The 264,725-nt window shown below is 38.5% G+C and overlaps 2 protein-coding genes and 2 long non-coding RNA genes across 12 annotated transcripts; 3 read left to right on the top strand and 1 right to left on the bottom strand.

The window, feature by feature from the left end:
- Positions 1–31,766: 31,766 nt before the first annotated feature.
- On the top strand, positions 31,767–34,524 carry LOC139039198 (uncharacterized). Its single transcript, XR_011492488.1, has 2 exons — positions 31,767–34,098; positions 34,175–34,524. It is a non-coding gene; the product is annotated as an uncharacterized lncRNA (long non-coding RNA).
- Positions 34,525–35,349: 825 nt separating this feature from the next.
- On the bottom strand, positions 35,350–225,636 carry COMMD1 (copper metabolism domain containing 1). Of its 9 annotated transcripts, XM_070479991.1 has the most exons (7): positions 225,408–225,636; positions 205,825–205,900; positions 204,273–204,340; positions 138,805–139,086; positions 105,812–105,907; positions 36,067–36,148; positions 35,495–35,573 (listed from the first exon to the last, which is right to left on the bottom strand). In XM_070479991.1, the coding sequence occupies exons 1-6, from the start codon at positions 225,582–225,584 to the stop codon at positions 36,074–36,076; spliced, it is 774 nt and encodes a 257-aa protein (XP_070336092.1). In that variant the 5' UTR covers positions 225,585–225,636; the 3' UTR covers positions 35,495–35,573; positions 36,067–36,073. The 9 variants fall into 9 exon arrangements, with proteins under 9 accessions (XP_070336081.1, XP_070336088.1, XP_070336124.1 ...); XM_070479980.1 differs by lacking the exon at positions 36,067–36,148 and having other exon boundaries at positions 35,350–35,573; positions 225,408–225,635; XM_070479987.1 differs by lacking the exon at positions 36,067–36,148 and having other exon boundaries at positions 35,350–35,573; positions 105,812–105,889; positions 225,408–225,635.
- Positions 57,706–61,972, top strand: LOC139039197 (uncharacterized). The gene is made up of 2 exons (XR_011492484.1): positions 57,706–58,147; positions 59,981–61,972. It is a non-coding gene; the product is annotated as an uncharacterized lncRNA (long non-coding RNA).
- A 20,395-nt stretch (positions 225,637–246,031) lies between the features above and the next one.
- CCT4 (chaperonin containing TCP1 subunit 4) lies at positions 246,032–258,739 on the top strand. The gene is made up of 14 exons (XM_020891630.2): positions 246,032–246,314; positions 248,966–249,018; positions 249,484–249,573; positions 250,503–250,611; positions 251,207–251,349; positions 252,448–252,569; positions 252,914–253,046; positions 254,004–254,143; positions 255,141–255,237; positions 255,320–255,430; positions 255,524–255,654; positions 255,823–256,057; positions 257,669–257,782; positions 258,008–258,739. Exons 1-14 carry the CDS (start codon positions 246,170–246,172, stop codon positions 258,020–258,022), a joined length of 1,638 nt encoding a protein of 545 aa, XP_020747289.2. The 5' UTR covers positions 246,032–246,169; the 3' UTR covers positions 258,023–258,739.
- The last annotated feature ends 5,986 nt before the right edge of the window (positions 258,740–264,725 follow it).

Raw genomic sequence — 264,725 nt, 5'->3', positions numbered from 1 at the left:
TAGTGAAGGAAGGGAGAAAAAAAGATTAGAAAGGCAATAAACGAAACAGACTAAAAAAACAATAGAGAAAATCAACAAAACCAAAAGTTGGTTCATTGTCAAGATCAATAAAATTGACAAACATTTAGCTAGACTGAAAAAGATAAAAGAAGACTCAAAATGACTAAAATCAGCAATGAAAGAGTAAACATTATTATTAACCTTGCAAAAATTAAAAGGACTATAAGGGGAAATTATGAATAATTGTATGCCAACAAATTAGATAATGTAGATGAAATAGACAAATTCCTAGGAAGACAAAGACTACTGAAACTGAGTCAATAAGAATTAGAAAATCAAAACCACAATAATATATCAGTTTACACCCACTTGAATGGTTATCATCGAAGAGACAGACTATAACATGTGTCAGTGAGGATATGGAAAAATTGAAACTTTCATACATTGATGGTGGGAAAGTAAAATGGCACAGCATCTTGGAGACTGTTTCAATCCTTCAAAAAGTTAAACAGAGTTACCACATGATCCCAAAATTCCACTTGTAGGTATGTCTTCAAGAAAATGAAAAATGTATGTTTTTAAAAAAAGATTAGAAATATTCATAGCAGCATTATTCATAATAGTCAAAAGTAGAAACAACCTGTATGTTTATCAATGAATGAATGAATAAACAAAATGTGGCATGTCTATATAATGGAATATTATTCAACCACAGAAAGGAATAAAGTACTGATACATGCTCCAAGATGGATAATTCCATAAAACATGCTGGACAAAAGGAGATAGACACAAAAGAACACATATTGTATGATTCTACATATATGAAATATCAAGAATAAGCAAATCTACAGATGCAGAATGTAGATTAATAGTTTCTAGAGGATGGGAGTGGAGAATGGGGAGCAACTACTAATGGATATGGGGTTTCTTTTGGAGAAATGAAAGTGTTCTGGAATTAATGGTGATAGTTACATATACTAAGAACCATTGAAATATAAGCTTTAAATGGTGAGTTTTCTGGTATAAAAATTATATGTCATTTTTTTTTAAAGGATGAGTAAAAACAATAGTTATTGCCTTTTTAAAATGTAATGAGAGGAACTTCCCTGGTAGTCAAATGGTTGAGAATCCGCCTTCCAATGCAGGGAATGCAGGTTTGATCTCTGGTCTGGGAATAAGATCCCACATGCTGCAGAGCAACTAAGCCCGCACACTGCAAACTACAGAATCCATGTGCTCCGGAGCCCATGCTCTGCAACCAAGAGCCCGCATGCTGCAACTAAGACTGGATGCACCCGAAAATTCGCAAATAAAAATAAATATAGTTTTGAAAATGTAATGAGAGATTCTATTTACCCTTTACTCATTTACTCTTGACCCATTTACCCTAGTGGTAACATCTTGCATGACTTTAGTACTCTGTCACAACCAGGAAGATGACTTTAGAACAATCCACAAAGCTTATTCCAATTTCATTAGGTTAACATGCACTTGTGCATATGTGGGTGCACACACATGGGTGTATTATTAACTCTATGCAATTTTATCATATGTATGTTCATGTAACTACTATCACAGTCAAGATACATAATTGTTTCATCATCACAAGGACCGTTCCAGCTCCCTGTTTGCACTCATGCTCTTCCTCTCTGCATCTCTAGAACCCCTAGCAAACATCAATTTATGCTTCATCTCTATAATTTTGTTAGTAAAAATTTTAGTATAAATTGCTATATGTCATATAAAATAATACATAAATGTAATATTTTGAGTTTGACTTTTTCCACTCAACATAATTTGAGATCCAACCAAGTTGCTGGGTATATCAATAGTTCATTCCTTTTATCTTTAATTTTATTTATTTATGTTCAAAATAACTAATATTTAAGAACATTTACAATATTGATAGAACTTAATGTAAGAGAAGTTCAACTCACTTTTTTTACATATCAATACTGGGTATTAATAGGAGACAGAGTGAAAATAATTGTGGTCAAAATGACTATCTCAAAAACATAAATGCCTCGTGTTAGTATGCCTACATATAACTAAGTTTGGAGTATAAGGCTTTTGGCTGCAAGAAAGAATACGTCTTTTAGATATCCCAAGAGAGATATCCCAAGACGGATATCTCTTAATACTGGGATGACTTCTCTTGATAATTGTTCTGCTGTGATTTTTTAGCATGTGAAAGTGAAAGTGAAGTTTCTCAGTCATGTCCAACTTTTTGCGACCCCATGGACTGTAGCCTACCAGGCTCCTCAGTCCATGGAATTTTCCAGGCAAGAGTACTGGAGTGGGTTGCCATATCCTTCTCTGGGGATCTTCCCGACCCAGGGATTGAACCCGGGTCTCCCGCATTGCAGGCAGACGCTTTACCGTCTGAGCCACCAGGGAATAGTTATCTGTAACTGTATGAGCTCCAGATAAGAGTACATAGCTGGTTACTGTAGCTACTTACTATAGAAATAGGAAGTGGACAGATAATGTAACCGTCCAATGTTTTTGAGGCCAAAAGCTTAAGCCTGAGGAGTTTAGCCAAGATTCAGAAATAAAAGCCCACAGGAGATACGAGTGTGAAGCCAAATTGGGAACTTAAGAATAAAGCCATAAATTGCTTTCTCTGGCAGCGATGATGGTGAATTTTCCACCATTTTCCCAGTGGCTTTAGGCAGTCTCATAACTGAATCCTCTGCCCAAGCACCACAGAGGGAAAGGGGGAAAGAGAAAAAACTGAAGCAGAGACCAAGAGGTGATGGTGCACCCAGCCTGGGCACAGGTGCACTGGGACCCTCTCCAGGGTGGCACAAGAACCACACCAGTTCCTGTTATTTCAAAATAAGTTTTTATTTTTATTTATTTATTTATTATTATTATTTTAGTTTTTATTTTTAGAACAGTTTTAAATGTACAGAATTATTATGAAAATAGTACAGAGAGTACTCATATACTCCACATCCTATTTCCCCTATTATTAGCATTTCACAATTAAGGGCCAATCTTGATACTTTCTTATTAATTAAAGCTCATACTTGGGATTTCCTCATTTTTCCCCTAATGTCCCTTTTGTGTATCAAGATCCCATCTGGGATACCCTGTGGCTCAGAAGGTAAAAGAATCTGCCTGCAATGCAGGAGACCCAGATTCTATTCCTGGGTCAGGTAGATCCCCTGCAGAAGGCAATGGAATGGCACCCTACTCCAGTATTCTTGCCTGGAGGATTCCATGGACAGAGGAGCCTGGAGGGTTACAGTCCATGGGGGTGCAGAGTTGGACACAACTAAGTGGCTAACACTTTCAATCTATATTCACAGCATATCTCCTTAGACTCCTCTGGGCTGTGAGTGCTTCTTGGACTTTTCTTTTTTTGCTGTTGTTATCGTTCTTGTTTTCTGATGATCCGTAAGAGTTTTAAGGGGTCCTGGTCTAATATTTTGCAGAATATCTGTTAGTTGTGGTTTGCCCCATGTTTCCCTTACAGTGAGGCTGGTATAATGTGTTCTGGGGAGGAAGACCACAGTGGTAAAGTGCTGCCCTCATCACATCTAGAATGGACTGGAAAATACTAACAATATGAGTTATCACTGCTGATGTTACCTTTGCTCACCTGGTTGAGACAGTGTTCATCAGGTTTTTCTTCTACAAAGCTAGGGGCTTCCCTAGTGGCTTAGATGGTAAAGAATCCGTCAGCAATTCAGGAGACCTGGGTTCAATCCCTGGGTTGGGAAGATCCCCTGGGGAAGGAAATGTCAATACACTCCGGTATTCTTGCCTGGAGAATGCCATGGACAGAGGAGCCTGGGGGGTTACAGTCCATGGGGTCACAGAGTCGGACATGAATAACACTTTCACTCGCTACTGTAAAGCTACTCTTTTTTTCTTTATTTCCATGCTATACTCTTTGAAAGAAAGTCACCACGTACAAACCATATTTAAGGAGTGGAAAATTATGTTCCATCCTCTTAAGGGCAGAAAACCTAGATCAGTTATTTGCATGGGAAATATATCTAGTCTCCCCAGTTTATTTATTTATTCCATCATTTATTGATACCAGATGGAATCATGAATATTTATTTTATGCTATGGCTATAATATAATACTGCAATATTTTATTAATTTTGTTGCTCAAATTGTTCCAGCTTTGGCCATTAAGAGCTCTATTCCATTGGCTCCGATATTCCTTTGACATATGACCATCACTGTGGGGTTTTTTGATTTTTATTTTTGTGAGAGTGATGGATGTTCATATGCAAAAAAATTAACCTAGACACAGACCTTACACATTATATAAAAAGTAACTCAAAATGGACCATAGACCTAAATGTAAAATGCAAAACTATAAAACTGCTTGAAGAAAAAATAGGAGAAAATCTGCATGACCTTGGGTCTGATAATGAATTTTTCAATATAAAATCAATAGCATGATGCAGGAGAGAAACATTAACAAGTTTGATCTTACTAAAATTAAATTTCTTTTTAAAAGATATCATTATGGAAAGTAATTAGCCTCAAACTAATAAAAATAAATGAAAAAAAATAGAAGACATCATTAAAATATGGAAAGACAAGTCAAAGACTTGGAGAAAACATTTGCAGAACACACATCTGACACAGTACTTGTGTATAATATACAAAGTCTCTGAACTCAACATTAAGATAATAAACTACCCAGTTAAAAAAGTGCACAAAAGATCTGAACACATACTTCACCAAGGAAGATCTGCAAATGGTTATTAAGCACATGAAAAGATGCACTGTGTCATTTGTCATTAGGGAACTGCAAATTACAACAATGTGATACCACTACATACCGATGAGAATGACAGAAAAAACCGAAAAACAAAAAAACAACTCTAAATACCAGCTGCTGGGGAGGACAAGGGTGCTCTTTATTATTCTGAGGAAGTTTCCCTCTATTCCCAGTTTGCTGAGTTTTGCTTTGTTTTCTTTTTTTTTTTTTTAATGTGAATGGCTGCTGAAATGTTATTAAGTGTGGATTCACATGCAGTTGTAAGAAAGAATATAGAGAGATCTATATACTGTTCACCCAATTTCCCTGAATGCTGCTGCTTGCTCAGTTGTGTCTGACTCTCTGCAACCCCATGGACTGTAGCCCTCCTGTCTCCTCCGTCCATGGAATTTTCCAGTCAAGAAATACTGGAGTGGGTTGCCATTTCCTACTCCAGGAGATCTTCCCAACCCAGGGATCAAACCCATGTCTTTTGCATCTCTGGCACTGGCGGATGGATTCTTTACCACTGGGCCACCTGGGAAGCCTGCCCTCCCAATGCCCCCTTATGGTAACAGTTCTCAAAACATTAAAACAGGGCTTCCCTGGTGGCTCAGGGGTAAAGAATTTGCCCACCAATGCAGGAGACTCGAGTTCGATCCCTGACTCAGGAAGATCCCACATGCCGCGGAGCAACTCAGCCTGCTGGCCACAACTACTGAGCCCATATGCCGCAACTACTGAAGCTCGGTGCCCTTGAGCCTGTGCTCCACAACAAAAGAAGCTGCTGAAACAAGAAGCCTGCGCAATGCAATGAAGAGTATCCCTGGCTCACTGCAACTAGAGAAAAGCCTGCACAGCAACAAAGACCCGGCATAGCCGAAAATAAATAAGTAAAAAACAAACAAACCAACCACTAATATAACTAGAATACTGGCATTACTATAATCCACCTATTCTGTTTATATTTTGGTTTAACTTGTACTCATGTACGTGTTTACACAATTTAATCACGATTAGGTTTGTATATCCACTATCCCAATCAAAATACAGAACAATTACATAACCACGGGATCTCTCTAGTTGCCTTTCATAACTGCATCCATCATCCTGCTCCTTCTCCTTTCAATCCTAATCCCAGACAACCACTACTCTGTTCTCCATTTCTAAAAATTTTTTTATGAATGTTCTATAAATGGAATCATATGATGTGTCTTTTTGAATAGGCTTTTAAAAAATATCAATAGCTCATTCCTTTTAACTGCTGTATAGTATCCGATGGTATAGAGGTACCAAAGTTTGGGGAATTTCCTGGTGGTCCAGTGGTTAGGACTCTGGCAGGGCACACAGGTTCAATCCTGGGCAGAGGAACTAAGATGCCACATGCCACACAGCATGGCCAATAAATAAGTAAATAAATAGAAGTACCAAAGTTTAACCATTCACCTACTGTTGAAGAACATCTTGGTTATTTCTGCTTTTTGGCTATTATGAATAAAACTGCTATCAACATTCATGAATAGGTTTCTGTGTCAGCATAGGATTTTATTACTCTACGATAAATATCCAAGGAATGAAACTGCTGGGTCATTTGGTAAGTGTGTGTTAGGTTTGTAAGAAACTGTCAAACTGTTTTCCAGAGTGGCTGTACCATTTTACATTCTTATCAGCAATGTATGAGTGATCCAGTTCTTCTTCATCCTTGCTAGCACTTGGTTTGTTTCTAATTTTGCTTTAGCCATCCTAACAGATGTGTACATACTCTCTCTACAAAAGCTTATAAACACCTTAAAACAATTGAGCCGATACTGACTAGTTATGTCTATATGCCTGGCTCCAAGTTAGGCTGAGTGTGGACGAGACTCAGCTCCTACAAATGAGGAACTGTGGAAGCAAGATGAGGAAGTCAGTTCCTCCAAAGTCAATCCTATGAACCACCAGTAATAGGCTCACCAGTAATTATGTGTGAACACAGAAACCCATGTCAGGGAAATCCCTATTTTGTGCTCAGAGGGGAAAAAAACTCCACAACTCTGTGGAAGGGTTAGAGGAAGTCACTGGATCCAGCAGAGGCTCAAAGTTGGCTGCTTGAAACTCCGGGTGAAAGAAATGGCATTTATACTCTGGATCTCCAAAAAGGGCTTCAGATTCTGCCTGTGCTTTGCAAAGAAACAGGACAAAGTTAACAAAAATTCCCACCTGATTTTCAACCTGAGAGAGCACCTTATCCTCTTCTAGTAGATTCTGTTAAGGAAGATTCCTGGATTATCATCCCAATTCAAGTCTCTCATTTTCCTCAACTTCTGTCCATTGCATGCGGGTTGGGAACATGGATAAATTACACAGTAACATAGTTACTGTTACAGTTACTGGATCTCAGTTATCTAAGGAGTAGAGGGCCTTGATGTACCAAAAATGTTTGGTTTTAAAAACTTTTTAAACAAAGGTCAGTTTTGTCTGGACTGACATAGAACACTGTGCTCAGGACCTCATGGAGGCATAATGCTATCAGGGGACTTTCTGTCCTTGCTGGCATACCTATCTCCACCCTGCCCTTCCTGACTTTCATCCCAGGGGACATCTATTGTCCACACTTTGTTCTGATTTTTCAAAAAAGTATTTATTTATACCCCACCCTATGCGAGTAGGCTTTGAAGAAATTTTGAATTTAAAATATTTAATGTAAAACAGAATAACAAAAAGGAAACAGAACTAAAATTAGTTAAAAGGAAAAACTGATGTGGCCAAATTAGTATTTATCATCCACAACGACTATATCTTGCTTTAAAGAATGCTTTTAGCGTCTAAGACCCAAATGAAATAACATTCTTTTAGAAAACCATCATTCAGCTTTTCCCATTTGTCTTCAAAAGTTTTAGGTTCACTTTATTCACCCATATTTTCCATTTCACTATTTTGCTCTTCAATGACTGAGCTTTTGGTGGCTTATCCACTTAAATAAATACTTTAAGAAGGATTTTCTCTATAGCCTTTGACTCCAGCTGATGGTTAGTGACCCTTCTATTAATAGAAAACTGAACAGACAGCCCAGCCCCTCTGTTGCTCTCATTGACTAGTATTATTCAACTTGAAAACTTTCTGATGATAACAAGCAAAGATGTGATAAAGCCAATTTCTCAACAGAGAAAAATCAGCTGTTGAATAAACATGATTGTTAATATATGATGTCTGAGATTAGAGGTCTAGTCTTTCTTGTCCACTAGTGTGCCTCATGCAGTGCCTGAGACAGTCAAGTTCAATATTTACTGAAAACTGTTGCGTGCCCTCTCAGAGCAGGAGACAGTTTTCAGACATCCTGGGAAAATACAGAGATAAAGGATTCAGGGGTTCATGACCAGCACCCTCCCATGTACCCACCCTAGGCCCATCATGGTATATAGAAAGTGAAGAAGAACTAAAGAGCCTCTTGATGAAAGTGAAAGAGGAGAGTGAAAAAGTTGGCTTAAAGCTCAACATTCAGAAAACTAAGATTATGGCATACGGTCCCATCACTTCATGGCAAATAGATGGGGAAACAGTGGAAACAGTGGCTGACTTTATCTTTTGGGGCTCCAAAATCACTGCAGATGGTGATTGCAGCCATGAAATTAAAAGACAGTTACTCCTTGAGAGGAAAGTTATGACCAACCTAGACAGCATATTAAAAAGCAGAGACATTACATTGCCAACAAAGGTCTGTCTAGTCAAGGCTATGGTTTTTTGAGTAGTCATGTATGGATGTGAGAGTTGGACTATAAAGAAAGTTGAGCACCGAAGAACTGATGCTTTTGAGTTGTGGTGTTGGAGAAGACTCTTGAGAATCTCTTGGACTGCAAGGAGATCCAACCAGTCCATCCTAAGAGAAATCTGTCCTGAGTGTTCTTTGGAAAGACTGATGTTGAAGCTGAAACTCCAATACTTAGGCCACCTGATGTGAAGAGCTGACTCATTTGAAAAGACCTTGATGCTGGGAAGGATTGAGGGCAGGAGGAGAAGGGGACGACAGAGGATGAGATGGTTGGATGGCATCACCGACAGAATGGACATGAGTTTGGGTAGACTCCGGGAGTTGGTGATGGACAGGGAGGCCTGGCGTGCTGCAATTCATGGGGTCTCAAAGAGTCAGAGAGCGACTGAACTGAAATGAAACATACATATATATGTACATATGTGTGTATATATATATGTAATGGTGGATGAAAGCTTCAACTTCCTGTGCAAAGGCCTTTCAGAGGACCCAAGATTCCCTTTGTAGTTCTCATCTTTTCTAGAGACCATGGAAACCCTGCACAGGTCCACTGAAAAGTTAGATGCCTAGATATCCTAGCATGCAGTCACCCTGACAACCCCAACCCCTTGGAATGGCCACAGTGACAGCATTTCATGAGGGAACCAAAGTAGCAAGAAGTCATGTATGAAATGACCTCTTGGATCCTTTAAGCTGTATGGCTGTGGTTTATCCCAGTGCTATGATAAGACAGCCTCGAACTGGGACCAGACTTCCCAGTCCACTGGCTTTACTATCCCCTGGGCCTTGTTAATGCTGCCACTTGACTTCCCAGTTACTGCCCTAACGTCTTTTCCAAATTCTTAAGTGCCTATTAGTTTACACTGTTGCTCAGATACTGCAGCATTTTCTGTCGGGCCCCTGCCCTCATAGGGAAAAGGCAAATGTTTAGGGTAAGGGAACCAATTGGAAGACCAACTAATAAATCATATACACACTCCACACTCCAAAGCTCTTGTTGTTCTGTAGTCACTCAGTCGTATCTGACTCTTCGAGACCCCGTGGCCTGTAGCCCACCAGGTTCCTCTGTCCATGGGACTTCCCAAGCACTAATACTAGAGTGGCTTGTCATTTCTTTCTCTCGGGGATCTTACTGATCCAGGGATTGAACCCATGTCTCCCACATTGCCAGTGGATTCTTTACCACTGAGGCACTATGGAAGCCTGAAAGCTCTGAGAATAAAATCCCCACTCTGTTTAACAAGGCCATAATATTTCTTTTTTTTTTTTTTTGATAAACAGACTGAGTACAACTGGTTTCTCAGTCTTGGCACTACTAGTGTTTTGGTTCAGATAAGTTTGGTTGGGAGGGCCGCCCTGTGCTGTGGGATGTTTCCCAGCCTCCCCGGCCGCTGTTCATGAATGCCAGTAGCAGCTGCCTCCAAGACGTCTCCAAATAGTGTCGGATGGCGCGACTGCAAACCACTGGAATAGAGTAAGCAACACAATCTGAGACCCAGGCCTACAAAAAAAACCTACACCAGCCCAAAGCCAAGGGAATTTGACCTTAAAAATAGGCAAAATGTCAGTGGTGGGTGAATCTTGCAACTTTTTGTGACTTAAGAAAATTTTCCGAATAAAAGGTATATAAAAGAGTATGAAAGAGATAGCTTGAATTCAAGCTTTTTTCTTTTTTAGCTTTATTGATATATATTCACATACCATACTATTTGCCTTTTTATAGGGTAAAAGTCAATGTTTAGTAAGTTTACAGGTTTGAGCAAACATCACCACAATCTAATTTTAGACATTTTCATTCTCCTCCAAAGAAATACTATACTCATTAGCAGTCACCCAGGTTGCCCCCAGGCAACCACAAGTCTACTTTAACTCTATAGATTTACCTATTCTGGACATTTGATATAATATAATTGTAAATGTAACATGTGGTCTTTTGCAATTGACTTCTTTGACTTAAAATGTTTTCAAGGATCATCCATCTTGTAGCATGTATCAGTAATTCCTTTTTATCATTGAAAAACAGTTTTTGGTAAATGTATATTTTCATTTCTCTTGGATGTTTACTTAAGATTAGAATTGTTTGGTCAATGGTAACTCTATGTTTATGATTTTGAAGAACTGTTTTCAAAATTGACTGCACCATTTTACATTCCACTAGCCTGGTTGGGCTGCTGTCTATGGGGTCGCACAGAGTCGGACACGACTGAAGCGACTTTGCAGCATCAGCAGCAATGTATAAGGTTTTAATTTCTCTGCGTCCACTTCAACAATTGTTATTGTCTTGCTTTTAGTTTTAACTATACTATTTTACTGATTTGATTTGCTATTTACTGTTTTGATTTGCATTTCTCTAATGTTGAACATCTTTTCATGTATTTATTAGCCATCTGTACATCTCCTTTTGACAAATGTCTATGTCTATTCAAATCCTTTCCATTTTTTTAAATTAAGCTTTTTATTTTGATGTATTTGCAGATTTATATATACCTGTAAGAAATAATATAGAGATAAAAAAATTCTTTACAATTTTTCCCATGTAACATCTTGTGAAACTACAGTACGATATCACAATCAGGATACTGGCACTGATACAGTCAAGATACAGAACATTTCTATCATCACTAAGATCTCTTATGTTATATATATTTTATTCTTTTTTGGTTACACCCCATGGCATGTGGGATCTTAGCTGCCCAACTAGGGATTGAACCTGTACCCCTTGCAGTGCAAATCTGGTGTTTTAACCACTGGATCGCCGGGGAAGTCCCTGTGTTATCCTTTTATAGCCATACACAGCTCCCTCCTGCCCCAACTCCTCCTTATCCCTGGCAACTATGACCTCTTCCTCATTTCTATAATTTTTCCATTTAGAAAATGTTATGTAAATAGGTAATATGGTATATAACCTTTTGGGATTTTTTTTTTCCACTCAGCATAATTCTCTAGAGATTCATCCAGGTTATTTCATGATTAATAGTTTCTTCTTATGGCTGAGGAGTATTCCATTTTATGGATGTATCAGTTTGTTTAACCATTCACCTGTTGAAGGATGTTTGGGTTGTTTCCAATTTTGAACTATTATAAATAAAGCTGCTATAAACATATGTGTACAGGTTTTGGTTTGAACATATGTCTTCATTTCTCTGGGATAAATGCCCAGGATTGCAATTGCTGGGTTGTATGGTAGTTGTATATTTAGGTTTTTAAGAAACTGCCAAACTGATTTCCAGAGTGGCTATACCATTTGACATTCCTCCTGGCAATGTATGAGTGACCCAGTTTCTTTTTTTTTTTTCCCCCATTTATTTTTATTAGTTGGAGGCTAATTACTTCACAACATTGCAGTGGCTTTTGCCATACATTGACATGAATCAGCCATGGAGTTACATGTATTCCCCATCCCGATCCCCCCTCCTACCTCCCTCTCCACCCGATTCCTCTGGGTCTTCCCAGTGCACCAGGCCCGAGCACTTGTCTCATGCATCCCACCTGGGCTGGTGATCTGTTTCACTATAGATAATATTCATGTTGTTCTCTTGAAACATCCCACCCTCGCCTTCTCCCACAGAGTCCAAAAGTCTGTTCTGTACATCTGTGTCTCTTTTTCTGTTTTGCATATAGGATTATCATTACCATCTTTCTAAATTCCATATATATGTGTTAGTATGCTGTAATGTTCTTTATCTTTCTGGCTTTCTTCACTCTGTATAATGGGCTCCAGTTTCATCCATCTCATTAGAACTGATTCAAATGAATTCTTTTTAATGGCTGAGTAATATTCCATGTAGTGACCCAGTTTCTATGAGTGAAGACTGGGTCGGGGAAGGGAGACCTGGTCCACTCTGCTGTGCTTGCCTGCTATAGAGATTTTGCAATAACGGGTATGAAAAGGGAGAGTTTAACCCCAGGGGAGCCTGTCCCTCCTGGGGGTAAACTGTAATCCCAGACTGGGAGATTCTGGGCAGGAGCCCACATCTTCTTGGCTGTGGTTGCACGGAGCATAATGCGTGGGGTGAAGAGCAGGGGGCAGGGGTAAGGGGTCTTGTCCCTGTCTCAGATGCCATGCTGTTTGTTTAGTTCCTGAGTCCTGATTAACTCTGTTGCGACCCCTTGGACTGTAGCCTGCCAGCCTCCTCTGTCCATAGGATTATCCTGAAAAGAATACTGGAGCCGGCTGCCATTTCCTTGCCCTGAGGATCTTCCCAACCCAGGGGTTGAACCCCTGTCTCCTGCACTGGCAGGGTGATTCTTACCACTGAGCCACCAGGGAAGGCCCTCAAATGCCCTAGCCCCTCCCTGTTCTTACTGAAGTTAGTAGATTATCTTGAAAGAATGTTTCCTCATTTGCGGTATGCTCTTAGGACAGTTCTCAGAGACTAATATTTCACCAAATTATTGTTTGTCAGAGAGGTCTTCTGAGCTCCTTACTCTGCCATTCTGGAAGTCCCCACCCCTCTAGCTTGTTTCTTGATATGTCTAAGAATCTGATAGGGGAAAAAACCCCATCCTGCCCCCAAATTCTACATTCCCAAAACAGTGGATCATCCCCAATCCTTCCCTGGCTGATGAGACTGAAAGTGCTGTCACCTCCCTGCAACCTCAGATACCTATGAGGCTGGCTGTGATGCACTGCAGGGAGAACAGGGCTGGCCTGCCTTGACAAGGAAAACACAGCTTTCTTTTTTCCCTGAAGGACACGGGGTGTGTCTCCATACATTACATTAGTGTAATGTAAATGGATTCATGCTGGACTACTGAAGCTAGTGTACAAATTTTACACCAAAATGCTGCCAGTTTCAGAAATGTGATGTCTTGATGCACTCAGCTGTGTTTTTTAAGCTGATCACCAATAGAGGAATCAGCAGATCAGCCCAAAGAAGGAAGGCAGGGACAAGCTCTTATTTTTTCAATGGATAATATAGTAACATGGTTCATAGAATGGTATATTGTGGGAAACCTTCCTGCCACTGCTGTCTCTCTGCCACCCAGTTCTTTTATCCCAACAGGCCATCCATGAGATTAGTTTCTTATATATCTTTCCAGGAATACTCTATAAAACCTACTTAAACAAACATTCTATTTTTCTCAGAAGACCTGGGTTTGAATCCAGTTTTGCCCCTCTCATAACATCCGCTATGTAACCATGGATATGTGACTTGACTTTTTGAGCCTCAGATTCCTCACCTGAAACTGGGAGTAGGTACTATTACTCACAAGGTTACTCACAAGGTTAAGATGAGCATTAATTAAGACTGTATTCAATGCTTTCTAAATAGAAAAGTACTATACCAACATCAGTGGTTGTTTTAATGGGAGCAGCAGCCAAGTACTAACAGTGTGACAGAAGTTGGCTATACTCAGCAGGTGCTCTGGGATCAGCAGCTGGTGATACTGGGGAAGCACCTGAGGCTGATTAAGGGAGAGAGAACATGGGCCACAAGGACCCCTGTGGAACACCAATATGGCCAAATTAGGCATGAAATAGAGTCTGACCGGTTTGCAAAGTCTGAATTTTGGGAAGTCAGTGACACACAAAACCCACTCTATTACCCATGTACTGAAGGCAGTCAGCGGGGTTCAAAGTTAGCTTTGGCTCTGATAGAGGCACCTTCTCCTGGAAAGAAGCCTACTTTTGGACGAGTGACAATGCTGGGTTTAATACAAAACAGACTTGGACAGATTAGAGTATTCCAAAGACCACTGATAAGGACTTGTTCCAAAGACCATCCAGAATATAATTTATGACAAGGCTGATAACTCAGGACATATGACACAGGCTCAGGCCAGGAATCAGAAAATTAGGACCCCATTTGAATTAAGCTTCCATGTGTTTGCAACTTGTTCCTTTTTGGCAGAATGAGTGTAACAGCAGAGAAAACAAGATAAATCAGAGGGTCATCACAAAGAGCCCAAAAAACATCTTAGGTCTTCCTCTCTCTGCATTACCACCTTGGAAACGATCTACAGGGAGTCTAACCGAGGTTCTTATTGTCCCTTCAAACCAGCTTCAAAAGATCATACAGGTGGTGGAATGAGGGAGACACCACTGGTACCTGAATAGGATGCGATGGACAAAACCCTGCCCAGGAGAGATGAGACAGGTGTGTACAGCAGGAAGACAGCTGGTAGAAGGTAGAGAAGAAGCCAGTTCACTGACTGGAATTCCTTTTGTTCATCTTCTGGCTTTGGAGAACTTCTAAAGGCAACAAGATGACCAGTTTCCTACCATGCTGAGGACTCTCTCTCAGGCCACAGACTATGTAGCTTCAGCAAGCCTCTCACCAGGCCTGGCAATGGCCTAAGATTCGTCAATGACTGAGGGAGCACAAGTCAGGCTCCAGAGATCTGAACTATCTCTCTGCAGTCTCAGGGGCTTTCCTGGTGCCTCAGTTGTAAAGAATCCTCCTACAAGATGCAGGAGACATGGGTTCGATCCCTGGGTAGGGAAGATCCCCTGGAGGAGGGCATGGCAGTCCACTCCAGTATTCTTGCCTGGAAGATCCCATGGACAGAGGAGCCTGGAGGGCCACAGTCCATAGGTTCGCAAAGAGTTGGACACAACAGAAATAACTTAGCACACACTCACAGGTGTTCATTTCACAGCCAAAATCAACTCCAGTTCCTGAGACTGAGGAGTCTGGGTCATTACCACTCCAGTCTCAGGGGAACTTCTAAGAATAGGTTCAAAACTCTCCATCATGAATGCTGAAATGTTCCAAAATCATATTTTTCTCTCTGTCTCTCCCTCCTACTCTCTCTTATTCTCTTGAGATTGATTAAACAAGGAACTGAGGAAGAAAGAGTAGGGTTGAAAGGGACTGAATCTGTGGAAGACTAAAGGGTGCAAAAAAGGCAGATTGGAGAGGTTTTTTTTAAAAAAGGACTTTATCTTGTATTGCTTGCCTCTTAATAACTGCTTCTTTTTAAAAAATAGCTGTCTCTGCCTTCTTTTTTCCCCCAACTTTTTATTGTGAAAGTTTCATTTCTTCCCTTATAGCTCAGTTGGTAAAGAATCTGCCTGCAATGCAGGAGACCCCGGTTTGATTCTTGGGTTGGGAAGATCCACTTGAAAAGGGATAGGCTACCTACTCCACTATTTTGGGGCTTCCCTTGTGGCTCAGATGGTAAAGAATCTGCCTGCAATGTGGAAGACCTGGGTTTGATCCCTGGGTTGGGAAGATCCAGGAGATGGATGTCCTGGGTTGGAAAAGGGAAAGGCTACCCACTCCAGTATTCTGGACTGGAGAATTCCATGGACTATACAGTCCATGGGGTGGCAAAGAGTCAGACATGACTGAGCGAGCTTCACTCACTTTTTTCATTTCTTCAGCAGACAACCCCTCAAAAAAGAAAATCTTCAAACTCACAGAAAAACTGAAAAACATGTACAATGATGTCAAAAGAGCAACCCATAAAAATAAAATGGACTTTATGAAAATTAAAAGTTTCTGCTCTTGAAGGACACTATTAAGAAAAAGACAAGATAAGCCACAGATTAGGAGAAAGTATTTTAAAAACACTATCTAATAAAGGACTTGTATATAGAATATAGAGAGATTCACACAACAAATAACCTAATAAAAATAGGCAAAATATTTGAACAGATATTTTACCAAACAAGGGACACAAATGGCAGAGAAGCATGTGAAAAGATGCTTAATATTGTAAGTCATTGTTGTTGTTGTTGTTATTTAGTCACTAAGTCATGTCCAACTCTTTGCAACCCCATGAACTGTAGTCCGCCATGTTCCTCTGTCCATGGGATTTCCCAGGCAAGAATACTGGAGTGGATTGCTATTTCCTTCTCCAGGGGATCTTCTTGACCCAGGGATCAAACCCATGTCTCCTGCTTGGCAGGTGGATTCTTTACTACTGAGCCACCTGGGAAGCCCTCATAAGTCATTAGGGAATGAACACTGAAACCAAAATGAAATACCACTAAATATGCATTGAAATGGCTGAAATCAGAAAAACTTACAATGTCAAGTGTTGATGAAAATGTAGAAGGACTATACTGTTGATGGGAATGGAAAATATTACCACCACTTTGGAAAAGTCTAGAAGTTTCTCATAGAGATAATCATCCCATTTCTTGATAAGTTAAAATTTCTGTTCACACAAAAATCTATATGCAAATGCCTACAGTAGCAGTATTTATTAATAATTATAGTGCTACATTTAATACTGTGGTCATAATTAGAGTGTTATATAAGTATAAATTATATTTATAGTGTTTATTCATAATTGCCTAACACTGTAAACAATCCAAATGTCCTTCAGCTGATAAATGGACAGACAAAATGTGGTATACTCTTTTTTCACTCAGATTGTTTCTTTTCTGATATTGAGTTGTATGAGCTGTTTATATATGTTGGATATTAACCCCATCAGTCATATCACTTGGCTATATCAAATATATCCTCCTATTCAAAATGTTTTTTGTCTTGTCAATGGTTTGCTTTTCTGTGCAAAAGCTTTTAAGTTTAATTAGGTTCCATTTATTTTTTTTTTTTATTTCCTTTGCCCTGGGAGACAGATCTAAAATAATATTGCTATGATTTATGTCAAAGAATATTCTGCCTGTGCTCTCTTCTAGGAGTTTTATGGCATCAGGTCTTACATTTAGGCCTTTAATCCATTTGAATTTATTTTTGCATATGGTGAGGAAATGGTTTAATATCATTCTTTTACATGTAGCTGTCCAATTTTCCTAGCACCACTTTTTGAAGAGATTGTCCTTTTTTCCATTTTATATTCTCGCCTCCTTTGTCGTAGATTACTTGGCCACAGGTACACAAGTTTATTTCTGGACTCTCTATTCTGTTGATCAAAGTGTCTGTTTGGGAGCTAGTATCATGCTGCTTTTATTACTGCAGCTTTGTAATATAGTCTAAAGTCAAGGAGCATGATATCGCTACTTGGTTCTTTTTTCTCAAGTTTGCTTGGCAATTTGGGGTCTTTTATGGTTTCACATAAATTTTAAGATTACTTCTAGTTCTGTGAAAAATTTCATGGTATTTTGATAGGAATTGCACTAAATCTGCATATTATTTTGGGTAGTATAGATGTTTTAACAATATTCATTCTTCCGGACTTCCCTTTTGGTACAGTGGATAAGAATCCACCTGCTGATGCAGGGGACAGGGGTTTGATCCCTGGTCCAGGAAGATTCCATATGCCACAGAGCAACCAAGCTGGTGTGCCACAACTACTTAGCCCATGCTCTAGAGCCCATGAGCCATAACTACTGTTGGTGAGGATGTAGAGAAAGGGAAACCCTTGTACAATTTTGGTGGCATTAAATTGGTGCAGTCACTGTGGTAAACTATGAATTTTCCTCAAAAAAGCTACGTTAATTCAGAAAGATACATGCACCCCATGTTCACAGCAGCATTATTGACAGTAGCCAAGATATAGAAGCAGCCCAAATGTCTATCAGCAGATGAATGGACAATTATAAATATATAATGGACTATTAGAGCCATAAAAAACAATGAAACTCTGCCATTTGCAACAACATAACGGACCTAGGGAGTATTATGTTTAGTGAAATAAGTCAAAGGACAACAAATACTATATGTTATCATTTATATGTGGAATCTAAAAATACAACAAATGAATGTATATGCAAAACAGAACAAATGCACAGATATAGAAAACTAACTAGGATTACCAGTGGGGAAAGAGAAGGGGGGAAGGGCAAGAGAAGAGTAGGAGATTAAGAGATATAAAATACTATGTATAAAATAGATAAGGAACAAGAAAATATAGCAATTTTTGTATAATAACTTTAAATGGTGTATACTCAATAAAAATACTGAATCACTATGCTGTAATACCTGAAACTAATATAATATTGTAAATCAACTGTACTTCAATAAAAACAAGCATGATACATCCATACAATGGGATATTACACACTGATAACTCCGGAAAGATGTGAAAACATAGATGAATCTCGAAAGCATCATGCTAAGTCTCATAGATTCAATGGTATCTCCCCTCCAAAAAATATGAAATCCTAAACCCCAACATCACAAAATGTGACCTTACTTAGAAATAGGGTCATTGCAGATATAATTAGCTAAGATGAGGTCATGCATTTGAATAGGGTGAGCCCTTACTTCAATATCACTGGTAACTAACGCAATGACAGGCACACACAGGGAGAACACCACGCAATGTCGAGGCAGAGATTGCAGTTACGCCGCTGAGAGATACAGAACACCAAGGATTGCTGGTGGCACCAAAAACTAAGAAAAAGCCATGAACAGATTCTCCTCAAGGGCCATTCAGAGAGCATGAGCCTCCTGACAAATTGATTTTGGACTTCTAGCATCCAGAACTGAGACAATAAATTTTTGTTGTTTTAAACCACTTGGCTTATGGTACTTTGTTAGAGCAGCCCTAGAAAACTAGTATACTAAGTTTAAAAAGCCAGACTTAAAATGCATTTATATCACATTCTGGAAAAGACAAAATTATAGGATTGGAGAACAGATCAGTGTTGCCAAAGGTTGGGGGTACAGGATGAGGGAATGACTACAAAGAGGCAAGGAGAGCTTTGAAAGCAATAGATATATTCTAGATATTGACCATGATGGTAGTTACACTATTGCATGTGTTTGTCAAAATAATAAAACTTTACACTATGTAAATTTTAAATTTTTGAATTTTACTCTATGTAAATTACATCTATGTAAATTAAACCTGACTCCCTCAATCCAAAAACCATAAACAAATGAAAAAACCTTCTACAGTAATCCTCTGTATACTTTTCACCCAAATTCAATTCAATGATTGTTAATATTTGCCCATATTTGCTTAATCTATACATGTATTTTATTGTTGTTGAATCATCTACGTTGTAGACATCATGACACTCCACCCTAAATATTTTATCATACATCTTCTAAGAATAAGGACATTTTTGTGTACCAGATATATATGAAACATAACAATTTCAAAGTATCATCTAATATAGAGTCCATATTTCAACTTCTCAAGTTGTAGTTAAGATGTCTTTTGTAATTGCCTTTTTACAACCAGGAGCCCAACCGAGGTTCACATAATGCATTTGGATATTATGCCTGTTTATTCTTTTAATTTAGAATAATCTTCCCACTTTTTCTTGTCACAATCTTTGTGTAGACCAGTTGTCTTGCAGAATGTTTTAAAATTTCTGGATTTGCTTGATTGCTTCCTTGCAATCAATATTGTTGTTGTCAAATATTCTTCTATCTCTTTATTTCTTGTAAAATAGAAGTTAGGTCTAAAGGCTTGATTAGGTTCAGGTTTAATTTTTGATAAGAATAGTTAACCAGACTTCCTTGGTGGTACAGTGAATAAGAATCTACCTGCAAATGCAGGGCACGTGGGTTCCATCCCTGGTCCAGGAAGACCCCACATGCTGCAGAGCAACTAAGCCCACGAGCTGCAACTACTGAGCCTGAGTGCTGCAATTACTAAAGTCAGCGTGCCCTAAAGCCCATGCTCTGCAACGAGAAGCCACTGCAATGAGAAGGCTGATCACAAGGAAGAGTAGCCCCGACTTGCCCCAACTAGAGAAAGCCCACCTGCAGCAATGAAGACAGTGCAGCCAAAAATAAATTTTTTAAAAAAGATGATAGTTTCCTATCTTGTTTGCCTCCATGCAGACCTATTTTTCTGCCTTTCTCTCCCATATCATAAAGGGCTTGTATGCCCTTGGTCTGTGAAGGCCATAAATATCAATAAGACAATTTGTCCTAAGGGGGATGAATGAATGAAACAGCATCCTTTATCAGCCAGTAAATACTTAGTAACTGCTACAGGGAGCCAGGTACCATGCTAGGTGCTGGGGACACAGTAGTAAGCTATATGCAAACATGGTCCTGCTTCTAAGGAGTTTGTAGTCTAATAAGTGAGACAGAAATTCATGAAAATAAAAAAATGACTAGTGAGAAAATGCCATGAAAGAAAAAACACAGGAAATTATAGCTCTCTATAATGGGGAAATCTTCCATAGCAGGTATACCATTTGATTTGAGGACTGAAGGATGGGCAGGTATCAAGGAGGTGAAAGTCAAGTGGGGACTGGGGAAGACAGGGTAGTGGGAGGTGGGCTATAAGAAGTTCATTGACTGGTAGGGCATCTAGGTACACTCTCACAGGCAATTACAATCCTCTTCAGTGAAGCTATGAAAGGGGTCCATGCAACAGACTTGGAGGGTCGGAGGCAGCATCCCTAAGAAAGCTTAGGGTGACAAGCCAGTGGAGATAAACAGAAGAAAGATGGGGAAACAAACAGCTAACTAGTTAGTTGTTAGAATGAAATCTCTGTAGGAATTTAGGTTCAAAAGAATATTAGTATTCTAGACAAAATTTTAATCTGAGCTAGTGAAGATTCTAGACTTAATTTCTGGTTTATAAGAAGTAGATTTTAAATCACAGAGGGACTTCTTAAAAATTAATTTTACCTTTTACAATTTATTATTTCTTTTACTTTTTGTTTTTAATTTTTTTAGCCATGTGGAATGTGGCTTGTGGAATCTTAGTTTCCAGACCAGGGAACTAACCTTATGTCCCCTGCAGTGGAAGCTCGGAGTCTTAGCCACTGGGCAGCCAGGGAAGTCCCAATCACAGAGGACTTTTAAATCACATTGCCTTAAATTAAAACACCCTAACCAGCAAAGTTCAGAATTAGAGTCAGACTAAACCAGTGATCTTGTACTGTCAAACAAAACAACTGTGGAATCCTGGAAGAAAAGATGGCCTGGTAAAGCCTTTTACTCCATTTTGCTTTCTTGAATAGTCAGGTTAGGCAGGGGCTCAAACTCCTTTTCCCCTAGAATAAATAGCCCTGATATTATTGCTTCTAATATTAATTCTGATAATTTTTAAAAATTATGTTTTCCCTAAGCCACACAACTAACAAGCAGCAGAGTCAGAATTCAATCCAAAGTTTCTGGCTCTAAAGTACCTGTATTTAACCATCATACAACAGTGCCCCCAGTAATAAAGGTATTGATACCTGCCAAGGTGAAGGTGAGAGAAAGGCGCTTTCTGTAATACTGGAAAGAAGGAACAGATACTCTTTTAGCACAATAAGGACACAGCAGAAACACCAGCAGGTAAATTGGCCCAGTATGAATGGCCTGGTTATTTTTAGATGCTTGAACAGGAGGCCAGACCACAGTGGCCAGAAATTTCCATCCCCCACTCTCCTTCAGGAACAGAAAATGACTGTGCTTTTAAGAAATAAAAAGCAGTTGGGATCTTTGGAGGAAGAAATAGAGAAAAGGACTATGGGGAAGGGGAATATGAGACGAGATAGGAAGAAGAGGTTGGGGCCACCATGTACTCCATATCAGTTAGAATATGATTCATGATCCTGAATAAAAAGTTTCACTCACCACACTCCACAATTGTGTGTGTTCTTCAGCAGCCAACTGGAAGATAAGTTTTGTTTGGAATTGTTCCATGATGGGATCCCATTAACTTCTGTTAATGTCAGGCACAGTGCCAGGTGCTTCAGATACATTCATTACCTCTTATCATCTCAATGACCTACCAGAAGGGGCTCACTGACGTTTAGTTAGTCGTATAAGATCACAAAGCTGCCAAACCAGAGAACTTTTGAAATTTCCAAGCTATCATAGTCTGATAATTTTGTAGAATACATAATTTTGTAAAACACAAAATGAAATGTTAAAGATATATACAATACAGGCATACCTTGTTTTATTGCACTTCACAGATACTATAAATTTTCATAAATTGAAGGTTTATGGAAATCCTGTGCTGTCAGACAGTGGTCAGCTTTTATTTTATTGGTAAAGTATTTTTAAATTAAGGTATATATTTTTTTTAGACATAATGCTATTGCACACTTAGACCATAGTTTGGTGTAAACATAATCCTTGTATGCACTGGGAAAAAAAGCAATTTGTGCGATTCACTTTATTGTGGTATTTGCTTTATTGTGGTATTGGATTGAGCAAAAAGTTCATTCAAGTTTTTCTGTAACATTGCTCAGAAAACCCAAACGAACTTTTTGGTCAACCCATATTTGCTTTATTGTGGTGGTCTGGAACCAAACTAGCAATATCTCCCAGGTATGCCTGTATAAGCTCAACTTTCTTATCACATTCAACAGACACTGCTGTAAATGTTCCTAACACTTTTTCTGAATGTCTGTACCAATCTTGTCACAGAATGTCACTAGTAGGGATTAATTTCCAAAAATACAAACAGGTCACATAGTGCAACATCAAAACAAACAGACAAACAACCCAATCAAAAAAATGGGTTCCATTCAGTTCAGTTCAGTTGCTCAGTTGTGTCCAACTCTTTGAGACCCCATGGACTGCAGCACACCAGGTTTTCCTGTCCATCACCAATGGGTAGAAATCTAAATGCAAATCAAAACTATAATGAGGGGCCTCCCTGGTGGCTCCGTGGTAAAGATTCTGCTGGCCAATGCAGGAGACATGGGTTCGATCCCTGATCTGGGAAGAGTCCACATGTCTCAGAGCATTAAGCTCATGTGCCACAACTGTTGAGCCTGTGCTCCAGAGGCTGGGAGGTGCGACTACTGAAGCCCACATGCCCTAGAGCCTGTGCTCCACAACAAGAAAAGTCACTGCAGTGAGAAGCCTATGCACTTCAACAAAGAGTAGCCCCTGCTCGCCACTAGAGAAAAGCCCTCACAGCATAAAGACCCATCACAGCCAAAAAAAAAAAAAAAGCAAGTGCGTAAAGCAAAAGAGCCAGCATTTGGGGGGGGGACTACAAAGAGGTATCACATCACTCTGATCAGAATGGCCATCATCAAAGAGTCTACAATAACAACTGCTGGAGAGGATGTGGAGAAAAGGGAACCCTCCTGTACTGTTGGTGGGAATGAAAATTGGTACAGTCATTATGGAGGTTCCTTCACAAACTAAAAACTAAAAATAGAACTACCATATGATCTAACAATCCCATATATTCAGAGAAAACTATAATTCAAAAAGATACTTGAATTAGATATTAATGATATCTAATTAATATCAAAAAGATATTAATGTGCACAGCAGCAATATTTACAATAGCTGAGACATGGAGGCCATTAAATGTCTACTGACGGATGAATGGATAAAGATGTGGTGTATATATATATGTACATATACATACACACACACAATGGAATATTACTCAGCCACTAAAAATAATGCCATTTGCAGCAACATGGATGGAACCAGAGATTATCATACTAAGTAAGCCAGACAAAGAAAGACAAATATCATATAATATCACCTATATTTGGAATCTGGAAAAAAAAATACAAATGAATTCATTTACAGAACAGAAATAGACTCACAGACATAGAAAACAAACTTATGGTTACCAAAGGAGAAGGGGGTGTAGATAAATTAGGAAGATGGAATTAACATATACACACCACTATATACAAGACAGATAACAAGGACCTACTGTATAGCACAGGGAACTATACTCAATATTTTGTAATAACCTATAAGGGAAAAGAATCTGAAAATTTATATATATATATATGACATATACATACATACCTACATATATATGGGCTTCATCCCCTGTGGCTCAGATGGTAAAGAATCTGCCTGTAGTGTGGGAGACCCAGGTTCGATCCCTGGGTCAGGAAGATCCCCTGGAAAAGGGAATGGCAACCCACTCCAGTATTCTTGCCTGGAGAATTCCATGGACAGAGAAGCCTGGTGGGCTACAGTCCATGGGATCACAAAGAGTTGGACATGACTGAGCAACTGTCACTTCACATATATATATATATACACACACACACACACACACACACACACACACAAAATATTGAGTATAGTTCCCTGTGCTGTACAGTAGGTCCTTGTTAACTATCTATTTCAGGTGGCTTACTGGTAAAGAATCCACCTGAAATGCAGGAGATAAGAGTTTGATCCCTGAGTTGGGAAGATCCCCTGGAGGAGGAAATGGCAAGCCATGCCAGCATTCTTGCCTGGGAAATCCCATGGACGGAGTAGCCTAGTGGGCTACAGTCCATAGGGTTGCCAATAGTCAGACAGGACTGAACACACCGTTGAGGGAAAATGCAATTTGCAGGATAATACACACAGTGTGAATGTACTTGTGTTATAGGAATACATAAAACAATACTGTAAATAAGGGCATATATGAAGATAGGTAAAAATCATTAAAAAAAAAAAAATGGAATGAGATACACTCAAAGTGACCACAGAGGTTATTGCTGGGAAAGACGAGGAGAAACCAGGATGGATGGCATTGGTCATAGGAAACTTAATTGTAAGGTTTAAGTGCTTCTCAAGGACAATGTGTCCACGTATTATTTGTGTAAAGTTAAAATCAAACCAAAAGAGCTCCTTGAAGACAGAAATGTCCATAGACTTTCAACCAGTGGCCAAGGTCCGTGTTCTGAGCTCCTGGAATGGGAAATTCCCTCTTACTCTTGAATACAATCAATCTCTCTTCCAGTGGCCTGGGCCTCTTGGGCACCTACACTTCTCCCACAGGGCACTCTGGAACTTTGTGGGATATCAGGCCTGATTAAGATTCTTAACAGACCCTGAAAAAAAGTCTCCTCCCTTCTTTGCATTTATAATTAAAAATAAAAAACCTATGAAAGCAAAGAAATCCTACAAAGACTTGATTTTTCCTATGACTATGGTGGTAGTTTTGATAGTAGGAAAAAACTAAATCTCTCAAAAAACTGACCTAGCTGGAAACATATGCACTTAATTCTGACTGAGGGATTTGTTGTTCAGTCTGTCATGCCTGACTCTTTGTGACCCCATGGATTGCAGTGTGCCAGACTCCCTTGTCCTTCACTATCTCCAGAAGTTTGCTCAAAATCATGTCCATTGACTTGGTGACACTATATGAACATCTCATCCTCTGTCTCCCCTTCTCCTCCTGCCCTTAATTTCCTAGCATCAGGGTCTTTTCCAATGAACTGGCTCTTCACATCAGTTGGCCAAAACACTGGAGCTTCAGCTTCAGCATCAGTCCTCCCAATGAACATTCGGGGTTGATTTCCCTTAGGATTGACTGATTTGATCCTGCAGTTCAAGGGACTCTCAAGACTCTTCTCGAGCACTACAATTCGAAAGCATCAATTCTTTGGCACCCAGCCTTCTTTACGGTTCAACTCTCACATCTGTTCGTGACTACTAGAAAAACCACAGCTTTGACCATATGGACATTTGTCAGCAAAGTGATGTCTCTACTTTTTAATATGCTGTCTAGATTTGTCATAGTTTTCCTTCCAAGGAACAAGTGTCTTTGAATTTTTTTGGCTAGAGTCACTATCCAGAAAGATTTTGAAGCCCAAGAAAATAAAATCTGCCACTACTTCCACTTTTTCCCCTTCTGCTTGTCATAGTGATGGGACTGGATGCCATGATCTTAGTTTTTTTTTTACTGTGGCATTTCAAGCCAGCCTTTTCACTCTTCTCTTTTACCCTCATCAAGAGGCTCTTTAGTTCCTCTTCTCTTTTTGCTACTAGAGTGGCATTATTTGCATATCTGAGGTTGCTGATATTTCTCCCAGCAATCTTGATTCCAGCTTGTGATTCATCCAGCCCAGCATTTCGCATGATGTACTCTGCATATAAGTTTAGTAAGCAGGGTGACAATACACAACCTTGTCATACTCCTTTTTCAATTTTGAACCAGTCTGTTGTTCCATGTCAGGTTCTAACTGTTGCTTCTTGATCTGGATACAGGTTTCTCAGGAGACAGGTTAAGTAGGTCTGGTATTCCTATCTCTTTAAGAATTTTCCAGTTTGCTGTGATCCACACAGTCAAAGGCTTTAGCATAGTCAATGAAGCAGATATTCTTCTGGAATTTTCTTGCTTCTCTATGATCCAACTAATGTTGGCAATTTGAACTCTGGTTCCTCTGCCTTTTCTAAACCTAGTTTGTATATCTTGAAGTTCTTGGTTCATGTACTTCAAAGACTAGTTTGAACGATTTTCAGCATAACCTTGCTAGCATGTGAAATGAGTGCAATTATGGTAGTTTGAACATTCTTTGGCATTGCCCTTCTTTGGGATTGGAATAAAATAAGAGTGAGAAATGGAATAAGTCTCCAGCAATCTTCAGTCTTTCTCTAGGATAAGGATAAAATAACAGAATAGAAGAAAAGGATGAGACTTTAATCCCTCCTCATACCAGATACTTAACAAACCACAGCTAGTTCAGTTCAGTTTAGTCGCTCAGTGGTGTCCGACTCTTTGCGACCCCATGAACCACAGCACGCCAGGCTTCCCTGTCCATCACCAACTCCCGTAGTCTACCCAAACTCATGTCCATTGAGTCAGTAATGCCATCCTACCATCTCATCCTGTCATCCCCTTCTCCCCCTGCCCTCAATCTTTCCCAGCATCAGGGTCTTTTCAAATGAGTCAGCTCTTCACATCAGGTGGCCAAAGTGCTGGAGTTTCAGCTTTAGCATCAGTCCTTCCAAGGAACACCCAGGACTGATCTCCTTTAGGATGGACTGGTTGGATCTCCTTGCAGTCCAAGGGACTCTCAAGAGTCTTCTCCAACACCACAACTCAAAAGCATCCATTTCTCAGTGCTCAGCTTTCTTTACAGTCCAACTCTCACATCCATACATGACCACTGGAAAAACCATAGCCTTGACCAGACGGACCTTTGTTGACAAAGTAATATCTCTGCTTTTTAACATGCTGTCTAGGTTGGTCATAACTTTCCTTTCAAGGAGTAAGCGTCTTTTAATTTCATGGCTGCAATCACCATCTGCAGTGATTTTGGAGCCCCCCAAAATAAAGTCAGCCACTGTTTCTATTGTTTCCCCATCTATTTGCCATGAAGTGATGGGACCAGATGCCATGATCTTAAATTTTCTGAATGTTGAGCTTTAAGCCAACTTTTTCACTCTCCTCTTTCATCAAGAGGCTGTTTAGTTCTTCTTCACTTTCTGCCATAAGGGTGGTGTCATCTGCATATCTGAGGTTATTGTTATTTCTCCCGGCAATCTTGATTCCAGTTTGTGCTTCCTCCATCCAACCTTTTCTCATGATGTATCTGCATATAAGTTAAATAAGTAGGGTGACAATATACTGACAATATACAGCCTTGACGAACTCCTTTTGCTATTTGGAACCAGTCTGTTGTTCCATGTCCAGTTCTAACTGTTGCTTCCTGACCTGCATACACGTTTCTCAAGAGGCAGGTCAGGTGGTCTGGTATTCCCATCTCTTTCAGAATTTTCCAGTTTATTGTGATCCACAAAGTCAAAGGCTTTGGCATAGTCAATAAAGCAGAAATAGATATTTTCTAGAATTCTCTTGCTTTTTCGATGATCCAGTGGATGTTGGCAATTTGATCTCTGGTTCCTCTGCCTTTTCTAAAACCAGCTTGGACATCTGGAAGTTCACAGTTAAGTGGTTTGTTAATTGGCTAAGCTTCCAGGTGCAAAACTAGGTGCGGTGCTCCGCCGACAAAGAATGGCCCAGCTGTTATGCAGCAACCACTGCTCCCCGGGGGGCTCACGCAGGGCAACAGGGAACCAGCTGGGTCTTGGCCCTCCAGCAGTGATTCCCGGGCTTCTTGCCCATTGGAGCTGCAAGTTGATTCTCCCAGGGTCAGGTCCCCAGTGAGGTTTCTCCAGCTCTTCAGGGAACTTCAGAATCAAACTCCCTTAGCTTTTTGCTCAATTGCTCCCTGTATGTACAGCGAGAGGAACTGTTTGTTAAACCTTTGCCTTACCTTTCCCCATTTATTAAAATTACATACATAAGCACAAATGAAGAGAAGGGTCAGCTTTCCCCACCTGTCTCAGCAAGGGAACTGGGTGGGTCTGATAACTTGCCCACTGGATACTCCTCAGCTTGAATTATCTGGTTAGTTATTATTTCCTTATTTACTATTTATTTTACTTACTTCCTGATTGGAGGGGAGCTTTTTCTCTAAATTCCCTATGGACCATATTAGAAGTGGTGGTACACTATCTAGCAAAGGGTTACATCTACAGCTTGATGGATTACACAATAAGTAACTTACAAAGTGATTTGCTTTCTTCCATCTCAGAGAGGATCTGGGTAAAGGTACCTCCTTGATCTGAGGTCCAAAGCCAGGTGGACCTTCACTGCCCAGAGGATCTAGCACCTCATCTCTAGCCCCCACCTGGGCTATTCACTCCAGGTTAGGCTGGGGCTCCAGGGAGGGGTGAATGTTACCTATCGTATCCACCTTCCTGGGTGCCACTCTTTGGCTGATGTTGGTTGATAGCAAATACAAACCCTCTGGGCAAAGTACAGTTTTGCAGAGTAACAACCTTTACACCCTTTAAGTCACCACAATTTAACGCTGCTTTGAGGGAAAGAGCAGGTAGATTTTTTTTTTTTTTAAAGAACACTCATTCCTTTCTGCAAACTGCTTGAGGAACATGAATATGAATCTCATGGACAAACAAGACAAAGCTTCTTTTTTATGTTTTCCTCGCTTTCCCTTACCTTTCCAGAATCTAGGCCCTGGGGATTCTCTTCAGGAGGCAGGTAAATGACCCTTGAGAGAACATCAGACCTCACCTTCCTTCCCAGTCGAGCCAGAATGGGCACATAGTTCAGCTGCAGAAACTGCTTGTGGCCTCATCTCCTCAGGGAGGGAGGGAGCCTTGGGGTTTGTTAGGTTGCGCAGTCCCACGTCTGTTGGCAGTCACAGGTTCTCTGACTCCAGCTATGTTTAGCTTTGTTTGTCTTCCATGGGAACACAACTGATTGAGTCTCCCTTTTCTCAGCTCTTCATTTGCAACAACTCATCACCTAGATCCTGAGTCCCAGATGTACAGCCAGATATGATTCAGATTTGTAAACATCCACATCAAGAGGAAAGGCAGGACCCTTCCATGAAGAGAAGTGACTCTATCCATTCCTGGACTCGTGTTCCCTTTACACCTCCAGATCCAAAGACATACCTCTTTAATCTTCACAATTTCACCTGATTTTAAAAAGCTTTGGCTTAAAACCTTTCCTGCCGACTCCAGCCCCCTCCGACCTTTCTCTTTGCTGAAACTTTCATAGCAATTATGTTAGCACCGTTCAATTTAGCACTTAATTGGCTACTGACCTGAACTGCTTGTAAACTGCTTCATGGTTACTGGTTTTCAGCTTCCTGAGGAGTTTCTAACAGTGGTAATAATGATAATAATAATAGCAGCAACAAACATGTGTGCCAACTCTATGCAGGTATTATTTCAGGTGTTTTCTACATACTGTGCTCAGTCACGTCACACTCTGTGACCCTACAGACTGCAGCTTTCAGGCTCCTCTGCCCATGGAGTTTTCCAGGCAAGGATACTCGAGTGGGGCGCCATTTCTTACCCTTGGGTATCTTCCCGACCCAGGGGTTGAAACTGCATCTCTTCAGTCTCCTGCATTAGCAGGTGGATTCTTTACCCCTAGTACCACCTGGGAAGCCTTTCCTACCTACTAACTCATTTTATTCTCCCAATATGCCAAATGAGATAGGTATTATTGTATTATTATTCCATTTTTACAAATGAAGAAACTGAAACACAGAGATGGTAAATAAGTTGCCCTAGCTTGCACAACTTGTAAATAAAAGAGCCAGGATTTGACCCAGGTCAAAGAGCCCTTGGGTCTCTAAAAGACAGTTTTTAGATTATCTCCTAAGTTCTATTTATCCAATAGTATCTTAACCCTGTGAATGTGATTTATCATCCATTTTATATATATATATAAATAGTTCTCCCTATTTTCAGATGAGAAAACTAAACTTGCCTGAGGTCACAGTCAGGCCTGTGTTGAGCTGTGATTCAAACCTAGATCTCTCTAATACTTTGTTTTCCCCTACTACATGGAAGCCATGGATTTGATTAATACTCAGCTCAGTCATCATACCTCTGATGCTCCTTCATCTCATGCACAATTGTGGAGAATTTTGCAGGCAGGGGAGGGGGAAGGATACAAAGATGATGAGATAAGGTCCCTCCCTTAAGGAGTTCACAGCCTCTGGGGTGGAGGTAGGGGAGATCCAGGTGCAGACAAGGAGGTGTACTAAAATGCCACAGGTGCTGTGACTGCAGGTGTGAGAGTTCCACAGGCACCAAGTGATACGGGTGGAATATTGAGGGGTCCCTGGCTATCGCACAGGTGAGTGAACTCAGACTTGTTATATAGTTTTTTTATTTTGATTGAAAGTTTTGTGATGACAAAAGATTTTGTGATAAACTCTGTTGACCAGAAAATTCAACTAAGGGTACCCTGAGCATACTGATTCATTAGGCTTCTGCTATAAATAATAATCCTTCCCAAATCCACTATAACTTGTTGCTGTTCCCTTGGTTGTCCCTGGCTCCACAAGCCTCAGGGAGTTGGTAGAGGAGCCTCTTCCCTAGTGACTCAGACAGTAAAGAATCTGCTCGCAAGGCAAGAGAGCCAGGTTCAATCCCTGAGTCAGGAAGGTCTCCTGGAGAAGAGAATGGCAACCCACTCAAGTATTCTTGCCTGGAGAATTCCATGGACAGAGGTGCCTGGCAGGCTACAGTCCACGGGGTCGCAGAGTTGAACACTGAGTGACTTTCATTTATTCAAGAGGTGGCAGCAGATTGCCTTCTGGGAATTCATAAAACTGAGACTGAAAGAAAAATTCAGTGAACATATGTATGGCTTTTTTCTGGGAGAGAGAAACCATAGCTCTCATTGTTCTTTAAGACACCATGTGTTATCCAAAAGTTAAGAACCTATAAAATGCATCTAAAATGATGCTTTGAAGGAATCTGAACATATAACTATACCAACATATATAAAGAGACAGTATATGTGTGTATGTATGTTTATATCCCTTACCCCAACAGGCATAGAAAGTGTCTGGAAGGCAATACACATTCTAGACTGTTAACAGTAACTACTTCAGAGGAGAGTTTTTTTTTTAAGCAAAAGACAAGGAAGATTGAATTTTGGTTCTATATAATTCTATGCTGATTTAAAAATTAAATAATCTTTAATAATTTTTACAGAGCATGAGCTACTTTTTTTTGCAGTATAATAGGAGCATAAGGATTTTACCTATTTTCATTATTCAGCCTAAATACCTTTTAAACTAGTAGTTTAATCTCTTATTCCACTTGTACAATTAAATCTGCATTTTCTCCTTTTCCATTTCTCCCCTGCCTGCATACTGTAAATCAACAGAACTTGAAACACTAACACCAGCAGGAAACAGAAAACTAGCCAAGAGTAGGTAAGAGAGAAAAGGTCTACTTACAGTCCTTGGTGAGTAAAACATATAAATACTCATATTTTACTATCTTCTCCTGTATAATTTAGCATTTTATTCTGATAATATATGTACTAAATTTGTAAGTTATTACACCATCTGTCTGACAGGAAGCAGGCTGAGGCAGTTTCTTTCGCAACAAAGGCTAGTGAGTGCAGTGTGCAGTTGTGATGTGGTGAGAGATGATTATAGCTATCCCAGATAAGGCAGAACTGACTGCACTTATATATAAATTGCTATTTCTCAAATTTTGAGATAAAAAGCTGCACACTTTGCATCTAGTTTTCCCTTCTGCTAGCTAAATCACCATCTAAGATACTTGAAAACCTTGACTGGGAAGTTGGACAGTTAAGAATTATGCAGTGGCAACTGTCCCACCAACGCCTATCTTTTATAGCATCTTGTTCTTACAGGAAAATATCCAACCATCTCTGAGCTGACTCTAGAAGCCTTCCTTCTTTACAAGGTCCCTTCACTGGTTTAGATATTTATTGTGTATTTCAGAAAACAATATTTTCTAACATCTATTTAATGTTTATTTTCCTTTAATAGCTATTATATTCTGTTTTCCAAATTTTCACTCAGGTCTAAGAAAAGGATTTCAAGAACTACTAGCTTGACACAATGTCAGCTACTTAAGATTTCATATCCTTAGTGTCATCCTTTGCTTTTCACCAGCTGCTTGCATTTGGGAAAGACTAAATTAAACTAGGGGCTTCCCTGATAGCTCAGTTGGTAAAGAATCCACCTGCAATGCAGGAGACCCTGGTTTGATTCCTGGGTCAGGACGATCTGCTGGAGAAGGGATAGGCTACCCACTCCAGTATTTGTGGGCTTCCCTTGTGGCTCAGCTGGTAAAGAATCTGCTAAACTAAACTTTAAAATGCTGTAATTTATTATGAATCATCATTAGAATAACACTGGGGGAAGACAGTTTCTAGAAAGGAAAGAGGAGGCTATGATGGTTGAATTTAAGCCTCCAACGATGAAGCCAATAGCAACCAGAGCTTCCAAGATAAGGCAGTCCTGAGAACAAAGCCAAAGCCTTTGCTCCTTACCAACAAGAAACTACTGAAGTCTGAAGCTTCTTTTGAGTGCAATGTTTGGCCTTTCTGTACTGTTTCTAAACAGACTCAAGTTACAGTGCCTATGATTTACAAATGGACAATTTCTGCAAGGCCCATCTCAGGCTGAGGGTTGTTTTTATTTTGCCCCACACTTCCTGAACTCTAAGGAGGTTTTAACCTAGGATTAAAGAAGTAGGCAACCTAGCGGGATCTGCTAGGACCTGACAGCTTTCTCCTTCTCTGGTCCTTTCTCCATGCTAGCACTATCCCCAGGAAGATGTCCTAGTATAAGAAAGTTCCCTTTACAAAAATTTACAAAGATAGGTCAGTACCAGAAAACACAGAAGTTTCTCTGGTGGCTCAGATGGTAAAGAATCTGCCTGCAACGCAGGAGACCTGGGTTTGATCCCTGGGTTGGGAAGATCCCCTGGAGAAAGAAATGGCAAACCACTCCAGTATTCTTGCCTGGAAAATCTCCATGACAGAGGAGCCTGGTGGGCTACAATCCATGGTGTTACAGAGTCGGACACAACTGAGTGACTTTCACTCACTCACCCACCAGAAAACACAAAATCCAGATAATATCCAATAGGCAAGAAAGGAAATGATTAAGTCTCATATATTCTTAGAGGTAATACAAACTGATTTTAACCTGATATTAACTGAAAAGGAATTTGTAATGTTTAGCAAAATCTTAAAAATTGCACATGGTACATAAATCATACCTCAGTGAAAACAAAAAAACAAAACCTGGAAAACAACCTATGTGCCCCACTTCCAGGAATTTATTCAGGGAAAAATCAACTCTCTTACTAGTCCCAGCCTTCTTTTCGTTATCTCTATTTATTAGGTTGACGGATCATTTAACTCTTCTTACTGTGTACTATATTTTCACAACACTATAATAAACATACACACCTTTGGCAATCAGAAAGTAAAATATCAGCAGTAAACATAAAACACACATAAACACACCCTGTCTAAAACCACTTGCACTCAAAAGTGTTTAGTGTTAAATGTGGGGCCCACCTTCAGCAACCAGTTTCTTTTATTATTATTCTGAGAAATTCAGTATACATTAACAGTTTTTCCAAAGACTTAGGGTTTGGTGATATAATGAACAAGCCTATGTCCACTTCTGTGGCTATTACTTTCACAGGATGACCTAAATAGAGCCTCAAACCACGACAATGATGTCCTCTCCCTGCGGACCCATGGACTGTTCCTTCAGGCTTCCACAGACTTATTGGAAATGTGATCCAAGACTAACATGGTAGGTACAGTTCTCCCTTCCAGTGATATCTGGAATTCCATTATCTGATGAGATATTCTTTTCCTTCATTTTACAGCAGGAGACATTATCTAAATTCTTCTGGATCAAAAGACAGTAGCCCTGAGAACAGAAAGCAAGTTTTAATAGCTCTTTCACCAAACCACACGGCTTTTCTGATTCTGTTTACCATACTGTTTGAAGATGTTTTCTGAAGGGTCCACAGAGGGTACATTCAAAACCTTCTGGTCATTGTTTGCTAACTGCTGGGACGGTCTTTATCAGCAAAGAAACCAAATTTTCTGCCTGGGTTTTGGAAAAGCTCTTAAAATGTCTTTAAATTGATTTAGGAGAAAATGCTTAACAGAAGAAGTATTATTACTTCCCTGGAATAAATTCATTATAACTGACATATGTTGTAGCCACAGACCAAGAGTACTACATTTTGGGGACACATTACATCCCAAAGACAACTGAAGTTTCTGAATGCTATCATCAGATGATAAAAGCTGTTCAACAAGGACCACAGCCTCAATGTTCTGGTTAACAATTTATCCTCTTAGAATGTTCTGGGTGTTTGGTATAACTTCTCTACCAGGACCTAGTTTTCTCAAAGAAATTTTCTTCATGAGGTTTTATGTGATGACTCAACATTTTTAAGGTAAAAGACCTCCCATCACTTCAGTAGACATTTTCCCTTCCCACAATCCTGACTGGAGCTAAGTGAAGGGAGTCCCTGAATGATAAGGCAATTTAGTTCTAGGTTCCAGAAAAGTCCAAGTTTCCCAGTAGCTCAGATCAAACAAGACCCCCGCCTCTGCCCACCCTCAGATTTAGGGAGAACTAATACAAATGCCTGAATCAGTTCCAGAAGCATCTCATGTCTTACTAAGGTCAGTAAACCTCTTCTAGGGAAGGCAGTTTCCTTCAGGCCTCAGTTCAGGCCACATTTGGTCAGCCTGTATTTGCATGAGTAAAATGTTTTCTCCCTTTTTAAAAATTCGTACATGATTGATTATGTATAAATTCCTATAATCCTACCCAGGAATAACCCACCATAGCAAAGGTTTCTAAAGTTGATCCCACCCCAGTCTGAGGGGGGATTCAAGTCTCTGAGGACAGGGTCCCTTGAGGCCTTTTTAAAAATGCTCTTATGAGTGGCTCTGTGTGCTGCAGGATAAGGACTTCTGCAGTAGACCAACTGTAAGAGTAACTGAAAGGGAGACAGAGAAATCACAGCAAGCAGAGGCGGGCAAGATTTCAACTTGAGGATTTAATACTACTGGGGGAATAAGGTTGTTCTTTTTTAAAAAAAGCAGGCCTCTGGGGAGGGATCATGAACACCTCTGCTTCAACAACTCCATCTTCAGCTAGGCTGGTTGCATCAGTGTGCTGATACTTTCTTCTACCTCTGAGAGCTTCTTCAGGACTTGATTGACCTTGAGCTCATCAAATTCCAAACACAGAAATTCAGATTCCTGGAAAACATAAAAGGATATTTTAGACAAGATCCCCAAAACTATCCAAAGCTCTGGATCTGATATGACCTATCTCCAAAGGCTAGGCCCTCTACCCAGCAAGCCTGACTTAGGCCTCAAAACCTAAATGATATTTTATCCACAAAATCCCCTAAATGAAACTACCTCTATGAGATATTTCATAAATGCTAAAGAGAGATACAAAATAATTTTTAAAGTAAGTACTTAAGTATTGGGTTTCCCTGGTGGCTCAGTGGTAAAGAACCAGCTTGTCAATGCAGGATATGTGGGTTCAATCCGTGGGTTGGGAAGATCCCCTAGAGTAGGAAATGGCAACCCACTCCATTTTTGCCTGGGAAATTCGATGGACAGAGGAGCCTGGTGGGCTACAGTCCATGGGGTTGCAGAGTTGAACATGACTGAGCAACCAAACAACTTAAATATTGCTGTGTTATAGATGAAGACTCTGGGACACAGGGAGGTAAACATGTACCACAAAATCAGAAAAAGGCAGAGTCAGATTGTGAACTCCCTGTTCTGGCTGACTCCAAAGTCCATGCAGTCTCCATAGCACCCTGTAATAAAAACAATGGAAAGAGGATTTGGCTTGACTCTCTGTTTGCCTGGACATTGCGCACTTAGATTTAGTAGTTATAATAGAAATTATGACAAGCTGTGAATAAGTTCCTTGGGAAACATCAACCAGATAACTGAAAGATAACCAGATCTTGAAAACAGCCTTAAACATTTCTGAGGCCTTTCCACTTGCTGCAAGCCAATTCTCCCAAGATTCCCTCAGACACATTCCTTTTAATCACTGTTAGGATCAATCTACGCGAAGTTAGGTAGATATTAAAGAAAAGTCTGGTGACACTTTGAAGTGTGGTGACAGAAGTTTCATGTACACTGGACAAATTCTAGGTCCACTTTGACTTCAGAGACAAGGGGAAAGTATGATTCTGACTGACCATATTCAAGGTTCTCAAGAATAGGAACCATATAATTTTACAGCAGTATGAATTTTTAGAGACCATATAAACCAGCTACCTTGTTTTTTAGGTAAAGAATTGAGGCCTCAGGCATGTTAAATGACATGACTATTATCCTTCTGTTTGTTGATTGCATAGCCACCGGGTCAATGTTCTTTTCTTTATATTTTCCTTTCTCAATAAATGGCATTTCCCAACCCTGTCCAAAGTGGCAGGGATCTTTCCCTTCAAAGAGAGGGATTCACTCTGTCATCAGCTAGAAGAACCCTCAGGATTTGATTTTGTAAAGTGCCTTTGCTGTTGGTGAGCAGCTGTGCTATGTCCATATTGATGGCACTGAATATCCCCCAGGAGAAACAAGTACAGAGGGAAAGAAGGATGAGAGTTTTTCAAAGGGAGGAAAGGCAGCTTTCCTTAGCTACAAGGGACTTTTCCTCAAACATGTATTTAAATAGGAAAGGGGTATAGTCTCATTATGTGAGCTTAGAAACTGCCAGGTTTTCATTTAGTTGAATTTAAAGAACAAGAAAGATGCTCCCTCTGTTTGAGCTACAGGCAGGGTTATCTCCTTTTAGAAATAAAAGCAGATGTATGACAAATTAGGTACTTCACTTGGCTAAATTAAGGACAGGTCTCAGATTTGAAAGCCTCTTATTCTTCATTGTGTTATGAGAACTTTATTGTTTTTGTTCAGTCACCAAGTCATGTCAGACTCTTTGTAACCCCACAGACTGCAGCATGCCAGGCTCCTCTGTCCTCCACTGTCTCCCAGAGTTTGCTCAAACTCATGTCCATTGAGTCAGTGATGCCATCCAACCATCTCATTCTTTGCCACGCCCTTCTCTTCCTGTCTTCAATCTTTCCTAGTATCAGGGGCTTTTCCAATGAGTTGCTCTACGCATCAGGTAGCCAAAGTATTAGAGCTTCAGCTACACAATCAGTCCTTCCAATGGATGTTCAGGTTGATTTCCTTTAGGATTGACTGGTTTGATCTTGTTACTGACCAAAGGACTCTCAAGAGTCTTCTCCAAAACCACAATTCTAAAGCATCAATTTTGGGGTGCTCAGTCTTCTTTATGGTTCAACTCTCATATCTGAGCATTACTAATGGTTATAGCTTTGACTATACAGACTTTTGTCAGCAAAGTGATATCTCTGCTTTTTAATATGCCATCTAGGTTTTGTCATAGCTTTCCTTCTAAGAAGCAAGTGTCTTTTAATTTCATGGCCATAGTCACCGTCCACAGTGATTTTAGAGCCCAAGAAAATAAAACCTGTCACTGTTTCCACTTTTTCCCCTTCTGCTTGCCATGAAGTGATGGGACCAGATGCTTAGTTTTTTGAATGTTGAGTTTCAAGCCAGCCTTTTCACTTTCCTCTTTCACTCTCATCAAGAGGCTCTTTAGTTCCTCTTCACTTTCTGCCATTTGAGGGGTATCATCTTCATATCTGAGGTTGTTGATATTTCTCCCAGCAATCTTGATTTCAGCTTGTCATTCATCCAGTCCAGCATTTCCCATGATGTATCCTGCATAGAAGTTAAGTAAGCAGGGTGACAACATACAGCCTTGACGTACTCCTGTCCCAATTTTGAACCAGTCCATTGTCCATGTCAGATCTTTAGCCTGACTTTAAAACATTTAAAAATATTTTGTCTTTGAAACAATGGTCTAGGAACTAATAATTACCAGAGCCCAACATACACATTTAGGAACTGGCAGAAGAGATGATGTAACCCAGAAGAGATGATGTAACCCATGTTTCACCTCAGTGAGATAAAGCCTGCTACAATAATAAATCACCTGATTTTCCACTTATATGGGAGGGGTTTATCAAGGACAATGTTCCTAGAGACAGGAAAACCTGAACAAAGTTTAATAAATAGCCAGGATGTTTTCTGACTAAAGATCATTTATTTGTTGTAATTTTCAGTATTCAAATGATCTTTGATTGGACTTCTAAGTATTCATGAAGTTTAGTTCACTTTTAAGGGAAATCAAATACCAGAGAGAAGACGCAGGCTAACCAGAGTCCAAAGTTAAACAAATATTTCCCATGCACCCTCAAACTTCACCTCTCTCCCCTGGAAACAATGCAGACTAACAGTCTTAAAAAGACACCTATAATCATACATGACTCTTGAAGAAACAGTTTACTTGAAACTGCATTAACAAGGCCTAACTTCGTCTAGTTATGCTACCAAAATATTTTATCAGGAAATCAGGAGCCTTTCAACTGGGACTTATCAAATGGAGCTTCGTCCAAATTTTGCATTTGGCTGGGGTGCCTTGCAGAAAACACATCTAAAGCACTTGAAAAATATCTTTAGAAATGCAGGTGATGCTTTTCACCAGATGCAGGAAGTAAAAGAGCAATTGGAAACAGTTGATTTTTTCCTCAAAGTCATCCATCTTGATCTGGGCCTAACTAGTCATAATAATGAAAGATGATAAGACTAAATTTCTGTATTTAAGTATCTGAATCAAATGGAGAACCTGCTTCTTAGTAGAGTGTAGATACATCATCAGATAGAGTTAGAAAATGGTTCAGTTCAGTTCAGTCACTCAGTTGTGTCCGACTCTTTGCGACCCCATGGACCGCAGCATGCCAGGCTTCCCTGTCCATCACCAACTCCCAGAGTTTATTCAAACTCATGCCCATTGAGTCAGTGATGCCACCCAACCATCTCATCCTCTGTCGTCCCCTTCTCCTCCCGCCTTCCATCTTTCCCATCATCAGGGTATTTTCCAATGAGTCAGTTCTTTGCAATAGGTGGCCAAAGTATTGGAGTTTCAGCTTCAGCATCCGTCCTTCCAATGAATATTCAGGACTGATTTCTAGGATTGGCTGATTTGATCTCCTTGCAGTTCAAGGGTTAATGGTTAGCAGGTGTATAAGCAGGTGCATCATTAAGAATATGTACTCTGATCACGAGTACAGCAATGTATTAAACACAGGGGTTCTATTCCAAATTAGAAAAGAAAGCAAAGGTAACCTATTCAAATATTCTTTCCAAGTACAAAAGCTAAAAAAGTCATAAAATCCTAACAAGAGATCCTTGAGGGGCTACTCTCTCCAAACTAACAACAACAACCAAAAAAACCAAGCTAGCTTTTAATGACATCTAGAAAAGGACATCTTACATGTTCCTAAGAAACTCCTTTCCCAGATAACTATTCTTTTTTCAGGGAACTCTTATGTGTCAAGCCTCAATCTTTACTGTTTTAGCTTAAACTCATTTCCCAGCAAGATCAGAGAATATAACTGATTATTTGTTTATATAATAATTAAAGGCTGTAATTAAGCAAGTGGTTTCTCCATCTACATACTAAATAACCTTTTTGTTTGTACTATCATTTAAAAGACCTTTTTATCTAGGTCCAGCAGCATACCCTGACGAATTCTTTGGCAAAACAATACTATAATGACAAAAAGTGACTTATTTAAAACCTGTGTGCTCATTCACTTCAGTCATGTCTGACTCCTTGCGACCCTAAGGACTGTAGCCCACTAGGCTCCTCTGTCCATGGGATTATCCAGGCAAGAATACTGGATTGGGCTGCCATGCCCTATTAAAAATCTAAGTGGAACCATTTAGAATAAGTTCAACATAAGACAAAATAGAAAGCTTATAGCCTATATCTTCTATATTATTTCCTGTGCAAAGTTTCCACAAAGATCTATCCCAATTTATTGGTCATATTTAACATTATAATACAACTTTGGCAAATTCTAACGTGTTCCAAATTTGGACAATGGAGGATGAAACTGGGAAAGGGTGCCTTAAGATCCTGCTGCTGCTGCTAAGTCGCTTCAGTCGTGTCCGACTCTGTGCGACCCCATAGATGGCAGCCCACCAGGCTCCGCCGTCCCTGGGATTCTCCAGGCAAGAACACTGGAGTGGGTTGCCATTGCCTTCTCCCTAAGATCCCGCTAACCAATACTAATTCAGAAGGCCACATTTGGTGACCAGTTTTCATAAAGCTATTCCCCAGTTTTTCCTTTGGCTGCATTTACTGACACAGAGACTTGTAGCTGAGCACAAAGTTTTTAGCCACGAAGCCTATCCCTCTGTTTAGGTTGTCCTTTCCTAAACTGAAATTAATCCTTTGAGCTGCAGCTCTGCCACTCTGAGTCTTCTGGAAAGAGAGAGAACATTTGGCAAAGGTCAAAATTTGCAATGGCGTCTTGAAGAGGAATTAGATAATAAATAAAATAGCCAGGGCTTTGAATACTGCCCACCAGAGAAGCTTAAAACAGCTTCATAGGTAAATCTGTGTTCACCACTCATTCCCATACTTTCTGTGGCTTTCTCAGAATTATACCAATATTGCTCCCAACTCCTTCAGGAGACCTGGAAATAGCTTCTTTGTAGCAAAGAATCCTCCAAGTTACTTCATAAGGAACCACTTATCCAAAATTAAATTTTATAGCTCTCTGAAAACTGTGCTGATTATTCTCCACTTGTCCTTTTGATGTAGGAGATAGATGGGCTCCAGGTTAGACATTTAAAACTGGCCTCCTGTTTATATTTCACTGGACACAAAGAAGTGGGCTTCTGGCTGGATACTTAACAACTGTTACCATTTCTTGAGACAAGAAATAGGTGGGCTCCAGTTAAGTAAGTCATTTACTATCAGCCTCCTGTTTGCTTTCCAAAATGTAAATAGCCAGGGTTTGTTTCTTGTAAACATCTTAATAAGATCATAGTCATGGCAAGGACAAAGAGGGGCAAATCCCTGTTTGAGTAAAGGATTAAGGGATCTCTACTTCCCCCTCTTTTGGGACAAGGGAGACACTACACATCAACAGAAAGGCTCCTTGTGAGTCAAAAGTAAAGAGATAAAGCCAGGCCATACATAATTGGTCTTGCTTCTTGACTATGCCAAAGCCTTTGACGGTGTGGATCACAATAAACTGTGGAAAATTCTGAAAGAGATGGGAATATCAGACCACCTGACCTGCCTCTTGAGAAACCTGTATGCAGGTCAGGAAGCAACACTTAGAACTGGACATGGAACAACAGACTGGTTCCAAATAGGTAAAGGGGTACATCAAGGCTGTATATTGTCACCCTGCTTATTTAACTTATATGCAGAGTACATCATGAGAAACGCTGGGCTGGAAGAAGCACAAGCTGGAATCAAGACTGCCGGGAGAAATATCAATAACTTCAGATATGCAGACAATACCACCCTTATGGCAGAAAGTGAAGATGAACTAAAGAGCCTCTTGATGAAAGTGAAAGGAGAGTGAAAAAGTTGGCCTAAAGCTTAACATTCAGAAAACTAAGATCATGGCTTCTGGTTCCATCACTTCATGGCAAATAGATGGGGAAACAGTGGAAACAGTGGCTGACTTTATTTTGGGGGGCTCCAAAATCACTGCAGATGGTGACTGCAGCCATGAAATTAAAAGATGCTTACTCCTTGGAAGGAAAGTTATGACCAACCTAGGTAGCATATTAAAAAACAGAGACATTACTTTACCAACAAAGGTCCATCTGGTCAAGACTATGGTTTTTCCAGTGGTCATGTATGGATGTGAGAGTTGGACTATAAAGAAAGCTGAGCACCGAAAAATCGATGCTTTTGAACTATGGTGTTGGAGAAGACTCTTGAGAGTCCCTGGGACTGCAAGGAGATCCAACCAGTCCATTCTAAAGGAGATCAGTCCTGGGTGTTCATTGGAAGGACTGATGCTGAAGCTGAAACACCAGTACTTTGGCCACCTCATGCAAAGAGTTGACTCACTGGAAAAGACCCTGATGCTGGAGGGATTGGGGGCAGGAGGAGAAGGGGATGACAGAGGGTGAGATGGTTGGATGGCATCATCGACTCGATGGATATGGGTTTGAGTAGACTCCAGGAGTTGGTGATGGACAGGGAGGCCTGGCGTGCTGCGATTCATGGGGTTGCAAAGAGTTGGACACGACTGAGCGAATGAACTGAACTGAACTCCCAGAAGCCTTCACTTTGAGATCCATCTTGGCTGAGGGGTGCATGCACAACCCAGGGAAGGATCCCAGGGTAGGTCAGGTATGGAAAAAGAAACCAGATAATTGGCCCGAAGGAAGACAAAGAACGGAAGAACTGACCTACATAAGTAGCTTAATCGCCTCTTTACTGAGCTCCTCCTCACTAAGGGGAACACCCATACCCTTCCTCTCTGGGTGTGCATCTATCTCTGCCTTGTTTCTGTCTTAACTAAAAAAAACTATTTCTCTATATGCTCTCCCACTAATGCTGTGTCTCTAATAATCAACATTGTACCTGCATTTACAGTTTCTGCTTCCATGATAAATGCATTCTTCACTGGGGGCAAAGATCCAGGGGAAAATAACTTCTAGCCTCTAGCCCTTGCTGGTCTGGTGGCTAGGATTCCTGGTTCTCATCTAGGCTATCCAGGTTCAATTCCTGTGCAGGGAATTAAGATCTTCTGTCACTCCACGGCTCACTACTGCCTCGCCGAGATCACTTTCATACCACTCCCCACCTTTCTCTGCCTTGTTCCAAGTTCTCTAAGACTGTGTCACTCTCCTGTTCTCTGGTTTACAGTTGGGTTTTGACAAGAGAAGAGAGAGGTCAGGATATTTATTCCCCTACTCCCAACTCCTTCTCCTCTGCTATTTCCAGTATTTTCTACGTGTGGGTATCATTTCTTTATCTCCCACTTTACTTTCTGGCCTTAATCACTACTTCAGTATAGACATTAAGATGATTTTCTTCAGACTGTGAAAGTACATAACCACCAAATACAAACTCCAAAGACGAGCAGGGCAAGAATTTTTATCCTGCCTAAGTTGGTAGAAAGGCTGCCCTCTAAGTGCTAAATGACAGTACGAACCAGCATCAGTATTTAATTTTTTTCTATTATAATTTGATATTAAATTTTATATAATAGCACTTTGATATTAAAAAAGAAGAAAAACAACAACAGTAGTAACAACTGTACACGGTAACATTTCATTAAGAATCTGCATCAAAGGTCTTGATACCAGACTAATGCCATCATCTTTACAACCTGTCATTATACCCTAAATCTAAAGCAATGGATAACTTAGGCAGTAGCTTAAAACAATACTTTTCAAAAGAACACTTGTGATTTATAATGTTTTTGAATCTTTCAACACAGATTTTTAGCAATACATCTTATTAATATAACCAATGGTCCTTACTCAGGCCATTTTTAATCCTGAAGAAATCCCCATTTCAAATATAATAGCTGACAAGTCCTACATTTACTGTGTAAAAGGCATGCTTTAGCAATTTTCTCAAAAGGGAAAAACATTATGCTATAAATCACAAAGCAAATTATTCTACTGAAGATCAGAAGACTAAAATCAGACTCTTTTGGAAGTTAAGACTGAAACTTAATGACAGAGCAACTAAATTAAAATGATTTACCCTAAAACTCAATAGATGTCCCCATGTGCTAAGATCAAATATGGGACTAAGATACAGTAGTTTCAGAACCAGAGCAGCTCCTACAGGAAGTATTTACCTATGCTCCCTCAGTCTCCCAGAAGAGGAGAGAGTATTCTCGGTGTAGTATAAAAGCATTAACCATGACTGGCTAACAGTTACTGAGTTTTCTGATGATATTATTCAGGCATTTCAAAGGATTTCTGTGAGGATGACTTGACAACAAGAGTTTAAAGTGCTTAAAAATTAAAAAGTCAGCACTCACAAATTCTTATTACATTAAAAGATAAATTTTATGAGAAAACATGAATTTTTAATCAGTTAACTAGAAACTCAAGAGAGAAAAGAGACATCAGGTATCCAGGGAGTTTCAGATCTACAACCGATGTAAGCTACTGCTAAACAAATCTAAGGCACCTAATTTCAGCTTTTCAAATGGTGCACACGGGTTTTACATAAAGTGGCACAATTTTTAAATAAAATAACATCAGATCTTCATTATTCAGAAACTGATTATCTGGGTCTCTGCTGCTTGACTTCCTCCTCCTTTTGGGGGCCATCTTATAAGTATTTCTACAAAATGGGAAAAGGAAGTGAAACTTAGATTGGTTAATATGACCAAATCATAGCAGCTCTGCAGAAGGTTTTTTAGAAATGGATATTAGAGCTATTAGAAGGAACTCTGTGACTTAACATAACTACTTTGGAAAATTATAAGGTTGTAATTTAAGCCAGAAAGATCTTCTTATCACAAATATTTCCCTTCTTTTAGTAACCAGGACTACTGTTCTCAGCTTAATGTCTTTAAAACAGAAAGACTTCCAGGAGAGGTAATAAAAAAAAGTCACTTACACCTTTCTATCACTTAAATTGGGAGATTTATTTTCCTCCAGGAAGAATGAACCCAAGCAGCCTGCCTTAAAATACATGGTACCTACCATTAAGAGGAACTGTGGAAAGTGGGACAAACAGGTAGGGCACGAAACATAAAAGTAGGAAAATACCAGAAGCAAATCCTTCTCCTTATCACATAACCCATATCAGATGCACAGATCCACAGATGAAGGATCTTAAGCTAGTCTTACCCTAGATACATGCTCTCCATGCCTTTCTAATCATCTGATCACCAGGAAAACAGTGAATTTTTATAGGAGGCATTAGAAAGATAATCACAATGAAAACCAAAGGCTGAATTTACACACACACACACACACACACACACACACACACACACACACACACGTGGGATGCTTTCATTTTCATCTGCAAGCTCAGGGCCTGTGACCCAAAAAGGCAATGAGATTCCAAGAACACTGTCCACTTAAAGCTGTTTGAATTTCTTAAGAGAGAAAGTAGGAGTATACCAAGAATAAGACCCTAAAATTCTTTTGGTTGTAGATTTCTTAGCTGGAAAAAAATCTAGAGTTATGACCTAGAAGAAAACTGGACTGTCCTGCCAATGTGTGGTCAAATGGAGCATGTATTTTGGCCCAAGCAATCTGACTTGTTTCTGAAAGGGAGAAAATAGTTTTGACCTTACAAGAATGAGAGGTTCTTTCATTGGCCAAATTCTGTACTGCTAAACCAAGACTATCATTATTCATCTTCCCCCAAGATTTCTGAGCAATTTGACACTTATCTGCTCACCATCAGTGTATGTGCTTGTGCTCAGTCACGTCCAACTCCTTTATGACTCTATGGACTACAGCCTGCCAGGCTCCTCTGTCCATGGGGTTTTTCCAGGCTAGAATACTAGAGTGGGTTTCCATTTCCTCCTCCAAGGGATCTTCCCGATCCAGGGATCAAACCTGCATCTCCTGCACTGGCAGGCGGATTCTTCACTGAGCCATCTTGGGAAGCCTCCATCAGTGTACAGTGAAAGGTAAAGGTACATCAATCTTCATTTTACCACTAAAAACAAAAGAAATCCAAAAACTCGCCTCACTTACATGAAGCCTGAAATTCCCAGCTCTTTGATTCAACCCACTGCCCACTGACACCTACATTTGACCCTCAATTTGGACTCTTTCAAACCTGATTAGTGTACATTTACAGATTAGACTGGGAACTAATTAGACAGACCCAATTTTGTACTGATCTACATAAATACTAAACAACACTTAGTATTTTAGAAACACCCAACGAAAGAAAATCAATTTGCTATATGACTCAGGGAACTCAAAAGAGGGCTCTGTGATAACCAGAGGGGTGGGGTGGGTGGGGGGCGGGAGCGAGATGCCAGAGCAAGGGGGCATGTGGACACCTACGGCTGGCTCAAGCTGATGTACGACAGAAATAAAACGAAGGCTATAAACCAGTCATAAACGAATATTAAAAATCAATGGAACCAAGTTATATACATAATAAAAGCTCAATACAATGAGATTATTGGCTGATTTCTACAAAGCACTGTGCTCTACTTCATTTTATAACTTCATTTTCAGCAGGATTTAATACTTAGCTGTTAAGTATGTTTGAAATACTGTGGCTGAAATATATTTTGAAATACTGTGGCTGAAATATATTTGGGTAAAAAACTATTATTAGGTGCTCTTGTTTGATCTTCAGGAAATAATAGAGTTTTGGCTAACTAGAACTAGTTCTCATGTGACAATGGACAAAGGACCAGAGGATCAACTATGAAACAGCTGAAAAGGCAAATCACACTGAGGGAAGGAGAAATTTCACTTAAATCTTAGAGAACCCAAATGACAAAACTCTTCAGCACATGAGAAACAGAGTGTTATTAATTTTACTTTGAAGTTCAAATTCGGGCCTCTCATCATTCCTGATGAGTTTCCAGAGCAAACTCATTTGCAAACAACTTTGACAAACAAACTAAAATATATTTACATGAAAGGAATAGAGAAGATTTAAAAAAACACCTCATCAAGAATAGTTTTTTTAGGCGATACCATTAATTAGGCAGGAACAAAGTATGTAATGGTGCTTTCTTTCTAAGGGGCTCTTGATAACTCAGAGATTATGATGGGAGAAACACCTTAATACAGCCAATAGAAAGACAAGAGTGAAGCAATGAATGACAAACTCCTTGGCAGGAGGAAGACAACTAGAGGATGTCCAATTAGAGCCCAGTTCCATTGCTCTGCCAACAGCACCACCTATCTATTCCCAGCTTCCTCAAAGTGGTTTCTTCTAAGTCATTCATGACAGCATGATTAAGCAGAAATAGGCATAGTTAGAAAGCAGCATTTCCCTTCCATTTAGAGGAAGCAAGTAAAGCTAGGCAAGGAGGGCAAAGGATGAAATGATGAAGAATAAAGGGACTTTTGAATTCAGAAAACACTGATTTGGGGAGAAAGAGTTTGGGATGCGTTTTTTTTTTTTTCCTCTGGCAAGGCTGTGGAGAGTGGGGACTAATTTTGTTGGGCTTCTAACCAATTCCAAATACAGTAACATTCTGAGGCACTGTAGGCTGGAACTGTCATTCCAACATTTGAATTTGTGGGGGACACAATTCATTTCATAATAATCCTCAATGCTTGGAGTGTACTGTGTTATCAGGCATCACCTAAGTGTTTGCGGTTATGATGATGATGATAAGCTCATACAAGTCTAGGCTTGCTATTCATACTTTACAGAAAAGAATTTCTAATAGTCCAGAAACAAGAAAGACACACGCACACACACAAAAGCTATCTTCTGACTGCTCAGGTCTGCCAGCCCAGTGTGGCGGAAGCCATCTCTGGCCTCATCCTTACTGAACTTGATTTTGAAATGTTATTTAATCAATAAGGGCTGCCAGGATGAGGGTTGGAAAATGGCACCAAAGAAATCTTTCCTAATCCTCACTCCCAGCCCCTATTTAGTACTTTGCTGCCATTCTGTGTTCCAAAGTCCAGCCCTAAAGACTGATTTGGAATCTGACACAACATTCCGTCAGAGAATATAAGGATGAGGGAAGAAGACAGGCCTTGCAGTCACTGAACGAAGTTAGTCACTAGCCTCTCTAGCTCAAAGAGTTTACTGTGAACTTCTGGAGCTAGCAGAAAGACAGGACATTGCATCTTTATTGTCGAGGTTGAATCCTGGCATCACTTAGGTTGCTGGGGCCTTTGTCCATACGTAATAGTCACCCCTCCCATCACCATGGTGTTTACAGCTTAGAAAGCCATTTCCCACACACGACCTACCTCATCTGACCCTTAGAAATGCCCTGTTACTAGGAAGAAGCCAAGCCAGAGGAAAGGTACTTCGAACTAGAAGGGACAGACATTGTCCATCTAATCCCAAATCAGATCTTTTCAGCTATTTTTGGAAGAAGATTTCATCAGAGAATGCAATGGATTTTATGAGTTTTGATATACTTCTGATCCAATTTATTGAGGAAAAGAAAGTAAGGCCTCATTTACTTATTACTGCCCACAGTTTTAGAAACCAGGATTATAAATTCAGTCCTTTGCGAAAGGACAGGCAGTAAGATCCTAACTGGTGAAGAAAAAGAATTTCTTTCTTTGTCACCACTCATTCAGCACGTTTTGGAAGTAGTGGAAGGAATAGAAAACCTTGAGGGGGGTTCAAGGATCAACTCTGAACCTTGGGGGAAAATGAAATGCCTAAAGAAATGAAATGCCTCAATTAAAAAGAAGTCAGCCTGGAAGGCAGAAGTAAAAGAGATTGTGGGAAAAGTATGACAAATCTGAAGACATAAGCAAATGCAAGAAATGTCATTAGAAATGACACTGATGATAATATTAATAGCAGTGATAACTAACAATAGCTAATATTTGTCGAAGACATGCAAAATGCCAGGTATGACACTAAGTGCTTTACATGTATTATTTCACATTGGTGAGAATTTTACCCCATTTTACAGATAAGAAAAGATGAACAACTTGTTTAAGACCACCCAGGTAATAAGTGGTAGAACCAGTTTTTAAAAAACCCAAGTCTGGCTTCAGAGTCTAAGCACTTAACCATTTCACGATCCTGACTCACATTCATATATAATAATATAAAAACTAAATACCCACATGTGAAAGTTAGTCTATGACTAACTTTAACAAAGATTCAAAAGAAAGCTGACTGCTGACAGTATGATAACCCAAGGTTAATATGCAGAGATGCATTAAAGAGACTAAGTTCTTATTCTGGGGTAAGATGGCCTTTTATTCCCTCTCTCTTTCTGTATGTGTGTGGCTGTGAGAGGAAGCAGAGAGGATTTAGTTATATATATAGCTACTTGTCCCCATCACCAGGTGTTGGAGGCAACATTTATTTTTGCTGTTCTACTGACGGATGTATGGAGCTCCCTGAGACTCCTCCTAGATCAATCAATCAGTTGAACCAAAATACTTGCTTAAATCTGGGGTTCTTTCCATCTACAATTAGAAGGAATTCCCAATTCTGCCTTGTTATCTAGCCCACAAATACCAAATCATTCATCTTGAAAAAAATCACATCAGCATTTATAGGCACTTTTAGAATACACAAAGATAAATATCATTTTGCAATACATAAAAATATCAAATCATTATGTTGTACATCTGAAACTGATATAGTGTTACATGGCAGTTATAATCTCATTTTTTTTTTAAAGGATAGAGAGTGAAGAAGTATTGGAAAAAAAGAAAGATGTGTTAAATCATGAATTTAAACCTTTAACATCCTTAGTATTTTGTTGTTGTTCAGTTGCTAAGTTGTATCTGACTCTTTGCAACTCCCTGAACTGCCGCACGGCAGGCTTCCCCTGTCTTTTACTATTTCTCAGAGTTTGCTTAAACTCATGTCTGTTGAGTCAGTGATGTGTCATCACTGTCTCATCCTCTGCCACCCTCTTCTCCTCCTCCCCCTCAATCTTTCTTAGCGTCAGGGTCCCCTTCAGTGAGTCGACCCTTGGGAGTCCCTTGGACAGTAAGGAGATCAAACCAATCAATCCTAAAGTAAATCAACTCTGAATATTCATTGGAAGGACTGATGCTAAAGCTGAAGCTCTAATACTTTGAAAGTGAAAGTTGCTCAGTCATGTCTGACTCTTTGCAACCCCATGGACTATACAGTCCATGGAATTCTCCAGACCAGAATACCGGAGTGGGGAGCCTTTCCCTTCTCCAGGGGATCTTCCCAACCCAGGAATCAAACCAGGGTCTCCTGCAATGTAGGTGGATTCTTTACCAACTGAGGTCTCAGGGAAGCCCTCATACTTTGGCCACCTTCATAGCTGTCTCACATCTATTCTCTGGCCAAGGCAAGGGTAAACAGGACTGGGTAGAGTGAAGAAAAGTAGTACCCTTGATAATGCCCAAAATAGCATAATTCACTCATACATAATCAAGGTTTGACTGACAACCACCTAAAACAGAGACAGTATATGTTTCATATATACTGTTAAAAAAGAAAATTAACAAACAGTAGTAAAAGCAATTTTTATTCTACTCTGTAGTTTATTTCGTTAAAAAGAACATATTTACCACTCTGTCCAAGATTATGTCAGTAAGTCAGAAATATGAACTATCTAAGAGGGGTCAAAGAAATGAGACAAAAATATTAGTGCAAACAACTATTTTGAAGAAAAGAGAGATGTCCCCAAAGGAGGTATAAGAAAAACATCTTGACAGTATGACTTATGTTTCCTCTTTGAAATAACAGTCTATGTTTATCTCCTCAACTTGCTTTGGCAAGTTCTTTGCCAATGGAGGAAGCATGAATAGAATATGGTCCTCATCTCCTGGCCTAAGTTCTGTTTTGCAGGTTTCTAAAGAATTTTAGCCACATTTATAGAACATAAGGCATTTAAAATTTTTCATTACATAACTTCAAGTATATTAAAAACATGATAAAAATATGACTCTCCTACATTTTTTCCCCAGATTTACCATTTATTGAATTATTTACACTTTGCCACATTTGCTTTGTCATTCTCTCTCACAAACCACTTGAGAATAAGTAGGGGATGGTCGGGTCTTTTATCCCTAAAATTTTTAGTATATATTTCCTAAAGACAAGACATTTTCATATATAGTCTGATATATATATATATTATATAATACTGATAAACACTATCTAACCCATTCTGTATTCAAATTTTATCAAATACCTCATAATGTCCTCTTTGAAGTTTTTTTTTTTTCACTATTCCCGAATCAAACCCACAGTCACCCATTGATTGCATTTAGATGTCATGCATTTTTAGTCTCCTTTGACCTAGAACAGTTTTTCAGTCAACCCTTCCTGTGTTTCTTGATCTCAATATTTTTGAAGGATATAAGCTAGTTATTTCATAGAATGTCAATTTGGGTTTGTCCGATTTCCTCATCTTTCTTCATGATGAGATTCTGTGTATGTGCAAATACCTATCTATTTCCTAGTTACCTTCAGTGATTAGTGAACGTGGGTTCTGAAGTTAGAGAAACCTAAATTCAAACCTAAATTAAAACTTCACTACTTTCTAGCTGTGTGGCTGGCTAAGTTTTAAATTCCTCAACTGTAAAATGATGATTGTTAACAGATTTAATGGACCGGGTTGCTGTGAAGGTTGAATGAGATAACACATCCAAGGCAAAGTAACAGTCTGGAGTGGGGTAAACTGAATCTTACACTTCTGATTTTAGCACAGTATCTCATACCCCAGGGACATTAAAATAATATTGGTTGATTAAGCAGCATCTCTATCAACTCAGATTTACCATTACCAGGTTACCATTACCATCACCATCACCATGTTACCATTACCAGGTTACAGTTGCCAAAAATGGGAACTTGTTTAGGGGACTGCTAGTGAATACCATGGGAGAAGGCAATGGCAACTCACTCTAGTACTCTTGCCTGGAAAATCCCATGGATGGAGGAGCCTGGTAGGCTGCAATCCATTGGGTCGCGAAGAGTCGGACATGACTGAGCGACTTCACTTTCACTTTTCACTTTCATGCATTGGAGAAGGAAATGGCAACCCACTCCAGTGTTCTTGCCTGGAGAGTCCCAGGGACGGCAGAGCCTGGTGGGCTGCTGTCTGTGGGGTCTCACAGAGTCGGACACGACTGAAGTGACTTAGCAGCAGCAGCAGCAGTGAATACCGTGACTAAAAGCAGTGTTAGGAGCTCAGGTGCAAGTCTATCCTTTCCTGTCAATTCTAAGAAAAAATAGAATACCCAAATCAAGCAATTTTCTTACAGTCAAATTGAGAGATAATTTTAATACTCAACAATAACACTGAAAATCAGGAAGTCCACAGTTACGATGTCATTCTTATTCATTTCCATAATTCCCTTGCCCAGAGCAAGATAGTAAGGGAGCTTGAGTACAGAGTATTTCCAATCTATTGGTTCAGCATGATGATCTCATCCTCCCCACGTTCTCTTAGAAAACAAAAAAATTATTCTATTTATGTTAAATCACTCCTCTATGTCAGAGATTAAAACCAAACCAAACAAACAAACAAAAAGGAGTATAGTAGCTGAACCAATTCTTCAAAGTATTGAAGATACAGATATACAAATCCACTTTTGAGATTTGGAATCGAATTTAAGTGTTATTTTTCTAGGTTACTATCTCAAATATATCACCATTTTTATGTTTTTCCCTCAATTAGAACTTCAGATGCAAGTTAAATGATCCCTAGGGGAAAAAATAAAATGAAGCAAACAAGAAAATTCCTGTGTCCTACATTTCAAACTGTGAGAAGGGGCCTCCAGCAAAGCAAAAGGAAAATAATGGTCTCATCACCATGCTAAAATGAAGGTTTACATCTGTAGTCTGAAACGACAAGAGAAAATTTTTATGTGAAGCCTTTATCTTCATCAGTGAAGAGTAAAAATACTATAGTATGAACACAGAACTTCCAATAATTCTGTCATTTATTGGACAGAGACCTTAAGTCTGAGTCTGCCTTCAAGAAATACTCAGATTAAAATGAACTGTTTTAGAAATGGGAATTCTCAACTGGAGGTTAAGTCTAAATGTAAGACAATGATGATGCTATATACCCTGAAGGTCACTATTAACCTCTGTTCTTTAGGACATAATGGCTCATAATTGGACATTTCCAGAAAGTAATAAACACTTTTGTAAACATCTTTAGGGAGAAAAGCACTTCTCAGCCACTCCGCTGCATCACCCATTAAGATCCTACTCAGTATTATGTTTAAAAGTTCAGTATATTTAAGACATTTTGAAGGTTAGGGTCAGAAAGGAGTATGTAAATACGTGTAAACTCTACCATTTCATACTCTGCTTCCATCTCCCCCTATAGGAAGATCAAGAAATGAGACCTCTCCATCATTACACATGAAACCCAAAGCAATATTATGAAGGGAAAAAAAATCACTGGTTTGAGAGTTAGACAATTTGCATTTAGACATGGCTCCACTATTAACAGCTGGGTGACCCTGGGACAAGCTCAGGATTCCAAATCTAGAAAATGGAAAAATAATAGCTATCTTATATGACTCTTATAAAGACTAAATTAGATAGCACATATGCAAGCACCCAACACCGTCTTGAGTGAAACAGGCCCTCAGTAAATGTTAGACTCGGACTTCACTGGTGGTTCAGCAGTTAAGAACCTGCCTGCCAGTTCAGGGATACGGATTTCATCCAAGAGGATTCCACATGTCAAGGGGCAACCGAGTCCATGTGCCTCAACTACTGAAGACTGTGCGCCTGGAGCTCTTGCTTTGCAATCAGAGAAGCCATCACAATGAAAAGCCTGAGCACGCCATCTAGAGAGTAGCCCCTGCTTGCTGCAACTAGAGAAAAGCCTGCACACAGCAACAAAGACCCAGAGAAGCCAAAAATAAATTTAAATAAATTAAAATTTTATTTATTTATTTATTTTCTAATAGCATAGAAATTTTACTTTTTTTCAGACACATACAGGTGAGTTAATAATATGAAAATGTTTTGACAGATTAAAAACCGTAAACAAAAAATGTTAGTGTTTCTTTCTATTGTGTTACACACCTCCTGTCCTCTGACACTTTTCAAAGGAGTTTTGCTGAACACTTTAGCTACAGCCCTGTTTTCTTCAGAACAGACACTTCGCTCTCAATAGTGACAGTCATGTGAAAGACTCCTAGGACCTAACACTGTCCTGGAGAAACAAAAAAGTTCTCACAGTGGGAAACAGCACCAACAGCTTCAGGCTATGACAAGCCCCAAACAGTAAATCAACTTCTGCATGTTTTTACAGTGTTGTTTAACATCCTGAAAGCCTTGTGCTCTTTCAACAGTTTTTTCTCCCTGCAAGGATCAGGCACATGATTTGCCCTCTTTTGCCTTCTTAATAGAGGTCTTTATTCAACATGACCACCCAATGGATTCAAATATTAGGAATTAGCAAAAGCCAAGCTCAACCATGAAGAAACTGGCAAAGCCTCAGGACTAAACAGTAAGCCCTTCTTAACTTCTCAGAATCTCAACTTTTATGCTTTCTGTTTTTGGAAATAGCAGACTTGCTGATGCACTGGCTCAAACATGTCTGTGTATTTCCCTCGCCTGCATTATCACAAAACTCTTACCATGTAGGAAACTTCCTGCTAAAGTTCAGAATCTTAAACTCTGCTTGTAATCCAATAAAGCAACACTTCCCAGCCTCTCCCGCTTCATGGCAATAGACAGACCTTAACACAGGACACTTCTGAACTAAATGGACTTGAAAGTATTGATGGCCCCAAAGGGCCAAATACAAGCAGCACTGAGAATAAAGGTATACAAATATAAACCTATTTGCCATTTGACTCTTTCCCTGGAGTAGGAAATGGCAAACTACTCCAGTATTCTTGCCTGGCAAATTCCATGGACAGAGGAGCCTGGTGGGCTGCAGTCCAGGGGGTTACCAAGAGTCAGACATGACTGAGCAACTAAGCGTGCACGTGCACGCACGCACGCACATGCACACACACACACACACACACACACACACACACACACTTTTATCACAGAAAATTCTTTAACTCCAAGCTACTCTAGGTCAATGTCCACTCTCCTTCATAAGGCTGACCACCCATGTCAGACCTAAATGATAAAGTCAATGTCAGAAAAACCACCAACATTTGAAGCGGGGCAGCAGGTTCTCAATATAAGGATCATAAAACACTAAGTAAATGAATCAGACATCAGATACATATTAACTGTCTCATATCTGCTAGGTATAGTTCTAAACAGAGAAGTCAATAGTAAGCAAGATGGAGCCTCTGCCCTTGAAGAGCTAACATTCTAATGGGAAAAAAGGCAATAAATTGAAACAATTTAAAAGGCAATTTCACCAGATCATGTAGGTCAATATTTTTGATGTACAATAGACATGTAGATCAAGATTTCTGACATTCAGAATTCCCTGGAGGTCCAGTGGTTAGGACTCCATACTTTCATTTCAGAGGGTCCCAGTTCAATCCCGGGTTGGGGAATTAAGATCCCCCAAGCTGTGCAGTGTAGGGGGAAAAAAAAGACTCTTGAAGTTCTGAGAAAACTGCTGGCCACTTTCCAGGTGGTTTACTCAAGAAAGAAAGACTGAACAAATTATAAGATGCTGATGCTGTACTGTACTGTGCTCAGTCGTGTCTGGCTCTTTGTGACCCCCTGGACTGTAGCTTGCCAGGCTCCTCTGTACATGGAATTTTCCAGGCAAGAATAATGAAATGGGTTGCCATTTCCTTCTCCAGGGATATTCCTGACCCAGAGATCAAACCGGCGTCTCTTGCGCCTCCTGTATCAGCAGGCAGATTCTTTACCACTGTGCCACCTGGGAAGCCCATTAGACACTGACCCAGTTCTAAAATGCAATTCTCACATTATTGTCTCCTTGCTATGGACTTGACATCATTGCCCTTGTCCTTTGGTAGCACATACAAAAGCAGGATGAGATCATTCATAGGAAGATAATGAAGGCCCAGGCAATATAAAGTTACAGAGAACAAGACCAGAAATCTCAAGATCAAGGATCTAGTCCCAATTCTATCACTTAACATTCATGTGAACTTAGGTAATTCACTCAAACCTCCAGAGTTTGACATTCTTCATTTATTGTATCCCACTGTGTAGGGTTTTCAGGAAATTTAAATGCGGGCTCATTTGAAAAGACCCTGATGCTGGGAAAGATTGAGGGCAGGAGGAGAAAGGGACAATAGAGGATGAGATGGTTGAATGGCATCACCGACTCGATGGACATGGGTCTGGGTGGACTCCAGGAGTTGGTGATGGACAGGGAGGCCTGGTATGCTGCGGTTCATGGGGTCGCAAAGAGTTGGACACAACTGAGTGACTGAACTGAACTGAATATGATAAAAGGACTTATTTAAAACATCGGACAAATATCAATTATTATTGTGTAATCAAAATGTTTACAGGAAGGCAGATGAGAAAAGGAACAGTAACTATATTTAAGACCAAATGAATCTCTACTCCTGTATATTAGCTGTTCTGAAATCTTTGCTTCCACTGTTGTCCCAAAGGGCTAACCTTTTGGAAGAAATAGATCCTAAAAAGCAATGTCAAGTCTCAAGACAGCCTTCTTAGTGATTATTCCTTACTCTAAGCTAAGATCAGAGCATTACTTTCTGAAGTGTATTTCATTTCTTGGTAATTTACCCCATGATTAAATATCCTTACTTTATGAGTTATTTTCACTAATTATTATCAATTAGGAGGTAAGAAATAAATATGAAGTCACCTCTCTTAGCTGTTAAGACAAAGACTATCAAAGACCTTAATAATCTCTCTTTTCTTCTTAGAAGACTATACTTGGGTATCTCCATAATCATTATCTTAAATTCAATTGCATGTGGGGCAGAGGGCCAAGAAAAGAGCCAAAGGAGCCCAGGGCAATATGGGGAGAGAATGAGGAGTGGTAGGATCAAAGTGGTAAATACAAGCATCATTTAAAAGGAAAATAATTTCTCAGCTTTAACCTATTATTTGTGGAAAAGTGGGCCCACTGTTGACCAATCTTTGTTATTTCAAAAAATTGAAGAAATTATTTTTATGTGATGCTCCTGAGATTTTTACTTGCAAACTGCTCAGTCACCTGGGGTGACTATAAATTCATAGTGTATATGCCTTCTGCCAGTAAAAAGATGAATCATTTATTTTAAAAAAATTTATTGATGCTGATATATAATTTACATTATTTTGATTTGAGGAAGTAAATATTAAGCTGGGTCTTGCCAGTTAGACATAGGAGAGAGGACATTTCAAGCTAGGCAAACATTATATGCAGAAACACTGAGGGAGAAATATGCCTGGCATGTTGTGGGGAGGAAAGAGAATGGACAGACTTGCTCAGCTAAAAAAGAGAATTCCTTTACAGAACGAACAAGATGCAGATGGGAGGAGACTGTGAAAATCTTGAATTCTAGAGTAAAAAGTTAAGATTTTAATAGATAACCTTTAAAAGATAAAGCCCATGACAAGGAGGGGAAATCACTGCACTTTGTATCTTGCTAAGAGTTACATGTTTCTATTCTTACTAACTTTTACAAAATAGAGGATAAGGCTGAATTTTGACCCATACAACTTGGAAGTCCTGAAAAATTCCCAAATGAATGCCAGTTTAACCAACCACACTATAAATCAATTCTGTTGGCACTGAATTGTTGGTCAAAGCTTTCAAAGCAAAAACTAAATGATCTCTGAAGGGTTATTTCTTTCTGATCAATAAAAACATTTAGAATTTAAAACGGAAAGTAAGGGTTACGGGACAGTTTGGCAACATTGTCAGGTTAATGATCAGACAAAGCTCTCATTAAACTTGCCTGTCATCTGGCAAGAAGCTGGACAGGGAAGCCTGGACTCACAGTTTCCCACCAGGAGCTCTAGACCCGGAACGCACCACTATTCATTTACATTCAACATGCAGAGAGACGTCTCTGGCAGCTCATGTTTCAGCCTCAGACCCATTTCTCTTCTCTTCTGCAACAAATAATTATAGGGTTCCTAGTCCAACTGATATTCTCAGTAAAGTTCCTGGAGACAATTGGCCAAAAGAATAGAACTATGGACTTTTACCATGATCTGCTGTAGTGTGTATATTTGCTTTCTTTATATGACTTTATGTGACTGAGGATGAGATGGTTGGATGGCATCACCGACTCAATGGACATGAGTTTGAGCAAGCTCCAGGAGACAGTGAAAGACAGGGAAGCCTGGCATGCTGCAGTCCATGGGGTGGCAAAGAGTCAGACATGACTGAGTGACTGAACAATACAACGTGAGTACTTCCTGAAACTAGAAAACAGACTATGTTTGGTTTGTTTACAGTTGTATCTCGAGCACCTAGAACTGTGCCTGGCACATAGCAGGCACTTACTTCTAAACTATGAAGAGCAGCTGGTGAAAAGAACAGAGGAATGGAACAAATAAGGGTAAATTTTGAGTTCTATCAGCCTGTATTAATGTCCTACAAAAATTTCATAGAAATGAATACAGGTGGAACACACGCTTTAAAATTTTAAATGTTTAGAATAGTTTACTGTGGACAAAAGAAGAATCCATTTCTAGCTATTAGGCTGGTTCCACAACATCTTGTGGAAAAACAAAGAAACATGTCCAAAGATAGCAATTTTTTTTTAACACCTGTGAAACAAACAAAATTATTCTTTCTAGTCATTTTTTTAGGAGCAGTAGGAAGATGAATCAATTTGTGATATTGATCTGCTCAACAAATTACAGCATTTCAGTTAAAGTTGAAAGCTAAGACTACTACATGAAAAGTTATTAAAGTGTGACTGTGTTCTATGTACAGTCTCTACTGACAGCAAGCTCATGATGCATGAAAGTGATGTATCTACACAATGAACTACAATTCAAAATAAAATTTCAAGGACATAATAGAAAAAGGTTTAGCCCAGGTATTACAAATGTATTGGGCTGGCCAAAAAGTTCTTCTGTGTTTCCCATAACATCTTACAGAAAAATCCAAAAGAAACTTTTGGCCAATTCAATATATACAGGAGGGATATTACATCTGACTGAAAGAATTAAGGAGATTCATGAAGGAAGTGACTTGTGTATTTAGATTTCTATAGGAAGAAACAGTTATATTTTGAAGTAGTGTCTGTGCGTGTATGCATGCAAGCTCAGTCACTTCAGTTGTGTCTGACTCTGGGAGACACCATGGACTGTAGCGCACCAGGCTCCTCTGTCCATGGGATTCTTCAGGCAACAATACTAGAGTGGGTGGCCATGCCCTCCTTCAGGGGATCTTCCTGACCCAGGGATCAAACCCGCGTCTCCTGGGTCTCCTACACTGTAGGTGAATTCTTTACCACTGAGACACTGGGTAAGCCCATTTTAAAGAAAAGGGAACAGCAAAAGTACAAAACTAGTGGGGAGTTTTTGAATAAAGTTTTAAAGTCTAGTCTGACGGAAGAAGAGTCAGGATGGAATCAGCCATGAGATTTCATAGTAAGGCATATGGACTTAATGTCTAACTCCATCAGGAATGAAAGCCATTCAAGAGAAGTTAAATGGTCAAGTGTATATTTTAGGAAGCAGTGTGAAAGACTAAGAGACGAAAGAGATTAGAGATGAGTAAAAAGCCTGAGCTAAGGCAATGCCCATGGGACTAAATGGATAGGTGGGTACCCAAAAAACTGTAGACATAAAGGACGAGGTAACCAAATGGATTGGAGGCAAGGGAGAGAAAAGAAATGACAATCACTAATATTTCCAGTGTTATCTGTGTGATGGTGATGCCATTAGTTGAGACGGGAAATTAGAAATATGTTTAAAGTAAGAATAACACACATTCATGTGTAGAAATTTCTCTATTCAAAAGTTAATAATAGTAATAATCCACACCCCAAATGGATTTTAGATACTATATACACTATACAGTCTGGAGAACATTTAAGAACAAAATGTTACACTGAGGACATTTAAGTGATAAATATGAAATCACAGTATGTCCACTGTTCTTTGTAATGTCTTAAATGTTTTTGATAAGAGGGACCATCTTTAACTACTTATTAAGCACCCAACAAGAATACTTAAGCTGAGTATGAAATGCACTAACCAGAAGAGACTAAAATTTTCATTTCAGGTTTTTATCTTTTGACTAGAAAAATTTCAAACTAAATTACAATAAGGACAGAAATGGTATGGACCTAACAGAAGCAGAAGATATTAAGAAGAGGCAGCAAGAATACACAGAAGAACTGTACAAAAAAGATCTTCACGACCCAGATAATCACGATGGTGTGATCACTCACACTCCCCTAGAGCCAGACATCCTAGAATGTGAAGTCAAGTGGGCCTTAGGAAGCATGACTACGAAGAAAGCTAGTGGAGGTGATGGAATTGCAGTTGACCTATTTCAAATCCTAAAAGATGATGCTGTGAAAGTGCTGTACTCAATATGTTGGCAAATTTGGAAAACTAAGCAGTGGCCACAGGACTGGAAAAGATCAATTTTCATTCCAATCCCAAAGAAAGGCAATACCAAATAATGTTTAAACTACTACACAACTGAACTCATCTCATACGCTAGCAAAGTAATTCTCAAAATTCTCCAAGCCAGGCTTCAGCAATACGTGAACCAAGAATTTCCAGATGCTCAAGCTGGTTTTTGAAAAGGCAGAGGAACCAGAGATCAAATTGTCAACATCCACTGGATCATCAAAAAAGCAAGAGAGTTCCAGAAAAACATCTATTTCTGCTTTACTGACTATGCCAAAGCCTTTGACTATGTGGATCACAATAAACTGTGGAAAATTCTGAAAGAGATGGGCATACCAGACCACCTGACCTGCCTCTTGAGAAACCTGTATGCAGGTCAGGAAGCAACACTTAGAACTGGACATGGAACAACAGACTGCTTCCAAACAGGAAAAGGAGTACATCAAGGCTGTATATTGTCACCCTGCTTATTTAACTTATATGCAGAATATATCATGAGAAACGCTGGGCTGGAAGAAGCACAAGCTGGAATCAAGACTGCTGGGAGAAATATCAATAACCTCAGATATGCAGATGACACCATCCTTACGGCAGAAAGTGAAGATGAACTAAAGAGCCTCTTGATGAAAGTGAAAGAGGAGAGTGAAAAAGTTGGTTTAAAGCTCAATATTCAGAAAACTAAGATCATGGCATCTGGTCCCATCACTTCATGGCAAATAGATGGGGAAACAGTGGAAACAGTGGCTGACTTTATTTTGGGGGGCTCCAAAATCACTGCAATTCATGGTGATTGCAGCCATGAAATTAAAAGACGTTTACTCCTTGGAAGGAAAGTTATGACCAACCTAGATAGCATATTAAAAAGCAGAGACATTACTTTGCCAACAAAGGTCTGTCTAGTCAAGGCTATGGTTTTTCCAGTGGTCATGTATGGATGTGAGAGTTGGACTGTGAAGAAAGCTGAGCACCGAAAAATTGATGCTTTTGAACTGTGGTGTTGGAGAAGACTCTTGAGAGTCCTTTGGACTGCAAGGAGCTCCAACCAGTCCATTCTAAAGGAGATCAGTCCTGGGTGTTCATTGGGAGGACTGATGTTGAAACTGAAACTCCAATACTTTGGCCTCCTGATGTGAAGAGCTGACTCATTTGAAAAGATCCTGATGCTGGGAAACATTGAGGGCAGGAGGAGAGGGGACAACAGAGGATGAGATGGTTGGATGGCATCATCAACTCAATAGACATGGGTTTGGGTAGACTCTGGGAGTTGGTGATGGACAGGGAGGCCTGGCGTGCTGTAGTTCATGGGGTCACAATGAGTCAGACACGACTGAGCAACTAAACTGGAATTGGAACATTATAATAATCTTTATAGTTCTGAAAAGAACAATTGTGGGCTTGGAGTGCTCTCGAAAGATTAAAAAACAGATTTTAAAATTCATCTGGGGCTGGTGCACTGGGATGACCCAGAGGGATGGGACGGGGAGAGAGGTGGGAGGGGGTTCAGGATGGGGAACACATATAAGTCCATGGCTGATTCATGTCAATGTATGGCAAAAACCACTACAATATTGTAAAGTAATTAGCCTCCAACTAATAAAAATAAATGAAAAAAATAAATAAATAAAATTCATCCCTACTTTTGCCTTTAGCTCCACGTGGAACAGCTCTCTAACCTTTTAAGGACCATACACTATCAATACATCTGTAAGTCAGGGTAATGGTATTTGCTGCCTACTTCAGAGAACATTCCAGAATTATGAGATAATGTTCCCATAGCTCTCTGAACTGCTGAGATCAAAGGCCTTCATTATCAAAGATCAGTGGGGTTATTCTGGTATCATTTTTCCTACCTCAAGTTTACCTAAAGTTTATGCTTATTTAGGAGAGAAGAGATACTCAATTAAATTTCAAAAGTCGGAATTTCAGTAGCCAATCTAACTGAATACTTTGAGTGCAATGTGTCCACTAATACATGATCAACAGATAGGAATGGCTTCATGAAAACTAAGAACTTCTTTGTCTCCAGTACCTAGAACTATTCTGTCACTCCTTCCTTTCTGGCCATACTTTCTCAAGATGCTAGATCTTTCCACAACACTCTATACCCTAAAAAGCTTCTCTCCTTCCTCTCTCTGCAAAATTTGTTTAAAAACTCACTTAGGAACTTGACAAAAATGTCTAATCTAAATCTAATCAAATCTTGAGATTTTTAATTTTCATTTTTTAGGAAATGGGCTTCCCTGGTGGCTCAGATGGTAAAGCGTCTGCCTGCAATGCGGGAGACCCAGGTTCGATTCCCTGGTCGGGAAGATCCCCTGGAGAAGGAAATGGCAACCCACTCCTGTACTCTTGCCTGGAAAATTCCATGGACTGAGGAGCCTGGTAGGCTACAGTCCACGGTGTCACAAAGAGTCGGATATGACTGAGCAACTTCACCTTCACTTTTCACTTTACAGGAAACAGAGGAGTAGTGACAAAGGCTATACAACATTCAAAACTGGGAGAAAAAAGTCTTTGTTCTATTCTTCAGCAAAACAGAGAAATAAAGAAATTCAGAATCACAAATCATACATACAAACAACAGACTTTTCAAATTTGGTCATTTTGTAGGCAGAGGATACCTATATCCAATTCTTAACCTTCTACTCAGTGATAAGTTGTATTAAATAAATGGATACAAGGTTAATTTTGAGGTCTAGTGATAAGTGTCTGTAATACACAATAGATTTAAAATTCCTGTAACACAAAGAACTTCTTAGTTGATAAATCATATGCCATCCAATTAAAAAAAAATAGGCGTAGGATGTATAGAAGCACAAATACATAGAGATTCCAGACATCTCTATGACATATGACATATGACAACAGACTCAACCTTGCTAGTGGTCATGGAAATAAAGAATAAAGCAACAATGGGATATCACTTTTTTAAAATCCAGGATAAGAAAAATTAAATAATGATAACATTCAAGGATGGTAAAAATGAAGGCAAAAAAGAAATATTACGTGTTGCTACAGAACTGTGAATTATTATAACCTTTAAAAAAGTGACCTAGCAATAACTATTAAATGTTAAGGTACAACATGCCTCTTGTAACACACCTCTTGTAACAAACACTCTACTTTTAGCATTCTCTTACAGAAACAAAAGCACCAGTATGTAAGGACATATAAGCATACGTCAGGATATTGTTCTGCTAGATAGTATGTAGTGACAGAAACAGCAATTAAAAACAACAAAGTGGAAATATCTTGAATATCACTAATATTTGACTATACTGTGGAGTAAGTACTATGCTTATTTTTTAATAGTAAGCTATTAAAAAAAAAGAGTGATTTGGGACTTCCCTGGTGGCCCAGTGGTTAAGAAGCTGCACTTCCACTGCAGGAGGCATGGGTTCAATCTCTGGTCTCTGGTAGGGGAACTAAAGATTCTGCACACCACATGGCAGCAGACAAAAAAAAAAAAAAGAGAGAGAGAAGAGTGATTTATGATTGTATCTATTAACCTTGAAAATTGTCCATGATCTATTTAGCAATAAAGCAAGTTAGCAGAATAATTTGTATCATACAATATAATGCAATTTTGGTAAAAACATCCAGCTATTCCTCAAAACCTTGTAAGTATGATTATATTTAACAAGGAAGACAAAGTGAAAGAATACTACTATTGGCAGAATTGAGGGATATGTAAAGTTTTACATATTTCTGTCTTTTTTATAAATTTTTTGAATTTTTTGGTAATTTTTGAAATGGTGCTTGATAAATAAAATTTACTGGAGAAGGAAGCTCTTTATTCCATTTAGTGACTGTTCAAAGAGAGGTAAGGGTCTTCCCCAGGAGTCCAATGGCTAAGACTAACTCTCCAACTGCAGGGGGCCCAGGTTTAATGCCTGGTCAGAGAACTAGACCCCATATGCTACAACTAAAGATTCTGCATGCTGCAATGAAGATGGAAGACCTGGCACAGTCAAACAAACAAATAAAACAGAGTTGGGACTATAAAGCAATCCTCTGCTGGATGTCAACAGCATACAACCTCCACTAATACTGCTCTCAAATCTGTATTTGCAACTTTTCCATGACCACAACCCAGTTTCATTTTGTTCAACTACAAAATGGGAGTTACAATGCTCACCTGACCTGACTATAACCAGAATGAACTGAGATGGCATAAACAGAGGGCTGTGGACTTTTTTCCCTTTTAAACTCAAGAGATTCCTTAAAGATCAAGTTGCTCACTGTATGCCAATAAAATGGGCAACCTGGAAGAAATGAACAAATTCTTAGAAAGGTACAGTCTCCCAGGACTGAACCAGGAAGAAACAGACAATGTGAACAAACCAATCATCAGCACTAAAATTGAAACTGTGATTTAAAAGCTGCCAACAAACTAAAGTCCAGGACTTGATATCTTCACACGTGAATTCTATCAAATATTTAGAGAACAGTTAACACCTGTCCTTCTGAAACTTCCAAAAAATTGCAGAGGAAGGAAAACTTCCAAACCCATTCTATGAGGCCACCATCACCTGAATACCAAAACCAGACAAAGATACCACAAAAAAAGAAACTTACAGGCCAATATCACTGATGAACACAGATGTAAAAATCCTCAACAAAATACTACCAATCCAGTATATTAAACAATCATACACCATAATCAGGTGGGATTCATCGCAGGGATGCAAGGATTTTTCAATATCCACAAATCAATCAATGTAATACATCATATCAACAAATTGAAGAATAAAAACCATATGATCATCTCAATAGATGCAGAAAAAGCTTTTGACAAAATACAGTGCAGCTCAGTTCAGTCACTCAGCCGTGTCTGACTCTTTGCAACCCCATGGACTGCAGCATGCCAGGCCTCCCTGTCCATCACCAACTCCCAGAGTCTACCCAAGCCCACGTCTGTTGAGTCGGTGATGCCATCCAACCATCTCATCCTGTTGTCCCCTTCTCCTCCTGCCCTCAATCTTTCCCTGCATCAGGGTCTTTTCAAACGAGTCAGCTCTTCGCATCAGGTGGTCAAAGTATTGGAGTTTCAGCTTCAACATCAGTCCTTCCAGTGAACACCCAGGACTGATCTCCTTTACGATGGACTGGTTGGATCTCCTTGCAGTCCAAGGGACTCTCAAGAGTCTTCTCCAACACCATAGTTCAAAAGCATCAATTCTTTTTTTTTTTTAATTTATTTTTATTAGTTGGAGGCTAATTACTTTACAATATTTTAGTGGTTTTTGCCATACATTGACATGAATCAGCCATGGATTTACATGTGTTCCCCATCCTGATCCCCCCTCACACCTTCCTCCCCATCCCATCCCTCTGGGTCTTCCCAGTGCACCAGCCCTGAGCACTTGTCTCATGCATCCAACCTAGGCTGGCGATCTAAAAGTATCAATTCTTTGGCGCTCAGCTTTCTTTATAGTCCAACTCTCACATACACATTTATGATAAAAATGCTCCAGATAGTGGGTATAGAAGGAACATACCTCAACATAATAAAGGCCATATATGACCAATCTAGAGCTAGCATCATACTCAATGGTGAAAAGATGAAAGCATTTACTCTAAAATCAGGAACAAGACAAGGATATCCACTCTGACCACTTTTATTCAACATAGTTTTGGGAGTTCTAGCTACAGCAATTAGAGAAGAAAAAGAAGTAAAGGGAATCCAAATTGGAAAACAAGTTAAACTGTCACTGTTTGCAGATGACATGATACTCTACATAAAAGATTCTAAAGATGCTACCAGAAAACTACTAGAACTCATTTGGTAAAGTTGCAGGTTACAAAATTAATACTCAGAAACCTGTTGCACTTCTATATACCAACAACAAAAGATCAGAAAGAGAAATTCAGGAAACAGTTCCATTTACCATCACAAACAAACAAACAAAAAAACCTAGGAATAAATCTACCTAAGGAGATGAAAGACCTGTACTCTGCAAACTGTAAGCAACTGATGAAAGAAATCAAAGAAGACACAAACAGATAAAAAGATATACCATGTTTGTGGATTGGAAGAATCAATACTGTCAAAATGACTATACTACACAATGCAATCTACAGATTCAGTGTAATCCCTAGCAAATTACCAACGTCATTTTTCACAGAACTAGCACCAAAAAATCTTAAAATTTGTATGGATACATCAAAGACCCCCAAATAGCCAAAGCAATCCTGAGAAAGAAAAATGGAGCTGGAAGAATCAGTTTCCCTGACTTCAGACTATACTACAAAGCTGCAGTCATCAAAACAGCATGGTACTGGCACAAAAATAGAAATACAGATCAATGGAACAGTATAGAAAACCCAAAAACAGACTCATGCACTCACAGTCAATTAATCTATGAAAAAGGAGGCAAGATTATACAATGTTGGAAAGACCATCTCTTCAACAAATGGTGCTGGGAAAACTGGATAGCTACCTATAAGAAAAAAATGAACTCAGATCATTCTTTAATACCATACACAAAAACAAAGCTCAAAATGGATGAAAGACCTAAAGGTGAATCCCTAGAGGAAAACATAGGCAGGGCACTCTCTAGCATAAATTATAGTAATATTTTTTCAATCTGCCTCCCAGGATGATGGAAATAAAAACAAAAATAAACAAATGGGACCTACTTAAGCTCAAAAGCTTTTTCACAGCAAAGGAAAACAATAAACAATATGAAAAGACAACACACAGACTGGGAGAAAATATTTGCAAATGATGTGACTGACAAGGGATTAGTCTCCAAAATTTACAAACAGCTCATGATGCTTAACAGCATCAAACAAACAACCCAATCAACAAATAGGCAGAAGACCTAAATAGATATTTCTCCAAAGAAGACACACAGATGGCCAAAAGGCACATGAAAAGATGTTCAACATCACTGATTATTAGAGAACTGCAAATCAAAACTATAATGAGATATCACCTCACACCAGCCAGAATAGCTATCATCAAAATATCCACTAATGATAAATGCTTGAGAGGATGTGGAGAGAAGGGAACCCTTCTACACTGTTGGGGAGGGAATGTAAATTGGCATAGCTACTATGAAGAAGACCTCTTCCTTAAAAAACTAAAAATAGAGCTACCATATGACCCTGAAATCCACTCTAGGGCATATATCCAGAGAAAAACATGATCCAAAGGATATATGCACCCCAGGGTTCATTGCAGCACTGTTTACAATAGCCAAGATATGGAAGAAACCTGAATGTCTACTGACAGAGGAATGGATAAAGAAGATGTGTTATATACACTCAGTGAAATATTACCCAGCCATTAAAAAGAATGAAATAATGCCATCTGCAGCAACATGGGTGGTCCTAGAGATTGTTATACTGAGTGAAATAAGTCAGACAGAGAAGGTATCCCTTAAATGTGGAATCCCTTAAATGATAGCCCTTAAATGCAGAATCAAAAAAGAAATGATACAAATGAACTTACAAAACAGAAAGACTCACAGACTTAGAAAATGAATTTACGATTGTCAGGGGGAAGGGCCACTTAGGGAGTTTGGGATGGACATGTACACACTGCTATATTCAAAATGGATAACCAACAGGGACCTACTGTATAGCATATAGAACCTCTGCTCAATGTTATGTGCCTGCCTGGATAGCAGAGTATGGGATGGACACATGTATACTCATGGCTGAGTCCCTTCACTGTTCACCTGAAGCTATCACAACATCGCTAGCTGGCTATACTCTGATAAAAAATACAGTGTTTTGTTTTGCTTTTTTTTTAATCAAGTTGCTCAATGGAAGTAGGAGGATGAGGGAGGTAAGGGTTGCAATCAACTGCAGAGATTCCTAAACTGCAGCCAAATATTGCTATGTAGGAACATAGGCCAATGATACATATATTTTAAAACTTTAAGACAAGTTTGAAAGTTCACATTAATGTGAATTCTCCACTTTAAAAAAAATTGGTATGTAATTTAAAAACACTTTTTCAAAGGGTGCACCAATATAACACCTGGTAAAACCTGTGTGTTCATGCTTGGTCACTTCAGTCGTCCCTGATTCTTTGCAACCCTATGGACTGTAGCCCTCCAGACTCCTCTGTGCTTGGGAATTCTCCAGGCAAGAATACAGGAATGGGCTGCCATGCCCTCCTCCAGGGGATCTTTCCAACCCAGGGATTGAACTCCTGTTTCTTATGTCTCCTGCATTGGCAGGTGAGTTCTTTAACACTAGCACCAACTGGGAAGCCCCTGCTAAAACCTATGTCACCAATTTGCAGTCTCTGCCTTAATGGCTCAGAGGGAAGGGAGAAGCTGCAAATAGAGTTCCCTTGCTAGAAGCTTCAAAGACTTGGTGACAGGGGAAGGTAATGGCTTTGGTTTCAACAGTTGATTCCTAGTATTTCCTGCACTGAGAAAATGATAAGACACAAAATAGAGACGATAAATTGATACTACTATTGAAAGACAATACCAGAAATAGAGGGCAAAGGCCCTGAATACCCTTTAACTCTCTGGATCCAGAGTAATGTACAATGCAGATATGACTGGTCTTTTTGCCTGGTTCCTGGGAGAGAACAACAAAACCCCTGGCATGTCCCCCGTGATAGGAATGTCTTTATTCACGGTGGGCTCTGATAGTTTACACCGTAGAGGTGATTCACTGTAGGCCTTTGATAGCTTATGCTAAAAAGGTGACTCAGAATGGGGTCAAACCAAGCAGGAAAGACCAACCATGTGACCAGAGGGTTGACTTTGAGCCACTTAATATCAGCCCAACTCCCATGAGGGCAAGAGGGCTGGAGACTGAGTTAATTATGTGGCCAATGGTACAATCAGTCAATGGTTTGGAAATGTGACCCCCAACAAAAACTCTGGACATAGAAGCTCAGTTGAGATTCCTGGTTGATGAACATATCAGTGTGCTAGGAGGGAGATGAATTCAGATGCCAAGGGGAGAGGGCATGAAAGTTCTGTGTTTGGGTGTACCACAATGTTCATCGCAGCACTGTTTATAATAGCCAGGACATGAAAGCAACCTAGATGCCCATCAGCAGACTAATGGATAAGGAAGCTATGGTAAATATACACTATGGAATATTACTCAGCCATTAAAAAGAATTCATTTGAATCAGTTCTAATGAGATGGATGAAACTGGAGCCCATTATACAGAGTGAAGTAAGCCAGAAAGATAAAGACCAATACAGTATACTAACACATATATATGGAATTTAAAAAGATGGTAACCATAACCCTATATGCAAAACAGAAAAAGAGACACAGATGTACAGAACAGACTTTTGGATTCTGTGGGAGAAGGCGAGGGTGGGATGTTCTGAGAGAATAGCATTGAAACAAGTATACTTTCAAGGGTGAAACAGATCTCCAGTCCAGGTTGGATGCATGAGACAAATGCTCAGGGCTGGTGCACTGGGAAGACCCAGAGGGATGGTATGGAGAGGGAGGCGGGAGGGGAGATCAGGATGGGGAACACATGTAAATCCATGGCTGACTCATGTCAATGTATGGCAAAAACCACTACAATACTGTAAAGTAATTAGCCTCCAACTGATAAAAGTAAATGGGAAAAAAAAAGAAAGTTCTGTGTTTGGAAGCCTCTTAGACTTTACCCTGTGTGTCTCATTTGACCGCTCCTGACTTGTATCCTTCATAATTAAACTGAAATCATAAGTATAGTGCTTTCCTGAGTTCTGTGAGTTGTTCTAGCTAATTATCAAATCTGAGGGGGGCTGTTGTGAACCTCCTATATTTGTATCCAATTGGTCAGAAGTGTGGCTGTTCTGAGACCCCAAACTTACAACCAGAGTCAGAAGTGAGGGCAGTCTGTTGGAGGACCATGTCTTTAACTGGGAGATTTGCACTAATTTTAGACGATAATCAAATCCCTTATGACTATACAGTGGAAGTGAGAAATAGATTTAAGGGTCTAGATCTGATGGACAGAGTGCCTGACAAACTATGGACAGAGGTTCATGACATTGTACAGGAGACAGGGAGCAAGACCATCCCCAAGAAAAAGAAATGCAAAAAAGAAAAATGGCTGTCTGAGGAGGGCTTACAAATAGTTGTGAAAAGAAGAGAAGGGAAAAGCAAAGGAGAAAAGGAAAGATATATGCATTTGAATGCAGAGTTCCAAAGAATAGCAAGGAGAGAAAAGAAAGCCTTCCTCAGTGATCAGTGCAAAGAAATACAGGAAGATGATAGAATGGGAAAGCCTAGAGATCTCTTCAAGAAAATTAAAGATACCAAGGGAAAATTTCATGCAAAGATGGGCTCAATAAAGGACAGAAATGGTATGGACTTAACAGAAGCAAAAGATATTAAGAAGAGGTGGCAAGAATACATAGAACTGTACAAAAAAGATCTTCACGACCCAGACAATCACGATGGTGTGATCACTCACCTAGAGCCAGACATCCTGGAATGTGAAGTCAAGTGGGCCTTAGGAAGCATCACTACGAACAAAGCTAGTGGAGGTGATGGAATTCCAGTTGAGCTCTTTCAAATCCTGAAAGACGATGCTGTGAAAGTGCTGCACTCAATATGTCAGCAAATTTGGAAAACTCAGCAGTGGCCACAGGACTGAAACAGGTCAGTTTTCATTCCAATCCCTAAGAAAGGCAATCCCAAAGAATGCTCAAACTACCGCACAATTGTACTCATCTCACACAGTAGTAAAGTAATGCTCAAAATTCTCCAAGCCAGGCTTCAGCAATATGTGAACCAAGAACTTCCAGATGTTCAAGCTGGTTTTAGAAAAGGCAGAGGAACCAGAGATCAAATTGCCAACATCCGATGGATCATAGAAAAAGCAAGAGAGTTCCAGAAAAACATCTATTTCTGCTTTATTGACTACGCCAAAGCCTTCGACTGTGTGGATCACAATAAACTGGGGAAAATTCTGAAGGAAACGGGAATACCAGACCACCTGACCTGCCTCTTGAGAAACCTGTATGCAGGTCAGGAAGCAACACTTAGAACTGGACATGGAAGAACAGACTGGTTCCAAAGAGGAAAAGGAGTACATCAAGGCTGTATATTGTCACCCTGCTTATTTAACTTATATGCAGAGTACATCATGAGAAATGCTGGGGTGGAAGAAGCACAAGCTGGAATCAAGACTGCTGGGAGAAATATCAATAACCTCAGATATGCAGATGACACCACCCTTATGGCAGAAAGGGAAGATGAACTAAAAAGCCTCTTGATGAAAGTGAAAGAGGAGAGTGAAAAAGTTGGCTTAAAGCTTAACATTCAGAAAATTTAAGATCATGGCATCTGGTCCCATCACCTCATGGGAAATAGATAGTGAGACAGTGGAAACAGTGGCTGACTTTATTTTTTGGGGCTCCAAAATCACTGCAGATGGTGATTGCAGCCATGAAATTAAAAGATGCTTACTCCTTGGAAGGAAAGTTATGACCAACCTAGACAGCATATTAAAAAGCAGAGACCTTACTTTGCCAACAAAGGCCCGTCTGGTCAAGGCTACGGTTTTACCAGTGGTCATGTATGAGAGTTGGACTGTGAAGAAAGCTGAGCACTGAGAAATGGATGCTTTTGAGTTGTGGTATTCGAGAAGACTCTTGAGAGTCCTTTGGACTGCAAGGAGATCCAACCAGTCCATCCTAAAGGAGATCAGTCCTGGGTGTTCATTGGAAGGACTGATGTGGAAGCTGAAACTCCAATACTTGGGCCACCTCATGCGAAGAGTTGCTTCTTTGGAAAAGACCCTGATGCTGGGAAAGATTGAGGGCAGGAGGAGAAGGAGATGATAGAGGATGAGATGGCTGGATGGCATCGCCGACTCGATGGGCATGAGTTTGAGTAAACTCCAGGAGTTGGTGATGGACAGGGAGGCCTGGCATGCTGCGATTCATGGGGTTGCAAAGAGTTGGACACGACTGAGCAACTGAACTGAACTGAACTAAACTAGATGGTTAACATCAGAATTGAACACTGCAGTATTACAAGAGCATGTACTTTAATTGTAAGATTAAACACAATTAACACATTTTGATAGATCTAAATTGTTGGTGCCAGAGAGAATTGTAATCAGGAGCCTAAACTCAATTATAGCCTATACTCAAGAGCTTGTATTTCAGCCACAAGTAATAATGTTAGCAAAGCAAGTACCAAACGTTACACTAAGAAGACAAAGTCAAATAGAAAATTATCCCTTTCTTAAAACAAAATAGAAAACTAATATTTCTTCCCCCTTGAAAACATCTCACAAGTCTGCCAGAAAGAAATACAATCAGTGAGAATTTGTCTTTCAGGCCTCAGCAATACATATTATTATTTATTTTCATTTAACTTAAATCTTTGCCCTCACCACTACTCCTACCAGCCCCCTTCCCCTTCATAGGTAAGTTTCCCACTTGAGTTGCTACTTCTAACAAAGACTACCTGAGCTCTAATTATTTTTCTCAAATAAACATCTTGGCCTTAACAAATGAAGGCTGATGTTCTATCATAGATCATTTACTATCAGGTTATTAAATTATTTTAGCCTTGCTGGAAACCTTCCAGTTTCCCATATCTGCCTCTGTTATTGTTCTACAGAGTCCAAAAACACATAGAGTTAATATCATGCTAGTACCAGAAAAAGTAAAAATAAAACCATAATATAAAATATCTGTCCTATGTTATGGAAAGTCATTTTTTCCCTAAATAACAACTAATACAGCTCTAGACAAAAACTATTTAACAAAGTAGGACTGACTGATTTTGACAAAGGTCTTCAGTATCTTTTCAAAGTTAATTAAATTTTATTTCTTAATGATTTAGTCATGTAGTCAAGAATTTATACAACATATACGTAGGGCTGTAAGAATAATAAAAACAGATGATGTTCAATGAAACACCTGAAGAATTAACACAATGCCAATATTTTTGAAGCCACTGTATACCCCCTCTTCCCAACTGCATTCTCTAGTAGTCCTGTTGGAGGTAACCACTATACTTGCATTAAATTCTGGGAGTCACTTTTAATTCCAAATGTTCCTTTGCTCTTATTTCTTAAAAAGACCATCCTTTTTCCATTAAATCACATTTGCATTTTTGCTGAAATCAACTGACCATGTATATGGTACTCTATAGCTGGACTCTCTATTCTATGACCAGGAACAAATGACTTGGATGTCTATTTACAGTATGACCAGTGTGCTTCTTCAATAACTGGGATTTGAGATAGCAGTCAGCATCCTATAAGTAGAATGTGGGACTAAGAATCAGTAGAAATTAATTCTAATACAAGTCCTATCATCAATGAAGACTCCATGTGCCCAGAGGATAACACCTACCACATGGGATTGTTGACAGTCAAGAGAGAAAACATATGGAAAAATGCCTTGACTGGGCCACACAATTAAAATATTTTCTCTCATTTTTCATTTAGGAGTCTAATTTTAAGTACTCATGAAATTCCATTCTTTTCTCCACATTTGAAACGAACCTAGGACTTTAGCAGTAACAAACAGCCTATCAAAACGGTATACACTTAGTTCTGATTTGCATCCCTGATCAGTCATTCCAGGAGTGAAGCAGTTGTAGTCAAAATTTCTCCTCATTGTCCCCTCATTGTAAATGAGAATTTAGGCATTTTCATACACATATTTCTGCCCTCCTTCAAACTACAGTATAAGTACTAAAATGCTAAACAAAGATCTAACAAAGAGCACAACAGTTAAGAAAAAAGAGAGGGTGGGGTGGGGAGTTTTTTTCTACTTGTAATTTTCAGGAAACAATTATGAGATTAGAAATGCTAATTCAAGAATCCAGCTGTCCTCCCTCCAACTTTATCTTAAAAAAAAAAAAAAAGGGAATAAAAGCCTTAGTAAATTCAAATTAAATCTGAATGTCAGTTTCACTGCCTATAACCAGCAAAAATGAGTGGGAAATATCACTGTTAATTCTGCTGCACTTCTACTAGAGCGATAATTGGGAGACTCGACTACCACACAAAGACCCAAACACCACTGGGTCGGTCATATACTCCCTCCCCGGTGACCAGCCACTTCTCATTCTTATTTCTCTTATTTTCTTTCACAGATTTTCTAACTCTAATTAAATAATCAAATTGCATGACAGAATTTAAATCATCACAAAGAATTTTCCAGTTAAATAGTCTCTCCTCTTCTGAATTATAAAGAAACATCCAGGTTAATTTTTCCCTTGAGCTACAGTCTATCACAAGTTTTACTCAGAAGACTTTTATTAAACATTAGTTTAACAATTATAATAAACAGGTCCCCAATACCTGAAAAATATTATTTGAAATAAAAATAACTGTTAAATCCCAGGCTCCCCTTAAAGTAAATGCATATAAAATGTCACTACTGTAAACTTCTGGGTCATGGTAACCTGAAGTTACATAATTAGCTTTGATTCATATACTAAATTTTTTTAAAATTTTTATATACACTTAAAGGTTACTTTCCATTTACAGTTATTACAAAATGTTGGCTGTATTCCTTGTGTTGTACACAAATCCTTAATACTATCTTACACTCAGTAGTTTGTGCGTCCCATTCCTTCACCTCTATGTTGTCCCTTCCTACCGTCTCCCTACTGGTAATCACCAGTTTATTCTCTATACCTGTGAGTCTGCTTCTTTTTTGTTATATTCACTAGTCTGTTGTATTGTTTAGATTCCATATATAAGAGATATATAGTATGTCTTTCTCTGACTTATTTCTCTTAGCATAATGCCCTCCAAGTCCATCCGTGTTACAGCAAATGGCAAACTTTTATTTTATGACTGAGTAGTCTTCTGTTGTATATATATAAACCACATCTTCTTTATCCATTCATCTACTGATGGATACCCAGATTGTTTCCATAGCTTCAGTGTTATAAATAATGCTGCTTTGAACATTGGGGTACATGTTTCTTGTTAAAAATTTTTTTCCATTTTATTTTTAATTTTTTTAATTAATTGACATTATAGTTGCTTTTCAGTGTTGTGTTAGTTTCTGCTGTATAGGAAAGTGAATCAGTTATATATACATTTCACTCTTTTTTATATTCCCTTCCCATCTAGGTCACCACAGAGCACTGAGGAGAGTTCCCTGTGCTATACTGCAGGTTCTCATTAGTTATCGATTCTACATATAGTAGTGTGTCTATGTAACATCCTAATCTCCCAATTCACCCCACCCTCCCTTTCACCCTCTTGATAACGATAAGCTTGTTTTTTCTCATCTGTGACTCTATTTCTCCTCTGCAAATAATTTCATCTGTACCATTTTTCTAGATCAAATATTAATATTTTAAAAGGAAGAGAAAAACTTAATTCATGTGTTTTGTTTTATATCGGTTCATCCACATAATATTATGCTTTAAAAGAACATACTAAAAGGTCACCATTAAGCAACAATTTTCCACAGGTCTCTCACATTTCTGGATATTTTGTGAGCTGAAGCACTGACTGTATTTGTTCCAGACTATCTTTTCAGCAATTAAGAATTCGCCTTCCAAATTCCTGGTCCAAGTGAACTAAGATCCCACATGCTATGGGGCAAATAAACCTGCAGCTAGAACTACTGAGTCCACATGCTACAACTAGAGAGCCTGAGTGTCACAACTACAAAGCCCACAAGCTCTGGAGCCTATGCACCACAACTAGAGAGAAGACGTCATGCCAAAATCAAAGACTGCACATGCCACAACTAAGACCCAAAGCAGTCAAAATAAATAAATAAATATTTTTAAAAATTGTTAGTACAAGCAGCTATGGAAGAATAAAGTCACCCTCTGGAGTAGAGGGTAGGTGTGTTTATTGTCCACTATGAAAATGTCTCCTCCTGGGTAGGGTTCACCTGACCGACTTTGTATCACTCTGGTAAATAGAGCAAATAGAGTGATATAAAGTGGGCAAATAGTAAAATGCTGGTACTCCGGCTGCCACTATTTCTACTACTGCCACCACCACCAGGACTAATGAAGGCCTTTGTCTTTGACCCATGAATCTGCCAGCATTCATAAAACTGTGGCAGATTAATTTGTTAGCTTGTGCTGCTAGTAAGTAGGGTAAAATTTCACATTCTTCACAGTTCTTGAGAGACAAGAACCATAGCAATTCATCTTTATTCTTTAGTCAGCACAACACTGAGTCAATGGAGACACACTGTTTAGAGTTCACTAACTCTAAAACAACCCAATGTTGTTATCAGAGCAACCAATTTATTCAGATATGTATATACTTCTGCTCCAAAATGGTCTTCAGTGGCCTTCCAACTCAGTATTACGGGCCTATCAGGGCTCTTCAGCAGGGACAATCCCACTTTCATTATTTTATTACAAATAGAAAATATTCAAGATTTAAATGCCTCATTCCTGGCTTTCCTTTACCCTTTTGAAGGAAAAAAAATTGTAATGCTAGATGCAATGAATGTTAGTATTTGAAACAATCTTTTCATTCCAAAGGATTTGAGTTCTAAGAATAGGAAAAAAATACCACAATGAAAAGCAAAGTGTAAATAATCAAATATATGTGAAAACGGACAAGTTCTAAAATATTTTAGTAGCTAGAGACTTTCCCTCATAAACACATGCCACCAGATACAAGAGAATGTACAGCAAATTTATACAAGTGTGTGCTTGCTATTGGAATGACAACTCAAACATGGATCTCAATTAGACTAGTTTATTGTCCAGGGATGGTCCAGGTGTGATGTGTTTAATAGTTTCATCTTTACTCAATAAAAGCTGGTTAAACAGGTGTGCCTTTGTTACTAGTTGTGTTGTCTTGTAAACTGAGTACAGCTGGTAGGCAATGTACTCTTTAACTACTAGGGGATGATGATACAATAGTACAGGTAGCAGATGTGTTCTTAGCAGCACCCCACAAGGATAACATCTGAAGACCTTAACAAGTCTCATAAATTGGTGGGCTAACAGGGCCAGAAAAATCTAAACATAGACTGCAATATTTTTTTCTGCTGACTTCTGATGAGCCTCAAGTAATTTAAGTCTAAGGTAGTAACACAGAGATGAATTTTACTGATATTAATAGTGTCCAAATTTGGAAAGGTGAGACTGTAAGCAACTAGCATGCTATTCTAATTTTCTTCTTGGTCAAGTAGTCTCTATTTTCCATTAAGTACTACTTTTTATTTTTCATTAAGCTATGTTACTTTTCTATTCTTACAACTCAAATTTTATGGACTCAAAAAGATGCTCCAAATATTAACATTAGTTACATAAAACATTTAAAAAACACATTTCATAACACTAGAAGATGCAGGCAAAGCCAAATTAGGATACAGATAAAACTTAAAGTATTGTATAAATAGAGACATGTGTTTCTCAGTTTTTTGAAGTAAATAAAAAATTAAGTTTGGAATAACAGAAAACCACCTGGTCTATGAAGGAGCTGGACTATGTTTAGGTCTCCTGACACCCCACTCACTCTCAGGTTTCCCCCCCTATATCATGTTGCTTTCTTATTTCAAATTTTTAATAACGGATATAAAATATTAATAAGACTATGTCCCTGATGTCTAGAATGACCAAGGAGAAGAACCTTAAGACACTGCTTGAAGGCCTCTTTCCCCATGCTCTTTTCTAAAAACAACTTAAGGCAACCCTTTTTCCTCTTCTTGAAACCAAAGAAAAATGTTCTACTTCCACTAGTGGTGGAGTACCTTTTATTTAACCTACCATCTCTCAAGTAAGAATCACAAAAACTGGACAAAACAAAACAAAAACAAAATCTAAAGGCAAAGAAAAAACAATAGCAGACAGAAATTGCTGGGGAGTCAACATCTAGGAATAGTACCAGCTGAGAGAGTTTGTTGCCCCATGCCCTCTTTTAAATTTAAACAGCTTGTTGCTGAGGACACGCCCCACTGAGTGCTGGGTCGAAAATACCAAAATCTGCAGTCTTTCTGGCTTGAGGAACCAAGAAAACAGAGTTTGAGGCTATCACAACATCCAGAAATTAAGGAAAAATTCTTGAGCTAGAGTATGCCACAGAAAAGGAACTCCACATTCTTCATATGACTTTACTGAAATGTCTGGCTGATAAGTAAACTCTGCACACAAGGGACAGATTCTACACAGCCCAATAAAGCTAAAAGATGTGAACAAAAGTTTCAGCTGCTACCCACTGCAGTTAAGTGTTGGATTCAGTCAAGCTAACTGCCTGAAAACCAACCAACCAAACAAAAAATCAACATTCCTCAGAGAATCAAAATAGAACCAACAGTATCTACAATGCACTACTGTATTATGGGTGGCGCAGTGGTAAGGAATCCGCCTGCCAATGCAGGAGACACAAGTGATGCAAGTGTAATCCCTGGGTCAGAAAGATTCCCTGGAGTTGGAAATGGTAACCTGCACCAGTATTCTTGCCTGAAAAATTCCATGGACACAGAGGAACCTGGCAGGTAACAGTCCAAAGGGTCACAAAGAGTCAGATACAACTGAGCAACTGAGCGCACACACACACACATTGCACAAGAAATTATTACACATATGAAGAAACAGGAAAATGTGACACATAATCAAATGGATAGAGACTAAATTTGAAATGACCCAATTGTAGGAATTAGCAGATATAGCTATAATTGTTGCTGCTCAGTTTTTAAGTCATGTCTGACTCTTTCTGACCCCGTGGACTGTAGTCCACCAGGTTCCTCTGTCCTTGGGATTTCCCAGGCAAGAATACTAGAGTGGGATGCCATTTCCTTTTCCAATAGCTATGAAACCTATATTAAAAGATGTTTGAAATAAATGCACAGATAGGAAATCTCAGCAAAGAAATAGAAACTATAAAATAACCAAATGAAAACTCTAACACTAAAAAATATAATACCTGAAGTAAAAAATTTGATAAATAGGAAAAACAACATTAGATTGCTTCTGAGTCACTCCAAAAGCAAGACTGGAGATGACAGAAGAGTCACTGAACTTGAAGATATAGAAATTATGCAGTCTGAAGAACAAAGGGGGAAAAAAAAAGACCGAAGGGGATGGTGGGAACAGAGACTGAGGAACAGGTGGGACAATATTAAAGACTCAAGACATGTGTAGTTGGATTTCCATAAGAAAAAGTGGGGTATGAAAGGGAGGAAGGCAATAAAAGAGGACTTATGACAACCAAAAGATTCCCAAATTTGACAGAAGACATAAATGTACAAATTTGAGAATAATAATAAATACCAAGGAGAATACTTAGAAAGAAATTCATACCTACACATGGCATATTCAACTACTGAAAGGCAAACTTCAGTAAACAGAAAATTTTGAAAGCAGCCAATTAAAAATGGCATATTACATACAAAATAACATATATGACTAGACTGGAAGATCAAGCCAGTCAATTTTAAAGGAAATCAGTGCTGAATATTCATTGGAAGGACTGATGCTAAAGTTGAAGCTCCAATACTTTGGCCACCTGATGTGAAGAGCTGACTCATTGGAAAAGATTCTGATGCTGGGAAAGATTGCAGGAGGAGAACAGGATGACAGAGGATGACATGATTGAATGGCATCACCGACTTGATGGACATGAGTTTGAGCAAACTCCAGGAGTTGGTGATGGACAGGGAAGCCTGGCGTGCTACAGTCCATGGGGTTGCAAAGAGTCAGATACGACTGAGTGCCTGAATTGAACTAAACTGAACTGAATGTTAGATTGGAAACAATGGAAACAGTGTAATAATATATGTAAAGTCCTGAAAGAAAATCACAGAATTCCAAATTCAGCAAAAATATCCATCAAAAGATGAAATAAAGGTATTTTCAGATAAATGAAAAAAAAGCAAACTCACTGCCAACATACCTGTACAATAAGAAATGCTACAGAAGATTCTTTAATGAAAAAACCAGATGGAGAAACAGACCTTCAAAAAGAAATGAACAGTTCAGTTAAATAAATAAACATAATAAGAAACTATACATTGTATTATTGGTACAGATAAAAGAAAATAAAATCAATGGAACTTAAAAATGATAAAAATAACTTTAAAAAGAACCAAAAAGCACTGGAAGTGCTACAAATATGACTAGGTATATAATGCCACGTTTTATTCTCTCTTAATTCCTTTCTTTTAAAAATATTTATTCATTTGGCTTTGCTGGGTCTTAGCTGTGGTACTTGGGATCTTCGTTCTTCATTGTGGTATGCAGGATCTTTAGCTCTCAATCATTACCAGCATCAGGGTCTTTGCCAATGTGCAGTCGACTCTTGGCATCACGTGGCCAGCATATTAGAGCTTCAGCTTCAACATCAGTCCTTCCAATGAATAATCAGGGTTGATTTCCTCTAGGATTGACTGGTTTGATCTTCTTGCTGTCCAGGGAACAAGTGTCTTCTCCAGCACCACAGTTCGAAAGCATCAATTCTTTGGCTCTCAGCCTTCTTTATGGTCCAACTCTCACATTCATACATGACTACTGGAAAAACCATAGCTTTGACTACATGAAATTCTGTCGGCAATGTGATATCTCTGCTTTTCAATATGCTATCTAGGTTTGTCATAGTTTTTTTCCAAGGAGGGAGCGTCTTTTAATTTCATGGCTGCCTTCACCCTCCACAGTGATTTTGGAGCCCAAGAAAATAAAGTCTGTTACTGTTTCCACTTTTTCCCATTTTACTGCCATGAAGTGGTTATTTGTATCACATATATTTGTATATTATATTATAGTTGTTGGCTATTATGTATCTCTTAGCCCAAAACTGCAAATAGTCTAGGTGGTCACCAACAGAAGAATGAATGAATAAGGTATAGTATATTCATACAATGGAATCAGTTCAGTCGCTCAGTCGTGTCCGACTCTTTGCAACCCCATGAACTGCAGCACGCCAGGCCTCCCTGTCCATCACCAACTCCCAGAGTCCACCCAAACCCATGTCCATTGTGTCAGTGATACCATCCAACCATCTCATCCTCTGTTGTGCCCTTCTCCTCCTGCCCTCAATCTTTCCCAGCATCAGGGTCTTTTCAAATGAGTCAGCTCTTCACATCAGTTGGCCAAAGTATTGGAGCTTCAGCTTCAACATCAGTCCCTCCAATGAACACCCAGGACTGATCTCCTTTAGGAGGGACTGGCTGGATCTCCTTGCAGTCCAAGGGACTCTCAAGAGTCTTCTCCAACACAGTTCAAAATCATCAATTCCTCAGCGCTCAGCTTTCTTTACAGTTCAACTCTCACATCCATACATGACTACTGGAAAAACCATAGCCTTGACTAGGTGGACCTTTGTTGACAAAGTAATGTCTCTGCACTAACCAGCAATAAAAAGGAATGAAATACTGATTAACGCAATAATATGGATAAATCTCAAAAACATGCTGAGTGAAAGAAGCCTTTCACAAAGGAATATATACTGTGCTTCCATTTAAATGAAGTTTTATAGCAGGCAAATTAAGCCATGATTTTAAAAAATATCAGAAGAGTGATTGCTTCTAGGGCCTTGGACTGATTCAGAAGAAGCAAAAGGGAAATTCTGGGCATAACAGAAATGTTTTGTATCTTGATGGGGATTTGGTTATACAAGTGTAGGCATTTTTCAAAACTCATGAAATGATACAGTTAACATTTGAGCACTTCAGTAGATACAAATTTTACCTTAAAAATCATAAATAAATCTAGTTAAAGAAATGCATGCTGAAAAATGTAAGGGAGGATTGTGATGCTTACAACTTACTTTTGAAGTACATTTTAAAAAATAGGTGAAGTGATAGATGGTAAGATAGTGATAAAGCAGAAATAACAAAATGTTAACAACTGTAGAAAATGCATAGAGTTGTACAAGTATTGCCAGTATAATTATTTCAACTTTTGGTATGCTTTAAATTTTTTGTAATAAAATGTCATGAAGAAATTACTTTAAGAAAAACAAAGTAGATGGGCAGCCAAGAGCAGATACTTCAAAACTCTGTGATATGTAGATCATCATGGGTTTGCATTCTTCTACCCAATTCAAGATATTAATACACAGAATTACATTTCATTGAATTTGGTTAACATGTACACTAGTTCCACACATCTAATTTAAATTTATAATGTGTTTTTTCATTTTTTTCTTAAGTATAGTAATGCTATATTGTCTTGGGAAAGTTACTTAAATTCTTTTAAACTTCTGCATAAAAAATGATTTTTAAAGTACTTTGAAATATCTAAAAAGTGCTCCATGAGTAGAGAATGTACCTTTTGGCTTGTGTTAGGATTATTTCTTGAACATTTGCAATTTAATAAAGGACACGAAAATTCTAAATGGACAAATATAACAAAAAATACAACTCTAATACCTCATTCACAAAAAGCTCTTTTCTATGAGGTAAAGGTGTGACATCATTGTGATGGACATGCTCACTGTTCCTCAGAATCTGGTCAAATGTGTTTCCAGATGTCCTGCTGGACTGCATTATGACCAAGCTAACCATTTCAGTCATCCCTGAAACCTAATTGCTGAGGTCAGTCAAACCCAAAGGAATTCACTGGGCTCATTCAGACAACTGAAAAGAAAGAATGGGACCTGTTTACCTTTTTTCTTAGAGACCCAATATTAGACTCTGTTCATTAGTCTCAAAAATGAATTTGAATCTTTGAAAGTTGAGAATACTAATTCTTTCATTCACTGGAAAAGCAAGGTGGAAGTATCTCCCATTTCCTTCCACTATACAAAACCCTATTAATAAAATTTAACATTAAAAAGGAAACCAAGTACCTCCCCAAATATAAAGATAAATTATTTCCCATTAGCTGATTTTGGTCCTGATTTCTTTTCCAGAGATCCCAACTTCTCATGGTTCCATGTTCTGTTACTATGGACAGTATCTTGACTTAAATGCCCTGCATTACTAGGAAAACTTTTCTATTAACATCATTCATGTCATTTCTGACACAAAATATAATGGCTCCCACACTCATCTTTCTCTCATTATTTTGTGACTCACATTTTAATTCTCTGACGCAGTCAGGAACTCACCTTCATAAGAAGGTGATAAAGGTATCAGAATTATAAGATGTTGACAATGACACTTTTTACTCAATCTAGGTTTCAAGCTCAGGACTCTTTGAAGACAAAAATCCTGTCCCTTTGGACCAAATGGTAAAGAAACTGTAGTGGTTAGTGAGAACATAAACTGTAACAATATATGAAAATTCAAAAACAGAAGAGCTGTGTGAATACACTAACACATGGTTCATGTTAGTTCTATTCCCCCCTCATCTTAGTCTACTAAGTTCTTATTAATAATAACCTAAAGATACTATACTAAAATTGGGATGAAACTGTTGAAATTTATTTTACTCAATGACAGTGGAGAAAACAAATCATGGTGAGTGTGGTAATGCCATTTGTTTCTCAGTATCTACCACCTCTTCTTCCACAGTAATAAATGGGACACGTAGCTACCTAGAATAAAAATATGTCTTTCCTTCCTTGCAGCTAAGTATGACCATGTGACTCAGCTCTAATCAATGGTATATAAAAGTAATAACTGCTGCTGGCAGCTTCAAGGAATCTTCCTTAATAGAAAGGCAATATGTAACCTTTGTTCCTTTCTTTGACCCTTCCCTGCATCCTGCTGCCTCAGATGTAGATATAGCTTCTTAGGACAGGAGAACAAGGACTACACCCAAGGAACAACAGAGTGATCTGTTGAAAAGTCTGGAACTCTGAAGGCTGAATGGAACAAAACCTAACTTTGGACTTTCACATAAAAGACAAATAAATTCCTATCTTTTTAAAGTCTTTGTTAATTTGGATCTCTGTAACTGACAGCTTAACTTAATCCTAACTTATACACTAAGTAAAGCAAAATAGGATGGTGAAGAGATTCCTTATCATTCAGCTTAAGAGTCAGTCCATTAAAGCAGACTGAATGAGGATGATATATTTTTTGAGAAAGGAGACAAGGAACTTTTAATTACTATTCCTCTGATAAAACGAGGGAAGGGCTTTCCAGATGGCACTAGTAGTAAAGAACCCACCTGCCAATGTAGGAGATGCAGGAGAAAAGTTCAATCCCTGGGTCAGGAAGATCTCCTAGAGGAGGGCATGGCAACCCACTCCAGGATTCCTCCCTGGAGAATTCCCATGGACAAAGGAACCTGGTGGGCTACAGTCCATAGGGTCTCAAAGAATCAGACAGGACTAATGTGACTTAGCATGCACAATATAATGAAGCAGGTCTGAAGGGTTATTTGTGTAGCATAAATAAGAGTCTTCTAAAGAGTGAACTCAGTAGAGTGGATGAGCTAAGTCTTTGGCATATTCACAGAATGCTGATACTTGCTATGAAGCCTAATCATGTTGATGACAGAGTATATGAGCTAACTGAACCATTTACATGCTTCACTGAACATATGGCTTTAAAAACCTTTGCACTACAGCACTGCTTTCAACCAATTTTGGGAGGCCCAAATAGAATCAATTGTGATATAACTATAGAAGACTTAAAAATCCATTCCAAAAAGAGTCACATCTGAGAAAATCAGTAAAAGAATCACTCTCAACAGCATAACAGGGCTAAATAACCAATGGTTTCAGTTCAGCTGCTCAGTCGTGTCCGACTCTTTGGGACCCCATGGACTGCAGCACACTAGGCCTCCCTGTCCATCACCAACTCCCAGAGGGTACCCAAACCCATGTCCATTGAGTCAATGATGCCATCCAACCATCTCATCCTCTGTCTTCCCCTTCTCCTCCTGCCCTCAATGTTTCCCAGCTTCAGGGTCTTTTCAAATGAGTCAGCTCTTCACATCAGATGGTCAACGTATTGGAGTTTCAACTTCAACATCAGTCCTCCCAATGAACACCCAGGACTGATCTCCTTTAGGATGGACTGGTTGGATCTCCTTGCAGTCCAAGGGACTCTCAAGAGTTTCCTCCAGAACCACGGTTCAAAAGCATCAATTCTTAGGCATTCAGCCTTCTTTACAGTCCAACTCTCACATCCATACATGACCACTGGAAAAACCATAGCCTTGACTAGACGGACCTATATTGGCAAAGTAATGTCTCTGCTTTTCAGTACGCTGTCTAGGTTGATCATAACTTTCCTCCCAAGGAGTAGCCGTCTTTTAATTTCATGGCTGCAATCACCATCTGCAGTGCTTTTGGAGCCCAAAAAAATAAAGACAGCCACTGTTTCCCCATCTATTTGCCATGAAGTGATGGGACCAGATGCCACGATCTTAGTTTTCTGAATGCTGAGATTTAAGCCAACTTTTTCACTCTCCTCTTTCACTTTCATCAGGAGGCTCTTTACTTCTTCTTCACTTTCTGCCATAAGGGAGGTAACATCTGCATATCTGAGGTTGATATTTCTCCCGGCAATCTTGATTCCAGCTTGTGCTTCCTCCAGCCCAAATTTCTCATGATGTACTCTGCATATAACTTAAATAAGCAGGGTGACAATATACAGCCTTGATATACTCCTCTTCCTATTTGGAACCAGTCGTTGTTCCATGTCCAGTTCTAACTGTTGCTTCCTGATCTGCATACAGATTTCTCAAGACGCAAGTCAGGTGGTCTGGTATTCCCATCTCTTTCAGAATTTTCCACAGTTTATTGTGATCCACGCAGTCAAAGGCTTTGACGTAGTCAATAAAGCAGAAACAGATGTTTTTCTGGAAAACTCTTGCTTTTTCAATGATCCATCAGATGTTGGCAATTTGATCTCTAGTTCTTCTGCCTTTTCTAAAACCAGCTTGAACATCTGGAAGTTCATGGTTCATGTATTGCTGAAGCCTGGCGTGGAGAATTTTGAGCATTACTTTATTAGCATGTGAGATGAGTGCAATTGTGCAGTAGTTTAAACATTCTTTGGCATTCCCTTTCTTTGGGACTGGAATGAAAACTGACCTTTTAGTCCTGAGACAACTGCTTAGTTTTCCAAATTTGTGGGCATACTGAGTGCAGCACTTTCACAGCATCATCTTTTAGGATTTGAAATAGCTCAACTGGAATACCATCACCTCCACTAGCTTTCTTCGTAGTCATTCTTCCTAAGGCCCACTTGACTTCACATTCCAAGATGTCTGACTCTAGGTGAGTGATCACACCATCTTGATTATCTAGGTTGTGAAGATCTTTTTTGTACAATTCTTCTGTGTATTCTTGCCACCTCTTCTTAATATCTTCTGCTTCTGTTAGGTCCATACCATTTCTGTCCTCTATTGAGCCCATCTTTGCATGAAATTTTCCCTTGGTATCTATAATTTTCTTGAAGAGATCTCTAGTCTTTCCCATTCTGTTGTTTTCCTGTATTTCTTTGCACTGATCACTGAGGAAGGTTTTCTTATCTCTCCATGCTATTCTTTGGAACTCTGCATTCAAATGCGTATATCTTTCCTTTTCTCCTTTGCTTTTCCCTTCTCTTCTATTCACAACTATTTGTGAGCCCTCCTCAGACAGCCATTTTTCTTTTTTTCATTTCTTTTTCTTGGGGATGGTCTTGCTCCCTGTCTCCTGTACAATGTCATGAACCTCTGTCCATAGTTCATCAGGCACTCTGTCTATCAGATCTAGTCCCTTAAATCTATTTCTCACTTCCACTGTATAATCATAAAGGATTTGATTTAGGTCATACCTGAATGGTCTAGTGGTTTTCCCTACTTTCTTCAGTTTAAGTCTGAATTTGGCAATAAGGAGTTCATTATCTGAGCCACAGTCAGTTCCCAGTCTTGTTTTTGCTGACTGTATAGCAGCTTCTCCATCTTTGGCTGCAAAGAATATAATCAATCTGATTTCGGTGTTGGCCATCTGGTGATGTCCATGTGTAGAGTCTTCTCTTGTGCTGTTGAAGAGGGTGTTTGCTATGACCAGTGCGTTCTCTTGGCAGAACTCTATTAGCCTTTGTCCTGCTTCATTCTGTACTCCAAGGCCAAACTTGCCTGTTACTCCAGGTGTTTCTTGACTTCCTACTTTTGCATTCCAGTCCCCTATAATGAAAAGCACATCTTTTTTGGGTGTTAGTTCTAAAAGGTCTTGTAGGTCTTCATAGAACTGTTCAACTTCAGCTTCTTCAGCATTACTGGTCGGGGCATAGACTTGGATTACCGTGATATTGAATGGTTTGCCTTGGAAATGAATAGAGATCATTCTGTCATTTTTGAGATTGCATCCAAGCACTGCATTCTGGACTCTTGGTTTACATCACATAATCACTCTCAGAAATCTGCCAACTTTAAAAAGGCATCAGGAATTCCCTGGTGACCCAAATGATTGGGACACATTGCTTTCATTGCCATGGGCCTGGGTTCAATCCCTGGTTGGAGAACTAAGATCCCGTGTGCCATGTGGCCAAAAACACAAAAAGTTCAAGAGATTTGAAAGATCAAAGATGAGCAGAAAAAAGTTAGTTACAAATCACTTAGATTGACGGTTGTAGAATATGAAAATATGGTATAAACTTTTTAGCACAGCAATAAAAGTTCTTTCAGCTCTATAAAATGACTCTATAATTTTTTTTAAAAGTTGGTTACACTACAAATTATGTGCTGTAGTCCATGGGTCACAAAGAGTCAGACACGACTTAGCAACTGAACAAATTATGAGCTGAGTTAGAGAAATAAATAGTTCACTGAAACTTCAGAGACCTAAGACAGCTTAAAAAAATAGACTTTTAACCAAAAAATTACAGTGTATAAGTTAATTACTTGTCAATCTAGAATAGAATCCTTCATGAGACAAATCGAACCTAACTAAGGCAAGCAGATAGTAAGACAAGCTGCATCAAAAGCATAGAGCAAAGAGTAATTTTATCTAACAACCTGTAAAATTTCTTTACAACCTTTTCATTAGATGTCAATAACATAAGTAAAGATGGTTGAAGAGTTAATGATGTTTCAATTCATGATTTTTCAACCTTACAAGTGTGAAGGTGTGAAAGAGATCCTCATTCAACAGAATCTGTCCTTTGAATTTTGATTTTTTCTTGGACCAGGCAGAGACCCAGAGTTTCCAGTCAGCCACACAATCACAAGTGTAGACAATCTATACATTCACAATCATTCTATATCCAGACAACTATTCTGTTTTTCACCTTCAATATAGCATTCAATAAATTACTGATAGTCCACACTTTACTATAAAATAGGTTTTGTGTTAGATGATTTTGCCCACCTACAGACTAAAATGGCTGTTTTGAGCCTTCTAATGTAGGATAGTCTAAGTTATGATGTTAGGTAAGTTAGGTGCATTAAATGATTTTTGACTTATGATATTTTCAACTTACAATGGGCTGTGAAAGTTATCAGGCCACAACCCCATCATAAGTCAAGGAAGATCTGTAAGTGGAAAATAAGATTCACCATCACATATATTCAACTCACTCACAGATTTTCAGTACCTGCATATCAATGTACGCCTGTGTTTTAATCTTAGATTTATCACTGAGCTTCCAATTATAAGGAAGAAATGTTAGTTCCTTAAGAAAAAAACTGTTCAATTTCAAATAGTAATGGCATGTTCCTTTTCTAGATAAAGTTCAGAATATTGATTATGCATTATCCAAGGAAAAAGATGGATCATCAAAAAGGCAAGAGTTCCAGAAAAACATCTATTTCTGCTTTATTGACTATGCCAAAGCCTTTGACCGTGTGGATCACAATAAACTGTGGAAAATTCTGAAAGAGATGGGAATACCAGACCACCTGACCTGCCTCTTGAGAAACCTGTATGCAGGTCAGGAAGCAACAGTTAGAACTGGACATGGAACAACAGACTGGTTCCAAATAGGTAAAGGGGTACATCAAGGCTGTATATTGTCACCCTGCTTATTTAAGTTATATGCAGAGTAAATCATGAGAAACGCTGGGCTGGAAGAAGCACAAGCTAGAATCAAGACTGCCGGGAGAAACATCAATAACCTCAGATATGCAGATGATACCACTCTTACAATAGAAAGTGAAGAAGTAAACAGCCTCTTGATGAAAGTGAAAGAGGAGAGTGGAAAAGCTGGCTTAAAACTCAACAGGCAGAAGACTAAGATCATGGCATATGGTCCCATCACTTCATGGAAAATAGATGGGGAGACAGTGGAAACAGTGGCTGACTTTATTTTTGGGGGCTCCAAAATCACTGCAGATGGTGATTGCAACCATGAAATTAAAAGACGCTTACTCCTTGGAAGGAAAGTTATGACCAACCTAGACAGCATATTGAAAAGCAGAGACATTACTTTGTCAACAAAAGTCCACAGGCTATGGTTTTTCCAGTGGTCATGTATGAATGTGAGAGTTGGACTATAAAGAAAGCTGAGCACAGAAGAATTGATGCTTTTGAACTGTGGTGTTGGAGAAGACTCTTGAGAGTCCCTTGGACTGCAAGGAGATCCAACCAGTCCATCCTAAAGGAAATCAGTCCTGAATATTCATTGGAAGGACTGATGCTGAAGCTGAAAGTCCAATACTTTGGCCACCTGATGCAAACAGCTGATTTATTTGAAAAGACCCTGATGCTGGGAAAGATTAATGGCAGGAGGAGAAGGGGACAACAGAGGATGAGATGGTTGGATGGCATCACTGACTCAGTGGACATGGGTTTGGGTGGACTCTGGGAGCTGGTAATGGATGCGGAGGCCTGGTGTGCTGTGGTTCATGGGGTCGCAAAGAGTTGGAGATGACTGAGCGACTGAACTGAACTGAACTGAAGGAAAAAGAAAATCAAATTTAAAGGAACAGACTTTTCTCAGCTTTGTTCTTCCCAATGATGAGAAATATATTTTTAACTGCTACATGACATAAGTCAGCTTACGAAATGAAGTCTTTACAGCAAGGCATGTGACTCTTTATCCCTCTCAGTAGATCTCTTCCTAACTGATAAATTCTTTCCTAATCTAAATTATCCAAAGCTGAACAATAAAATGCAGTAGTAGTGAGGACAAAGAAAATGAGAAAAAACGGGGGGGGGGGGGAATTTTTTCTTCTTTTTTTCCAACAAACGCAGATATAGAATTTTATAATGCATACATTATAGTTAAGGATACATATTTTAAAGCCCTAAAGATGAAATAATGGAAAGAAAATACACAAAATACTAGTAACCTTATTGGGATGGTAGAGATTAGGACTAGAGATTTCCCACTTTTTTTATGTTTTTCAAATGTTCTCCAACATTAGTTTTATCACTGTTATAACCGGAAAGTAAAACTAAAATTGTTAACAGCATAAAAAGCCTTTTAATCTTCTTCTATTTGGCTGAAGAAAAGTGATACTTCAGGCATACTTATTTTGTGCTATGATCTAATGCTTCACCTAGCCTTCCCACCCAGAAGTCTGACAGAAATGCAGATATAATGAGCCTACATCTTAGTAAGACTTCTAGCTGCACATTAAGCTAGTTCTAGACTATTCATCTAGAAATAAACACCTATGTTGGTTCCTTTCTAAGCCCTTCCTATTTGTTAATCTATAATGATCATGTTTGGGGATTTACTTATTAGATATAGTCATGGAATTCAATAAATATTAATAGTAAGAGATAATAAAAAGAATATATTAATCATACCACTACAGTCTGGGTAATCTTTTAAAAGAAAGCATAGTTCCCAACTTCAAACCCAAGCCACCACCCCCTATCACTTTAACCATACCCACTGAAATGAATCAAAAGCAGATACGAGTACATCTAAGAGTCTTTAAATAAAATCTGAGGAAAACACTAGAACCTTCGGGTGATATGATGCTGAAGTCCTGAAATGCCTAAGTCTTGACTCAACCTTATTAAGGCAACTTTGTTCAGTCACTTTGAAATGTCCATCTAGGGCAGGGTTTCTCAGTCTTGACACTGTTGACAGTTTGGGCTGAATAATTTTTTGTTGTGGAGACTTCTCTGTGCACTGAAGGAGATTTAACAGCATCCCTGGCCTCTATGTACTAAATATCAGTACTATCTTCCCAGCTGGAACAAGGAAAAACGTTTCCTGACACTGCCAGATGTAGTGTGGTCAATCTTTCCTCGCAAGCCCCAAATAAGAAGCTCTGGTTGAGGAAGAGAACAACCATCAGTAAAGATCCTGTCAATGTAAGTCAGTGATCTTATCTGGGACTTTCACCAAAAGGCATCGAAGAGTATAGCTGGGTTCATAATTATAAGAACATTTTTGAAATTTGTTTTGAAAGCTCGATAAGAGCAAGGTCAAGGTCTTTTTTTTTTCTTTCTGGGTATTGTATTTACAGCAGTTTCTGGCCCATGATTGTATGTGACAATGTCTGTTAAATGAGCTAAATTATATAGATATTCTACCCATAATATTGGGAAGTCAATTATTATTCAATTTTCAGGGTAAACTATCATGACTTCTATGTGTACTGTCATTTCTTAAATGTATTTCTCCTACCCATTTTAACTAAAAAAAATCTACTAGTTAAATCAGATCTAAAAATTAATTATTAAGACCTTTAATGTAACCACGATATCCGAACCAACTACCTGTACATTCTAGAACATGGGGGACAGCAAAGGGAAGTAGGAAAATTAGCATTAGAAAGTAAGTAAACTTCACCAGGAATCTGAGCTGAAGATCTAGCAGTTCAGGGCACTCCTACTACAGATGATAGAAGAAATTTTAGATGCTGTCACTTTTCTGTCCAGATTGCTGTTTCTTCACTTGGCTTGTTGTTCAGAATTCAGCTAAGGCCTCATTCTCTAAGTATTCTCCAAATAACCTAGACAAGCAGTTTTTAAACTTTATTTTTGGAGCCACAGACTCACTTTCAAAACCTGATGAAATGATAACTATACATCAATTGAAAAAGGGGGGACTCTGATAAAAATTAAGGACCCTATTTCTATAAAAATGCACTCACTTAACCAACTTTACTATATAAGGTGAGGGTGTTTGTAAATTGCCTAAAATCTACTGATGACAATGGTTTCTCTCATTTCTATAAGACTACTGCTGCTGCTAAGCTGCTTCAGTCATATCCCACTCTGTGCGACCACATAGATGGCAGCCAACCAGGCTCCTCTGTCCCCAGGATTCTCCAGAGAAGAATACTGGAGCAGGTTGCCACTTCCTTCTCCAATGCATGCAGGCATGCTAAGTCGCTTCAGTCATGTCCAACTCTATGTGACCCTATGGATAGTAGCCCATCAGGCTCCTCCATCCACGGGATTCTCCCAGAAGAACACTAGAGTGGGCTGCCATTTCCTTCTCCCACAAGACTATTAGTATTTAGTAATTTGACAATTTAAGTAAGTGGTGAAACTTAATTTCTCATCTAAGTCAACTTAAATCATGTAGGTTCTAGTCTGTCAATTGGACAGTTTGTATAGTGATTCTGATAATCTAAAACAGAATCTGTGGGAAAAAGTGCTTAAGAACTAAAAAGTACTAACAACACACAGCCTTAGCTTATGCTCTTCATTTTTGTCTTCCCAACCAGATTATAAAGAACTTGAGAGTAGTGACTATATATTTTAACTCTCCTGAAGACTTTTTGGTGTCCAGTAAGACTGAATGAACGTTTCTTATTGTCTATCTCAAGCAAGAAACTCTGGCTTACTTCCAGAGTTCAGGGTAGTGGTGGGAGTAACCACCTCTAATCTGCACTCAGAGATAATACAGCAAGACCAAACACTTTATTAGCTTCACAAGATTATCACTTGACTAGTCCTATCTTTGTAAGTCATGTATTAGTTCACCTGCTTACCTCTTCCAGTACTATGGCTACTGTAGAGAAGTAAACATTTGAAAAAATGAAGACTTTGTAAACCATGAATTGGAGAGAGAGAGAAAAAAGAAATCCATCAAGTTTCTTTCCTCAAAAGTGGCATCTGCTACATTCCTTGAATCATGTTGTCAAGACTCAGTGCAAAGAAAATGAACTATTTGGAGGATCAAGCCAATAAGTAATAGGTCCAAGCTCTTTCTCTTTGCTTAACTTCTTCAATTAATGTTTCATGGTGAGTTCTATACTAATTTTATTTTTCCGGCAAAAAATTATACCATATAGTGAATACCATAATGGACAACAAATCCCAGCTCTGTTAAAATCCAAGGGGCTCTGGATAAATCCTATCTTTTTTTTTTGAATCCAACTCAAAAGTTACCTTTTCATGAACTCTTTTCCTTTGACGTTGACTTATCTAGCATTTTTGTCCACAGTCTTTCAGATCACATCATCATATACTTTACTGGTCAGAACTGCACACATAAGTGCCTGTCTTATCTCCTTACCCAGATCAAATTCCATGTAGCATATCTGTGTGGTACAGATTTAGCTACACATTTAGCACCTGCTAAAGGAGAGCTGAAATAAAATGAAGTTATATGACTTATACTTTCTTCTTCCATAAAAACAATACTAATAATTCCAGGTCCCCAAATGACTGTACCATTGATCAAATTAACGTGAATGTGGTAACAGAAGACTTCTAACAGCTCATACAGGAAGAAAATAGGTCATTCTTCACATGGTCAGAAGCCCATTCCTTGGAGATCCTATACACAAATGAGCAGAAGCCAATTCTCACCAGACTGTTTCTTTGATAGGAGAAGGAGCAGAACCCTGGCCCCTAAAGTCCTGTTCTGTTACTTCTTTCCACTTTTCTTTGACACTGACTGCTAGTCTACAATGGCTGGTTCACCCTTTGAGAAAAAGAATATTAAAAAAAGAATAATTCTAATCCTGTTAAATCTACCTTGTAAAGATGCCAAGAAGACAAATAAGACACTTATAGAACCAGAAAAGGCACTATACAAATAAACTACAGCAAACAGCTACTTTCACATTTATAAATTCTATGCCTAATTAAAAATTTAAATTGATAAGTTTTAAAAAATGAGGGCCAACATAGAAGTCAGTTAAAAGGATCAAAGTAGGATGAAATCAGTGAAAAACAAAAGCAAGAGATGAACCAGAAAGTAGATTAGAAGGCCATCAGAAATAAGATAAATATCTTTCCCTTCAAAATGACATCCCTCTTCAACCAAATGTTACAAAAGCTAACTGGACATACTACAAGTTTGTTACCTAAGTCACAAATTCAAGAAAATCTGCAAATTAAAAATCTAGTCTTGGTTAATCACAATGAAGGAAAGGAACAAACAAGTGGATTACAAATCTGCTGCCAAAATATGCAAAAATTTTGGAGAATAATTATTAGAATATAATAATATAATTATATAATAATATAATCCAATTCTATAATAATATAATCCAATACTTTGGCCACCTGATGTGAAGAACTGACTCATTGAAAAAGATCCTGATGCTGGGAAAGATAGATGACAGAGGATGAGATGGTTGGATGGCATCACCGACTTGATAGACATGAGTTTGAGTAAGCTCCGGGAGTTGGTGATGGACAGGGAGGCCTGGTGTGTTGCAGTCCAAGGGGTTGCAAAGAGTTGGACATGACTGAGCGACTGAACTGAACTGAATAATATAATTGAAATTGTATTATAAATTATAAAAATATATATATATAATTATTCCCAAACTAGAGGGAAGCCAGAAAGCGAAAAGAACCACTGGAGGTTAGCAGCAGGAAGGCCATAAAACAGCAAAAAAACTTTACTCCTTAAGGATCATGGGTTTCCCGTGGAAAACGTTTTGATGCTCCCATGGCCCCTAGAGAAACAAAAACACTTTACAAATGATATAACAAACATTCCTAAATGTCACAGTCAGTGATACAAAGCTATCATAAACAATAGCACATTATTTAAACCACAGTTTAAAGGGTCATTTCCCATTCTTCAGGCTTTACCCACACACGATGTACACTCAAGTAGTTTCTGTGATAAAAACCTATAAATCTGTAATCTTTTTTATAAATCAAACCAATGAATGCTCAGACAAAAATACTAAGCTGACATGAATATCCAAGAAAAATTTATATACAGCCCAACCAGAAAGCAGTAGAAGAATAAAAAACATGTATCTCAAAAGTTTAGCACAATAAATTTAGAAACAAATGGCTAAGTATACCTGTAGTTATTAAAAAATAAGTTACCATCCACTTGTAAAATTATATAAGATCTCCCTTAAAACAGTTAATTTACTCCACATTCACCCTTAATGTTCTTCTATCAGTCTCTACTTAGATAAGGGAGTGCAAAGATTTTAGAGGAAGAGTTCCTAGTTTAGAAAACTAAAACACTGGGAATGAGTTAGGCAAGTCCTCACCTAGCCTCTCATAACATTCGACTATTCATTTGCTCATTAATGCAACAAGTTTATATTTGGCATCAATATGCCTGGTACTATCATAAGCACCTGTGATTCAACGAGCAGTAAGAACACGATAATTGCTACTTTCATGGCCCTTAAAGTCTAGTGAGACAGTTAACCAAGTAACTACAACTAGGATAAGGTATTATAACAAGGGAAAAGGAAGAGCTATGGAAGGTATGTAATAGAGGGCAGTGACCCAGACAGGGAAGTCAAGGAAAAATCTGCATAATCAAGTAACATCCGAGACAAGAAGGATGAAAGAAAATGGTTAGGTTAAAAACACATGAAAAGATTTCGCTCAACATCACTCATTATTAGAGAAATGCAAATTAAAACCACAATGAGGTACCATCTCACGCTGGTCAGAATGGCTGCTAATCAAAAAGTCTACAAACAATAAATGCTAGAGAGGGTGAGGAGAAAAGGGAATGCTCTTACACTGTTGGTGGGAATGCAAACTAGTACAGCTACTATGGAGAACAGTGTGGAGATTCCTTAAAAAACTGGAAACAGAACTCCCATACAACCCAGCAATCCTACTGCTGGGCATACACACCAAGGAAACCAGAATTGAAAGAGACACGTGTACCCCAGTGTTCATCACAGCACTGTTTACAATAGCCAGGACTTGGAAGCAACCTAGATGTCCACTGGTAGACGAATGGATAAGAAAGCTGTGGTACATATACACAATGGAATATTACTCAGCCATTAAAAAGAATGCATTTGAATCAGATCTAATGAGGTGCATGAAACTGGAGCCTATTATAGAGTGAAGTATGGACTCTGTGGGAGAAGGCGAGGGTGGGATGCTCTGAGAGAATAGCATTGAAACATGTATATTACCATATGTGAAACAGATCACCACTCCAGGTTTGATGCATGAGACAGGGTGCTCAGGGCCAGTGCACTGGGATGACCCTGAGGGATGGGATGGGGAGGCAGGTGGGAGGGGGGTTCAGCATGGGGGACATATGTACACCCATGGCTGATTCATGTCAATGTATGGCAAAAACCACTACAATATTGTAAAGCAATTAGCCTCCAATTAAAATAAATAAAAATTTTTTAAATGGTTAGGTTGACTTTTCTCAGGGTAAGCACCTAAGCCTTTTCCTTGCTATTCATATGAAGAAGAATAGTATTCCTTCACCTTCCCTCTTATACCAGTTTGCCATCTTTGTTTCAGTTTCATCCTGAATAGCTTGTATATGATCAGGAAGTAGAACACTACAGAAAAGCCTGTTCTGCTACTATTTCCAACCATTTGGTAGGTGGACTTAGTTAGACATAACTTCCAAAAGTAAAGTTAACTCAAATTTACAGGTAAGGACAGAGCAAATAGGGGCATACTTTCTGCATACGTGACACCTCTAAATGACAACCAAGAAAAAATTAAAACCTCTTCTTATGGTATTGAAAACGGATTTGGTTCCATATATAAATGGACAGAAAGACACACCTTTGTAGTGACAGAGAGAGAAAATGGAAAAGAAGCCATCTAACAAAGAACAGTTAACTGAAATAAAGCAGTTAACTCAAGTCTCAGAATTTAAAAAGACACCTTCGGTCACCCAGCCATTACTGAGGCATCCTTAGTGAACATGACTGCTATTCTTGTTTAATCTCCAACTAACAAAGGGCCAAGGTATAAGCTATTCTGTTTGCCTAAAGCTATACCCAGAACCACTGGCTTAGCTGGTTATTTCCAAAGGCTCTGACTCATTGACAAATCTCAAGATGACAATAGGGCTTAGCCTCTTTAAATAAAACAATGTGTGTTCATTGGGTGAAAGACAGTAAACTCAGTTTTCCTTAATCCAAAGTTAGAGGATATCTGACAATCTTCTCAAGTGGCTAAATCTGCACAGAAAAATAGGTTTGAGGTATTCTTTGGCCTTAAAAAAAATGAGGCATTTCAATTTCTTGTGAAAACCTTTGAAAGGTAAAAGTGTTAACTGGCCTGATAGCTTCATCAGAGGATTACTTTTACCAGTGGCACCATTACCTTAGTGCCAGCACATAAAACATGTAAAAATAGCTCAATTATTACTCAATTTCTTTTATTAAGAAAACAGATAGCAGAAAATACAAATCAACTTTACAAATGTAATCTATCAAGAAAAACTAGAAGTATTTTTCATTGTGAACAAAACAGAGATCCAAAGTTTTTGATCCAGAAAGTAGAAATGGAGTTACTTAAAATAACCTAAAGTCATGAATTGAAGAAGTTTCAGGCTGAATGAAGCACATCATGTTGGATGATGGCATCTATGACTAAATGGAATATTTAAAATATTTAAATGGAATACTTAGAATATTTAAAATATTGCATCCCCATATTAGTCACGAGCATCTGGACGAAGAGCAAAGCGTCCGATGGTGTGGACCTCAAAGATCCCCACAACCTCTTAGGAGTGGGGAGTACAGCAGTGTGAAGAGGAAAAGGGTGACCAGTGGTCCGGGGAAATTCTATACTAAAGATATAACACAGACAACAAAAAGAGGTGACAAGTGACAAGCCTCAGCAAGGCTAATCAATGTCGGTGATACAGAATCCCAAGGATTCCAACCTTAACTTTCTTCCTGAAATATTTTAATTTAGTCTGGGATTTTCGTTTTTAGGTATATTATATCTAATTTCACTATGAAAAGTAAAAGGTAGAATTCACTTGACAAAAATTATTGAAAAGGGAAACTATACTCTGTAAACTAAGAGAGAGACTTCATGAATAATTCTTCACTGAGAGACAGCATGGATAGGGAAAGAGTTTTACAGCAAGAGAAAATTGTGCTCAATCCTCTAACCCTCCTACTTGAGTTGTATGACCTTGTGTATATCGTTCAACTAAACCTTTTTCCTTATTTATAACCCTTAAAATATTATTTTAAGAATTAGCACAGAAGAGGCACTCAACAAGTGGCTATTGTTATAATTATTATGGAATTGCTAAATTTTTCTCAGGAATATTTTTGAGCAATAAAACTGCACGTTACAAGAACAATAAAACTGCAAGTGCAAGGAAATATCTGACCAGTTAAAAATATTTTAATTCCTATGGAATTCCTGGTTCCAAGGACTTTTTTTGTTCAGTAGAAAGTTATAAAAAAGGAAAAAGAATATATCTTTTCAGATATTTTGTCAAGTTCCAGAAGATAGGATATATTACACTTCTGGCATATCTCACATTTAATACCCCATAGACATATCTCACATTCAATACCCCATAGATGTATCTCACATTTAATACCCCAAAGACAGAGTCTTGCCTGGAAAATCCCATGGACGGAGGAGCCTGGTAAGCTGCAGTCCATGGGGTCACGAAGAGGCGAACGTGACTCAGCGACTTCACTTTCACTTTTCACTTTCATGCACTGAGAAGGAAATGGCAGCCCACTCCAGTACTCTTGCCTGGAGAATCCCAGGGACGGCGGAGCCTGGTGGGCTGCCGTCTATGGGGTCACACAGAGTTGGACACGACTGAAGTGACTTAGCAGTAGCAGACAGATATATTCCTTTGTCAGACAGGACTCTGCTTTCCTCTCCATCCATATCAGCTGCTAGAAACTGGCCAGCTGTGCTCAAAATTGTAACCTGGGCAGTCCCACTCTGGTGTTATGATACAAGCAACAGGTTAATTCCACCAATATTTAAAATACACATGCTGTTCAAGAGCTAGAAAATCAGCCAGCACCACCTAACCACACAATGTTACTCTCATTTCTCTATGAATCAAGTTAGCTACTCAACTCCTTACTGAGAGGCCATTCGATACTCCATCAGGTAAAAGAGAAGAGGACAGGCTTGTTCTCTTTATGGCTGGTACACAATTGATAAGCTTTTCTGAATAAGATCTATTCTTCATGCATGCCCCTATAATTTCACAAACTGTGGCATTTAAATAAATTTACAGGTTTGGGATGATTCCCTAAAGAAAACAAGAAGCTTGTACTCTCTGCTTCAAGGATAGAAGAAAAGAAATGACACCCAATTCAACTAAGCAGAGTAACAATATCGGTGTCAGAAATGTGCTAACCCAATTTAGGCACAATCTTCTGACCCCTCAAAGATTGAAAATTAATGCAAGCATCCTGGACTTGATTTCTCTTGGGAATGCAGGAACAGTTAAAATTTTCTCCAAGTAAGCTTCATTTACCTACTTATGTTCTTAGAAATACTGAAGTAAAATTAATACAAAAATTTTAAAATATACACACATTTGTGTGTGTGTGTGTGTGTTGGTGTTTATAAAATCATTGTCTCCCATCAAAAACCATTTTAGAGACTTCTTTGATGGTCTCATGGTTAAGAACCCACCTGCCAATGCATGGGAACATGGGTTCAATCCCTGGTCCAGGAAGATCCCACAGGCTATGGAGCAACTAAGCCCATATACCACAACTACTGAGACTGTGCACTCCAGAGCCTGTGCTCCACAAGAGAAGTCACTGCAATGAGAAGCCTGTACACAGCAAAAAAAGTAGATTCTACTTGCACACACAAAAAAAAAGAAAAGCACATGCTCAGTAACAAAGACCCAGCACAGCTGGAAAGAAAGAAAGAGACCAAGTTTTAAGGAAGGCTGCCAACAAATCTTAAAAAAAAAAAACCAACAAAGAAGAAGAAATAACAATGCCTTGGATCACAGAAAATTGGGGGAAAATTTTGCTATTATCATGATAAATTCTACAATAAAATTAAAAACCATTTTAGATTTTTCAGTTAGTGGGAATTGTACCCATTAATAATAGTATCTTTATCACACTTTCTGATTCATCAGTCTTAAAAACCACTATTTGAAAACAACTTTAGACAGGATTAACGAAATTTTATATACAAAAAAACTGAGAAAGACATGTTAAGTGACTTTCCTGGCACTACAAAACTAGTTAATGGGATAGCCAGAACTGGTACCTAGATTTCCTAACTCCTAGGTCTTTCTACTAATCTGGTGGTCTCAAAGTTTAGCTCAGGAATTCTCTTTCAAGCTAAATATTTTGTGGAAATTCACTAATTCAACAGGTAAAACTGCACCTGCTCTGACTGAGGTAGACATTGGGGCCGGAGCTCAGTAAACCTATACTCCACTTTTCCTCCTCCATGAGACTCTGAGGAACTTCTGGAGATCATGATGACTCAGAAAAATTATGGTGTAAAACACCATCATCAGAGTTCATATATCTGACTCATTCCCTTTGGGAAATCCATAAAGTTAATCTAATCTAAATATGAACAAGACTAGTAAAATAACACTTTTCATAGTTACCATATTTTCAAAAATATATACTGACCGGAGTAAAAGTGAAAATTACATCTGATGTGTACTGTTCCAAAGATAATGGATAGGCAGAGCTTACTAATTACTGAACAACTCCCATGGTACTGTGTGATATAACAGGAAGAAAGGAGGAGTACTTCATTCTTTGGCAATACTGTCACCTCATTTACAATGCTGACATAAAGACACTAGCTAAGTCTTTTGTTTCCAAAGTTAAATATAGATACCTTTCTTCAAATAAAATCTTAAATGGAAGTTATCTTATAAGCTATTCTAGTTAAATGAGGTGGACTGGGTGGGGCAGTGTCAAGAAGAGGCAGCCAACCTCTCCAAAGCTGCTGAAGGCTCTAGGAACACCAAAATGATGGCAGCTGGCCAAAGGAAAGGATTATTTCAAGATTTCTAAGCAGCTTCTGAACCGTAAATGGTGAACAGCATGCTGTTCTGAATCTGATGGACCGACACCTGAAGCAGAAGCAGAGGCCACGATTGATTTTTCGGCATAAATAAATGTATTTGAATGCAACTGCTAAGTCACTTCAGTCGTGTCTGACTGTGCGACCCCATCCCTGGGATTCTCCAGGCAAGAACACTGGAGTGGGTTGCCATTTCCTTCTCCAATGGATAAAAGTGAAAAGTGAAAGTGAAGTCGCTCAGTCATGTCCGACTCTTCGTGACCCCATGGACAGCAGCCTACCAGGCTCCTCCATCCATGGGATTTTCCAGGCAAGAGTACTGGAGTGGGGTGCCATTGCCTTCTCCGATTTGAGTGCAAACTACAGCATAAACTTCTTGTCCACACCCACCTGAGTAACCATTACATATTATGCTAACACTGTATACGCTTCTGCAAAAGGATTACTGTCAGAAGCACACACAAGGCTCATAATCAAAGAAATATTATTTTTTCAAAATACCAGCACAAACCTTCCTGGGTTTGAACAATTGCCAACCAGCAGGCCAAGTTTATTAATAGCAAGGGCCAACTGAGAGCAAATCTCAAACTTAACTTACCTTTGAAAATAAACCTTAAATTTGGGAAAAAAACAGGATGAAGATGATTGATATTGTACATATAAAACCAATGAGTGACTGCATCTACAAAAAGCACGGAGATAGTCAGAGCTGATCTCAAAGTTAAAATTATACAAAGTAAGAAAAGAAAATTATCTCTAGAGAAGCCATTATCAGCTCTGCTCCTTTCTTACCACCAAAAACATTATATCCAATGAACTAGCTATTGTACCTAAAAATATACAGTGAAATTGTAACACATGATCATTTAAAGACAATGTGGTCTTTTGAGGAGGACAGCAAACAGGAATGTGCCTTTGTTTCCTTCTTGCCTGTGCTACAGACCACATATCTGAGCTAAAGCAAGTAATTTTTCTCTCAGCTTTTTCATTTGTTAAAAAGGAATTCTAACAGCTACACTACCTACCTCACAATAGTGCTGTAATTATTTGATAAAATATCAAATCACAATTTAAAGTATTAAATACCATGTAACTCGTATATTATAAAATATACCTATCTTACCAGTTAAAGTAAATAGAAAGTTTAATATATCTTTGTTAACTATACTCAAAAAGAATCTATATTAATTCACCAGTATTGACTCAAGAAGAAAAATCCCTATACCTATACAGTGGGAAACCATTTTACCTTGATAGTCACAGATTACACACAGATTACAACATTACCGATAGAGAACTGAGAATCTTTACCAAACAGATGTCACAGTCAATAAAAACTTACTTCAAGGAGCAATTTTTCAGTTGAGCTTTGAGTTTTATCATAAAAATCATGTCTCATAAGAATGGGGAGATATTTTGTATAAACGCTTAAAGAAAGTACTAAAGAAGAAGTCTCTCTTTGAAAGAAAATATATAGTTTACAAAAATGATATGATTCACATAAACATATGGTGAACCCTTACTCCATTCTGACAAGGCCCTTTGTTACATAAGTTTGTTCTGTGGAGGCCTGGACCTACATGACTTAAACAAAATTTTTATCTAAATCAAATACTGAAATCTTGCTCTAAGCTTCCTGTTTGCTGAAAGAACTGAGAGAATTAAGCATGTGAAATAATGCCTTAACAGAAGAAGCACCCAGTGACAGTTTATGGTTATTTCATCATCAAAGATGCTGATGATAAAGCATGTGATTTGCGCCTCATGTGCTAACTGTCAAGTATCCTTTGGTTTTCTTATTTAACATGTGATTAAACTGAAGTGCTAACAGTCTAGCATTCAAACACACAGGGTCAGGATTTTTTTTTTTAAATCATTTCTCAAAGGTCAAAGACACTTTAGATGTTAGGTACATTGAGAAAACTTACCAGTAACCCATTAAACATATGTGTGGTGACTGCCCATTATACTACAATAGTTATGTATAAGGGTTGTATGACCTGTATATCTGAGGTTATTGATATTTCTCCCGACAATCTTGATTCCAGCTTGTGCTTCATCCAGCCCAGAATTTCACATGATGCACTCTGAATATAAGTTAAATAAGCAGGGAGACAATAGACAGCCTTGATGTACTCCTCTCTCAATTTGGAACCAGTCCACTGTTCCATGTCTGGTTTTAACTGTTGCTTGCTTCTTGACCTGCAGACACGTTTCTGAGGAGACAGGTAAGGTGGTCTGGTATTTACATCTCTTAAAAGAAATTTTCCACACTTTATTGTGATCCACACAGTCAAAGCCTTTAGTGTAAGTCAATGAAGCAGAAGTAAATGTTTTTCTGAAACTCTCTTGCTTTTTTGATGATCCAAAGGATGTTGACAATTTGATCTCTGGTTCCTCTGCCTTTTCTAAATCCAGCTTATACAACTTGAAGTTCTCGGTTCACATACTGCTAAAGCCTGGCTTGGAGAATTTTGAGCATGGCCTTGCTAGCGTGTGAAATGAGTGCAATTGTGCATTAGTTTGAACATTCTTTGGCATTGCCTTTCTTTGGGATTGGAATGAAAACTGACCTTTTTCAGTCCTGTGGAAACTGATGAGTTTTCCAAATTTCCTGCATATTGAATGTAGCACTTTCACAGCATCATCTTTTAGGATTTGAAATAGCTGAGCTGGAATTCTATCACCTCCACTAGCTTTGTTCGTAGTCATGCTTCTTAAAGCCCACTTGACTTCACATTCCAGGATGTCTGGCTCTAGGTGAGTGATCACACCATCATGAATTATCTGGGTCGTGAAGATCTTTTTTGTACAGTTATTCTGTGCATTCTTGCCACCTCTTCTTAATATCTTCTGCTTCTGTTAGTTCGATACTGTTTCTGTCCTTTATTGTGACCATCTTTGCATGCAATATCCCCTTGGTATCTTTTAATTTTCTTGAAGAGATCTCTAGTCTTTCTCATTCTATTATTTTCCTCTATTTCTTTGCACTGTTCACTTAGGAAGGCTTTCTTATCTCTCCTTGTTATTCCTTGGAACTCTGCATTCAGATAGGTTTAACTTTCCTTTTCTCCTTTGCCTTTCACTTCTCTTCTTTTCTCAGCTATGTGTAAGGCCTCCTCAGACAACCATTTTGCCTTTTTGCATTTCTTTTTCTTTGGGATGGTTTTGGTCACTGTCTCCTGTAAAATGTTACAAACCTCCATCCATAGTTCTTCAGGCACTCTGTCTATCAAATCTAACCCCTTGAAGTTATTTGTCACTTCCACTGTATGGATTTGATTTAGTTAATACCTAAATGGCCTACTGGTTTCCTTATTTTTTTCAATTAAAGTCTGAATTTGGCAGTAAGGTGTTTATGATCTGAGCCACTGTCAGCTCCCAGTCTTGTTTTTGCTGACTGTATAGAGCTTCTCCATCTCCAGCTGCAAAGAATATAATCAATTTAATTTCAGTACTAACCATAATATACATTATCTTTAACCTCCAAAATAACCTTTATAAGTATATGGTACTGTGCCCATTTTATGAATGAGAACGCTGAGGATCATAATGGTTAAGTGACATGCCAATAAGTATCAGAGATAGGATTTAAGTCCAGGAATGGTAGGATCCAAAATCTACCATCTTTCCCCTGTACCTTTGATGAAAACATCACCTCCCTAGAAAACACATAAGCTTTGGCATCAAGACAGACTAGCTCTAAGTGGGTAACAGTGAGGAATAGCACTGATCACACAGCAAAAGATACCTAGATGGGTTGCTAAGTTATGACATAAGGTCTGATTGAACTCAAACTGGCTTGTGTCTGGTTTTATCTTTTACTAGCTGTGTGACTCTGGGCAAGTTACATCAACTCTCCACGACCATGTTTTCCTATATGCAAAGTAGGAATAAGAACAGTACCTTTCCACTGAGCTTTTGTTAACCTGTCAGAAGGCAAATGACATCTTTTTTATTATTATGGGCTTAGCACCCTTTCCTGCTATCATGAAAAAAAAAGTTAGTTGCCATCTGGTTCTTCAAGAATTAAGTCACTAGCCACTGCAGTTGCTGACCTTTAACACACCCTGAAAGGAGCTGAAGGTGGAGACAAGGAATGAGGCACTCCATGCTACGGGAAAAACTGGCAAAAGAGGCCTTCAGATAGTTAGATATTTTCAGGAGGAAATTTTATGAATTCAATTTTTTACATCTTCTCAAACCTAGAAAGCACTGAAATCATTAACAGAGACATCAGCTTCTTAAGACCAGCAGCAACCTTCTCGTAACTAGCAGCAACCTTCTACTGAGATATGTGCTTGACTGCCTCTACCCCCTTCATCAAAATCATATATACACTGAGCTTTCCTCCCTACCTCTTCAGAGCAGTTCCTCAAAGCTATGTGAGAAGCTGTCTCCTGGATTACAGTCCTCAGTAAGTCCCAAAATAAAACTAAACCCACAGTTCTCATGTGTGTGTGTGTTTTTCGTCTGACGTTTGGTTCACAGGAAATTATAAGTCAGAATGGTATTAGATAAGTTAGGGTAGAAAATAATACTATAGTAAATATTCTGAATTTTGCAAATACCATGCTGATAAGGTAACTCATATTAGTTAGATAAGGTAACATCACATTACATACTTACAGGAGCCTCTAAATGAAGACCATTCGTAAGAGACCACACAGGCAGGTACAGGTCTTTACATTTGGATTTATACAGGTCCTGAAGAAGCAAGGTTCTCTAAAATAGTCATAGTTAACTTTAAAGTTCTTCCCAACACATTCAATACAAAATTCTGATTCAACCTCCCTAGAATGTAATCATCAATAGAAAAGATACGTGTATAATTTATCTATAGAGTACAACCACATACACTATAAAGAAATTCATTAGGTTTATAATTAACACTTTAAAAATCTTGTATACATTTCCTTTAGTTGAGAAAGATCCTAGAGCTAACTTTTCCTTGTGCAAATCGCAGGTAAAATAAAATATTGTCTACAGCAGATTTAAATCCAAATATAGTGCAAAGATTTCTTCTATAATGTTATCACCCAAATACTGCTAATTTTGGTTTAAAATATATATGAAGAGCATTTTATTACCAGAAAATATAAACACTGGTATTAATTAATTTTAAATTTTCAATGAAATAACTTTTTAGAATGTTGTCCAGTAACAAGAAAGAATCTACTCCATTATCAAAGAGTTTAACTCTAAACCTCATTAAATTTCTTAATTAACCTTTTTCCTTATTATTACCTGATATAGTATAGCATTTTCTTGGACACATGCCAAATACAAATTACTCAAGCCCTTCAGCCTTTTGTATGACATTTCAAAACAAAGAGAAAATAAACATTTTATTTAAATGTTTAAAAAGAAATAAACATTACTAGTTTCAAGCTTAGAGTGACTCTTTAGAAAAAAGAAAACAGGTGTGAAAATGTGGAAAATACTAAAACAGATAAAGAACAAGAAATGCAGATATCTCCATCACATAAAAATAATTCTCTAAGAACATTTGTTATGTATTTTGGAGGGCATTTTTTTCTATGCAAATAAATATGTATTTCTAAAATTTGGAGTTATGATGGTTGCACATTGTGAATGTACTAAATGTCACTGAAAGTAATTTTATGTTACATGTATTTTACAAGAATAAATTATTTTAAAATATGGATTATACTACACATACTATATATACAGCTATGTATTTTGCTTTTTTCTCCCACAGGCAACACTATTTCATTTTCTAATATCATTAAACAGTCTTTAAAAATTTTGATCTAAAAAAAAAACTGATTGTGGAGTATTTCATAGAGTGTATCTAACCATTTTTATGGTTATTCACTCATTCTCCCTCTCTGCCCCCTATTCCTTCACCTTTTATTGGACATGCAGCTGTTTCTAACTTTCCATCACTGAAACACAATAATAAATATTTACATAAATAAATTTTATATAAATATTCAATTTTTTTTGAATATTCAAAATTGGGAAAGGAATATGTTAGGGCTGTATATTGTCACCCTGCTTATTTAACTTATATGCATGAGACAAGTGCTCGGGCCTGGTGCACTGGGAAGACCCAGAGGGATCGGGTGGAGAGGGAGGTGGGAGGGGGGACTGGGATGGGGAATACATGTAAATCCATGGCTAATTCATTTCAATGTATGACAAAAACCACTGCAATGTTGTAAAGTAATTAGCCTCCAACTAATAAAAATAAATGGAAAAAAAAATAACTTATATGTAGAGTACATCATGCGAAATGCTGGGCTGAATGAAGCACAAGCTGGAATCAAGACTGCCAGGAGAAATATCAACGTCAGATATGGAGATGATACCACTTTAATGGCAGAAAGTGAAGAGGAACTAAAGAGTCTCTTGATGAAGGTGAAAGGGGAGAGTAAAAAGATGACTTAAAAACCAACACTCAAAAAACGAAGATCATGGCATCTGGTCCTATCACTTCAGGGTAAACAGATGGGGAAAATGTGGCAACAGTCAATGCGGATGATGACTGCAGCTGCAAAATTGAAAGACACTTGCTCCTTGGAAGAAAAGCTATGACAAACCTAGACAGCATATTAAAAAGCAGAGACATCACTTTGCTGACAAATGTCCATAGTCAAAGCTATAGCTTTTCCAGTAGTCACGTATGGATGTAACAGTTGGACAATTAAGAAGGCTGAGAGCCAAAGACCTGATGCTTTTGAACTGTGGTGTTGGAGAAGATTCTTGACAGTCCCTTGGACAGCAAAGAGATCAAATCAGACAATCCTAAAAGAAATCAACTGAATATTCATTGGAAGGACTGGTGCTGAAGTTGAAGCTCCAACACTTCAGCCACCTGATGGGACAAGCTGACACACTGGAAAAGCGCCTGATGCTGGGAAGGATTAAGGGCAGGAGGAGAAGGCGCGACAGAGGATGAGGTGGTTGGATGGCATCACCGACTCAATGGACATGCGTTTGAGCAAACTCTGGGAGATAGTGAAGGACAGGGAAGCCTGGCGTGCTGCAGTTCATGGGGTCGCAAAGAGTCAGACATGACTTAGTGACTGAAAAACAACAACATAAATAAATATTTGTAGAATCTCAGGTTGTTTCCTTAGACTAAATTTCTATGAGTACTCCTTTCCCACATCACCCAAATTTTCTTTTTGTTTCTGGATATTTTTTTAAGTAATAAAAATTTACACAGTGCCACTGTTTTCTTCCCCTATCTCACTTTCCTCTGTCCTTTCCTCAGAGGTACTTAGTATTTACCACTTCACGCATACTTTTTTAAGTGATCTGGATATATATTTTTTTAATCTGTAAATGGCATATATGTGAAATGCATTTACTTCCTTTGACTACACAGGAATCGAAGTCAGCTACCAACACTTACTGGGGAGACTGAAGACCCAAAGTTTTAGCCCCACTCATCACTTTGCTCTTTGATTGTATTTCAGGTCGACAGACAAGTTTACCTTTTCTTAGTGTGGCTAATAAGCATTTTGAGTTTCTATTTTTTATTAACATTATCATTTCCACTACAGAAGGTGCAAAATACGAATTTATAATAACTATGTTATTTAGAAGTACCCCCATACTAGACTGATGTGCATGCTAAGTTGCTTCAGTCGTGTCTGATTCTGCAACTTTATGAGATGTAGCCCACCATGCTCCTCTGTTCATGGGACTTTCCAGGCAAGAAGTGGGTTGCCATTCCCTTTTTCAGGGAATCTTCCCGACTCCAGGATCAAACCTTTCTTTCTTACATCTCCTGATACACACAGGCAGGCGGGTTCTTTAGCACCAGCGCCACCTGGGAAGCCCTAGGTAAATAAAAATGTGAAATTAGAATTAAAATACATTCCAAAAAACCATTTAAACAGACTACTAAAAATACTTTACTGTCATGATTTGTTCACCAAGTACCTCAATTTACACTGGTCTCCACTTCATGCAAAGGAAAAGAAAGCACTGGCAAATAATATTAGAAGATTGATCTTAGAATATCTAATTTACAGTTTCTACAACTATCCTCCTTCACTATCAAAATTCAAAAGGTTAAAAACAGAGGAAAAAAGAATTTCAAAAACTCTGAGTTAGCAACTTGCTTAGGGTCTCATAGAATTTAAAACTACACTATAGGAAAACTAATAAAATAAACTATAACCTGAATAAGATACTGGCTGTCCTCAAGAGCAAACTTATACATTCACATGTTGAGGTTCTTTCACTCTAAAATATAATGTCAAAAAGAAAAGTTCATTCAATCCCTACATCATTCCATATATAAAAATTAACTCAAAATGGACCATGACTAAATACATAACAATGACCGATTTCTCTTAAGCTAAATAAAGATAAATCTTCACGACTCAGATTTGGCAATGGATTCTTAGATTTCATGTTAAAAGCATGAGCAACAAAAGAAAAAAAAGACAAACTGGACTTTATAAAAATTTAAAACTTCTGTACATCAAAGGTCATTACCAAGTACATGAAAAGATATCGTAGAAAACAGGAGAAGATATTTGTGAATCATATATCTGATAGAGTTTAACATCAGGAATATATAAAGAACTCTTAAAACTCTTAAAAAACTCTCAAAAGGGGCCTATAGATATCGAGAAGTGTAAGCTGGAAAGAGGAGCTATCTGAAATTGAACTGAACCTACACTGACTGCAACAGCTCCAGAGAAATTCCTAGATATATATGTGTATTTTTTGTTAAATTTTTTAAAAAAAAAATTTTTTTTCTTTCCTTTTTTTTTCTCTTTTATTTTCTTTTAAAATTCCCTATTACTCCCCCATTACTCCTCAACTTTCATTTTCATATATTTTTATGATTTTTTTTAATTAGGGAAAAAAAATTTTTTTTTCTTCTTTTTTTTCTTTTTCTTGTTTTTCTCTCCTATTTCCTTTTAAAGTCCTCTAATACTCCTCTATTATTCCTTAATTTTCATTTTCATTTCACTATAACCTTGCAAAAAAAAAAGAGAGAGAAGCCCTATTTTTTAAACTGAACTTCATATATATTTCTAAATTTTGTGTTTTTGTTTTTGTTTTTAAATACTGTATTTCAAAGAGTCTAACCTCTACACTAGATTCTTAATCTTTGTTTTTCAGTATGTGATATAAATTTCGGACATTTAAGAATCCAATATTCAGTTCCCATTTCTATTCAGGAGTGTGTTGATTACTCTCTCCCACTTTTGACTCTGTTTTCTACCTCAGAACACCTCTATTTCCTCCTTTCCCCTACTCTTCCCAATCCAATTCTGTGAATCTTTGTGGGTGTCTGGGCTACGGAGAACACTTTGGGAATAGATAACTGCATAGATCTGTCTCTCTCCTCTTGAGTCCCCCTTTCTCTCCTCCTGCTCACCTCTATCTCCTTCCTCCCTCTCCTATTCTTCAAGTAACTCTGTGAACCTCTCTGGTTGTCCCTCATGGTGGACAATCTGTTCACCATTAACCTAGAAGTTTTATTATCAGTGCTGTATAGTTGGAGAAGTCTTGAGACTATTGGAAGAATAAAACTGAAATTCAGAGGCAGGAGACTTAAGCCCAAAACCTGAGAAAACCAGAAAACTCCTGACTACACGGAACATTAAGGAATAAGAGACCATCAAAAAGCCTCCATACCTACACCAAAACCAACCACCACCCAAGAGCCAATAAGCTCCAGAACAAGACATACCACGCAAATTCTTTAGCAATGCAGGAACATAGACCTGAGTGTCAGCATACAGGCTGCCCAAAGTCACACCTAACACATAGACCCATTGCAAAACTCATTACTGGACACTCCATTGCACTCCAGTGAGAAGAAATCCAATTCCACACCAGAACGCTGACACAAGCTTCCCTAACCAGGAAACCTTGACAAACCAATCATCCAACCCCACCCGCTGGGTGAAACCTCCACAATAAAAAGGAACCACAGACCACCAGAATACAGAAAGCCCACTTCAGACACAGCAATCTAAACAAGATGAAAAGGCAGAGAAATACCCAACAGGTAAAGGAACATGAAAAATGCCCACCAAGTCAAACAAAAGAGGAGGAGATAGGGAATCTATCTGAAAAAGAATTTAGAATAATGATAATAAAAATGATCCAAAATCTTGAAAACAAAATGGAGTTACAAATAAATAGCCTGGAGACAAAGATTGAGAAGATGCAAGAAATGTTTAACAAGGACCTAGAAGAAATAAAAAAGAGTCAATTAAAAATTAATAATGAAATAAATGAGATCAAAAACACTCTGGAGGGAACCATGAGTAGAATAACAGAGACAGAAGATAGGATAAGTGAGGTAGAAGATAAAATGGTGGAAATAAGCAGAGAGGAAAAAAGAAAAAAGAATCAAAAGAAATGAGGACAACCTCAGGGACCTCTGGGACAATGTGAAATGCCCCAACATTCGAATCATAGGAGTCCCAGAAGAAGAAGACAAAAAGAAAGGCCATGAGAAGTTACTCGAGGAGATAACAGCTGAAAACTTCCCTAAAATGGGGAAGGAAATAGCCACCCAAGTCCAAGAAACCCAGAGAGTCCCAAACAGGATAAACCCAAGGCAAAACACCCCAAGACACATATTAATCAAATTAACAAAGATCAAACACAAAGAACAAATATTAAAAGCAGCAAGGGAGAAACAACAAATAACACACAAAGGGATTCCTATAAGGATAACAGCTGATCTTTCAATAGAAACCCTTCAGGCCAGAAAGGAATGACAGGACATACTTAGAGTAATGAAAGAGAATAAACTACAACCTAGATTACTGTACCCAGCAAGGATCTCATTCAGATATGAAGGAGAACTCAAAAGCTTTACAGACAAGCAAAAGCTGAGAGAATTCAGCACCACCAAACCAGCTCTTCAACAAATGCTAAAGGATCTTCTCTAGACAGGAAACACAGAAAGGTGGTATAAATGTGAACCCCAAACAACAAAATAAATGGCAACGGGACCATACCTATCAATAATTACCTTAAATGTAAATGGGTTGAATGCTCCAGCCAAAAGACAAAGGCTGGCTGAATGGATACAAAAGCAAGACCCCTATATATGCTGTCTACAAGAGACCCACCTCAAAACAAGGGACACATACAGACTAAAAGTGAAGGGCTGGAAAAAAATATTTCACGCAAATGGAGACCAAAAGAAAGCAGGAGTCGCAATACTCATATTAGATGAAATAGACTTTCGAATAAAGGTTGTGAAAAGAAACAAAGATGGACACTACATTATGATCAAAGGATCAATCCAAGAAGAAGATATAACAATTATAAATATATATGCACCCAACATAGGAGCACCGCAATATGTAAGGCAAACGCTAACGAGTATGAAAGAGGAAATTAATAGTAACACAATAATAGTGGGAGACTTCAATACCCCACTCACAACTATGGGTAGATCAACTAACAGAAAATGAACAAGGAAACACAAACTTTGAAGGACACAATGGACCAGCTAGACCTAATTGACATCTATAGGACGTTTCACCCCAAAACAATTAACTTCACCTTTTTCTCAAGTGCACACGGAACCTTCTCCAGAATAGATCACATCCTGGGCCATAAATCTAGTCTTGGTAAATTAAAAAAAACTGAAATCATTCCAGTCATCTTTTCTGACCACAGTGCAGTTAAGATTAGATCTCAATTACAGGAAAAAAATTATTAAAAATTCAAACATATGGAGGCTAAATAACATGCTTCTGAATAACTAACAAATCATAGAAGAAATCAAAAATGAAATCAAAATATGCATAGAAATGAATGAAAATGAAAACACAACAACCCAAAACCTATGGGACACTGTAAAAGCAGTGCTAAGGGGAAGATTCATAGCATTACAGGCCTACCTCAAGAAACAAGAAAAAAGTCAAATAAATCACCTAACTCTACACCTCAAGCAACTAGAGAAGGAAGAAATGAAGAACCCCAGGGTTAGTAGAAGGAAAGAAATCTTAAAAATTAGGGCAGAAATAAATGCAAAAGAAACTAAAGAGACCATAGCAAAAATCAACAAAGCTAAAAGCTGGTTTTTGGAAAAAATAAACAAAATTGACAAACCATTAGCAAGACTCATTAAGAAACAAAGGGAGAAGAACCAAATTAACAAAATTAGAAACGAAAATGGAGAGATCACAACAGACAACACTGAAATACAAAGGATCATAAGAGACTACTACCAGCAGCTCTATGCCAATAAAATGGACAACTTGGAAGAAATGGACAAGTTCTTAGAGAAGTATGACTTTCCAAAACTGAACCAGGAAGAAATAGAAGATCTTAACAAACCCATCACAAGCAAGGAAATCGAAACTGTAATCAGAAATCTTCCAGCAAACAAAAGCCCAGGACCAGATGGCTTCACAGCCGAATTCTACCAAAAATTTAGAGAAGGGCTAACACCTATCTTACTCAAACTCTTCGAGAAAATTGCGGAAGAAGGTAAACTTCCAAACTCATTCTATGAGGCCACCATCACCCTAATTCCAAAACCAGACAAAGATGCCACAAAAAAAGAGAACTACAGGCCAATATCACTGATGAACATAGATGCAAAAATCCTTAACAAAATTCTAGCAAACAGAATCCAACAACATATTAAAAAAACCATACACCATGACCAAGTGGGCTTTATCCCAGGAATGCAAGGATTCTTTAATATCTGCAAATCAATCAATGTGATACACCACATTAACAAATTGAAAGATAAAAACCATATGATTATCTCAATAGATGCAGAAAAAGCCTTTGACAAAATTCAACATCCATTTATGATTAAAACTCTCCAGAAAGCAGGAATAGAAGGAATATACCTCAACACAATAAAAGCTATATATGACAAACCCACAGCAAGCATTACCCTCAATGGTGAAAAATTGAAAGCATTTCCCCTGAAATCAGGAACAAGACAAGGGTGCCCACTCTCACCACTACTATTCAACACAGTTTTGGAAGTTTTGGCCACAGCAATCAGGGCAGAAAAAGAAGTAAAAGGAATCCAGATAGGAAAAGAAGAAGTGAAACTCTCGCTGTTTGCAGATGACATGATCCTCTACATAGAAAACCCTAAAGACTCTACCAGAAAATTACTAGAGCTAATCAATGAATACAGTAAAGTTGCAGGATATAAAATTAACACACAGAAATCTCTTGCATTCCTATACACTAACAATGAGAACACAGAAAGAGAAATTAAGGAAACAATACCATTCACCATTGCAACAAAAAGAATAAAATACTTAGGAGTATATCTACCTAAAGAAACAAAAGACTTATACATAGAAAACTATAAATCACTGACGAAAGACATCAAAGAGGACACAAACAGATGGAGAAATATACCATGTTCATGGATTGGAAGAATCAATATTGTCAAAATGGCTATACACCCAAAGAAATCTATAGATTCAATGCAATCCCTATCAAACTACCAACGGTATTTTTCACAGAACTAGAACAAATAATTTCACAATTTGTATGGAAATAAAAAAACCTCGAATAGCCAAAGTAATCCTGAGAAAGAAGAATGGAACTGGTGGAATCAACCTACCTGACTTCAGACTATACTACAAAGCCACAGTCATCAAGACAGTATGGTACTGGCACAAAGACAGAAATATAGGTCAATGGGACAGAATAGAAACCCCAGAGATAAATCCATGAACCTATGGTCACCTTATCTTTGACAAAGGAGGCAAGGATATACAATGGAAAAAAGACAACCTCTTTAACAAGTGGTGCTGGGAAAACTGGTCAACCACTTGTACAAGAATGAAACTAGAACACTTTCTAACACCATACACAAAAATAAACTCAAAATGGATTAAAGATCTAAATGTAAGACCAGAAACTATAAAACTCCTAGAGGAGAACATAGGCAAAACACTCTCTGACATAAATCACAGCAGGATTCTCTATGACCCACATCCCAGAATATTAGAAACAAAAGCAAAAATAAACAAATGGGACCTAAGGAAACTTAAAAGCTTTTGCACAACAAAGGAAACTATAAGCAAGGTGAAAAGACAGCCCTCAGATTGGGAGAAAATAATAGCAAATGAAGCAACAGACAAAGGATTAATCTCAAAAATACACAAGCAACTCCTGCAGCTCAATTCCAGAAAAATAAATGACCCAATCAAAAAATGGGCCAAAGAACTAAACAGAGATTCCTCCAAAGAAGACATACAGATGGCTAACAAACACATGAAAAGATGCTCAATATCACTCATTATCAGAGAAATGCAAATCAAAACCACAATGAGGTACCATTACACGCCAGTCAGGATGGCTGCTATCCAAAAGTCTACAAGCAATAAATGCTGGAGAGGGTGTGGAGAAAAGGGAACCCTCTTACACTGTTGGTGGGAATGCAAACTAGTACAGCCGCTATGGAGAACAGTGTGGAGATTTCTTAAAAAACTGGAAATAGAACTGCCATATGACCCAGCAATCCCACTTCTGGGCATACACACCGAGGAAACCAGATCTGAAAGAGACACGTGCACCCCAATGTTCATCGCAGCACTGTTTATAATAGCCAGGACATGGAAGCAACCTAGATGCCCATCAGCAGACGAATGGATAAGGAAGCTGTGGTACATATACACCATGGAATATTACTCAGCCATTAAAAAGAATTCATTTGAATCAGTTCTAATGAGATGGATGAAACTGGAGCTTATTATACAGAGTGAAGTAAGCCAGAAAGATAAAGACCATTACAGTATACTAACACATATATATGGAATTTAGAAAGATGGTAACGATAACCCTATATGCAAAACAGAAAAAGAGACACAGATGAATAGAACAGACTTTTGGACTCTGTGGGAGAAGGCGAGGGTGGGATGTTTCAAGAGAACAGCATCGAAACATGTATATTATCTAGGGTGAAACAGATCACCAGCCCAGGTTGGATGCATGAGACAAGTGCTCGGACCTGGTGCACTGGGAAGACCCAGAGGGATCAGGTGGAGAGGGAGGCGGGAGGGGGGATTGGGATGGGAAATACATGTATATCCATGGCTGATTCATGTCAATGTATGACAAAAACCACTACAATAATGTAAAGTAATTAGCCTCCAACTAATAAAAAAAAATAAACAAAATAAACAAAAAAAAAACAACAACCGTCGCAACAGCAATAAACTATAATACCTAAAAAAAAAAAAAAAAAACTCAGCAAAAAAGACAACCTACAGTTTCTTAAAGTGTTAATGAATTTAAGCATACAGCATTCTTTTCTAATAGGAGTTACTTTTGCACTCACATTTTATGTACACAGAGGGCAAGTTGTTTAGATATGTTCTTCAACTTTGTTTCCAAGGTTGTGTTTTCATCCTTCAGCTTAATAAAAAAGCTAACATCATAAATTTAATTATAAAAAGGTACTGATCTCCTTGATGTCTCTGCTTTTTAATATGCTGTCTAGGTAGGTCATAACTTTTCTTCCAAGGAACAAGTGTCTTTTAATTTCATGGCTGCAGTCACCATCTGCAGTAATTTTGGAGCGCCCAAAAATAAAGTCTGTCACAGTTTCCACTGTTTCCCCATCTATTTGCCATGAAGTGATGGGATGGGATGCCATGACCGTAGTTTTCTGAATGCTGAGTTTTAAGCCAACTTTTTCACTCTCTTCTTTCATTTTCATCAAGAGGCTATTTAGTTCTTCTTCACTTTCTGCCATAAGGATGGTGTCATCTGCATATCTGAGGTTATTGACATTTCTCCTGGAAATCTTGATTCTAGCTTGTGCTTCCTCCAGCCCAGCATTTCTCATGATGTACTCCACATATAAGTAGAAATAAGCAGGGTGACAATACACAGCCTTGATGTACTCCTTTCCCAATTTGGAACCAGCCTGTTGTTCCATGTCCAGTTCTAACTGTTGCTTCTTGACCTGCGACCAGATTTCTCAAGAGGCAGGTCAGATGGCCTGGTATTTCCATCTCTTGAAGAATTTTCCACAGCTTATTGTGATACACACAGTCAGAGGCTTTGACATAGCCAATGAAGAAGAAATAGATGTTTTTCTGGAACTCTCTTGCTTTCTCAATGATCCAGCAAATGTTGGCAATTTGATCTCTGGTTCCTCTGCCTTTTCTAAAACCAGCTTGGACATCTGGAAGTTAACAGTTCACGTATTGCTGAAGCCTGGCTTGGAGAATTTTGAGCATTACTTTACTTGTGTGTGTGCGATGAGTGCAATTGTGCAGTAGTTTGGGCATTCTTTGGCAATCCTTTTCATTGGGATTGGAATGAACACTACCATTTCCAGTCACGTGGCCACAACTGAGTTTTCCAAATTTGTTGGCATATGGAGTGCAGCACTGTCACAGCATCATCTTTTAGGATTTGAAATAGTTCAGCTGGAATTTCATCACCTCAGCTAGCTTTGTTCATTGTCATGCTTCCTAAGGTCCACTTGACTTAGCATTCCAGGATGTCTGGCTCTAGGTGAGTAATCATACCATCGTGATTACCTGGGTCATGAAGAACTTTTATGTATAGTTCTTCGGTGTATTCTTGCCACCCCTTCTTAATATCTTCTGCTTCTGTTAGGTCCATACCATTTCTGTCCTTTATCAAACCCCATCTTTGCATGAAATGTTCCCTTGGTATCTTTAATTTTCTTAAAGAGATCTCTAGGCTTTCCCATTCTATTGTTTTCCTCTATTCCTTTGCACCCATCACTGAGGAAGGCTTTCCTATCTCTCCATGCTATTCTTTGGAACTCTGCATTCAAATGCGTATATTTTTCCTTTTCTCCTCTGCTTTTCCCTTCTCTTCTTTTCACAGCTATTTGTAAGGCCTCCTCAGACAACCATTTTGCTTTTTTGCATTTCTTTTCCTTGGGGATGGTCTTGATCCCTGTCTCCTGTACAATGTCACAAACCTCCGTCCATAGTTCTTCAGGTACTCTGTCTATCAGATCTAGTCCCATGAATCTATTTCTCACTTCCACTGTATAACCATAAGAGATTTGATTTAGGTCATACCTGAATGTTCTAGTGCTTTTCCCTAGTTTCTTCAAATTCAGTCTGAATTTGGCAATAAGGAGTTCATGATCTGAGCCACAGTCAGCTCCCAGTCTTGTTTTTGCTGACTGTATAGAGCTTCTCCATCTTTGGCTGCAAAGAATATAATCAATCTGATTTCAGTACTGACCATCTGATGATGCCCATGTGTAGACTCTTCTCTTGTGTTGCTGGAAGAAGGTGTTTGCTATGACCAGTGCGTTCTCTTGGCAGAACTCTATTGGCAGAACTCTATTAACCTTTGCCCTGCTTCATTCTGTACTCCAAGGCCAAATTTGCCTGTTATTCCAGGTGTTTCTTGACTTTTTCCTTTTGCATTCCAGTCCCCTATAATGAAAAGGACATCTTTTTTGGGTGTTAGTTCTAGAAGGTCTTGTAGGTCTCCAGAAAACCATTCAACTTCAGCTTCTTCAACATTACTGGTTGGGGCATAGACTTGGATTACTGTGATACTGAATGGTTTGTCTTGGAAATGAACAGAGATCATTCTGTTGTTTTGAGATCACATTCAAGTACTGCATTTCAGACTCTTTTGTTGACTATGATGGCTACTCCATTTCTTCTAAGGAATTCTTGCCCTTGGTAGTAGATATAATGGTCATCTGAGTTAAATTCACCCATTCCAGTCCATTTTAATTTGCTGATTCCTAAAACGTCAACATAAATCTTCTGTTTGGCCATTTCCAATTTGCCTTGATTCATAGGCATAACTTTCCAGGTTCCTATGCAATATTGCTTTTTACCACATTGAACTTTGCTTCTATCACCAGTCACATCCACAACTGGGTGCTGTTTTTGTGTTGGCTCCATCTCTTCCTTCTTTCTGGAGTTATTTCTCCACTGATCTCCAGTAACATATTGGGCATCTACTGACCTGGGGAGCTCATCTTTCAGTGTCCTATCTTTTTGCCTTTTCATACTGTTCATGGGGTTCTCAAGGCAAGAATAATGAAGTGGTTTGCCATTCCCTTTCCAGTGGACCACATTTTGCGAGAACTCTCCACCATGACCCGTCCATATTGGGTGGCCCTACGCATGGCTCATAGTTTCATTGAGTTAGACAAGGCTGTGGTCCATGTGATCAGATTGGTTAATTTTCTGTGATTGTGGTTTTCAGTCTGTCTGCTCTCTGATGGAGAAGAATAAGAGGCTTATGGAAGCTTCCTGATGGGAGAGACTGAGGGTGAAACTGGGTGTTGTTCTGATATGTGGGGCCAGATTTATAGGAGTGCCATAAAAAGAGCTGAGGAAAGAAGAGAAGCTAAAGGCAAAGGAGAAAAGGAAACATATACCGAATTGAATGTAGAGTTCCAAAGAATAGCAAGGAGAGATAAGAAAACCTTCCTCAGTGATCAGTGCAAAGAAATACAGGAAAACAACAGAATAGGAAAGACTAGAGATCTCTTAAGAAAATTAGAGATACGAAGGCAATATTTCATGCAACAATGGGCACAATAAAGGACAGAAATGGTATGGACCTAACAGAAGCAGAAGACATTAAGAAGAGGTGGCAAGAATACACAGAAGAACTATACAAAAAAGATGTTCCCGACCCAGATAATCACGATGGTGTGATCACTGACCTAGAGCCAGACATCCTGGAATGTGAAGTCAAGTGGGCCTTAGCAAGCATGATTACGAACAAAGCTAGTGGAGGTGATGGAAATCCAGTTGAGTTAATTCAAATCCTAAAAGATGATGCTGTGAAAGTGCTGTACTCATTATGTCAACAAATTTGGAAAACTCAGCAATGGCCACAGGACTGGAAAAGGATTGCATTCCAATCCCAAAGAAAGGCAATGCCAAAGAATGTTTAAACTACCGCACAATTTTTTTTTTTTTTTTTACTTTTGGTAACTTTGTTTTTATTTTTTATTTTTTTTTCCATTTATTTTTATTAGTTGGAGGCTAATTACTTTACATCATTACAGTAGTTTTTGTCATACATTGAAATGAATTAGCCATGGATTTACATGTATTCCCCATCCTGGTCCCCCCTCCCACCTCCCTCTCCACCCGATCCCTCTGGGTCTTCCCAGTTATCTCACACGCTAGTAAAGTAATGCTCAAAAGTCTCCGAGCCAGGCTTCAGCAATACATGAACCATGAACTTCCAGATGTTCAAGCTGGTTTGAGAAAAGGCAGAGGAACCAGAGTTCAAATTGCCAACATTTGCTGGATCATTGAGAAAGCAAGAGAATTCCAGAAAAACATCTATTTTTGCTTTATTGATGATGCCAAAGCCTTTGACTGTGTGGATCACAATAAACTAGAAAATTCTGAAGGAGATGGGAATACCAGACCACCTGACCTGCGTCTTGAGAAATGTGTGTGCAAGTCAGGAAGCAGCAATTAGAAGTGGACATGGAGCAATAGACGGGTTCCAAATAGGTAAAGGAGTACGTCAAGGCTATATATTGTCACCCTGCTTATTTAACTTATATGCAGAGTACATCATGAGAACTGCTGGGCTGGAGGAAGCACAAGCTGGAATCAAGATTGCCGGGAGAAATATCAATAACCTGGTATGCAGATGACACCACCCTTATGGCAGAAAGTGAAGAAGAACTAAAGAGCCTCTTGATGAAAGTGAGGAGAGTGAAAAAGTTGGCTTAAAACTCAACATTCAGAAAACTAAGATCATGGCATTTAGTCCCATCACTTCATGGCAAATAGATGGGGAAACAGTGGAAACGGTGGCTGACTTTATTTTTCTGGGCTCCAAAATCACTGCAGATGGTGACTGTAGCCTTGAATTTAAAAGACGCTTACTCCTTGGAAGGAAAGTTATGACCAACCCAGACAGTCTATTAAAAAGTAGAGACATTACTTTGTCAACAAAGGTCCGTCTAGTCAAGGCTATGGTTTTTCCAGTGGTCATGTATGGATGTGAGAGTTAGACTATAAAGAAACCAGAGCGCCGAAGAATTGATGCTTTTGAACTGTGGTGTTAGAGAAGACTCTTGAGAGTCCCTTGGAGTGCAAGGAGATCCAACCAGTCTATCCTAAAGGAGATCAGTCCTGGGTGTTCACTGGGAGGACAGATGCTGAAGCTGAAACTCCAATACTTTGGCCACCTGATGCAAAGAGTTGTCTCATGTGAAAAGTCCCTGATGCTGGGAGGGATTGGGGACAGGAGGAGAAGGGGACGACAGAGGATGAGATGGTTGGATGGTGTCACCGACTCATTGGACATGGGTTTGGGTGGACTCTGGGAGTTGGTGATGGACAGGGAAGCCTGGCGTGCTGTGGTTCATGGGGTTGCAAAGAGTCAGACACGACTGAGTGACTGAAGTGAACTGACCCTCCTTCTATAGTGTGACTCACTTCTAACAACTATAAAAAAGTAACTTCCAAAGAATAGAATAGAGGAAGGGGAAATAACTCTACAATAGAGAAACCTGGTAAATGCTGCTCCAATGTGTGATAAAGGTTAATACCAACAGTGATGCTGTGTGGACTGCATTCATCCCCTAATATGGCGTGACAAGAAAGTCACGTCATCTCTGATAAATTCTTTCCCCAAATTCACAACCTCAGTCTAACCATGAGAAAAACAACAAAGTCCAAAATGAGGGAAATTATACAGGATACCTGGTCAGTAGTCTTAAAGATTGTTTGGTCATGAAAAAGGGAAGATGAGAGATTGTCACAGATAAGAAGAAACTGGGGAGTTATAACAACTAAATGTCATTTAGTTTATTGAGCAATTCAGTGATACCCTGGACTGGATCCTTGAACACAAAGGAAACAAAATGGAAAAAAAAAAATAGTTAAAAACAAATAAAATCTGAAGTTTACTTACTAACAATATACCAACTTTAGTTTCTTATTTTTACAAAAGTACCATGGTAATGTAAAATATTGACAGGGAAAACTGGATGAGTATAAGGCAGTTCACTTTACTGTCTTTACAACTTCTGTATAAACCTAAAATTATTCAAAAATAAAGTTAAAGCAAAAAAAAACCCAAAACAAAACTATTTCAGAGGGTTGGTAAGAAAACTGAGTGAGTCAATGCATAAAATATGTTTAGAACAGTACATGGATCATGGTGAAGATACAATAAATAATACTTTAGTTTTTCTGATATTAAACACCTAGTAGATATATATTAGATGGATGAAAACTAAAATACATAATAACAAACCAACAAGAGCTAACTTCATTAATTCCAAACTTGTTATTGTTATACTGCTCTATCCCTCATTATTTTCTAGCAAAAGCAAACTGTTGACTTACACTTTTTTTTAAAGCAGAAGTAATGGTGTACATGTCAGAGACTAGATCATATAAGGCACTGTGGCTTCCTGCTTGCTTTTTCTCTCTTGGATCACCCACTATGGAAGAAACCAGGTGCTATGTTAGTTGGTGGCCATTAACCACAAAGGAGCTCAGGGCTCTTCTCACAGCTGATAGTGAGCCTGGAGGCAGACCCTCCAGCCCCAGTTAAGTCTCGGGATGGTGACACTCTGGCTGACACCTGGTACAACTTACAAGAGACCTTCAGCTAAAATCACTTATCTAAGCTGCTTCCAAATTCCCATCCCAACTCCTATGTGAGATAATAAATGTTTGTTGTTTTTTTAAGCTTCCCTGGTGGCTCAGAAGGTAAAGAATCTGCCTGCAATGCAGGAGACCTAGGTTCAACTCCTGAGTTGGGAAGATTCCCTAGAGAAGGGAATAGCAATCCACTCCAGTATTCTTGCCTGGAAAATTCCATGAACAGAGGAGACTGGCGGGCTTGTACATGGAGTGGCAAAGAGTCAGACATGACTGAGTGACCAATACACATACATAAAGGACATAAATATTAATGATAAATTGGAATCCTCCTGGGAATTCCCTGGCAGTGCAGTGGTTAGGATTCTGTACTTCTACTGCAGAGAGCACGGGTTCCATCCCTGGTCATTGATCTAAGATCTTGCATGCCAAGAGGATGACCCCCCACCTCCACCACAAAAAAGTTGTAGGCTTCTTGAAGGCACACACTAACAAGGCACTATAGTGGACATATACTGGTTTTGTTTGTCCAATATGCCTAATTCCTTTAGGAAAATATTCCTCACCTATTCCCCGTGGTATCAGCAGTCAATCTACACTTTACCCTTGCTGTTGTTAGTCACTCAGTCGTGTCTGGCTCTTGGCAATCCTATGGACTGCAGCACTCCAGGCTTCCCTATCCTTCACTATCTCCCAGAGTATGCTTAACTTCATGTCCATTGCATCAGTGATGCCATCCAACCATCTCATCCTCTGTCACCCTCTTCTCCTACTACTTTCATTCTTTCCACATCAGGATCTTTTGCAGTTAGTCAGTTCTTCACATCAGGTAGCCAAAGTATTGGAGCTTCAGCTTCAGCATCAATCCTTCCAATGAATATTTAGGGTTGATTTCCTTTAGGATTGACTGGTTTTGACCTCCTTGTAGTCCAAAGGACTCTCAAGGGTCTTCACCAGCACCACAATTTCAAAGCATCAATTCTTCAATGCTCAGTCTTCTTTTTGAAGCTGGAAAGCTCCATTTGTACATGACTACTGGAAAAACCATGGTCTTGACACTACCCTACTCCTGGCTAAAGAGTTGGGTGAATACTGCAAGTTTAAACTATCCTAATTCCTATATATAATGATTTCTCTGTGGACAGCCATGTGACTTAAGCAGAGAAAATAAGAATTTCAGCCTTTATTCAATATATATATGTTGGGAAGAGAGAAGTACCTCTTTCCATTGGTAATGTTAAGCTGAAAAGATAAGTTTGGACTTGAGAGCCATCCTTTTACCGCCAGAGGGAGTAAGCTTGTTTACAGAATGACATAAACAGAGTCAACAGCCACTTCTGGGCTTCTTAAGTACATAACCTGCTAACCTCCTTTTGTGCTTAATTAAGTTAGACACTAATAGTAAGTGTTCTGCTTTTTATTTTAAATCTAAGTTGTTAGATAGCCAATGGGAATTTGACTCAGGGAACTCAAACCGGGCCTCTGTAACAACCTACAGGGGTGGGATGGTGAGGGAGGTTCAAGAGGGAGGGGACATAGATATACCTACGGCTGATATCAATTACCCCAGATACACAGATGACACCACCCTTGTGGCAGAAAGCAATAAAGAACTAAAGAACCTCTTGATGAAAGTGAAAGAGGAGAGTGAAAAGCCTGGCTTAAAACTCAACATTCAAAAAATGAAGATCATGGCATCCGTCCTATCACTTCATGGCAAATAGATGGGGAAACAATGGAAACTGTAACAGACTTTATTTTGGGGGGCAGAAGGTGACTGCAGCCACAAAATTAAAAGATGCTTGTTCCTTGGAAGAAAAGCTATGACCAACCTAGACAGCATATTAAAAAGCAGAGACATTACTTTGCCAACAAAGTTCCATCTAGTCAAAGCTCTGATTTTTCCAGTAGTCATGTATGGATGTGAGAGTTGGACTATAAAGAAAGCTGAGCGCCAAAGAACTGATGTTTTTGAACTGTGGTGTTGGAGAAGACTCTTGAGAGTCCCTTGGACTGCAAGCTCTAGGAGTTGGTGATGGACAGGGAAGCCTGGCGTGCTGCAGTCCATGGGGTCGCAGAGTCGGATACAACTGAGTGAATGAAATGAACTCAACTGATGGCTAATTCACTTGATGTTTGGCAGAAACCAACACAATACTGTAAAGCAATTATCCTTCAATTAAAAATAAATTCAATTTTTAAAAAATCTAAGTTGTAAGAAATGTTAAAGAAAGGTTCAAATATCCTGAGAATTCAGATTATTGGATCTAGTTGAGATAACTAGGTAGGAAGTGAAAATGGGCATGGATAACATTCCAAGTAGCAACAGAAAAGGATATGCATGTATGGAAAATATTGTCCCACGTGGTTAGACTGCACAACAGGTGATAGAGCATGGAAAACAGGTGATACAGCATGGAAACCTTAAATTATATTCCTAGAGGGCTAAGCTGCTTTTCCTAGACTAAGGGCAAGTGTGAGGGGGTTATTTATCACAGGATAACTGGTCAAACACACTTTGTAATCAATCTTGTTTGGATGTCACCACTCAGTGAACTATGCACTCATTAGTTTTATCATCATAATTCAGTTCCTGCTTCTATATTGTAACCTCAGACAAATAACATTAAAATTCAGATATAGACATACTTCCACTATTATTGACTTCTTCTAATCTACTTAATAACCCTGGCAATGAAAATGATGTTGAACTTATTTGGCAGTTAATCTGAGCGCACTTTTAGTGACTACAACTTATTATTTAAGTGCCGCCTGTATCTTGGGTGATACTATTGAGCTCTCTTTAATTAATTACAGAAAGATGAGAAACATGATAAACCTGAAACTTAGTTTGTGAGTTCAAAAGTTCCACTTTATTTTTCCTCAATTGAGAAATACATTTTAAAAAATCCATCCAAAACTGTTACGAATGACCTTGTGGAAGTCAAAGTGTTAGTAGCTCAGTCACGTCCAATTCTTTGCAACCCCATGGACAGTAGCCAGCCAGGCTCTTTACATCACAAATAAAAATTAAATCAAAATGGATCAAAGACTTAAACATAAAGCTAAAACTATAAAACTCTTGGAAGAAAACAGGAAAAAAGTTTCATAACACTGGATTTGGTAATTATTTCTTGGACATGATATTAAAAGCATAGGAAACAAAAGTAAAAATAGATAAACTAGACTACATAGGAATTAAATTTTTTTGTACATACAAGGATATTATCTAGAGAGTGAAAAGACAAACCACAGAATGCCAAAGAATATTTGTAAATCTTATATCCAATAAGTGATTGATATCCATGACATACAAAGAACTCGTATAAGCCAACAGTAACAACAACCAGATTAAAAGTGGGCAAAGGATTTAAGTAAACATTTCTCCAAAGAAGATATACAAATTACCAATAAGTACATGAAAAGATGCTCAATATCACTAATTATTATAAAATGTGACTCAAAACCACAATGAAATACCACTTCAAATCCATTAGGATGGCAATTTAAAAAAAAAAAAAAAAAGGAAAGAAAAGCTGTTGATGAGGATATGCAGAAATTAGAACCCCTGCACATTGCTGGTAAGGATATAAAGTGGTTATAGCCACTGTGGAGAACAGTTTGGCAGTTCCCCAAAAATCTAAATGCAGAATTATCATATGTTCTCACAATTCTACTCCTAGGCATACACCCTTAGTAGGGACTCAAACAGATATTTGTACATCACATCCATAATAATATTACTCACAAAAAACCAAAAGTGAAAACAACTCAACTGATCATGAACACATTCATGGGTAAATAAAATGTGTGTGTGTGTGTGTACATATATACACACACAGTGGAGGCATACAGTGGAATATTATTCAGCCTCAGAAAGTAATGAAATTCTGACACAGTGCTATAACATGCATAAATTTTAACACATTATTCAAAGCAAAGTAAGCCAGACACAAGAGGGTAAGCATCTTATGAACTACACTTCCATGAGGTACCTTGTATAATAAGCAAATTCAAAGACATGGAAAGTAGACAGAGATTATCAGGGGCCAGAGAGGTGAGACTGGGGAGTTATTGTTTAATGAGTACAGAGTTCCTGTTTGGGATAATAAAGAAGTTCTAGAAATAGAGAGTAGTAATGTACTTAATACCACTTAAAAATGGTTAAATGGTAAATTTTACATCTTGTATATTTAACATACTTTTTTTTCTTTTAAAATTATTTTTTTCCATTTATTTTTATTAGTTGGAGGCTAACTACTTTACAATATTATAGTGGTTTCTGTCATACATTGACATGAATCAGCCATGGATTTACATGTATTCCCCATCCCGATCCCCCCTCCACCTCCCTCTCCACCCAATTCCTCTGGGTCTTCCCAGTGCACCAGGCCCGAGCACTGGTCTCATGCATCCAGCCTGGGCTGGTGATCTGTTTCACCCTAGATAATATACATGTTCGATGTTAACATAAATTTTTAAAAAGTGCTAAGAGTGGGCTTGGGTCAGATGTCTTCTACATTTATCTTGGCTGTAAAGCAGCAGCATACATGGAATGAAGCCCACCGGCCCTGAGCCAGTACATAAATACTAGACAAACACAAGCAGCTTCAACATTGCTGGGCAGGATACCCGGTCACCCTGAGTAGCACAAAACCTGCTTCCAAGTTCTCCAAAAGCTTGGTTTTCTGGCTTCCTCTCAAATACCCCATCTGTCCACAAGAATAGACCCAGGGAGACTGAATGGCAACAATCTGAAAGGAGTCCACGAGCTAGCTGCTGGCAGGCTATCAGAAGCCGAGGACTTCACAAAGCCCTGTTCTAAAACACGGTCAACAAGTTTGCAAAGACAAACACTGATCGCTCTCTCTCTCTTTAAATCTTTACACTGAAACATAATATACAGAAAGAAAAGGGCACATCATAAGAAATAATGATATTTTTTAAAGCTGATTAGGAAGAATTTAAGTTCAAAAATCTTAAATGCATCTCTTAATAAATTAGGGCTTTTTAAAAAATAATAAAATTACTTCAGCACAAAAACATTTTCTTAATTGCCAAATGTTAAATAATTTCTTTTGATTTACTTTTTTCCCAAATGGAAGGGCCAGTGATAACAGCTACCAAAAAACTCAAGTTGTATATTAGATGGCCAGCTTAGTAGTAGGGGCTTCCCTTGTAGCTCAGTTGGTAAAGAATCTACCTACAATGCAGGAGACCTGGGTTCAATTCCTGGGTCAGCAAGATCCCCTGGAGAAGGAAATAGCAACCCACTCCAGTATTCTTGCCTGGAGAATCCCATGGACAGAGGAGCCTGGTAGGCCTCAGTCCATGGGGACACAAGAGTCGGACATGACTTAGCGACTAAACCACCCCCACCAAACTTAGCAGTAAGACTGTTAAACAGAGACTAAGGTTAGCAATTTATACTAACATACTCATACAAAAAACAAGTTATTTCCAATTCCTCACTTTCTTTTATTTTCTCCATCTCTTCCAACACATCCCAAAGCAACTTATCTACATTAAAACATTTCTTCTTAAAAAAAAAAAAACAAACAAAACTTCTTCTATCTGCTCACTTCTCTCCACTCTGACTGCTAAAATTATCTCCATCTTCCTGGCTAACATTATCTTACCTGGACCACCACTATAGTGCCCGCTAAGTGTTCTCCTGACTATGCTTTTTTCCCTTTTGGCACTGTAATGATTTTTATTAGTTATCCCTGGGCTTGCCAAGTTTTGAAACATGTTACAACAAAATTTGAAAATGAAGGAGATCGTCCTAATTATGGGAAAGAGATAGAAATGTGGGATAAAGACTGTCAGAAGTCCAGGTAAACCCACGTAAACCCATTTTGAAACAGAGTACTAACTTTGACTACAAAATCTGAAAAGAAAGGAGATTGTCCTAATTATGGGAAAGAGGGAGAAATGTGGGATGAAGACTGTCAGAAGTCCAGGTAAACCCATGAAAACCCATTTTGAAACAGAGTACTAATTTTGACTCTGTTCATTCTAGATACCTAACCTTGCTAATAAAATGAAAGAGGAAGTTTTCAGGACTTTTATTTTTACTTTGAAATCCTATTTTACCTAACTACTATCACACAGATATTTGGAAGCAAAAGAGAATAACTTTTAATGTGCAAAAAAACCTATCCAACCTTGGTGATTTTTTTTCCTAACCTCTCAGAATCATGGCTTCACTCTTGACTCTATTATAATCCATCCTTCTCACATGAATTCAGGAATTCTATGAGGACATAAGTCACATTACATCAGCCCCTTGTTTTGAAGCCCTCCAATGGTTTCCTACCATACTTTGAATAAAAATTCAAATTTCCTACCAAGGCCAACTCCCTGACTTTGCTTTTCCTTCAGCACGTATTTTGTGCTCTCCAATCACCGTCCCTTCTTAGAGAAGTCTTCCCTCTCTCAAACAGAAGCAAAATCCTTTACTTTGAGGTGGGGTCTGGGGGTCCATATTTTTTTAAAGCTCCTTAAGTGAGTCTGATACACAGTGAAGCTGAAAATTACTGTAGTAAATGAGTCTTGCTTTTGTTTGAGACAATTTTTCTGCCAATTTATTTCCTGAACTTGTTACTACCTATGGTTTGAGAAACTGGAAAACCAACATGTAGGAAAAGTTTTTTTTTTTTTAGAAAAGGAAAGAAAAAAAAAGTGGTGGGGGGGAGGGAGGTGGAGAGAGAAAAAGGAAGGAAGGAAGAAAGTAAGAAGGAAAGAATGGGCAACCTGTACTAAACCAGTACCAAAGGTCACACCTATGTGCTAAACAAAAGGGTTATGCTCATAAACTCTAGAGAAGTCATACTATCTGTACCAACTTTTTCATTTTTCTTAGTTCACAACACTCTGAATCAGAGATGAAGTCAGAGAAATCAAACGCAAATGTTACCTCCTTAAAACTACCTTCCTCAACTTCCTGGGTAAAGAGAGCCATTTCCTCTTCTGAGCTTTGATAAGGCTCTTCAGTCTCCGATACACTTTCTTACACTACTTACTACTATTTTTTGTTTTCTGTCAGCTCTTTAAGATAAGAGTTGTCCATATTGTTCACTGATATATCCTCAACACCTACACAGTGCCTGATAGTAGATGCTTAGTAAAATAATGAGTTAAATGATTCATTTATTCATTCAACAACTATTTCCTGAACATCACATGCCAAGTAGCATCCTAGACTTTGAGAATATAGAAATGAATAAAACAGCAATAATCCTCATCCCTTTGCATGCTAATATGGAACACAGACAAGAATAGTAGATACAATAAAATATATAGCATGGTAGATAGTAATAAGTGCCAAGAAGAAAAAATAAAGCAGAAAAGACTAATTGATGATGATTAAATGTAGATCAGTGGTTGTCTAGGAACTGTGCTGGAGAGAGAGTGATGGACTGTACAGGGCAAGAAGGAGACTTTTAAGGGATGAATAACCTGTTCTGTCACTTGACTGCCATGGTGGTTTCACAAGTATATATATATACACCAGCCAAAATTAATCAAATTGGATACTTCCAATGGATATACTGTATTGTATGGAAATTATATCTCAATAAAGTTTTCAAAAAATAAAACAGAAAGTGAAGACTAAACTTTAGAGAGGTGGTCAGTGAAAGTGCTATTGAGAAGGTAAATTTTTTTTTTAATGACCTTAGAAAAATAAATAAATGAAATAAAATTAAAAAGATCTCAGGAAAGTGAAAAGACTAACTCTAGGATACTTGAATGAAGAGCAATTAAGAGAGAGAGATCAGCAAATGTGCAGACTCTAAAGAGGGAGCATGCTTAGCATGATCCATGAATCAGCAAGGAGGTCACTGGGTCTAGCTACAGTAGACTGAGGAAGGGAGAGAGCTATTAATCTGATTGTGTAAAGCCAGCAAGATCTGATGATGGACTAGATGTAGGCATGAGAAGAAGAGGATAGGAACTAGAAGAATGGAGGTAACACTGACTGAGATGATAAAAAATGGAGGAACAAATAAGGAAGGCAACAGAGGAACTTAGTCTGAGGCATATTCAATTTTTTTATAACCTTTCCATATTTAAATAGAGTTCTCAAGTATGTCCTAAGTATGTAAATGGAATTTAAGGGAGAAATTCAGTTTGGAAATACAAATTTGGGAGTTGTTAGGGTATAAGTGGTATTTAAATCCGTTAAACAAATAAGACCACCTAGGAAGTGTGTTGCAGATAGGGAAGAAAACAAGACCAAAACTTAAGCTCAAGGACACTTCAACATTGAGACGCTGGGGAAATAAGAAAGAACCAGCCAGAAAAATATGAAAAGGAAAAAAAAAAAAAAAGAACAGACTAGCAATTAGAAGGAAAACTAGGCAAATATGGTGTCTTAGAAGACAAGTGTTTCAAAGAATAGAGAATTCAAGTATGTCAAATGTTGTTCTTAAGTTTCAAAGGTTATCACTTAAGACCAAAATAAATGCAAAAATATTACATAAATTTAGAACAAAGGCTTGATTAAGAAAATCAAGTATATTAATAGTAGAGCAGTCTAATCTTTAACACATCAAAATATTAAATGCCACTTATTACTACGTAATTCTTACATTAAAATATCCCAAAATGCCTACTTTTTAACTGGTAAATTATCGACTACTGAAAAATTCTGGTTTTAATTGTTTCAAAACTAGATGACCACTTAAATTCCCCACCCCGGCTATTACCTATTCTCTATTCATTCTAATTGGAAATGCTAACAAAAGTTTTCTAGCATCTTTTTTCTTTTGTAAAACACTTCCTTCTGTACAAGGTATTTTTGCAAATAGCTAATTCAGAGCTAGCCAGAATTTAAATATTAAGTTTTGGGTCTCCATGTTTGTTTAACAAAAATGAACACAATAAAAATCATAAGGGCTTTCAACGAGGACCAAATTTTTTACTCTTATTTATTTTCTGTGTTTTATAGACCTTGGGCACTGTCCTCCTACAAATTATATCTTGGAACTAAGTTCAGGACTACAAGTTTAGAAAACAAATTATTATGAAATATATCTTAGAGTTACAAAAAGGGTTGACCTATTTAGAACTAAATAAACCCAATATTTGAAACCTTATATAAAATATAAAATGGAAAAATTCCTTTATTAAAAAAAGTATTCTAAACTTATTTAAAGCATCCTCAAGCTGTTCATCAATCCGTACTGACAAAGGGTGGTTTGTCAGATTAGTTTGACTAATTTCTCTGTAGGCTTTCCTTTATTACATTGTTAAAAGTGAAAATCCAACTTTAAAAATAAGAATTATCAGAAATAGGCCAAGCATTACAACTTGTATAACTAATAAGATTATCTAAGCTCCCCTCCACAGCTATTGCAACGTGATCTCAAAATGGTGACTGAGTGTTAATTCTGTATATCCCATCCTTACAAATTTCCCCACATACTGATACATATACAAGTAAGTGTATATATACGTATGTAAAAGAGAAAGGCATGAGAAAGAGAGAATGTGTTTTAAACTTTGCTGCTTCTCCTATGACACAAAGCAAGGAGTTGTGGTGGCAGTGCTCAGGCTTAAGAGGCAACAATAGTATGTAAGAGCACTCAGCATAAAACTGATTATTACTCAGGTTTTAGCAGGTTCTTGCTCCTTACCAGATAAAATTATACAAGGAGATCAGTGTACATTGTTTTAGAAGGAATTGTGCAAATTAAAAATAAGTGATTACTTTCTTTTGAGATTAGATGTTTACCTATGTTTCAGACAAAATGCTGGCCTTTTAATCCAGAGCCAAATCTGTCTTGATCCAAAAAATAAGAGCATGTTTATCATTGTATGGGCTTCCTGATGGCTCGGACGGTAAAGAATCCGTGTGCAGTGCAGGAGACCCAGGTTTGATTCCTGAGTTGGGAAGATCTCTTGGAGAAGGGAATGGCTACCCAATCCAGTATTCTTGTCTGGAGAATTCCATGGACAGAGGAGCCAGGGGGTTACAGTCCCTGGGGTCTGACATGACTGAGCAACTTTCACTCATATTCACTCACCATTGTATATAATCTCTTGATATCCCATTTCTTATCTAACTACTTGAAAATGACAGAACTGCACATCTGATGAGATGGGCAGGAAAAAAAAAAAAAACAGATCAGTAAAGGTAGACTCTACTTCTTCCCTATGTTGGCTGAAAACACAACTCAAAACTAGAGTGCTTGATACACTAAAACTTCCTCTAGAAAAGGCAACAACATTAGCCATTTTTTAAAAATAACAATAAAGAAACAGAGCTTTATACTTCAGGATCTCTACAGGCAGGGAATCTCTAAATACTTGAGAAAAAACAGTTTAGCAGAAGAAAGAAGAAATAATTTACTACTAAATGGTTTAGCATGGAAGTTGCAGCAAAATGTTTCCTCACAAAATGTCTTACTGGTCTTGAAAAACAAGAAGTTACAAAAGAAATATTAACATGTCTTTATAAAAAGTCAAAATTGAGGCTTTAAAGAGAGAAATAACTATATATGAGACTCTACTAAGCATATAAATGATCCCCCCACTCCCAAAAATGTTACTGTTTAAAAAAAGAAAAACATTCTATGAGAAATTCTATTTCAGTTCCAGGAAAGACAAACATAGCAGTGGTACTGACGAAGTAAGCAAAATAATGAAACTTTCCTAAATATACATGCCAGTCCTCATTTATGATAAAATATGAAAGGATATCAATTATACAAGTAAAGCACTGATGTTCTTCCCTTTGGACATGAAATGTTTACCTCAAAGTTTTCTGTGTACTTTTACGACTCAACTCATGTTTTATTCCTGCAAAAATTTTATTTCTGTTGAAGAAAAACATTTACTACAAGAAAGGTAATTAGGTCACTAGTGCACAGTCATTTTCTCTAGCTTTGCATACGTCCATAAATATTTACTTCCTTAGTAACCTCTCTATTACTTTGGCTTCCTCATACTCCAAAGGTATTCTATATTGTGGTTAATAAGAAGAAAAAAAAAAGAGGTAAAACAAGCACTTTGGTTGCCAGTTGTCAAATGTACTTTTTGGACCAAAGAAAGAAGTAATGCAAACAAACTGGGTAGAAGAGAGAAACTTAAGCAAGGAGGGGGAATAAAAAACCAAAAACCTACCACCACCACATCTAGTACTTGAATAAACAGTCCTCAGTCAGTTCAGTCATTCAGTCATGTCCAACTCTTTGCAACTGGAGCAGACCAGGATTCCTTGTCCATCACCAACTCCCAGAGCTTGCTCAAACTCATGTCCATCGAGTCGGTGATGTCATCCAACTATTTCATTCTCTGTTGTCCCCTTCTTCTTCTGCCTTCTGTCTTTCCCAGAATCAGGGTCTTTTCCATTGAGTCGTTTTTCACATCAGGTGGCCAAAGTATTGGAGCTTCAGCTTCAACATCAGTCCTTTCACTGAATATTCAGGACTAATTTCCTTTAGGATGGACTGGTTGGATCTCCTTGCAGTCAAAGGGACTCTCAAGAGTCTTCTCCAACACCACAGTTCAGAAGACTCAGTTCTTTGACACTCAGCTTTCTCTATGATCCAAATCTTCACATCCACACATGACTACTGGAAAAACCATAGCTTTGACTAGACGGACTTTATTGTTGGCAAAGTAATGTCTCTGCTTTTTAATATGCTATCTACATTTGTCATAGCTTTTCTTCCAAGGAGCAAGCGTCTTTTAATTTCATGGCTGAAGTCACCATCTGCAGTGATTTTGGAGCCCAAGAAAATAAAGTCTCTCACTATTTCCATGGTTTCCCCAGCCATTTGCCATGAAGTGATGGGACCAGAGGCCATGATCTTAGTTTTCTGAATGTTGAGCTTTAAGCCAGCTTTTTCACTCTTGTCTTTTACCCTCATCAAGAGGCTCTTTTGCTCCTCTTCACTTTCTGCCATAAGGGTGGTGTCATCTGCATATCTGAGGTTATTGATATTTCTCCTGGCAATCTTGATTCCAGCTTGTGCTCCATCCAGCCTAGCATTTCTCATGATGTACTCTGCATATAAGTTAAATAAGCAGGATGACAGTATACAGCCTTGACGTATTCCTTTTCCTATCTGGAAGCAGTCTGTTGCTGCATGTCCAGTTCAAACTGTTGCTTCCTGACCTGCATATTAAATCAGAGTATTTTGCTACCTTAACACAGTGGTTCTCAACCCTGGATGAATACGGAAATCCCAGTTTTAGTTGACTTTTTTTTTTGTTTGTATGTTGGCCACACTACGGGGCATGCAGGATTTTAGTTTTCCGACCAAGCATCAAACCTATAACCTCTGCAGTGGAGTCATAACCACTGGATGGCCTGGAAAGTCCCTGACCTTTTTTTGAAATCAACAATTTTAAAGAACACTGATGCCCAGGTCCCATCCCCACAGATTCTTTTTTTTTTTTAATTTTTAAAAAATTTATTATATTTTTGGCTGTGCTGGGTCTTCATTGCTGTGCAGACTTTTCTCTAGTTGAGACTAGCGAGGCTACTATCTAGTTGCAGTATATGGGCTTCTCAAAGTAGTGGCTTCTCTTGTTTTGGAGCATGGGTTCTAGGCATGCAGGCTTCAGCAGCTATGGCATGTGGCCTCAGCAGTTGAGGCTCCTGGGCTCTAGAGCACAGGCTCAGTAGTTGTGGCCCACGGGCTTAGGTGATCCATGGCATGTGTGATCTTCCTAGATCAGGGATCACTTTATTACTGAGCCACCAGTGAAGCCTTCCACAGATTCTTATCTAATTAGTGTGAAGTATGTCCAGAGCACGAGAACTGTTAAAAGATCCAAAACTCATTCTTACATGCAGTGTTGACCAAGAACCACTGATTTAAAATGACACAAAATGAACACAGTGATTTAGTTGATAAAGATATATGAACAGACACACACACACTAGAGTTCAAAAAACTTGATCGTTCTTCTTAGAAGCAACCTCTTAATATCTTAGCATCATTAATTCTCTAACAAACTCATCCAATGACAGTACTGTGAAAATAACTTTGCCTTTGTTGCCTATGTATGTTCTAAAAATTAGTAACTTGACTTAGTAAAGTATGTCATAAATAACATTCATCTAGAAGCTGACAGAAGTACTAACCAAAGGTCCAGGTCTCACAAAAACATTTCTGGTAGGATCTGGGTTGTATATTTTACCGCCAGTCTAGATTCTATTACAGTTTACTTTTTCTTTACACCTTTTCTTTATTTAAGAATATATTTGCAGTCAAAGAATCTTTGTGGGTTTAAGTACATTTCCAATCATTTGCATAGTGATCATTTTCTTTACAACTTTGAAATATAAATAATGTACAATAAACTGCACATCTAAAGTATGCAATTTCATAAGTTCGGTATAAATATATATCCATAAAACTGTTGCCACAGTGAACGTAAACATTTCTATCACACTTAAAAATTTTCATGCACCCCTCTGTAATCTAACTTAATCCTCTCTCTACTCTTACGCCTAGGCAGCTGCTTCCCGTCACTATAGGTTACTTTGCATTTTCTAGGATTTTTATGAGAAGAATCATACATTATGCTAAAAAAAACTTTTCATCTGGCTTATTTCACTCAGCAAATGATTTTGAGATTCAACCGTTTTGTGGTGTATATCAAAAGTTCTTTCCCTCTTATTGCTCAGTAATATTCCTATCAATGCTCTTGATTACCACATTGTATACCTAACATATTTTCTTGGCACATACTATTGTGAGAAGCTAAAAAAAGCTCCTCGATGTACGCATCAACGATTTTTGGAAAAACTAGGTCTGGTGCACCCCATTTTAGTTCTCACTTTACCATTTAGCAGGTGGGTCTGAAGCAAGTCACTTATCTGCCTCATATACCTTCTCTAGAAAATGGGCTTATATGTCACCTCACATATGTAATTTACCTTAGACAAGGCCTTAAAGACTCTCTGACTTCTAGGACCTATTGATTCTACTGAAATAGGTAAACCTTCTAGAAAAACAGCAATGCTCATTTGTTTACATACTGCCTGTGGCTGCTTCTGAGCTGCAGCAAGAAACTACACACTTGCAAGAGAAACTATAACTTTCAACCCTAAAATATCTGTACTCTTAAAAAAAGGCTTACCAACTTATTCTAAGTAATCATGAAATGTTCCTGAAGCTAGCTAAAAAACATCTGTAGTGATGTTTAGAATTATTGATTGACAAAAAACCACTTCACTATTTTTAGAAAAGTTTTTTTTATTACTTTAGATAACAAAATGAAAGGAAAATCATAGGAACTCAAAAATAGATTTTTTAAATCCCTGTGTCAATACCCAATAAGTTTAGATGGCATATAAAATCAAAAGGTACATTATAAACCCTAGTTCAAGAAACACTAGGAAAACATCAAGTTAAAGGAATACTATAATAGTTTTCTTCCCAGGTGGCACTTAATGGTAAAGAACCTGCCTGCCAATCAGAAGAGGTTAAGAGATGCAGGTTTGATCCCAGGATTGGGAAGATCCCCTGGAGGAGGGCATGGCTACCCACTCCAGTATTCTTGCCTGTAGAATCCCATGGACAGAGGAGCCTGGTGGGCTACCAGGGTGGCAAAGAATCGGACACAACTGAAGTGACTTATTAGCACAGCATATGGTTTTCTAGGAAAGTCAAAGCAGATTCGTATGTTTCCATCTTCTTGCCCAAAGAACAAATACTTGAAGACAAAATGAAATAATCACTACTGCCAGAATAAAAAATGAATAGTCTATACAAATGGCTGGTGAAACTTAAATATCCAAGAATACTTTCTGCACCTTTTTAAATGTCTGATTTTTGGTCTAGGAATAATTGGAGTGGTTAAGAAAATGGACTTTAGGATCAGAGAAACCAAAGTCATAAAGGCTTAGAAAATAACGGAATAAAAGGAACTCAAAATAAATTTTGCAAAAGTACAATTTTTAAAAAGGGATTATCTTTTAAATTAAAATTAAAAAGTCATGAGGGAACTACAAATACTGAACAATCCTAAGAAACTCAATAAGGGAATATGTGAGGAAAACTGCCAGCTTAAAAAATGTTCTCCTTATTAGAAGAAAAGAAATAAATTTCTATTATAGCATGTAACAGAACCACTTATTTGATTATTTATCTGGAAATAAATCTAATTAGCTAATTCAGTGGTCTGGGTTTCCTCTTCTTAATTACAAGTTGCTGCTTTTTTTTCCCCCCAAAAGACATATACCAGGTCATTAAGTCTGATCTGGCAGTCACCTGACTGCCAGTTCAAACTGACTTCAAGAAAAACCATGTGGATGTCTGCCATGATGACACTGGAAAATGAAAGGACGCAGTGAGTAAGTGAGTGAGTGAGTGAGTGAGCGAGCGAGTGAGTGAGTGAGTGAGTGAGCGAGCGAGTGAGTGAGTGAGTGAGTCAGTGAGCGAGAGCCGCTCAGTCGTTTTCCACTCTGCAATTCCATGGACTGGAGCCCACCAGGCTCCTCTGTCCCTGGGATTCTCCAGGCAAGAATACTGGAGTGGGTTGCTATTTCCTTCTCCATCACAAGGAAAGCAGTACTGTTTTGTAAATAATCAGTATCAATTAAAAATTATTTGTAGGCTCAGGGACAGAAATAGTACATACTCAGGGTCTTTAGGACAATATTGTAATTAAAAGACATGGCCTCTTGTATCTGAATGCCTATAAAGATGAATTTTGTGAGTCAGTTTTGTTCTGTGTTGTTTAATCTTAATTTCTGGTCTTTATTTAGCATCTTTATCATTGCTTTGGAGATTCTGAATGCTGAGATCTAACCAAAAGGGAGCAGTGGCCAACTTCTGTGCAGTCACCTTATTGATCCATTTTGTTCCTCTGAGATAGCTACACTAGAGGCTGGTGGCTTTCAGACTCAATCCACAATTGAGAATATCTATATTTTCAGATGATTTCTATCTCTGAAAAAGGATTCTAAAAAGCAGAATCTTTTCCTATTATTATCTCTGCAAACAAAGACCATTAAATAAATTGTTCTGAATGTATGGCTAACATGTAACAGAAAATACAGTTTACAAAGGGAAATTGACCGAAGCTTGAACTCACCTGCCCACTTTTCCCTATTTCCAGCTCCATGATGGCAACGGGAGTATGTATTTGAGGTGAATGTCTTGACTGCGATTTGCCATCAACTCTCCAGCTCAAGCCCCGAAGCCCACTGTCCCAGCGGCTCTGGTTCATAAGGCTCTCTCGGATTTTTGTCTTATGGCTCTTCCAGAACCTGGAAATGACAGCAGCTTGCTCAGGTGTGATCCCTCCTTGCTTTTTGGTTTGAGCAGTCAAGAATGCCTCCAGCTGGTTGAAATCCATGTCTGCAGACGCAATAGACTAAAGACAGAAAAAGGAATAAATTTGAATTTGGTAGATAACTAGAAAAAGATAGTTTCTTAACTACAGATCACACTTTTAAATGATTCTTAATCACTGAATAAGCTTTCAAAAAAGATCATCAAGGCCTTCCCTGGTGGTCCAGTGGTTGAGAGTCCACCTGCTAAAGCAGGGAACACAGATTCAATCCCTGATTTGGAAGGATCCCACATGCAATGGAGCAACTAAGCCTGCTGCAGCACAACAAATGAGACAGCACTCCAGAGTCTGCAAGCCATAACTACTGGAACCATGCCCCACAACTACTGAAGCCCATAGGCCCTAGAGCCCGTGCTCCACAAGAAGAGAAGCCATCATGATGAGAAGTCCATGCACCTCAACTAGAGAGTAGTCCAAGCTTGATGCAACTAGACAAAGCCCATGCCCAGCAATGAAGACCTAGCACAGCCAAAGAAATAAATCGTTTAAAAATGGGTCATCAAAAGACAGTAATGAGAATAAGCTCTTCATAAGTACAAAAATAATCACTTTGAAAATACTGAATATCAGAAATGTTACTGTTAAAAGTGTCACATTGGGAATTCCCTGGTGATCCAGTAGACAGGACTCCATGCTCTCTATGCTGAGAACCCAAGTTCAATCCCTGGTCAGAGAACAAAGTTCTCAGAAGCCATAACGCATGGCCAAAAGAAAAAAAAAATCCACGTCACTCAAATTCTCTATTAATAACTATAATCTATAAATATCCACTTCCATGATGAGAAAATAATAATAAAAATATAAAAATAAAATAATAAAATGAGAGTAAAATGAATTAGTGCTCTGATGAAATCTTACATAATTTCACAGTGCCTTATAGCCAGACTTGATTTGATATACTATAAATGTGTGATGCCTTGTCCATAAGAAGTACTAAATAAATTTTGTTAAATTAATGTATTATTTTAGAAGCCTATCTTCAACCAAATAATTCATATTCAATAATACTACTCTAAAACTATATACTACATTATGCTTTTCCATAAATTTTCAAACCTTAACTGCCACTGCTGTTCTGAGAGGAATAAGCAGCTAAACTGAAGTTGGGAATCATCAAAGGGCTCAGGCAATGGAGCCTTGGATAGGACAGTGATATTTAATACTTCATCTCAGAACAAGCTTTCCCCTGCCTGACCAAGAGTTCCAAACCAAAATACAATACCTCCTTTCTTTGGGCACAAAGACTGACCCAAATTAATCTCCCAATTTAGAGTAGGAGGAGAAATGGCCTTGCCTCTTGAGTGTGATGGTACCAGAATATGAGGCTAGATGGTTGCAAACAGTCATCTTTGATTTTCTGGCAAAATATCTGATTGCAAAAAAAGATGAAAATGGATTATAATGGAGTGATATTCCTGTTCTGTAACCCCCAAGGCCCTGGTTCCTGCAGACCGCTCTTCAACTTCATGTTATCTCAGCATCTTTTCCACCTGTAGACACCAAAAAATCCCATTTACTATTCAAAATAGTTTAAGCTGTATTGCTATCATTTGGAAACAAGAGTTCTACCTAAACTTAAGCATTAGACATGAGAACAGAGGAATGTAAAGGTAGGGAGTGTACACATAGAATATAGGTAAAGTGGGTGGAACAGAGGCTGAAAGACAAACATGTCGTCTTTCATTCCTCTATGAATATAAAAATTGTACAATAAATGTTAGAACATACATTAAAGGCATTTCTCATTACAATTCTACATACATTTACTGAATGCCTATTTATCAGATACAAGGATCCAAATTTTCTGGCTATGTGACTCAACAGAAACATTAACTTATATACTATAATTAAATAAAATTATTTCCATGGCACTTTGCTTCACAATACCACAGCACAACACAGGTGATGTGTATCATTCTTTTCCTCAAAGTATATCAAGAAATCTACTCTGATTTAACTTCACTTCTAACGGAAGCTATTTTGATTGGATTCCAATCAATAATACCTTGAACTGGAATTGATTTACCTAAAAAAATGTGTTACCATCTCTATAACAATTTTTTTTAAAGCCCAAACAGTGTCTCCTGCAGGATGTAGTTTGCCAACCCCTGCTCAAGTTCACTTCAGTTCAGTCCAGTCGCTCAGTCATGTCCAACTCTTTGCGACCCCAAGAACCACAGCACGCCAGGCCTCCCTGTCCATCACCAACTCCCAGAGTCCACCCAAACCCATATCCAATGAGTCGGTGACGCCATCCAACCATCTCATCCTCTGTCATCCCCTTCTCCTCCTGCCCTCAATCTTCCCCAGCATCAGGGTCTTTTCAAATGAGTCAGCTCTTCACATCAGGTGGCCAAAATACTGGAGTTTCAGCTTCAACCTCAGTCCTTCCAATGAACACCCAGGACTGATCTCCTTTAGGATGGACTGGTTGGATCTCCTTGTAGTCCAAAGAACTCTCAAGAGTCTTCTCCAACACCACAGTTCAAAAGCATATATTCTTCAGTGCTCAGTTTTCTTTATAGTCCAATTCTCACATCCATACATGACCACTGGAAAAACCATAGCCTTGACCAGATGGACCTTTGTTGACAAAGTAATGTCTCTGCTTTTTAATATGCTGTCTAGGTTGGTCAACTTTCCTCCAACGAGTAAGCGTCTTTTAATTTCATTGCTGCATTCACCATCTGCAGTGATTTTGGAGCCCCCCAAAATAAAGTCAGCCACTGTTTCTACTGTATCAACATCTATCTGCCAAGAAGTGATAGGACCGGATGTCATGATCTTAGTTTTCTGAATGTTGAGCTTTAAGCCAACTTCTTCACTCTTTTCTTTCACTTTTATCAAGAGGCTCTTTAGTTCTTCTTCACTTTCTGCCATAAGGGTGGTATCATCCCCATATCTGAGGTTATTGATACCTCTAGTGGCAATCTTGATTCCAGCTTGTGCTTCTTCAAGCCCAGCATTTCTCATGATGTACTTACTCTGCATATAAGTTAAATAAGCAGGGTGACAATATATAGCCTTGACAAACTCCTTTTCCTATTTGGAACATGTCTGTTGTTCCATGTCCAGTTCTAACCGCTGCTTCCTGACCTGCATAAAGGTTTCTCAAAAGGCAGGTCAGGTGGTCTGGTATGCCCATCTCCTTCAGAATTTTTCACAGTTTATTGTGATCCACACAGTCGAAGGCTTTGGCATAGTCAATAAAGCAGAAATAGATGTTTTTCTGGAACTCTCTTGCTTTTTCAATGATACAGCAGATGTTGGCAATTTGATCTCTGGTTCCTCTGCCTTTTCTAAAACCAGCTTGAACATCTGGAAGTTCACGGTTTATGTATTGCTGAAGCCTGGCTTGGAGAATTTTAAGCATCACTTTACTAGCATGTGAGATGAGTGGAATTGTGCGGTAGTTTGAGCATTCTTTGGCATTGCCTTTCTTTGGGATTGGAACGAAAACTGACATAACATGCTACAAAAAAAACTGACACATGTCCCACATGACTTGGCAGTGTCCCATCTCAGGTCATGTGGAAAGAAAACCTGTTTATAATTACTTGGACCTAGAAATTAGTCTTTTACTTTTTACAAAAAAAAAAAAAAAGTATTTTTTGCACAGTTTTAATGAGTTCTGAATTTTCCAGGAATGCAACTAACATAGCTTGTACTTTGGTTTGGTCAGAACTTTATAAACAGGCTGTTGAGCATTTTACGATATCTCATTATCAGAGGCAATACCATTTGTATTTTTATATCTAAACCACCAAACCAAAATATCTATATCTGTCTGCACTTATTGCTGCACATTCACAATGATGCTATATATACCTGCAAGTATTTAATTCATTATATGTTCTAATTCAGTAATGCTTCAACATTTACATTTGGTTTTTTGTTTTTTTTTTTAATTTTTTGACTGCACCACATGGCATGCAGGATCTTAGTTCCTGATCAAGGATTCAACCTGCTTCCCCTGCAGTGGAAGCTCAAAGTCTTAGTGGAAGCAAAAGTTCCTCAACATTCACATTTTTATTATTATTTTTTTCACATTTTTAAATATATATTTTAAATTACTTTACTTTTGTACTTTCCTCATAACTTTACATTATACTCATGTCACCATATTGATTAGAAATTATGCATATTAACTTTATTATATGTGAATTATAATTACATATGTATTTCATTTAAGGTTAAAAAGAACACTACAGTCAGGTCACTCATGATGGCTGCTCTTTTGTTCTCTGTACATCCCCTGCCGAACAGCACCTGCTTTACTCACATGACTGACCTTACAAACTTGTCCCAGGCTCTAGCTAGTGGCTCTTTTTATCAAAAGGGTGATGAGGAGTGTGGGCCTCTGATTTCCCTGGCTACTAATGAGCCAATCTGACGTAATTCCCCCTATAACTGGCAATCTCCTCTTACATATGGACACGAATTAGTGACTACACTATCCCTTCCACCAAGGAGTGAAACCTGCCGCCATTTCTGGTCTTCCATCTGCTGCACATGGTGGGGTGTTGCTCCAGGACCTTGCTTCAGATGTGTAAGCTCCCTCATCCATTAAACCAAGAAGCAAGAGTTAGAACTAGATACAGAACAACGTAGACTGCTTCAAAATAGGCAAAGGAGTACATCAAGGCTGTATAATGTCACCCTGCTTATTTAACTCATATGCAGAGCATGTAATTAGAAATGTTGGGCTGGATGAAGCTCAAGCTGAAATCAAGATTGCCTGGAGAAATATCAATAACCCCAGATATGCAGATGACACCGTCCTAATGGCGGTGAAAGAGGAGAGTGAAAAAGTTGGCTAAAAAAAGCAACCTAAACTAGTAATAAAGAAAATATAAACTAATGTATGGATGTGAGAATTGGACCATGAAGAAAGCTGAGCACCAAAGAATTAATGCTTTTGTACTGTCATGTTAGAGAAGACTCTTGAGAGTCCCTTGGACTGCAAGGAGATCAAACCAGTCAATCTGAAAGGAAATCAATCCTGAATATTCATTGGAAGGACTGACGCTGAAGCTGAAGCTTCAATACTTTGGCCACCTGATGTGAAGAATGGACTCAATGGTAAAGACCCTGATGCTGGGAAAGACTGAAGGCAGGAGGAAAATGGGACGACAGAGGATGAGATGGTTGGAAGGCATTACTGACTCAATGGACATGAGTTTGAGCAAGTTTCAGGAGCTGGTGATGGACAGGGAAGTCTGGCATGCTGCAGTCCATGGGGTCACAAAGAGTCAGATACAACTGAGTGACTGAAAGGAACTGAACTGAAACTAATAGCACTTCCCATCCATTAACCTGGCAAAAAGCAAACTACTCCACAATACTAAACGTTGTTTTTTCACTTTATGGGCAACTTTCATATACTGTTGTGGGAATAGAACATTTTCAAAGAGCAATTTTGTATTCAGTTCAGTTCAGTCGCTCAGTCCTGTCCGACTCTTTGCAACCCCATGGACTGCAGCACGCTAGGCCTCCCTGTCCATCACCAACTCCCACAGTTTACTCAAACTCATGTCCATAGAGTCAGGGATGCCTTCCAACCATCTTATTATCCTCTACTGTCCCATTCTCCTCCCACCTTCAATCTTTCCCAGCATCAGGATCTTTTCCAATGAGGCGGTTCTTTGCATCAGGTGGCCAAAGTATTGGAGTTTCAGCTTCAACACCAGTCCTTCCAAAGAATATTCAGGACTGATTTCCTTTAGGATTGACTAGTTGGAGCTCCTTGCAGTCCAAGGGATTCTCAAGAGTTTTCTCCAACACCACAGTTCAAAAGCATCAATTCCTCGGCGCTCAGCTTTCTTTATAGTCCAACTCTCACATCCATACATGAGTACTGGAAAAACCATAGCATTGACCAGACGGACCTTTGTTGGTAAAGTCATGTCTCTGCTTTTTCATATGCTGTCTAGGTTGGTCATAGCTTTTCTTCCAAGGAACAAGTGTCTTTTAATTTCATGGCTGCAGTCACCATCTGCAGTGATTTTGGAGCCTCCCAAAATAAAGTCTGTCACTGTTCCCATTGTTTCTCCATCTATTTGCCATGAAGTGATGGGACTCGATGCCATGATCTTAATTTTCTGTATGTTGAGTTTTAAGCCAACTTTTTCACTCTCCTCTTTCACTTTCATCAAGAGACTTTAGTTCTTCTTCACCTTCTGTCATAAGGGTGGTGTCACCTGTGTATCTGAGGTTATTGATATTTTTTCCAGCAATCTTGATTCCAGCTTATGCTTCATCTATCCCAGCACTTCACATGATGTACTCTGCATATAAGTTAAATAAGCAGGGTGACAATATACAGCCTTGACAAACTCCTTTCCTATTTGGAACCAGTCTGTTGTTCCAAGTCCAGTTATCACTGTTGCTTCTTGACCTGCATACAGATTTCTCAGGAAGCAGGTCATGTGGTCTGGTAGTCCCATCTCTTTCAGAATTTTCCACAGTTTATTGTGATCCACACAGTCAAAGGCTTTGGCATCATCAATAAAGCAGAAATAGATGTTTTTCTGGAATTCTCTTGCTTTTTTGATGATCCAGCGGATGCAGGCAATTTGATCTCTGGTTCCTCTGCTGTTTCTAAATCCAGCTTGAACATCTGGAAGTTCATGGTTCAGGTACTGTTGAAACCTAGCCTGGAGAATTTTGAGCATTACTTTGCTAGCGTGTGAGATGAGTGCAATGGTACAGTAGTTTGAACACTCTTTGGCATTGCCCTTCTTTGGGATTGGAATGAAAACTGACCTTTTCCAGTCTCGTGGCCACTGTAGTTTGTATTACTTATCAAAATTTAAGATGTACATATTCTAGAACTCAACAACTCTTCTGCAATGGAAAAACCTTCGAGCAAGTCTTAAGTCTGTGCACTGGGAGTCCCATACAGGAATGGTTATTTCAACAATGTTGGTAATAGTAATAAATTAGAATCAACCAAATGTCCAGGACAACAACAACAAAAATGGTCAGTGACAATCAAACAATGGACTAATACACAGTAAATGAATTAGAATTATATTTATCAATACAAATGAAGTGCAAACACACAATGCTGAACAACAATAACAAAAAAGGCAACCGCACACAAATATATAAAGTTAGGATACTATTTATATAAAATTTTGTCAGATGAAAAATACTATAAATTTAAAACATATATATAGCATAAATGTAATATTATGCATGAGGTTGATAATCAACACCTAATGCAGGCCAGAGGTTACTTCAGAGGATAAGGAGAATGCAATCTGAGAGGCTTATAGGAAGCTCTAGTAGTATCTACAATTTTTTTAATGCTTTTAATAGAAGTTTAACACAGATATACAGAAAAGCTGTGAAAACAGTACAGAGTTAGCACCACATACTCAATTTCCTTGGCTATGAACATGTTACACCTTACTTGTGACAATTAGTGAATCAATACTGATACATTATTACTAACCACAGTCTATACTTTATTCATGTTTCCTTAGTTTTTACCTGGTGTGCTTTTTATGTTCCAGGATCCCATTCAAGTTACATTACATTTAGTCATCATTTCTCCTTAAGTTTCCCTTGGCTATGATAGTTTTTCAAACTTTCCTTGTATTTGGTAACCTTGACAATTTTGAGGAGTACTGGTCAGGTACTGTGTAGAATATTCCTCAGTGTGGATCTGCCTCATGGTTAGACTGGGTTATAGGATTTGGGAGAAAAACTAGAGGTAAATTGTCATTTTCATCATACCATATCAAGACTACATGGTAGCAAAAGGGCTTATCACTGTTCATGAAGCCTAGCAGAGCATTTGTCAGGTTTCTCCACTGTAAAATTACTATTTTCTCTCCCTTTTCTATAATCTACTGTTTGGTAGGAAGTCACCATGAGCAGCCCACACATAAGGAACAGGAAGTTCTGCTCCAGCTTCTTGGAGGCAAAGTATCTACATAAATTAATTGAAATTCTTCTGTATAGGTCAATAATGTCAAAATAGACAAAAAAGAATAATAAAAGACCAGAGCAGAAATAAATAAAATAGACTTAAAAAAAAACAAAAAGATCAATGAAACTAAGAGTTGATTATTTGAAAAAATACACCAAACTGATAAACCTGAGCCAGGCTCATCAGAAAAAAAAAAACACAGGCCTAAATAAATGAGAATGGAAAAAGGAGAATTTACAACTGACAGCAGAGAAATATAAATGGTCATAAGAGATTACTACAAACAAGTATATGCCAATTAAATGGACAACCGAGAAGAAATGGATAAATTCCTAGAAATGTAGACTCTCCCAAGACTGAACTGAGGGTGAGGTGGGGGTGGAATATATATATATAATATATATACATACACACACAGAGAGAGACTAATTACCAATAGTGAAACTGAATTAGTAACTGAAAACACAAACAAACAAAAAAACCCAATAAACAAGTCTAGGACCACAAGGCTTCAAATGTGAACTCTACTAAACATTTAAAGAAGAGTTAATGTCTATCCTCAAGCTATTCCAACAAAAATTGAAGGGAAAGAAATGCCTCTAAACTCATTCTTTGAGGCCAGCATCATCTGACACAAAACCAGACAAAGGCACTACAAAAAAAAAAGAAAAACTTCAGGCCTGTATCACTGATAAATGTAGATGCAAAAATTCTCAACAAATATTAGTAAACCAAATTCAACAATACATTAAAAGGATCATACACCATGATCAAGTGGGATTTATTCCAGGGATGCAAGGATGGTTCAAATCTAAAAATCAAGAGACATACCACAGTAACAATTGAAGAATAAATATCCTATGATCATCTCAAGAGATGCAGAAAAAGCTTTTGACAAAATTAAACATACATTTAGGACAACAACTCTCAACAAAGTGGGTACAGAGGAACACACCTCAACATAATAAAGGTTATATGGGACAAACCTACAGCCAACATCATACTCAATGGTGAAAAGCAGAAAGCCTTTCCTCTAAGATCAGGGACAAAATAAGGATGCCCACTCTCGCCACTGTTATTTAACACAGAGTTGGAAGTTCCAGCCACAGAAGTTGAACAAGAAAAAATAAATAATAAAAGGAATCCGAATCAAAAGAGAAGTAAAACTGTCACTTCACAGATGATGATACTATATATAGAAAATCCTAAAGATGCCACCAAAAAACTATTAGAACTCATAAATGAACCCAGTGAAGTTGCAGGATACAAAATTAGCATACAGAAATCTGTTGCATTTCTATATACTAACAGAATTATCAGAAGAGAAATTTTAAAATGTGTGTGTGTGCTCGCTCAGTCGCTCGGTTGTGTCCAACTCTTTGCAACCCCATGGACTGTACTCAGCAGGCTAGGCTCCTCTGTCCATGGAACTTTCCACGCCAGAATACTGTTGGTGGTTGAGTCGCTAAATAGTATCCAAGTCTTGCAACCTCATGGACTGTAGCCTGCCAGGTGCTCTGTCCATGGAATTCTCCAGGCAAGAATACTGGAGTGGGTTGCCATTTTCTTGTCCAAGAATACTGGAGTGCATTGTAAATACCATTTATAAAAGAATAAGATACTAGGCTCTTTTATAAATACCATTAATAAAAGAATAACTCTAAGACCCTAATGAAAGAAACAAAAGATAACAGAGACAAAAAGAAATACTGTGTTTACAAACTGGAACAATTAATTTTGTTAATATGACCATATTACCCAAGGCATTTACAGATGCAATGTAATCACTATCAATATACCAACAGCATTTTTCACAGAATCAGAACAAGTAATTCCAAAATTTGTTCTAAAAGGCCACCTACTGAATGGGAGAAGATGTTTTCAAACAATATATCTGATAAGCAGTTAATATCCAAAGAATTGATACAACTCAACAGAGAAAAAAAAAAAAAGTTTAAATGGGCAGAAGACTTGAATAGACATTTCCCCAAAGAAGACATACAGATGACGAACAGACACAGGACACTGGGCATCAAGTAAACACAAATCAAAATCACAGTAAGACATTAACTCAGAACTGTCTGAAAGGCTATCATCAAAAGACAACAAAAATATGCTGGCAAGGACGTGGAGAAAAGGGAACCATCATGCACTGTTGGGAATATAAATGGGCAGCTGCTCTGGAAAACAGTATGGAGGCTTCTCAAAAAATCAAAACTAGAATTACCATATAAGAAACATTAATATCTCTAATTTTACTCTGGATGAAAAGAGGAAAGCAAAAACTGCTAGTCTAATATAATAAATACAAATTAATGTGGAAAATCTTGCTTCTTACTACCAAGAAGAAGAATATTGGGGACATAAATTCAATAACCCAAAAGTACTATTTCTTAAGTGTATCAAATATAAGTGATGAATCAATGCAGTGTAACAGCTTGTAGCTCTTTGTAATGAACTAGATAAAATACTGTCAAAGATAAACAATAAACTTCAAGGATAACTACCTTACTCACTTAAATATAAATGACCTTGAATTTAGGTAATCCTATTTTTCCAAGAAAGAAACAAAGTTTAATTGAAGAAATATTCCTTATCATGGTCAGTACTGCTAGCAACTTATATAAATAATTTTTAAAAAACAAGCAGAAAATTCTCACCCACAAATAATATACTTAGCATCAATCTAATCCTACTGGGAAATAACTATCTTTTTTCAGTTATATTGTGTGTGGGGTTTTTTTAACATGGTAAGGAAAAAAATATTGCTGGAATGTGCCAAGGCAATTGTTTGAATAAATAGCTACTTCTTTAGTGACTATGTTATATCCAAGAAGAAAGAATGATTAGGAATTAAGCAAGATAATGCACAAGATATAAATATTTGCTTCTCCAACCACTTAATGGGAACAGTAATTAAGAACTTCAGAAAGTTATGCACTCCCCTAATTTCCATGAAGTAAGTGAACTGGAACACATCAAGGGGATTTAAATTCATCATCATTTCTAAGGAAAACAGACTTAGAAGCACAGAAAGCTAACCAAGAACTAACAATAGTTCAAACCCCATAGAAATTACTCATGGTAACCAAAAACAAACCTTTACTTGTCAACGTTTCTGTCAAGGTTCCAAAAACTTTGCTATGCAAAACGTGCAGACATTTGTTTAGTTAAGCCTATAATCTACAGAATGCTACCAGTTGTCAATACAAAGAACTTAAGACCTCAGGAAAGCAAAAGCAATTTGCCTCTGGTGACTATTAATATTAGCTTGTTAGTAAAGGGTCATAAAGAAAATGTTTTTTTTCCTGATTTATTTCATAAGAATATTTCCTGTCAAAAGCATACTTAGGGACTTCCCTGGCAGTCCAGTGGTTAATAATCTACCTTCGAATGCATGGGACACCCAGGTTCAATCCTTGGTTTGGGGAACTAAGATCCCACATGTCTTGGGGCAACAAAGCCCATGTGCTGTAAATAGTGAACCCAAGTGCTACAACTAGAGAAGCCTGTATGCTACAACAAAGACCCAGAGCAGTCAAAAAAGATTTTCTAATAATAATAATAAAAGAAATATATATTTACACAATTAAAGATCAAATCTGATCCCATCACTTCATGGGAAATAGATGGGGAAACAGTGGAAACAATGGCTGACTTTATTTTCGGGGTCTCCAAAATCACTGCAGATGGTGACTGCAGCCATGAAATTAAAAGACGTTTACTCCTTGGAAGGAAAGTTATAACCAACCTAGATAGCATATTTAAAAGCAGAGACATTATTTTGTCTACAAAGGTCTGTCTAATCAAGGCTATGGTTTTTCCAGTAGTCATGTATGGGTGTGAGAGTTGGACTATAAAGAAAGCTGAGTACAGAAGAATTGATGCTTTTGAACTGTGGTGTTGGAGAAGACTCTTGAGAGTCCCTTGGACTGCAAGGAGATCCAACCAGTCCATCCTGAAGGAGATCAGTCCTGGGTGTTCATTGGAAGGACTGATGCTGAAGCTGAAACTCCAATACTTTGGCCACTTCATGCGAAGAGTTGACTCATTGGAAAAGACCCTAATGCTGGTAAGGATTAGGGGCAGGAGGAGAAGGGGACGACAAAGGATGAGATGGTTGGATGGCATCACTGACTCAATGGACATGGGTTTGGGTGGACTCTGGGAGTTGGTGATGGACAGGGAGGCCTGGCGTGCTATGATTCATGGGGTCGCAAAGAGTCGAACATGTCTGAGCAACTGAACTGACTGAAAGATCAAATACTAGGTCAAAAGATCTTAGTTGTATTTCTATAGCCTCTTGGAATAAAAAAATCATGTAATGAGCTAAAGCAAGTGAAACAGCCCAAAAAATGGTTTAGGTAAATTAGTGTTTTCAAGTTTTCTTGTTTTTAAAAAATTAAATATTTCCTTTCAAATTGTTTATGCTATTATTTAAGGTAGAACAATGTTCAAAACATAAGCAGAAATAGTCCAAAAGAAAGGTAGTTTTGTCTTTCATTTACTTTCAGTAAAAAGGGCTTCCCAGTGGTAAAGAACCCACCTGGCAACGCAGGAGACACAAGAGACGCAGGTTCAATCCCCGGGTCAGGGATTCCCTGGAGGAGGGCATGGCAACCTACTCCAGTATTATTGCCTAGAGAACCCCATGGACAGAGGAGCCTGGCGGATTACAGTCCATAGGGTAGAAAAGAGGTGGGCATATCTGAGCGACTTAGCATGCAAATTAGTAAAGTCTGATTTACTGCACTTGCAGTTCGGAGAAGGCAATGGCACCCCACTCCGTTACACTTGCCTGGAAAATCCCATGGACGGAGGAGCCTGGTAGGCTGCAGTCCATGGGGTCACTAAAAGTCAGACACAACTGAGCAACTTCACTTTCACTTTTCACTTTCACGCATTGGAGAAGGAAACGGCAACCCACTCCAGTGTTCTTGCCTGGAGAATCCCAGGGACAGGGGAGCCGTCTATGGGGTCGCACACAGTCGGACACGACTGAAGCAACTTAGCAGCAGCACTTGCAGTTAGAAAATGGTTTTGATATCTGAAACATTTCTCTGAGCTTTAGTTTCCCTAAAATTAAATGAAGGGGATCTCCTAAATGATCTCTTTGTACTCTGCCCCCAGCATTAACATTCCATGTTACTACATCTATAGACTGAGCTCCATAAAATTACCAGCATTCAACCATTTTTGACTTACAAAAATGGTAATTTGAAGTGGTTCAATCTTGTTAAATCTCCTAAGTTTTATTCATTCCTATACATTATCTTTGGCCTCATGCAGCTTTTGTATATTTTTTTTAGTACAGTTGATTTATAATATTGTGTTATTTTCAAGTGTATAGCAAAGCGATTCAGTTACATAATGTATGTATGTATCTATATATATTTTTCGCTTCTCCCATTATATAGTTCTGAATATAGTTCCCTGTGCTATACTAAGTCTGTGTTGTTTATTTTATGTACAGTTTTTTTGTATTCTTAAAGTAGAGCAAAATGATGAAAGCTGTCTCTAATTGCCATTAGTATTTAATGTACTTTATTAGAAAAAAAATTTAAGGCCTATTTTATTCCTGAAGAAAATGAAGACAATCTGATATGGAAACCCTCCGATGTTACTACTTCCCAATTCAGTTTTGAATATTTGCATCATTTGTTCTAGCCCACTCAGTTTTATGACTCCAATTGTTATCACTGTATGATCTTCATCTCCTACTTTCAACTACCTTCCCAACAGGTCCTGTCCTAAGCTCTCAAAAAAGATGAATAACACAAAAATGCCTTGAAGAGCATACAATCTGGTGTGTAATCAAAAGCGTAATGCAGCATCCTTGGCTTTCCTCATTTACTCGAAAATCTAGGGCCATACTACCCAAAGTACAGTCTGCAGACCAATGCCAATCCACAAACTTCATTACAAGTCCTCGACAAGGTGTAGAAAGAGAATAAAATTCAGAAACTGTTTTGACAATGCAATGGGTTTTTTTTTACATCAATTATTCTAACAAAAAGATTAAACCTTGTATTTTTTTTGTAGTTTTGGTCAGAAACTGGCAATTCTAAAAACAACACATACACACACACACACACACACACACACACACACACACACACACACAACAAAACTGGTCCTCAACAGATCATTTAAAAAGCACTGGTGATTCCAATACAAAATTGAAAATTTAAAAAAAATTAAGTTGAAAAAAAAAGAAGCACTGGTGTCGAATCTATTATTTTTGCAGTTTAGGTCAGCTGTATTTTAAACTAAAAACACTCATCTCATATCTGACTTCATCAACTAATAACTAATCAACCCCGTTTCTACTATAATAAAAATCCTGGCTACATTTAAAAGGAGGGGAAAAAAGGATACCAAGAAGAAAATAAGGTGCTGGCTATGGACAAGTTGGAAAGATTAAAGTCAAAGCTAAAAATAAGAAATGAGAAAATGCTATTACTCTTCAAAGGGGAGAAAAGAAAATATTTCAGGTTGATAGCATATTTTATAAATCACTGTTGTCTATGCCTGGTTCGTCTTACAGGGAAAAAGGAAAAGCTGCAATCATTTGAATTTCTCAATTCACACAATTCAGCAATTGAAAATTACCAACAGATGGAAACTTCAGCAAAAAGGAGAGATATGGAATAAGTAGGAGACTTTATTCCTCACACATCTGTGTAACTAGTCCTGTTCCTTGCCATCTGTGATAAAATAATAGTCTCTGTTTATCTGATGTCTCCACACCTGGGAAATTACTGGAGCCTTTGTAAACAAAATCCAACCATGTTTCATTTGGCATAGGTAAACACAGAAATGCAATCAAATCATACTTCAAAGGCAAATTCATATTTCCCACTACTAGATTTAATACACAACTGATAGATAGCCAGTGGGTATTTGCTGTATGACGCAGAGAGCTCAAACCTGTGCTCTGTGATGGGGTTGGTAGTGGGAGGGAGGTTCAAGAGGGAGAAGACATATGTATACCTATGGCTGATTTCATGTTGATATATGGTAAAAATCAACACGATATTGTAAAGCAACCACCCTCCAATTAAAAATAAATAAATTTTATACAACGGATTAGTGTGTCTGACATATGTCTACTGCCATATTCTATTCTAATTTAACAAATTTACACATTAAAAAAGAACTAATTTTCCTAAGAGAAAAATTTGGCCAATTATGGACTCACCTAGAGTACCTCTGGATACATTCCAAAGTGCAATGACAAGTACAACTATTATGTAACAGTGACTATACCAAGAAATTTCCAGTTTTCTGGCTGCTCTAACATCCAACTAAGGGCAGACAGCCCAAAATCTGGTGATAGAGAGATAGGTGGAAGTGAGAAAAATATAAAAGTACACACTGTAATAGATTTAGTGATGAATTTGGTTAAACATATCCATATCAGGTAACAGAACACTTGTGAAAACTGAAGTCTAAACATCAGTAATTTAAAAACAGCCTCAAACAACTGGGAAATCTTGGGTAGACAGCATTTAGTCACTATCCAACAATTATGCGTTCCAGAAGGTATGCTTAGTAAGCCTACCCAACTTCCCAGAATTTTCAGAGCAGATTTTTTTTTTTCTTTTCTCTCTTATTTATTTATTTGACTGTGAAATACAGACTCTAGTTGTGACATGGGCTCTGGAGCACAAGAGCTCAGTAAATGTTGCTCATGGTGCTCCACAGCATGTGGGATCTTAGTTCCCCGACCAGGGGTGAAACCCAGTCCCCTGCATTGCAAGGTGGATTTTGAACCACTGGATCACTAAGGAAGTCCCTTTGAGGGCAGCTATTTATAGAACGTCTTTCCTTAAGGAAATCAAACCTTGACACTTCAATAAAGGTAAATACTTATTTACCCTTTTGCATGTCTGAACATTCTCAGACAAGTTTTCTGTAAGGCAAAAAAAAAAAAAAATACTGAGAAAGAAAGGCAATGAAGTCTCATTGATAGAAAGGATGCTGAACTCTGAAGCTCCAACTCCTGTCCCAGAGACTACCTTGCCCTTAACGATAACCCCTTGCAGCAGCCACTTTTTCCCCTCACATTTTAGTAACTGCTCTGGTGAATTTTTAAACATCGATCCCTAACTGAGATCACACTTGGTTTTTTGATTCTTAGTCATGTATAAGATTTCACATACTGTCATCAGTTATCACCAACTATTTATTAAGTATTCACAAAGCTCAACATGATGTTGAAAAACCTGCTCATGCAATATTTACAGTTTAGTAGGAAGACTACAGATCACATCTAGCAATTTTCCCTATTGAAGTAGTTTCAATTCTGGTTTTTTAAATAGTCCTACTTGGTAGCTAGGCCTAGCAGATAAATCACACTGTTAAGCCATACAGTCCTCTCCATTAAGTAAGATATGTAAGAATTTTATCAGAAATTGTCAGCTGGAAACTACAGAAATTAAAAATACTTCAGGACATTTTACATTAAATTTCATATCCATGTTTATGCTTTCATATCAATAAAAACTGTATCACAGTAAGTTTAGATTTTTTAATTATATTCATTTACAGCAAAGTAAATATATCTGCTATTCTGAATATTCACAGAACATTTATTTAGATATCAAACACTCAACTAGCTGGAAAAAACAAAATTCAGGTAATAATAGATACAGAAACACTACTCAGTCTCTCAATTCTTTATCACAAACATAAAAATGAAAAATACAATGAAGAAAATGACAAAAAGAAGAGAAAATGGTGAAGAAACAAGTGTTACAACATCTAGATATACAGATTTCTCTGGGCTAAGAAGCACGCATTCCCACTGCAGAACTTCAGAAAGGGTTTCCCTGATGGCTCAGTGGTAAACAATCTGCCTGCCAATGCAGGAGAAACAGCTTCGATCCCCGATCCTGGAAGATCCCACATGCCACAAAGCAACTAAGCCCATGTGCCACAACTACTGAGCCTGTCGGCCAGCGTCCAGGAGCCACAACTACTGAAGCCCACATGCCCTAGAGTTTATGCTCTGCAACAAGAGAAGGCACCACAATGAGAAGTTCTTGCACCACAACTAGACAGTCAAACAAAAGACCTATATATAGAAAACTATAAAACACTGATGAAAGAAATCAAAGAGGACACAAATAGATGGAGAAATATACTGTGCTCATGAATTGAAAGAATCAGTATAGTGAAAATGAGTATACTATCCAAAGCAATCTAGACACAATGCAATCCCTAGCAAGCTACCAACGGTATTCTTCACAGAACTAGAACAAATAATTTCACAATTTGTATGGAAATACAAAAAACCTCGAATAGCCAAGGCAATCTTGAATGGAACTGGTGGAATCAACCTGCCTGACTTCAGGCTCTACTACAAAGCCACAGTCATCAAGACAGTATGGTACTGGCACAAAGACAGAAATATAGATCAATGGAACAAAATAGAAAGCCCAGAGATAAATCCACGTACCTATGGACACCTTATCTTCGACAAAGGAGGCAAGGATATACAGTGGAAAAAAGACAACCTCTTTTTAATTAATTAATTTATTTATTTTAAAGACAACCTCTTTAACAAGTGGTGCTGGGAAAACTGGTCAACCACTTGTACAAGAATGAAACTAGAACACTTTCTAACACCATACACAAAAATAAACTCAGAATGGATTAAAGATCTAAATATAAGACCAGAAACTACAAAACTCCTAGAGGAGAACAGAGGCAAAACTCTCCGACATAAATCACAGCAAGATCCTCTATGACCCACCTCCTAGAATATCGGAAATAAAAGCAAAAATAAACAAATGGGACCTAATTAAACTTAAAAGCTTTTGCACAATGAAGGAAACTATAAGCAAGGTGAAAAAACAGCCTTCAGAATGGGAGAAAATAATAGCAAATGAAGCAATGGACAAGAATTAATCTCAAAAATATACAAGCAACTCCTGCAGCTCAATTCCAGAAAAATAAACAACCCAATCAAAAAGTGGGCCAAAGAACTAAACAGACATTTCTCCAAAGAAGACATACAGATGGCTAACAAACACATGAAAAGATGCTCAACATCACTCATTATCAGAGAAATACAAATCAAAACCTCAATGAGGTACCATTACACGCCAGTCAGAATGGCTGCTATCCAAAAGTCTACAAGCAATAAATGCTGGAGAGGGTGTGGAGAAAAGGGAACCCTCTTACACTGTTGGTGGGAATGCAAACTAGTACAGCCACTATGGAGAACAGTGTGAAGATTCCTTAAAAAACTGGAAATAGAACTGCCATATGACTCAGCAATCCCATTCCTGGGCATACACACCAAGGAAACCAGATCTGAAAGAGACACATGCACCCCAATGTTCATTGCAGCACTGTTTATAATAGCCAGGACATGGAAGCAACCTAGATGCCCATCAGCAGACTAATGGATAAGGAAGCTATGGTACATATACACCATGCAATATTACTCAGCCATTAAAAAGAATTCATTTGAATCAGTTCTAATGAGATGGATGAAACTGGAGCTTATTATACAGAGTGAAGTAAGCCAGAAAGATAAACACCAATACAGTATACTAATGCATATATATGGAATTTAAAAAGATGGTAACCATAATCCTATATGCAAAACAGAAAAAGAAACACAGATGTACAGAACAGACTTTTGGACTCTGTGGGAGAAGGCGAGGGTGGGATGATTTGGGAGAATGGCATTGAAACAAGTATACTATCAAGGGTGAAACAGATTACCAGCCCAGGTTGGATGCATGAGACAAGTGCTCAGGGCTGGTGCACTGGGAAGACCCAGAGCAATGGGGATGGGGAGGAAGGCAGGAGTGGGGATCGGGATGGGGAACACATGTAAATCCATGGCTGATTCACGTCAATGTATGGCAAAAACCACCACAATATTGTAAAGTAATTAGCCTCCAACTAATAGAAATAAATGAAAAAAAAAAAAAAAAAAAAAACCTAAGACAGTCATACCCACTGTCTGAAAGGCTGAGTGCTGAAGAATTGATGCTTTTCAACTGTGGTGTTGGAGAAGACTCTTAAGAATCCCTTGTACAGCAAGGAGATCCACCCTGTCCATCCTAAAGGAAATCATTTCTGAATATCCATTGGAAGGACTGACGCTGAAGCTGAAACTCCAATCCTCTGGCCACCTGATGTGAAGAGCTGACTCATTTGAAAAGACCCTGATGCTGGAAGGGATTGGGAGCAGGAGGAGAAGGGGAAGACAGAGGATGAGATGGATGGATGGCATCACCAACACGACAGACATGAATTTGAGCCAGGTCTGGGAGTTGGTGATGGACAAGGAGGCGTGGTGTGCTGCAGACCATGGGTTCGCAAAGAGTCAGACATGACTGAGTGACTGAACTGATCTGAGTTATAGATGTTTGGGCATTAAAAAGAAAGAAAGAAAGAAAAAACAATGTCAGAAAGACAAAGAAATGGAAAACACTAGGTACTTCTGAGTGAAAGTGAAGTTGGAAACTGAAGTACTGGTTGAAAATCTGCTTATATAATCCAACTACAACCTCTTTACTTCTCCTAGTGAAAGACTGTAGGTTTCCATTTTACATAGTAAACTAGAGGGCTCTGGACTCGAGGACTCACAGAGCTCAGGGCCAGCGACTCATTCTGCAAACTGGAAGATAAAGTGCAGTTCTCCTTACAGAAAGATGGGCTACCCAATCCCCTTATACTATTGATCCTGCGAGGCAACTGGGTCATGAATGACCCAGAGTCGAGCCAGTCTTTACAAGCTAGGGCACAGTCTTTCACAGTGAGGCACGATCCTTTACCACCCCAGAAACCAGCCATGGAGCTGAGGGGCTCCAGCCCACCCATACTCATGACCAACTAACTATAAATCTGGGGTTATATGCCTATCTTATTTTGGCTAAGCCTGATTTATGTACTTTCTTGCAATAGCAATTCTGCAATTGTGAGTATAGTGCTTTTCTGAGTTCTGTAGTCACAGAACTGGCACTGGCAGGCAGGTTCTTTACCACTAGCACCACCTGAGAAGCTCATCTGGCACATCGATGCATAACAATGCACAGAGTATTGTTTACCAGGGAAACACATTCAAGGATAAAAATCCCAGTTTTTATTGGGGTTCATTACATAAGCATGATTACTTGGGGGTTCTGCTATTATCTTGTATAAACGTTTTGTATATTTTGGATTATAAGCCCCTTATCAGATTGTGATTTGCAATTATTTTCTACCATTCAGTAGGTTGCATTTTCATTTTGTTGATGGTTTCCTTTACTGTGCAGAAGAATTTTACTTCAATGCAGTCCCACTTATTTTTGCTTTTATTGCTTTAGCTTTTGTGTCAGATTCAAAATATCACAGCCAAGACCTATGTCAAGGAGCTTACAGCCTATGAGTTCTTCTAGGACTACTATGCTTTCAGGTCTTAATTTCAAGTCTTTAACCCATTTTGAGTTAATTTTTGTGTACACTGTAAGATAGCGATCCACTTTCCTTCTTTGCATCTGGCTATCCAATTTTCCCAGTACCATTTACAGAAGAAACTCTACTATCCCCATAGCATATTCTAGCTTTCTTTGTGATATATTAATTTACCATATAAGTTTGGGTTTAATTCTGGGCTTTCTATTCTGTTCCACTGATCTATGTGTCTGTTTTTAATGCCAATATGCCAAACTGTTTTAATTATTATAGCTTTGTAATATAGTTCAAAATAAAGGAGTATAATGCCTCCAGCTTTATTCTCTGTCCTCTAGATTGCTTTGGCTACTCAAGGTCTTCTCTGGTTCCATACAAATTTTACGGCTGTTTACTCTGTGGAAAATACCATTGGAATTTTAATAGGCACTGCACTGAATCTGTAGATTTAGGTAGTATGGAAATTTTAACAATATTAATTTTTCCAATCCATGAGCACAGATTGTCTTTCCATTTAACTGTCTTCTACTGCTTTCATTAATGTCTTATAGTTTTTTCAATACACAGGTCTCTCATCTCTGTCAGGTAGGTGATAAGTCTTTTAGATTATATGTGTATGGACATATGTTACTAATATAGGTATTCTAAAAATTGTTTGAACATCACCGAATTTGCCAATATCCTTCTTGTCCAATTATTAATCTTAAATTATATCTCAGAAATAACTTAGTTTTCTTATTAAGCACACATCAGAATGGCCATGCATTTGCAAAAGTAATTCATCATCTTTAGAAAAATTCATGGAAAGGACTGACAAGTACTCTAGAATACAGGGTTTTGGGGGTTTTTGGAGTATAATTGCTTTACAATGTTGTGTTAGTTCCTGCTGTGCAAAGTGAATCAGCTATATCACACACACACACACACACACACACACACACATATATATATACCCTCCCTTTTAAACCTCGCTCCCCCTCCCCAACCTAGAATACAAGTACAGATAACTTTAAAATCATACCACTGAAATGGATAAAAATTTCCAGAACTCAATCAAAAAACTGGACTCAAGCAGAATAAGAATTAATAACAGGGATTTAATGCATTGATGAGAATGATTATATTTTATGACTTTTTGTCTGAAACAACTGCTGGTTCATTAATGTTTTGAGTTAAACAGGCATTTGAAAGAATCTAAATAACTTCATTCTTAAAGTACAAATCAAAGTTTCCTGACCTTATAAAATATATTTGAACAAAAGACTTCCCATTTCACTATAAATAAAATTTTCAGATGCAATTTTTACTTGGGGAAAATTAGAAACATGCATCTTCCTTCAATGAAAAATTATACATCTTCTTTCAAATAAAAATTATAAGGAATTAATTTTAAAGTGCTAATTTTTGAAGCACCTGAAAAGTTATTCTACAATTACATGTGATCTTAAAGCCATATCTGACATAGATCAATGTAATAAAACTGAGAGTTCAAAAACAAACCCTTGAAGGTCAACTGATTTTTCAACAAAGGTTAAAAGACAATTCAGTGAGGAAAGGAAAGTCTTTTCAATAAATAGGGCTGCAATAATTGTGCACCCACTTCCCTGGTGGCTCAGATGGTAAAGATTCCGCCTGCAGTGCAGCAGACCTGGGTTTTATCCCTCAGTTGGGAAGATCCTCTGGAGGAGGGCATGGCAATCCACTCCAGTATTCTTGCCTGGAGAATCCCTTGAACAGAGAAGCCTGGTGGGCTACAGTCCATGGGGTCGCAAAGAGCCTTACACGACTTAGCAACTAAGCATAGCGTGCATAAAGTTTAATTTAGACTGTGTTCCTCAAGTTTTCATTACACAATCCTAAGTGCCTTGAGATATTTTAAACTTAATTTGCCCTCCCCTCAAAAATTTTTAATACAACAAATATCCTATTTATCTTTTTTTAATATTTACTTGGTTGCACTGGGTCTTAGCTGGGGCATACAAGACCTTCATGTGGCACAGCAGGCTTAGCTGCCCCTGCCCCAAGCCATGTGGGATCTTAGTTCCTAGACCAGGGATTGAACCCATGCCCTCTGCATTTCAAGGCAGATTCTGAACCACTGGACCACCAGAGAAGTCCCTGTTTATCTGCTCTATCTCTGGTTTACACATAAATACAGCAAGATTTTTTTCATTCTTCAAGAACCAATTATCTCCTCCAATGAGAATGCATGAGAACATTAGCTGACACACAAAAATTAACTCAAAATGGATCATATACTAAAATGTAAAACCCAAAACTATAAAACTTCTTGAAAAAAATAAAAGAGATTATCTCTGAGAACTTTTCAACATGAAAACTGCTCTTAAATGTAATACCAAAGTACAACCTATAAAGAAACAAATTCATAAGCTGGTCTTTATCAAAATCAAATATTTGCTGCAGTTCAAAAGAAAATCAAATGACAAGCCACAGGCTGGGAGAAAATATTTGCCAATTATATTTCTGATAACAAACGTATCCAGAATATATATATTTTAAGTTGTTATAACTAATAACACAAAATGACTGAATTTTAAAATGGCAAAAGATTTACATAGATATGTCACTTCTGTGTACCTTCTGGGGGGATGTCTCTTGAAGCTATGCCTAACCCATAAAAAGCCGTATGGTTTGCATCACATTTTGAATTAGCTTACCTTCTGAAGCTGAGTTAGAGTCCCAGGCTTCTTTTTTATAAGGTATATCCTGGGATGGAAGTTATTTCTGACTTTGGTTTCCAGGTCTCTCTGCTGCTTTGAAGGTTCTATGCTTACTTCAGGCTGTGAGTTCTTGGACTTCTGTTTTAAGCCTCTCTGTTCTCACTACTGGGTCCTGCTCCTGTCATGGGAACTTAAGTCAACTGATATCGTCCACCTCAAACCCCTGCTGACCATATACTCTGCCACTACACCACTAACTCTAACTCTCTGCTTTCTCCCTTGTTGGTATGCCTTTACAAGACTAATTTAGAACTTCCAAAGCTTCTTTAGAAAAACAAGATTTCCTAAGCTGGCTTCTCCAAGGCTTTTGCCCATTGCACGTGAGCCCCTCAACTCCCTAGAGTCATTGGAACTTCAGCCCCCTGTCCACTCCCTCTAAGGACTCGGAACCCACAAAAGCAACCACTTGGATAAAAAGGTTAACTGCTAGTCCACATTCTCCACAAGATTATATATCAGGACAAAAGAAAACCTTAAAACTCTTCCAAAATAGAGGTAAAAAGCTGTTGCCCTTATACTGAGCAGGTAACAATTTCTCCCATTTACCAGATACACTATTCAGTAAAAAAACAAGGTGGGACAAAGATGAGAATTCTTACATATAAATGAGTGGATTCTGTATTACTGTATTTATGTCTGATGCATAGCTAAAATTTTAGGATGAAAGTCATAAAGCTCTATACTTTCCTGCCTAAAAATATGTTAGGCATATGTAATATTTTCCTATCTCCATATACTAAATTAACAAAGAAGCTCTATTCTAATCGACTTAGGGAAAAGTAAGTACTTATATAAACTACAGTAAGTCCCCTACATATGAACCTGCAAGTTGCAAACTCTCAAAGATGTGAACATGTATTCGTATGTCCAATCATATAGCTTAATTCACACGTCTGGTGTACACTGTTAAATGCGTGCATCCTCTACAGGTGGCTGTGCTTTTGTATACTTTCCTAGACAGTATTACACAGAATACGGTAGTTCAGTTCAGTTCAGTCACTCGGTTGGGTCCGACTCTCTGCAACACCATGAACTGCAGCACGCCAGGCCTCCCTGTCCATCACCAACTCCCAGAGTTTACCCAAACTCAGGACTATTGAGTCGGTGATGCCATCCAACCATCTCATCCTCTGTCGTCTCCTTCTCCTCCTGCCCTCAATCGTTCCCAGCACCAGGGTCTTTTCAAATGAGTCAGCTCTTCGCATCAGGTGGCCAAAGTATTGGAGTTTCACCTTCAACATCAGTCCTTCCAATGAACACCCAGAACTAATCTTTAGGATGGACTGGTTGGATCTCCTTGCAGTCCAAGGGATTCTCAAGTCTTCTTCAACACCACTATTCAAAGACATAAATCCTTCAGGGCTCAGCCCTCTTTATAGTCCAACTCTCACATCAATACATAACTACTGGAAAAACCATAGCCTTGACTAGACAGACCTTTGTTGGCAAAGTAATGTCTTTGCTTTTTAATATGCTGTTTAAGTTGGTCATAACTTTCCTTCCAAGGAGTAAGCATCTTTTAATTTTATGGCTGCAATTACCATCTGCAGTGATTTTGGAGCCCCCAAAATAAAGTCTGCCAGTGCTTCCACTTTTCCCCACCTATTTGCCATGAAGTGATGGGACCAGATGCCATGATCTTAGTTTTCTGAATGTTGAGATTTAAGACAGCTTTTTCACTCTCCTCTTTCATTTTCATCAAGAAGCTGTTTAGTTCCTCCTCACTTTCTGCCATAAGGGTGGTGTCATCCCCATATCTGAGGTTATTGATATTTCTTCCGATCATCTTGATTCCAGCTTGTGCTTCCTCCAGCCCAGCGTTTCTCATGATGTGTCTGCATACAAGTTAAATAAGCAGGGTGACAATATACAGCCTTGAGGTACTCCTTTTCCTATTTGGAACCAGTCTGTTGTTCCATGTCCAGTTCTAACTGTTGCTTCCTGACCTGCATACAGGTTTCTCAAGAGGCAGGTCAGGTGGTCTGGTATTCCCATCTCCTTCAGAATTTTCCAGTTTATTGTGATCCACAGTCAAAGGCTTTGGCATAGTCAATAAAGCAGAAATAGATGTTTTTCTGGAACTCTCTTGCTTTTTCAATGATCCAGAAGATGTTGGCAATTTGATCTCTGGTTCCTCTGCCTTTTCTAAAACCAGCTTGAACATCTGGAAGTTCACGGTTTATGTATTGCTGAAGCCTGGCTTGGAGAATTTTGAGCCTAACTTTACTAGCGTGTGAGATGAGTGCAATTGTGCGGTAGTTAGAGCATTCTTTGGCATTGTCTTTCTTTGGGATTGGAATGAAAACTGACCTTTTCCAGTCCTATGGCCACTGCTGAGTTTTCCAAATTTGCTGACATATTAAGTGCAGCACTTTCAAAGCATCATCTTTCAGGATTTGAAATAACTCATCTGGAATTCCATCACTTCCACTAGTTTTGTTCGTAATAATGCTTCCTAAGGCCCACTTCACTTCACATGCCAGGATGTCTGGCTCTAGGTGAGTGTGAGTGATCACACCATCGTGATTATCTGGGTCGTGAAGATTTCTGTATAGTTCGTCTGTGTATTCTTGCCACTTCTTCTTAATATTAAGAATATGCTTTTGTTAGGTCCATGCCATTTCTGTCCTTTACTGAGCCCGTCTTTGCATGAAATGTTCCCTTGGTATCTCTAATTTTCTTGAAAAGATCTCTAGTCTTTCCCATTCTATTGTTTTACTCTGTTTCTTTGCACTGATCACTGAGGAAGGTTTTCTTATCTCTCCTTGCTATTCTTTGGAACTCTGCATTCACATGTGTATATCTTTCCTTTTCTCCTTTGCTTTTTGCTTCTCTTCTTTTCACAGCTATTTGTAAGGCCTCCTCAGACAGCCACTTTGCTTTTTTGCATTTCTTTTTCTTGGGGATGGTCTTGCTCCCTGTCTCCTGTTCAATGTCACAAACCTCCATCCATAGTTCATCAGGCACTCTGTCTATCAGATCTAATCCCTTAAATCTATTTCTCACTTCCACTGTCTAGTCACAAGGGATTTGATTTAGGTCATACCTGAATGATCTAGTGGTTTTCCCCGCTTTCTTCAATATAGTAGTAGAGTGTCTTTATTTCAAATCCAGGATATCTGGAAGCAAGCATGGTACTGCTAAGCAGCAGCAAATGATAATGAAGGAAACAAAAATAAAAATAGTTGAGACAGTGGAGAGACAAGAGGAAGACGAAATAACTGAAGAAATTCACAGTGCAAGAATTGGCAGGGGATTTTCTTTATCTGAGGAGGCACTGTTTCTGAGGCACAGGACCTGAAAGTAGAAAAGTACAGGAAAATCACAGCAGCCACTGAGAATGCAATCCAGTGCCACCATATCATCTATGATGAGAAAAGAAGTACTACCCAGGCATCACTGGATCATTTAGAGGGCAGACAGAACTGAATCCAGCAAGAAACCAGAACCTGTGCCATCAGCATCAGGCATGTGTGAAATTACAGTCTGTCGTCCGCCTCCTATTGCTGACTGATCCTTTAGCTCTACCATCTCCCACCTCCTTTCCCTCCCCCATCAGCAAGTCTCTTTGCCTATTCACTTTGTGTCAGTCCCTGTATGTCAGCTGTCGTACTGTATGTACTATTGTACTTTTTAAGGTATTTCACTGTAAGGTTAAAAATGCTTTGTTTTTTATATGTTATTTGTGTGAATATTATAAACCTATTACAGTACAGTGCTACATAGCCGATTGTGTTAGTTGAGTACCTAAGGTCACTTTGTTGGACTTACGAACAAACTGGACTTATGAATCACTCTCAGAACAGAACTCTTCCATATGTAGGGGATTTATTCTTAATATTCCTACAACCCTCAGTAATACAGAAACTAACCAAAATGCTTTTCAAGTTCAAATGATTTGAAAACAATGTGATTTGGTAAATAACATAACTTTAATACCATTGTTTAAAAAAAAAAAAAACAGCAATGTCCTCAAAGTTGTCAGCATTAAGTATAACGCAGGCATACATTTCATTCTACTTGGATTTACTAGTCTGATAAGCTAGTATTATCACTTACCTGATGTTTAAGGTTATAAAACTTACAGGTTTGATTTTAATCAAATTGAATCACTATTCTAGCAAACTTTATTTCAACAATAAGTATGTTTTAAAATATGACTATTTTGAAGCTCTTCTAAAACCTTTTTGATAACTTGAGCTTTCTAAGTTATATCATGTCAAATAACAGATATTTATTGAATATCAGGATCATTCCTAAGTGACATAATACATAGGAACATTAACTATACTGGAGTGGGTAGCCTTTCCCTTCTCCAGGGGATCTTCCCAACCCAGGGATTGAACCCAGGTCTCCCGCATTGCAGGCAGATTCTTTACCAGCTGAGCTACCAGGGAAGCCTGAAGATAATTTAAGTACATATATTTTGTCTTATTCTTACAAAGAAACTAAAGGTATTCAGGTCGGTTAATAAACATGTTCTTGTTGCACTGAGGTGTACTATGAAGACGGGTATATGTCTAGAAGTTATGAGGTAATACATTCATCAAATGTGCTAATCTGCTACAAAATGTTAGTATACGACATGTAATTCTGTTGTCTACTACACAATATTTTCTATAAAATAAAGGCTACTAATGGTTAAAAATTATCATTATTTTATATGTAAACAAAACTACTAGAAATGAACTCGGATTAAGGTAAATACCTCTGTATGGAAAATATCCAAGGAATGAAGGTAGAGTACACTTTTGTTAAGGGGGGAAAAAAAGAGTAATTTTGTCCTAAAGTAGTTATTTGAAGGTCATTTAAAGACTGTTTCAGAGAAAGAGGAAAGTAAAAGGACAAAAACCTGAATTGATATGGAAAGTTGTAAACAGTCTATGGGGAAAACAACAACAAAAACAAGAATGAGAGAAGTTTATCTCATGTGGTCAAGTTAGTTAAGACTGAACGGATTTATTATAAGGTTTTAAAATGAGCTTTAATATCAATAGTGTACACGTGCCAACTATTACTGGTTTTTTTCCTCTCCTAAAAGAATAAAGTTTACTGGACTATTGGTCTACTCCTAAGAGATAATAATAGATTTTTCTTTACCTTTTAAGGAATCCATCTAAGAAAACAAAAATTCTATGTCTACTGGAGTAATTTCTGGTACTTTAAGTGAACTAAGTCTTTTTTTAAAAAGTGACCTGTGATCTATTTGATCAAGTGTTCAAAACCTTTGACATTTTGACAACTTTCGATATTTTTCATTTCCCAAATGAAATCCTAAATAAACCTTGATCTTGAAAAACTCAAAAGGGTTTGTTCTTTCATCTTTTACAAACATAGATGTTTGAGATAATTCAGTTTATTTGATATGTTAAACTGCATTAGAAACACTGTCAAATAAGAAGTGATGTTTAACCTTCCCCAGATTATATTTGTGTGAGTAAATGCTATTAATAAAAGTACAGCAAATTCCTGTTGGTTATCTATTTTACATATGGTAATATAAGTTGCTATGTTACTCTTTCCATACATCTCACCCGCTCCTCCCCTCTCCCATGTCCATAAATCTATTCTCTGTCTGTTTCTCCACTGCTGCCCTGTAAATAAATTCTTCAGAACCATTTTTCTAGATTCCATGTATGTGTGTTAGAATATGATATTTATCTTTCTCTTTCTGACTCACTTTACTCTGTATAATAGGCTCTAGGTTCACCCACCTCATCAGAACTGACTCAAATGCATTCCTTTTTATGGCTGAGTAATATTCCATTGTGTATATGTACCACGACTTCTTTATCCATTCATATGTTGATGGGCATCTAGGTTGTTTCCATGCTCTAGCTATTGTAAATAATGCTGCAATGAACAATGAGATACATGTGTCTTTTTCAACCCTGATTTCCTCAGGGTATATGCTTAGGAGTGGGATTGCTGGGTCATACGGTGGCTTCCCTGGTGGCCAGATGGTAAAACATCTGCCTGCAATGTGGGAGACCCAGGTTCGATCCCTGGATTGGGAAGATCTCCTGGAGAAGGAAATGGCAACCCACTCCAGTACCCTTGCCTGGAAAATCCCATGGACAGAGGAGCCTGGTAGGCTACAGTCCATGGGGTTGCAAAGAGTCAGACACAACTGAGCTACTTCACTTTCTTTCCTTTCTTTCTTTCTATGGTGGTTTTATTCTCAGGTTTTTAAGGAATCTCCATATCGTCTTTCACAGCGGCTGTATCAATTTACATCCCCACCAACAGTGCAAGAGCATTCCCTTTTCTCCACACCCTCTCCAGCATTTATCGTTTGTAGACTTTTTGATGATGGCCATTCTGACTGGTGTGAAGTGATATCTCCATTGTGGTTTTGATTTGCATTTCTCTAATAATGAGCAATGCTGAGCATCTTTTCATGTGTTTGTTAGCTATCTGTATGTCTTGTTTGGAGAAATGTCTGTTTAGGTCTTTTTCCCACTTTTTGATTGGGTTGTTTGTTTTCCTGGTATTGAGTTGTATGAGCTGCTTGTATATTTTGGAACTTAATCCTTTGTCAGTTTTTTCATTTGCTATTATCTTCTCCCCTTGCGAGGGTTGTCTTTTCACCTTGCTTATAGTTTCTTTTGCTGTGCAAAAGCCTTTAAGTTTAATCAGGTTCCACTTGTTTACTTTTGTTTTTATTTCCATTACTCTAGGAGGTGTGTCATAGAGGATCTTGCTTTATGTCATCAAGTGTTCTGCCTGTGTTTTCCTCTAAGAGTTTTATAGTTCCTGGTCTTACATTTAGGTCTTTAATCCACTTTGAGTTTATCTTTGTGCGTGATGTTAGGAAGTATTTCAATTTCATTCTTTTACAAGTAGCTGTCCAGTTTTCCCAGAACCGTTTATAGAAGAGGCTGTCTTTGCCCCATTGTATATTCTTGCCTTCTTTGTAAAAAACAAAGGCACCCATAGGTGCAGGGGTTTATTTCTGGGCTTTTTCTCTCATTCCATTGGTCTATATTTCTCTTTTTGTGCCAGTACCACACTGTCTTGATGACTGTAGCTTTGTAGTATAATCTGAAGTCAGGAAGGTTGATTGCTCCAGCTTCATTCCTCTTTTTCAAGACTGCTATGGCTATTTGGGTTGTGTTTCCATAAGAATTGTGAAATTTTCTGTTCTACTTCTGTGAAAAATGCCATTGGTAATTTGATAGTGATCACATTGAATCTGTAGATTGTGTTTGGTAGTACAGTCATTTTCACAATATTGATTCTCCCTATCAGGAATATCTCTCCATCTGTTTATGTTGTCTTTGATTTCTTTCATCAGTGTCTTATAATTTCCTGTGTCCAGTTCTTTTGTTTCCTTAGGTAAGTTTATTCTCAGATATTTCTTTTTGCTGCAATGGTGAATGGGGTTGAGTCCTTAATTTCTCTTTCTGATTTTTCATTGTTAGTATATAGAAATGCAAGTGATTTCTGTGTGTTGATTTTGTATCCTGCAACTTTGCTAAATTCACTAATTAGCTGTAGTAATTTTCTGATACTATCTTTTGGGTTTTCTGTGTACAGTATCATGTCACCTGCAAACAGGAAGAACTTTACTTCTTCTTTTCCAATCTGGATTCCTTTTATTTCTTTTTCTTCTCTGATTGCTGTAGCTAGGAATTCCAGAACTATGTTAAAAAACAGTAGTGAAAGTGTACACCCTTGTCTTTTTCCTGATCTTAGGGGGAATGCTTTCAGTTTTTCACCATTGAGAATAACGTTTGCTGTAGGCCTATCATATATGGCCTTTATTATGTTGAGGTAGGTTTCTTCTATGTACATTTTTGAAGAGTTTTACTCATAAATGGGTGCTGAATTTTGTCAAAGGATTTTTCTGCATCTATTGAGATTGATATGATTTTTATCTTTCAATTTGTTAATATGGGGTATCAGATTGATTTGCATATATTGAAGAATCCTTACATTCCTGGAATAAACCCAACTTGATCATGGTATATGAGCTTTTTGATGTGTTGCTGAATACTGTTTGCTAAAATTTTGTTGGGGAATTCTGCATCTATGTTAATCAGTAATATTGGCCTGTAGTTTTCTTTTTCTGTTGTCTTTGTCTGGTTTTGGTATCAGGGTGATGGTGGCCTCGTAGAATAAGTTTAGAAGTTTTCCTTCCTCTGCAATGTTTTGAAATAGTTTTAGAAGGATAGGCATTGGCTCTTTTCTAAATGTTTGACAGAATTCTCCTGTGAAGCCATCTGGTCCTGGGCTTTTGTTTTTTGGGAGATTTTTTTTTATCATAGCTTCAATTTCAGTGCTTGTAATTGGGTTGTTCATAATTTCTATTCCTTCCTGGTTCAGACTTGGAAGACTGAACTTTTCTAAGAATCTCTCCATTTCTTCCATGTTATCCATTTTACTGCTATATAGTTGCTCATATGGCTCAGACAGTAAAGCATCTGCCTACACTGCAGGAGATCCGGGTTCAATCCCTGGGTCAGGAAGATCCTCTGGAGAAGGAAATGGCAACCCACTCCAGTACTCTTGCCTGGAAAATCCCATGGATGGAGGAGCCTGGTAGGCTACAGTCCACGGGGCTGCAAAGAGTTGGACACGACTGAGCGATCTCACTTCACTTCAGTTGCTCATAATAGTCTCTTATAATCCTTTGTATTTCTGCACTGTCTGTTGTAACCTTTCCTTTTAAAGATTTATAACCTAAGATCAAGCAGAAAGAGGATTAATTACATGGTAAAAAATCAACTGAGGAAGAATAATTTTGATTTTAACACTCTGTTTTACTTGTTTGTGTGGAACGGTGTTGGTTCTTTAATAATCTATTTTCTGGAGGTAAATGCCCCCTTTTCTCTCTTCTCTTAAGATATCTATAACTCATAACTTAGTAGATTATACCTTTGTAAACAAAAATAAAACATGTATTTGTTTTTCCCTGCCGGATCCCTCCAGATTTTGGAAACTCCTATTGCATATTCTTATTTTCAACAGAATGTGGTTGTTCTCGTAAATTTTCTTTGTATCAGGCCACAATTAGAAACATTGGTTGTATTATCAAGGCTTGCACTGAAACGCCACATTGAAGAATGACGTGCACAGACTTAGATATGACCAGACAGTTTTAGGAAACTACAGTTGATTTAAAGAGTCAGTGCTTACAAAGTCCTCTTGGAGGTTAGCCTGTAACCTAATTTACAGGTTACCAGCCTTACAGGTGACTGAGGAAGCTCATTGGTGGTAAGTTTAGGAACTTCAAGATATTTAGAGGACCTCAAGAAAAGAGGAATTTACCCAAATCTACAGATTACTGCAGGTAAACTCTGGTGGTAAGTTCTAAATTTGGCTTTCTGGTCTCAAACGAATTTTAAGTCCAATCTCACATTCCTTATGAAAGTCCCAGAAAAGAAAATTTTAAAATGTTTAAGTGATCAATAAAATTATTAGTGAAGTTAAGTCGCTCAGTCGTGTGCGACTCTCTGTGACCCCATGGACTGCAGCCTCCCAGGCTCCTCCGTCCATGGGATTTTCCAGGCAAGAATACTGGAGTGGGTTGACATTTCCTTCTCCAGTATAATTATTGCATTTATGTAACTAATTAGGACAAATGTAATGAGATTAGGATTATTTCACAAACAAGGATAATCTTACCTTGATATCATTGATAAAAATGGGGATAAATATAAAGGGAAATTTTATGATTGCAGAGAGAATTTTTTTCAGCAGAAAACTACAACTCTTGTGAGTTTTCAGATTCTAGTTCTTTTCATTGTCGTTGAGCTATTTACCTCCAAGTAAACTGGATCCTGCCATATTGTTCCCATTTTTTCTCTTACTCTCTTGACAAGACATCAGTTAAGTTCAGTTCAGTTCAGTCACTCAGTCATGTCCAACTCTTTGCGACCCCATGGACTGCAGCACACCAGGTCTCCCTGTCCATCACCAACTCCCAGAGTTTACCCAAACTCATGTCCATTGAGTTGGTGATGCCATTCAACCATCTCATCCTTTGTCGTCCCCTTCTCCTCCTGTCCTCAATCTTTCCCAGCCGTCAGGGTCTTTTCAAATGAGTCAAATCTTCGCATTAGGTGGCCAAAGTATTAAGAGTTTCAGCTTCAACATCAGTCCTTCCAATGAACACCCAGAACTGATCTCCTTTAGGATGGACTGGTTGGATCTCCTTGTAGTCCAAGGGACTCTCAAAAGTCTTCTTCAACACCACAGTTCAAAAGCATCAATTCCTCAGCACTCAGCTTTCTTTATGGTCTAACTCTCACATCCATACATGACTACTGGGAAAACCATAGCCTTGACTAGACAGACCTTTGTTGGCAAAGCAATGTCACTGCTTTTTAAAATGATGTCAAGATTAGTCATAACTTTCCTTCCAAGGAATAAGCATCTTTTAATTTCATGGCTTCAGTCACCATCTGCAGTGATTCTGGAGCCCAAGAAATTAAAGTCTGCTACTATTTCCACTGTTTCCCCATCTATTTCCCATGAAGAGATGGGACCAAACACCATGATCTTAGTTTTCTGAATGTTGAGCTTTAAGCCAACTTGTTCACTCTTCTCTTTCACTTTCATCAAGAGGCTCTTTAGTTCTTCTTCACTTTCTGCCATAAGGGTGGTGTCATCCCCATATCTGAGGTTATTGGTATTTCTCCCGATAATCTTGATTCCAGCTTGTGCTCGATCCAGCCCAGCATTTCTCATGATGTACTCTACATATAAGTTAAATAAGCAGGGTGACAATATACAGCCTTGACGTACTTCTATTCCTACTTGGAACCAGTCTGTTGTTCCATCTCCAGCTCTAACTTTTGTTTCCTGACCTGCATACAGATTTCTCAAGAGGCAGGTCAGGTGGTCTGGTATTCCCATCTCTTTCAGAATTTTCCACAGTTTGTTGTGATCCACACAGTCAAAGGCTTTAGCGTAGTCAATAAACCAGAAATAGCTGCTTTTCTGGAACTCTCTTGCTTTTTCGATGATCCAGCAGATGTTGGCAATTTGATCTCTGGTTCTTCTGCCTTGCTAAATCTAGCTTGAACATCTGGAACTTCATGGTTCGTGTATTGTTGAAGTGTGGCTTGAAGAATTTTGAGCATTACTTTACAAGCGTGTGAGACTTGACATCATCGACAACCAAAACCTGACTGCCCAGATCCTTATTGAGACTCTCGGTAATCCTGCTCCAAAGACCTACAAGCTGAAGCAGGACAATTTTCTTTAAACTTAAAACCACTTATAACTTCAAATTTGAGTCACTTGGGAAGGTCACCAAAAACAATCTTTCATGCTCTGCTCTGGGAAGTAACCTAACATTAATGTCTCACTCTACCATCTAAAGATACTTTGAGCCCAACATCTAAAAATCTGGACTGGACACCCTCTGAACACAGAAAATGTGTTTAGAATCTACTCCAACCAGGCAACTTTGGCCTTGGAGTACACAACAAAGCATGTCAAAGGTTAACAGACTTTTGCCAAAAGAAGGCACTGGTCATAGCAAACATCCTCTTCCAAAAACATGAGAGAAGACTCCACATGTGGACAACACCAGAGGTCAATACTAAAATCAGACTGATTATATTCTTTGCAGCCAAAGATGGAGAAGCTCTATATGGTCAGCAAAAACAAGACAGGGAGCTGACTGTGGCTCAGATCATGAACTCCTTATTGCCAAATTCAGACTTAAATTGAAGAAAGTAGGGAAAACCACTAGACCATTCAGGTATGACCTAAATCAAATTGCTTACGATTATACAGTGGAAGTGACAAACAGATTTAAGGGATTGAACTGATAGACAGATTGCCTGAAGAACTATGGATGAAGGTTCATGACACTGTACAGGAGGGAGTGATCAAGACCATCCCCAAGAAAAAGAAATGCAAAAAGGCAAAATGGTTGTCTGAGGAGGCCTTATAAATAGCTGAGAAAAGAAGAGAAGCTAAAGGCAAAGGAGAAAAAGAAAGATATACCCATTTGAATGCAGAGTTCCAAAGAATAGCAAGGAGCGGTAAGAAAGCCTTCCTCAGTTATCAATGCAAAGAAACAGAGGAAAACAACAGAATGGAAAAGACCAGAGATCTCTTCAAGAAAATTAGAGATACCAAAGGAAATTTACATGCAAAGATAGGCACAATAAAGGAAAGAAATGGTATGGACCTAACAGAAGCAGAAGATATTACGAAGACGTGGCAAGAATACACAGAAGAACTATACAAAGAAGATCTTCATGACCCAGATAACCATGATGGTGTGATCACTCACCTAGAGCAGACACCCTGGAATGCAAAGTCAAGTGGGCCTTAGGAAGCATTCCTATGAACAAAGCTAGTGGAGGTGATGGAATTCCAGCTGACCTATTTCAAATCCTAAAAGATGCTGTGCAAGTTCTGCACTCAATGTGCCAGCAAATTTGGAAAGCTCAGCAGTGGCCACAGGACTGAAAAAGGTCAGTTTTCATTCCAATCCCAAAGAAAGGCAATGCCAAAGAATGCTCAATCTACTGCACATTTGCACTCACCTCACACGCTAGCAAAGTAATGCTCAAAATTCTCCAAGTCAGGCTTCAACAGTATGTGAACTGTGAACTTTCAGATGTTTAAGCTAGATTTAGAAAAGGCAGAGGAACCAGAGATCAAATTGCCAACATCCACTGGATCATCGAAAAAGCAAGAGAGTTCCAGAAAAATATCTATTTCTGCCTTATTGACTACGCCAAAGCCTTTGTGTGGATCACAAAAAACTGTGGAAAATTCTTAAACAGATGGGAATACGAGACCACATGACCTGCCTCCTGGGAAATCTGTATGCAGGTCAGGAAGCAATAGTTAGAACTGGACATGGAACAACAGACTGGTTCCAAATCAGGAAAGGATTTCGTCAATGCTGTATACTATCACCCTGCTTATTTTACTTACACGCAGAGTACATCATGTGAAATGCCAGGCTGGATGAAGCACAAGCTGGAATCAAGATTGTGGGGAGAAATATCAATAACCTCAGATATGCAGATGACACCACCCTTATGGAAGAAAGTGAAGAAGAACTAAAGAGCATCTTGATGAAAGTGAAAGAGGAGAATGAAAAAGTTGGCTTAAAATTCAACATTCAGAAAACTAAGATCAACCCAACCACCATCACCCTTGTTAAGTTTGGTATGTAAATCTTTTATCGCTAGCTATTGAATACTCCCTAACATATACCAGGCAAGTCTAAAGTAACTTGGTATTTTCTCCTCTTAATTATCGCCACAATCTGTAGGCACCAACCACTGGAACCAAACTGTAAAAGTTTTCCTCTTAACAACATCAAGCAGTGAAACAAGAACAAAACAAACAAAAAATATTTTAAAGCAATGAAACAGAAAAGATACTCTTTTTAAAATAATCTAGATAATAAAAATAACCTCAATGTTCTGAAGATAATGAACACCTAACAAGTAATATTTGACTCTAGCGGGCTCTTCACTAATTCATAAAGTCTGATAAACCAGTGAATGTTGCACCACCCTAGCCCTCTGTCTTCCATTATGTTTACTTCTTAATTTCGTATCTTTGGCCTTCTCCCTTAACTGAAAATTTCAATTCATGAACTTACAAAGCCTTTCTAGGAGAAAAGTAGATTTTATTTATGATTTTATTCCTTCACATCAATACTTTAGAATGGCACAAGCCTGAGGCAAAACTCATTTAGGGGTGTGATATGGGCATCTCCTGATTCTGTCTTTAGAAAGTAGCATCCCCCATGGTCCCTTCAGGGGAGCTTTCCCAACTGTCCTACCTACTAATCAATAAAACTTCTTTGTCATTCTCTACTTCCTCCATATGTCACAGGTACACACACACACACACTCAACACATCTCTAGTCCAGTTTGTTTATAAACGTAGTTGCTGATGGTTATACTGGACTTGGGTATTTTAGTATTTGGTATTTTAGCATTAAATGAAAGCTGCTTCTTACTTTGTTTTTCTTTGCTCCTTAGACTTTGTGCCAATCTCTGCAAAGTCTATGGTGAACTTAGGACTGAACAGATGGAGCAGAGAACGTAAAGCCAAGAGGTTTTGTATTTGCCTGTCTGATTTGTTCTCCTTGCATGGAACATAGCTGTCTGTTTTACTGTTGAAGGGTCTATAACACAGGGGTGGTATCTGAACCTCCTGGCAACTCAGAACAACTGAAATAACAAGGAAATGCCAGGAATGCAAGTACTGTTTTATAGAAATCCACTTGTGGCCTTCATATACATTTATCCAAAGAACTTTACAGACGCAGACATTATTGTCAGAGAAGAATTAAGCACATCAGCAGAGAAAGAAGGAAAGATTTGTAGCCAATGTGAAAAAGAAGACAAGGCCCCCAAAGTTAGTCTATGGAAGGTTGCCTTGAGTTTCTATACATACAATAAAACGGATAAAAGAAGATTTTAAATCATAAATAGAGAAAGGTGTTTTCTGTTAAAGGGATGATTTATTTCATTTAGTCACTGAGAGAGGGCAGACTGAAACCACAATCACCGACAACTAGCCAGCTGATCACACAGACCACAGTCTCGTCTAACTCAATGAAACTAAGCTATGCCATGTGGGCACCCAAGACGGACGGGTCATGGTGGAGAGGTCTGACAGAATGTGGTCCATTGGAGAAGGGGATGGCAATCCACTTCATTATTCTTGCCTTGAAAACCCCATGAACAGTATGAAAAGGCAAAAAGATAGGACCTTGAAAGATGAACTCCCCAGGTTGGTAGGTTCCCAATATGCTACCAGACTTCAGTGGAGAAATAACTCCAGAAAGAATGAAGAGACGGAGCCAAAGCAAAAACAACACCCTGGTGTGGATGTGACTGGTGATGGAAGAAAAGTCCGATGCTGTAAAGAGCAATATCACCTAGGAACCTGGAATGCTAGGTCCATGAATCAAGGCAAATTGGAAGTGGTCAAACAGGAGATGGCAAGAGTGAACATCAACATTCTAGGGACCAGCAAACTAACATGGACTGGAATGGGTGACTTTAACTCAGATGACCATTATATCTACTATACTGTGGGCAGGAATCCCTTAGAATAATGGAGGAGCCATCATAGTCAACAAAAGAGTCTGAAATGCAGTACTTGGATACAATCTCAAAAATGACAGAATGATCTCTGTTCATTTCCAAGGCAAACCATTCAGTATTACAGTAATCCAAGTCTGTGCCCCCATCAGTAACCCTAAAGAAGCTGAAGTTAACGGTTCAATGAAGACCAACAAGACCTTCTAGAACTAACACCCAAAAAAGATGCCCTTTTCATTATAGGGGACTGAAATGCAAAAGTAGGAAGTCAAGAACACCTGGAGTAACAGGTTAGTTTGGCCTTGGAGTACAGAATGAAGCAGGGCAAAGGCTAACAGAGTTCTGCCAAGAGAACGCACTGGTCATAGCAAACACCCTCTTCCGAAAACACAAGAGAAGACTCTACACACGGACATCACCAGGTGGCCAACACTGAAATCAGATTGATTACATTTTTTTGCAACCAAAGATGGAGCTCTATAAAGTCAGCAAAAACAAAAAAACAAAAACAAAACAAACAACAAAAAAAGTCAGCAAAAACAAGACCGGGAACAGACTGTAGCTCAGATCATGAAAAACTTATTGCCAAATTCAGACTTAAATTGAAGAAAGTGGGGAAAACCACTAGACCAGTCAGGTATGACCTAAATCAAATCCCTTATGACTATACAGTGGAAGTGAGAAATAGATTTAAGGGACTAGATATGATAGACAACAGTGCCTGATGAACTATGGATGGAGGTTTGTAACATTACAGGAGGCAGGAATCAAGACCATCCCCAAGAAAAGAAATGCCAAAAAGCAAAATGGCTGTCTGAGGAGGTCTTACAAATAGCTGTGAAAAGAAGAGAAGTGAAAACAAAGGAGAAAAGGAAAGATATACCCATTTGAATGCAGAGTTCCAAAGAATAGCAAGGAGAGATAAGAAAGCCTTCCTCAGCGATCAATGCAAAGAAATAGAGGAAAACAATAGAATGAGAAAAACTAGAGATCTCTTAAGAAAATTAGAGCTACCAAGGGAACATTTCATGCAAACATGGGCTCAACAAAGGACAGAAATGGTATGGACCTAACAGAAGCAGAAGATATTAAGAAGAGGCAGTAAAAATACACAGAAGAACTGTACAAAAAAGATCTTCACAACCCAGATAATCACAATGGTGTGATGACTCACACTCACCTAGAGTCAGACATCTTGGAATGTGAAGTCCAGCAGGCCTTAGGAAGCATTACTACGAACAAAGCTAGTGGAGGTGATGGAATTCCAGTTGAGCTCTTTCAAATCCTGAAAGATGATGCTGTGAAAGTGCTGCACTCAATATGTCAACAAATTTGGAAAACTCAGCAGTGGCCATAGGACTGGAAAAGGCCAGTTTTCATGCCAATCCCAAAGAAAGGCAATGCCAAAGAATGCCCAAACTACCACACAATTGCACTCATCTCACATGCTAGTAAAGTGATGCTCAAAATTCTCCAAGCCAGGCTTCAGCAATACATGAACCGTGAACTTCCAGATGTTCAAGCTGGTTTTAGAAAAGGCAGAGGAACCAGAGATCAAAGTGCCAACATCCGCTGGATCACTGAGAAAGCAAGAGAGTTCCAGAGAAACATCTATTTCTGCTGTATTGACTATGCCAAAGCCTTTGACTGTATGGATCACAATAAACTGTGGAAAATTCTGAAGGAGATGGGAATACCAGACCACCTGACCTGCCTCTTGAGAAACCTGTATGCAGGTCAGGAAGCAACAGTTAGAACTGGACATGGAACAACAGACTGGTTCCAAATAGGAAAAGGAGTACATCAAGGCTGTATATTGTCACCCTGCTTATTTAACTTACATGCAAAGTACATCATGAGAAACGCTGGGCTGGAGGAAGCACAAGCTGGAATCAAGATTATCAGGAGAACTATCAATAACCTCAGATATGGGGATGACACCACCCTTATGGCAGAAAGTGAAGAAGAACTAAACAGCCTCTTGATGAAAGTGAAAGAGAAGAGTGAAAAAGTTGGCTTAAAGTTCAACATTCAGAAAATTAAGATCATGGCATCCAGTCCCATCACTTCATGGCAAATAGATGGGGAAACAGTGGAAACAGTGGCTGACTTTCTTTTTTGGGTTCCAAAATCACTGCAGATGGTGACTACAGTCATGAAATTAAAAGACGACTCCTTGGAAGGAAAGTTAAGACCAACTTAGACAGTATATTAAAAAGCAGAGACATTACTTTGCCAACAAAGATCTGTCTAGTCAAGGCTCTGGTTTTTCCAGTAGTCATGTATGGATGTGAGAGTTGGACTATAAAGAAACCAGAGCACCGAAGAATTGATGCTTTTCAACTGTGGTATTGGAGAAGACTTGAGAGTCCCTTGGACTGCAAGGAGATCCAACCAGTCCATCCTAAAGGAGATCAATTCTGGGTGTTCATTGGAAGGACTGACGTTGAAGCTGAAACTCCAATACTTTGGCCACCTGATAGGAAGAGCTGACTCATCTGAAAAGACCCTGATGCTGGGAAAGGTTGAGGGCAGAAGGAGAAGGGGAAAACAGAGGATGAGATGGTTGCAGGCCATCACCGAGTCAATGGACATGGGTTTGGGTGAACTCTGGGAGTTGGTGATGGACAGGGAGGCCTGACATGCTTCGGTTCATGGGGTCGCAAAGAGTCAGACACCACTGAGCAACTGAACTGAACTGAAAATTTAACTTGAAAGTAACACAGCAAACATGCTATTCACACTGAAATCTAGGGCTTTGTTTCAGGAAAATGAAGAGTAATTTTGGGGACCCAGAGACATGTAGTCTGCCTCTGGTACTATGCCAGTAGACCCAAGATATCAACATAGAACAGAAAGAAGACAAAAGAGGGATATCTGACACAACAAAGACCCCCAAAGCTATGAGTACTTCACTATGTACATTACAAATTAAAATGTTCAGTTCTTCATTTATCAAGTGTTTGAGTACTCCTATAGTTTAAGCCAGTAAGCTTTATGATAAAAGACTATGCAGTGTTTCAAGGGTCTTAGAGAGGCACAATTGGGACAGAAATTCTGCAGTGTTCAGCTACATCCTCAAATGCCAAGCTTCTTTGGTATGTATCTTCCCCAAAATTTAATTCCCCAGGCTGCCTTTCCTAACTTAAGCTAACAATGCTTTTCACCAAGGCTTCTGGAAGACTTCATCCAGTTGTTGATCAAGTCTCCCTAAACCTTAGCATGCTTGAAATTTGCTTCTTCTCCAAAGAACCCCAAAAATACACGCTCCCTCAACTTTCTCTGCCCCAATTCAAGCAACAATCCGATTATTACCTTTGTAGATAACTCAAGTTTCCAGGTAATACCTCTTAAAAAAGAAGTGTCTTGAATGATGGATACAAATATTTTGGTCAATGAAATGGTGAGCTCAACCATAAAGTTAGCAAAAATAAAAAGCCTTCTAGATTATCTGGCAATCTCTGAGAAGTCTACTTAGATTGTTCTCTGAGAGACTGACAAAGAGAAATGCTTGTAGAATACCAACACTGAATCCTTGTCACTCTCCAAATTCTGCCATGTTAAGAGGACTGTCTTGGGAGCTAGCTGGCTTGCTCTACTATGGATAACTCCTATTTTTCTTGAACTCCAAAAGCAGTCACCTAGACTTTTAAAACATGTAGCCATGCTTATATAGATAAGGTGGTACCCCTGAAAAAGATAATAGATGACAAGTTCTTTTTTCTAAAACTGAAAATTTTTGTTATCTCTTTAGGATATTGAAAAAAGATACTAAAAAACCCCCAGCTGCATATGACTTAGCTTCTTAGAAGACTGTCATCATTGTGTCTAAAAGTTAATTCCACTGCAGATGGACATGGCTCTCAGAAAGAAATAACTAAAATCTAACTTTCTAATGAGGAAAGTCTTACTTGTATATTACTTGTGCAAATGTTTGTTTTACTTAAAAAAAAAAAAAAAAACACTAACTCTACAACTGGTCTCCTCTTTTCACAGTCAAGAACCTTTGTAATTTACTCTGTATCCACTGGATCTAAATACAAATTCCTGAAGTAAATGACTTATCTGAAGGATTAAAGAGAATTAACACTTGACCACAAGGGAGGATTTTAATATAAAAAGAGCAATAATTATTAAATACAAATCATATGCCAAGCACTACTTAGGAGTTTTATATACAGTATCACATATATTATACTACTAGTTCTAGCTGAATTAGAAATTATTTTTCTTATTCTGTATATGAATAAATAAACTGAGGTTCAAAAAGATTAAATAACTCACCCAACTTTACTCAACCAGTAAACTGTAATACTGGGAATTGTAACTAAGGTCTTTCTGCCTCCTAAATCCTATTGTTTAACTGTCTCCTAAAACGCACAAACTCACTAAAATAGTCCAAACATCATTTTAAGTAACCAGCAGAATGATTTCTTCTAAGTAGGAAGGTGGGAGTTGCTGACATTTCTTTGTACTTGCCGTTTCCCAAATATCCCACCATCTTTCACATCTGAATGCTGTGGCTCAAGATGTTTCCTCTGGTTGCGATAACCCTCAACAACCCCCATCTTTTCTCCAATTCCTTTAGAACACAGCCCCAGAAACTAACGGTTTCCTCCTCTTTATCTACATAGTACATTTTTATATGTTATGAGTGATTAAAATGACAGATTAAGGAGTCAAAATAATCTGTGTTCAGGTTATTTCCCCTTTACTAAGTAAGATCTTAGGCAAATTATTTATCTACTCTAAATCTCAATTTTGTAATTACATGGAGATAAGATTATCTCCCCTGCTGGAGAGTTGCTGTTGTTCACTCACCAAGTCATGTCCAACTCCACAACCCCAGGCTTTCCTGTCCTTCACCATCTCCTGGAGTTTGCTCAAACTCATGTCCATTGAGTTGGTGATGCATCTAACCATCTCATTCTCTGTCATCCACTTCTCTTCTTGCCATCAATCTTTCCCAGCATCAGGGTTGCTGGATTGTAGTGAGGATTAAATGAGGAACTCAGAACAAAATATCGTATACATTACACTTTTCCAGGCTATCGGATTCTAGTCCAGTTAAATGCCTTTGAGTTACTTAACAACTCTCCATAAGTGGTACACTACTGATAGATATGTAAATTATGTACTGTCAAATAGTAATCTGATATCCCCCCTCCTTTCTACAGGAGTGGGGAAAAACCAAGTTTTGTCCAGTCTCAATTTACAATTTATACCATTCCCTTATATCACAAAAATTTGTGCTGTTTTGACTTTTTTTTGCACACAACATTTGGGGTCTTAGTTCCGTGACCAGGGATGGAACCAGTGCCCCCTGAAGTGGAAGCCCAGAGGCTTAACCACTGGGCCACAAGGGAAGTCCCTTGATTTTTCCTTTGTATGGGTTATATCTCCCTGGTTGCCTCACATAATATGAGTAAAGTGAATTCTGTAATGTGTGTGCTTATTTTTGTATCTGTAGGAGGGTAACAAGCTAACTTTTTTGGAAAGTTACATTTTAACAGCACTATCAACATCATTATCCCACTCCCAATCTTTTTTCTGAACTCCATACTCCTTATATTTAAGCCACTAGTATCTTCACTTAAATGTCCCAATAAATGGTTTTCTCTACTTGGAAAACTTGTTCTTTCTTACAGTGTCCAAGATGACATCCAATGACTCTATCTCTCCAGACTTTTTGAAGAGTCTACAGTGGCTATTTTGCAAGATTACTCATTAGAATTGGTTTATGGTGTGGGGGCACAAATATTATCTTTACGCAGAGATGTCAATTTGTCTATTGATGATGCTGAGTTTGATCATCTGATTAACGTGATGTCCATTAACGACTCTCAATGCTTCTGTTGATGGGCATTTTCATCCACCAAAGCTACCTAGCACTTATTTCTCCACCTTTGACTGTATTTATTCCAAATTTTTTCTAGCCTCTCCAGACTCAAAATCCTCCTTCCTACCCCTCAATCTCTGCAGGGAATCTATGGCCTACTTTGTTACTAAAATCCAAAAACAACTCCCTCAACTTCATCTCTACTAGTTATTTTCTTTCCAGACTTAACATCCAAATGCAGTGTGTGGTCTATGATCAGATCCTGGTTGGAATAAATCAACAATAAAAGACATTTCTGGGGGCACTCACAGGAACACTGAATATTAAAGAATTATTGTTAATTGTACTGGTTGTATAATCATATTGTGTTATGTAGTTTAGAGACACACTTAAAGTGAAATATCATGGCATATATTTTAAAGTACTCCAGAAAAAAAAAAAAAGGAAAGAAGAGAAAGAAAATATAGAAAAATATTAACAATTCATAATTTAGGGGAAGTGTATACTAATCTCTACTTTTCTTATAACAGCACATTCTCATAATAACTCAAAGTTTTGTTTCTATTTTATAAAAAAAACTTGAAACACAGAATCAGTGACTTGCTCAACATCACAAGCTGTAAATGGGATTTAATTAGCTAGGATTCTAACCCAGTCAGGGCTCCAAGTCTGGGCCCTCAGCTTCTGTGCTACACTACCTCTTGTTCAATCAATCACAGTTTGTGAGGCACCAGTACCTGGGGTAGGGGGAGAAAGAAGATAGGATGCAGCTAAGATTAACAAATTAATATATGTAAAGTCCTTAAAACAGTGCCTGCCATACAGTAAGTACTATTTAAGTGTTAACTATTAAAGACCACTGTTCCACCAAAAACTATTATGGTTGCCACGGCTGGGGAAGGAGTTGGGGTGGGGATTGAGATTCCATAGATTAAGTTTGAGAAACCCTAAGTCAAAGAAAGTTAGACATGTTTCTCTGTGCATGATGTCTTTGTGTCTTTAATACATTAATGTTCATTTCCAAAAAAGACATCTAGCATGCAGCATTTTCCAGTTCCAATTGATCACTAAATGCTTCCCCCCCCCAAAAAAAAACAACTTGAGGAACTGATACTCTGTGCAACAAGCTGACTCCCTGATTTACATGAAAAAATCAGGTCCTCCACAATAAGGCAACATTTTATTTCAATGGTTAGAGAAAAAGAATCAAATGATAAATTCATGACGCTTTACTGGACAAACACAATGTTCACTTTCAAAGGTCTGTTATCAGTATGGCTAAGAAATAGTCTTTCTGAAGTATGCTAACATGTGTTGCTACTGGCTCCATCCCTGTCCCTTTCCAAGGTTGAATACCATGAGATCTCATGCCCTCTAGCACTCTCTACCTGAGATTCAAGTATTCTCTGAGGATCAAGAGAACTCTCCCCCTTCTGATAAGTCAATTCACTCCCTTGTCCCCCTCTCCACACAAAACATGCCTCTATTTATAAACAAGAAAAATATCAATTTTATGTACTAAGAAAATGAGATGACAGTGCTCACCTCCATCTGCCTCTCCTTCTTTCCTGCAATGCAATTCCTATAAAAGCAAAATCTTTATTTTAAATTCTGAATCTTTTTCTCTTGTAAGATGACTTAGCATATAAGTGATTATAATTTGTTACATGTTTTTTTGCTGCTGATATAATGTATTTTCAAGTCTTATCCTTGCTTTGTTTAAAGAAACATAATCAAGGAGAACATTTGTCAAATTTCAAAGGAACCTAAAAGAATACAGGTAAGAGTGGACTTTAAAATTTTTAAGGTGAAAAGTCATCAGCAATCTGAGTTACAGACCCATAAGTATGGTTTTAAGGTATTTTAAACAACATTAATGTTTTAAATATACGAAATCATTAAACTCTATGGTAGCTCACATTCTATTTCTTATCTAATTGCCATATTTCTGCAATATAATCAAACATACAGAAAAAAAATGACAAAGTTTAAGAAAAGATTTTATAAATATGTATCTAACAAAAACAGATGTCACAAAGATTAATCTCCAAAATATACAAGCAGCTCATGCAGTTCAATACCAGAAAAACAAACAACCCAACCAACAAGTCGGCAGAAGACCTAAACTGACATTTCTACAAAGAAGACACAGAGATGGCTAATAAATACATGAGAAGATGCTTAATATTGCTCATTGTTAGAGAAATGCAAATCAAAACTACAATGACATATCACTGCATACCAGTCAGAATGGCCATCATCAAAAAATCTACAAACAATAAATGCTGGAGAGGATATGGAGAAAACGGAACTCTCTTGCACAGTTGGTGGGAATGTAAATTGATACAGCCACTATGGAGAACACTATGGAGATTCCCTAAAAAACTAGGAATAAATCTACCTATGACCCAGCAATTCCACTATTTGGCATTAACCTGAGGAACCCATAACTGAAAAAGACACAAGTACCGCAATGTTCCCTGCAGCACTATTTACAATAGCTAGGTCATGGAAGCGACCGAGATGTCCATCGACAGACGAATGGATAAAGAGGCTGCAGTACTGGGGCTTCCCAGGCGGCTCCAGTGGTAAAGAATCAACCTGTCAATGCAAGAAAGTGTGGTACACATAAACTATGGAATACTACTCAACCATAAAAAGGAACGCATTTAAGTCAGTTCTAATGAGGAAGATGAACCTAGAGCCTAGTACACAGAGTGAAGTAAGTCAGAAAGAGAAAAACAAGGATCATATATTAATGCATATATATGGAATCTAGAAAGATGGTACTAATGAACATATTTGCAGGACAGCAATGGAGACGCAGACACAGGGAACAGACTTGTGGATACAGCTGGGGAAGAACACGGTGGGATGAATTGAGAGAGTAGCATTGAAACATATACTTTACCATATGTAAAATAGATAGCCAGTGGGAATTTGCAAGACAAATAATACAGAGAACTCAAACCCAGTGCTCTGTGACAACCTAGAGAGAGAGGATGGAATGGAAGGTGGGAGGGAGGTTCAAGAGGGAGGGGACATAGTTATACCTATGGCTGATTCACGCTGATGTATGACAGAAATCAACACACTATTATAAAACAATTACTCTCCATTAAAAATAAATAAAATTTTTAAAATTATGCTTCAACATATAATGTATTAAGAAAAACGGATGTCACAAAGAGTTAACAAAAGGCCTGGATTATAACGAAAATCAACTCAAATCTTAAATATTTAAAACACATACTAAAGGTAAACCATTCAAATTTTCCTTTATTACAAACACAGCTCTTAATAAAAAGAAAAGACAGACCAACAATCACTTTTTTAAAGTTCTCTTCTAGTTCTTCTTTATATGCATATATGATTTGTGATCCTAGCTGCAGAGTATAAATATCTATTAAAGCAACATAAAAATTTAGACACTTAAGACTCTTTGGCAACTGCAATTAGATTCTATTCTGAGTAAATGTATTGTCTGTCATGAAAGATATTTAGTAACACTTTCACACAATCAAGCAGTCTCTAGAATTTTCAGAAATAAACCACCAAATCACAAAGTAATAGCAATGCATATATTAGAATGGACAAAATCCAGACCTCTGACACACAAAGGCTGGCAAGGATGTGAAACTGCAAAATTTCAGTGACTGCTGGTGGGAATGCAAAATACTACAGCTTCTTTGAAATACAGGCAGTTTCTTACAAAACCAAACATACTCAAAGAAAAACAAACAACAAAAGAAAACACACTCAACCATATGATCCAGAAATTGCGCTCCTTGGTATTCACCCAAATGAGTTGAAAACTTATGTCCACACAGAAAACTGCACACGGGTGTTAAGGTGTTTATAGCAGCTTTATTCATAAATGACAAAACTTGGAAGCAACCAGGATGTCCTTCAGCATCAGTGGATAAACTGTGGCAGATCCAGACAATTCAACGTTATTCAAAAGAAATGAGCTTTCAAGCCATGAAAAGATATGGAGGAATCTTGAATGAATATTACTAAGTGAAAGAAGCCAATCTCAAAAGGCTATATGTTCTATGATTCCAATTATAAGACATTCTAAAAAAGGCAAAATCATGGAGACAAAAAACATAAACAAACCCACCAGTGCCTGCCAAGGAGAAGGGGAACAGAGAGATGAACAAGTGAGCCCCAAGGTAAACTGGCCTCTGGGTGATGATAACATGTCAGTGTAGGTTCATCTATTGTAACAAATGTACCATTCTGGATGGGGATGCTTAGAATAGAGGAGGCTGTGCCTGTGTGGGAGCAGGAAGCATATGAGAACTCTCTGTACTTTCTGCCGTGAACTTAAAACTGCTCCAAAAAATTAGGCCTATTTACATTTTTTTAAAAAGCAACAGTACTGTGTTTCTAGGATCTTAGGTACTATAAACAACATTAAATGCATGCTTTCATATCAGGAGACAAACGGTCCAAAAAAAAAGTCATGCTCTTGTTTTGTATTTTAAGAGGAACAGGACACAGAGTTGTTTCCCAGGAGCAGACACTGTTATCTTCTTCTTTAGCAAAGTCAAAAGATAAGAACAAGTCACTATTGCAGCTTAAACAGATATCCAGTTCCTACTCTGCCACCTGATGCGAAGAGCTGACTCATTGGCAAAGACCCTGATGCTGGGAGAGATTGAGGGCAGGAGGAGAAGGGGACAATAGAGGATGAGATGGTTGAATGGCATCACCGACTCGATGGACATGGGTCTGGGTGGACTCCAGGAGTTGGTGATGGACAGGGAGGCTTGGCGTGCTGCAGTTCATGCGGTCACAAGGAGTCAGACATGACTGAGCGACTGAACTGAACTCTGCTTACTGCTTGCTCTCCCCATGCAAAAACAACTTGGATCTGGTTGACTTTAGAATGAGAACATTCCACAGGTTTTCATTAGGGGAATCTGAAAATGTCAAACTCACTAGCTAAAAGATTCTGATGGCTGTTAAATTCTTAAGAAGCGGTTTATACACAAACTAAACAGTAAGCACAAAAATTAATTTCCTCCTCAAACAAGAGTAATAGTCTGTGTCTCCATGCCACCCCCACCTCCCAGATTTATATGTTGAAGCCCTAACTTTCAATGTGATTATCTAGAGATGGGGCCTTTGGGAGGTAATTAGAGTTAGATGAGGTGATGAGGGTGGGGCCCTCATAATGGAATTAGTGCCTTTATTAAGACCAGACACCGTAGAGTTCATTCTCTCTCTCCCTGCATGCATGCACAAAGAAGAGATTATGTGAGCACACAGTGAAATGGCAGTTGCCTGTAAGCCAAAAGGGGACTTGGAATGAAACCTACTTTACTGTCACCTTGATCTTAAGATTACCTAGGTTCCAGAATTGTGAGAAATACATTTCTGTTGTTTAAGCCTCCCAGTTCATGATATTTTGTTATGGCAGCCAAAGCAGACTAAGAGTTAGTTGAAACTAAAAGCAATTCTAATGGCTTGCCCCAATTAAAGCCTGATCCAAACCCATGACTCAGACCCAAGACTTCCAGATTTATATCCATTAATTTTTAAGTGAATTTACTCTCAATGAATACAAACTCACTATAAAACAGAAAATAAAAGTAAATGGTAGTAAACTATGGGAATCAAAATCAGTATTTCAAATTGTGGAAAAATCTTTATAATTCATATCCATCTCCCATCTTGTGGGTCATACAGGTTACTTTGCTTCCTTCTGCTGTATTCGTGTGACTATTTTGTTGTTTACTTCAAATCTGAGGTGAGTAAGTAGGAACAGAATGTTGTGAAATTTAAACAGATTAATTTTGATCTTTTTAAGCAATTTTAATGATGAAAATGAAGCCTTATCATTTGGTAGGTATTTTAGACTAGTAAACTACAAGCTTCTTGTGAAATATACAGTGTCTTACATGATTCATATTTCCCCCAATACCTGGCAGGATACTTTGCACACACTTTAATGAATATGGAATGAAAGAAAGATAGATGTCTATCCCCACACTTGTTTCATCATCAGATTAATCACTTAAATTCTATATTATCTATCATTCAATGTACCTATCTAGTTAGAAGAAAATTAACCTGGTGGAATGTTAAAAAGGCTTACAATTTAATAAAGAATTGTAACAAAATAGTAAACAAAAGGATAACAAAATAATAAAATTCAGTTAAAAGATATTCTATTAAAGAGTGTTGTTTTCTGTTTTCAAATCTACTAATCATTCCAGCTTTCAAATCTTCATATTCTGAACACCTAAAAGAATAGCCCAGTATCTGCTTCAGCAAAGATCTCTTGAGGTTAGATATCTTGAAAGCAATTTGCTGTTTCCATATTGCCCTCGTCTAATTACGGAACATTGTATTAGGATTATACTAAATTACACTGTTACTCAACAAAAAGATCTACAAGTTTTGTGATTCCTGAACAAATTTAGATGATAAATCAGAAATCATGAAAAGTCAGTAGTGATTCTATTGATTTGAGTCTAATAATTTTCCTCCAAAGAGATGTCTCAGTTCAGTTCAGTTCAGTCACTCAGTCATGTCCAACTCCTTGCAATCCCATGGACTGCAGCATGCCAGGCTTCCCTGTCCATAACCAACTCCTGGAGCTTGTTCAAACTCATGTCCATCAAGCTGGTGATACCATCCAACCATCTCATCCTCTGTCACTCCGTTCTCCTCCTGCCCTCAATCTTTCCCAGCATCAGGGTCTTTTCCAATGAGTCAATTCTTTGCATCAGGTGGCCAAATGGAGCTTCAGCATCAGCCCTTTCCCATGAATATTCAGGACTGATTTTCTTTACGATTGACTGGTTTGATCTCCTTGCAGTCCAAGAGGATCAGATATCTACCCCATCTTAAGTTTCTCATACATAGGTAATAAACAGTCTTTGGGCAGGTGTCTACAAGGGATCTTTCAAAGTAATTATAACTAATAGCATCTCTGAAATTATTTCACATTTTAATCAAATTCAACTTGCATAAAACTGCAAAAGGGAAAAAATTAAAACTCCCAAGCATTTATAAGATAATAAAATAACTGCAAAGCTATTAAAAAAAAAAAAAAAACCAGGAGGGAAACAGAACCTAAAAAAAAACAGACCAAGAATTTAAGATTCTGTCTTCATGGCAAATCTTTAGGATACCTCCTGCATTGGACCAGATTCTTCCAAAAAAAATAATCCCATGTCATTCAGCTCAGTTCAATTGCTCAATCGTGTCCAACTCTTCACGACCCCATGAACCGCAGCACACCAGGCCTCCCTGTCCATCACCAGCTCCTGGAGTCCACCCAAACCCATGTCCATCGAGTCAGTGATGCCATCCAACCATCTCATCCTCTGTCATCCCCTTCTCCTCCTGCCCTCAATATTTCCCAGCATCAGGGTCTTTTCCAATGAGTCAACTCTTTGCATCAGGTGGCCAAAGTATTGGAGTTTGAGCTTCAACATCAGTCCTTCCAATGAACATCCAGGACTGATCTCCTTTAGGATGGACTGGTTGGATCTCCTTGCAGTCCAAGGGACTCTCAAGAGTCTTCTCCAACACCACAGTTCAAAAGCATCAATTCTTCAGTGCTCAGCTTTCTTTATAGTCCAACTCTCACATCCATACATGACCACTGGAAAAACTAAAGCCTTGACTAGATGGACCTTTGTTGGCAAAGTAATGTCTGTGCTTTTTAATATGCTATCTAGGTTGGTCATAACTTTCCTTCCAAAGAGTAAGCATCTTTTAATTTCACTGCTGCAATCACCATCTACAGTGATTTTGGAGCCCAGAAAAATAAAGTCAGCCACTGTTTCCACTGTTTCCCCATCTATTTCCCATGAAGTGATAGGACTGGATGCCACGATCTTAGTTTTCTGAATGCTGAGCTTTAAGCCAACTTTTTCACTCTTGTAATTCAAGGCTATGCCCTGACCAGTAAAGTTAAAGAAGCTAAAGTGGAACAGTTCTATGAAGACCTACAAGACCTTCTAGAACTAACACTCAAAAAAGATGTTCTTTTCATTACAGGAGATTGGAATGCAAAAATAGGAAGTCAAGAAACACCTGGAGTAACAGGCAAATTTGGCCTTGGAGTACAGAATGAAGCAGGGCAAAGGCTAATACATGAGTTCTGCCAAGAGAATGCACTGGTCATAGCAAACACCCTCTTCCAACAACACAAGATAAGACCCTACACATGGACATCATCAGATGGTCGACACTGAAATCGGACTGATTATATTCTTTGCAGCCAAAGATGGAGAAGCTCTATACAGTCAGCAAAACAAGACCGGGAGCTGACTGTGGCTTGGATCATGAACTCCTTATTGCCAAATTCAGACTGAAATTGAAGAAAGTGGAGAAAACCACTAAATCATTCAGGTATGACCCATGTCATTGGTAAGAAGCAAAATTTACCAAGTTTTCTAATGTCATAATATGAAACACTATAAGCCAAGACCTGGTCATTTTCTGGCTATAAACCTAATGACTATCTCCTATGTTTCTTTTTATACAGTCTGTTGTCAAACTGCTGACAAATGTAATTTAAGTCCAAAACACTCTTCAGAACACATTACAAGAAAAAATATTCAAGTCAAATGAAGGTTCAAAAAACTAATTTTCCAGTTTGTACCTACATAATAGCTTCCCAGGTGGCTTAATAGTAAATAATCCACCTGCAGTGTAGGAGACCCAGTTCAAACCCTGATCAGGAAGATACTCTGGAGAAGGAAACAGCAACTCACTCCAGTATTCTTGCCTGAGAAACCCAATGAACAGAGAAGACTAGAAGGCTACAGTTCAGTCGCTCAGTCATGTCTGACTCTTTGTGACCCCATGAATTGCAGCTCGCCAGGCCTCCCTGTCCATCACCAACTCCTGGAGTTTACTCAAACTCATGGCCATCGAGTCGGTGATGCCATCCAGCCATCTCATCCTCTGTCATCCCGTTCTCCTCCTGCCCCCAGTCCCTCCCAGCATCAGGGTCTACAGTTCAAGAAGTCACAAAAGAATTGGACACAACTTAGTGACTAAACAACAAAGACCATATAATGAAGGAAACATAGTAAGTTAATAAAAGAAATAAAGCAAGCAATAGCATTTGGACTTTTGGACTGCTTCTTAGAGACTAAGATGAAAAAAATTCATGCAAAACAGGTAAGTAAATGAATGTTCCTAGCAGCATTATTCATAATTGGCAAGGTATGGAAGCAACCTAGCTACTCATCAACAGACGAATGGATAAAAAAGATGTGGTATATACACACACCCACCCATATACATATGAAGGAACATATAGGGTTGGTATGGGAGAAAGGGGGGTATAACAGGATTACATTATATCATGTGTGAAACTTTTGAAAACTGTAAAGAATTACAGAATTTAAAGAATCTCTCATTCAATAAAAGAAAAAAAAATGCACACACACACAAACCAGGTAAGTAAAGAAAGGTAAAGCAAACTCATCAATCACTCCTTTTCCCAAAAATAAGGCTGGGTTGGTTTAATTCTCAGAAACAATGACCAGCAAAATATATTTACATAACACTTTAATGCTTCTGTAAATGATTAAACTCAAGAATGTAACATGTTTCAAATAATTACAAATGCTTATCTCAAATATTATAATGAAAGATAGAAAATTTACCTCTGAGTAAAAGCCAGGATTTTCTCCAGTAAAAATCTTTTAGGCTAGGATTCCCTCTATTCATTGGAGAACCAAAGAGTGACTTGGATCTGTGGTTAAGTGACTATTTATGCCACAACCTAATGTTTAGGATGCTTCTAAATTACACTCCTTAGTAGAAGCTCATGGTTACTAATTGGCTTTCATTCTGCCAAGTTACTTTTACCAAATAACTTACTCATCTTCTATGTTCTTCCAGTTTCAGATAGGACTTCTGTCTTTGTCAGCAAGGGGAAAAAAAGATCCATGATGAAGTACAGTGAAAGTTTCCTCCTTTTAAATACTCCAAGCAATGCATTAGCCTTTAACTTCATGGAAAAAAGAATTTATCCTTTTCTAAAAGAACATTTTGTGGCCAGCTCAGGTATGTTTATGGGAATGTCTCCAGAAGCAATTACAAAGTTAAAAAAAATACCCATTCTTCCCTTTCTCTTGACAGACCATAAAGCCTTCTCCTAGGAAAGAGCACATGATTAGTGTGCTAATCAAGTTCCTAAGTTAATATTTATGTTAGAAAAAAACTTTTCAAGAAACAGATTGCTTAGAGGTCATCTTTCACTATAACCAGAGCCCCACAACCAGCTGAAGTTCACAGGTTTGCAATAGGAGACAAAGTCCTGATCCTGCAGAAATAAAAACGACTTAATAATAAAGGAAAAATAAGAATGAGAGAAAAGATAAACACTGCACTAGCTGTACTAGTTCAAAAGCCCATTAAAGAACCATTGGGCAGGCTATAAAATGTATGAGAGATAACAGAGGTACAATACCTGAAGAAAAGAATATACAAACATCTTTAATTATTTACAGCTTCAAAGCAGAACATATCTCAATTATAAAGGAGTTCAAAAGAAATACACCTCAGGGCACAGGTTCCTACATCCAATCTATCTGTAAGGACAAAATACAGCCCAATTATATAAAAATGTATAAAATCAACCTGTATGTGACTTGATCAAAAATGGTTCTCACACAATATTATTATAATATTATTCAGCCTTAAAAAAAAAAAAAAATAATTTGGCAATATGCAACAACATGGACGAACTCTGAGGACATATTATTAAGAGATATAAGCCAGTGAAAGAAAGACAAATACTGCATGATTCCACTTGAATGAGGAATCTAAAACAATCAAATTAATAGACTCAGAGTGGAAAGGTGATGCCAGGGGGTAATGGGGAGTTATTAATCAATGGACATAAAGTTTGCATTAAATAAGAAAAATAAGCTCTAGAGACCTGAAACAACATTGCACCTACAGTCTGCGATATTATATTGTACACTTAAAATTTTAAATAAAAAGAAAGGTTTCTCTGCTCAATGCAGGAAATATGAGAAAAAATAGTTATATTTTAGGGGGGGAAGTAGTATTCTCTATCCATTATAAGGCAAAAACTGGAAACTTCTCAAATCCCCATCAACAGTAGAATGGATAAGCATATTGTGATATATTCAAACATTGGTGTATTCAGCAGGAGTTGGTAATTTTTTCCTGTAAAGGGCAGACAATAAATACTTTAGGCTTTGCCAACCATCCCGTCTCAATTGCAACTACTTAACTCTGCCCTTGTAGAGCAAAAGCAACCATACACTTTATTATGGACCCTGAAATCTGAATTTCATATGCTTTTCACGTGTCACAAAAAATTTTTTAACCATTAGAAAATATACAAACTATTCTCAGCCCACTGGCTGCACAAAAACAGGCAGGGGGCCAGACTTAGCCTCTGTGGTGTAGTTTACTGACCACTGCTTTACAGCAATAAGAATGAATGATCTACGACTATATGCAATAATGCTCAATCTCATAAACATGTTGAGTGAAAGAAGCCAGACACAAGAGTATGTACTATAAGATTCTTTTTATATAAAATTCACAAAAAGCAAAACTAAACTATATCATTAGAAGTTAGGAGAGTGGCTCCCTTGGAGGTGGGTGCCCAGAGAAAGCATAAGATGGACTCTGGAATGATGACAGTATTTGGTTTCTTGATCAGGGCACTGGTTATATAGGTATATTCAGTTTGTGAAACTTCATTAAGTTACACAAGTGATTCATGTACCTTTCTGTATGTATGCAATACTCACCAAGTTTTTAAAAATAAAATTTAAGTGTTCTTTCTAGGGAACGAACTGAAAAGCCAGAAAAGATACAAAGTCCATTGACTTTAGGAACAGATAATTAAAGAGATCTAAACAAGGGTAAATCTCATGTATGATACAGGTGTGGAATCCTTAACAGAAAAATTAAGTCACTTTATATCTCTATACCAAAAAATTGATTATATACCAACCAAATCTGGGTGGTAAAAGTAACATACTAGGAGATTCTGCTCTAAACATCAAATGTATATAAAGTTAGTATCTATCACCTTGATTTTAAGTAAAATCTAGTGGAAGAAAATCAAAGATACTAATGATTTGAGATTCATTATCCTAGGGAGTGTCTGTCATTGACTTTGAGAGTTCATAAAAAATTATTAGAGGCGAAAGGGAGGCAGTATGTAAAAAATGAATACATTTTCTGCCATCGTCCCTTTATGCACATATTCTTGTTTACTGTATCCAGGATTTCCCAGCCCCACCAAATGTGAGGTTTGGGAGGAAGGACAATTGACAGTTTGGTTCATTCATATTTCCAGTGCCAAGCACAGGACCTGGAATATAGCTGCTATCGTTGCTGTTCAGTAGCTCAAAGTGTCCGATTCTTTGCAACCCCATGGACTGCAGCACGCCAGGCTTCCCAGTCCTTGACCACCTCCTGGAGCTTGCTCAAACTCATGTTCATTGAGTCAATGATGCCATCCAATCATCTAACCCTCTGTCATCCCCTTCTCTTCCTGCCGTCAATCTTTCCAGCATCAGGGTCTTTTCTAAATAGTCAGTTGTTGGCATCAGGTGGCCAAAGTACTGGAGTTTCAGCTTCAGCATGTCCTTCCAATGAATATTCAGGACTGATTCCCTTTAGGACGGACTGGTTGGATCTCTTTGCAGTACAAGGGACTCTCAAGAGCCTTCTCCAACACCAGTTTAAAAGCATCAATTCTTGCATATGGTGTTAGAAAGTGTTCTAGTTTCATTCTTGTACAAGTGGTTGACCAGTTTTCCCAGCACCACTTGTTAAAGAGGTTGTCTTTTTTCCATTGTATATTCTTGCCTCCTTTGTTGAAAATAAGGTGTCCGTAGGTACGTGGATTTATCTCTGGGCTTCCTATTTTGTTCCATTCATCTATATTTCTGTCTTTGTGCCAGTACCATACTGTCTTGAGGACTGTGGCTTTGTAGTAGAGCCTGAAGTCAGGCAGGTTGATTCCTCCAGTTCCATTCTTCTTTCTCAAGATTGCTTTGGCTATTCGAGGTTTTTTGTATTTCTAAACAAACTGTGAAATTATTTGTTCTAGTTCTCTAAAAAATACCGTTGGTAGCTTGATAGGGATTGCATTGAATATATAGATTGCTTTGGGTAGTATACTCATTTTCACAATATTGATTCTTCCAATCCATGAACATGGTATATTTCTCCATCTGTTTGTGTCCTCTTTGATTTCTTTGATCAGTGTTTACAGTTTTCTATGTATAGGTCTTTTGTTTCTTTAGGTAGATACACTCCTAATATGTTATTCTTTTCATTGCAATGGTGAATGGGAATTGTTTCCTTAATTTCTCTGTTTTCTCACTGTTAGTGTATAGGAATGCAAGGGATTTCTGTGTGTTAATTTTATATCCTGCAACTTTACTATATTCATTGATTAGCTCTAGTAATTTTCTGGTGGAGTCTTTAGGGTTTTCTATGTAGAGGATCATGTCCTCTGCAAACAGTGAGAGTTTTACTTCTTCTTTCCACTCTGGATTCCTTTGATTTCTTTTTCTGCTCTGATTGCTGTGGCCAAAACTTACAAAACTATGCTGAATTGTAGTGGTGGGAGTGGGCACCCTTGTCTTGTTCCTGACTTTAGGGGAAATGCTTTCAGTTTTTCACCATTGAAGATAATGTTTGCTGTGGGTTTGTCATATATAGCTTTTATTATGTTGAGGTATGTTCCTTCTATTCCTGCTTTCTGGAGGGTTTTTATCATAAATGGATGTTGAATTTTGTCAAAGGCTTTTTCTGCATCTATTGAGATAATCATATGGTTTTTATCTTCCAGTTTGTTAATGTGGTGTATTACATTGATTGATTTGTGGATACTGAAGAATCCTTGCATCCCTGGGATAAAGCCCACTTGGTCGTGATGTATGATCTTTTTAATATGTTGTTGGATTCTGTTTGCTAGAATTTTGTTAAGGGTTTTTGCATGTATGTTCATTAGTGATACTGGCCTGTAGTTTTCTTTTTTTGTGGCATCTTTGTCAGGTTTTGGTATTCGGGTGATGGTGGCCTCATAGAATGAGTTTGGAAGTTTACCTTCTTCTGCAATTTTCTGGAAGAGTTTGAGTAGGATAGGTGTTAGCTCTTCTCTAAATTTTTGGTAGAATTCAGCTGTGAAGCCATCTGGTCCTGGGCTTTTGTTTGCTGGAAGATTTCTGATTACAGTTTCGATTTCCGTGCTTGTGATGGGTCTGTTAAGATCTTCTATTTCTTCCTGGTTCAGTTTTGGAAAGTTATACTTTTCTAAGAATTTGTCCATTTCTTCCAAGTTGTCCATTTTATTGGCATATAGCTGCTGATAGTAGTCTCTTATGATCCTCTGTATTTCTGTGTTGTCTGTTGTGATCTCTCCATTTTCATTTCTAATGTTGTTGATTTGGTTCTTCTCCCTTTGTTTCTTGATAAGTCTGGCTAATGGTTTGTCAATTTTGTTTATCTTTTCAAAAAACCAGCTTTTAGCTTCGTTGATTTTTGCTATGGTCTCTTTTGTTTCTTTTGCTAGAACACTTTCTAACACCATACACAAAAATAAACTCAAAATGGATTAAAGATCTAAATGTAAGACCAGAAACTATAAAACTCCTAGAGAAGAACATAGGCAAAACACTCCGACATAAATCACAGCAGGATCCTCTATGACCCACATCCCAGAATATTGGAAATAAAAGCAAAAATAAACAAATGGGACCTAATGAAACTTAAAAGCTTTAGCACAACAAAGGAAACTATAAGCAAGGTGAAAAAACATCCTTCAGAATGGGAGAAAATAATAGCAAATGAAGAAACAGACAAAGGATTAATCTCAAAAATACACAAGCAACTCCTGCAGCTCAATTCCAGAAAAATAAATGACCCAATCAAAAAATGGGCCAAAGAACTAAACAGACATTTCTCCAAAGAAGACACACAGATGGCTAACAAACACATCAAAAGATGCTCAACATCACTCATTATCAGAGAAATGCAAATCAAAACCTTAATGAGGTACCATTACACGCCAGTCAGAATGGCTGCTATCCAAAAGTCTGCAAGCAATAAATGCTGGAGAGGGTGTGGAGAAAAGGGAACCCTCTTACACTGTTGGTGGGAATGCAAACTAGTACAGCCGCTATGGAGAACAGTGTGGAGATTCCTTAAAAAACTGGAAATAGAACTGCCATATGACCAGCAATCCCACTCCTGGGCATACACACCGAGGAAACCAGATCTGAAAGAGACACGTGTACCCCAGTGCTCATCGCAGCACTGTTTATAATAGCCAGGACATGGAAGCAACCTAGATGCCCATCAGCAGATGAATGGATAAGGAAGCTGTGGTACATATACACCATGGAATATTACTCAGCCATTAAAAAGAATTCATTTGAATCAGTTCTAATGAGATGGATGAAACTGGAGCCCATTACACAGAGTGAAGTAAGCCGAAAGATAAAGACCATAAAGATAAAGTATACTAACACATTTATATGGAATTTAGAAAGATGGCAACGATAATCCTATATGCAAAACAGAAAAAGAGACACAGATGTATAGAACAAACTTTTGGACTCTGTGAGAGAAGGCGAGGGTGGGATGTTTCAAGAGAACAGCATCAAAACATGTATATTATCTAGGATGAAACAGATCACCAGCCCAGGTTGGATGCAAGAGACAAGTGCTCGGACCTGGTGCACTGGGAAGACCCAGAGGGATCGGGCAGAGAGGGAGGTGGAACGGGGGATCGGGATGGGGAATACATGTAAAACCATGGCTAATTCTTGTCAATGTATGACAAAAACCACTACAATATTGTAAAGTAATTAGCCTCCAACTAATAAAAAATAAAATAAAATTTTAAAAAGCTATACATTAAAAATAAATAAATAAATAAAAAGATGGTAACAATAACCCTATATGCAAAACAGAAAAAGAGATACAGATATACAGAACAGACTTTTAGACTGTGGGAGAAGGCAAGGGTGGGATGTTCAAAGAGAACAGCATTGAAACAAGTATACTATCAAGGGTGAAACAGATCACCAACCCAGGTTGGATGCATGAGACGGATGCTCAGGGCTGGTGCACTGGGAAGACCCAGAGGGATGGGATGGAGAGGGAGGCGGGAGGGGGGATCAGGATGGGGAACACATGTAAATCCATGGCTGATTCATGTCAATGTATGGCAAAAACCACTACAATACTGTAAAGTAATTAGCCTCCAATGAATAAAAATAAATGGAAAGATAAATAAATAAATATGCTGTCTAAAAAATACATAAATAAATAAAAAATAAAAGCATCAATTTGGCGCTCAGTTTTCTTTATGGTCCAACTCTCACATCCATACATGATTACTGGAAAAAATATAGCTTTGACTAAATGGACCTTTGTTGGCAAAGTAATGTCTCTGCTTTTTAATACACTGTCTAGGTTTGTGATAGCTTTTCTTCCAAAGACCAGGTGTCTTTAAATTTCATGGCTGCAGTCACCATCTGCAGTGATTTTGGAGACCAAGAAAATAAAGTCTCTCACTAGTTCCATTGTTTCCCCATCCATTTGCCATGAAGTGATAGGACCAGAGGCCATGATCTTAGTTTTCTGAATGTTGAGTTTTGAGCCAGCTTTTTCACTCTCGTCTTTCACCCTCATCAAGAGGCTCTTTAGCTCCTCTTCACTTTCTGCCATAAGGGTGGTGTCATCTGCATATCTGAGGTTATTGATATTTCTCCTGGCAATCTTGATTACAGCTTGTGTTCCATCCAGCCCAGCATTTAGCATGTAAGTTAATCTGCATATAAGTTAAATAAGCAGAGTGACAATACACAGCCTTGACGTACTCCTTTCCCAATTTGGAACCAGTTTGTTGTTCCATGGCCAGTTCTAACTGTTGCTTCTTGACCTACATACAGACTTCTCAGGAGGCATGTCAGGTGGCCTGGTATTCCTGTCTCTTGAAGAATTTTCCAGTTTGTTGTGATCCACACAGTCAAAAGCTTTAGTGGAGTCAATAAAGCAGAAGTAGATGTCTTTCTGAACTCTCTTGCTTTTTCTATGATCCAATGGATGTTTGATCTCTTGTTCCTCTGCCTTTTCTAAAATTTGTACACCTGGAAGTTCTCAGTTCATGTACTGTTGAAGCCTGGTTTGGAGAATTTTGAGCATTACATTGCTTACGTGTAAAATGAGTGCAAATGTGTGGTAGTTTGAACATTTCTGGACACTGCCATTCTTTGGGACTGGAATGAAAACTGATCTTTTCCAGTCCTGTGGCCACTGCTGAGTTTTCCAAATTTGCTGGCATATTGATTGCAGCACTCTCACAGCATCCTCTTTTAGGATTTGAAATAACTCAGCTGAAAGTCCATCACCTCCACTAGCTTTGTTCATAGTAATGCTTCTTAAGGCCCACTTGACTGTATTCCAGGATATCTGGCTCTAGGTAGGGAACCACACCATCGTGGTTATCTATGCTACTAAGATCTCTTTTGTATAGTTCTTCTGTGTATTCTTGTCATCTCTTCTTAATATCTTCTGTTTCTGTTAGGTCCATACCATTTCTGTCTTTAACTGTGCCCATCTTTGCATGAAATGTTCCCTTGGTATCTCTAATTTTTTTGTAGAGATTTCTAGTCTTTCCCATTCTATTGTTTTCCTGTTTCTTTGCATTGATCACTGAGGAAGGTTTTCTTATCTCTCCTTGCTATTCTTTGGAACTCTGCATCCAGATGGGTATATCTTTCTTTTTCTCCTTTGCCTTTCACGTCTTTTCTCAGCTATTTATAAGGCCTCCTCAGACAACCATTTTGCCTTTTTGCATTTTCTTTTCTTGGCGATGGTTTTGATCACTGTCTCCTGAACAATGTTATGAACCTCCATCCATAGTTTCTCAGGCACTCTATGAAATCTAATCCCTTGAATCTATTTGTCACTTCCACTGTATAAAGGTAAGGGATTTTATTTAGGTCATACCTGAATGGCCTGGTGTTTTCCCTACTTTCTTCAATTTAAGTCTGAGTTTTGCAATAGGGAGTTCATGACCTGAGTCACAGTCAGCTCCTGGTCTTATTTTTGCTGGCTGTATAGAGCTTCTCCATCTTCAAATGCAAAGAATATAATCAATCTGATTTCGGTATTGACCATCTGGTGATGTCCATGTGTAGGGTTGTCTCTTGTGCTGTTGGAAGAGAGTGTTTGCTATGACCAGTGTGTTCTCTTGGCAAAATGATTAGCCTTTGTCCTGCTTCATTTTGTACTCCAAGGCCAAACTTTCCTGCTACCCCAGGTATCTCCTGACTTCCTACTTTTGCATTCCAGTCCCCTATAAGGAAAAGGACACCTTTTTTTGGTTTTAGAAGGTCATGTAGTCTTCACCGAACCATTCAACTTCAGCTTCTTCGGCATTATTAGTTGGGGCACAGACCTGGATCACTGTGATACTGAATGGTTTGCCTTGGAAACAAACAGAGATCATTCTGTTGTTTTTGAGACTGCATCCAAGTACTGCATTTCAGACTCTTCTGTTGACTATGAGGCCTACTCCATTTCTTCTAAGGTATTCTTGCCCACAGTAGTGGATATAGTGGTCATCCGCATTAAATTCACCCATTCTAGCTATCTCTGGGGTCACACAGAGTTGGACACAACTGAAGCAACTTAGTAGCAGCAGCAGCAGTAGTCCATTTTAGTTCAATGATTCCTAAAATGATGATGTTCACTCTTGCCATCTCCTCTTTGAACACTTCTAATTTACCTTGATTCATGGACCTAACATTCCAGATTCCTATGCAATGCTGTTCTTTACAGCATCGGACTTTCACCACCAGACACATCCACACCTGGGCATTGTTTCCTCTTTAGCTGAGACTCTTCAATCCTTCTGGAGCTATTTCTCTGCTCTTCTCAAGTAGCATATTGGGCACCTACCAACCTGGGGAGTTCATCCTTCAATCACACATCTGTTTGTTTTTTCATATTGTTCATGGGGTTCTCAAGACAAGAATGTTGAAGTGGTTTGCCACTCCTTCCTCCAGGGGACCACATTTTGCCAGAACTCCCCACCATGACCCATCCGTCGTGGGTGGCCCTACACCATATGGCTCATAGTTTCATTGAGTTAGACAAGGTTTTGATCCATGTGATAAGTCTGGTAGTTTTCTGTGATTGTGGTTTTCATACTGTCTGCCCTCTGATGGATAAGGAAGAGAGGCTTATAGAAGCTTCCTGACTGGCTGTGGGGTAAAATGGGTCTTGCTCTGATGGGTGGGGCCATGCTCAGTAAATCTTTAGATTAAATCTTTAATCTGGAACACAGTAGGTGCTCAATAAATGTTCACTAGACACACGGAAGCAACCTGATGTCCACTGACAGAAGAACAAATAAAGAAGCTGTGGTACATATACACAATGGAATACTACTCAGATATAAAAAGGAACGCATTTGAGTCAGTTCTAATAAAGTGGATGAACCTAGAGCCTATTATACAAATTGAAGTAAGTCAGAAAGAGAACAATAAATACCAACACATACATATGGAATCTAGAAAGATGGTACCAAAGAATTTATTTGCAGGGCAGCAGTGAAGAAACAAACATAGAGAACAGACTTACAGACATGGGGAGAGGGGAGGAGAGGGTGAGATGTATGGAGCGAGTAACAAGGAAACTTACATTACCATATGTAAAATCAATAGCCAACAGCAATTTGCTGTATGTTTCAGGATATTCAATAGGGGCTTTGTATCAACCTAGAGGGGTGGGATGGGGAGGGAGATAGGAGAGAGGTTCAAGAGGGAGGGATATATGTATACCTATGGCTGGTTCATGCTGAGGTTTGACAGAAAACAACAAAATTCTGTAAAGCAATTGTCCTTCATTTCAGTTCAGTTCAGTTGCTCAGTCGTGTCCGACTCTTTGCGACCCCACGAACCGCAGCACGCCAGGCCTCCCTGTCCATCACCAACTCCCAGAGTCCACCCAAACCCATGTCCATCGAGTCGATGATGCCATCCAACCATCTCATCCTCTATCGTCCCCTTCTCCTCCTGCCTCAATCTCTCCCAGCATCAGGGTCTTTTCAAATGAGTCAGCTCTTTGCATCAGGTGGCCAAAGTACTGGAGTTTCAGCTTCAACCTCAGTCCTTCTCAGAATTGATCTCCTTTAGGATGGACTGGTTAGATCTCCTTGCAGTCCAAGGGACTCTCAAGAGTCTTCTCCAACACTACGGTTCAAAAGGTGCTCAGTTTTCTTTATAGTTCAACTCTCACATCCATACATGACCACTGGAAAAACCAAAGCCTTGACTAGATGGACCTTTGTTGGCAAAGTAATGTCTGTGCTTTTTAATATGCTATCTAGGTTGGTCATAACTTTCCTTCCAAGGAGTAAGCATCTTTTAATTTCATGGCTGCAATCACCATCTGCAGTGATTTTGGAGCCCAAAAAATAAAGTCTGCCAGTGTTTCCACTGTTTCCCCATCTATCTGCCAAGAAGTGATGGGACCAGATGTCATGATCTTAGTTTTCTGAATGTTGAACTTTAAGCCAACTTTTTCACTCTTCTCTTTCACTTTCATCAAGAGGCTCTTTAGTTCTTCTTCACTTTCTGCCATAAGGATGGTGTCATCTGTATATCTGAGGTTATTGATATTTCTCCCAGCAATCTTGATTCCAGCTTATGCTTCTTCCAGCCCAGCATTTCTCATGATATACTCTGCATATAAGTTAAATAAGCAGGGTGACAATATACAGCCTTGACATACTCCTTTTCCTCTTTGGAACCAGTCTGTTGTTCCATGTCCAGTTCTAACTGTTGCTTTCTGACCTGCATACAGGTTTCTCAAGAGGCAGGTCAGGTGGTCTGGTAATCCCATCTCTTTCAGAATTTTCCACAGTTTATTGTGATCCACACAGTCAAAGGCTTTGGCATAGTCAATAAAGTAGAAATAGGTATTTTTCTGGAACTCTCTTGCTTTTTCGATGGTCCAACAGAGGATGTTGGCAATTTGATCTTTGGTTCCTTTGCCTTTTCTAAAACCAGCTTGAACATCTGGAAGTTCACAGTTCACATACTGCTGAAGCCTGGCTTGGAGAATTTTAAGCATTACTTTACTAGCATGTGAGATGAGTGCAATTGTGCGGTAGTTTGAGCATTCTTTGGTATTGTCTTTCTTTGGGATTGGAATGAAAACTGACCTTTTCCACTCCTGCGGCCACTGCTGGGTTTTCCATATTTGCTGACATATTGAGTGCAGCACTTAATCCTTCAATTAAAAAATAAATAAACTTTAAAAATAAATAAATGTTTATTGGAATAAAAAACCAATCATAAATAATTTGTAAATGATTTGACTATTTCTTAAGTAATATATGCTCAGGAAAAACATAATAGAAATTTAAGGATTTTATAAATGGTAGCTTCTTTGTTTAGAAGCAGGTCTGTAGAGAATTGAGGAAGAGATCAGCTGTCATGACAGAGAATATCTTTCTGAGATAATTTCACACTAGCATATAAAGATATTAATTTAATCATATATACAGCACACATAACAGAACCCATACCAAAATTTCTATAATATGGCTTTTTTAAAAAAAAATGAATTAGTTGAAACAAGTTTTTTATTAAAGATGAACCATATTTTAAGTTAAAACAAAGCCAAAAAATGTAGGTGCTTTATTATGACCAAAAAACCCATGACTTAATATATGTCTGTAGTTTATAAAGGGGCTTCTCTCATAGCTCTGTTGGTAAAGAATCTGCCTGCAATGCAGGAGACCCCAGTAAAAGATTATAAATAATGATCCATTCTAGTATCATTTATGCCTTTCTTATGACATTTACCATGTAATACAGGATTCTTCAAGGCACGGGCTGTGATAATCATTTCTGTGAACACAAGAGGGTATACAGCATAGTTACAGTTTAGTCGCTAAGTGGTGTTTGACTCTTTGTGACCTCATGGACAGTAGCCTCCTCTGTCCATGGGATTTTCCAGGGAAGAACACTGGAGTGGGTTGCCATTTCCTTGTCCAGGGGATCTTCCTGATCCAGGGACTGAAACTATGTCTCCTGCATTAGCAGGTAGATTCTTTACCATTGAGTCACCATGGAAGCCCATGTTACACATTAGAAACTTGGTAAAAACAGCTATCCCTTGGGGTCCACAGGTCACCGATGCTCAAGTCTCTTAAATGAAATGACACAGTATAGTTGCCCCTCTGTATCTTCTGATGCAGAAGCCATGAATAAACAAGACTGACTGTACTTGATAGGTAAATCAAAGATAGAAGTTTTCTTTAAAAATATTCCTACTGGACTTACCTGGTGATAGAGTAGATAAGAATCCGCCTGACAATGCAGGGGACACAGGGTTTTTTTTTCCCCCTTTCATTTACGTATTTATTTTTTAATTGAAGGATAATTGCTTTACAGAATTTTGTTGTTTTCTGTCAAACCTCAACATGAATCAGCCATAGGGGGACACAAGTTTGATCCCTGGCTAGGGAAGATCCCACATGCCAAGGAGTAACTAAACCCGACACACCACAATTACTGAGCCTGTGTGCTGCGGCTACTAAAGCCTGCACGCCTAGAGCCTGTGCTCCGCAACAAGAGAGGCCAGCACAGTGAGAAACCTGCACACCCCAACTAGAGAGTAGCCTCCACTGGCTCTAGCTAGAAAAAGCCTGCATGCAGCAATGAAGATTCAGCATACCAAATTTAAAATTAAAAAATATATATTCCTACCAGGAACTCCTTCAATCCAAGGCAAGTTTTGAGACCTGAAGACTTGCTTTGAGAAAAGGAGACCTAGAAACTTGCTCTGAGAAAAGAACCAAAAATAGATCTTCAATTAATATGAATTTTACTCTAAACTAAGAAAGAAAGAAAAAAGCTTACAGCACACTTCATTTCAGGTCACTTGAGTCTATTCACATATTTTGCAAATGCTACTTGGTAATCTGCAATTGCTGCTTTATCATATGATGTCCACTGACATAAAAACATAACATCAAACAGTTGTTTACCAACCCTTCAGAGAAATAGAAATACATCTCATGAGTTATCATTTAAATTTCCAAAGTCAGGGAAGGGCAAGATGGGGAAGGGGACTAAGAGTTACAAACTATTATGTATAAAAGAAACTAGCTACAAGAATATACTGTACAGCACAGGGAATATAGCCAATATTTTATAATAACTATAAAAGGAGTATAACCTTTAAAAATTGTGAATTACTATCTTGTACACCTATAGCTTATATAACATGGTACATCAACTATATCTCAATTAAAAACATATTATAAAAATAAATTTTAAAAATTCTCAAAAATCATCAATGAAATTAGCAAAATTTATTTACACAAAACCTAGAGAACTATAGCAAAAGGAATCTGTTTACACAGCTTTACATTTTCCAGAAAATGATATTTCTAAATTCAAAATATCTAACCAAATATTTAGACTTCTTTTGGATAACAAATTCTTTAGTAGGCAACTTTGTTTTCTGAACTAAGAACAATTCAAGAACATTTTAAACATTATATTGCTTCCAACCTATTTTATCAGTGTATTAGCAAGCCAATATTCTACTGCCACCTAAAGTAGAAAAAGAGAATCGCTGCTTATAGTTAAGACAGAAGACAAATGAATCCTAAAAATAAGACAGAATAAGTCAAATGTATTCAGTCTCTCCTACTTATGTCTCTTGATCTAAACATTTTAAGATCAGATATTTTGCATCCATTTTTCATACTTAATTTAACTTCTTATTACCTAATATTTGTTGTTCAAAACATATATGGGTGAAGTTCATTCTTAAAGTAAGTTAAGTATCAAAAAGATACTGCTTTATGTACTCTTCTTTATTTGCAAAGAGAGGCCAGTAACAGATTTTAAAATATCTTACATAGCAAAATCTTTCTACATTATATAATAAATCAAAAAACTGTACTGCAGAAACAACAAAGCTCAACATTCAAAAGCATGATGGATTTTCACAACAGGCTTTTTCACAAGAATGCAGTACTGCATATACACCACAAGATAAATTTCAAAAGAGAAGCTGGTAATACCATTCTTTGACAACAACAAAATCACTAATGAGCAGTGAACTTGAGTTGTTTTATAAACTTGATATCAAATTTCACTTTTAAGCCTCTGCTTTTACTATAAATACTTTCAACAAAACTAGAATCAAATTGTGCTTTTAAAATAATATATACCAAGGAATTCCCTGGCAGTCCAGTGGTAGGGACTCTGTGCTCTCACTGCTGAAAAGGTCCAGGTTCAATCTCTGGTGAGGGAATTAGGATCTCATAAGCTGCATGGCATGGCCAAAAACATAAAAAAATAAATAAAGGAAGCTGCCATACAAACACAAGTTAGCTAAAGTGACAGAGGGCTAGGATTAAATTTTTAAAAATAAATAATAACAGCAACATATACATATAATAAAAGTCAACACACACACCACAGTATGCAAAACATTAAACTACTGGAATATTAAAAAGATTTAACAGGGTATCCCTTTATAGGAATTTAATCTCTTCAATTTACATCATACCCCAAAACAAGATAGCTATATAATGCTCTTCAAAAGCCTCTGCAAAAAACTCTCTCCAGTGCTGAGTACAAATGCACTAAATTCCTAATACTCAAGCATAGTATTTAAAAAACACAGACAAATTTTTTAAAAATCAAATGCAGAAAATTATGTAGTGTATGCTCCCTGCCTTGTATTTTAAAAAAAGAGAGAGAGGCTGGTGGTGATGGGGACATGCCAACCCAAATTATGGCATCCTGGCATATTGACTATGATAAGGTGAAGGAATCTGAGAAATAAAGAGCAGGAAGATCACCCTGACCTCCCCACCAATCGTTCTCCTCTAAAACAGGTCATAAAATTCTCATGTGAGAGGTGCCCTCACTATACCTAGAGGAATGAAACATCCATTCTTTGTCTCCAAAAACAAAGGAATGCAAAAAAAAAAAAAAAAAAGCTTACAAACAAGCAGTGCTAAATTTCCCTTGGTCTACTATAATTATTTCATAATCCTACGAACAAAGCTAGTGGAGGTGATGGAATTCCAGCTGACCTATTTCAAATCCTAAAAGATGACGCTGTGAAAGTTCTGCACTCAATATGCCAGCACATTTGGAAAACTCAGCAATGTCCACAGGACTGGAAAAGGCCAGTTTTCATTCCAATCCCTAAGAAAGGCAATGTCAAAGAATGCTCAAACTACCACACAATTGCACTCATATCACACACTAGTAAAGTAATGCTCAAAATTCTCTAAGCCAGGCCTCAGCAATACATGAACCGTGAACTTCCAGATGTTCAAGCTGGTTTTAGAAAAGGCAGAGGAAACAGAGATCAAATTGCCAATATCTGCTGGATCATCGAAAAAGCAAGAGTTCCAGAAAAACACCTACTTCTGCTTTACTGACTATGCCAAAGCCTTTGACTGTGTGGATCACAACAAACTGTTGTGATCCGGAAAATTCTGAAAGAGATAGGAATACCACCTGTCCTGCCTCTTGAGAAATCTGTATGCAGGTCAGGAAGCAACAGTTAGAACTGGACATGGAACAACAGACTGGTTCCAAATAGGAAAAGGAGCACAGCAAGGCTGTATATTGTCACCCTGCTTATTTAACTTACATGCAGAGTACATCATGAGAAATGCTGGGCTGGAGGAAGCACAAGCTGGAATCGAGATTGCCAGAAGTATCAATAACCTCAGATATGCAGATGACACCACCCTTATGGCAGAAAGTGAAGAAGAACTAAACAGCCGCCTGATGAAGGTGAAAGAGAAGAGTGAAAAAGTTGGCTTAAAGCTCAACATTCAGAAAACTAAGATCATGGCATCCGGTCCCATCACTTCATGGCAAATAGATGGGGAAACAATGGAAAGAGTGGCTGACTTTATTTTGGGGGGCTCCAAAATCACTGCAGATGGTGATTGCAGCCATGAAATTTAAAGATGCTTACTCCTTGGAAGAAAAGTTATGACCAACCTAGACAGCATATTCGGAGAAGGCAACGGCAACCCACTCCAGTACTCCTGCCTGGAAAATCCCATGGACGGAGGACCCTGCTGGGCTGCAGTCCATGGGGTCGCTAAGAGTCAGACACAACTGAGCGGCTTCACTTTCACTTTTCACTTTCATGCACTGGAGAAGGAAATGGCAACCCACTCCAGTGTTCTTGCCTGGAGGATCCCAGGGATGGCGGAGCCTGGTGGGCTGCCGTCTATGGGGTCGCACAGAGTCGGCCACGACTGAAGTGACTTAGCAGCAGCAGCAGACAGCATATTAAAAAGCAGAGAAATTCTTACACTGTTAGTGGGAATGCAAACTAGTACAGCAGCTACGGAGAACAGTGTGGAGATTTCTTAAAAAACTGGAATTAGAACTGCCATATGACCCAGCAATCCCACTCCTGGGCATACACACTGAGGAAACCAGATCTGAAAGAGACACGTGCACCCCAATGTTCATCACAGCACTGTTTATAATAGCCAGGACATGGAAGCAACCTAGATGCCCATCAGCAGACGAATGGATAAAGAAGCTGTGGTACATATACACCACGGAATATTACTCAGCCATTAAAAAGAATTCATTTGAATCAGTTCTAATGAGATGCATGAAACTTGAGCCCATTATACAGAGTGAAGTAAGCCAGAAAGATAAAGACCATTACAGTATACTAACCCATATATATGGAATTTAGAAAGAGGTAACGATAACCCTATATGCAAAACAGAAAAAGAGACACAGATGCACAGAACAGAATTTTGGACTCTGTGGGAGAAGGCGAGGGTGGGATGTTTCAAGAGAACAGCATCGAAACATGTATATTATCTAGGGTGAAACAGATCACCAGCCCAGGCTGGATGCATGAGACAAGTGCTTGGGCCTGGTGCACTGGGAAGACCCAGAGGAATCGGGTGGAGACAGAGGTGGGAGGGGGGATCAGGATGGGGAATACTTGTAAATCCATGGCTGATTCATGTCAATGTATGACAAAAACCACTACAATAATGTAAAGTAATTAGCCTCCAACTAATAAAAATAAATGGAAAAAAAATAAAATAAATAAAATAAAAAAATAAAAAGCAGAGACATTACTTTGCCAACAAAGGTCCGTCTAGTCAAGGCTTTGGCTTTTCCAGTAGTCATGTATGGATGTGAGAGCTGAACTATAAAGAAAGCTGAGTGCCAAAGAATTGATGCTTTTGAACTGTGGTGTTGGAGAAGTCTCTTGAGAGTCCCTTGGACAGCAAGGAGATCCAACCAGTCCATCCTAAAGGAAATCAGTTCTGAGTGTTCATTGAAAGGACTGATGCTGAAGCTGAAACTCCAATACTGTGGCTATCTGATTGGAAAAGCTGACTCACTGGAGAAGACCCTGATGCTGGGAAAGAGTGAGGGCAGGAGGAGAAGGGGACGACAGAGGATGAGATGGCTGGATGGCATCACCAACTCAATGGACATGAATTTGGGTAAACTCCGGGAGTTGGTGATGGACAGGAAGGCCTGGCAAGCTGCGGTTCATGGGGTTGCAAAGAGTTGGACATGACTGAGCGACTGAACTGAACTGAACTGATGTCAACAAATGATACTTGTGTGTTTTTAGACATCCGAGTTCTATATTTTCTGTAAAGTTAAATAACATTTGCAATAAAAGGTATTAAGGGAAAACATATAGGTAGCTAATTGTTTGCAAAACTGAAAATTAAATAAATGCAGCATCCTTCCGAAGACCTATCTGGGGGCGGTCCTAAGACGGCGCAGGAATAGGACAGGGAGACCACTTTCTCCCCCACAAATTCATCGAAAGAACATTTGAACGCTGAGCAAATTCCACAAAACAACTTCTGAATGCTGGAAGAGGACATCAGGCACCCAGAAAGGCAGCCCATTGTCTTTGAAAGGAGGTAGGACAAAATATAAAAGATAAAAAGAGAGACAAAAGAGGTAGGGACAGAGATCCGTCTGGGGAAGGGAGTGAAAAAAGAGAGAGGTTTCCAAACACCAGGAAACACTCTCATCGGCGGGTCTGTGGCAAGTCTTGGAATCTCAGAGGGCAACCTAACCCGGAGGAAAAATAAATAAATAATTAAAACCCAGAGATTACGTGCCTAACGGCAACTCCCAGCAGAGAAGCAGCCCAGACACTCGCATTCGCCACTAGCAAGCGGGACTGGACAGGGAGGCGTGGGCTGCATTGCTTAGGGTAAGGACCGGGCCTGAATGCCCCGAGGGCAATCTGAGGGAACTAACTTCAGATAGCAACCCAGACTGTGGGATAGATATCCAGCGAAAAGCCCTAACCTAAGACATCGCCAGGCCTGCTCACAGAACAAAGGACTGAACAGAGCTAGCCTGCTGCGGACTGGCCCAACCCCTGCCGGAGAGAGGCAGGCGAGGGCAGCCAGAGCCGGAAGGGGGCCATCGGGGCCCCAGAGAGGCATCCTCTACCAAACTGCAAATAGGCTTGCTTCATAGCCAACCAAGACTTCTTGGGATTCTGGACGGTGGACATCCGCCGGCAGGCTAGCAGCCAGAGATCAGCTCCCCAGAAGAGACACTCCGCACACCTGAGAAGGCGGGCCCGTTGTACACCCAGAAAACCGAGCGGCTGGGACGGGGGAGGCGATAAGACGCAGCCCCCAACTGGGGGCGACCGCGCTCACCAAGCACCTGGTCACCTGAGCTGCTCGGACCTGGGAAGGGCACAAAACGCGGGCCCAACCGAGTCTGCGCCCTTGTGGAGCACCCGAGAACCTGAAGCTGAGAGGCTCAGGCCTGGGAAGTGCACGCAACCCAGGGACCTCCCCAGACAGTTCCCGGCAGAGCAACCTGGAGCTTGAGCAGTGAGGACGGGGAAAGCACACACACGTGAGCAGGGGCAAACCCAGTGCGGCTGAGACACTGCGAGCGCTCCCCACACACGCCAGTGATGTTTGTCTGCAGTGCTCCTCCCTCCCCGCAGCAGGACTGAGCAAGTGAGCCTAAAAAAGTGACCACCACCGCCCCCTTGTGTCAGGGCGGAAATTAGACACTGAAGAGACCAGCAAACAGAAGAAGCTAAAATAAACAGAGGGAACCCTTTGGAAATGACAGGCGCAATAGATTAAAACCCTGAAGCTAGCACCGACTGCATAGGAAGGGGCCTATAGATCTTGAGAAGTATAAGCCGGATCAAGGAACTATCCTAAAATGACCCCACACTGTCTGTGACAGCTCCAGAGAAAGTCCTAGATACATTTTTACTATTATCATTTTTTAAATTAAAAAAAAATTTTTTTTATGTTTAAGTCCTCTATTACTCCTTTAATTTTCATTTTTATAACCTATTACCTTGCCAAAAAAAAAAGACCCTATTTTTAAAGCAAACTTCATACACATATTTTATAATTTTTGTGACTTTTTTTTTTTTTTTTAATATTGTATTTTTGAGAATCTAACCTCCACTCTAAATTTTTAATCTTTGCTTTTTGGTATTTGTTATTGATTTTGTACCTTTAAGAACCCAATCTTCAGTACCCATTTTACTTAGGAGTGTGATTACTGGCGTGACTGCCCTCTCCCCCTTTTGACTCTCCTTTTTCTCCCCTAGGTCACCTCTATCTCCTCCCTCCCCCTTCTCCTCTCTACCCAACTCTGTGAATCTCTTTGTGTGTTCCGGGCCGTGGAGAACACTTAGGGAACTGATAACTGGCTGGGTCTGTCTCTCTCCTTTTGATTCCCCCTTTTATCCTCCTGGCCACCTCTGTCTCCTTCCTCCCTCTTCTCTTCTCTGTGTAACTCCGTGAACATCTCTGAGGGGTCCTGACTGTGAAGAGCACATAGGGAAGTGATTACTGGCTAGCTTGCTTTCTCCCCTCTTGATTCCCCCTCTTCTCCTCCTGGTCACCTCTATCTCCCTCCTCCCTTTCTCTTCTCCATGTAACTCTGTGTACCTCTCCAGGTGTCCCCCACTGTGGAGAAACTTTTCATGATTAACTTAGATGTTTTATCATCGGTGCTATATGGATGGAGAAGTCTTGAGGCTACTGTAAGAATAAGACTGAAAACCAGAGGCAGGAGGCTTAAGTCCAAAACCTGAGAACACCAGAGAACTCCTGACTCCAGGGAACATTAATTGATAAGAGCTCATCAAAAGCCTCCATACCTACACTGAAACCAAGCACCACCCAAAAGCCAACAAGTTCCAGAGCAAGACATACCATGCAAATTCTCCAGCAACACAGAAACATAGCCCTGAGTGTCAATATACAGGCTGCCCAAACTCACACCAAACCCACTGACACCTCAAAATTCACTACTGGACACTTCATTGCACTCCATAAAGAAATCCAGCTCCACCCACCAGAACACCGACACAAACTTCCCTAACCAGGAAACCTTGACAAGCCGCCCGTCCAACCCCACCCACAGTGAGGAACCCCACAATAAAGAAGAATCACAAACTGCCAGAATATGGAAAGGCCACCCCAAACACAGCAACATAAACAAGACAGAAAGGCAGAGAAATACTCAGCAGATAAAGGAACAGGATAAAAGCCCACCAAGCCAAACAAAAGAGGAAGAGATAGGGGAACTACCTGATAAAGAATTCCAAATAATGATATGAAAATGATCCAAAATCTTGAAAACAAAATAGAGTTACAGATAAACAGCCTGGAGACAAGGATTGAGAAGATGCGAGAAATGTTTAACAAGGACTTAGAAGAAATAAAAAAGAGTCAATATATAATGAATAATGCAATAAATGAGATCAAAAACACTCTGGAAGGAACCAACAGTAGAATAATGGAGGCAGAAGATAGGATAAGTGAGGTAGAAGATAGAATGGTGGAAATAAACGAAGCAGAGAGGAAAAAAGAAAAAAGAATCAAAAGAAGTGAGGACAACCTCAGGGACCTCTGGGACAATGTTAAACGCCACAACATTCGAATCATAGGAGTCCCAGAAGAAGACAAAAAGAAAGGCCATGAGAAAATACTTGAGGAGATAATAGTTGAAAACTTCCCTAAAATGGGGAAGGAAATAGTCACCCAAGTCCAAGAAACCCAGAGAGTCCTAAACAGGATAAACCCAAGGCGAAACATCCCAAGACACATATTAATCAAATTAACAAAGATCAAACACGAAGAACAAATATTAAAAGCAGCAAGATTAGAACAAATAACACAGAAGGGGATTACCATAAGGATAACAGCTGATCTTTCAATAGAAACTCTTCAGGCCAGAAGGGAATGGCAGGACATACTTAAGAGTGATGAAAGAGAAAAACCTACAGCCCAGATTACTGTATCCAGCAAGGATCTCATTCAAATATGAAGGAGAAATCAAAAGCTTTACAGATAAGCAAAAGCTGAGAGAATTCAGCACCACCAAACCAGCTCTCCAACAAATGCTAAAGGATCTTCTTTAGACAGGAAACACAGAAAGGGTGCATAAACTCAAACCCAAAACAACAAAGTAAATGGCAATGGGATCATACTTGTCAGTAATTACCTTAAATGTAAATAGGTTGAATGCTGTAACCAAAAGACAAAGACTGGCTGAATGGATACAAAAACAAGACCCTTATATATGTTGTCTACAAGAGACCCACCTCAAAACAAAGGACACATACAGACTCAAAGTGAAGGGCTGGAAAAAGATATTCCATGCAAATAGAGACCAAAAGAAAGCAGGAGCAGCAATACTCATATCAGATAAAATAGACTTCAAAATAAAGGCTGTGAAGAGACAAAGAAGGACACTACATAATGATCAAAGGATCAATCCAAGAAGAAGATGTAACAATTATAAATATATATGCACCCAACATAGGAGCACTGCAATATGTAAGGCAAATGCTAACGAGTATGAAAGCGGAAATTAACAATAACACAGTAATAGTGGGAGACTTTAATACCCCACTCACACCTATGGATAGATCAACTAAACAGAAAATTAACAAGGAAACACAAACTTTAAATGATACAATAGACCAGTTAGACCTAATTGATATCTATAGGACATTTCACCCCAAAACAATGACTTTCACCTTTTTCTCAAGTGCACATGGAACCTTCTCCAGGATAGATCACATCCTGGGCCAAAAATCTAGCCTTGGTAAATTCAAAAAAACTGAAATCATTCCAAGCATCTTTTCTGACCACAATGCAGTAAGATTATATGTCAATTACAGGAGAAAAACTATTAAAAATTCCAACATATACAGGCTGAACAACACGCTGCTGAAAAACCAACAAATCACAGAAAATATAAAAAAAGAAATCAAAATATGCATAGAAATTAATGAAAATGAAAACACAACAACCCAAAACCTATGGGACACTGTAAAAGCAGTGCTAAGGGGAAGGGTCATAGCAATACAGGCTTACCTCAAGAAACAAAAAAAAAGTCCAATAAATAACCTAACTCTACAACCTAAAGCAACTAGAAAAGGAAGAAATGAAGGACCCCAGGGTTAGTAGAAAGAAAGAAATCTTAAAAATTAGGACAGAAATAAATGCAAAAGAAACAAAAGAGACCATAGCAAAAATCAACAAAGTCAAAAGCTGGTTCTTTGAGAAGATAAATAAAATTGACAAACCATTAGCCAGACTCATCAAGAAACAAAGGGAGAAAAATCAAATCAACAAAATTAGAAGTGAAAACAGAGAAGTCACAGCAGACAACACAGAAATACAGAGGATCATAAGAGACTACTATCAGCAACTATACGCCAATAAAATGGACAACTTGGAAGAAATGGACAAATTCTTAGAAAAGTACAACTTTCCAAAACTGAACCAGGAAGAAACAGAAAATCTTAACAGACCCATCACAAGCACGGAAATCGAAACTGTAATCAGAAATCTTCCAGCAAACAAAAGCCCAGGACCAGATGGTTTCACAGCTGAATTCTACCAAAAATTTAGAGAAGAGCTAACACCTATCCTACTCAAACTCTTCCAGAAAATTGCAGAAGAAGGTAAACTTCCAAACTCATTCTATGAGGCCACCATCACCCGAATACCAAAACCTGACAAAGATGCCACAAAAAAAGAAAACTACAGGCCAGTATCACTAATGAACATACATGCAAAAACCCTTAACAAAATTCTAGCAAACAGAATCCAACAACATATTAAAAAGATCATACATCAAGACCAAGTGCGCTTTATCCCAGGGATGCAAGGATTCTTCAGTATCCACAAATCAATCAATGTAATACACCACATTAACAAACTGGAAGATAAAAACCATATGATTATCTCAATAGATGCAGAGAAAGCCTTTGACAAAATTCAACATCCATTTATGATAAAAACCCTCCAGAAAGCAGGAATAGAAGGAACATACCTCAACATAATAAAAGCTATATATGACAAACCCACAGCAAACATTATCTTCAATGGTGAAAAATTGAAAGCATTTCCCCTAAAGTCAGGAACAAGACAAGGGTGCCCACTCTCACCACTACTATTCAGCATAGTTTTGGAAGTTTTGGCCACAGCAATCAGAGCAGAAAAAGAAATCAAAGGAATCCAGAGTGGAAAGAAGAAGTAAAACTCTCACTGTTTGCAGAGGACATGATCCTCTACATAGAAAACCCTAAAGACTCTACCAGAAAATTACTAGAGCTAATCAATGAATATAGTAAAGTTGCAGGATATAAAATTAACACACAGAAATCCCTTGCATTCCTATACACTAACAATGAGAAAACAGAAAGAGTAATTAAGGAAACAATCCCATTCACCATTGCAATGAAAAGAATAAAATACTTAGGAATATATCTATCTAAAGAAAAAAAAAAAAGACCTATATATAGAAAACTATAAAACACTGATCAAAGAAATCAAAAAAGACACAAACAGATGGAGAAATATACCATGTTCATGGATTGGAAGAATCAATATAGTGAAAATGAGTATACTACCCAAAGTAATCTATAGATACAATGCAAGCCCTATCAAGCTACCAATGGTATTTTTCAGAGAACTAGAACAAATAATTTCACAATTTGTATAGAAATACAAAAAACCTCGAATAGCCAAAGCAATCTTGAGAAAGAAGAATGGAACTGGAGGAATCAACCTGCCTGACTTCAGGCTCTACTACAAAGCCACAGTCATCAAGACAGTATGGTACTGGCACAAAGACAGAAATATAGATCAACGGAAAAAAATAGAAAGCCCAGAGATAAATCCACGCACCTATGGACACCTTATCTTCAACCAAGGAGGCAAGAATATACAATGGAGAAAAGACAATCTCTTTAACAAGTGGTGCTGGGAAAACTGGTCAACCACTTGTACAAGAATGAAACTAGAACACCTTCTAACACCATACACAAAAATAAACTCAAAATGGATTAAAGATCTAAACGTTAAGACCAGAAACTATAAAACTCCAAGAGGAGAACATAGGCAAAACACTCTCCGACATAAATCACAGCAGGATCCTCTATGACCCACCTCCCAGAATATTGGAAATAAAAGCAAAAATAAACAAATGGGACCTAATTAAACTTAAAAGCTTTTGAGCAATGAAGGAAACTATAAGCAAGGTGAAAAGACAGCCTTCAGAATGGGAGAAAATAATAGCAAATGAAGCAACGGACAAAAGATTAATCTCAAAAATATACAAGCAACTCCTGCAGCTCAATTCCAGAAAAATAAACAACCCAATCAAAAAGTGGGCCAAAGAACTAAACAGACATTTCTCCAAAGAAGACATACAGATGGCTAACAAACACATGAAAAGATGCTCAACATCACTCATTATTAGAGAAATGCAAATCAAAACCACAATGAGGTACCATTACACGCCAGTCAGGATGGCTGCTATCCAAAAGTCTAAAAGCAATAAATGCTGGAGAGGGTGTGGAGAAAAGGGAACCCTCTTACACTGTTGGTGGGAATGCAACTAGTACAGCCACTATGGAGAACAGTGTGAAGATTCCTTAAAAAACTGGAAACAGAACTGCCACATGACCCAGCAATCCCACTCCTGGGCATACACACTGAGGAAACCAGATCTGAAAGAGACATGTGTACCCCAGTGTTCATTGCAGCACTGTTTATAATAGCCAGGACATGGAAGCAACCTAGATGCCCATCAGCAGATGAATGGATAAGGAAGCTGAGGTACCTATACACAATGGAATATTACTCGGCCATTAAAAAGAATAGATTTGAATCAGTTCTAATGAGATGGATGAAACTGGAGCCTATTATACAGAGTGAAGTAAGCCAGAAAGATAAACACCAATACAGTATACTAACGCATATATATGGAATTTAGAAAGATGGTAACAATAACCCTATATGCGAGACAGCAAGAGACACAGATGTAGAGAACAGTCTTTTGGACTCTGTGGGACAGGGTGAGGGTGGGATGATTTGGGAGAATGGCATTGAAACATGTATATTATCATAGTGAAATGGATCGCCAGTCCAGGTTCGATGCATGAGACAGGGTGCTCAGGGCTGGTGCACTGGGATGACCCAGAGGGATGGGATGGGGAGGGAGGAGGGAGAGGGGTTCAGGATGGGAAACACATGTACACCCATGGCAGATCCATGTCAATGTATGGCAAAACCACTACAATACTGTAAAGTAATTCACCTCCAATTAAAATAAATAAATTTTTTAAAAAAAGAAGACCTAGCTCTATTATAAGACACACAAAAACTGTATTACCACAGGTTTTTCCTTTCCAGTCAATCTAGTTCTCAAAAAATTACAAATTTTCATAGCTTCAAGAGTAGAGACAAAAGCAGGGTTTTACGGATAAAAATATTTCTTAATCTTTTACTACTTTAAATCTTAATATGTTACTGATGTTATTTTCTTATATAAATGTAAATCAGTTTTCATACATTGATGGTAAAACTTGACTCTTAAGCTTACAACATTAATTTTATACATTTTATATTAATAAACATAAATTTTACATCCTCTTAATATGAAAAAAACCCAAATTCAAATTATGTCTTACCAAGAACACATGCAGTACTACAGAATTATTAAAGCTTATTTCTCATTCACCACAAACTTCATGACCTAAAGAAGAGATTAGTGAAATTCCTCAAGAGTGCATAAGACCAAATAATCCCTATTTCTTAAATATTTCTATTTTAGATTTCTATCAAGTAACCAACAAATAGGGCTTTCCTGATGGCTCAGTGGTATAAGAATCCACCTGCCAAGCAGGAGACAGAGGTTTGATCCCTGAATCAGGAATATCCTCTGGAGAAGGAAATGACAACCCACTCCAGTATTCTTGCCTGGGAAATCTATGGACAGAGGAGCCTGGTGGGCTACAGTTCATAGGGTCGCAAAGAGTCAGACATAACTTAGCAACTAAAGCAGCAGCAGCAACCAACGTATAATTTATATACAATATTGTTTCCAAGTATTAAACATGAATTTAGGAACAAATTCTGAGAAAGGAATCACCAAACTTTTTCTGTAAAGATTCAGGTAGTAAATATCTTAGGCTTTCAAGGCCACAAGATCTCTGCTACAACCACCCAACTCTACTATTACAGTGGTGAAAGCTGTTACAGACAAAATGTAAATGAATGAGCATGTGGCCATGTTCCAGTAAAAGTTTATTTATAAAAATGGGCTGCAGGCCAGATTTGTCCCATGGGTCATAGTTTGCTGACCTCTGATTATAACCTTCCACAGTATGATTCCTTCCAGCTCTTCCCATACAGAAGTAACATAGGTTTTCTCTCTGTGATTACTTTTTTAGTGGCAATTTCCACATTTAAGCACTATCCATTCATTCACATATTCTACAGATTTTTACTAAATGCATACCATGTGCCAAATACAGTTTTAGGTGTTAGTGATTTAAAAAAAGGGAAAAAGTAACAATAAAGTCCTGCCCTCTTAAAGCTTACATTCCAATAGGGAATACATAATTTCAGTTAGTAAGAAGTATGAGAATTAAGTAAAGCAGGGCAAAAAGAGTGGGTGAGGAAGGGTGAGGCTCTTTGCATGGATCAGGGAAGACCTCATAGGAAATCACTTTTAACTAGAGAATGAATGAAGTAAATAAACAATCCAAATGAATATCTAGGGGAAAAGCACTACAGGCATTTGGACAATTACCTGCAAAGGTCCTAAATAGATTCAGAAAGCACCTAACAGGTTTAAAGACAAGGTTAGTGGGGCTGGAATAAGACAATGAGATCAAAGAAACTGGTAACAGTGAGATCACAGGAAACTATAGGCTATGGTAAAAAGGACTGGATCTTATTTTAAGCTCATGAATATGACATGGTTGAAAGCAGAGCAGTTAGTAGGTATGATGTATGTTTTAAAAAGATCACTGGTTTATTTGTCATATCTCAATAAATTTGGGGAGAAAACAAGGTTCACTGGTAGCTGTGCTGTAGGAGGTAGAAGGCAGACTGAAGGAGACAAAAGTGGAACAGCAAAGCCAAACCATAAACTGCTGCATGTATTTATAGATGTCTAAATAGGATTTAAACATATTTTTAATACAAATTATAGAGAAGATGAAAAGTGAAAGTGAAGTCACTCAGTCGTGTCCAACTCTTTGCAACCCCATGAACTGGAGCCCACCAGGCTCCATCCATGGAATTTTCCAGGCAAGAGTACTGGAGTGGGTTGCCATTTCCTTCTCCAGGGGATCTTCCTGACCCAGGGATCAAACCCAGGTCTCCCACATCACAGGCAGTTGCTTTTACTGTCTGAGACACCATAGAGAAGATAGCATAAAATAAATAAGCAATAAGGATGGATTGTACAGTCCAGGAAATTATAGCCATTATTTTCTAATAACTTTAAGTGGAGTATAATCCATAAAAATATTGAATCACTATGCTATACACCTGAAACTAATACACTGTAAATCAACTATACTTCAATTAAAAAAAAAATGATAGAAAGAAAGAGAAATGGCAAAATTAACTTTTGATTGACAATGTGAACACAGAATTATATCAACAATGTGTGTGTGTGTGCGAGTGCACGCGCACTCAGTTGTGTCTGACTCTGCAACCCCACAACTGTAGCCTGAGAAGCTCCTCTAACCATAGGATTTTCCTGGCAAGAACACTAGAATAGGTGGCCATTTCCTCCTCCAGGGGATCTTCCTGACCCAGACACTGAACCTGTGTCAACTGCACCTCCTGCACCACAGGCAGATTCTTTACCGCTAAACTACTGGGGAAGTCCTATATCAACAATAGACAAAACAAAATTCAACAGAATTTTCACTAAAAATTTTTGTTTAATATGAAATTTTGGTGAGGAAATATAATAATATCTTCACCAACAGAGGGCAGTAGTGAATACAGAACATAAGTGTACAAACTGTGATCCAGCTTCATAGTTGAGATCTTTCTCCAAAATTCTAATAAACTAGAATTGAGGAGCATCCCTGAGAGGTTAACAGCAGAAGCAAGAAACCGAGATTAAGCAAATACATATCTATGAGCAGTTTAAATTATAAATATGAGCAAAAAAAAAATTAGATAAAAATGGCAGAGTATTTATATAGGATGTCATTTCCCTAACTAAATATACCAAACTCAATTCACTGATTTCACTGCTTCTCAGGAGATACCAAAAAATAAAACTAAAGCAAGTGAATAGTCAGCTTCATGTATCTACACATTGATGAAGGGTTTGCCCTTCTGTTATCAACAGGCAAAGCTACATAGGGTTAAGGTCCCAGCCAAGTAGGGTAGAAAAGCTCCAGTTCAAGTGGAAAACAGGGACCCGTACAAATGTGAGCAATCAGTACACTACACCTGGGCACAGAATGTGAAGTTTAGAGGGAAAGGCTACAGCTCAGGAAGCAGCTGAACTTGAAACATAGCCTATGAATAAATGAAGGCAGGCAGCTGGCAACAAGGAGACTACTAACATATACCCACTGCCTATTCCCTGCTGGGAGTTACACATCCCTTCCTTCCTTTCCTCCTACCTCTGCTGTCCCTCTTCATTTTCACTCTCTTTATAGAACTTGATGCTCTATAGATCACTGAAAGGTATGGCACTACTCCATTTTTATCCTTAGTTTTTTTTTCCCTGTTTAGATTCCTACAGTTTTTTCTTTAGTATTTTTCCTCACTGCTTTTCTTCTAGCCTGCATGTTGAATTCAAGATTGTTGAGGTTCCACAGACAGAAGAAAAAAGTGTTTTGACCTCTGCAATCATCATTATGTAAAAACGTATACCCTGCCCACTTCATAGTCATTAGTATAGCTACTGTCAAAATATACACACAGACACACACAGAAAATAACAAGTGCTGATAAGGATGTGAAAAAATTGGAATTCTTGTACACTGTTGGTGGGAATGTAAAATGACACAGCTGCTGTTGAAAACAGGATGGCAGTTTCTCAAAAAATTAAAAATAGAATTACCATATGATCCAGCAATTCCACTTCTGGTATATACCCAGAAGAATTGAAAGCAGGGTCTCAAAGAGGTATTTGTACACCCATATTCACAGCAGCACTATTAACAACAGCTAAAGCAAGGAAGCAACCTAAGTGTTCACTGACAGATGAATGGATAAGCAAAATGTGCTGCATACTGATGCATACAATGGACTATTATTTAGTCTTTGAAAGGAAGGAATTTCTGACACACACCATAACATGGATGAACCTTAAAGATACCATGCTGGAATGAAATAATCCAGTCACGAAAAAAGTCAAAATACTATATATGATTCCACTTATATGTGACACTTAAGAGTAGTCAAAATCATAAAGACATAAAGTAAAATGGAGGGCGCTGGTCAAAGAGTGAGATGTGATTTATATGGACTTATTGTTTAATGGGTAAGAGTTTCAGTTCTACAAGGTGAAGAGTTATAGATACAGATGGTTGTGATGGAGGTACAACATTATCAGTGTATTTAATACCAAAGAACTGTATACTTTGAAATGGTTAAAATGATAAATTTTATGTTTTGTGTTTTACCAAAATTTTTTTAATTGAAGAGGAAAAAAGTATAACCTGCTAAAAAGCAGGAATAAAGGTTAGTAGGAATAAAGAAATAAAGAGTAGTTTCACTTTTTTCTTGCCTCCTCAACCAATACTCCAAACTGGGTATGGCCATGCACTGGTCAAATTAGACTGTTCACCATTTCTTGAACTTGCTCTACAATTTCCTGCTCCACCTCTGCTATTTTCTTAGCCTAAATGCCCTATATGGCTGCCCTTCATTTTAATCTAAAATACTCCATACCTTCTTCAAAAGCAACAAAAATGGCATCTCCAAGAAATTCGCCAGAAAGAGCTAATATCTCTTTTCTGTCCATAGTAGTCTACTCAGAAATCTGTTTCCAAATACTATGCATCCTTGTATTTTTTATACAAGGCTTTATATTAAAATAATCCATGTTTATTTGTGTATGTTCTCTTCTATTGCAGATGGACATTCCATCTCTGCTTGAAGCCTTTTTGTTTAAAATTCATATTTACTTTTTATGTTTTCATAAGAATTAGAGATGTTTGTCCCTCAGTGGTGCTTACAAGGTAAATGAAGACTAGAACTTGATGTTATCTGGGGCCCAGTCTCCGCCCTAAAACAACCAATCAAAGGCCTTTTCCCTTCCTACCTCAAACTAATCAGCTGTGCAGAGGCTGTGCTGTGAAGCACAGGCAAATCTTCAGTTCTACTCCCAATACCAAGAATTCTGTTACTCAATCCAGCCTCAGGCAGAGGACTGAGAATATGAGAGCAAGACCTAGATATTACATGGCAATGTATTTTAAAGAAAATAAAGGAGAGTTTCCTTAATCTTCTTTCTCAATATACTTCAATACAAAAGATTCAAAATATCCCCCAATATTTCGAGACTGTAAAACACTGTGCTGTTCTTATTTTTCGGCCTTCAGTCCCTTATCCTCATTCCTTTATAAGCCTAGAAAACACTTCAGAAATTCAGGTAAGATGTCAAACTCTCTAAGAAATCTTTTTTTTATCACTTTAAGAGTAACATCTGATAGAAACAGAAGACATTCACTAGAGACTCATCATAACTAAAACTACTTAAAATGTCTAGAATCACATATAAGATATTGCTCCTTACATTTCAATAAGACAATCCATTTACTTTCTGTTCAATAATTGCTTTGGTTTTCATTTTCCAGATTCAAATCCTATAAGAAAAAGCAGTTTTTAAAAAAAGAAACATAACTGCCCTTTAAGGTTTCATAAGCAGTTGTGAAACACAGCAAGTGCAAAAGGATAACAAATGAAATTTCAACACTGATTCTAATCAGTGTAAGCATTAGGCTAAATGCTTAGACTCCCAGATCCTGTTTCCCAATCTTTAAAATGGGGGTGTACCATATAAGGTTTTTGCAAGAAACAAACAAAACAGAAAATGTCTAAAAGAATTCCTAACACATAGAAAGCCAAAAAAAAAATTTCTACAAATTATCTCTTGAGTACACTTCATTACTAGATTCCGTCCTATTGCTAGTTCTTAGTCTAACCCAGTATGGTCCAATGAGGTAGCCATTAGCCACATATGACTGTTGAACACTTGCAGTAGTGACTAGTCCAATTTGACATGTGCTTTAAATGCAAAATATACACCAGATTTCAAAGACTTAATAAAAAAGCTAATATAAAACATTTCATTAATATTTGTATATTGATTACATGGGGAAAATACTTTGGATAAATTGGGTTAAATATTAAAATTAGTTTCACGTTTTTCTTTTTACTTTTTTTTAATGCGGCTACTAGAAATTGTAAAGTTGTTATGTTTGGCTCTCATTGCAATTCTACTGGGAAAGGCTAAGCTACGCTTTGACTTCAAGCTGATGAACGTGCTCTCTTAACCGTACAGTAGACTGCTTGACCGGGGTTCCCTCGGGCTAATCCACCCCTTATCCCGGCAAACACTTGACCACTAACACTCTTGAACACTTCAGCGGCCCAGGAAAACTGCTGGCTTGATCGCTCTTAATATTAAAAAGTATGGAGCGCAGAGATCTGCAGAGGCAACTCGAAATCGTGACCTACACAGCAGAGAAGTGCCTGGAGACAGAACCCGAGTCTTCGGTGGGTGTCGGTCAGCACTGCTGCCGGGAGCCCTAAGAAAGTGAGAAGAGGCGACAGAGAGAGCGCCGGGGACCTGATGGAGCATAACAAGGAGCCCCTGGAGTGGAGATCTGAGGAGGGAAGCCTTTCAGCTTTGGAGGGGACCAGTCGGAGGGCGGCGGGGACCAGTCGGAGGGCGGCGGGGAAGAGACTCGGCTCCGCAGCGCAGGCTGCAGGGAGAAGCGGTACCTTAAGAATCCCCTTCATCTTCGCCAAAAAGGGGCGAAACTCCTCAGGTGACACTTCCGGATACAGCTGGCTCCGCAGCAGCTCCTCCGTGATGCCCGGGTGCCCGTAGAAAGTGTCCTGAGCCAGGCCGCTCAACAGCCCACTCAGGGACTTGGAACCCTCAAGCTCGGCCGCCATGGTTAGCAGAGACCACGGCCCCCAACAGCTGAGCGCGACAGAGCTACGGCAGCCGAGATGAGCCTAAACTGCTGGACAAACGCGCCAGAGGAAAGTGGCGACGGAGTGCCAGCAGAAGTCGCTGTTGGCAGCTCCCAGCTCTGCACCTGATGCAAAGAGCTGACTCATTGTAAAAGACCCTAATGCTGGGAAAACTTGAGGGCAAGAGAAGGGGCGACAGAGGCTGAGACGGCTGGATGGCATCACTGACTCAATGGACATGAGTTTGAACAAACTCAGGGAGATAGTGATGGACAGAGAAGACTGGCGTGCTGCAGTCCATGGGATCGCAGAGAGTCGGACAGGTCGTAGCGACTGAACAATAACAAGCTCTGCAAAACACAACCCTTACATTTGCCAGTGCGGAGCTATCAATTCATTAGGTGGCAGACCCCTCATTTTGCTTCTGCTGATTTCCCTCTTCAACCCAGGGCCTACTCAGAGAGGAAATTACTCGGTGAAGATTACTTTAGAAGAGCAGCATGCTATGCGGGTGGCGGTTTAAGTTTTGGATGGCTGTTTCGCCCTCCAGGCTTTGCCAGTACTTTAGCTGAATAGGATCTATCACTCAAACCTGATCTCTGCCTAATCCTTACCTGTGTATATTTTGTCCACGAAAATTTGACTCTACCTTGATAATATGTCTGCTCGGGTTGTTAACTGCCTTTTTACATAGATGGTCTTGTCTTTCCAGGTAGCTTAGTGCCTCTTAGGCAATGTTCCTTTCTATAACAAATATTTTGTAAACACTTTCTTTACTAGCCTGAAATAAAGTGCATAGGTAATATAACTTCCTGCCCATATAATTTCCAAAAATCAATGTATTATTCACCAATAAAAAAGGATGACCCTTCGGAGCCGGTGCGAGAACTCCAGCGAGGCGACGCCTGAGTCTCCGGTCCATCCGTTTCCAGTGACTGGGAAGGCCAGGAACCCGACCAGCGATGGCACCCAACCTGGGCCAGTCCCCTGCCAGGGCGAGGACCTGGGAACGTCCGAGACCACAGGGCGAAGCTTCTGCATGGCTGACCAACGCCTACCTGAACCGCGTGCTTTACCATCACCGCCGGTTGACCTCCATGCTGCTCCAGGGCTTAAGAAACCGTCTTGCAACGCGCAGGACCAGAGTTCGACTCCTGGAGAAGGAAGTAAGGCTCAACATGCCACGCCAAGACTAAGCCTGCGCTGCAACTACTGAGGCCGAGGACCACAACTAGAGAGTCCGCAACGAAGAATCCCGCACCGTGCAGTGAAGATCCCCTGTGGTGCCAGTGGATCCTGCCGCAGCTGAATATATAAATAAATATTTAAAAGCAGAAAAAAAAAAAAAAAAAAAAGGATGAGTTACAGGACTTCCCTGCTGGTCCAGTAACTAAGACTCTGGGTTCCCAATGCAGGGACCCTTGGTTCAATCCCTAGTTGGGAAACTAGGTACCACATGCTGCAATTAAAGAGTCCATATGTCACCACAAAAGATCCTGAATACCACAAAGATTGAAGATCCTGTGCAGCAAAATAAATAAAAATAAATGGAGCAATGGAGACTCAGACATAGAGAACAGACTTATGGACCCGGTCAGGGGAGATGGAGAGGGTGGGATGTATATAGAGAGTAACATGGAAGCATACATTACCATAGGTTAAGTAAACAGCCAATAGGAATTTGCTGTATGACTCACAGAACTCAGACCTGGGCTCTGTAATAACCTAGAAGGGTGGGATGGGGAGGGAGGTGGGAGGGAGGTTCGAAAGAGAGGGAACATATGCATGCTGTGCTGTGCTTAGTCACTCAGTTGTGTCCAACTCTTTGCAACCCCATGGACTGTAGCCCACCAGGTTCCTCTGTCTATGGGATTCTCCAGGCAAGAATAATGGAGTGGGTTGCCATGCCCTCCTCCAGGAGATCTTCCCAACCCAGGGATCAAACCCAGGTCTCCCGCATTGCAGGTGGATTCTTTACCACCTGAGCCACCAGAGAAGCCCCAAACATATGTATACCTATGGCTGATTCATTCAATGTTTGGCAGAAACCAACACAACACTGTAAAGCAATTATCCTTCAATTAAAAATAAATAAATTTTTTTAAAAAGAATGAGTTACCAATACATGCTGCAACATAGATGAGCCTTAAAAGAACGCTAAGTGAAAGAAGACAACCACAAAAAGCCAGATATTGTATGATCCTGTTTGTATGAAATGTACAGAATAGGTAGAACATAGAGACAGAAAGTAGATGAACTAGAGGAATAGGGAATGAGGAATGACTGTCAGTGGGTTTCTTTTGGGGATGATGAAAGCGTTCTAGAATTAGTGGCTATCATTGTACAACTTAGTGAATATGCTAAACTCACTGAATTGTAACTTTAAAAGAATATGAACTTCAACAGTATGTGAATTATACCTCAACTTAAAATCAATGACTTAACCATAATTTAGGACAAAAATAAAAGGAAAATAAGTTATAATACATGCATTTCAATGTATAATTTTTAGATTTCAGGCTCAGACAATAACAAAGAAGTAGGTTTTTCACCTATATGAATGTCCCTTGCATGGAAAGATATTTTGTATTCCCGGTGCCTATCTGGCCTGGGCCATTCTTCCCCTTCCATAATTGGGACAATCGAAATACCCATTTCAAAGTAGTGTCATCTTGTTGAGAATCACTGGTCTAGACTACTTTAATATCTACCCATCATTTACCTGAAGTCAAGAGGTATTCTTTGTACTAGAAAAGATGTAAGGTATTTCTTTCCCTAAAGGAATTAATTTTCTAAAAAGCAAATTCAGAGATGCTTTCACAACTCAAAGAAAAGCAAATCTAGAAATAAACTATACATTCTGTTAAGTGTGCCTGCAGGAGTTGCAGAGACTGGTCATGTAGGGAAAAAGTAATATAAGGGTAGTAAGTGGATAAAAAGCACTATTAAGCACATGACTTTCAAATTACCCAGCAGAAAAGCTGTAACCATTTATTTCCATGAAAGCTTACTAACACTAATACTATTCTTTATAATCTTTGCCATCTGATACATGAGAAATATTATCTTATTGTTTTAATATGCATTTCTTAAATTTTGAGAGTGAATGTTTTTTAATCTATATAATTGATAATATAACATTATTTCAAACATACAACATAATGATTCTATATTTATATGTACTGTAAGTGATCAGTACCATAAGTCTATTTAACATCCATCACCACACAGCTGCATTTTTTTTCCTTGTGATGAGCGTTTTTAAAATTAACTCTCTCAGCAATTCTTGGGAATTCCCTAGCAATCCAACGGTTAGGACTCACTTTTGTGGCCAAGGGCCTGTGTTCAATCCCTGATCACGGAACTAAGATCCCACAAGCCTCACAGTTCAGACATTAAAAAAAAAAAAATTTACAGTATTACTAACTATAGTTACATGTTGTACATGACATCCCCAGGACTTATTTTTTAGTTTATTTTTGACTGCATTGGGTCTTTGTGGCTGTGTGCAGGTTTTCTCTAGTTGCGGCGAGTGGTGACTACGCTTCACTGTGGAGTGCAGGCTTCTCATTGTGGGGCTTGTTGCAGAGCACAGGCTCCAGGCCTGCGGTCTTCAGTAGTCACAGCACGTGGGCTCGAAAGCGCGAGCTCAATATTTGCGGTGCATGGGCTTAGCTGCCCTGTGGCATGTGGACTCTTCCGGGACCAGGAATGGAACCCATGTCCCCTCATTGGCAGGCAGATTCTTATCCACTGTACCACCAGGGAAGTCCAGGATTTATGTATTTTAAAAATAGAAGTTTGCACCTTTTGAACTGTTAAAAAAAATTCAACTTAGTAAATTTTAAAGATCTTGTTACTTTGTTTAATAATTCATGAATAGGGGAGCATCCAATCTAAGCTAGAACGGTGTTCAAAGGAGCTGTACAAAAATGAAAGATTTTTATAGGCAAAAAATAGGGAGTGAGAACAAGAAGTTATACCTCAAAACAAAAATCAGGTTGGTTATTACAAGTTCATCTTCCTTTAGGGGATGTCAGGGATCTATCAGGCAGATTACCTAACTAGTGTGGATTAGGCAATTCCTGACTGACTGGTTTAAGATTCCATTTCTTGAGAGCTGAAACAGTAATTCTCAGTTTGGTGATATGGAGTTTGTTTAGCATAAGTGACTCCATTTGAGTCCTGCTGTCTTGTTTTAAACAACAACATTTATATGAGGACTTTTTATATATAGTGATTGACTGCTTGTATTTCTTCCCATTTTCTTGTCTATCTTCTATAGAGGTTTCTGTCACTTCAGTGATTTCTAAATGCTCTTTATACATTAGTAACACTAATGCTTGTTGCTTATATTGCAACATGTTCCTTAGGCTTATAGAGTTGGATCTATCAACCTGCCTAGAAAAATCCAGAAAGTTAGTCAACAAAATGGTTATGAAGTATATCTCTGAGGAAATGGCTTTTATTTGCTTTTTCTGCTAACTTGACTTTTCTAAATGTCTACAGTGTACGAAGCAGAAGATATTAAGAAGAGGTGGCAAGAATACATAGAAGAACTGTACGAAAAAGATCTTCATGACCCAAATCAATGGTTTGATCACTCACCTAGAGCCAGACATCCTGGAATGCAAAGTCAAGTGGGCCTTAGGAAGCATCACTATGAACAAAGCTAGTGGAGGAGATGGAATTCCAGTTGAGCTATTACAAAGCCTAAAAGATGATGCTGTGAAGGTGCTGCACTCAATATGTCAGCAAATTTGGAAAACTCAGCAGTGGCCACAGAACTGGAAAAGGTCAGTTTTCATTCCAATCCCTAAGAAAGGCAATGCCAAAAAATGCACAAACTACTGCACAATTGCACTCATCTCACATGCTAGTAAAGTAGTGCTCAAAATTCTCCAAGCCAAGCTTCAGCAATATGTGAACCATGAAATCCAGATGTTCAAGCTGGTTTTAGAAAAGGCAGAGGAACCAGAGATCAAATTGCCAACATCTGTTGGACCACCGAAAAAGCAAGAGAGTTCCAGAAAAACATCTATTTCTGCTTTATTGACTATGCCAAAGCCTTTGACTGTGTGGACCACAACAAACTGTGGAAAATTCTTCATGAGATGGGAATACCAGACCACCTGACCTGCCTCTTGAGAAACCTGTATGCAGGTCAGGAAGCAATAGTTAGAACTGGACATGGGACAACAGACTGGTTCCAAAGAAGAAAAGGAATATGTCAAGGCTGTATATTATCACCTTGCTTATTTAACGTATATGCAGATACATCATGAGAAATGCTGAGCTGGATGAAGCACAAGCTGGAATCGAGATCGCCAGGAGAAGTATCAATAACCTCAGATATGGGGATGACACCACCCTTATGGCAGAAAGTGAAGAAGAACTAAAGAACCTCTTGATGAAAGTGAAAGAGAAGAGTGAAAAAGTTGGCTTAAAGCTCAACATTCAGAAAACTTAAGATCATGGCATCCAGTCCCATCACTTCATGGCAAATAGATGGGGAAACAATGGAAACAGTGCCTGAAATTAACAGGATTGAAACAATCCTGTTTCATTGCTGAATGAAAGTAAAAGAAGCTTACTCCTTGGAAGGAAAGTTATGACCAACCTAGATAGCATATTAAAAAGCACAGACATAACTTTGCCACAAAGGTCTGTCTAGTCAAGGCTCTGGTTTTCCCAGTGGTCATGTATGGATGTGAGAGTTGGACTGCAAAGGAAGCTGAGTGCAGAAGAATTGATGCTTTTGAACTGTGGTGTTGGAGAAGACTCTTGAGGGTCCCTTAGACTGCAAGGAGATCCAACCAGTCCATCCTAAAGGAGATCAGTCCTGGGTGTTCATTGGAAGGACTGATGTTGAAGCTGAAACTCCAATACTTTGGCCACCTGATGCAAAGAGTTGACTCATTTGAAAAGACCCTGATGCTGGGAAAGATTGAGGGGACAAGACAGGCTTCTCAGTACATGGAAGGAGGAGGGGAAGGTGACGACAGAGGATGAGATGGTTGGATTGCATCACCAATTCAATGGACATGAGTTTGGGTAAATTCCGGGAGTTGGTGATGGACAGGGAGGCCTGGCGTGCTGCGGTTCATGGGGTCGCAAAGAGTTGGACATGGCTGAGCAACTGAACTGAGCTGAACTGAGCAGTGTACCTGTAATACTGTTGTAATAAAAAGTTACTTAATGAAATGATGTATTGAAGTGCCCATGGGGAGCTCTCTAGTGGCCTAGCAGTTAGATTCCAGGCTTTCACTGCTGTGGCCTAGGTTCAATCTCTACTCAGGGAGCTGAGCTCTCATAAACTGCACTGTGTGGTCAATAGAAATAAATAAAGGGCCCATCAAGAGACAACTGGTTTAAGAAGATGTAGTATATATGTTACATATATATATATATATATATATATATATATATATATATATATGTCACACACACACACACACACACACAGAGGCTTCCCTGACAGCTTGGGCAGTAAAGAATCCGCCTGCAATGCAGGAGATGTGGGTTCAATCCCTGAATTGGGAAGATCCCCTAGAGAAGGAAATGATAGCCCACTCTAGTATTCTTGCCTGAGGAATCCCATGTACAGAGGATCCTGGTGAGCTACAGTCCATGGGGTCACAAGAGTCGGACACAAATCAGTGACTAAACTACCACACACACGCACACACACAGGCTTCCCTGGTGGCTCAGGCAGTAAAGCATGTGCCTGCAATGCAGGAGACCCAGGCTCAATCCCTGGGTCAGGAAGATCCCCTGGAGAAGGGAATGGCTACCTACTCCAGTATTCTTGCCTGGAGAATTCCATATACTGAGAAGCCTGGTAGGCTACAGTCTGTGGCATCACAAAGAGTCAGACACAACTGTAAAAGCTGGACGTGACTGAGCAACCCTTTCACTTTACTTTGCATACACACACACACACACACACACACACACACACACACACTAAAATATTACTCACCCATAAAAATGAAATATTGACACTTACAGCAACATGGTTGGACCTAGAGAATATCATACTAAGTGAAGTAAGTCAGACAAATATGCAGTATTGCTTATATGTGCAATCTAAAAAAGAAATGATACAAATGAACTTATATACAAAACAGAAATAGACTCATAGACATAGAAGACAAACTCATGGTTACTAAAGAGGAAAGCAGGGGAGAGATAAATTAGGATTATGGGATTAACAGGTACAAACTACTATACCTAAAATAGATAAGCAACAAGGATTTACTGTATAGCACAGAAAACTATATTCAATATTCTATAATGGCAAATAGATGGTGAAACAATAGAAACAGTGGCTGACTTTATTTTGGGGGGCTCCAAAATCACTGCAGATGGTGATTGCAGCAATGAAATTAAAAGATGCTTACTCCTTGGAAAGAAAGTTATGACCAACCTAGACAGCATATTAAAAAGCAGAGACATTACTTTGCCAACAAAGATCCATCTAGTCAAGGCTATGGTTTTTCCAGTGGTCATGTATGGATGTGAGAGTTGGACTGTGAAGAAAGCTGAGCACCGAAGAATTGATGCTTTTGAGCTGTGGTGTTGGAGAATACTCCTGAGAGTCCCTTGGACTGCAAGGAGATCCAACCAGTCCATCCTAAAGGAGATCAGTCCTGGGTGCTCATTGGAAGGACTGATGTTGAAGCTGAAACTCCAATACTTTGGCCACCTGATGTGAAGAGTTGACTCATTTGAAAAGACCCTGATGCTGGGAAAGATTGCGGGCAGGGGGAGAAGGGGACGACAGAGGATGAGATGGTTAGATGGCATCACTAACTCAATGGACATGAGTTTGGGTGGACTCCAGGAGTTGGTGATGGACAGGGAGGCCTGGCGTGCTGCGGTTCATGGGGTCGCAAAGAGTCAGACACAACTGAGCAAGTGAACTGAACTGAATAACCTATAATGGAAAATAATCTGGAAAAATGTATATCTGAATCACTTTGCTCTATACCTGAAACTAACACAATACTGTAAATCAACTATTTCAGTATTTGAAAAAGATAACTATGTCTTAAAATCAGAATTCTTTTAACAAAAAGCTTTAAAGAACACTTTTTATACATTACTGAGAAAAACTATGCACCTTTCGTAGTGTTTCTTAAACATTTTGATAAAGTCAGAATTTTATAGAAGCCTCAGACATTTTCTCCCCCAAATGCAAATACACATCAAATACAGTCTACAATATCTAGGGGTTAATTTACCCCCCTGAAACTTTCATAAACCTGCCAGTTTCCCACTGGCTTTAGGAACTCTCTCTTAGTACTCCCAGTCTAATTAATCCTCACAATAAATAGATTCAGGGGAAATTCTGTATATCATTACCATTATTCAACTCTCATTCCAGTGTATGTAATACCTGGACATATCACTTGTTAAAAATAAGTTAAGCAAGCCCAGGATGGAGTCACATCACCAAACTGAGACTTAATTACCAATTAGGAATCTCCTAATCAATACCACTTAGGTAAACTGGTAGATCCCTGCCATCCCCTAAACAAAGGTGATCTTGTAATAAACTCTTTTTTGTCTAGTACAACACATGTTCCTGCTCCCTTCTGTCTATAAGTCTTGTACTTTGTATAGCTCCTAGAGCTATTGTACTTTCTATTTGCTTGACTGGATGCTGCCTGATTCATCAACCAATGAAGAAAGTCAATAAGATCTTTAAAATTTACTAAGTTGAATTTTGCTTTTTGAATACAGGGCCTGCCTGAGCCTACAGGTTCCAAAACACCAAGATGACCAATAAAAGAAAATCACCTTTGCACCACCAGGGGCTGCTATTGTCAATGTAACTGTTTTAGGTTGGGAAGGACTGCATTTTTAGAATAACTTTCAAACAAAAGGACCAGAGCACAAAGCTTTGTTAAATCTCAAAACACAACTTGATTTCCAGATGATAAACCTGGGTGCAGGCCTATTAAAAGATCTGCCTAATTGCTATAAGACAACAGCAAGGAAAATACTCCGAGCCCTGTCTCAAAGGAAACTACAAGCATCTAACTAGCAGCACTTCTGGTCAACGGGTTTGCTTTTCGCTGTGGCCAAATAGATGAGACTCTAAGTCTCATTAAGCAACTAGTCGCTTGCCCTGTTAAATTACTCCTTTTATGGCTGCTTGGTCCCAGGCCATCAATATGTGTTTTTATAAAGTTTTCCAGCTCTAAAAATATTAAAATTTACAAGGTGAGATAATGTGGAAATACACTGGCCCCTAAGTTTTGCAATAAACTCTCCTTGCTCCCTGTTTCTCCTCTGCCCTTTCCAGTTGTACTTTAATCACCATTCACTCTCCACTAACAAATATTGATTCAGAGTTTGGTGCCAGTCTTTCTGCTAGCCTCCAGGGGACACAGAATGAATAAGACACACTGCTGTAAAATCTTACATTCTGGAAAGAGAAAATAATAGGTAAATGAGCGGTAGCAGAATATGCCACCCCAAAATATGCCACTTTGGCATAAGGGTTATGTTGAGCTGAAGGCAACTGAGAAGCAGATATAAGGAAAACTCACAGCCCTCCTCCAATTCACTTAAAAGCAGGACATATATTTTCAAAGGACTTCCCTGGTGGCTCAGTGGTAAAGAATCCCCCTACAAATGCAGGAGACATGGGTTCGATCCCCGGGTTGGGAAGCTTCCCTGGAAAAGGAAATGGCAACCCACTCCAGTATTTTTGCCTGGGAAATCCCATGAACAGGGGAGTTCGGTGGGCTAAGTCCCTCAGGTCACAAAAGACTTCCCGACTAAAACAACATTTTCAAAGGTGTCCCTCCTTCCCTGTCTACCAGGAAGTACAAAAATAAATGCCAGAAGACAATTTTAGACCCTTGTGAATGGAGAAGAAACCGACTTAAATCTGTGCTTCAAAACTCACTCTTGTTAATCATGCTTTTCCCTGTCATCTCTCCATAAATGAGCTTCTGGACATGGTCCTTTTTTTTCTTTGGCTGAAGATGGTATATAAACAGGAGTTCTAAGTCACCGCTTTGAGTTGCTCATTTTTCCCTGGGTGTGTCACATGCATATATGAGGCGTGTACTATGCTCAGTCGCTCAGTCATGTTGACTCTGCAACCCTATGGATTGTAGCCCACAAGCTCCTCTGTCCATGGGATTTTACAGGCAAGTATATTGGAATAGGTTGCCATTTCCTCCTCTAGGGGATCTTCTTGACCCAAGGATCAAACCCATGTCTCCTGCATCTCCTGCATGGCAGGTGGATTCCTTACTGCTGAGCCACCAGGGGAATTCCACGTATAAGGGGTATGTGTGTGTGTCAGTCACTCAGTCACGTCCAACTCTATGAGACTCCATGGACTATAGCCTGCCAGGCTCCTCTGCACGAAATTCTCCAGGCCAGAATATTGGAGTGTGTTACCATTTTCTTCTCCAGATATATGAGGCATACATGTTAGTAAACCTGTTTGTTTTTCTCATTTATCTGTCTTTTGTTACAGCTGTCCCAGACAGAACAGAAGAATGGGAGGGAAAATTATTTTTTCCTCCTTTACATCAATAAATTATTAAAATGCAATGAACAAAAAAAAAATGCAATGAACTAAGGGTTGTTACTACCTAGTACCTAGAAATAGCTATCAGAATTGGTGGTGAGAGAAATAAAAAAATTACTAACTCGGAAGAGGTCAAAGAAAGTCTTAATGTGAATAGCCAGGTATGCTGCTGGTGAAACAGCATGTCCTTATATAAGGAAGCATGAAACAGAGTGGTATGTTGAGGAACACTAGGAACCCCAGAGTGTAACAATAGGATTCAGGACACACTACCCCAAAATACAGAAACTTGGTGACAGAGTAGATGATGGTTCAGAGCATAAAGGGGCTCATTTATTTGCGGGCTATCTCTCCATGTATCTGGTGTGTTATTTTACCCTTTAGTGGGCTGTGCTAATCAAGATAACTATCACAGCAAGCATTTGGAATGAAATTGCCGTAGAACAAAACTCTCATTCTGCATTTTAAAATATTTTAATTCAAATTCAGACTCAAAGATTTTAAATGGGATTGATTTCGGAAAGATGGGACATACCTGGAGAAATCTAGTCTTGCTTTCTTTCTGAATATCCAAATATTTTTAAAAAACATTTCTCATGGAAAATTTCAAACACATACAAAGCAAAAACAATTGTATAATGAGCTCCCATGTCCCCATCACCAACTTCAACAAACACATCACCTATCTTGCTTCCTTTCTACTCCCATCCACTTGACTCTTCTCTTTCATTTGGAAAACCCGAGACATCATAACAGTTTATCTGTAAATATTTCAGTATGCTTCTCTAGAAGATACAGGTTCTTTAAAAAATAATGCATTATTCCATTTTCAACATTAAAAGAAAAACACTTTCTTAATAATGAAGGAATATCAATCAGTATTTAAATTCCCAATTGTCTTACAAACTTCATATTTTTTAATGGTTTGTCTGAATATTTAAGTAGTGGATTAGCCAGTCAAATGCAATTAGCTATAGGTTCCCCTTCCAGCTTCACTGGGTTTTATTTTCTTGTAATTTATTTGTAGGTCATTTGTCCTAATGAGTTTCTCATAATCTAGATTTTATTGACTATATCCGCATGGTATTGGTTTTTAAAAATATATTCTTCTGTCCTTGTGTGTTCTACAAATCTGTAAATTTGTAGTTAGATCTAGGAATTTGATTAGACGAAGATTCAGCTTGTCTCATTTTCTGCCAGGAAGTATCTAGTGTCTGCTACCTATCAAAGCTCTGTGCCCCACCATCACACTTTCTGCTGCTGCTCCTGCTAAGTCACTCCAGTCGTGTCTGACTCTGTGCGACCCCATAGACGGCAGCCCACCAGGCCTCCCTGTCCCTGGGATTCTCCAGGCAAGAATACTGGAGTGGGTTGCCATTTCCTTCTCCAATGCATGAAAGTGAAAAGTGAAAGTAAAATCACTCAGTCATGGCGGACTCTTCTCGACTGTAGCCTACCAGGCTCCTCCATCCATGGGACACTTTCTAGACCTCCAAAATAAGAGTCATCTATTCTGTCCACGAAACTGCAACTTTTATGGCTCTGGAGAGTGCTATAATAATTAAATATTAGTTCATCTCAGTTTCTGGATAAACTATCTGGTTACTTGTTCACTTACAATAGATCACAGAACTTATAAGTTTGCTAGCACCTGCCTTTGGTTTTTGGCATGTATTATTGCTTAATCCTAGGAAGAAAAATAATTCTGTTATCAATTGTTACAGAAAAAAAATATGTAATTATACCTTGAAATCTTTCAGATAATTAAGGCAATTATTACACCTATGGAGACTGTCCCCAAAAGCCAACAACAGCATCTTCCAAATTCTGCTTTGTCATTTCTGGCTAACTGGTCTACTTCTCACACTGATAAAAATAGTACCGTTTACTAAGCTTTATAAGCCATTGAATTCAACCTTCCTACTTTACAGATGAGGAATATAAGACTTAGAGAACTTAAATGACTGCCCCAAGATTACATAGCTAGTCCAGAAAAACATCTACTTCTGCTTTATTGACTATGCCAAAGTCTTGACTGTGTGGATCACAAAAAACTGTGGAAAATTCTTAAAGAGATGGGAATACCAGATCACCTCACCTGCCTCCTGAGAAATCTGTATGCAGGTCAAGAAGCAACAGTTAGAACTGGGCATGGAACAACAGACTGGTTCCAAATTGGGAAAGGAGTATGTCAAAACTGTATATTGTCACCCTGCTTATTTAATTTATATGCAGAGTGTCAGGGTCCAGCCCCAGCAGGTCCAGGAGTACCCAAGGGATGAGTGGCATCGGCAAGGAAGAAGACAGACACACACGGAAGGTTGCATGGAAGAAAAGGCTTTTTTATTTTTAGGACAGCTCAGTTTTTATAGAATGAACATTCAGTTCAGTCACTCAGTCATGTCCAACTCTTTGCGACCTCATGAATAGCAGCACGCCAGGCCTCCCTGTCCATCACCAACTCCCGGAGTTTACTCAAACTCATGCCCATCGAATCAGTAATGCCATCCAGCCATCTCATCCTCTGTTTTCCCCTTCTCCTCCTGCCCCCAATCCCTCCCAGCATCAGGGTCTTTTCCAATGAGTCAACTCTTCACATGAGGTGGCCAAAGTATTGGAGTTTCAGCTTCAGCATCAGTCCTTCCAATGAGCACCCAGGACTGATCTTCTTTAGGATGGACTGGTTGGATCTCCTCGCAGTCCAAGGGACTCTCAAGAGTCTTCTCCAACACCATAGTTCAAAAGCATCAATTTTTCGGCAAACATTACCTCCTCCTTAAGTCACCACATATTACATCAGATATTGGTTTCACGCTTCCGTCAATATTTTTCTTCCCCATGTTTTTCCCCTATGTATTCATCTGGAACATTCCAGATTATAGGTTTTTTTCTTAGAATGTCCCATACACTAGTCTTCTTGCCTCAAGGGCCTAACATTTTCAATCTAACAAAAACAATGTTCCATAGATTCCAGATATAGTATGAATTCTTTGGATAATAAAACAATACATGGGAAGGGTACAAAAACATGTTTGACATTTCTGAGAATAGTACCATATGAAAACCCTGATATTTTTCTTTACCCAAAACCACAAAACCTCAGTCTACAATGATTAACTATGAAGCATCAAAACACCTCTATTAATTTTGAGGTAACGGCAGTGAGGCTGGTTACTATAAATCTTCTATTGAAATCATATGTAACACATTTCCTAACTCTACAAAAATACCCATAATATTCTATGTTTATTAAGGGAATAGAAACAGTGGACAAATAGCAGCACTGAAATAGCAACAATGAAAACCCTCTCAACCAAGGAACAAGTAAACTGAAGCAGTACATCTACTTCTGAATCTAAATGCCTCTACTCTTTTCTAATCTATAACATTATAATCTTCCAAGCAAGCTGCCAAACTATGCCTGTGGCCTTTTCCTTAATGCTGCCCATAGCCATACCCTTGGCTTGGGCTATTCTGGGGAGGCCTGATTACTACATATTACACTTCCAAGATTTAGTAGAAAGCACATTAATAGTAAGACAGAAAGAGAAAGGGGATAAACTGGGTCTCCGGGGCGACCCCGAGGGGAAGAGCTGCCTTGCAGGTTCCTCTCTCGTCTCATGACCTTGTCACAGCCTGGGCATGTCCCGGCGGCTCCCAACAGCAGAATACATCATGAGAAACGCTGGACTGGAGGAAGCACAAGCTAGAATCAAGATTGCTGGGAGAAATATCAATAACCTCAGATATGTAGATGACACCACCCTTATGGCAGAAAGTGAAGAACTAAAGAGCCTTTTGATGAAAGTGAAAGAGGAGAGTGAAAAAGTTGGCTTAAAACTCAGCATTCAGAAAACTAAGATCATGGCATCTGGTCCCATCACTTCATGGCAAATAGATGGGGAAACAGTGGAAACAGTGGCAGACTTTATTTTGGGGGGCTCCAAAATCACTGCAGATGGTGACTGTAGCCATGAAATTAAAAATACGCTTGCTCCTTGGAAGAAAAGCTATGACCAACCTAGATAGCATATTAAAAAGCAGAGACATTATCTTGCCAACAAAGGTCCATCTAGTCAAAGCTATGGTTTTTCCAGTAGTTATGTATGGATGTGAGAGTTGGACTATAAAGAAAGCTGAGTGCCGAAAAATTGATGCTTTTGAACTGTGGTATTGAAGAATACTGTTGAGAGTCCCTTTGACAGCAAGGAGATCAAACCAGTCACTCCTAAAGGAAATCAGTCCTGAATATTCATAGCAAGGACTGATGTTGAAGCTGAAACTCCAATACTTTGGCCACCTGATTCGAAGAATGGATTCATTGGAAACAACCTTAATGCTGGGAAAGATTGAAGGCAGGAGAAGGGGACGACAGAGGATGAGATGGTTGGATGGCATCTCCAACTGGATGGACATGAGTTTGAGCATGCTCCAGGAGTTGGTGATGGAAAGGGAAGCCTAGTGTGCTGCAGTCCATGGGGTCACAGAGTTGGACACAACTGAGTGATTGAACTGAACTGATACAGCAGAAATGGAACTCAAGCCAGAATTTTGAGCTCCCCAATTAATGCTATTTCCATCGTCCTCATTATACTTGTTTGCATCATACTACACTAGCTGTTTTAACAAATAATCATAGCATGTTTGAGGCTGCTGTTGCTAAGTCGCTTCAGTCATGTCCAACTCTGTGCGACCCCATAGACGGCAGCCCACCAGGCTCCTCTGTCCCCAGGATTCTCCAGGCAAGAACACTGGAGTGAGTTGCCATTTCCTTCTCCAATGCATGAAAGTGAAAAGTGAAAGTGAAGTCGCTCAGTCATGTCCAACTCTTAGCGACCCCATAGACTGCAGCCTACCAGGCCCCTCCGTCCATGTGATTTTCCAGGCAAGAACACTGGAGTGGGTTGCCATTGCCTTCTCCGATGTTTGAGGCTACACAGACATAATCTGATCCTTTGAAGAGAATCAACCCTAGACTTATAGATCATGGAACACCTAAGAAGCTTCATTTTCTAGGGCCAGCATCCTGAGTGAGAGTAAAAGCTCCTAAGGATCACAGGATTAAGAACTATGAAAAATTATCATTGAATCTCTCTCAGGTAACCATCACCTTGTGGATGCTAAGAAATTATTTGTGAACAAATACTGAAAGAACTTCACCTGCATAATCTAAAATACAGAAGTAAAAAAAGCCCAGCATTGTAGCTTATAACCTCTGAAGTTGCTCTATTGGAATACTGCTTCCATTTATTTCCAGGTTTACCTTGGGATTCAGGTCTCTTTGTGCTTCATTCCCTTGTCTCCTACCAAAAAAAGATAAAGGCATTTACTTCATAGGATTGTTGAGAGTATTAACATGAGATGAAATGTGTAAAGGGTTTAGCACTGCAACTAGCACATTAGCACATAACTGAGCTAATAACTGATTGCTACTAAAATGTTCAGGCTTCCAAAGAGTCAGTGGCTATGTTATGCAGGAGAAGCTACTGTAAAACAAGGGCACTGTACTAACTGCACAGGCAGTCCTAACTTGGCAGGCAATCACAGGTCCAAAAATTGTAAGATTCTTTGGTATTTAACCAGTTGTGTATTTAAATATCTAACTGCTACCTAGTATCAATCAATATAGAACAATCAACTCCAACATCTAAATCAAAGAAAAGCAGTCACAAGGCAACAAAAGTGAAAAAAAAAAAAAAACCACAAAACACCAAATGGGACTTAATTAAACTTAAAAGCTATTGTACATGACTGCCTGGTGGTACAGTGGATAAGAATTCGCCTGCCAGTGCTGGAGATATGGGTTCGATCTCTGGTCCTGGAAGATTCCACTGTCCGAGGAGCAACTAAGCCCATGTGCCACAACTTCTGAGCCCAGGTCCTAGAGCCAGCAAGCACCTACTGAGCCTGCGTGTTGCAACTACTGAACCCTGTGTGCCTAGAGCCTGTGCTTCGCAATAAAAGAAGCCACCACAGTTAGATTTCCACACACCACAAGGAAGAATATCCCCTGCTGTCTGGAACTAGAGAAAGCACATCCACAGCAACAAAGATCAAATGCAACCAAAAAAATTAAAATTAAAATTATTTTAATTTAAAAAAAAAAAGCTTTTGCACCACAAAGGAAATCAACACTCTACTGAATGGGAGAAAATATTTGGAAATTATATGCCAATATGGGGTTAATATTCAAAATATATAAACAGCTCATACAACTCAGTATTTTTTTTAAAAAGGAACCCAACTAAAAAATGGGCAGAAGACTTGACTAAACATTCTTTCAAAAAAGACAAACAAATGATCAACAAGCACAAGAAAAGATGTTCAACATCGTAGGGGCCTCCTGGTGTCTCCGAGGGTAAAGAATCTGCCTGCAATGCAGGAAACCTGGGTTCAATCCCTGGGTCAGAAAGATCCCCTGAAGAAGGAAATAGCAACCCACTCCAGTATTCTTGTCCAGAGAATTCCATGGACAGAGGAGCCTGGTAGGCTACAGTCCATGAGATCACAAAGAGTCAGACACAACTGAGTGACTAATCATCACAGAAAGGCACACTAATCATCAGAGATACGCCAACCAAAACCACAACGAGCTATCATCCCATACCTGTCAGAAAGCTAGCAGTAAAAAGAACACAAATAACATTCGCAAAAATATTGGTGAGAAGGTAAACTGGTATAGCCACTGTCGAAAACACCATGGAAGATTCCAAAAAAATGAAAAAATAGAACTACTGTATGAGCCAGCAATTCCATTCCTCAGTATATATCTGAAAAAACTGAAAACACTAACTCCAAAAGATATATGCACCCCAATGTTTATAGTAGCATTATTTACAACAGTCAAGATATGGAAGCAACCTAAGTGTCCATCAACAGATAAATGGATTAAGAAAAGGTGGTATATGGAATCATACTCAGCCATAGGAAGAATGAAATTCCCTCATTTGCAACAATATGGATGGATCTAGAGAATATCATGCTAAGTGAAATTAGTTAGAGAAAGATAAATAAATGTTATCACTTATATGAGGGACTCTAAAAAATAAAACTGGTGAATGAAATAATAAAAAAGAAACAGACTCATAAATATAGGAAGGAAAAAAAAACTAGTGGCTACCAGTTCAGAGAGGGAAACGGGCTGGGAAGAGAGGCAAGGCAGGGGTGTTGCTGTTCAGTCACTCAGTTGCATTCGACTCTTTGTAACCCCATGGACTGCAGCATGCCAGGCTTCCCTGTCCATCACCAACTCCCAGAGCTTGCTCAAATTCAGGTCCATCCAGTCGGTGATGCCATCCTACCAACTCGTCCTTTGTTGTTCTCTTCTCCTGCCTTCAATCTTTAAGGGACTTAAAAAGCTACATGGATTATGTTATACATACACTGAAGAATAGCAAGGAGAGATAAGAAAGTCTTCCTCAGTGATCAATCCAAATAAATAGAGAAAAACAATAGAGTGGGAAAGACTAGAGATCTCTTCAAGAAACTTAGAGATAGATACCAAGGGAACATTTCATGCAAAGATGGCCACAATAAAGGACAGAAACAGTATGGAACTAACAGAAGCAGAAGATATAAAGAAGAGGTGGCAAAAATACACATAAAAACTACACACAAAAAAAATCTTCATAATCCAGATAACCACTATGGTGTGATCACTCACGTAGAGCCAGACATTCTGGAATGCAAAGTCAAATGGGCCTTAGGAAGCATCATTATGAACAAAGTAGTGGAGGTGATGGAATTCCAGTTGAGCTATTTCTTTCCTTTTTTTTTTTTTTTCATTTATTTTTATTAGTTGGAGGCTAATTACAATATTGTAGTGGTTTTTGCCATACATTGACATGAATCAGCCACGGATTTACATGTGTTCCCCATCCTGATCCCCCCTCCCACCTCCCTCCCCATCCCATCCCTCTGGGTCTTCCCAGTGCACCAGTCCTGAGCAACAGATGTATAGAACAGACTTTTGGACTCTGTGGGAGAAGGCAAGGGTGGGATGATCTGAGAGACTAGCATTGAAACATGTATATTATCAAGTGTGAAACAGATCACCAGCCCAGGTTGGATGCATGAGACAAGTGCTCAGGGCAGTTGAGCTATTTCAAATCCTAAAAGATGATGCTGTGAAAGTGCTGCGCTCAATATTTCAGCAAATTTGGAAAACTCAGCAGTGGCCACAAGACTGGAAAAGGTCAGTTTTCATTCCAATCCCAAAGAAGGGCAATGCCAAAGAAAGTCTAAACTACTGCACAATTGCACTCATCTCACACACTAGTAATGTGCAAAATTCTCCAAGCCAGGCTTCAACAGTATGTGAACCATGAACTTTCAAATGTTCAAGCTGGATTTAGAAAAGGCAGAGGAACCAGAGTTCAAATTGCCAACATCTGGTGGATCATTGAAAAAGCAAGAGAGGTCCGGAAAAACTTCTGCTTTATTGATTACACCAAAGCCTTTGACTGTGTGGATCACACAAATTGTGGAAAATTCTTAAAGAGATGGGAATACCAGACCACCTGACCTACCTCCTGAGAAATCTGTACGCAGGTCAAGTAACAACAGAGAATCAGACATGGTACAACAGGCTGGTTCCAAATTGGGAAAAGAGTATGTCAAGGCTGCATATCATCACCCTTCTTATTTTACTTATGTGCAGACTGCATTATATGAAATGCTGTACTGAAAGAAGCACAAGCTGGAATCAAGATTGCCGGGTGAATATCAGTAACCTCAGATATGCAGATGACACCAAATTTATGGCAGAAAGCAAAGAACTAAAGAGCCTCTTGATGAAAGTGAAAGACCAGAGTGAAAATGTCGGCTTAAAACTCAACATTCAGAAAACTAAGATCATGGCATCTGGTCCCATCACTTCATGGCAAATAGACAGGGAAACAATGGAAAGAGTGACAAAACTTTATTTTGGGGGCTCCAAAATCACTGTAGACGGTAACAGCAGCCATGAAATTAAAAGATGCTTGTTTCTTGGAAGAAAAGTTATTACCAACCTAGACAGCATATTAAAAGGTAAAGACATTACTTTGCCAACAAAGGTTCCTCTCTTCAAAGCCATGGTGTTTCCAGTAGTCATGTATGGATGTGAGAGTGGACTATAAAGAAAGCTGAGTGCGGAAGAATTGATGCTTTTGAATTGTGGTGTTGGCAAACACTCTAGCGAGTCCCTTGGACTCCCTGATGCCGGGAGAGATTGAAGAAGGAAGGAGAACGGGACGACAGAAGATGAGATGGTTGGATAGCATCACCGACTCAATGGGACTGAGTTTGAGTAAACTCCGGGAGTTGGTGATGGACAGGGAGGCCTGGCGTGCTGCACTCCATAGGGTCCCAAAGTGTCGGACACGACTGAGCGACTGAACTGTACTGCCAAATCTCTTTTCCGACTCGCTTTCAAACGAATAAAACGGAATAAAATACAGGTCTCTGCTCAGTCGTGTCAGACTCTGCGACCCCATGGACTGTAACCCACCAGGCTCCTCTGTCCATGGATTTTCTCCAAGTAAGAATACTGGATTGGGTCGCCATTTCCTTCTCTAAAAATACAGGTCTAACGCCGGCAAAAACCCCACCACCCGGGAGTGACACTTCCAACTGCAGTTAACAGAGGAGTCCTCAGGTCCGAGGAGTGGTTAGTGGGGGCATGAGGTGTCCCGACAGCAGCCTTTACAATCGCAGGTGGGCCTTTCTGCCTCCCCGGAGCTCGCTAGGCGCGCCCCCGCCGCAAAAGACCCCAGACCACAAGCCCCGGCCAGCGCCCAGCTCCTCGGCGCTTGCCCCCCTCACCCGGCGCGCGGCGGGCAGCTTGCGACGTCACGGCAGCGCCGCGCCTCCAGGAAGGACCCTTTCCCCGGCTCCTCCTCCCGGCGCCTGCGCCGCTTTCTGGAAGCTTCGTTAAGGCGGTGGGCGCTTACGGTTGGTCCCTGGTCAGCCGCAATCCGCGTCCATCCGTCCTTCCCAAGCTCACGCAGACCCATCTACGGCTGCCATGCCCGAGAACGTAGCCCCCCGGACCGGGCCGCCCGCCGGGGCTGTCGGAGCTGCCGGGGCTGCCGGCGGCCGCGGGAAGAGCGCCTATCAGGACCGCGATAAGCCGGCCCAGATCCGCTTCAGCAACATCTCCGCAGCGAAAGGTATATCTCCCCGGCCTGAGCCGCGGCCCTCCGGGCCTGACTGTGCACTCTCACCCCCAGCCTTGGTTGGGCTGTTCGTTCAGGTGATCCGCTTTGGGCCTCTATAGAATAAGCTCAGTGCAGGGTTGCTTTCCTGTCCGCCGTTATTCCCGACCCCGAGTATGGAAGCCTTTGGACTGGCCCCATTCTGCGTCTCAGACGCCCATAATTTGCCGTCCCGGGGCGTGCTGCTTTCATCTTACTTAAGCAGCCGGGGCCCTCATGCAGCGGTCTACTGGTAGAATGTTTGCATAATACTTTTCAGCCTTTTTGTTTTTATTAAAATAGGGAAATACTTTCTGGTGCAGCTATTGAATTCGGGTAAACTCGCCGCACCTTAAATTGGGGCGGGGTCCATTGTACTTGGGGGTGGGAAACCGAGCGACCCACCTTGTTTGAGAATAATTACGAGGCTACGTTGTCCTCTCTGCACGTACAGCCAGCAAATGGAGAAAAGTTTGGCTTTTGGTGGGATTCAAGAAGTCCTGGGTTTCGTTCAGTTACGTTACTTCATGGCTTTGTGACTTTCAACCAAAGTTTTTTTTTTTGTTTTAACCAATGTTTTCTTCCGTATAAAATTGAGGATGGAAAAGTTCGCTTAAAAAAATTGTGAGGATTAAGAGACGTCGGGTTGAATGAGAAGAGTCTAGAAGCAAAAGTGAGAACAGAGGCTTAGTTCTCGTCCGTTATGTGTTTGAGTACAGGCAGTATTTCATTTGGGTTAGAGCATCAGGTGCCTGAAGAAATGAGAAGTGAGATCGGAAGGGTAGAGTGGGGCCAGGTCTTAAAGACCTGGTGCCCTTTGTTCTGGAGAGGGTTTAACACGACTCCCGCAGCTGCAGATTGTTTTTCAGTATGATGAGGTAATAGCTACCTTGGAGGGTTGCTGTAAGGCTTAAATAAGAAAGCATATGAGGAGCCAGGTAAATATATGTATACCTAGAGTACAGCCTCACAGATATTTGAGGTTATCTGTCCAGGGGACTGAGGGTATGGTGCTGCTACTGCTGGGAGAAACCAGGTACACTGAAGGAAGGATGGTGGAAGAAGAGAGACTAGGTTCGGGTTCGGGCTTAAATGAGTTGAGGACGTCAGAATGACTAAATGGTGAATTTAGGAGTCGTTTGAAAGTTCAAGAGTCTTTACCCGGAAATGAAAGTTGTTTGATAGTTATCTAGAGAGCATAATTGAGGCCTAGGTTTATTTCATTAGAAACAAGGTGTTAGATAAATTCTGGGGCCATGTTGGGGGGCTGGGAAAGCTATAGAATACGGTAGATTTTCAATAAACAAGATAACAAAATGGGGTGTTTACTTGGGCAAATTTGGAAACATCCCTGCACAGAGAATTGAAATTGGACAAGAGAGATATGCATATAGGAAGAAAAGGCCACTTACTTGTAAACCTGACCCTCACATCTTAAGTGAGGAGAGCTCCTGGAACAAAGGGGCACTACTAGACTGTCCAAGTCAGACAGAACCCTACAGACTGGTGGGAAAAAACTGTTGCCAGATGTATCTTCAGTGTAATTCATGGAGCCAGTTTTTTCTTTTGTTGACGATGTCAAAACAACACACACACAAGTAGTTGTGGTAGTTCTAGTACTATTGAGCACAAGTCATTTAACAGATAATACTGTGTACTACATAGTATGTTAACCTTCAAACACTTTTGAGGAGGTAATCAGCAAAAAAAATTTTATTTTTTGAATAGTGTGTCTTTCTAGAGGCTTCCCGTAGATGACTGTAAGGGTGTTCCTTTTTTTTTTTTTTTCCATTTATTTTTATTAGTTGGAGGCTAATTGCTTTACAATATTGTAGTGGGTTTTGTCATACATTGACATAAATCAGCCATGTATTACATGTATTCCCCATCCGATCCCCCCTCCCACCTCCCTCTCTACCCGATCCCTCTGGGTCTTCCCAGTGCACCAGGCCCGAGCATTTGTCTCATGCATCCGTAAGGGTGTTCTTAAAGTGAATTAGTCTGCTTTTAGAATCGTTGCCTTGTGGGTCCACTAAAATCACCTGAAAGGGTAATTATTGATGGCTGAATAAATAGGAAATGCAGCCCCCAATTATGAAATAATTAAGTAGAATATAATTTTTTAAACTATACCAAATATTTTCTCGTATGCTTTTTAAGATTATGTGTTGTTAACACAACCCACTGAAAGCATTATTCTAGTTGTGGAATATACCAAAGCAAATAGGGCTGTAGAATGTGCTAGGAGATCTAGCTTGTCCTGTTACTGCTGCTTGTTTTGTTTCAGAGAATGGGGACGGTAATGCAGTCCTCATTCAGAGCACATGACTGAAGTTATATTGATATTTATAGGAGGATTAGGTGACTTCAAAATTTATTCTGCCATGTGCAGGGTACAAATGCTATGTATAGTGACTTTAGCAACAAAAAGTGAAGTGTCATACAATTAAAGGAGTAAAATAATTATTTCTGTGTTCAGTAGATTTTTAGGTATAGAATTTTCTTTAGCAAACACAGTGAATTGTTATGTACCTTATTCTAATAAGGACAAAATGATTATTTGAGGGTAGAAGAAATGCTTTTGTCTTTAAAGAGTCTTTTTTTTTTTGCTTTCTTTCTATTTACAGCTGTTGCTGATGCTATTAGAACAAGCCTCGGACCAAAAGGAATGGATAAAATGGTAAAAGGTTCAATCATTCATTACTTGCTGAGGACTACTGTGCCTACTGAAAGCTCTCTATAGAGGGTTAAGATGTGCTGTTTAAAAAGTGAAGTGTTAGAAAGGCTTTGAGAGTTCAGAAAGAGATAGATTACTTTGGGATGAACGGGACCTAGTTATAATTCATATTTTATGATGATTCTTTATAATATCTTTTGCATCCCTTTTTTAGTGTCTAAGTTCCTTCACTTTTAAGTAGGAAAAAACCCAGATATTTCTCTTGTAAACTTGAACTATTACTGCATGTTCTTAAATCATTACACCAGGGTAAGGGAAAACAATTTGAAATTAAGTATTATGCAAACATAAGTTAACTTCTGTACAAGAAGTATTAAAATTAGTAGAGCTTTTAGGGTTTCACATTAATACTGGATAAAGAAAAAATGTTTTTTTGAAATACAACCTTTAAAAAACTATACTTTGCAGATTCAAGATGGAAAAGGTGATGTGACCATTACAAACGATGGTGCCACCATTCTGAAGCAAATGCAGGTGTTACATCCAGCAGCCAGAATGGTAAGTATAATTTTTAGGTGAGAGTTTTTTGGTTTTCTTTAAGTGTGTTATTTGATACTCAGTAAACAGTTAAATTTGTTCTATTTGATCACATGGTAAGTTTAAACATGTGAAAGTTTTTCTTTTTTATACTTATCAGGCATATTTTTAGGATATGCTGTATGCCTAGCATTATGTTCTTCATTTAAAATCAGAATAAAACATGATTCTCCTTTTCCACAGCAACGTGCCACACACATAAGGAAGAGAGAAAAACACTGTACTGTTAAAAAAAAATATTTGTACCAATTATTAGTTCAGTGGTTGTTAGCTGAAAGTAGAATTTTAATTGTTTGCAAAGTCTTGTGTTTAAACTTTCCCTGATACTTATTTTTAAAAACAATTTTTAATTCAACTACAAATCATAATGGTGATTCTAGTGTCAAGTGAGGAGTCAAAATATCAGCAAAAACAAATTCCTTAGAAATTCCTGTTAAAAAAATCCCTTTTGATTAGGTAAAGGTGACTGAAAATGAGTCAGGTTGTGCTTCATGCAGGGTCAGTTTAGATAAACTTGGCCAAGGATTTCAAACTAACAATCTCCTCTCATCTGAATCCTGCACTTCAAAGCTTCTGAATCTACAGAGTGCCCCTAGTTCTTGAAGTAATGGGAAGAAAAAACAACCCGTAGTCTGAACTGTAAATCATAGCTTCTTATAAAGTGTGTAAGTAGAATTTTGCCTGCCACAAATATATAGGTCATCATTTTTAAATGAAACCAAGGTGGACAAAAAATCAGAAGAAAAGTATATTGACTCTTATAGTGCTGATAATCAAGGTCTATAAGTGAACATGATGGTGAATGTCACTGATGTTGTGGAGTTAGAGATGTTACTGGGTTCTCATGAACCAGTTCTTCCTGAGCAACTTGACATGTTCTGTTCACCCAGCTGGTGGAGCTGTCCAAGGCTCAGGATATAGAAGCAGGAGATGGCACCACATCAGTGGTCATTATTGCTGGCTCTCTCTTGGATTCCTGTACCAAGCTTCTTCAGAAAGGTGGGTAGGACATAAGACGTGCTTTATTACTGAATAAAGGCAAAACTTATTAAGTAATAAATATTGACAATTTAATTTGAAACAGCTAATTTTGCTGTTTATCATGTGGATTAAAATTTTTTTTTTTTTGCTTCTGGGTCTCCCCCCACCCCACCCCACCCCTGGCTTTCCTTCTTTCCTTTTGAATGGAACTTCATAAAATTTTGCTTTTGAAAAATGCCTGGTTGGTGGTGTTACAAAACAGTCTATAGATGAGAAATGTGAGAGAACTTAGGAAAGAAAGTAAGGATTCTTGTTTTGGTACATACTGCCTAAATGTAGTTGTGATTGCTCAGTCACTTATTATTAATGTAGATTTATAGAATCTTTGTAAAGTAAAAAGTTTTTAGTCTTAAAACACATAATATGTAATTTATCTATTTCAAATTAAATATAAATAAATTATTAGACATATTAGCAGTTAAAGTTATTCAAACCATTATTAAGAATAATTTAAAATTTGAGTGCTTTGATGTTGCAATGAAGAAATTTTAAGTCATGTCAAATATGAAGTTTATCTGTTATTATTAATTAACTACCCTTTCACAAATGACAGGGATTCATCCCACCATCATTTCTGAGTCATTCCAGAAGGCTTTGGAAAAAGGCATTGAAATCTTGACTGACATGTCTCGACCTGTGGAACTGAGTGACAGAGAAACTTTGTTAAATAGTGCGGCCACTTCATTGAACTCAAAGGTGAGACAAGCACAATGGGATCATTGTAAAAGTACAGTTAAGTTCATCAGGAACTGCAACTTTTATTCTGTGGTTTTTGATGCTGTATAGTTCATAAATATTAACTCAGGAGTGGGTTGCTAAACTAATTTGCATAACTGAATTAGTTCAAATAAAACTAACTCAGGTCAAGGCTTTTAGGTAAGTTGATTTTACAGATGGGAAAAGAAAGTGAAGTTAACTAACTTATCCAAGACCCACTAATGAGAGATAGAGATGAGACTTGAAGCCCAGATAGGGCTGCCCATCATGGTCCATCTCTTAACCATGTTGCTATTTTTTTTTTATCAAATATAAGGCATTAATGTTATTTTCCGTTTCTCGAAAGTTCGTGTCACCTATTCTCTGTTATGTTGTGTGTCACATGCCCACTCCATTCTTTTTCCTATTCATCAGTATTATTTGAATGTTAAGTGGAAATCTAGATTGTATTAGTGATATTAAGTAATAGTGTTGATAAGTGTCCCCAGAACTAATTTAGACAGAATATCATAATGGTTACAAGCATTGGTCATAGAGCCTAGACTGCTTGGGTTCAGTGCCAGCTCCACTTAATTAAGCTGTATGTGTTAGATTTTTCATCGGAAGACTGAGTATATGAATGTAAAGTGTTAAAGCTACTGCATGACATAAAATTCATGCTCAATATGTTCTAACCATTACCTATTTTTATCAGCTCCTCAGCAATAGGGGTGCACATACATAACATCTGATCATAAATCCATTTTAAATACAAAACCTCAGCATAAAATTGTTCTTCTGGATTTCCTGTTGAATTACTAGTAATCTAGTCAGTCCTGACTTAATAAAAGAGGAACACAAACATATATTTTTATATGGTGACAGTCAAACTTGAGTAGAAAAGATAGTTCATCTGTAATGTTTTCTTACATGTACTCCATGTGTATGCTAAGTCACCTCAGTTGTGTCTGACCCTTTATGTTCTCCACCCCACCCAAAAAAGTAATTGAGATTACTTCTTGAATATCTGTATCATTAAAGTACTAGGACTTTCTCTTACAACATTTTATGACAACTTTTTTTTCTTTTTAATACTAGGTTGTGTCTCAGTATTCAAGTCTCCTTTCTCCAATGAGTGTAGATGCGGTGATGAAAGTGATTGACCCAGCCACAGCTACTAGTGTAGATCTTAGAGATATTAAAATAGTTAAGAAGCTTGGGTAAGCATCTCTAATTATAACTTTAATAAAAATTAATTTTCAAAGTAAACATAAGCTGTTTCTAAAATAGTTAAATGAAAAATGTAGATGAAAGTCATGTAAGTTTAGTTGTTTTATTTTCATGACAGCTTATATTAATGTGGAAATTTCAAGAATTAGTTTATATTCCCTAGTGATGGCAGACCAGTGGTGTGATCAGAGAGGTTCAGGAATGGGCCATTAATAAATATGAGTGAGGTTGAAGCACATTTTATCAGACAGATGATTTTTAATTTGTTTTTAGTCTATTAAACTTGGAGATTTCCCTCCCCTCTTAACTGTCTCTTCATTTTCTTTTTTCTTAGTGGGACAATTGATGACTGTGAGTTGGTGGAAGGTCTGGTTCTTACTCAGAAGGTAGCAAATTCTGGCATAACCAGAGTTGAAAAAGCTAAGATTGGGCTTATTCAGTTCTGCTTATCTGCTCCCAAAACAGATGTAAGTAAAACAAAATGAAGTTACTCCTTAGGTGTTTGACTAATAACAAAGATTTTTGCTGATTATTATAAAAATAGAAAATGCTGATATTAATACTAGTGATAGAAAGCTAGGATTTAAAAATAATTAGTAAAATCAAGACAGAAGTATAAAATATTGGATGCCACATGTGATAAATTCAGTTTTATTTGGCTCTTTATTGAAATTGAGCGTTGACTTCTCAAATGAAGACAAATAATGATAAGGATATGTATGAAACAGTAAAACTCGGCTATGTGAAAGTGGGAGTGTAAGGGGGATTTCCAGATTCTTTGTCTTTATGTTTGCATAGTGGAACTTTTAAACCAGTTTATTGTTTTTATTCCAAAAAGGTGATTTTTTTTTTATTTAACATATTTCCATATCTCTTAGTGATAAGTACCATTCCCTAAAGGAGTGGCTGATCTTTGTCACCTGATTCAGGTTTGCTCTCATTTCATATTGTATTAGCATATAGGTTTCCTGTTGAGTCGTTTGTTTCCCACGTTTTAACCCATATAAAAATCAGTGTTCTTTTATAGGTCTTAAATATAATAGTACTTGTCTTTAGTAATTGTTTTCAGCATATCAATATTTTTTAACCATAGAATCAAAGGGACACAATTGAAGTTATTTCAGTAACATGTAAATTTTTATGAGAATTGACATCCATGAAATAGGATAATCATTTTTACATTTAATGATTTCCAAAACATTGTAAAAAATACCAGTGAAGTGTATAGATAAAAGTTAAAAACCTGAGTTATGTTTCAATGTATATTCACTTTTCTAGACTTTTTCTGTGTGTATCTATGTAATCTCTAGTTTGGTGTGATTTTCATTGGATTTATACTATGCATAATATTTTCATTAAAATTCTCATTTTTTTCTTAAGAACTCTTAAAATTCAAATTATTAATATGTTATTTATCTGAACAGATGGACAATCAAATAGTGGTTTCTGACTATGTTCAGATGGATCGAGTGCTAAGAGAAGAGAGAGCTTATATTCTAAATTTAGTGAAGCAAATTAAAAAAACAGGATGTAATGTTCTTCTCATACAGAAGTCTATTCTAAGGTATGGGGCATATTATTTTGTTCACCTGTTAATGATAATTGATTTTGGATCCCTTCTAGCAGTTTTTTAAGAAGCATTAGGGGTGGGTTAAACCACTAGAAATCTGGAACAGATCTGCATTTTAGGGCATTGTTGTATTCTGGTAAATGACCTAAAGTGAGTTCCCTTCTTGTTACGATAATTTAAGTGTGGGATATAGGTCCTTCTTGACCAAGATCCTTACTATCAAGTAAAAAGCTACCTAATATAGCTAAAATTTTAGAGGTATTTATTTAAAGGGCCATGCAGTAGTTAGCCTTGAAATTTTAGAAGTTCTTTTGGGGGGAATGCTGGATAGTCCATGGATTGAAAGAATTCTTTAAAGTTTGAATTGATGCCTTCTTGAAGAAACTGATGTTTCAGTGTTTTCTTCTAATAGGTAGACACATTCTCATGTACTCTATATGTTATGTCAGAAAGTATTGTGGATCTCTTGATACAGACACCTTGTTGAAGAGTTGGAATACCTGGTTCTAAATTCAAGTTACATAATAGCTAGTAACCTCAAGTAAATTGCTCTCAAAACTCAGTTTACTTATCTGTAAAACAAGGGTACTGATATCTACCCTTCAGTATCAGAGGGTTGTTGGGGTGTGGGAGTCATTCCAGATAGTTTGTGTAAAAGTGTAAATTTGTGGGTCTTAAACATAATTTAGCATCATAGTTAATTCTAAATTCATGAAGTATCAATTGTTAACTATCAGAAGAATGATGACAGTTACTTTTTGTGTGTTTTATAAGTAGTGTCATTGGGGTACATTTAAAATATTATCCTTTAGAAATCTTATTTAAAAACTTTGAGCTCATAAACTTTGTCAAGCTGTTTAAAGCATCTCCTTTCACAAATAAATAATTGTCCATTTAAACAATAGTAAAATTACAGAAAACCCTAAGGAATTAAATAGCAAAATTTCTGTTCTAAACCAGTATTGACGTAATCCCTGTTTCTGTATTTTAGAGATGCTCTTAGTGATCTTGCATTACATTTCCTGAACAAAATGAAGATTATGGTGGTAAAGGATATTGAAAGAGAAGACATTGAATTCATTTGTAAGGTAAAATATTCCTAATATCTGTATATGTGAAAATGTTCACTAGTCAGACATCTGAGTTTGTGAACGTGACTATTATTCCTAGACGATTGGAACCAAACCAGTTGCTCATGTTGACCAGTTCACTGCTGACATGCTGGGATCTGCCGAATTAGCTGAGGAGGTCAGCTTAAATGGTTCTGGCAAACTGATCAAGGTAACTATTAAAATTAACTTTCTAGTTGCTTGGGATTTGGGGTTTTTTTTTTAATCCTTCAAATAACCTAATTCTGGAGTTTGTTTACTAAAGATTACAGGCTGTGCAAGCCCTGGAAAAACAGTTACAATTGTTGTTCGTGGTTCTAACAAATTGGTGATTGAAGAAGCCGAGCGTTCCATCCATGATGCTCTCTGCGTTATTCGCTGTTTAGTGAAGAAGAGGTAATGTTAAGTTACTAAGTAATTTTTGATCATTAAAACTTCCATATTTTGATTATTAAGATTTTAAAGATTTTTAGTATTATTTAAACTTTAAAGATTATTAAGCTTTTAAATAAATTATTATTTCTGTTGGATAAAATAAGCTAAAAATACATTTGTGAATTTCAGAGCACTTATTGCAGGAGGTGGTGCTCCAGAAATAGAGTTGGCCCTGCGGTTAACTGAATACTCACGAACATTGAGTGGTATGGAATCCTACTGCATTCGTGCTTTTGCAGATGCTATGGAAGTCATTCCATCTACACTAGCTGAAAACGCTGGCCTGAATCCCATTTCTACTGTGACAGAACTAAGAAACCGGCATGCCCAAGGAGAAAAAACTACAGGCATTAACGTCCGAAAGGTAATTTAGACTTTAGTTACTGCAGAAAATGTTGATTCTAATGTAAAATACTAAAAGCTTCATAATTGTCTATGGAATGAAAGGCTTTGTAATTAGAGTAACCTTCAATTAGGATACAAAACCTGCAGGTTATTTAATGTATGCTAGTAAGTGAAAATGAAGATGATGCCTTGAGTGAGAAATAGTATTTTGTTCATTAACCCTGCCATTTTATGATTGTACAACTTTAAATCTATGCTTTCGTTTTCTTGGTTGTAAAAACAGGGACTATTACTAGTTCCCTCATGGGCCTGTGAGGATTAAATGGACTACTAAACAAAGTTCTTAACAGAGATGCCTGGTGTGTAGTTAACCATTGCTGCTGTTGTGAGCACCAGCCTGGTGTAGTTACACAGGGTAAACACACAGAACAGTGGTGATTTCTCCTGTTGTGTTGTTTTAGTAACGTCTCCTTTTATTGAGAAGACAGGTAACATGTAATGGGAAAGAATGAACAAGGTGATTTTTTTTTTTTAATGGTTGAAGCACGTAGAACTCGAGGGCACTACCTGGTTAGGGAAAGTTTTAGGAAGCTCTAACTTTGGTTTGGTAAGGGAAAAAAAAGTTTCAGATGGGGAAGCAGTGATTTTCAGGTAAGAGGGACCGAAAAATTAATTCATTTTGTTTAGAGAGGAGGGGATGTGTTGATCATATAGTGGACTTTAAGATTGGAAAGACTGGATAAAAGCTAGAATGAAGAGTCTCTTGAGTTGTTGATGAATGGGTGGGGTGGCTGGGTGTTTGTTTTTTAATTCCAGTAGTTGGGAGTTTTTGTTTTTTGTGTGTGTTTAAACCAAGAGGATAAGGTGATGAAAAGAGTAATTTAAGGAGAGAAGAAAGGAGACAGGATTGCCTATTAAGACCAGCAGCAGTAATCTAGGATAAAGGTGAGGGAATAGTGGCAGCAAGAGTCTAAGAGTGGAAAGTGAGAATGATGTAAAGACCTGGTAGACTAGACTTGGCCAAATTCAGAATTAGGAATCAGATGATTTAAAACCTCATAACTTGTTTCTTTAATTGAGATAGTTGATTTAGAGTGTTAGTTTTGAGGGCTTCCCTGGTGGCTCAGTGGTAAAGAATCTGCCTGCCAATGCAGGAAACATGGATTCAGTCCCTGGGTTGGGAAGATCCCCTGATGAAGGAAATGACAACCCACTCCAGTATTCTTGCCTGGAGAATCCCATGGACAGAGAAACCTGACAGGCTACAGCCCATGGGGTCACAGTCAGACAAGACTGAGCAACTCAACAACAAGGTTCAGATATATAGCAAAAAAAAAAACCTTATAATTTTTAATAACTATCATCTGTTTAATTTTTGCCAGGAATTTTTAAATAAAAGATACAAGGAATTGTTTTGGAGTTCAGATTGGGAGAGTCCAGCATTAATTGAGTTTTTCCAGATTTTAGTTGAAAAACAGCCTCTAACTTAGGGAAATGCTTAGTAGAGAGGATCTGACTTGACTAGACTACAGGAAAACTAAGTTTGAAAGGCTTTGAGGTTTACTGGTAACAATGTAGTTGGTGATGTGTATTGTTATAAACACTAACAGTAGCTTGTACTGGCTTGCAGGGTGGCATTTCCAACATACTGGAGGAGCTGGTTGTCCAGCCTCTGCTGGTGTCAGTCAGTGCGCTGACTCTGGCAACGGAAACTGTCCGGAGCATCCTGAAAATTGATGATGTGGTAAGTATATACAGGCTGTGAATTTCCTACAAGGGCAGAAAGGCATATTTTTGAGGAGTTGGGTTGGGGGCAGTAAATGTTAGTTTGCCAGTCATCAGGGTGAAAACAGTTCATACTTCTAGTATTTTCTCACCTATAAAAATAAGGAAGTTTGGATAACCACTGTAAACATCTTCCATCCTTAAAATTGTGTCCTTACAGGTTTTGAAATTTTTCTCTTTTCAGGTAAACACTCGGTAATCTGGTGAACACTGGCTGACTAGCACAGTCATGGCCACTAATGGTGCAGCTGGAGTGAAAGAGCACCTTGGCATTCCTTGTTGTTTCGAAGATTGTTTCTTTTATGAATTTCTGGTCCTGGTCTTCCAGTTGGCATTTGCTTGAAATTGTATTGACACAGTTTAATGAAAATATTAAATATATGGTTTCAAAAAGCAGGTTAATTTATTGCTGTCCACTCTGCATTATTCCCCACTCTCTCCCAACATTCTGTTACTTCTGATTCACTTGAGAAATCTGTGTGAGGAGGGAAAAAAGGAGTTAACATTTGTCTGTTAAATTCTTAAGGACTTAATGCTGGGTACTTTTAAGTTTTATGTTAGGTTGTGGTTTTTGTTGTTCTCCTTTTTGGCTGCGTGGCATGTGGGATCTTACTTCCCCTACCAGGGATGAAACCCACACCCCCTGCATGGGCAGCACAGAATCTTAAACACTGGACTGCCAGGGAAGTCTCCAGTTTTGTGTTTTTTAATAGAAATATTGAGAAGGAATAATGGCCCGATATGCTCATCACCCTGATAAACCCCCATTTTCACTAATATATATGCTGTTTGAAAAGTTAACAGTATAGAAAGAGTGAAAAATGAACGTCTTTCTCATGCTTACCCCTTTTTCCAAGAACAACCACTGTTAATTGGGATTCCTTCTAAAAATAAAAATATGCATATATGTAACAAATTTTGTTTGTATAAATCTTTTCTCAGTGGTTTAAAACATCTTAAGAGTACTATAAAATTTAACTAGTTCTGTCCTTGTTTTAGTCACCATCTAGTCTATATATAGCTTAGTGGTCTTTTTTTAAACTTGTCAGGCACTCCTTTATAAACGCTTTCATGGCTTGTGATAGCCTTTGGATAAAGGCCAGACCTTTAAGGTGAATCACAAATTGAGCCTTACATAATTCATGATTACTTTCAACATCTTTTGTATTATATATACATCATATATATAATTTTGTTTTATATATATATATATGAAAGCAGTGGATGGAGGGGGGGTACTCCTAAAGGTTTTGGAGAACTTCAGCCAATCAGTATGAAGTTCCTTTGTATCTGACAATTCCAGTAGTTAATTAAAATGATTAATCTGGTAAGTGGTAAATTCAGATAAGTCTTTGGATAGTCTGGAATTTAATAGTTCGGTATTTCTCTTTTTAATGGGTATTAGGAGCTTGCTGTTGGAAAAGAATCATCTTACAGCTCCCATAAAATGATTTATAACATAAAAACTTTTAAGTCAAAATACTGTAGCCAGAATTATTCATATTAGAACTTTTAAGAGTTATTATGTGTGTCTGTGTCTTAGGCTATACCTGTGTATCTAAATATGTTTATATTTAAAATTTTGTAAAAGGAATGCTAACAAGACAAATGTTAGTCATTAAGTTTGATATAAATTAAGCCACTACTTAGGGTTTGATTGGGTTTTACAAGTTTATAAAATTTGTAAGTTAATGTTTTGGGAAGCACAGGTGCTTAATCACTGAAAGGCCAAATGACAAAACTCAAAAATAGTGGTCTGATAGAGTTAAATAATTCTAAAGCAATGAAAGGAAAATTATCCTGTTAAATATTTAAGAGGTACGCTTTTAAATAGGAAGGATGACTATCCTAATGAGAGAAAGGTTTTGCATACTTTCTTCCTCTTGAGTACTATTTATTTTTTCACTCTCATTTTATTTTTTTAGCCACACCCCATGGCTTGTGGGATCTTAATTGCCTGACCAGGGAACTCAGGCCCATAGCAGTGAAATCACTGAGTCCTAACTACTTGACAGCCAGGGAATTCCCACCCTAGGTTTTCATTAAACAGTTCACAGAACAGTATGAACACCTATACCCTCCAACTATTGACATTTTGTCATAGAAGACAGTTCAATAATATAATATATCCCTAAAATCTTGATACACAAAATTGTGCAATAGAAACCACAGGGCTTAGAGAAGAAATGTGGTTGGAGAGAACCCCGAGGCTTCATCAACACAAAAGGAACCTGATCAAATAGTTTCACAAACAAAATGGTTAAGAATTAACATTTACATATGCCTCTTGAAAAACACCAGAAAATTGAAGTGGCTGTTGTAGCTAATGTCATTGCAAAGTAGTAGAAGGAGGGTTATATGAAACCTAGGTTGCAACACTGGATGTGTTGAGTTTGGCTTATAAAAGTTAACGTCTCAGGTTTTTGAGGTGTGTGTGAACTTTGGTGTGTCATGGGGCAGTTTGATTCAGATGGATGCATTTTTGTGTATTCACATCTTTCTTGAAATCAAGCAAATGTGAAAAACATGTTGCTGAAGTTGTTCACTTCCCCACTCTAAAATTTCTTGTGTTTTGATGGTTTTGACTATAATGTATCAGGTGTGGACCCCTTTTTAAGTTTATTGAGCTTTTTAAAGGTACAGAGTAATAGTACCATCAATATTGCTGAATTAAGATAGGGATCAAAGGTTCAGTTAGATACAATGAGTGGCTAGAAGTTGTAGGACAGAGTAATAGAAAACGAAGCTTTACAGAAATAGTTCCCAGAGACGTGTAGAGGTGTAGTCGAGTCTTTGGCTGAGTGTTTCTGTAAACACTCAGTAAAACTATATAGAGTTCAGAGAAAAACCAGTGAAAAGTAGTAGACTGAATTTATGGTGGCCTTGGAATAGTTTAAATTCTTATTAGATTGGAGAAACCTTGTAATAGGGAATGAGTAGAGCCTTCAGAAGAGTACAGCCTTAATAGCAAGACTGAATTAGCCATAAAGATCACTCTGGACTCTTCACAACACAGGATTTCTCTAAAGAATCAAACCAATCCCAAGCAACATCTGTATCTGACCAAAGCTTAAAATTCTTAAAGGATATAATAGTAACAAAATCCAGTGTCTGGCATTCAACAAAAAAATCATCAGTGTGAATGGATACAGAAGATGTAGTATATATACAATGTGATACTACTTGACCATTTGCTAAGTGAAATAAGGGACAAATACTGTATGATATCACTTATATGTGGAATACAACAAACGAGTATCACAAAAAATTTAGAATAACGGTTACCAGTGGCAAGAGAAAGGAGGGCAGTATAGGGGTGGGTAAGAGATGTAAATTATTAGGTATAAAATAAGAGATACATTGTACAACAGCAATATAGCCAATATTTTATAATAACTGGTGTAACTAACCTTTAAAAATTGTGAATCATTATATTGTACACAGGTAACATTGGATAGCAACTGCACTTCAGTTTTTAAAAGGGCATCAAAATGAAAAATCATGCAAGTAAAATAAAAGCACAGTAGAGAGTAAAGACTGATAGTGAAAGACTGAAGGCTTTTTTGCTAAAAAAAAAAAAAAAAAGAAGCAGCCAAGGATGCGCACTCTACCACCCCTATTCAACATAGTACTGGAAGTTCTAGCCAGAGCAGTTAGGCAAGAAGAATTAGAGGCATGCAAATTGGAATGGAAGAGGTAAAACTGCCTCTGCAGATACAATCTTATATGTAAAAAGTCCCCCAAATTCAACACACAAGCTGTTAACAACTAATGAATGAATTCAGCAAAGTAACAAGATACAAAATCAACACACAAAAGTCATTTGCATTTTTATACAGTAACTGAACAATCTGAAAAAAATTACAGAATTCATTATAGCATCAAAAAAATACTTAGAAATTAACCAAGAAGGTGAAAAATTTGCTCAGTGAAAACTACAAAACACTGTTGAAGACAAATCGAAACAGATCCTATGTTTATGCATTAAAAAACTAACTATTGTTAAAGTGTCACTATATCCAAAGTAATGCATATAATCCCTTATCAAAATACCAATGGCATTTTTTTCACAGAGCTAGAATAATCCTAACATTTGTATGGAACTACAAAAGATGTCCAAAGCACTGTTAAGAAGAATAAAACTGAAGGTATTATGCACCCTGATTCCAAGCTATGCTATAAGCTACAGTAATCAAAACAGTGTGGCACTGACATGAAGACACACATTTAGACCAATGGAATAGAATAGAGAGCCCAGAAATAAACCCTCATATGTATGGTCAAATGAGTTTTGACACGGGAGCCAAGGCCACTCAATGTGGAAAGTTCAGTCTTCAGCAAACAGAACTGGGAAAACTGGATATCTACATGCAAAAGAACTATATGGGACCCTTACTTAACACCACACACAAAAATTATCTGTAAGGAGATCAAAGACCTAAATTAAGACCTAAAACAATAACACTCTTAGAAGAAAACACAGAACAAATGCTTCACATTAGATTTGGCAATCACTTCTTAGATTTGACATAAAAGGCACAGATAACAAAAGAAAAAGACAAATTGGACTTCATGATATTTTAAAATCCTGTGCGTCAAAGACACTATCAATGGTAAAAAGCAACCCACAGGGAGAAAATATCTACAAATCCCATATTTGATAAGGGATTACTACCTAGAATATAAGTCGGACACCACTGAGCGACTAACACCTTCACTTTTTCAATTTTTTCACCTAGAATGTCTAGAAAGAATTACCAAAACTCAACAAAGCAACACAAGTTAAAAATGTGCTAAGAACTTGAATAGACATTTCTCCTAATAAGATATATAATGTCCAATAAGCCCATGAAAAGATGCTCAACAGCACTAATCACTAGGGAAATGCAGATCAAAACTACAAGATAACACCTCCTACCCTTTCAGATGGCTGCTATCAGAAAAGAAAACAGGAATTACCCAGCAGTCCAGCAGTTAGTGGTCCACACTTCCACTGCAGGGGTCACAGGTTCAGTCCTTGGTTGAGGAACTAAAATCCTATGATCCCACAAGCCATGTGGCATGGCTAAAAAAAACTACTCCAACACAGCTTAAAAACAACTTAAAATAAGTTATTAAATACATTAATGCACTATCACATATTAATATTTAATTATATATTAGTATACTTTATTGATACATAAACTTATAATTAATATGATTTATATTTAACATACATTTAAGTGGTTTCAAAATAACTTTAATATGTATATTTCATATATAATTTAAATACACATGTATTTTATCATTTCTGTCATGAATTCTTCTGTAACCCATGAATTGTTTTTTAGAAATATTTTAAGTCTCCAAAGTGAAAGTGAAATTCACTCAGTCATGTCCAATTCTGCCACCCCACGGACTGTGTAGCCTGACACGCTCCTCTGTCTATGGAATTCTCTAGGCCAGAATACTAGAGTGGGTACCCATTTCCTTCTCCAGGGGACCTTCCTGACCCAGGGTTGGAACCCAGGTCTCCTGCGTTGCAGGTGGATTCTTTACCATCTGAGCCACCAGGGAAGCCTAGAGTCAACAAACCAAAAGTTTTTTTCTAGCTTTTTAAAAAAGTTACTGTCTAACTTCATTGCACTAACTGATCAGAGAATGTTGACTGTACAATATTAATCCTTTGACTTCTCTTGTGGCTAACTTTATGGCTTAGCGCTATGGTTTCTTTATACAAAGTTCCATGTGTTCCTAAAATAATACATACTATCCACTGGTTTTATATATATGTTTATGTAAATTTATTTCTATTATTTTATAATATATGTGCTCAGTCGTTCAGTTGTGTCTGAGTCTTTGCAGCCCCATGAACTGTAGTGTAGCTCCCAGGCTCCTCTGTCCATGGGATTTTCCAGGCAAGAATACTGGAGTGGGTTGCCATGCCTTCCTCCAGGGGATCATCCCAATCCAGGGATCGAACTCACATCTCCTGCCTACACTGGCAGGAAGATTCTTTACCACTAGCTGCACCTGGGAAGCCCTTTATAATATATAAAATATATTTATATATTTTATAAATATATTTATATATTTATATTTTCTAAAATATGTATATTACTAAATATATATGTTCAGTTCAGTTCAGTTGCTCAGTCGTGTCCAACTCTTTGCGAACCTGTGGACTGCAGCACACCAGGCCTCCCTGTCCATTGCCAACTCCCAGACTTTACTCAAACTCATCTCCATTGAGTTGGTGGTGCCATCCAACCATCTCATCCTCTGTCGTCCCCTTCTCCTTCTGCCTTCAATCTTTCCTGGCATCAGGGTCCTTTCAAATGAATCAGTTCTTTGCATCAGGTGGCCAATGTATTGGAGTTTCAGCTTCAGCATCTTCCAAAGAATATTCAGGACTGATTTCCTTTAGTATGGACTGGTTGGATCTCCTTGCAGTCCAAGGGACTTTCAAGAGTCTTCTCCAACACCACAGTTCAAAAGCCTCAATGACTCGGCACTCAGTTTTCTTTACAGTCCAACTCTCAGATCCATACATGACTACTGGAAAAACCATAGCTTTGACTAGATGGACCTTTGTTGGTAAAGTCATATCTCTGCTTGTTTTTTTTAAGGGAGGATTAAAATGCAGAAATTTTATTAAATAATAAAATAAAAGGTAGAGTAAAAGATAACTGTGGGAAAGACTGCTGATTTTCCTTCCAATGCCCATAGATCTATCTCTCTTTTTTCTTTTTTTTTTAATATCTCTGCTTTTTATGTGCTGTCTAAGTTGGTCATAACTTTTCTTCCAAGGAGCAAGCATCCTTACATTTCATGGCTGCAGTCACCATCTGCAGTGATTTTGGAGCCCCCCAAAATAGTCTGTCACTGTTTCCACTGTTGCCCCATCTATTTGTCATGAAGTG

Source organism: Odocoileus virginianus, chromosome 2 (genome assembly GCF_023699985.2).
Source record: "Odocoileus virginianus isolate 20LAN1187 ecotype Illinois chromosome 2, Ovbor_1.2, whole genome shotgun sequence".
In the NCBI taxonomy this organism is placed as follows: domain Eukaryota; kingdom Metazoa; phylum Chordata; class Mammalia; order Artiodactyla; family Cervidae; genus Odocoileus; species Odocoileus virginianus.
The sequence above is the reverse complement of the archived record's forward strand: the minus strand, read 5'-3'. Positions and strand labels throughout refer to the sequence as shown.

What these genes read in the sequence shown, in the direction of transcription:
- CCT4 (XM_020891630.2), top strand. Translation starts at nt 246,170, where the DNA reads ATGCCCGAGAACGTAGCCCCCCGGACCGGGCCGCCCGCCGGGGCTGTC. An exon ending in CAAAAGGAATGGATAAAATG is followed by an intron (nt 249,019 to 249,483) that starts GTAAAAGGTTCA and finishes TATACTTTGCAG; the next exon opens with ATTCAAGATGGAAAAGGTGA. An exon ending in TATCTGCTCCCAAAACAGAT is followed by an intron (nt 253,047 to 254,003) that starts GTAAGTAAAACA and finishes TTATCTGAACAG; the next exon opens with ATGGACAATCAAATAGTGGT.
- COMMD1 (XM_070479980.1), bottom strand. Translation starts at nt 225,584, where the DNA reads ATGGCGGCCGAGCTTGAGGGTTCCAAGTCCCTGAGTGGGCTGTTGAGC. An exon ending in TGGCCGCAGGAGTGGAAAAG is followed by an intron (nt 139,087 to 204,272) that starts GTCAGTTTTCAT and finishes TTCTGTCTTTAG; the next exon opens with TCTATTGCGTCTGCAGACAT. An exon ending in GTCTTCATTTAGAGGCTCCT is followed by an intron (nt 35,574 to 105,811) that starts GTAAGTATGTAA and finishes TATGTTTTCCAG; the next exon opens with GAATCTGAATTTCTGTGTTT.